This window comes from Gopherus evgoodei, chromosome 4 (genome assembly GCF_007399415.2).
Source record: "Gopherus evgoodei ecotype Sinaloan lineage chromosome 4, rGopEvg1_v1.p, whole genome shotgun sequence".
Taxonomy (NCBI): Eukaryota; Metazoa; Chordata; order Testudines; family Testudinidae; genus Gopherus; species Gopherus evgoodei.
In genome coordinates, this window is record NC_044325.1 from 49,355,927 (window position 1) to 49,644,284 (window position 288,358).

The 288,358-nt window shown below is 42.1% G+C and overlaps 5 protein-coding genes across 23 annotated transcripts; 2 read left to right on the forward strand and 3 right to left on the reverse strand.

Annotated features, from left to right (window-relative positions):
* Positions 1 to 7,133: 7,133 nt before the first annotated feature.
* PRORP (protein only RNase P catalytic subunit) lies at positions 7,134 to 95,875 on the reverse strand. 10 transcript variants are annotated; one of them, XM_030559274.1, is made up of 8 exons: positions 95,676 to 95,875; positions 92,867 to 94,277; positions 90,881 to 90,928; positions 85,336 to 85,468; positions 74,636 to 74,743; positions 13,679 to 13,827; positions 11,098 to 11,293; positions 7,134 to 7,284 (listed from the first exon to the last, which is right to left on the reverse strand). In XM_030559274.1, exons 2-8 carry the CDS (start codon positions 93,862 to 93,864, stop codon positions 7,156 to 7,158), a joined length of 1,761 nt encoding a protein of 586 aa, XP_030415134.1. In that variant the 5' UTR covers positions 93,865 to 94,277; positions 95,676 to 95,875; the 3' UTR covers positions 7,134 to 7,155. The 10 variants fall into 10 exon arrangements, 9 of the variants coding, with proteins under 9 accessions (XP_030415134.1, XP_030415132.1, XP_030415136.1 ...); XM_030559272.1 differs by having other exon boundaries at positions 95,613 to 95,875; XM_030559276.1 differs by having other exon boundaries at positions 95,768 to 95,873.
* A 144-nt stretch (positions 95,876 to 96,019) lies between these two features.
* PPP2R3C (protein phosphatase 2 regulatory subunit B''gamma) lies at positions 96,020 to 123,870 on the forward strand. Of its 3 annotated transcripts, none has more exons than XM_030559281.1 (13): positions 96,020 to 96,209; positions 98,335 to 98,465; positions 100,194 to 100,298; positions 102,052 to 102,164; positions 103,484 to 103,581; positions 108,305 to 108,375; positions 110,423 to 110,555; positions 111,770 to 111,825; positions 111,904 to 111,979; positions 112,683 to 112,819; positions 114,222 to 114,359; positions 122,277 to 122,336; positions 123,127 to 123,870. In XM_030559281.1, the coding sequence occupies exons 1-13, from the start codon at positions 96,161 to 96,163 to the stop codon at positions 123,313 to 123,315; spliced, it is 1,356 nt and encodes a 451-aa protein (XP_030415141.1). In that variant the 5' UTR covers positions 96,020 to 96,160; the 3' UTR covers positions 123,316 to 123,870. The 3 variants fall into 3 exon arrangements, with proteins under 3 accessions (XP_030415141.1, XP_030415142.1, XP_030415143.1); XM_030559282.1 differs by having other exon boundaries at positions 96,021 to 96,209; positions 98,338 to 98,465; XM_030559283.1 differs by lacking the exon at positions 96,020 to 96,209 and adding an exon at positions 96,229 to 96,857 and having other exon boundaries at positions 98,338 to 98,465.
* A 950-nt stretch (positions 123,871 to 124,820) lies between these two features.
* Positions 124,821 to 166,921, reverse strand: FAM177A1 (family with sequence similarity 177 member A1). The gene is made up of 5 exons (XM_030559288.1): positions 166,749 to 166,921; positions 149,198 to 149,377; positions 131,161 to 131,227; positions 128,408 to 128,505; positions 124,821 to 127,264 (listed from the first exon to the last, which is right to left on the reverse strand). The coding sequence occupies exons 1-5, from the start codon at positions 166,839 to 166,841 to the stop codon at positions 127,052 to 127,054; spliced, it is 651 nt and encodes a 216-aa protein (XP_030415148.1). The 5' UTR covers positions 166,842 to 166,921; the 3' UTR covers positions 124,821 to 127,051.
* A 23,127-nt stretch (positions 166,922 to 190,048) lies between these two features.
* Positions 190,049 to 213,953, reverse strand: SRP54 (signal recognition particle 54). 4 transcript variants are annotated; one of them, XM_030559284.1, is made up of 17 exons: positions 213,767 to 213,953; positions 209,899 to 210,001; positions 209,145 to 209,255; positions 203,847 to 203,938; positions 202,822 to 202,906; positions 200,293 to 200,397; positions 198,956 to 199,022; positions 198,810 to 198,867; positions 197,983 to 198,133; positions 196,636 to 196,784; positions 194,790 to 194,890; positions 194,584 to 194,670; positions 194,050 to 194,123; positions 193,632 to 193,740; positions 192,305 to 192,475; positions 191,253 to 191,348; positions 190,049 to 190,530 (listed from the first exon to the last, which is right to left on the reverse strand). In XM_030559284.1, exons 3-17 carry the CDS (start codon positions 209,220 to 209,222, stop codon positions 190,439 to 190,441), a joined length of 1,515 nt encoding a protein of 504 aa, XP_030415144.1. In that variant the 5' UTR covers positions 209,223 to 209,255; positions 209,899 to 210,001; positions 213,767 to 213,953; the 3' UTR covers positions 190,049 to 190,438. The 4 variants fall into 4 exon arrangements, with proteins under 4 accessions (XP_030415144.1, XP_030415147.1, XP_030415146.1 ...); XM_030559287.1 differs by lacking the exon at positions 209,899 to 210,001 and adding an exon at positions 211,789 to 211,847; XM_030559286.1 differs by lacking the exon at positions 213,767 to 213,953 and adding an exon at positions 213,633 to 213,727.
* Positions 213,954 to 216,990: 3,037 nt separating this feature from the next.
* Positions 216,991 to 259,716, forward strand: LOC115649997. Of its 5 annotated transcripts, XM_030559291.1 has the most exons (9): positions 220,092 to 220,179; positions 222,229 to 222,280; positions 246,308 to 246,429; positions 247,871 to 248,009; positions 249,856 to 249,977; positions 252,051 to 252,161; positions 256,671 to 256,777; positions 258,166 to 258,256; positions 259,357 to 259,716. In XM_030559291.1, the coding sequence occupies exons 3-9, from the start codon at positions 246,325 to 246,327 to the stop codon at positions 259,471 to 259,473; spliced, it is 792 nt and encodes a 263-aa protein (XP_030415151.1). In that variant the 5' UTR covers positions 220,092 to 220,179; positions 222,229 to 222,280; positions 246,308 to 246,324; the 3' UTR covers positions 259,474 to 259,716. The 5 variants fall into 5 exon arrangements, with proteins under 5 accessions (XP_030415152.1, XP_030415153.1, XP_030415149.1 ...); XM_030559292.1 differs by lacking the exons at positions 220,092 to 220,179; positions 222,229 to 222,280 and adding an exon at positions 216,991 to 217,053; XM_030559289.1 differs by lacking the exon at positions 222,229 to 222,280 and having other exon boundaries at positions 220,008 to 220,179.
* Positions 259,717 to 288,358: the final 28,642 nt, after the last annotated feature.

A 288,358-nucleotide genomic window follows, 5' to 3' on the forward strand; every position in this document is an offset into this window, starting at 1 on the left:
ACACTGAAAAACTGCTGTGGTTCACATCTGACATGTTTAGAAATGATTCATCAAAAATTTCAGACAGTTTGGTCTCAGAAAAAACTCTTTCATATAAAAAACTACATCTCAAAATAATATTTTAAAATAATTTGGTTTTGTAATAAAATATGTTCGTCAAGTTCTCTTTTTTTAAAGAAGGAAATCTATTGACCTCAGAATAGAAGTTTGGGCTTTTATTTCTGGACAATATTTTTCCACAGCTGCATCATTATATCGCAAGACATTTGAAAGACTGATTCTCTATGTTAGTATCTAGTACAGAGGGAAATTCCCCACCATAAAACCATGAACATAATCCTCTGTTGGCATTGGATTTTTCCTGCTGGGAATTATTATTATTTTATTTTGTAATTATATCATTAAAAGATCTGGGAAAGCTATGTTCCAATATCCATTTCCCTTTTAATATAATAGAACTAGGTGGAATATGTCTCTTTGGCAAAATGCTGCATGTTTGCATCTGCATTTTGGATCATGTATATTTCATGCATTTATAAAATTACTTTATTGAATTTATCACAAGAGAACAAAAAGTCTCTCTGTGCATTAAAATACACTGGCACTGTCCTCAATAGTAGGGGTTCTCAAACATCATTGCACCGCAACCCCCTTCTGACAACAAAAATTACTACACAACCCCCGGAGCGGGGAACCAAGGCCTGAGCCTGCCCAAGCCCCATCACCTTGAGTGCAGGGAGACAAAGCTAAAGTCCCACAGCCCCAAGCTAGGGGGCCAAATCTGAAGCCCAAGGGCTGAAACCCTCAGGCTTGGGCTTGGGCTCCGTCCTGTCCCCAGCAAGTTTAAACCAGCCCTGGTGACCTCATTAAAACGGGTCATGATCCACAGTTTGAGAACCACTGCCCTATAGTAAGTAACCCACTCCATAGGCACACAGAGAAAAAAATATAAATACAGCAGTGCAAATATTGGAAATATATGGGGATAAAGGAGATAGCTTCCAGAATCTTTTTGTTCCTTTTGGAAATGCAGTTGGAAGGGGAAATGGAGAGAATTACTGAATATTGAGTCTAGTTGCCAAGCAGTTGTGGCAGTAGGTTATAAACTCAAGTATTTTGGATCAAAGATTCAATATCTCTTTCAGACCCATGATGGATAAAAAAACAAAAAGCTACCCAATACCAAAGGGCATGAGAGGGTGGATGACAAACTCCATTCAGAGCGCATCTCCACCAGTTGCCTCAGCCCATGCAGCATGTTAAGAAACTTCACACCATGCTTTTATATCAAAATACCTGCCAAGAAATAAAATGAATTTTTTTAGTCCAGTCATCCTCATCTCTCTCAAAGTCTTATAACAATCACATGCTCTGCCACAGGAAATCAGAACTACACAGGAAGGCTGTCGTCTCTGGCTTTTTTAGTTAATATAGGGTATGTCTACACAGACCTGGGAGATGCAACTCCCATCTTGGGTAGATGTGCATGCACTACCTCGACTCAAGCTAGCCAATGCCCCAGTAGCAGCCATCTCTATCCAAAGCGCACAATTGAAAAATGTGGATCAATTCAAGTATCTGGGCAGTACCATCTCCACTGAGGGTTCCCTTGACAAGGAAATTGCCTTCAGAATTAGTAAAGCCAGCCAGGCCCTTGGCTGACTTTGAATAGAAGTCCTCAACCAGCACAACATCCATCTCTCTACCAAAAACTGAAGATCTATAGTGCAGTAGTTTTAACATCTCTCCTGTATGTTTGTGAGCCATGAACTTTCTATAGATGGCATATCAAATGAAGGCTCCACTGGGGCTGGGCATGAGTGGTTTGGGGTGTGGGAGGGGCTCAGGGCTAGGGCAGAGGGTTGGGGTGCATGGGTGAGGGCTGCAAGGTGGGGTCAGGCCCACATGCTCAGGGTTTAGCTGATTGCCATATTTGGGGTCGGGAAGGAATTTTCCTCCAGGGCGGATTGGCAGGGGCCCTGGAGGTTTTTCGCCTTCCCCTGCAGCGTGGGGCACGGGTCGCTTGCTGGTGGTTTCTCTGCAGCTTGAGGTCTTCAAACCATTTTTGAGGATTTCAATAACTCGGTCCTGGGATAGGGGTTGTTATAAAATTGGATGGGTGGGGTTCTGCCTTGTGCAGGAGGTCAGACTAGATGATCAGATTGGTCCTTTCTGACCTATGAGTCTATGAGTCTATGAGAAGTTCATGGTGCAGGAGGTGGCTCAGGGCTGGGGCAGAGGATTGGGGGGGGCATGAGGGCTCTGGCTGGGAGTGCGGGCTCTGGAATGAGGCAGGGCTGGGGATAAGGAGTTAGGGGTTCAGTCAGGCTGCCCTGGGGCTGGGGCCAGAGAGGACTCCACAGTCCCCCCAGCCCTCTCCTCCCCAGCAGCAGCAAGCTCCAGGAGAGGGGTCCCCCTCACCTCCCACCCCAGCAGCACACTCACCCGTCACCATCACTGCATGTGCTCCTAGGGGCCGGGCCCCTCTCAGGTCCAGGAAGCCTCCTCGCCTCTGCTGTGGTGGGTGCCGGGGGCGGGGGGAGCAGGGAAGGGCTGCCATAATGTGTGTGCCTCCTCCACTCCTCCCTCCACAGGCAGCGGCTGTGCTGCCACCTCAGCCTGCTGCCAACACAGCTCCCTTTTGTAGCTGGTAGCGGCCGGTGAGGGAGCACAGCACAGCAGCAAGGCAGCTGCTTGCTGCCCAGGGCACAGGCAGGACCTGGGGGATGTGCGTGGGGGCAGCAGGCAGGGCCGGAGAACACTCCGGGAAAGGCACGCAGGGACAGCAGGTGGAGCTGGGGAATGCACCAAGGGAGGCGGGTGGGGCGGCAGGTGGGGCTTGAGGAGAAACCTGGCCCTGAACGTTAATGGAGCTGGGCCCCCAGGCCCTGAATTTGCTGGAGCACGGGCACCACGGGCCCATATAACTCGCCACCCCGGTCGTCCATACAAGCACTTCAAAGACAGCCTGAAGAGCAGTCTGCAATAGGTTGACACTAATCCCAAACTTGAGCAAATGGCTCAAGACAGGACTCACTGGCGGTCTCTGACAAGATCAGCATGCATCAGTTTCGAGCGAGATTGACAGAATCATTTCCAGGCTGCACACGAAAGGTGCCATAGAGCTGTATCTTCAAACATCATGGATACAGACTTCCTATGCTCATAGGGTATAGTGACTCTGTACTTCAGTCATATGCGTAGCCACAGAGCAGATTTGTGATAACATTGTCATCATTGGCAGCAATGAACTACCAGTCTCAGCTCAAGCTAGCACCTAAAAATAGCAGTGTAGCCACAGTGGCACAGGCAACAGCTCAGGCTAACCACTTAAAGTACAATGCCGCCTAACCCCTGTTAGTCAGGGGACTAGCCCAAGCAGCCATCTGTGTCCCTGCAGCCACACTGCTACTTTTAGGTGCTAGCATGTGTCTGTCCACCCACCCAGGGAATTACACTTCCCAGCTGCCATGTAGGCATACACTTAGTGCTAATGAATGATAAACGGACATTCCTGGAGATTGAAAATCTATTTAAAGAACAGTAGGATCAGTTCAAGCTTCCTCATGGGGCTTGTACTGTCCTTCTAAAGTTTAGAATCTAAACAATGGAGACTTTCATCCTTCCTATATATAAAAACTTCTTAACAATAATTTCATACAAGTCCTGCGGTGGGGCAAGGAAGGGTGGGGCAAATGGGGAAAGGAGGTGGGGTGGGGTGTGATGGCAGGAAGAGGTAGTGGGGAAAGAAAGAAGATGGGATAGAGCAGGGGGAGGTGGGAGGGAGATAGTGCAGGGGAATCTGGGAGTGAGAGGAGGAGGATGGGGGAGGTGACAGTGGGGAGAAGAAGGAGGGGATGGGGCAGGGGACAGTGGGGAGGTGAAGAAGCAGTGGGGAAGGGGGATGGGATGGGGAAGAAAAGGGTACAGGGGAATGAGCGGGGTTGGGGGGGAGCCTGGTATATGGCTTCTCCTTGGTAGCAGCAGCAGCTGGGGCTACTCTGTTAAGCAGGCCAGTAGAACCCCCACTCCGATAAGCCTCACCTCCCCTGCACCTGGACCACCCTGATAAGCCCCCACACCCAGACTCCCACCCCACTGAGCCCCAACCAGCTGCACTCAGACCCCCCACCACTAAGTCCCCCCCAAACAAATGCCCCCAGCGAGCCCCAACCACCTTCAACTGGACCCCCTGCAGAGTCCCATTGCCTCTGCACCCAGAACCCTTCAATGAGCCCCTTGACTCCAGATCCCCCACTGAGCTACTCACACCCAGATTGCCCCACACAGAACCCTCTCACCCCCCCACGTGGATCCCCCCACACTAAGCCTCTCCACACTTGGATCCTGCTGGGTTGAACCTGCCTACCCACACCTAGTATGCATGGTGAAGAAGGGCAGGGACCCAGGGTGTTTCTGGGGCAGGCCTGGCCTGACCCTTGCACTGTGTCAAGGTCCAGTGCAGCTTCATTACCAAGTCCCTGTCCTGGGGGAGGAGGGGCTGCATGTGATCTCCTGTCTCCGTGCAGTCAGTGGCCTGTGCTCCCCACTGCCATGCTGGAGTCTCCACATTTATTTATTGACACATACAATTTGCAGAATTTTAAAATATTGTGCACAGAATTTTTTTTTTTTGGGGCACAGAATTCCCTCAGAAGTATACTACGTGGTACAAACCCAAAGCTTCCAGTAATCATTTTGTAAGAAAATTGTCTTTTGCTGGTAGATCATTTTGTTTTGGTCCTTAGATTTGATTTCAGTTAAGTTCCTCTGATTTCCCTTTAAATATTCAGTAACAAATTGTGACATTTACTGGTATCTCCTAATTTATTATTTTAACATTAGTTTTTTGGAATCCCACCCATTCCAACCTGCTGGAAGTAGTCCAAGCATGGAGTTGTATTTGTTTATATGAGCTGTCACCTCCGAAAGTCAAAGTCATTATCCAGTCCCAAATAATCTCTATGGATAGATATCAAGTGAAGAGTTTGTGGCTTAGATGCTGTGACCGGGCTTCTAGTGGGGAACCAGCTACAGTCACTCAATGAGGGTGAACTGCAAAGATTGGGGCAGACAGTCCTCATAAAGGTGAGTCTAAATGGCTTAGCCCTTTGCAATAAAATGCTGAGGTTAGCCTCTCCTTTGGAACAGTAAGGCTTGGGGAAAAATAAGGCCAAATGAATCCACTGGCTGAGACTGAAATTTTTGACAACTTGCCTGTGCAGAGATATACCTTGTCTGTATAAAAAAATACATATGGTGGATCTGTCATACAGTCCTGAATGTCACCAGCTCTCCTCGCTGATCTGACTGCAATTAAAAATACATTTTTCAGAAAACAGGTTCAAATGGTGGGACCATCAGGGCAGATAAAGCCAAGTTAAGCCCCCTACAAAAAGAACAGTTCTTTAATTGGAGGAAAAACTCTGACACGATCCCTCAGAAACTTCACAGTTGGGTGTGAAGAAACTGTACGCAGGTGATGTGCCAAAAAAGCAGCTAGGTAAATTCTGATCAAGCTAACAGAATCCCTTGTTCACACCCTACACACTATTGTAATAATCTACGTACAAAGTATGCCCTGTAAGATATCATTTGAAGACTCATAATTTGCTGGTCAGTATCATGCTGATAAAACATGTATTTTCCCATGTTCCAAATCCCACAGCCCTGCTCAAACAGAAGTTGACAAATAGGTCTGTCCTAAACAAAGGAATGAGTGCTCTGCTTAATTTGCATTTAAATAGTAAACAAAGTAATCAAGCAGGGAGCAAAGAAAGCTCAAAGAGGTGAGGAAAAAGCAGCAGGGAAAATCCTTCCTCATAGACTTTATGTCTCCTGGTGCATAGCTGGAAATGTTGTTCAAGAGAGGGACTGAAACTATAAAAAGGAGGTACAAACACCCCCCACCTATCGTATGCACACTTGAAGTGACAAAGGAACATTTGTTGGACTCTGGGGTAGGCTTTGGTCAGTAAGACTGCTGAAAGCATATAATGAGAAACTTTGCTTGAATCTGCTATAGTTTATGGAGTTGGGTATTAGTAAACATCTTATATTTATTTTTCTTGTAACTATTTCTGATCTTTATGCCTCATTATTTGTACTCACTTAAAATCTCTCTCTTTGTAGTTAATAAACTTGTTTTACTGTTTATCTAATCCAGTGTATTTAAATTGAAGTGTCTGAAAAACTATTTGAAATAATAAATTGGCATATTATTCTGCTAAAGTAATAACAGACTTAATATAACTTGCAGCGTCCAGGAGAGGGCTGGGCAGCACAGGACATACATTTCTGGTGGAAAATCTAAGACTGGTGAAGTGCAGTTAGACAACACCCTGCAGTATAACCACGGCTGCTGAAAGCCAGAGCGTAAGTGTGTATGGCAGGCTGCAGTTACACACAGACATTCAGCGTGTGGCTTGCATGCTGGAAAACTGTTTGTGAGTGGCCCAGGTGGGAACTACTTCATGTGGTAAGAGGCCTATCAGCTTTCTTATAATGCAAAACTTGACAGTGAATTTTTCTTCAGATACTTCCACAAAGATTAATATTGCATTTGCATCTGACTTTCTCGTATAAGGATGGTAGATAGAAAAAAACAGGATTCACAACTGTCAGACAAATAGTTAATAAATAATGATAATGGTTTACAACACTTTTTCTGTAATGTATACCACTTTTGCTGTCTTCTAATTAACTCAAGTTTCTATGAGAGGCTATACAAAATTCAGCAGTGTCATATTATTGCCCACAGTAAAGTCCCTAATATGATCAATTTTTATTTAAAAAACAAACTACTATTTTAACTAAGAAAGAAGATTTTATATCTCTGGAAATTTAGAAGCTAAAATTTATTAGGAGGATCTATGGACCATCCTAGTGCTTAATCCCTTCATCACCTCATCCCAATAAAATCTTAATAAATGGTGCTACAACAAATCTCTTATTTACTACAGGGCAAAATGAACTCTGACTTCAATGGAGTTACAGCAGGTATGAATTTGGTGAACTATGTTTACTGAACATTTCGTCAGCTGCAGGGTTCATATTTGGTGTATTAATTCCATGACTGTGCATGATCACTGTATTCTGCCTGTTAGCAACAGTAGCAAACAATTGTAGTTTTAGTTTGTAAAACTGCATTCTTTATTATTTCCGTTGAAGGCAAAGCCATTTTGTTGGCACTTCATAGGAATATCTTTCCACCAGCTGTTCATCATAGGGAATATGCCAAGTGTCACCAGTAGTCTGTACCACGGTGTCGTAAGTGAGAACAGGCTGTGGGTAAAGACAAGAAAAAAATGTTAAATTGATTTTGCTCAATGGAAAAAAAAATAAAAATGTTGTAATGACTAGCAAACATTTCCTGTTGTTTCTCAGGAGTATCAGTGGAAAGCTGTTGGATGGTTTTGCAGAACAGCAAACACAAAAAGCAGAGCATGTTAAAGGAAATAGATAGGTAGTCTGACTGCAAGCAACACTGGATATTTCTGTTCATAAACCTTGCACCCAACCCACCTAAGAAGTGTATAAATCCCAGTTAATATAAATATACAAAATGTTAACAGAGTCCTAGTATTCTTCTCTAACTATATTCTGTTGAACTCAAAAAGCACCACCACAGGAATCTCTTTGTTGACTTCAAGATTTCTACTGTTTACTTGATCTTTTTCATTGGACCATGACTCATCTCAATATTTTTTCTCTACACAGAATCTTTCTGGTTTGTGTACCTTTAAATATCTGATCTTGATATGAAGACATCAAGAGATAGAAAAGGGGTCAGCAACCTTCGGCATGAGGCCCATCAGGGTAATCCGCTGGCGGGCTGCAAGACATTTTGTTTACATTGACTGTCTGAAGGCATGTCCACCCGCAGCTCCCAGTGGCCGTGGTTCGCTGTTCCTGGCCAATGGGAGCTGCAGAAAGCGGCGAACCGCGGCCACTGGGAGCTGCGGGGGGCCATGCCTTCAGACGGTCAATGTAAAGAAAATGTCTCACGGCCTGCCAGCGTTATTACCCTGATGGGCCGCGTGCTGAAGGTTGCCAACCCCTGAGATAAAGAATCCACCATTTTCCTTAGTAGTTTGTTCCACTGGTTAATCAACCCTAACTGTTTAAAAATGTGCGCCTTATTTCTAAATTGAATTGTTCGGTTTTAACTTCAGTCCTTGGTTCTAATTATGCCTATCTCTGCTAGATTAAAGAGCACTTCAGTAGTTGGTATTTTCTGTTCGTGAAGCTACTTACATACTGTAATCAAGTCACCTCTCTTCTTTTGATAAATTAAACAGATGAAGCTTTTTAATTCTCTCAATGAGAGGTATTTTCTCCAGCCCTTGAATTTGTTTTGTGGCTCTTTTCTGCATTCTCACCAATTTTTCAACATTCTTTTAAAACTGTAGACACCAAAGCTGTATGCAGTATTCTATTATTGGTCTCACCAAGAAACAGCAAGTTGCCTTCCTCCAGCCAAAACTACGCATACTATGCTCAGTAGGTCATCACTCATTTAGCTGTATACCGATTGCATACCTGACTAATATAATGTATCTTTTTACTGCACCAATACTTATCTGTGAACCTACCTGTTTAGAACATTGCTGCACTGAATACCTGTATTTGTCTGTGAACACGTCTTTAAAAGGGAATAAAAAATGCATTCTATTTTGGGATTAAAAATACACACTTTACAGAAGAATTGAAGAGGGGAATGATCTGTTTTTATGCTTATAACAGATGCAAAAAAAGCAGAATTTGGAAGCTAGATATGAAGGGCTATAAGTGTATGTCTACACTGCAGTGTAAACCCAGTCTTGAGCCTAGGTTCAAGCCTAATTCCCCTTGTGTGTACATTGCAATTGCACTAATCCAGGGTCCCAGGACCCTGCAGGTCTGGAGGGTCCAAACTCAAGGTGAGCTGGGAACCAGGAGTCAAACCCTATTGCTTTGCAGTGTAGACACCATTTGACTCAGGTCCCAGGAGTCGGCTGGAAGTATCCCACAATTCCACAGGACAAGCCCTCTCTATCCTAAGAATCTTCAATCCACTCTATTGAAAATGTAACCCACCCCCTTCTTTGCAAATGGCAGCAGCTGAGGTCACTGTTAACCCATTCTCTTCTGATCACTGGTCTGCTAGTACGCTATCAGAGAGCCTCCTGGGTTTGCAATGAAGAGCAAACCAGTCAAGACTTTTGCAAAATGAGCTGCTTCCTGGCAATGTGCAGGGTGGGTAGTAAAGTTTTTCCACAGTACACCATGGTCCTAGGCCTAGAGTGGCAACATTTCAGGGGTGGGGGGCACTAGGGATTCTGGGATACAATTTACTTTACTAGGGTTGAGTTGGGTCTGTGCCCTGCAGTGTGGACACCAGAGCCCTATGCTTGAGCAAAGGTTAGAAAAGGGTTAAAATATAATGTAGACACTCAAGCCCATGAGTCCCTGTTATAACTATAAAGGGAAGGGAACAGCCCTCCTGTGTACAATACTATAAAATCCCTCATGGCCAGAGACTCCAAAATCCTTTTACCTGTAAAGGGTTAAGAAGCTCAGGGAACCTGGCTGACACCTGACCCAAAGGACCAATAAGGGGACAAGATACTTACAAATCTTGGTGGGGGGAAGTCTTTTGTTTGTGTTCCTTTTCGCTGAGAGGATTTTACCTCTGTTTGCTGTAATTTTGAACCTAAGGCTAGAGGGGGTTCCTCTGGGCTATATGAATCCGATTACCCTGTAAAGTACTTTCCATCCTGATTTTACAGAGATGATTTTTACCTTTCTTTCTTTAATTAAAAGCTTTGTTTTTAAGAACTTCATTGATTTTTCCTTGTTTTAAGATCCAAGAGGATGGGATCTGGGCTCACCAGGAATTGGTGGGGGAAAGGAGGTGGGATGGTTAAATGCTCCTTGTGTTAAGATTCAAGGGGCTGGATCGGTGTTCACCAGGAACTTGGTGAAAAAGTCTCTCAAGGCTACCCAGGAGGGGAAGGCTTTGGGAGGAAAGGGGTGTTCCACACTGAGGAATCTGGATGATGGCAGCAAAACCAGTTCTAAGCTGGTAGTTAAGCTTAGAAGTGTTTATGCAGTTCCCCACATCTGTACCCTAAAGTTCAGAGTGGGGGAGGAACCTTGACATGGTGGCAGAGCGGTGGGATCATTTTAAACCAAAAGCCAGTAGGATTTTTTTTTCTCCTTTCTAGCTGCTTAGAAAGCAGCCTGAAGGAAGAGGTGTTAAAGTTTTTTTAACAAGGGTCCTTGTTAAGAGAAGGCTTCAAGCTGTGAGCAAGTAGCCAGAAAAAGGAACATTTACAAGTTGAGAAAACAAACATTAAGACTAAAACGCCTTGCCTGGCTGTTACTTACAAGTTTGAAACATGAGAGATTGGTTCAGAAAGATTTGGAGAGCCTGGATTGATGTGATGTCTGGTCCCTCTTAGTCCCAAGAGCGAACAACCCCCAAAACAAAGAGCACAAACAAAAGACTTCCCCCTACCAAGATATGAAAGTATCTTGTCCCCTTATTGGTCCTTTGGGTCAGGTGTCAGCCAGGTTTCCTGAGCTTCTTAACCCTTTACAGGTAAAAGGATTTTGGTGTCTCTGGTCATGAGGGATTTTATAGTATTGTACATAGGAGGGCTGTTCCCTTCCCTTTATAGTTATGACAGCCCCTAACACAGGTCAGCTGACTCGAGTCCCACTAACGGTGCACTTACATTGCAGTATAGACATACCCTCAGGGTAAAATTTTTAAGTATGTCCACCTATGATACATTTTACCCAAAAGGTCTGTAAAGGCAAACATGTAACTCTGCAGGTAAGCATATGTTTATGCCCTTGAAGTGTCACTTTCTTGTCTATTAATCAGTCCTCTTGCCTACAATGGCAAATCACACATTTTGTGAGCAAAAGTGCTATTTGAGAGTGAAACTGGAGTTTTGAGCACACTGCCTCTTATGTCCTCATCCATACAAATTCTGCCCTTAGGTCTCAATAGGAATTTTTTCTACATTTTTTTATTAGTTGTGGCTCATATTTTATGCATTTAATGAGTATGTTCTGTATGTTTTCTGAAGAGAACAGAGAACTTACCTGAAATTCTATTCTCTTTCCTGGCCAGTAGTGGGAAAGCACCATTTGGTGTCCACGCTGCCACTTAAAGAACAGATGCCGAGTAAGATTGTCGGGAAGACAAGCCTTGTGATCTCGCAGGAGGTCTCTAGTAAGAAACTTACAATGATTTCCTGAGTGAAGAGTGGCATATAATAGGAAGGGGTCATCTTCTGACCTAAATAAACCACAAAGAGGAAAGATGGACGTCACTCATGGGCACTAAAAGGATGCAGGAAATGAACCAAGCATTCAGCTGAATTTTAATCATCATCATTAATGCAAATTCCCATCACCACTAAGCTCTCTGTTAAAACAAATAACTTTTCCTGTTTACCACAAAGCATCCAAATGTTCAGAAGGGAATTAAAATTTAGCTGCCTAGTAGAAAGAATGTATTCCTTCCCACTACAACACAGCAAGTAACAAAATGGTAACGTACCATGTGATTTAACAATAAACTGCTACTGTGAACAGAAGCACTAATAGTCAGATTGTGTCTTCAGGGGTCCCACAAACTTGCACAAAACTGTACTGCATCCATACAGATCAATAATTTCATGCAAGCATCTGATAGCGTCTCTAGTGCTGGGGTCGACAACCTTTCAGCACTGGTGTGCCGAGTCTTCATTTATTCACTCTAATTTAAGGTTTTGCATGCCAGGAATATATTCTAACATTTTTAGAAGGTCTCTTTCTATAAGTCTATAATATATAACTAAACTATTGTTGTCTGTAAAGTAAATAAGGTTTTAAAAATGTTTAAGAAGCTTCATTTAAAATTAAATTAAAATGCAGAGCCCCCCGGACCGATGGCCAGGACTTGGGCAGTGTGAGTGCCACTGAAAATCAGCATGTGTGCCGCCTTCAGCACATGTGCCATAGGTTGCCTACCCCTGCTCTAGTGTCATGCATAACACAGTGTAACTCTGATTCCTAGACTTGTGGGTGGGTTCATTCCCAAGCGAAGACTTTTTCAGAGAATATACTCGACTTCATCTTCATTGAAATGAGACAGATGTGAGATGGGGAGGGGACATTAATTTTTTTATTAAACTTTTTATCCCTCCCTGAGAAAAGCCCCATTACATAACAACAGCTCTGCAATTCTACAGTACTTTTCATCCAAGGATCTAAAAATAGATAAGTCAGAAGAACTGCTGCACATTTATTATAGGTGGAGCCCGCAGGTGTATCTATAGTTAACACTGTGCATTACAAGATTCTGTTTTCAGTTGCTTACAACTTTGCCAGACTTTAACCATTCAGTTTGAAATTTTCTATGCTGGGTTTCTGCTCAGGCTGGATAGTGTGTTTTTTTTGTTTGTCTGTTTTTTTTTTTCTGAAGTTTCAGCAAAATTGGTTTACCTGTTTCTCAGAAGATTAAGAAAAAATGCAGTTTTGCCCATGTTAAAAATTATTACAACCGTTTTGCCAACAAGCTCTTTATCATCTCCGAATTGGAGCAGGAACTTAAACTCAGCATAGTGGACAGGGGAATCTTTGTCAGGGATGGGAATTTCCTGTTCCCATGAAAAACAATCCCATTTGGCCAAGTGATGAGCTTTTGAAAAAATCTTAGCTAAATTCTCTGTAGATTCCATCTACATTTAGCTTCCAAACTCTAACAAGTCTCTACTGAGCATGTGTGAACTAAGATTTTTCAAAAACTCTTCCCTTTCCAGAACCTGGAGCAGAACTCAAGGTTCCCTACTCTCAGCAGTCCTCTGCTGTCAAGAAATATTTGGCAAAATGTGCATGTCATCCCTTCTAGTATTGGTCCACATAGAGCAGTGGTTTTCAACCGGTGGTCCGTGGTCCCCTGGTGGTCCACAGACTATGTCTAAGATTTCCAAAGGGGTCCGTACCACCATTCAAAATTTTTTAGGGATCCACAAATGACAAAGGTTGAAAACCACTGACATATAGGATGACAATCTATACTATCAGTTAATCTGTTAGCTCAATTGGCAGGGGTCTAGCTGTGGATCTAAAGGTTCCTACCCTGCTGATGATCCATATAGGTGTCAATATACATACAGATGCATCTACACAGCACTCAAACACCCGTGGCTGGCCCAAGTCAACTGACTTGGGCTCGCTGCGCTTGGACTGTGTGGCTGTAAAATTGCTGTGCAGACATTCAGGCTCAGGCTGGAGCCTGAGCTTTGGGACTCCATGAGGGGTGAGGGCCCCAGAGCCTGGGCTCAAACCTGAGCTGGAATATCTACACAGCAATTTTTTGCCCTACAGCCCGAGCTGGCTGACCCGGGCCAGCTGCGGGTCTTTTATTTCAGTATAGACATACCCTAAGACTCTACATTATTAGAGTTCTGTATTTTAGCACAATTTTTAATCTGTTTTCTCTGTCCATTTAGACTGTAAACTCCATGGAGCAAGGAATATATTGTTCTCTTTTGCATATACAGGGCTGAGCACTGTCAGTGCTTAATAATAAATAGTATTGTAGTAAGTCACAAAATTAGATGGTTTAAGTAATTAAAAATAAAAATGAATCTAGTTTTGACCACCAGTAAATTGAATCATCATCTTCAATATTTACACATTTTCAGCAAAGAAGAAGTCTGCTTTCTTCTGCATAGCAGCCACAATGTGCCTTTTCCAGCTATAAGACCCAGTCAGCATGTGTTTGCGGCCCAGCACGAGCAACCGCAGATTCTGCTGTGCCAGGTGGAAGACAACATCACAAAGCTGCAGGAAACAAAAGCAAAAGCACAGACTGTTTTAGCTGTAAAAAAAAGAATGACAGGAAATATATTTTCTTCTCTATGTCTTTAGTCATGGGATTCCTATCATTTCGCTGGACAGTCTCCCAGGAATCTTTCCTAGGGTCAGCAGTAGGTAGGAAACTCTCATTTTTAAGTATAAAAAAATTAACTAAACTGTTAAAAACTGTCAATTATCAAACACATACACAAAAAGAAAAATGTACTGCTTTAAACTTCTGCAACATTCTTGTAATTAATACATAGGAATTGATGCAGAGCTCCCTGGACAGCTCAACAGGTAAGAGTCAAATGGAAGACTTGAATCATCTTGGGATTCTCGCACCAGGAATGGTGCTGAGGTGAAGCCTTGAGCTTAGTCAAGGAAGTGAGAAAGGCTTGATTATTTAGCCTGTACTGCTCCAGTAGCACCACCTACTGTACTGGTTGCAAAAGTATAATTGACCAGTACTGCTCTAAAAGAGGAAGAGAGACTATAAAAGAGGTCGGCAACCTTTCAGAAGTGCTGTGCCGAGTCTTCATTTATTCACTCTAATTTAAGGTTTCGCATGCCAGTAAAACATTTTAATGTTTTTAGAATGTCTCTTTCTATAAGTCTATAATATATAACTAAACTATTGTTGTCTGTAAAGTAAATAAGGTTTTTAAAATGTTTAGGAAGCTTCATTTAAAATTAAATTAAAATGCAGAGCCCCCTGAACTGCTGGCCGGGACCCAGGTAGTGTGAGTGTCACTGAAAATCAGCTTGCATGCCACCTTCGGCACGCATGCCATAGGTTGCCTACCCCTGCTATAAAAGTATGAAGGGGTTGATGAAAGCATCATTAAAACCAGTATCAACCAATGCATGAATCAATATTCCAGGGTGGTAAAAGTCATCCCTATGCTAGATTTTCCACTGAGGGACTGTACACCAAAGGTGCAAGTTAGAACTGCACCTGTGCCATTCTAACTTGTGCTGGGGCCAGGTCACTGAGGATCAGGGAGCCACAACTGGCTCCCTGTGGTCTTCCCTCTCCATTGCACCCAGGCAGAGATCGGACAGGGTGGAGAACCTAACCCTTTAAGTACACTGAATGCACATATGGATTGATTGCAAATTAATAGCATTACCATATTGACCAAAAAAGGAGGAAAATTAGTTCCTGAGATTGCAGTACATTGCCTGGGGACTATACATACAAATGCTTTAGCAAAGAGAGCTCCCTAATTCTTTATTGCTATTGCCTCCACAGTCTGTTAGTATTTTTTCCTCTATCACTGCTGACTTCCTAGCCTTCTCCCCTGCCTCTCCTCTCCCTTGTTTCTTCTCCCACCCTCTCCTCCTCTTTGTGACTGTCTTCAACAGGCTCCTTTGTCATAGAAAAAAGACAGGGTTCACTTAGTAGCCACGGAAGTGGGAAAGGGAGCCAAAAATGTTTTATGGTTTATTGTCTGCTGGCTCTCCTAGCTGCTGCTGCTATAATACTGGAATGATGGGGGTGAAGGCTCTGTACACTGAGTCCTGGTCTAGACTACAAACTTACGTCAGTATAACTGTGTTGGTATCCACACCCCTGAGCAATGCAGTTATACTAACCTAACTCCTAGTGTAGACAGTGCTATGTCAATGAGAGGGCTTCTCCCATTGCCGTAGCTACTGCATCTCGGGGAGGTGGACTACCTACGCCATCAGGTGAAGCTTTCCCATTGCCATAGGTAGTGTCTTCACAAAGCGCTACAGTAGCACAGCTGCACTGGCGCAGCTCTGTAAGTGTAGACAAGCCCAAGTTTAAAGATGGGCCTAGGTGGTCTCGGTGCTGGAGCGAAGCACTGGAGTTACTAGTGACTGACAGAGTTGGCTGCCGTTTGTAGGAGATCATGCTAGACATCCAACATTTCTTTACATACATGGGGTCTACTTTCCTCTGCTTAAAAGAAATAGCTCATAATATGGCTAGACAATAACTAAATAATATGGTTTTAGCCTATAAAATGGCAGATAAAGTAAGTTGTCTGACATGCTCTCTCTCTCTTTTTGTTGCAAGGATAGGTTCCTGGGTTTACAGCTGACTTAGAACAATGATTCCTTAGCTCTCATCCAACAAAGCCTGATGTCAACTCTGTCCACATATCTATTCACATATCTTTTCAGAGGACACCATCATAGGACTTAATCACATTAGCCACACTATCAGAGGCTCGTTCACCTGCACATCTACCAATGTGATATATGCCATCATGTGCCAGCAATGCCCCTTTGCCATGTACATTGGACAAACTGGACAGTCTCTATGCAAAAGAATAAATGGACACAAATCAGACGTCAAGAATTATAACATTCAAAAACCAGTTGGAGAACACTTCAACCTCCCTGGTCACTCAATTACAGACCTCAAAGTCGCAATACTCCAACAAAAAAACTTCAAAAGCAGACTCCAGTGAGAAACTGCAGAATTGGAATTAATTTGCAAACTGGACACCATTAAATTAGACTTGAATAAAGACTGGGAGTGAATGGGTCGTTACACAAAGTAAAAACTATTTCTTCATGCTAATTTTTTTCCCTACTGTTACTCACTCCTTCTTGTCAACTGTTGGAAATGGGCCATCCTGATTATCACTACAAAAGTTTTTTTTTCTCCTGCTAATAATAGCCCACCTTAATTGATAACTCTTGTTATAGTTGGTATGGCAACATCCATTTTTCCATGTTCTCTGTGTTTATATACACGTTCCTACCGTATTTTCGTCTGCATGCATCCGATGAAGTGAGTTTTAACCCACAAAAGCTTAAGCTCAAATAAATTTGTTAGTCTCTAAGGTGCCACAAGTACTCCTCGTTCCTTTTGCTGATACAGACTAACACGGCTACCACTCTAAAACCTGTCAGATTATATATATTTTTAAAAAAACAGATTTCCTTATCTATGTTCCTAATAACACATTAGAGCTGAAATAATTTTAAAGTTCAATTATATTTTCTCACTATTTATGTTGTTTACTTTTTGCATATTTCAACTGTACAGGGATAATTGATTGGTCTGTTTCACTTTTTTATAGTCACTTTCATTCTCCAGCGCAGGCCAGGTGCTGCAATGTTTGGGATGCAAACTCTGAAGGAGAACATGTTTGGTTTCTTAAAACTGTTTCCACAGAAATTAAAAATCTTAATGGAAATACTTTTGGTGGTTTTCTAAAAATTGATTGCTACAACATGTAGAGCCAGATCCTAAGCTGCTGTAAGTCAATGCTACTCCAATGTACTGATTTATACTACTTGAAATGTTTAAATTTCAGGCCAAAAGTTTAAAGGAAGATACAACTCTTCTTTTTGCCATTTACATCATTTCCACTCAAATGCCTATTTGCCATAATCCCACCTAACTAACCAGTTCACACAGCCTTTTCATTATGCACAAAAACCTTTTTTTTAAATAATGAATTCTTCAGGGCAAGGATATATTGCTTTAATAAAACATTGTGTTCAAAGTATTTCTACGTAGTAGAATTAACTGCATGCAATGACTTTCAGGAAATGAAATATGACTTTGGGTAAAGCATCACACAGTGGGCTGAGAATGGCAGAGAGATTTTCTGAGTAATCCTAGACAGCAAATTTTCCATTTTTGATAATGGTACAGTAGCGATTCTATAGTTGCTGTAACTAGCATATTCTTAAAAGTGACCTAAAGAGAAAAAGGAAATGGACTTGTGCTTTCTTTTTGCCTTTTTTTTTTTAAATGTACAAGACGACTGAAAGGTTGGGATGTGGAGTTGTTTGATTTTTCCCCCCAGCTTGTTTTTTGACTTAAGACTATAAAATCTTAGGTTTGGCCCACACACAAACTGCCACCCAAATAACTAAACTGGTTTTAATTAACAACTAATATTTTGTTTCTGAAGTTTATGTATGGACATTCTTATTTTGAAATACAAGTGTCTTATTTTGATTTAGCATAAGTCAATTCCTATCTCACTTAAAAGTAGGCCTGCTCTACTGGTTTAAATAAAAGTGTAATTTTAAACTGATTGAGTTATATCAGACACACATAAACAGTTTAAACCTAAGTTATGTTGGCTTACCTTGCACATGTAAATTTAGAGTATTTAAAAGTAAATTTACTTTTACTCCGAAATCAGAGTGCCCACACACAGAACTTGCACCAAAATAACAAAAGGTGCAAATTACAACAAATTTATTATTTCGGTGTAAGTTTGTCTGTAGACCAGCCCTCGGTCAATGAGAAACTGGTTCAACTAAACTCAGAAAAGGCATTCAAAGTGAAATAAGTTTGTCTACAGAGGAGTTTGCACTTTAACTTGTACAGACAACCCTTTACGCAGTCTTAATAAAAAAACTCTTTGTACTTATCCAGGGTTCACCCTGCTTGGTATCAAGGGGATGTCATAATCCTACTTTCTCTACTCATTCACACAGGCTTCCTGAAAAAACAAGACCAGACTTTTAATGAAAAAATCATTTTTTTAAAATTTTCTCCATCAAACCCCTTCACCATCCCTCCTCTCCAAAAAAATCCCCAAACCCAAACACCCAACTTTCAGGTCGTCTTTATACATCACGAGGAGCAAAAGACCATTTTAAAAACCCTTTGTAGGTCACACTTATCTTCTCCCGTTTCCTGGAGTTTCCCCTGTAAACTGAAGCATCTTGACTGATTGATGATCATCTTTGTTTCTGACCCCAAAATGAAACTATGAAGGTGTTGGCATTTATCTGGTACTGGAGAGGGGTGGCTACAGTTTTTTGTCTCCCTGCATAATAGTAAAAGTAATACTTGGTATACATTTTTATATCTCTTTGAAAAAAACCCAAATCCTGAGTTTTTTTCTCAATTTATTCCACCTCTCTACCTCACGCAAAGTCCTTACTCTGCCTTCGTTGAAATATTATATGAGGAAAGACCAAGATTTGATGCAGTATTTTAGGATTATGATAAATGAATTTGTTGGACTCTAGGGTCTTGTGTTATTTGTAGATTTGATGCTCACCACTGCAGCATCTAGCCACTGTACAAAATTTAAAAATTTAAAATAGAAACACACAAACAATCTTCAAAGAGTGGAAAATCCCACCCTTTTGATTCTTATTGGATCTTCCTGGCTGAAGCATCAATAACTATGTGAAAGCTAGACTGGAAAGGTACATGGCTTTGCACTGTTCCTTTAAGCTATGTAAATTGGACTCTGATGGATTAGGAGGGGGTTGGCTGAAAAGAGGTGACCTGAAAAATTCAAGTATCAGAGGGTAGCCGTGTTAGTCTGGATCTGTAAAAGCAGCAAAGAATCCTGTGGCACCTTATAGACTAACAGACGTTTTGGAGCATGAGCTTTCGTGGGTGAATACCCACTTCCTCAGATGCATGTAATGGAAATATCCAGGGGCAGGTATATATATGTGTGCTAGCAAGCAAGCTAGAGATAACGAGATCAGTTCAATCAGGGAGGATGAGGCCCTGTTCTAGCAGTTGAGGTGTGAAAACCAAGAGAGGAGAAACTGGTTCTGTAATTGGCAAGCCATTCACAGTCTTTGTTCAATCCTGAGCTGATGGTGTCAAATTTGCAGATGAACTGAAGCTCAGCAGTTTCTCTTTGAAGTCTGGTCCTGAAGTTTTTTTGCTGCAGGATGGCCACCTTAAGGTCTGCTATAGTGTGGCCAGGGAGGTTGAAGTGCTCTCCTACAGGTTTTTGTATATTGCCATTCCTAATGTCTGATTTGTGTCCATTTATCCTTTTCCGTAGAGACTGTCCAGTTTGGCCGATGTACATAGCAGAGGGGCATTGCTGGCATATGATGGCGTATATTACATTGGTGGATGTGCAGGTGAATGAACCAGTGATGGTGTGGCTGATCTGGTTAGGTCCTGTGATGGTGTCGCTGGTGTAGATATGTGGGCAGAGTTGGCATCGAGGTTTGTTGCATGGATTGGTTCCTGAGCAAGAGTTATTATGGTGTGGTGTGCAGTTACTGGTGAGAATATGTTTCAGGTTGGCAGGTTGTCTGTGGGCAAGGATTGGCCTGCCACCCAAGGCCTGTGAAAGTGTGGGATCATTGTCCAGGATGGGTTGTAGATCCTTGATGATGCGTTGGAGGGGTTTTAGCTGGGGGCTGTATGTGATGGCCATCATCAAGGATCTACAACCCATCCTGGACAATGATCCCACACTTTCACAGGCCTTGGGTGGCAGGCCAATCCTTGCCCACAGACAACCTGCCAACCTGAAACATATTCTCACCAGTAACTGCACACCACACCATAATAACTCTTGCTCAGGAACCAATCCATGCAACAAACCTCGATGCCAACTCTGCCCACATATCTACACCAGCGACACCATCACAGGACCTAACCAGATCAGCCACACCATCACTGGTTCATTCACCTGCACATCCACCAATGTAATATACGCCATCATATGCCAGCAATGCCCCTCTGCTATGTACATCGGCCAAACTGGACAGTCTCTACGGAAAAGGATAAATGGACACAAATCAGACATTAGGAATGGCAATATACAAAAACCTGTAGGAGAGCACTTCAACCTCCCTGGCCACACTATAGCAGACCTTAAGGTGGCCATCCTGCAGCAAAAAAACTTCAGGACCAGACTTCAAAGAGAAACTGCTGAGCTTCAGTTCATCTGCAAATTTGACACCATCAGCTCAGGATTGAACAAAGACTGTGAATGGCTTGCCAATTACAGAACCAGTTTCTCCTCTCTTGGTTTTCACACCTCAACTGCTAGAACAGGGCCTCATCCTCCCTGATTGAACTGATCTCGTTATCTCTAGCTTGCTTGCTAGCACACATATATATACCTGCCCCTGGATATTTCCATTACATGCATCTGAGGAAGTGGGTATTCACCCACGAAAGCTCATGCTCCAAAACGTCTGTTAGTCTATAAGGTGCCACAGGATTCTTTGCTTTTTGAAAAATTCAGTCATAGACTCTCCACGGAGTACTTCCAGTTACCAGATCCCCCTACCAAGTTCAAAACTAAAGGCTGACAGGTTTGTATAATTTTTGGCGATGCCCAGAACGGGTCCAAGTTTCATCCCCGCGCACGCGCACACACACACACACTGGGGTAGGGGTGCAGGATGGGGAGCAGGGGATGGGCTCTGAGAAGGAGTTTGAATACAAGGTCTGAGCTGGGGCAGAGGGTTAGGGTGCAGGAGGGGACGCGGGGGACAGGCTCTGGGAGGGAGTTAGGGTGTCGGGTGCAAGCTGGGGCAGGGGGTGGGGTACAGGAGGGGATGCAGGGGGCAAGCTCTGGGAGGGAGTTTGGGGGCAGGGGGCAGAGTCTGGGCTGGGGCTGTGGGTTGGGGTGCAGGAGAGGGTGAGGGGTGCAGCGCTGACCTCAGGTGGCTCCTGAAAGCAACCCGCACACCCCTCTGGCAGAAGCTCCTAGGTGCGGGGCTGGAGGGGTCTCCATGCACCGCTGCCCACAGGCACCATCCCTGCAGCTCCCATTGACTGCAACTTGGGATGGCAGCAGCGTGCGGAGACATGCTCCCCCCCAAGGGGCAGCAGGAACATACTGGCCACTTCCGAAAGCAGAGCAGGCAGGCAGGAAGCTGCCTTAGCCCTGTTGTGCTGCCGGTGGAGAGACCCAGCCCCAAACTCTGGTGGAGAAGGGCCCCTGTGCTCTCAAATTGGTGGAGCATGGGCCCCACAGGCCTATACAACTTGCCGCCCCTGCTGATAGGAAGAGTCCCTCAACTGATTTCAGTAGTCACAATGAGACACTAAAGAAGGGGCAGTGCTAAGACCAGTCTACATATGGCCTCAATTCAGCAATCAGGATAACTACTCCGGTGCTGCCTCTAAGGCCATGTCTACACTAACCGAGCTTAGACGCTGTTGCGATCGATGCAGCGGGGGTCAATTCATTGGCTCTAGTGAAGACCCGCTAAATCGACTGCAGAATGCTCTCCGGTCAACTCCAGTGCTCCACTGGAACGAGAGGAGTAAGGTAAGTTGATGGGAGAGCATCTCCCATTGATGCAGCACGGTGTAGACACTGCAGTAAGTTGACCTAAGCTATGTCAACTCCAGCTACATTATTCACATAGCTGGAGTAGCGTAACTTAGGTCGACATACCCTGGTAGTATAGACAAGACCTTAGTGTGTCAGCATTTGCAATGATGGAACGTATTGGGGTTTGCTCCTACTTGAAGTAGGAATAAAACTTGACAAATTCAATCAGAGCAAACCCTTCCAAGTCCATGTTTACACTTAGGGGTCAACAATGGCCAAAGACTGTTGAATTGGGGCTACACCTGAATGTATACAAGGCTTAGGGAAGCTAGATCCCTGCCCTTATGCGTTTAAAAATCATAAAGAACATGACTAGACTGTAAATGCTAGTAATTTGGACTTTCTGCTCCCAGAGAACACAGCTCCTATCTTAGTGGCACCAGTGATTCTGTACTTTAAAGTGGAAGTTACTTCCACTGAATAAGGGAAACAAAGTTTAAGTGTTTGGGGAAACATTTTGGAGGTCTGAGTATTAAATTGCTTCAGTTTTGCAATGGAAAAACTAACAGTTAACTAAAATAAGAAGAAAATCAAGTGGAATTACCATAAGAAGAGAGATTAAAAATCCTTCATGTGCAATAGCACCACCCTCCATATTCCCTTAAAATTAACCTTTATTCATACAAACTAAGATGTTGCCTGAACCCTAGAATAATGCATTTTTGCCATTTAAAAAAAACATGATCCCTCCTGAATACTCCTGTTTTTGATGCTACTTTACTAAAGGGTACTTTGTGTCTAATTTTAGACTTGTACATTTATTTCTGGTGGTCTACACATAGTCACAACACTTGTGCTGGGGGATTTCCTAACTGAGTATACTCCCACGCCTGACTGTTTCTCAAGAAAGGAAGACATCAGACATACCATCAAACTACTTTTAGTCATAAAGAAAACAGATTATAGCACAAGTAACAAGGAAAGAGCAGCAGAAGTTCCTTGCCTAAAAAGGCACAAATAAACCTTTTCTTGATCTCTCAAATAATTCAAACAGTTATCTAAAAAATAAAGTTTCCTAATTACTCTTCCATGTAACTGCATAACGCAAATGTGCTTCCTGTAATAAGATTCCATGCAGCAGAATTTGTATGAAAGTTGCCACACCACTTAAGTGTGCAAATATCAGCTATGCAAATGGATAATTTGTTCATCAGGAAGTCTTTGGAAGACTATTGAAAAAAATGGCACAAATACACACATGCCACTTGAGAATTCTCATAATCAGCTCCTCTCCATCCACAACATTTCATGTTAACTTGAGCCTGACAGCCTTACTGACCTCAGTAAGGACCAGTGAGTGCCTTTGACATGTTATTCAATCAAATCTAGGATTCCACCTCCAGCAGTGAACAGAAACTGATGCTTCAAAGAAAGGTGAAAGCATCCTGTAATTCAGCCAACTAATTGTGCATTGCCATGGAGAAAAAATACTTCCTAACATTTACAGGCAATTAATTTATTCCCTGAAAATTTAGGATTGCTTTCCCTACATCATCTTAGCTTGCACAATTACAAGTGTTATCCAGTCTCAACAAATCCTACTAAATTACCTGTCTGAATGTATTCCTGTGTTACCCAATCCCACATGAAGAATAAGCTGTATAAAAAGTTTCCTTATTTTTTAAAATATGTGCTGCTCTCTAGTTTCATTCAGCATCCTTTGCTCTCATATTGAGAACACGGTAAGGAGGAGGAGGAAGCAGTTAGTTCTCATTCTACCTAGAGGCTGCTCTAGCTTTTTTGCCACCCCAAGCACAGTAGTCAGGCTGCCTTCGGCAGCATGCCTGCGGGAGGTCCCCAGTCCCGCAGATTCAGTGGCTTGCCTGCGGGAGGTCTGCCGGTCCCATGGCTTCGGCATACCTGCCGCCGAATTGCTGCCGAATCTGTGGGACCTCCTGCAGGCATGCCGCTGAAGGCTGCCTGACTGCTGCCCTCACAGGGACCAGCAGGGTGCTCCCCCACGGCTTGCTGCCCCAGGCACACGCTTGGAGTGCTGGTGCTTGGACCCGCTGCTGATTCTACCCTACATTATTTTGTTCTCATTCTAGTACTTATTACCCTTCCCCTAGTTGAATGGAATCTCTTGTTGGTCTTCAAGTGTATGGCTTCTGATGGTATAAACAATGATTGTTGTTAATCTGCACCATGCCATTTAACCAGTTTGCTTGCTCTTTGCTGAACATCTGCAATCTCTGTTTCTTGAAGGGAGGTGAATAAAATTAATAAAACAATGATAATGTACACAAATAAATATACCATTCATTTGAGGATCTCAGCGCATATTACAAATTTTCAATAATAAAGTCACACAACATCCCTGAGAAATAGGTATTATAATCTCCATTTTGCAGATGATGAAAATGAGGCAAGAAGAGGTTAAATAGATTTGTCCATGTTCACACAGCAAGTCACTGGTAGTGCAAAGAAGAACTCAAAACCACAGACACATGTTCTGCCAGCACATGAACACAGTTCTTAAGGAACAGGCACATAGCTGTTTTGTCACTGTCATCATTTAATTCATTCTTACTTTCTATTCCCTTTTACATATTTCAAAGCAACATTATTCCTTTCCAAGTGCTGCCGTGCACTGGGCAGACATTTTCACTGAGCTATTTATGAAGATTCTGGATTTTCTCTCTGAAAGGATCCTGCCAGGGCCAGTACAAGGATGTATCGCGCCCTAGGCAAAACTTCTACCTTGCGTCCTCCCCCATTCCCGAGCCCTGCGGCAACTCCCTGCCTCTCCCACCTTGAGCTCCCCCCCCCGCCCGTGGCAGCTCCCCCCTCCACCTGAGGCGCCCCCCCGTGGCAGCTCCCCCCTCGCCCTGAGATGCCCCTCCCCCCCGTGGCAGCTCCCCCAGCCCAGGGTGCCGTGCTGCAGCTCCCCATCCCAGTTCACCCCTGCTCCGCCTAAGCTGATTGGCGCCGCAAGCCTGGGAGGCGGGAGAAGTGAAGCAGTGATGGCGTGCTCGAGGAGGAGGCGGAGCAAGGACGGGGAGTTCCCCTGCATGCCGCCTGCCCTTTACTTGCTGCAGGCGGCCCTCCCTGCGCCCCCCTGCCCCAGCTCCCTCCGTCTAAATGCCGGCGGCGACCGGGGTGGCCGAAGATCTGGCTGCCGCAGTCGCCGCCAAAGAAAATGCCGCCCCTGAAATCCTAGCACCCTAGGCAACCGCCTAGGTCACCTAATAGGTTGCATCAGCCCTGGATCCTGCTAGTTCACAACCTATCATATTAACAGTTTCTTCCCTGTTTGCATTTGTTCTCATTTATGAAAATTACATTTAAATTTTCCTCTGTCCAATCCCTTAATTTAAGTAGAGCCTTCTTGAATTTCTCCTTAACTTCAGCATTTTCTAATAATTTACACAATCTGGAGTTCAAAATATTTTGCTAAATTAGGCTTGGATGAGCTCTGTGTAAGTGCAGCTCTGTGCCTGCCTGGAGCCCTACTAAACCACAGGAATCTGCCTGTACAGAGGTCACTGCAGGATCTGGGTCCAACTGTTCACTTAGTCTTCCAAACAGTAAATAAATACGTCGGGGCTGCTCCCAATTCTGTTCTCTGATCACAGAGTCACAGACTTCAAGGTCAGAAGGGACCATTATGATTGTCTAGTCCAACCTCCTGCACAATGCAGGCCACAGAATCTCACCCACCCCTGTAATAAACCCCCAACCTATATCTGAGTTACTGAAGTCCTCAAATCATGGTTTAAAGAGTTCAAGGTGCAGAGAATCCTCCAGCAAGTGACCTGTGCCCCACACTGCAGAGGAAGGCGAAAACCCCCCAGGGCCTTTGCGAATCTTCCCTGGAGGAAAATTCCTTCACGACCCCAAATACGGTGATCAGCTAAACCAGGAGCAAGACTCACCAGCCAGACACCCAGGAAAGAATTCTCTGTAGTAACTCAGACCCCACCCCATCTAACATCCCATCACAGGCCACTGGGCATATTTACCACTAATAGTCAAAGATCAATTAATTGTCAAAATAAGGGGCTGCTAGAAAGCAGAGTCTACTGTATACACAACATGCAATACCTCCTGACATATATACACTGCTGCTTTACAGGGTTCTGATGGCTTCTGGAGCATAGAGAGCTCACAGACTATTTAAAGGGATGACACCCACTTCCTGTACTTATGTAAGTGAGATCAGCATCAGAGGCTAGATGCCTCAAGGGAATCAGCAATCATAGACTTTAAGGTCAGAAAGGACCATTATGATCATCTAGTCTGACCTCCTGCCCAACACAGGCCACAGAATCTCACCCACCCACTCCTGTATCAAACCTGTGTCTGAGCCACTGAAGTCCTCAAATCATGGTTTAAAGCAGGGTTAGGCAACCTCTGGTACGGGTGCCGAAGGTGGCACACAAGCTGATTTTCAGTGGCACTCAGACTGCCTGGGTCCTGGCCACCGGTCTGGGGGGCTCTGCATTTTAATTTAATTTTAAATGAAGCTTCTTAAACATTTTAAAAACCTTATTTACCTTACATACAACAGTATTTTAGTTATATATTGTAGACTTATAAAAAGAGACTTTCTAAAAATGTTAACATGTATTACCAGCATGCGAAACCTTAAATTAGAGTGAATAAATGAAGATTTGGCACACCACTTCTGAAAGGTTGCCGATTCCTGGTTTAAAGACTTCAAGGTGCGGAGAATCTTCCAACAAGTGACCTGTGCCCCATGCTGCAGAAGAAGGTGAAAAACCCCCAGGGCTTCTGCCAATCTGCCCTGGAGGAAAATTTCTTCCCGACCCCAAATATGGCGATCAGCTAAACTCTGAGCATGTGGGCAAGACTCACCAGCCAGACCCCTAGGAAAGAATTCTCTGTAGTAACTCAGATCCCACCCCATCTAACATCCCATCACAAGCCACTGGGCATATTTACCACTAGTAGTCAAAGATGAATTAATTGCCAAAATTAGGCTATCCCATCATACCATCCCCTCCATAAACTTATCAAGCTTAGTCTTGAAGACAGATGTCTTTTGCCCACACTGCTCCCCTTGGAAGGCTGTTCCACAACTTCACTCCTCTGATGGTTAGAAACCTTCATCTAATTTCAAGTCTAAACTTCCTAGTGTCCAGTTTGTATCCATTTGTTCTTGTGTCCATACTGGTACTGAGCTTAAATAATTCCTCTCTCTCCCTGCTATTTATCCCTCTGATATATTTATAGAGAGCAATCATATCTCCCGTCAGCCTTCTTTTGGTTAGGCTAAACAAGCCAAGCTCTTTGAGTCTCCTTTCATAAGACAGGTTTTCCATTCCTCGGATCATCCTAGTAGCCCTTCTCTGTACCTGTTCCAGTTTGAATTCATCCTTCTTAAACATGGGAGACCAGAACTGCACACAGTATTCCAGATGAGGTCTCACCAGTGCCTGGTATAACGGCACTAAAACCTCCTTATCTCTACTAGAAATACCTCGCCTGATGCATCCCAAGACCACATTAGCTTTTTTCACAGACATATCACATTGGCGGCTCATAGTCATCCTGTGATCAACCAATACTCCAAGGTCCTTCTCCTCCTCTGTTGCTTCCAACTGATGTGTCCCCAATGTATATCTAAAATTCTTATTATTAATCCCTAAGTGCATGACCTTGCACTTTTCACTATTAAATTTCATCCTATTACTATTACTCCAGTTTATAAGGTCATCCAGATGTTCCTGTATGATATCCCAGTCCTTCTCTGTATTGCCACTATTAAGTTCTTTCTCTAGGAGAAGCAGGATTGCACACATGCATTTATTCAATGTGCATTGCTCCAGCTAACATACCAGGATACAGAGTCAGAGCTACTGAAAATGAGCAGGAAACAGCATATGGGATTCTGGTTCATGTATGCAGTCATTTTTTCCCTCTAGTGGCCAACTCCTAATGACAACAGCAGCCTACAATTTACCCACAAGTAAAAGAGCTCTTCTATGGTTCAAGTGGTAGAGGCCTCAGTTTTTGGTGGAGAGGTCCTAGATTCTGACAACTGCAGTATTTATAGCGATGCAGCCAGGGTTAATTACATATGCCAAAAAAACAAAAAAATCCCCAAAATCCATGATTTATAAATCTTTTTAAAACATTTTTTCTAAACCAGATCTGTTCAAACATATCAAAGGCATTAATCCTCTTTGAGGACATAATCCAGGAGAAGTTGACAAATAAAAAGGTGAGGGGGGCACTGAGTTTTCTGAGCACAAATAATACATCTGCAAAAAGCTGAAATGGTAATTTAACCTTTAAAAATATTGCAATAAGATTTTTATATTTTTAAGTCACTTTTCTGTTGAGAACAAGTATGAACAATTTCAGAACAAAAGGTATTTTTTCATATATTATCAGTGCCTGAAAATAAGGACTTAGAAGGGTAGTGTAGTCATAACTCTGGACACTGTAACGAGGGATCAAATGTAACAGTGAAGTCAGTAAGAGCAGAGTGTGTTCAGTACATTTAAGGATGAGACCCTAATTCATTAAGCCTCACAACACCCCTATGGAGGAAGTAAATAATCATATCCCCATTTTACAGAGGTTTATAATGAGACAGAGAAGTTGGATGACTCATACCATGAGTTAGCAGAAGAGGTGACAGAATCCTTAAATCCTGACTTTCAATCATCTGCTCTTATCACTACATCACACACTGTACAGTGTGTCATATTTTCAAAGGTCTGGCTCTTTACATAAAAACCTTCCTCCTCTGGACATTATTCAGAATGCTTGTCAGGTGGGAATTCCCTACATACTTCTCCAGGAAAGCATGATGTGTAATGACTCAGCCAAACGTGGCTCACCTGTTTGATAGGTGTAGCTCAAACAAATAAAAGTCACCACAAAAGGAAGACAGCTTTGCTGTTAATAATTCACGTCAGATGGCTTCTAAACATTCTGGCAGGCCTTAGTAATTCTGGCATACAAAAGCAGAAATAAATTCCTTCAGATATTCTGACCATGGCTAACAGTCGATAACTTGTGTGTTGTCATAGGGCAGTGGTATAATGCTACTGTTGTGGAAATTGATAAAAAAGACTGCTGCGGTGATCCCAGCCATTGGTGGCATTACTGAGGCCTGACCTATGCTACAAAGTTAGGTCGACATAAGTCGCCTTGCGTCAATCTGTTTGTGTGTGTGTTTACACTTAAATTTGTCTCTGGCTGATGTATATGCCCTGTTACATGATACATGGTTGATATAGTGTGAGTGTGGACGCTGCATGACCCATGTTGACCCTAACAGCTTAACCCGTAACCCTCCAGCAGCTGTCCCATAATGCCCCATTCCCTGTGACAGTGACCACACTGGTCATAATTGTCTGTTTACTGCTCAGGGGTCACAGAGACCAGAGGCACACCCCTCTTTAAAGCCTTCCATATGTTTTTGAAATGCCTCTTCCCGATTGCCCAATTTTATGAGCATGCCTACCAGCTCACCCTTGTTGTGTGCAACTGCCCAACTGACTTATGTTGCCTCCATGCACATAGAGAAGTACTAGACATAATCCTGCCTGGAGTAAACAGGAAGTATTGGATCTCCTGGGCCTGTGGGGAGAAGAGGCTGTGCAGGCACAGCTCTGGATCAGCTGTAGAAAGATGGACATCTATGGGCAGATTGCACCGGGGATGCAGGCAAAGAGCATGACAGGGATCAGAAGCAGTGCTGCATGACAGTGAAGGAACTTTGCCAGGGATACCACAAGGCAAGAGTGCGCAACGATAGATCTGGTGCTGCACTGCAGACCTAGCACTTCTACAACAAGCTACATATCATACTTGGCAGAGACCCAACCAGCACCCCACAGGTCACTGTGGATAGGTTGGAGAAGCCCGAGACAGAGACCCTTGCTGTGAACTGCGAGGAGGAGAAGGAAGAAAGATGCGGCAGAGGACTCCAGCCATGCCATGAGCTAAGACCTGTTTGAGACTCCTTCAGAGTCTAGCCTGTCCCACCAGGAGAGTGTGGTTGAGCCTGATGAAGAGGAAGAAACTCAAATAAATGTGTGCATACGGTTTTCCTTATGTTTAAATTTAAAGATGGTACTTGATCCATTCCCAAGTTAACAAGACCAGAGTATCAACTTTTCATTGTTTTACTCATATGAGAAGAGGTAGTGGTACAAGAAACAGAGGCAGAGTTGGCATCTGCTTTTCATTTCCCTGTTAATGTTAGGCGGAGGGCCACATGGAGCACTTTGTTTATGTGCATAGGGATGCCCCTTTTATCCTCCAGAGAGATCTTGATGAAACTTTCATGGAAATACTTTGCAATCCTCTCCCAAAAGTTTCTATGGATGGCTGCCTTATTTCTGTCTCCATGGTAGAACAGTTTCCCATGCCACTCTGTGATGAGTTTGACTGGCACCATTGTAGTAAAGTGGCCAGTGGCATATAGGCCTGGGCAGCTTCTGGATGTCGGTAGCAGCTGTATTCTCTGTGCTTTTGTCACCCTCAGAAGTGAAAATATCAGCTAAAATCACCATTGCTTGGTGAAAACAATGCTAACATTCAGTGTCATTGCCTTATATTCAATGGAATAGGGATTTTATAGCTTTTATAGGTAAAAATTTTATAGCTTCATACAACAGAAAATCCTCCCCCCCTTGCTCCTGGCAGGCCATACTCACCAGGGCTGCAGCTGGAGAACAATACTGTGCAGAGGCACTCCAAAACTGAAGTATCAATAAGCATTTCTTATTAAAAGTGTTTGGGAATAAGGGAAGGGAGTTTTGAAATTTATCTTTCTCTTTCCGTTGTGACTGTAAATTCAGTGGCACACCTGTCTGGTTTTAGCAGCTTCTGGCAGGCTGCTTGCAGGGGTGCCTCTTCATGCTCAGAGAACGCCTGACCCTGATGAAGATGAGAAAGAAGAGGACAAGAGAGGCCATATTCTGAGAGATCCTCCAACCTACTGCTGCATCAGACTGAACAAAGGGCTTGGAGGGCCTCCCCAATAGGACCAAAAGGATGCAGAAGGAAAAAAGAGGGCAGAAGAAAGGCCAAGGAGTCCCAGCAGGACAAGGAGTGGGAAATGCACCAGGACATAATGGAGTCTTCTCAGGCAGCAAATCCAAATGGTGCAGACTCTTGTTGACCTACAGGCCCAAAAATTCCAGACTTTCCACCCTTTTCAGTTCTTGAAGAACTCCATGGTCACTGCTTATTACACATACTACACGACACCACCGGCATCCTTACACCCACTACTCCACGCAGGGGGACAGTGAGGAAAACCACAGTTGATGTACGTGTAGCCACAATAGATTACATTTATTTACTCATGTGGTCACATATTTATTTCCTTTTTAATTCTAAAATTTTCACCTTGTTAACTTATGTTTAAAATGTGTTTTAACATTGCCTGTGTGGTTTTTTGCGTGTTGATCTTCTGCATTGTTTTCCCACTCAGTGAAGTTTATTTTTGGAGAATCAAATTATCTTTATGAGTTCACAACAAATATTGTAGAATGCATAGCAGTAGTGAAAGCAAACAGTACTTTAAATGCACACCAATCATCACAGAATACATAGCTTTAGGAAAACAACCAGTTCTGTTTATAAGTGTACTGGAAGCACACACAGTTTTTAGTGGCACGTGAAGTGCCAAGCTCAGAGAACACTCCAACCACTCTACTGCAATTGACATTAAAGTGCTCTTTCAAAGCCTCCCTCAACCACATCGCTCCACGTTGGGCTCTTGTAATGTCCCTTGTGTCTGGATGGTCAAACTCGGCAGACAGCCACTCCACCTCCACCCTGGCATCAGCTTTTCCCCTTTTTCCTCACCGATATTATGCAGGACAACTATTATTATAGGCAGCTATAACCACTGGAATGTTTTTCTCACTGAGACCCAATCTAGTGAGCAAACAATGCCAGCATCCCTTCAATCTATCAAAAGTATATTCAACTGTCCTTCTGTACCTACTGAGCTAGCAGCTGAATTTTTCCTTGGTGCTGTCAAGGTATAAGATTTCATGAGGCAGGGAGCAAAGAGTAGGCTGGGTCCCTCTGTCCCACTACTGACATTTCAGCATCACCAATGGTAGTTTGATGGATGTGAAAGAAAGTCCCTGCTTGCAGCTTTCTGAACAGTCTGTGTTCTAAAAGATGCAAATGTGATGGGTTGTAACAACTGGGCCAACGGGGGGCAAAAATGTCCCAAAAGGCATTGTGCCAAATGGTGGCATGTGGCATACTGATATATCTATCCATGGTGCACCACACTTGACATTGATACAAACACTCCTGGTGAGTACATGCAGCATTGACACAAGCAGCCAAGTATGCACATATTCAAGTGATATACAAACTTTGGAGCTGTGTGGCAACAAAACTTGTATCAACCAAAGTTTGTAGTGTAGACATGGCCTAAGTTTTACTGTGAGGCTGGGAGTGAAAACACGGCATGTTGTGGATACATTCACTTCACTTTTTAGTATTATTTGTTTTTGTTTTAATTTACAATGAGTAGAAGGTGTTCAATAAGACAGATTGTATACCTTGTCTCCATGATCAAATATAGACTTAACTGGGGGCAGGGGAGAGATATGGTAGTGTTCCCCCACCACAATCAGTTAGGAATTTGGGGTGCTGCCCTTAAATTTAAACAACATGAGAGGGTCTGATGGAGCTAGCTGACTCTACATATATGGTAGTTCCATGGTAGCAGATTCAGTTTATTAAAACACTGTAGTTCCCAACATGGTCAGCACACTTGAATTTTGCAGCATAGACTGGACTGCAACTGTGACAGAACCCTATCAAAGTCCAAGGTAATCATGTGATTCAGTAACACAGTTAAAACATGACTTTGTTACATCTACATTGCAAGTCTGAACAATATATCAAGCATGTTGGAGGACCACCTTGTGATTTTTCCAAGTTGAAGCACAAAGGGACTGAAACTGTGATAGGACCCTATTAAAGGGAGTCATTACAAGTAAAGAGTTTGCTTTAACTTTGAACTTTGTATCAGAATTTTAAGCATTATGTAAAGTTGTTTAGTTTTTATTTCTTTCACCCATTGTTAAGGCTAGGCTCTGTTTTATTACCCACCCATTTTCCATCATCCTTTTTATTTTATTGATTTCATTAGGAATGCTTGTGAAAATAAAAAACTTTACAGACCCTTGTGTGGCCAACATAAATAGAAAATCATAGGTGCCACTCAATCACAGATTATGATTTTAGTATTGGAATGATTTCCAGACTTTTTGGCACAGGGTGAAAATGATCAAGTCATCCTTGCCTTTTGGTGAATCTGGAATCTCAAGAACTTTGGGGGATTTTTTTTTGAATGTTTATTAGGGCTGGTGTCATGTTGCTCTGACTTCCTTAAGCCAATTTGGATGGGGAAGAGAAGGCCAAGGGATGGGCTTTGATTAATCTATTTTCAATAAAAGAATCAATCCTAATTCATATTTAAAGGAAGAACTGGAATGGGTTAAAAAATGTTGTGTTAAACCTACATATCAGTGCTGAATGAACCCACTGTCTAGGCTTAATTCAGGAATAGGTTTTAACTTTGTTGGGGGGGGGGGGAGAAAGTATTTTTCCCTGGATGAAAATTAACTGTGCTTCCAAGTTTGCTAAAAACATCCTGAGTGCATCATTACAAAGATGGAAAATAGTGTGCATAGACAGCACAGTGATGGGTGCACTGTATGGAGAAAGAAATAAAATCAGTACTTGTATAAAACTTCCAGTATTAATGAGGTCACAGAACAATGCATTCTGAGGCACCTTCTGACACTCTGGAAATGCAGCAGACTTTTGTGGTGAGGGGATTACTTTTTCAATGAAAGGTAAGACTGAACACTTATTTCTGTGCTAACTGCCTCTACCATGCTGAAAACTGTGCAGTAGGGGCATTTATCACAGAAGTCTAAGATTAGCTCAAAATTCATCAAACCTCTGCAGTTCACCTTTAAAGGCCTGATCCTGTTTTCACTAAATTTAAATTAAAATTTTTCTATTGACTTCAATTGAAAGTGAAACCTGCTCGCCATGTTCCTGAAACAGTGCTGAATACAGTTTGTCCTGGTCTATGCCTGCAGTTCAGCTATGTTCTGCAGAGGTCAGCGGCACCTGTTGCCAATACCTATTGACAACAACAGGTAAATTTTCCCAACATAGACAAACCTAGAGAGCTACCTCAGCCCACCTTACTTTGTCAACTAACTCTGGCTGCACCTTCCTTATCTCTCGTCAGAACCCTCTACCTAGCTATCTTAGGTTTTAGAACTGCCCCCCATCACTGTAGCATCGGAGAGCCTTCCATGTAAAATCAACAGCAATAGCAAAGTCCCAAATGATTTTATGGACTCTCTGGCATTGCTTCTTTTTTGGAATAAAACTGCTTAGTGTAGGGGTTTTTATTTTTAAAATTTTTATTAATTTACTAATAATTCTATTATTAGCTAAAAAAAAAAAGGGGGAAAAGGGGGAATCACATCCAAAAGAAGCTTCAGGTTTGCAATTATTTTTGCTACACGTGAAGACAAATGCTAAATTAGACACCAAACTCAAGTTTCTATCAAGCTGGCACTATAGGCTTTGGTAACATAAAGCCTGAGCTCCTCTGGTTTGAAGGGTTCTACTGAACGCCTTTCCTTTGATCCTTCCGATTCAGGGAATTTAGCATATAATTCAAATGTGTACAGAGTTTTTGTAATTGGATTTTTTGGGAAACAGTAGCAATATTAGAATACAACACTGACCAATATACTTCCACCTTCTCTATGAGTTGACTTAAGCTATGAGACAGCAGGAGTGAGTTTTCCACATGTGATGTATGAAGGTCAGGAACTATCTAACCAAAAAATCATAATTATCCTTCTCCCAGAAAGAGATGTTCTTTTAGAAAATTAGACATTTAAAAAAGCAAATATTTAATCTAAGCATTTGTTATATTATTATTATTATTATTATTATTTATAGTACTCAGAAGCATGCTAGGCTTTCAGAATGTTACAACAGTTCAAGCAACATATGACTAAAGAACATTATTTAGTTGCACAACTCCTGTGAATAGTCTTTCTGAAATCTCAGCTGCAGTCAGTTAAACACATTCCTCAATCCACAAAAAAAAAAGCTGTAAATTCTTTGAGATGTGATCCCTATCTGTATTCCACAGGTGGGCACGCATGCACACATGCGCCCGAGTCTGGAAATTCTTCAAAGCAGTGTCCATTGGCCCACACATGCATCATAGATCTCCTTGGGCTCCTGCTCAAAGATATGAGTCAGTGAGAATTGATATCTCTCTAGTTCCTCTTCTTATTGCAATCTCACAAGATCCAAAGCAGAGGAGATAGAGGGTGAGTAGTAGAATATAGATAGGGACCACACATCTCAAAGAACTGTTCTATATGAAGCCAGTCAGGATCTGGTGTAGCATGCCTCCACAATGTCACCAGCATCTCTTTTCACACCATGCGCACTGTACCTCTTTATATCCCAAATGAACAGAAAGCTCTCCCAATATTGCTCCAGGGTACCCAAGGATTGTTGCTCCCAGGATGATGCTCTTCTGCTGTCCTGGACAAACAATCTCAGATATGCCTTTCCTCCCGTTCCTATGCTTCCACAACTCATAAGGAAGGTACGTCGACACCGAGCCAAGGTCATTCTCCTAGCACCCAAGCAGTTCTGGTTCATAGAACTTCTAACAATGTCTGTCCATCTCCCACTCAGGATCCACCCATTCCCAGACTTCTTAACCCAGGAGACGGGGGAAAATCAAGCACCCCAATCTGGACTCACTCCACCTCACATCCTGGTGTTTGTATGGGTATCAGAAGTAGAACGCTCATGCTCAGCAGCCCTCATTCAGGCTATCCTTAACCAAAGTAAAGAAGATTCTACTGGAACCTGCCATCTGGGCAAATGGAGATGCCTTTCAGCCTGGACACAACTCCACCGACATTTTCCAGGTGCTGCAAGCATCCCAATTGTCCTAAACGAGCTCCTTTTCCTGGAGATCTCAGGTCTTTCTGTTGTTGCAAATACACCTACCAGTGATTAGTGCCTTCTTCCTTCTGGTAGAAGAATGTTCCATTTTTATTCATCCAGCTACTGTACTATTTATGAAAGGCCTAATCAGGATCTTCCCACCAGCAATCAAACCTACATGTCAATGGAACCTTAATCATCACCTGTCAAAACTCACAGGTCAGCCTTTCGAACCCATGGCAACATGTTCCATGACCCACCTATTCGTGAAGGTGGCATTCTTAATGGCTATCACTGTAGCAAGAAGGGTCAGTGAGTTTGAAGAAATCATGGCAGACCCTCCTTTACACAGTTTTTCACAAAGAAAAGGTTTCTTTCTGACTACACCTCAAGTTGTTCCCCAGGATTGTTTCTGAGTTTCACATCAATCAAAGTATACATTTACCTGTATTCTTTCTGGAACCCCACGCTTCCACTGAAGACAAGAGAATTCACTTCCTCAATGTCCAGTGTGCCTTGACATTCTACGTTCTGAAAACCAAACCCATTAGAAAATCACTGAGACTTTTGATTGTTGCAACGAAGAGATCTTATGGTCAAGCCGTATCCCAGAGGATTTCTAAATGGGTCTCAGGATGCATCCTTGAGTGCTACAAGGTAGCAAAAATCCCTTCTCCTGGGAGAGTCACAGCTCACTACACATGAGCAAAGGCTGCCTCCACAGCATTCCTATATGGCATTCCAGTGCATGTCATCTGTAAGGCAGCCACCTGGAGTTCTATCCAGATCTTCATGACACACTATGCTTTAGTTCATGCCTTGGCTGCGGATGCAGTGGTGGGTTCTGCAGCATTTCAGACATCTTTTCTACAAGCTTCCTCACACCTATCACCAATCGGAGCACTCTTGCCAATCATATACATGTGGAATACACATAGGGACCATCACTCAAAGAAGAAATGGAGGTTACTTATTGTAACTGTAAGTTCCAGAGCATCGGCCTCCGTGACAACATCACACAGAGTGGAACAAATCCTGCCCTCACCTATCTGCCCTGTGTCACCCTACTGACTTTAATGGGGCTGCGTGGACCATAGATCAGGGCAGATACTGGGTGAGAAAGAAGTATTGACCCTCACCCCCAGATGGGATATGGAAAAGAAACAGCACAAATTCCTTTTTTAGAAAAGCAGTAAAAATGGTTCTGAATAAGATACTCATTGCTACAGTAGAACCTGGATTCCTAAACTCTCAGTACACTATTTGGAAGTACAAGAAGAATTTAGGAACACCCGCACAGTAAAGACCAAATCCTGTTCCCACTGAAGTAAGCCAGTGATAGAACTCTGAGGCGATATTTGTAGATAAGAAGTTCTTCTAACAGAAGCAGAACACATTAATTATATCCCTCAACCAAGTAATTAAAAATAAATTAAAAACATGCCTCACACACCTTGGGTGCGGTAATTATTAACCTGTCATTTCTGTAGTACATAATGCAAACTTGAAAGGAGAGCTATATCTTGTAATTTCCCAGTACACTGTGTATCTCCAGACAATTAGCTGGCACATGTTTCAAAAACGTTTTCTAAACTAGCTATAAAATGACATAGAGATGATTCACAGATTGCCTGGGGTTAAAGCTGATTTTTGGGGCCTTTTTGAACTGAAAGACTTGTTTTAATTAAAGAGGGTGAGGGACTCTGAACTGCTATCAGTCTCCTCTGCTGCAGATGAAGCACAGACCAGACCAGTTTCTTGTGATGAGGTCTAATAACACGTTGCCAACATTTGTACCTCTTTCCACCTAACAAAGGGAATTTCATGGTATTTTCCCTAATCAAAACTAGCCAGCACTAGCCAGAATGGTCATCCAGACCCTTTCCATCCTTTACAGATAAAGGACATCAGTTAGGGAAATGCAACATAATAAAGGGGCATAAATAAATACAATTCACTAAGCTTAAAATTGTGTCTTTCCCTGTTCCTCCACTTCATTCTTTTTTTTTTTTGCTTCTTCCTGCTCATATTCTCTTTGTTCATCTCCATATCAGTTTATTTTTCTCATCTGTGCACTGCTTTCTATTTTATTACTGTCTCTCCTTTTCTTTCTTTGAAAAACTGCACCTTCTTTCTTCTCATTGTCTGTCTTTTATATTCACTCCCTTGTTTTCTATTGCTCATAGCTAGGGCCCTACCAAATTAATGGCTGTGAAAAACATGCCATGGACCATGAAATCTGGTTTCCCCCGTGAAATCTGGCTATTGTAAAGGAAGCCAGATTTCACCAAGCTGGACAGCTGGAGAGCAGCAGCTGCTGGCCAGGAGCCCACTTCTGAAGGCAGCACCACCACCAGCAGCAGCACAAAAGTAGTGAGGGTGGCATTATACGGGGGGAGGTTATAACTTTTGGGGGTAGGGCAGGGCCGGCTTTACAGATGGGCGAGTGGGCAACCATCCAGGGCACCGTGGTCAGGGAGGTGCCTTGGTTACTCCCACACACACAGCCAGCCCAATGCCCCTTTAATTCCTGCCCCGGGGGAGGGCTGGGGGCCCCCAGTTGGGATCTCCTATTGTGCACTGGGCTCCATCTGCTAATCCCAGATGGGTTGGGGAGAGACAGGACTTCCACTTCGCCTGCATGGGCCACTCCTGGGGACAGGTGAGACCCACCTCCGAGATCTATCCCTGGCTGCAGAAAGCTCCGTGGCTGCTGACTGGGAGCTCAGCTCTGAAGGCACGACCGCCACCAGTGGCCACGCAGAAGTAAGGATAGCATGGTATGGTATTGCCACTTTACTTCTGTGCTGCTCCTGGTAGCAGCACTGCCATCAGAACTGGATGCCTGGCCAGCAGCTGCCCAGTTCTGAAGGCAGCAGCACAGAAGTAAGGGTGACCATACTGTAACCTCCTACAATAGCCTTGCAAACCCCGCCCCCCTCACCAACACCATTTTAGGTCGAGACACCCTCCACTCCCCCATTACAACACCATGAAATTTCAGATTTAAATATCTGAAACTGTGACATTTACTATTTTTTAATCCTACTACCATGAAATTTACCAAAATGGACCATGAATTTGGTAGGGTCCTAATATAGTATTTTGCTCTTTTCTGTGTTACATCAGCTCCTCCCACTGAGTTCCCTACTCTTGACTGTGAAACAGTTAACAATGTTGACATTTGAGTCACCATCATTGGGATTCAGAGTTATCATCCAACCGATGATACTTACTCTTCCCATCCCTATTGCTTCTGCCCGCTTCTTTCCAGATTTAGTAAAACAACCACTCATCAGGTTAAATTTAGAAGGTTTTTGTTGCACTGTCATAATTGTTAGAAAGTTAATTTCAGGGAAAAGCTTTTTGGTTCTGCACATATTGATTGGTTTTGGTTCAATCCTATCCCTCCAATTAAAGTTGAAAAGCAGAGAAGCGATTAGGAAACGAATTACAAAAGTTACTAAAAGTTGCTAAAACTGCACATATAGGAAAAACAGACTTTTAGCGACAAGGTCTGCCATGCAGTGCAGGGAGCAGATTGTTGCTCAAAGATTAGTGTTTGCCACTTTCTGAAATGAATGCGGTTTTTGACAGCAACGAACTAGGAAATAACTCAACAAAAAGGAAAATTAGGTGACCATCCTGACATACTCATTTATTCCAAACTGGATCAATTTTAGACTGACATTTTAAAATCCTGTGAAGAGTATTTATTGTCTGTGACAGTTCCTTGAAAACAAGACTGAAAATTTGTCACAGCAGTCTTTTCGGGAACAAAAGCATAGCTTTATTGAAATGCTGCCTTTTCTCAAACACTGTAAGAGCAGACATTTAAAAGTTATTCTAGACATACTATATGAGTGCCTAAAAAAGTCACCCTCTTAACATATTCAACTAAATCTTCACTAACAACAGGAAGAAGCAGAAAAACCTGAACCTTTCTCTTCCTGAAAAACTAGCTTTTCCCTAAGAGTTCAATCTATAAGCCAACACCATAAATTAAACAAACAGGGTTTCCCCGCCTAACATGGAAACAGAGAAGGGAAATTCAATACTTAAGAAGTTACTAATCCTGAATCACCTTGTTTTCTTTATTAGGATTATAAAACCCAAAGGGCCCATTTACCCAAGAACAACTATTTCAGGGGCACAGCAGTCCCTCCAGAGTTAAGATATGGTTCTGTACTGCAGCACAGATAAACCCAACCATCTTTTAACTTACTCCGCGAGCTATCTTACAGCCTCAGACACAGCTGGGCTGTAACTGTTACAGATTGGGAAGTAGGTGGTTTGGCCTAGTAGTTAGAGCAAGAGTCAGGTATAGTAGGCGGAGCAGGCATTTCAGGTTGGGGAGTAAGGCCTAGGGTCAGCACTAGCATCAACTGCAGATTATCAGAGCCTGGGGCCAAGACAGAGTCACAACCAGGAATCAAAGTTGATGGTCGGAGCTGGGATCAGATACCAAATGCCATAGCCAAAGGTCAAGTCGGAGTCAGAAGCCAGGACTGGTAACTGATCGTTGGAAGTGAGGCGTAAATTCAGGAACAGGAGGAAAGCAGGAACATGGTGGGAACAAGAATGAACAGAGGGGTGAGGTAAAAGCCAGGAATGGAGCAGAAACCACGAACAGTGTTGAGTGCAGGAGGCAGGCACAAGTAGGGTCCAATGCAGCCACAACAGGAAATGATCTAGTTGCTCAGACAACTTCCAGTGCTGCTTCTGGCTTAAATAACATAGTTGAACCAACTGGTGGAGCCAAGCAATCATCCAATCAGGGCTCCCAAGGGTGGTGCCTCGATTGAGGTTGTAGTCAGACTAGCTTCTTGGCCCACGAAGTTTCAGCAGACATTGGATGGATGCCAGGATGCAATGGCTATCTGGGAACTAATGAGCCTGGGTTCAAAACTTGGCACATATCAGTAACATGAATTGCTGATCATTGAAACATTGTTAACTTTCATCTGTACTGCATGACAGAACATAACAATTGCCATACTGGATCAGATCCAAGGTTCATCTAGTCCAGTATCCTGTCTTTGACATTGGCCAGTACAAAATGCTTCAGAGTAAGGTACAAGAACTCTTCAGCAGGCAGATGTGGAATAATCTGCTCCCCACATTAGGTAACATCCTGACCTTTAATAGTTTGATAGAAGCAAGAGGTTTAATATCCCTGTCAAAAATGTTATCATCCATTAATTATAATTACTCTGGATATTCTAAATATCTCCTGTCTGTATGTTCCATTCTATGCATCCGAAGAAGTGAGCTGTAGCCCATGAAAGCTTATGCTGAAATAAATTTGTTAGTCTCTAAGGTGCCACAAATACTCCTGTTCTTTTTGTGGATATTCTTGTTATCCATATAAATGTCCAGTCCCTTTTTGAATCTTGCTAAATTCTTGGCTTCAGTGATTTCTACAGTTTAATTACAGCGTGTACAGGGAAAAAAATCTTTTATTCAGTTTTCAATTTGCCACCTTTTAATTTCATTAAATTTTCATGTGCCCTTGTTCTTGAGTTACAAAAAGAGGAGACCAGAAGTTCCTGAGCTATTTTATCTATACCATTCATTATATACTTTTATCATATCCCCTCTTATCCATCTCCCTTCTACGGTAAACAATCCCAGTCTTTTCAATGTCTTCGTATGAACCATGTTTTAACTGTCAGAGGAACAGTGTTGTAACCAAGTCCCCAGACATTACGGTTTCCATTAGTGTACATGGCCTAATAGCTGTTGTTATATAATTTGCAAAAAGAACACCAAGTTCTCAATAAAACTTATGGTGCATACTAATAACATTTGGATGTTTGCCTTTTTGCAGATCTCTCCTGAGCACTTCTGATTTATACGATCTAGACCTTTGCAGAAGTGCTATACCAGGGGTTGGCAACCTCTGGCACGCAGCTCGCCAGGGTAAGCACCCAGGCGGGTCAAGCCAGTTTGTTTACCTGCCGTGTCGGCAGGTTTGGTTGATCGTGGCTCACCGTTCCAGGCCAATGTGGGAGGCGGGAAGCTGCGGCCAGGACATCCCTTGGCCCGTGGCACTTCCCGCTGCCCCCATTGGCCTGGGACAACGAACCGCAGCCAGGGGGAGCTGCAATCGGCCGAACCTGCCAACGCAGCAAGTAAACAAACTGGCCCAGCCTGCCAGAGTGCTTACCCTGGCGAGCCGCGTGCCAGAGGTTGCCGACCCCTGTGCTATACAGAGTTAACGTATCAATCCTCCTTTTCATGGAGATGGACTGGATGATACAATACACCTTTTACGTCCCTAACATTTGAGTCTGTATCAAAAGGATAGCAAGTAGGCGAAGTCCAAGGAACACATGCTGTGTTGACCAAAAGCTTCCATTCACCAATTCTACCCTTTGTTCTCATTCCCAGATTCTTCAGCACTTCTTGTTTATTCTGTATGTTCTTACTGTTCCCTATGTGTAGGGCCCTACCTAATTCATGGCCATCTAAAATGCGTCACGGACCATGAAATCTGGTCTCCCCCATGAAATCTGGTCTTTTGTGTACTTTTACCATACATTATACAAATTTCACCAGAGTTTCTCAAACTGGGGATCCTGACCCAAAAGGGGGTTATGGGAGATTACAAGGTTATCGTAGGGGGGGTCGAATTGCCTAAGTTCTGTGGTGTCTTCAGAGCTGGGTGGCCAGAGAATGGTGGCTGCTGGCCAGGCACCCAGTGCTGAAGGCATCACTCTGCCAGCAGCAGCACAGAAGTAACGGTGGTAATACCATATCATTTCACCCTTACTTCTGCACTGCTGCCTTAAGAGCTGGGCGGTCAGAGAGTGGTGGCTCCTGGCTGAGGACCCAGCTATGAAGGCAGCAGCACAGAAGTGATGGTGTCAATACCATACCATGCCATCCTTACTTCTGCGCTGCTGCTGGTGACGGCTCTGCCTTCAGAGCTGGGCTCCCAGCCAGCAGCCACCGCTCTGTGGTTGCCCAGCTCTGAAGGCAGTGCCGCCGTCAGCAGCAGCGCAGAAGTAAGGCCGGCAATACCAGGACCCCCATACAATAACCTTGCGCCCTCCTGCCCCCGTCTCCTTTTGGATCAGGACCCCTACAGTTACAACACAGTGAAATTTCAGATTTAAATATCTGAAATCATGACATTTATTATTTTTAAAATCCTATGACTGTGAAATTGACCAAAATGGACCGTAAATTTGGTAGGGTCCTACATTTGTGATACTTGGCACCAATTAGTAAGCACTTCAAATACTTCACCTTTGTGCTTCCCTTTATAGGGTGTCATTTCACAGAACATGATCAGCTCCAGGAGGCCTGGTGAAATGAGTTATGTAAAAATGAAAAGGTGTAAGGATTTGCAGTTACTTTTCCTATAGCACAGAGAAGCTAAGCTGCATTTATCAGAGCCACAGATTGTAAATGGAAGTATCTTCCCATCAGCACTGTCACCATTTTTGGTGACTTCATTCTCTCTGATTGGTTTCAATTTGTTAACAATTTATCTGCCTATTATCTCTCAATTTAGGTCCATTCTTGTTTGTATGTCACACATCTCAGGCAATGTAAGTTCGCAAACTTATACAACTTTATTGCAGCAGGTGCACAGTAGCACATACTAGAGTTAAGGTTTCAAGAGAGTTTCCAGTATCACTTTCCATTTTGGAAAGAATGTAAAAGACTAGTTGTTATAGGGAAAGATTTGTGAACCAGATACAGCTGTGCCAGTATCACAACTTATTAATGGGTCACAAATTACAATTAAACACTGAAATTCCAAGATGTGGGCTGGATCTTGAGGGGGAGTTATGAAAGTAAAATCACAAGCATGTGATCTTTTCTACAGATTAGAAAGAACTTTGTGCAGGCCAGTAGTTAGATTTGTAAGACTGAAACTGACGGTTTAAAAGATATCAATATTTTAGCTCTCTCAACTGGCCTACGCATACATCTGCACAGTGTCACCCTCTCTGTCTGATAGTAAGTGGCTTTTTCCTCTCATCCATTTTGTGGTTGAAAAAAGTCCCAGAAGGTACTTTTATTTTTTGTGGAAAGGTGCCATCTAAACTAGAAAGATGACCATTATTGCAGGCATTGGCATGATGCAACCAGAGGGCATTTCAAAGTTCTTTAAACTTCAACTTCCACTGAGACATCCTACATTCAAATAAACTTTGAGTTATGAAAAAACTCCACAGCCCAGACGTACTACCTCTATTAAAGCTACAGCTTAAGGGACAATTTAATTCTGATCTAAGTAGTACTGTACTGGAATCAAAGCAAACAGATCAGTGAATTTATCATTAACTCACAGTATAAAGTCAGATTGCAAAATGCAAGAGACATTTATTACACAACTTTCCCTCTTTGCTATTCATTTTGGCTGCCCATGCATCCAATGTTTAATATGTAGATACACAAAGACTCCCTCTAAAAATAAATTCTTCATCACAACAACCATTGTTCTTTTTATGGTTTGGCATCGCCCCTGGCTGTATATAGTCCTGAAAAATTAAGTAAGCAGAATCAAAGAATTATCAGTTTATAACATCTAGCATATCTAGATAACATACTATCACGACTAGTAGTTTTTAAAAATGGAGTTCTATTTTTATTGAAAAACGAAAACTAATTACTGTAAAAGATAAACTGTTTCATAGGAAACTTTACATCTTTGGAAAAACTTGATTACATACCAAGTATTGTTCTCTCATGTACATGGGAAGCATTTCTTACTCATTTTGTGAATATACTGGTAAGAGTTTTCCAATCCTTTACATAAATAAATGCATTAACAAAGATTATACAAGATCTATGCAATTCTCCTTATGTTCATGCAGAAAACTGATAGACTTGCTGTATATCATTGACATACGTATTAGGGAACAGAGAAAAGGAAATATGATCCCCCTTGCCTAGAGAGAAGTAAATGGATGCAAGTTTTGGTACAAAGGGATCATATGAAATGGAAGAATAGCTAAGAGATTTCTTAGGATATTACTGTGCAGTCACAACCAGGTCCCTCTGCACCCCACGCATACCAAGTGCTAGTATGTGAAAAAAGGAGCTGAGGCTTTCACCATGGATGGCTGGGGCCAGGATTAAGGTAATAGCCACTATAAGTAACATATCATCCTTTCAAAACAGCATCAGATCTGACACAAATTCCATCACAAGTTAACACTGACTGCATATCAGCATTATTTAGTATAGGCCAGTGCATCTTAGAGCATTTCTCAAATGTGGCCACCATAGCTGGGCTGTGATGGCCAGGAGGGCTAAGTAGAGACTCCTCCCTATCCCTCTTGCTCCTAGATGCACCACCCTGGTGTTGATTGCTGGGGCCAGCAGCAGGGGATGGGCCCTGCCCCCCTCTGGAGTCACCTGGGACACAACACTGTAGGAGCAGGCAGCCATTGAGTTACTCACCTTCCCAGAGGTGATGGGGCTCAGGCGTTGGGCTTCAGCTCTGGGGTGGTGGGGCAGCAGGCTCTCACTACAGGGCTTTGGGTGCCAGCCCTGGGCTCTGGCTGCACAGTGGCAAGCCCCACGCGCTGGCCACATGGCTTTAGGCTCCATCCCTGGACCACGTCCTCTGGCTGTGGGGCTTTGGGCTCTGGCCATGGGGCTTCAGGCTCTGGCCTGCCACTGCCTCCCCCAGCCCTCCATCCAGGGCTTAATTTGTCAGGCTTGCCATGGCTGATTAAGTCTGCTGTGAAAAGTGATACTTGTATGTTTGTTAATATCACTTTTCACAACAGAGTTACTAGCTAGCAATAAATAAATTACAATAATTTGGACTATGTAAATGCATATTTATTTGGTTTCCTAAAGCTAGTTAAGTAAAGTATGAGAGCAGCCACAAGGAAGAGTTGGTGGCCACACTCTGAGGCCTCCAAAAAATTTGTCCTGAGAACCCACATCCCATTCCTCTATTGTGCAATGCTACTGGTTCACACTACTACACTACTAATAACATTTGCAGCTATTATCTATGCCTGGAAATCCTTTCCAAGGACCTGACAGTCTGAGCACCACTGGCAGAGGAGGAGCCCACCGGTAGAGGAGTTTGATGGATTTTCCCTTTCCCCTATTCATTTTTCCAGGGAAGGAAGATTTTCCATTTTCCCATAACAACATAGCTCAGACTATTGAAAGAGCAATACCCAAGTGAAAGTCACCTAGAAATATGTACAGTTTGAGAAGTATTTTGCATTAGCCATTTAGATCACATGAATGCTAATTCAGCAGCTAATGAGTAGCATTCAATTTTAGAAAACATATTTGCCTCATTACTGATAATTTTAGGTGTGGGGAAAGGGGTAGGGAGGGAGCATGTGGAAATTGTGAGAAATGCAATCAAATTACTGAAGTGAAAAGTTGCTGGGATGGAAAGCAGAAATCCCTCCCGCTACAGCAACTATGCTTCTAAAAAGCCCTTCAGGGATGCCCAACCAACAGAAAAGTCTTTTAGTCTATGATGTCTGAAAGTCTGAAGCTGAACTAAAAATATACGTGTCAACCACAAACTAAAATGTCAAAAAAAAAAAAATCTTTAACGCCTTCCTTTTAAAGCTACAGCTCCTGGACATTTAGTTCCCTCAGCTGCTGCTCCCTCACTGAGGCAAAAATCACTTAGCGCAAAAAGGCTTTGAAACATGGAAAAGTTACCTATTTTGTAACTCTTGAATTATAGTCTCCATTCACTTCTCAGTGAACAGAGGTCAACATAACAAAAAAGTCACTTCCACAACTGGCACCTTGAGGGCAATTTCAGCAAACTGCCTAAGGACTGCACAGGCACAGAAACTGAGGTACTGTTTGCAAACAAAAGCTATACTGCATTAACTATACCAGCAAAATTAAAGAAATACAAGCTCTTCTAGCTTGGACACTGTTACATTGGTATAAAAACATTTTATCCTGGTATAGCAATTCCCATAATGGAAGTGGTATAAGCTATTCCCATATAAGGCACTTTTATACCAGTATAAAGTGTCCATGCTATTGGGTTGTACTGGTATAGCTACTTTGGTTAAAAAAAATACATACCCTTAACCAACATAATTATATCACTACAAAAACTATGTGTAGGCCAAGCTTAAACTACTCATTCTATACTGCTTGTTCTATGGAGAAAAGACAGCAGTCTTTAGAACGGTCAGTGTGGAATCTTTCAGGAATGTGAGGTTCCCATTTAAATTATTTTAAAACATTAAAATGCTGCCGTAAAGACAAGAACAATGGGTGACTAGGTAAAGAAATAATCAGGATTATACGAGGATATAAATACCACAGAACTGTTTACCTTCTTCATAAAATGAGTTGACAAGAGAATAATTCAGGTTGCTGTATCAAATATATATCAGAATGATCTGGGAATTTTTCTGAAAGGGCGGGAGGGAGGTTAAAATCTATGAGAACTTTATGCCTTTTTGTTCTTGTTTGTACAGTGCCTAACACAAGGGGTCCTAGTCCTAGGCGCTACGGTAATACAAATAATAATAATAGTTCCTATTGTTCCTTTAATTGCAAGCAGAATAGACAAAAATCAGGTGGATCTGAAACAGGAATGGTGCCACCTTGACAGCACTGTTCCCTTCTTTCTCTTGCTCTAAAATCCTCTCTGCAGAGGAATGGGCTCTGAATATCTTGAGGAGATGGGAAATGGGAATAGCTATCCTCTGTGGTCTTGTTCCCCCACCAAACCTGTAAGATTCTAGCAGGTAAATACTGACTCTATTGGTGCTAACTTGGCCCTTTCTCTCCTGTACACAGTGAAACTCTTCTCAGGAAGGATTTCAGGAACAGTGGAGGACACCCTAGTAGCACAACTCCTGAAGAAGTTGTGCTGTCAAGGGGCAAGGAGGAGGAGGGAGCCAGAGCAAAGGCACAGGGAAAGTAGTGAAGGTAGGCTTGGCTGCTGTTGATCTCAGGATTCTCTGGTTTGGGGAGCAGAACCTCTGATTATTTCCATGGGGGAGGACATGGGGGAGGGTGGAGAGGAGAGAGACAGACAGACATACTGGGCTAACCATGCCCCAGCCCCTACCCCCACAAAAAAAAAAGGGAAAGAAACTCACTGAGTGGACGCTGACGGAGTTTCTTGTCCCAGATGCAGAAGGGGGAAGATACAGAACAAATGTGAATAAATTTCTAACCACAATGAATAAATTTCTCTACTGTGCCCTTGTCTGACTTTTGACTTAATGACTGAGAGGGTGGTAGCTCTTTGTATCAACCCAGCATTTCTTTTAGATGTTGCAAGGCCACATTTGACAACTTTTTTGTCACAGGAAATTCCTATTTTTATAGAATCTACTTCCATCACATTCTAGAAACATGATCAGTTCAGCATAAAATAATATGAGATAGTTCGTGAGTGGGAGGATGGAATCTGGACACAGGAAAAGGGGAGAAGGGCAGGCAAGTGAAGTGTGTGGGTACATGCCTGTCTGAGATAATGTCTCGTGTCACCAGTAACAAAACTTCTTTTGAGTTTCTAAAAATAATAGATGATAATTCCTTAACACAGAAAGTCCTGCTCCTAACACAGAGTAACTCATTGGACCTTATTTTGACAGAGAAAGAAAAATTAACTACTGACTTAAGAATAAGCAGCTGTCTAGGTACCAGCGATCATGGTCTGGTTACATTTACTTTGTGCAAAAAGAAGATGGCATTAACCAGTAATATGTATATTTGGAACTTCAAAAGGGCCAATTTTCCAAAGCTTAAAGCAATTGCCAGCATAATTAACTGGGATATAAATTTAAATTTGGAAGTGTTAAATTAAATTGGGAATTTTGTTCAAGGACACTCTACTGGAGGTACAAAAAGCCACAATTCCAGAGACATGAAAAAGTTATGCTTGTCAAGAAGAAATTCTGGTTAAAAGGATGCGGCAATAAAATGTTAAAAAAAACAATATATAAGGATAAAAAATGTAGAAGTAAATGAATATAAGTTCCAAGTTAAAAAATGTAGGTGACTGATGAGGGAAACCAAACGATCAATGAAATATGAATGGCTAATATGGCGAAAGACAGTACAAAGCCATTTTTAATCACATTAAGAACAACAACAAATAATCCATAATCAGATATAGGTCCATTGCTAAATGTAGATGGTAAAATCATAAATAGTGATATAGAAAAGGCAAAAATGTTCAATAGATATTTCTGTCATGTATTTGGAATGCAGCATAAAAATGTACCCATCCCACAGGATGATGTGGATGGAATAGAAAGTTTACCATCTGTAACAAAGAATGATGTCAGGCAGCATCTACTAAAATTAAATATTTTCAAGTCAACAGGCCTGGATAACTTACATCCAATAGTCTGAAAGGAACTAAAGAGCTCTCTATAACCACTAATGTCAATTTGTAACAAATCTTGGAAAACGAGAGAAATTTCAAAGAATTGAAGGACTGCTCGTGTATTTCCAATATTTCAAAAGGGTAAATGGGATGACCCATGGAGCTATAGACAAGTTAACCTAACATCAGGCCCAGGCAAAAGAATACAATGGTCAATGCAGGACATCAACAAAGAATTAGAAACTAAACAAATAATTAATTCCAAACAGCATGAAATGTAGATCTTGTTAGACAAACCTGTTGTCTTTTTTTGACAAGATTACAGGGCTCGTTGATAAAGGCAACTGTTGATAGAGTATATTTGGATTTCTTAAAAGGCATCTGACTTAGTACCACATGACATTTTGATTAAAATTGTATTATATGAAATTAAGAGAGCACAAGTCAGATGAATTAAAAACTGGCTCAGACAGATCCCAAAGTGTAGTTGTTATTGGGAAGATATCAAAGAGTGGGGCTGTTTCTAGCAGGTCCTTGTCCAACACTATATTTAATATATTTATCAATGATCTAGACAGTAATATAAAATCTTTGCTAGTAAATTTGCAGATGACACCAAGATTGGTGGAGTAATAAATAATGACAGGTTACTGTTACAGTGATCTGAATCACCTGATTAAATTGTCACATTCCAACAAAATGTATTTTAATATAGCCAAATGATAGGTAATATACCCGAGAACCAAGAATATAAGTTATACCTACAGGATGGGAGATTCTTCTTGGAAAGTAGTGACTCACAGAAGGATTTAGGGTCATCATAGATAATCACCTCAACATAAGTTGTCAGTGCAGTGCTGTGGCAACAAGGCGTAATATGACCCCTGCATGTATAAAAAGGAGAACATTGAGTAGAAGCAGGGACTTGATCTTATAGACTCATAGACTCTAGGACTGGAAGGGACCTCGAGAGGTCATCAAGTCCAGTCCTCTGCCCTCATGGCAGGACCAAATACTGTCTAGACCATCCCTAATAGACATTTATCTAACCTACTCTTAAATATTTCCAGAGATGGAGATTCCACAACTTCCCTAGGCAATCTATTCCAGTGTTTAACTACCCTGACAGTTAGGAACTTTTTCCTAATGTCCAACCTAAATCTCCCTTGCTGCAGTTTAAGCCCATCTTGCCTCTGTGAACATCATTAGTAAGACCAATACAAGAATACTGTGTCCAGTTCTTGTGTGCACACTTAAAGAAGGATTTGGGAATGATGGAGAGAGTTCTATTAACAGAAGGCCACAAAAATGATTCAGGGACTGGAAAACAAACCTTATGATGTAAGATATCAGGAGATCAATCTACTCAGCTTATCAAAGAGAAGATTGAGAGGTGACTTGATCACAGTGTATAAGCACTTACACATGGAAGAGAGATCTGATAGCAGGTGGGTTTTCAACCTTGTAGACAAAGTCATAACAAGATCCAATGGTTGGAAGTTCAAGTTAGACAAATTCAACCTTGAAGTAATACGCAATTTCCTAGTGGTGAAGGTAACTGAACACTGAAATGGCTTACCAGGGAGGTGGTGGACTCAACCATGAACTGGAGTCTTTACTGAGATTCAGTATCTTTTAAAAGCTATGCCTTCTGGGGGAAAAAATCTACAGCCTGTGTGGAGGAGGTTGCGATGGATGGTCACTGTGGTCCTTCCTGGCCTTGGAGTCTGAGAGTACCTCTGATCATCCCATCCTCAGTGTACCACGGGGAGAGGAGAACTGGTGGCATTGCCCTCAGTATGCTCAATACACTTGAAGCTCTGTATTAAGACAATGAATATAGTCAAATCTCACACTTCAGGTTTTCAGCTGGTCACCAGCAGGGTTCAGGAAAATTTTTTCTCTGATGCACAATTGGCCAAATGTATTCTGGGTTGTTGTTGTTGTGCGGTGTGTGGATTTCTGTTTTTGTTTTGTCACCTTTCTCTGAAGCATCAGAGATTGGCCACAGCTGGAGATGGGACACCAGACAGGGTGGACTAATGCTCAGAGGTGGTACAGTGAACCCTCTTTCTAGATGCCTGGTTGATGTATCTTACTCAGATGTTCAGGGTCAAAATGATCACCAGTTTTGGGGCCAGGAAGGAATTCTCTGCCAGGTCACACTGACAGGGTCCTTGGGGAGTGGTCTGACTTCCTCTGTAGCATGGGGCAAGGATTACCTGCTAGAATCATCTGGGTATATTTCACCTACTCAATTCCCTGCCATTGCAGGGGCCTCAGGCATTGGTGGCACCTCCATCTCACCTGTTCTCTCCCTGTGGCACACAACAGCTTAGTTTCCCGAGGTCTGAAATGTTTTAATCTGACTAAAGTTACTGGGCTCAATATAGGGGTATCCAGGTGAAATTAATGGCCTGTGACATAGAGGATGTCAGACTGCATGATCCAAGGGAAGATGTAGTCCTGGCTAGAAGTAAACCAAAATAGGTGTTGTTAGAATAACAGCACTAGGTATTAGCTAACCAAGTAAGGACATTTCTAGCCTGAGAGGATGGTACAGGAACACACAAGTTTTCTCAAGTAACTATGTAAACAAATTTCTGACAGACGGTACAAGGACACACAGACCCTTAATAAGTTAAGGATGGAATGACAGGATAATGGACAAGGATGTTTTGTTCAAACTAACAGGTATAGGGAGGATAGTTAACATATGGAATGGAATATGTAAGTTGTTTGTATCAATGGATAAAAGGAGGGTGGAAGGAGAGCTTCTTTGTACCGGCCCAGAGGACAGCATTGTTAGAATACAGATATTCAGGCCTGCCTGTAAAAGCCTGTACTTTAAGCACTTAGGTGTATTTTTTTTTAAATCAATTAGCTAATTCTAGAGGCATAAAAACAAAGAATCAAAATCCGTCCGCCTGTCTTTGGGCCTTCTCTCACTAGGATAGTTAAGGCCTTGTTCTTTCTTAGATTAAGGTCTTTGGCTAAGCAGCAGGGGCAGCCACAAGGGAGGAAGCGTATGGTCACATCCTCACATTCCAAAACATTCAAAACATTTAAATAAGGTAGAATTGGGCTGTTAGGAAGATGATCCTGTCCTGATAGTGCCCATCACTACCAGATAAAGAAACAGATCTTAAGATGGTTAAAGAAAACGTAGTTTGACAGCATCCTGTCCGGCAAGAAATCATTTATTCATGGTTGTGGTTGTGAAACCCTCATTTCTATATTCTTTTATCTTGAGGGCCCACATTTTTCTATTGTTAATCTCTGTCTGGTTCTCTAATTGTTAATCTGCCTGGTGTATAATTAATTTTGCAAGATGTAAGTTAATTAGGGTAGTGGGATATAATTGGTTAGAGAATTATGTTATAATATGTTAGGATTGATTATTTAAATTGCAATAAAATGATTGGTTAATGTATAGCTGAGAATATTACTATACAAACTGGGGTCAAACAGGAAGTGGGGGGAAGGGAAATTGGAATCATGTTTGCTAAGGTGGGGGGGGAACGGAACAGGGACAAAGGCTAGACCCTGCGGCGTCAGAGCTAGGAAGTGGGACATGGGGTAAACACTTTGCGGCGTCAGAGCTGAGAAGTTGGACACAGAGTAAATGCTCTGAGGCATCAGAGCTGGGAACGGAACACTGAGGAACAGATTCTATCGGCATATAGGGATAAGCCTGACTGGTGTGAAGGGCTTTGGAATATGCTTGCTTGGAAACTAACCCCAATAAACATTGCACTGTCTGCACTTCGGACTTCTGGTCTTCTGCTTTCTGTCTATATGACAAGAAACAGGGGAGAGGGTGAAGGGAAAGCCCTTTAACAAGCATTATGTTATGTTGATTGAGCCATTACCTTGTCGTGGGCATACACGTGTTAGTGGTGCACCTGTAACCACTGAGCCAGGGCACTAGTATAGTGTTTTGTGGACCTTCACTTTATGCTGGAGCTGAATACTCCAAAAACCAGCAGCACAAATTGGAATAACACTGCAGCATTAGCAACATTCCACAGCATTAACAACAGGATGTTTATGGGTGGCTGAGCTGAGACCTTCAGTACATCCGTAAACCAGAAATGTCTCGGCCAGTTGTCCGCAATAAAAATGACTCAAGCTCTGTCTTGATGGATTTTGCATAAAAGCTGTAGTATTAAAGGAATGGGAGGGAAGGCATATCTCAGGTAACACTGCTCTACAGCCAAAATGCTTCTGAAATAAATGTAGTCCAACTTTACTAATTCTGGGTCACTGAGAACAAAAATGATGCTTAAAATTGTTGCTTGACTCTAGTTTTCAAGACATGCTATTGGGTCAGTATATACGACCCTTGACTTGGGAATGGCGGAGAATAAGTGAGTTATAAAGGGAAGGGATCTCAATTTAAACCAGAAATGACTAAAATACATCTTAGACTGGATCTATGAATAAATTTATGACTGGGTTTGGACAGTACTTGCTTTTTAGGCAAAACAATGAATGATGCAATCTGAAGCTGGTATTGCGTCATACATGATATGAATTGCATCATGTTATTCCTAGAAGTCATGGATGATGCAATCATAACGAAGCTTACATCACTTTGCTGAATAAATTGCCCTATATCAGCTCTAGAAATCATACAGTGTCGTGCTCTCTTATTTGTCAGTGTTTGATTTTGCAAAGGGACACATTTCTGTTTAGCCAAAGTGAGCAGAGATGCCTCGTACTTGTGTGAACAGTGCAGATAACTTCTGCTATGTTTGTGGTGAAGTGACTTTTGCATCACAAAAGCGCAGTATAACCACCATGGTTAAGAAAGCCTATCGCCTTTATTTTGGCTGCAAAATTGGAGATCAGGACAAGAGGTGGGCCCCACACATATTCTGCAACATTTGTGCAACAAATCTTCACCAGTGGTTGAACAGGAAAAGGAAATCTATGCCTTTTGCAGTGCCAATGATTTGGAGAAAGCCAACAGATCATACCAGCAATTGTTACTTCTGCATGGTGCCTCCGGATGGGAAAGGTGTGTCAAAGAAGAAAAAGTGGACTGTGCATTATCCAAACATTCCATCAGCTATACGCCCAGTACCCCACAGAGAAGGACTGCTGGTTCCTGATGCACCAGAATCATTCTCACTTGAGTCAGACGAGGAAGAGGAAGAGGATGAAACTTCTGGTCCTGAACCATCAATGTCACAGGACCAACATTTTCTCCCATCCTCCTCCTCTGAACCACACCTCATAACACAGGGTGAACTGAATGACCTTGTCAGGGATTTGGAACTACCCAAGAGTAAAGCAGAGCTGTTGGGCTCCTGACTACAGCAGTGGAATCTCCTGGCAGGCTGTCAGGGCAAATGGAGCCCATCAATGCTTGCAGACTACTGCTGGACAGTGACAAGAGATGCTCCATTTAATGAATAAAAGAGACAAGCCAAGAAGCACCAAGTAGACACTGAATAGGACTAAACTATGTACATAATAGTTTTTTGCCTTTTGTTTCATAATAAATTTTATTTATATAACCCTTTTGCTGATTTTTAAAGTGTTACATAGACAGGACAGGTGAAATATTATCATGTAAAGCAACCATAAACACATGAAAAGACCTAGGTTTACAATTTATGATTAAAACTCTACTATCTACACAATATACATAAACATAAAATGTAAAAACTTAAATATCTTAGAAACAGTAGCCAATCAGTTGTTTTAATTGTCATATTTGAATTCAGCACATCAAAATACATAATAAATATCACATGTTATCTCTGAAGCAGACGACTTCTCAAAAATTGTAGACCAGTGTAATCCTACCATGATACCAGAAGGGGGTCTCTCATCAAGCCTTTGCCTAAGGCTGCTCTGGAGCAGAAAAGAAGATGTTTCTTGTTTGCCTGACAGGCATGAAGATCCCAGGACAGCATTCCCGATTAGATAAAGAACTTGTCAAGAATTGAATCATGAATCTCCCATTCGTGGTTCATGGAAAAATGTTTGCTGGGACTGTCCGTTAGGGAATTCTGCACCATGCTGCTGAAAGTATTATGTGATGGCTGATGGACCAATTCCAGAGCTTGACTGTCTCTATACAAAGAGGGAGGGACCTTGTTCCCCCCTGCTTGTTTATATGGAATAAGGATGCCATGTTGTCTGACTTTACTTGAACGCGTCAGGACCACATGAGTGGGACGAAGGCGTTGCAGGTTCAACAGACTGCCCTGAGTTCTAGTAAGCTGATATGCATAGTGGACTCCTGAGTGGTCCAGATGCCCTGTGCCTCATGATTGCCCATATAAGCACCTCAACCTAAGAGGCAGGCATCAGAAACCATAGCTGCCTCTGGAGTCGGTGTAAGGAAAGGGATCCCACCTGAACTTTCTCCAGCTTTGTACACCAGACAAGAGTGCAAAACCTTGGATGGAACTGTTACTTTGTCTTTGATGCTGCCTCTCTCTGATGAGTACACAGACAGAAGCCAGGTTTTCGGACAACAAAGGGAAAGCCTGACAAATGGCATTATATGTGTGCATGAGGCCACGTGGTCGAGGAGGGAAAGATATGTTCTGATTGAAGTCTGGGATCTGATAGCAATTTGCTGTATGAGAGCACCTATGGCCTGAAATCTCTCAAGCCTTTGTTATGGATGAGTCTATCACCCCTATGAAGTTTACGGACCTTGTGGGAGGTTAACGGAAATTTCTCATGTTGACATAGGGAAGGCAGTAGACTGGGCAGAAACTGGGTTGCCCATTTGACTTCTTCGTAGGAACTACCAGTCAGAAACCAATCATTGAGGTATGGGAAGATAGTAAATCCCTCCCTTCTCATATAAGCTGCCACCACTGAAAAAATCTTTGTAGACTGGGTGCAATGGCCAGTCAAAAGGGGAGGATTCTGAATTGGTAAAGGTCATGATCGAAGAGAAACTCGAGGAACTTTCTACAGCGTGGGTGAATGTCTATGTGAAATTATGCACCTTTCATGTCAAAAACCACAAACCGCATGCCCTCCTTTAGGCAGGAAATTATTGCTGCCCAGGAGATCATACGAAATTTTAGCTTTTGGATGAATATGGTCAGTCATCATAGGTCAAGAATCGGCCTTCATCCCCCTCTTTTTGAGGATCAAGAAGTAAGGGAAGTACAACCCTTTCCTTTGGTGTTGAGGTACAGGGCCGCCGAGAGGATTCAGAGGGCCTGGGGCTAAGCAATTTCATGGGCCCCTTCCAAACAAAAAGTTGCAATACTATAGAATACTATATTCTTGTTGGGGGGTCCCTGCAGGACCCGGGGCCTGGGGCAAATTGCCCGACTTGCCTCCTCCCGGGCGGCCCTGTTGAGGTGGAACCCTTTCTATGGCTTCCAGGAGGAGAAGTGAGTCCACTTCCTGTCAGAGAATTTCCTCTTGAGAGTAGTCCCTGAAAAGGAACTGGCAAGGAAGTCTGTGAGTAGGAGTGGCCAGAAACTCAATGAGATTGCCACCATGAGATTATCCATTTGTTGGTAGTCAGGGATCTCCCATTGTCGGCAAATTGGGGAAGGTGGTCTCCAAAAATCTGAGGAAAGGAATGATGTAGCATCAACAAAGGAATGCAGGTCTCCACAGTCCTGTTGCCTGAAGTCATCAGGTGGAGATGGAGAAGATGGAGTAACCACTTCATCTAGCGACTATGATAAAATTACTCCCGGAACCAATGGATCCAACTTGCCTTCTTCCTCCAAATATTCTGATGGGGTCAGTTGAGTGTGACTGCAGATGGTAACCACGGTTCATATACCATTTCCAGGTGTCTGGGATACAGCTCCCACAGCCCCCAATAGTGCCATTAGGCTAGATCAACCAGCTTGGGAGGACCCTTTGGCATAGAGCACCATCTGTCCCTTGGCCAATCATGTCTGGTTGAAGGCCAGAACCTTGATCTTCTAGGGCTTCTGTCCAGGACCACCTCTACCTGGTGGCACAGAGACTCATGTGGAGCTTCCAAGTCATTGGAAGAGAAAGCCGAATCCTGGACTATCGGCAGAACTGACAGTACTGATTGCTGCACACCAGCGCTGGCAGATAGGATGGGAGAATAACTGCATCCTTCAGATATTCTCATTCTTTGGAGTAACAATGTCCTGAAGTAGAGACAATCCTGATAATAGGGGTGAATGATGATAAGGGACAGCAAAGATGCCCTCCAGGGAGATATAATTCTCCAAGAGTCCTGGAGTGTGGGTTGAGACCATTGGTGGAGCTATCAGAACCGGAGCTTCCCTGGTCACAGTGGAAGTTGGATCCATCCAAGCCATGTTGCTATAGGCATGCCACTGGCTCTAGATGTGGACAGGAGCCCCACAGGCTGTTTATCTTGAGCCTTAACCATTGGAACCAATAAATGCTCTCCTGACTTTGAAGGGGTGAAAGAGGGATCCTTTCTTTTGGGGCAGTCTTTGACAAGGATGGTTTGTCCCCATCCCTATGAGAATGTCCCTTACTCTCATGGGAAGCCTTCTCCTTAAGCATATAAGTTTTAGCCTCTGTTCCTGAGCTTGTGCTTGGAGAGGAGCTGCCTGCTTGATGAGACTAATATATAGAAGAGGGTCCCCAGCTCAGATCTGATAGGGATCTTATTGCCTTCTCCATCAGATGTTTCCTAAGGCTCAGTTCTTGACCCTCAAGTTCTGGGGCGAAAGGAGCAGCAGATGCTGCACTTTACTGAGATGTGAACTCACCCAGCCAGTAGAGGCTGCACTAATGTTCGTCACTCACAGAAAAGAAGAAAGGGCAGTAAACACTGGTTTTGAATCCCAGAACTCTGGGCATAATCCCAGTCTTCTTGAGGAGGGGGAACTAACTCTATTAGATTACATAACTATTAAAACAACTATATACAATATATTTACTGAAATGATGCAATAGGAAGGAGTGAGGACACTGAAGATTCAGCTCAGACTGTGCAGCGGTAAGAAGGAACTGGAGAGGAATCACCACACTTTATGCCCTCATTTGGAGCATGAGGAGAGCTACGGCACACATGTGGGCCAATAGACACTTTCTGCAAAAACTTCCGGACTCAGGCACATGCTGTGCATACGTGCCCATGTGTAGAATACATATGTGTACGATCATTCAAAGAACCACCATTTTTATAGTCACTTTTCTGAGTAGATCTGCAATCTAACCCCCAATGAGTCAATTGAAGTTTTTCCATTGATTTCACTGGGGAAAGTATCACACCCATAGAGTGGAATTTCCTAATGCTAGCAGAGCATCAATCCATGGATTGATTTTGTCCATTCAGTTGCAAAGATTTGATGTACAGAAATTAATCTGTAGTATAAAATAAAGCTGCAGGTTGTGTTATAAATTATAGGATTGTGTGCGCCACTCAATAGGTGACTGAGGTCTGAAATATGCTTTTTGTATTCTATTCCATTTATTCAAATGATCCCAATTTGGAGCCAGTTTATATTTATGTGGGTTTTTTTATATGGGGGAAAAAACTTACAACCGGACAAACAAAGCTATTATTGGAACTGGAGCTCATGGAATACGTCTTCTCCAACACACTGCATAGCCTCACCTTACATTTACATATTATACTGGAGTTAAATCACAAGTTCTAGTCAAATAAACAGCAACTATAATGATGAGCACTTAGACAGCATTTCTCATCTTTGGAGTATGTTATAAACAATAACTAATTAAATCTCACACCATACTGCTTGGTGGCAAAAATGATACTATTGCAGTATCACTATTTTATAGATAGAGAAGCAGTCTAAGGACCCAATTCTTCTGTCACTTACACCATGTGAATCAAGAGAAACTCCAGTGATGTCAATGGAAGTCTACTGGCATTTGTCTTCTTACAACAGTTTATCAGACACAGAAAGTTTAAGTAACTTGGCCAAGGCCAGAGAGTCCATGTCAAAGCCAGGATTAACGCTGGGGAGGGAAACAAAGTCAAAATTATACTAGAAATAAGAGACATGCTGTTGCCAACCCTGTATTGTTCCTTAGAATGTAACAGCAACATGCAGCTACATAAATGAGCACCTGACACCATAATGAGGATAGTCACAAAAGATGACTAATGCGTTTTCCTGATTTATGTCATTGGCAAGTAAGCATCATTATAAACAACTACAGACCTGTAAGTCCAGTTTTTAGAAAATACTGATTAAGAACAGGATGATGCAACATTTGAAAATACTATATTAATTTTATCAAATCATGTAAACAGTCAATTAACTTCAGTAAATACATCATAGAATTGGCTGAAAAAGACATAGTACATTATGTTCACGTAATCTTCATGACTTTACATACTCAACCACCCTATAACACGATGCGTGCGTCCAAATGGAATAGCAGAACTACTGAAATCAATAAAGAATTGACTGATGAACAGTAAACCAGAAGGGAGTGACAGCTGGAGCTACTTCTGGGTGAAAAAGGAAAGCAAATAGAGGCTTGCAAGGGTTAGCATCAAATTAATCTTGTATATAAATGACCTGGAACAGGGAATTCTTCACAAATAGGTAGGTTTGAAGATGACACAGGGCAGGGTCACCACATATGAAGCCAAAGATTGAACAAAATCAAAATGATTTGAAAATGTGGGTTTTCAGGAAAACATTTATAGAAGAATATTTATTCAAATGGAATAGAGGACAGGGAATTTTTTTTAGATGCAGAGGAATTCAGAGAAAAGTGAGCTTCTCCCGGTCTCTCTTTTAAATGTAAGTGATATACAGTAACTCCTCACTTAATGCTGCAGTTATGTTCCTGAAAAATAAGCGAGAGGACAGTAAGTGGAGAGTTACTGTACTAGGGATAATCTAATTTCACACAATAGGGAATTTTGAATTAGAGGAAGTCTATTTAGATTCCAATCTCTTTGGGGCAAGGACTGTCTTTTTGTTCTGTATCTTTACAGCACCTAGCACAACAGGGTCTTGGTCCACGACTACGTGTCAGGACCCACAATGGAAGCAATTTTCCATAGTGGTCGGAGCCAGGAGTGAAGTTCAGGTCACAGTCAGAAGTCATACCAAGGGTCAAGCTGGAGTTAGAAGTCATGCCAAGGGTCAAGACAAAGGTTAGGGTCAGAAGTCACGCCAAGGATTAATCCAGAGCTGGAGTGAGAAGTCGTACCAAGGGTCAAACCAGAAACAGCAACTTGTAGTAAGGCAAGGAATCAGGAACAAGGCGTGGTAACAGGAGGCAGGATGAGGCATGGCAGCGGGAAAAGTGAGCAAGGCGAAGCAGCAGAATCCAGGGACTAGGAGTAGGAACCAGAAGAGGAGGCAGGGACTTGGTCTTAGGGAACTGTGCAGCTGAGACAAGGTGTGGACTAGGAATAAGAAGTCTTATACCCAGTAGAGTCCATTCAGAAGTCTGCCACAAGGCATCTGATCCTGCTGAGTCAGCAGGTGTAGCCTCTGGTGGTGGAGTATTAGCTGCAGTTCCCACATCTGACCTTGCAGCATGACAATAGAGGATAAGGCTCTCTCGCTTGACAACCCAGAGGGCCTAGGTTCAAGATCTATAGCACCTGATACTAGGGCTCTGTGGCGCTACAGTGATACAAATAAGAATTAATCTATAGTAGTTCATGCTCTACAGTATAGCAAAATGCAAGCCAAGGGTGTAATATAATGGCTACAAAATAAAACAAAACTAGAAGTGAGGACATAAAAACATAATAATGCACTAAGATCATCCAAATAATACCTTGTAGAAGTTTAAGAAGTAAATACAAAGAGTATTGTGATGGGGTTTACAGATCCCACACTAAGGCTGAGGCAGGAGAAGGGCTGGAGCAGTACTGGATCAGGAAAGCTCTGGCCATCAGCATGCCAAGCATACTCCTGGAGAAAGGATCAGTATAAAGAAGGCTCCAGAAGCCTGGGAAGAGAGAAGCCATTTACTGGAGGAGTACTACTAGGCAATGGAAGGAGAAGCAGTCCCTGCTGAGATCTGACAGTGAGTCTTCTCCCACACCTTTCTGACATTACCAGATGGGGGAGAGAACCCTGTACAGTAGCACCAGAGCGTCGCCCCCATTAGCCCCTAGACTGCAGGGTTTGAAGCAAATGCCTTTAACGCAACAGCAGTCACACCCCAAATACAGGCATTGGTAGGAAGTGGTCCAGAGGAAGGTACACAGGAGGTGGACCAGCTTCTGACCACCCCACACTGTTACACCTTCAGGGCCCTAAGCCAAGACCTGGTAAAGCAGGAGATCTTGGATTCCCCTACGCACCCTAGAGTCCCATACTGTGAGCCCCAAGGCAGGCTGTACAAAGGGTTACAGGCAAGGGGTCCAAGACGCAGTGGGCTGAGAGAGAGTGGAGTCAAAGACCAAGGCCACTAGCCTTCCTGACTGAACAAATGATCCACTACAGGTATCAAGAAAACCTATCACAAAGGTCTGGCAGAAATTATCTTGCTTTAAACCTGGCAAGGCCCATCTGCAAGGATGACCTGTACTTCCAGACTGCCCTGTCAGATTCTCTGCTTCTGTTTGAGCCATGTTGCTCAGGTCTTACCTGCTGCATGCTACCCCAAGGAACCGCCCCCACTCCTTCTTCAAGAAGTTTGTTCCATATATTATAGAGGGGAAATCCATACAAGTTAATGTTTACTGAGCCAGAATTAACTTGTGGTGGGTTTTCCTGAAACTCTCAGGGGGTAAAACATTGACATAAATAGCTATAGCCTTTTTATTATATTGCTAATATTGCTGTTTGCCTGGTAGCTAGCAACAAAACCATCTAAAGTGCCTAGCACGTATGGTAAAAATGTTACTATGATTTGTATCTGTTCAATTTAGGCTGATTGTAAATTTGTATATAAAGCTCAATCCTGTAATTCCTAAACACTGAATAATTTCACATTTTGTACCATTTCACACTATGTTTAAGTTGGATTAAGAAAAAACAAAACCCACAGCTCCCTCTGGGTGAGAGATCTATTTCCATTTTAATCTGACCTACTGCAAGGTCACAACACATCAACCTGTGAAGAAGGGTTTCTTTTTTTTCTAAATACACTGATTCTGAATTACTATTGCAAGCACATACAAGAACTTATACTACCTTCTTGTGACCATACTGAGGTACTACTAATTCAATTTCAATGTCAATTAATACCCACTACTGTAATTGCCTCCTTATATTTAACTAAAAGGGAAAAAGATTAACTCCATTACAACTTTTATTCTGTAAGAAACTAACTCAATTAAAATGAAAAATATGCAAAATTTGCCAGATGACTATGCTAATTAGATTAGCCGTGAGCAAGACAAAGATACTTAGAAAGCATTTCAGCATGGTTTTCAGGAGCTAGTTGCACGACATAATGAGAAAAGTAGGTTCCAATTTCCATGTTGTCATTTTGGTTCCTCATTGGGAGAAAACTAGCAATGATTTACTTTGACCATTTAGGAGAAAATGTATTAGGTGTATAACATGAAAAACAATGTTAAAGAATCAGCTGTTTCTCTCAGCTCCTGCACCATCTCTGAAATATTGAATCTATTACAAAAACTAAATCTCTGTGCCAGGTGCATACAGCAGTATAATCAATATCCTCTTCTCCCTTCACAACTTTGGAGGTGCACAATTTTGATTTTGTTTTGTTTTTTAGATGAAAAAGTTCCCACAAACACATGGCTGCCCCTTTTCTTCTTCGCTGTGATGCCCCATTATTTATTTGAATTACAGTACACCTGGAGTCCCCAAATGAGATCAGAGACAACGTGGTAGGTGCTATATAAACACATAGTAAAATAGAATCCCTGCTGCAAGAAGCTGAGGCTCTAAATAAACAAGAGGAAGGAGGGTGAAGTGAGTTGCCCATGGTCAGACAATAGTTTAGTGACTGAGACAGGAACAAAACCCAGATCTCCAATCCAGTCGAACACCCTATCCAGTGGACTATACCTCCCCTAATCATAAGGCACCATATTGTGTCACAGCTATCCAAAGATCCAGCCAGAGGTAGGAAGAAACGAAAGGAGGGGCACATGAGTGGGGGGAGGGGCATTGTGTACATATATTGTGAAGTTTTATACATTGTTATTACTTTAGATCCCAGAGGATATAAGATATACAAATGTTAATGTTATTGGAAATCTATCACCATAGCAGCATATTGGAGACAACAACCCACATGCAGAGATGATGTGTAAATAAGACCAGCTCCCTTACTCTAGCTCAGTGGTTCTCAACCAGTGGTATACATACCCCTGGAGATATGCAGAGGTCTTCCAGAGGGTACATCAACTCATCTAGACATTTGCCTAGTTTTACAACGGGCTACATAAAAAGCACTAACAAAATCAGTACAAACTAAAATTTCATACCATGATTTGTTCATACTGGTCCATATACTATACACTGAAATGAAACTACAATTTATATTCCAATTGGCTTATTTTATAATTACATCTCTACCCCAATATAACACCACCCACTGTAACACAAATTCAGATATAACGCAGTAAAGCAGAGCTCGGGGGAGGGAGAGAGGGGAATCTGTGCGCTCCAGTGGATCAAATCAAGTTCTATATAACGCAGTTTCACCTGTAATGCGGTAAGATTTTTTTGCTCCCAAGGACAGTGTTATATCGAGGTGGAGGTATATATGGTAAAAATGAAAAAGCAATTTTTCATGAATAGTGTGCAGTGACACTTTTGTATTTTTATGTCCGATTTTGTAAGCAAGTAGTTTTTAAGTGAGGTGAAACTTGGGGAGTACGCAAGACAAATCACACTCCGGAAAGGGGTACCATGTTCTAGAAAGGTTGAGAACCAGTGCTCTAGCACACTCCCTTAAACTTACTTGTACCCTTTCTAACACTGTGTAATGGAACCTAAGCTGATGTAATTTAGACACTTGTGGCAAGGCAGGAGGTATACATTCAAATAGATTCCATGCTAATTTAAAATGTAGTCTTTTGGCTCTTTGGTGTTTAAGTTACATCAACTTTTAGGCTCCTATATATGGTGGTAAAATTTATTTAAGTGAATTTAAGGGAATCTGTTAAAAGTACAGAAGTGGTCAGACTTGCTTGCACCATCTTACACATCACCTGTGAATCTGGTCCAAGTATATGAACCTGATGTTGGAAAGCATAATCATTTTTCATAATCAGTATACAGAGTAGGAACTCATTTGGATTGGTCTATTAATGGTGATTAATTGGCTTTTACAATTTTCATTTTTCAGAATCCACGCCTGAGAAATGATTTTTATGTGTTTTTCTATTATCATTGTATGGTCTCAGGCTAATACATTCTCAACAGGACCATATTCATGGCAAACAGATCTCAATTTGGTTTGGTCACTGTTCTTCCTTCCAAATCCATATGGGAGCTAGATAAATAATTCTCCCATTCCAGACATTTTATAATATTTAGTTTCTAAACAGACTTGGATTTAGAACAGTAGAGGGCTTTATTTGATTTTAACAGGAGTTTGTTTAAAAGCTGTCTGCACATTAAATAACCCCAGTTAAGATTGATTCCATCATCCATATATATGAGTGCCTTTTCCATGTTAACATCCCAAGCAGAGAACAGCCTGGCGTGAAAGAACAAATGTTGTCAAAGTGGGGTTAACCACAATGATTAACCATGTCATTAGGCTGACCCTTTTGTTAATTATCTCTTTGCGTAAAAATTCTCATTTCATAATTTGACTGAAAAATCGCAATTTGGACTCTTGAGTCCCATGTCATCTTAAATTCTGCCCTACAGTTTCTTTTGTCTTGAAATGTTGCCAAAAAATAACTGGTTTTGCTTCCAGCTCTTTTGTTTCTTTTTCCATTTCTACCACCGAACAACCAAAACACCATAGATAAGTCACAAAAGTGTGAACCAATATGTTGCCTGCTCTTCACATAACTGAAGAAATCTTGCCTCAGAAGAATGAATGTATTAAGTGATTGTTCATAGGATTCTGTACATTTTATCTCCATGGTGGCTCCAAGGAAAGTATTCCCCATTTGAATCAAGTAAAATGTCTTACTAGACAGAATAATCTTGCACCCTGTGTGAAACAGGGATACTTCAGATTTTTCATTCTGCAGACTGTTTTGTGAAAGGGATATGCGCTTGTGGACTGCCTCCCAGAATTTTAATACTACTGCTCAACAGTAAGGGATGCCACTTGCAAACCACTTATGAGGATGAAATACAGCTCACAAAAAACAAGGCTTCGTATCTGGAGGTCCAACACATCTGTTCTCAGGATAGAAGTACCATGCCTCTACCTGCTTGAATTAACCTAGCTTCCCAAGGAAAGTAAAAAAAAAAAAAAAAATACATAAATAAAAATTGTCCTTCAGTTTCTAACTAATCAAAACCGATCTAAAGTAGCAAGAGTGATAGTCATCCAGTTCAGCTGATCCTTTATTTGATATCTGATTTTACAGACCAGATTTGGAAGATCTCTTTGTCATATATTGCAAGTAACAATGAAGTGTTGCTATAGGAACAGAGATTATTCAACTATGATTCATCAAGGCAACTCCCCTCTGCTTTACTCAACCCCAAACTTGCGTACAAAAGATACAATATAACGTAACTTCCGCCCTGAACGGGCTGCCTGGGAATTCCTGTTCTATAGCTTGCTATTGTCACACAAAGGCTAAGGTCAATGAACAAGAGCAACTTAACCATGGTGGATTTCAGGCAGAAATATAGGGTGACTATACGGCTGCAGGACACTTTAGTTATGTCTACACTACATGTTCTTTGGTAAAACTTTTGTTGGAAAAACACACCCCTGACCAATAAAAATTTTTACCAACGAAAAGCGCCAGTGCGGACAGCGCTTTGTCAGCATGAGACGCTCTAGTTTGAAAACTCACAGCATTGAGTCTCAGAGCATGGGTCTACAGACTTGGGCTTGCACTGAGGCATTAAAACAAGCTGTGTAGATGTTTGGCCTTGGATTCTAAAGCCCAGGGATGGGGGGTGGATTTCAGAGCCTGAGCTATAACATCTACACTGCTGTTTTTAGCATAGTAGCACTATATCATCTACACTGCTGTTTTTAGCACAGTAGCACAAATCTTGAGAGCCAGGAGCTGAGATTACTGCCATCGATTTCAAACGCAGTGGTGAAGACAAACTCTAACGCAGGGGTGGGCGAAGTACAGCCCACAGGCCAGATCTGGGCCCTCAGGGCGTTGGATCCGGCCTGCGGGATTACCCCCTATGGTGCCGTGGGCCCCGCACCGCTCTCAGCAGCAGCCGGTCCAACGTCCCTGCAGCTCCCAGGCACCGCCCCCCCCCAGCTCCCATTGGCTGGGAACAGGGAACCGCGGCCAATGGAAGCTTTGGGGGAGGTATTTGGAGGCGCAGCAAGAGCAGCGCAAGCAGACCCCTCTGCCCCACCTCCCCCAGGGGCTGCAGTGCTTCCTGGAGCAGTGCAGGGCTGGGGACAGGACGGGCGGGCAGGCAGGGAGCTTGCCCTGGCTCCAGTGTGTGCCGCTGCCACCCCAGAGCCTGAACCTCTCCTGCACCCTGCATCCCGCCCCCCAACTCCCTGCCCTAAGCCCCTTGCCTGCACCGCACATCCCTCCTGCACCCCAACTCCCTGCCCTGAACCCCCCTGTACATTCCGCAACCCTCCTGCACCCCAACCCCCTGCCCTGAGCACCTCGCTGCACCCAACCCCCTGCCCTGAGCCCCCTCCCGCAGTCCGCACTCCTCCTGCACCCCTGCCCTTAGCCCCCTCCTGCACTTCACATCCCTCCTGCACCCCAACCCCCTGCCCTCAGCCCCCTCATATACCTGCACCCCTCCTCTGCCCCAGTGCCTTGCCCTGAGCCCCTTTCTGCACATCATACCCCCTCCCACACCTTGCACTCTCTCCCGGGCCCCAACCCCCTGCCCTAGCCTTGCATACAATTTCCCCACCCAGATGTGGCCCTCGACCCAAAAAGTTTGCATTCTAAGCCTGGGCTCTAAATCCCGTTTGACCCGACAAGAAATCCTTCTGCTATAACAAATCAGCCTGACTCAGGTCAGCAAGCACTCAGGACTCGAGTCCTAAGACAGTGCTATGGAGATGGGTCACAGCTCAAGTCCCACTGTGAGTTGGATCCAAGCCCTGTCACTTTGCAGTGTGGCTGCAGCTCAAGCCACAGACCTGAGTCAGAAGGTCTGTGTAATGCAGTATGGATGCATTAGCATGACCACAAGACTTGTGTCCAGCAATTGTAAACTCAGGTTTATAATGACTTGTGGACACTGAAGCCCAGGCTTGGAAACACCAAGTCTACAAGCGCAGGTCTCACAGACCCACGCTTATTGTGCAGACATACCCTAAGAGGGTGGAGGCTACATGTGAAGTGCCCCAACTGGGTTTTCTGATTTTAGAGAAGAGATTTACAGAGTGGCCACGTCAAATTGCCTGACATTGCCTCTGAATGTCGGGAACCTCAACCAGAGAATGGACTTCCCAACAGTATGTGGTGAGGTGGAGGAAATGGGAAATTCTCTGATTGAATTTCTCCAACAGCAGAGACAACTGTGACCATTTTTCCTTTATTTTTTTAAATAAATATACTGTTCCCATAGTGGTACACAGTATTTTTCAGCTTTACCTGGCACCTGAAATAATAAGATGAAGTAGTAGGAATGCATGTTTATAAATACTCTTGGGCCTGGTAGTTTACTTAGGGTTTATCTACATGAGCACTTAGTTTGCAGCAAGCTATGGTATAGCTCTACCCCCACACTAGCCTGCTATGCACTAAATGTTCATGTGCACCCTGCTGCTGCACGTTAAAATGCCCTAGTGCCCTTTGATCTTCTCCTGTTTCAAAGTGAGATAGATCAAAGTGCAGCAGTAGTGGATGACAGGAGGGTCCACACAGCTTGCTGCAAACTGTTAGTTTAGACAAACCCCCAGTAACTCTACCTAGCTTCATTCCCAAAGCCAGGGACTATCTGAAAGCGGTAACTCTGTCTACCTCTTACTGTGTAAGCTTCAGAAAAATATTTATTTTTTTCTCCTTCCCCAGGCCCTCCAAGGGCATAATCCTGTGAGGTGCTAAGTGTCCTCAGCTTCCTTCAACTTAAACAGAAGTTCAGGGTGATCAGAATCTTGCAGGATTTATTCCCAATTTTTTAAACATTATTTCCTCTAATTTTAAGGACCAGTGCCAAGTGACACACATCAGGGTAAACTCACAATACTGCAGTGAAAATTCTAGCTGGCCACCCCCCTGCAAGGAACACTTACATAAGAAAGTGCATAACATTAGTATACAGGGACACATTTCTAAAACTCATGCAACTAGTTTCTGTTCTGCTAATCAACACAAACTACTAGTTTCTCTTGACTCTTAAGCTTTACTAGGCGAAAGGTAGAGGCACTGTTAGGAGGTACCACAGTGTCATGACGCAAGTGCCAAAATTCTATTATGCTCTCTAAGGACTAACGTTATTAGGTAGATCTGGAGACAAGGATTATTGACAAAGTCGTGACACAGCATGAATCATCTCTTCGCAGGGTTCTCCTAATCAAACTGGAAGATATCTGTGTTTGTACTAGTACAAGGAACAACCAAGACAACAGCTTATAAACACTGAGTCATCAAGGCAAGTCTGCTTTATGCAAAGCATTAAACTGAAGTGTTCGGCAATGCATTCAAAATTGCAAAAGATATAGCACAAACTTTTTTTTTTTTAAGAGAGGCCAGAGATTTTTTTTAATTTGACACCAGAAATTAGATATGCCATATGATCCAAAAGCCAGATGCATTCTCTGACGTCCTTCTATAAGGAAATGATTCTAATATCTGTAGGTGTAGCATTTTACATCAAACAATAAGAGTCAGCAAATGTTCTATTTCTATTCAAATACAGCTTTTTATATAAAGAGACTATTCCATTGTTTACACAAAGAACAGCAATTTTTCATAAGGATTATTTATTTAGTTTGTGCATAGTCATCTAGCCAAGCGATGGCATCTTCAGTGGCATGATGCAGTTCTTCTAGGCCACCGCTGAACCTAGTCAGCAGGCATTCATCAACAATATGCATCATCATATGTGTTGGCTGCACAGAGACCTTGCTCAGTCTGAAACCAGTTCAACAGGGGCCATTGGCAGTGGGGCAGATCAAAACCAGGTGGGCCAATTGTGGGGCTGGCAACGAGGGACTGGTTGGGGATTATAACAGATATCCATTCCTCTCGTCAGAGTGTTTCCGCCTTAACATCCTGGCGTGGCGGACGAGACCATAGTGGGCGACGTGATGCTGGTGTAGCGGTGGTTTAAAAAGGGTTATTGACTTTGCTCATTTAGAGAAAGATTTTAACAGTGATCAAGTCATATTGTTAAGGAGGTAGAGCCACTTGAAACACAGAGGCCTGGATTTTTGGATTTTGTGCCTTATGTGTACATGTTCACTTTATCCATAGCAGCATGAATGCTGGTTTCATGGTATTCTGCCAGAGAACTTCCCAGAACATGAGTATACAATTAAATCCTGTTCCTGGAATTTTCTTTGCAATAGCCACAATACACATTTGTTGAAGAAAAACTGGTAAAAAGAGAAGGCTGCTAGTGCCTAATACATCAGAGAAATTGCTCCAAAACATTTCTATACAGCTGCCAACTCCACTGACTTGCTGACCAAATGAACATATAAGCTGTCTGGGGGCTACTTACAGTTATTCATGTAAATTTCCTAAATGTCAAAATATGTTAGAAATGTCAGTGCAATTAATTTAGTCATTTCCTCAACTTTTGCTGTTTTATCCATCCCGTTCTAGAGAGAAATTTCCCCTCACCCACACATTGCAGGCATTTCCCAAGACATCTACCAAATGCTAGAAGGGAATCATAGACATTAGGTAATTAGAAAAAGGGAGAAACCTTGTATCACTGTTTTGGGGTTTAATCACATGAATACTTAAGGGTAAACTGTGGTCTTCTTTGGCAATAATACAATATCCACTAGCAAAATATTTAGTCACTAAATATAAATATAAAGTCTTACAAAAATCTCACACAGTAAAAACACATTCTATTAATATTTAAATAACGACTGACGATGCACTAAGGTGATCATTTATAGCAGGGGTCAGCAACCTTTCTGAAGTGGTGTGCCAAGTCTTCATTTATTCACTCTAATTTAAGGTTTCACATACAAGCAATACATTTTAACATTTTTAGAAGGTCTCTTTCTATAAGTCTAGAATATATAACTAAACTATTGTTGTATGTAAAGTAAATAAGGTTTTTAAAAAGTTTAAGAAGCTTCAATTAAACTAAAATGCAGAGCCCCCTGGACCAGTGACCAGAACCCAGGCAGTGTGAGTGTCACTGAAAACCAGCTCACGTGCTGCCTTCGGCACGCATGCCGTAGGTTGCCTACCCCCGATTTATAGTAACTTGAACCCTATTCTTTTTCTTGCATACAGCAATGTCTCACATTATTATTTAAAGAGCATCTAAAGTGTGCCAGGTGCTTTACAGACAAAATAAAAGACACAATCTGAAGAGCTGAAAATCTGCATACAGTAATATCAGACAAATTTGGGCTGGGGGATGTGGTTATAAATTATTCCAGAGGGAATTCTATGCCAAAAAATTAAAAATGCTGAGCACAATATTTTAAAATTTGGCAAAATGCTGTATTTTTATTTGTCAATAAATTATGTGAAGGCTTCAGCATGGCACTGGGGAGCACAGGCCACTGGCTGCACAAAGGTGGGAGATCACCCTGCAGTGCTCCACCCGGGACATGACTCGGAGGCGAGACTGCACCCTGACACAGCGCAAGGGTTGGGCCTGCCCCGAATATATCCTGGGGCCCTGCCGCTCCGTGCCAGGCTCACCAAGATAGCAAGTAAAAGGGACAGACTCTTGCACACATGCCCAGCCCTGGCCCCTGATCCAGGTGTGAGGCAAGCAGGCTGAGCCTGGCAGGATTCAAGTGTGGAGGGACTTAGTGTGGGGGGATCCAGGTGTGGGGTGAGAGGGTTCTGTGTGGGGCAATCTGGATGCAGGCAGCCCGGTGGGGAGTCTGAGAGGGATCTGGATGCAGAGGGGCTTGGTGGGGAGTTCCGAGTGCAGCGGGAATGGGACTGTGCAGGGGGTCCAGGTGAAGGTGGCTGGGGCTCAGCAGAGGGGGTCTGGGTGTGGGGGGATGGGGCTTGAAGGGGGGGTCAGGGTGTGGGCGACTCAGCATAGAGGTCTGGGTGCTGAGGGCCTGGGGCTTGGTGGGGTGAGGGACCTGGGTGCAGCTGGTTGGGGCTCAGTGGGGTGGGGATCCAGATTCAGGGGGCTCATTGAGGTAGTCCAGGTGTAAGGTGGATGGAGCTCATCAGGGTGGTGGTTCAAGAGCAGGGTGGTCTGGGTGCAGGAGTGGGAGTCCAGATGCAGGGGGGAGAGGCTCAACGGGGGTCCAAAAGCAGAGTGGCTGGGGCTCAGCAGCGGGGTCTGGGTGCAGCGGGACTTTGGATGCAAGGGTGGTGGGGCTTTTCTGCAGTATCAAAGTGCTTCTCAAGTACATCAGGGCTGTGTAGCAAGAATCCTAGTGGCCCTTGAGTCTTCTCTTCCACTCTCCTCAAGCATGGGTAGACAACTTACAGTAGATTTCATTTACTGTTAAAAAATTATCATTCCAATTATAGGAGAAAATCTTTATCAAAGAGGAGAGTCTTGCAGCATGCCCTAAAAGTGTCAGATTCTGAGAGCTCACTCCACATCTTTGAATACACTCTGTGGCGACTCCCACACACTTCATCCTAGTCTTTGTGGGTGGGACTGTTCCCAGGGAGCACAGCTTTCTGGTGAGTCTTGTATAGAGAGGTGGTCACTGATGTATCTGAGTTCTGACAAACTGACAGCTTTGAAGATCAGGCTAAAACACTGAATGGAATGAAAATGGGCTGGGAGCCAAAGGAGGGATCAGAGCCCAGCTTTCTGGCCATGTTCCCTACTGAGGAAGCAGGCTGCTGTATTCTGAATAAGATGAGTGTATGCATTGCTACCACAGTTAGTCAAGTAGAGTCAGCTACAGTAGCCCGGCAACAAGGTGATGAATGCATGGATTACTGTGGGCAGATCCTCATCTGAGAGGAAGGGGAAGTGGGTGGAAGGTGGCATTTTTCACAATTCTTGCAGGAATAGAAGAGGAGAGAGTAGAACTCCATAGTACTTGTCAGAGCTTGAATTACCGGGGGCATAGGCTCTGATTCCATGGGGGCTGGAGCACCCATGACTTAAAATTAGTGGCGCACCCACCCGCAGCCACAAGGACAGCATTATAATGGGATTGAGGTATATTACCGACCACCTGACCAGGATGGTGACAGAGACTGTAAAATGCTCAGGGAGATTAGAGACACTATTAAAACTCAACAAGAATGGGGGATTTCAACTATCCTATAGACTGGGTACATGTCACCTTAGGAAGGGATGCAGAGATAAAGTTTCTTGACACTTTAAATGACTGCTTCTTGGAGCAGCTAGTCCTGGAACCCCCAAGAGGAGAGGCAATTCTTGATTTAGTCCTAAGTGGAGCACAGAATCACATCCAAGAGGTGAATATAGTTGGACTGCTTGGTAATGGTGACCATAATATAATTAAATGTAACATCCCTGTGGTGGGGAAAACATCACAGAGGCCCATCCCTGTAGCACTGAATTTCAGAAAGGGGACTACACAAAAATGTGGAGGTTAGTTGAACAGAAATTAAAAGATACAGCACCAAAAGTAAAATCCCTGCAAGCTGCATGGAAACTTTAAAAAACACCATAATAAAGGCTCAACTTAAATGTATATCCCAAATTAAAAAACATAGTAAGAGGACCAAAACAGAGCCATCATAGCTAAACAACAAAGTAAAAGAAGCAGTGAGATGCAAAAAGGCATCTGAAGTTAAATCCTAGTGAGGAAAATAGAAAGGAGTATAAACTCCGGCAAATGAAGTGTAAAAATATAATTAGGAAGGCCAAAAAATAATTTGAAGAACAGCTAGCCAAAGACTCAAAAAGTAATAGCAAAAAAATTTTAAGTACATCAGAAGCAGGAAGTCTGCTAAACAACCAGTGGGGACACTGGATGATCAAGATGCTAAAGGAGCACTCAAGGATGATAAGGCCATTGCGGAAAAACTAAATTAATTCTTTGCACTGGTCTTCACGGTTGAGGATGTGAGGGAGATTCCCAAACCTGAGCCATTCTTTTTAGGTGACAAATCTGAGGAACTGTCCCAGATTGAAGTGTCATTTGAGAAGGTTTTGGAACAAATTGTTAACTAAACAGCAACAAGTCACCAGGACCAGATGGTATTCACCCAAGAGTTCTGAAGGAACTCAAATCGGAAATTGCAGAACTACGAACTGTCATCTGTAACCTATCGTTTAAATCAGCATCTGTAATAAATGACTGGAGGATAGCTAATGTGACGCCAATTTTTTTAAAGGACACCAGCGGTGACCCTGGCAATTACAGGCTGGTAAGAACACCTCCATTAGCATGGGTGGTGCATAATGGAGGCTAGGGGAGGCTAAGTCCCCCCAAACCTCATGCCACCAGGTGGGAAGGAGAAAACAGGCAGAATTGGGGCCCTTGGAAAAATCTCCCTCCACCATGGCACAGAGCTTTTCTGGTCTCGGGGCCACAGTGGGCGGGAGGGGTCAGGGGGAAGAAGGGGGTGACATGGTAGAGGAGGAAGAGGAGCAAGTAGGGGGGTGGAGCAGGGCCTTGAGGGGGAAGGGAGTGGTGGAGTGGAGATGGAATGGGGACGAAGCTGCAGGGGAAGGGACAAAACGAAAGAGGGGCTCCGGGCTCAGAGCTCCAGCCAGGGTCATGAGCTCCACCATGGCCCTGACCGAGCCCTCAGCGCCCTCTCTCCCCATTGAGAGGGGACTGAGAGCAGGGGTGGGGCCTTCATCAGAGGAGGCAGGGCTTTGGGAAACTTCACATGCCACTCATGTCCACTAGCTATGCTGACAGAACAGCACTTATTCTGCTCGCCAAGCACCGCTACACTAGACATTTTGTCAGTATAGCTATGTTGGTCAGGGGTGCACTTTTTTCAGACCCCTGAATGACATAACTATGCCCAAGTACAGATCAAGACTGAGACTGAGAATCTTTAGGAAGTGAAAGAAAGTTCTTGTACAGGATATAGATTTAAACTGCCATTAAGTTCCTGCCTACACAGGGAAACTGACCAGCAGGGGTTCTCTTTTCTAGTGCTATGTATTACAATAATTATCTTCTCCTGCCTGATTTGCATTAACATATTCAGTATTCAAATTCAAAAGATTTCTCTAACATGTGCTACAAAAATGCTGCTGATCACTTGCAAGATAGGGTAAGTAATAAAACGAGGCAGTGATTGGTTTATGCTCACTTAAGTGTACTGAAAAGTGTAACTCCTTATGAATGATTAACCTGCACTTACAGTTTGAGACTGGTTCCTTCTGTTAGAAACATTGGCAACATTGAGTCCATCTATCACAATATCATACGGAGGATGATTTTCCACAAAGTTTTGAAATTCTTCAAGTTCCTAGAAGAAGGAGAAAAGAAAAAAAAAATATTAAACAGGAATTTTTTTTAAGCTTTTTCGAAAAAGACCAAAAAAACCTAAACCTCTCACTTCACTATCTTCTTCTGCCTTTGATATCTTTAACAAAATATTTGCTGCAACACCTTCAAGGGATGTTAACAATGTACTAGATGCTTTCCATTACATTTTTCTTTTCTTACGATTGAACAAATGCCACAGTTTCTACCCCTCTTAAACTCACAGTATAAACTGAACATTTTTTGACAAAAATAGGTAGGTCAGTCAAAATCTGACAGAAGCTTCAAAGCCGGGTACAGCTTTTTAATTTCATTTAAAAAGAAAATAAGAGACTTGGGTTCCATTCCCAGCTGTGTGCCATTGACGAGCTGTGTAACCATGGGCAAGATACGTTGCCACTCCATGCTTCGGTTTCTCCATCAGCAAAATGGGAATAACACTATTTAGCTTCTTTAGTAAAGAGCTTTGAGATCTCTGAAAGTAAAGCATTAAATAAGAGATTCTTGTTGATATATTTGCTTACTACTCTGGTTGTAAGGCATACACAAAGCTTTTAAAGCAGGTAAATATAGAACTTTGCTATGTCAGAAATGTCACCAAATGGCTGATCAAAGAGCATCTCTCCAACGCTTCTAGCCAAAGGGAAATCATTGTTGCATCAGACAAGTCAAGAAGAGCTCTGTGTAAGCTCAAAAGTTTTTCTCTCACCAACAGAAGATTGTCCACAACAGAAGATTGTCCAATAAAAAAATATTGCCTCATCCACCTTGTCTCTCACTAGTATCCTGTGGGACCAACATGGCGACAACAATACTGCATACAGGGATGGGTAGCATTTAACAGAGGAGGAATTCGGTCATGAATGACAATAGATTTAAAAATTTTATTAAGATGATGTTAAAAAAAAAGTGAAAGGTACAGAGTTTAAGCATAGAAGTTTCTGGTTATCAGGGAATAATGTACAGATTATCAAGGGCTGCGAAATTCGGTTTAAGATCGGGCGGCATAAGAAATAAATAATCTGCAATATCCTCGATTGGGGGTAAAAGGTTGATGGGTCAAAGTACAGACACTGAGATATGAGGGTATGAAGTTCGTATAATGGCTATGTTCAGGTGTGGAGTATAATGAGTGAATACGATGATGAGGATGGGTTGACTCTCATTTGGTGAGATTTAATGTTCAGTGAATTTATGGTTCCAGTTCATATGGTCCAACGGACAAAGTCTCGCGGTCCTTTTCTCGTAGTCAAAGAGCGATGTCACTCTGGCTCACGCCTCCTAGTACTGTCGGTGGCCAGTGACATGTTCAATGTAGATGTCCCTGGACCACTGGATGGTGTATGAGACCATGAGGCACCACATAAGTCGTGCGTAGCATCGACCGATCCCGCAGGTTCTCAGCACATGCTCGTTGCAGGGGTCTCAGGCACCCAAGGCTCCGAAGATCAGGGCGTCTATCTACACCTCGTACCCCTTTGCTGTCAGGGTGTTGGTCTGGGGAGCGTACTTTTCCAGCTTATGAGCTCAGACTTTGCTAAAGGCCAGAGTCCTGTTCTCAAAGGAGACCGTGACGTCGACGAGGAGGATCTTTTTCTGGGCCTCGTCGGTGATGACGATGTCAGGTCGCAGCTGGCTGTCGGTACCGGGGATGGCGCAGTTCATGGAGATCTCCCTCAGGCATGGTGCGATGGCTTTCCCCAGGCAGTTCTAGATGGTGTTGCGGCGCAGCTGCCAGGCTCTGGAGTGGGGTTTGCAGCTGCACAAGATGTAGGGAAGGGTCTTCACACACCTCTCCCCTCACAAGTCCAAGTATTTGAATTCCTGCACAGGTTAGAAAGCCATAGGACATGGCAGTTGCATAGATATGGGGAGGCTTTGTACTAAATAGGGCTGTTTGAAACTATGGGAATGGCACAGCATTATCTTTGTGGAATGCTTTGTGGTTCTACCAGATTCATACATTAGATCATGCAGCATCTGTAAGTAACACTATCTACCACCCTAGTTTGCCTAGGATGCTGTCAATGTGAAATCTAATCAGTTTTTTAAAAGTAACTTCAGACTATATGTGACCTGGAGTCCCCAGTGACGTTGTTTTGGGTTTTACAATCACCCATTTTGAGTTTTGTGGGTGTTTTGTTTTGTTTTTTAAGTTTTTCTCTCTCCTGTTGTGCTTTGTGAAAAATCAACACAAATAACTGAGGAAAACTGACTGATTAGACAGGAAAACAGACACAGAAATGACTTCACTCAAAAAGTTGTCAAATATAGAACAAAAACTACAAAAATAGAGAAAAAATATTTTTCCTCTCATTGCTTTCAGTTACAGGTTACAGCTGAGATTATTGTAACAATAGCAAGTAAAACAATTTCAGACAAAAATGTAGCTTTGAAGTTGACAATGTCCCTTTCACCAACCAATGCAGTGTGCGAGAGTCAGCTTTCATTTCTGCTGATATGGAAAAAGAGAAACTCAGCTGAAATCAGTGGATTTACATACATTTTAGCCCAGTTTTTTAATTAGTGTTTAATGGCAAGCTTTTTGTAATGTAATCATCAGAAAATCCTCAGCAGATAGAGGCTTCTATGTGTATTCAGTTGCTGGTACATCATGCACTATTCTGAAATATATTCCAAGTTAGTCCCTGATAAGCCTGAGCAATATACTGAAAACATCAGCATCATCAGAGTATATTCGGAAGAGAAATTACCTGATAACAAACACGCAGGGAAATCCCTCGGATTATGGAACATAAAAGTATGTACTGCAGGTGTGTCTCCGAAATGGACCCAATCAACTCGTGTGTCATCAGTCTCATCTAATAACCTCCTGCATATCTCCAACACAAAAGGAAAGTAGAACTAGCCACACAAGTATAGTTTGTTTCTTAGGAAACTGCTGTGTGGCCTGTTACTAAGAACACACCTTTGCAACTATTCTGGGTATCCCCTGCAGTCCACCCAAGAAACCATTTTCATGCCATTAATGGTATTATTAATAGTTCTTCTTGGGAGAAATTTTTTGGGCATTTTATTAGGTGCCAATCCTCCTCCTACTGAAGTCAAAGGGAATTTTGCCACTGACTTCAACTGCAGCAGGACATCCCTTTCTAAGTGCAGGTTAATGCTGTACTTAAAAACAGAATCCGAGAGACAGCAGATAAAGATACATAGATATATTTTATTGAAGACACCGAGGCATCCCTTTTCAAATTTTCCTTGAGACACTAATGCGCCTGCTGTCTGGACAATACATTTGAGTTGAAGAATTCATCATCCTTACATCATGATCACTAATTAAACCATTCAGGTGGTGAAGGTCAACGTGAAGGTATTTGGTTCCATGTTGATTGAGATTAACAGGGTAAACTAACTCCTGACATTAACAATTTTAACAACTGACCACTCTCCAATCTCCCTTTTTTGGGAAAGGTCATAGAGCGGGTTGCAGCCAGAAAACTATGAGAGTTTTGGGATTCCTCAAATTTGCATGAGCTCTATCACATATAGGCTTGGTCATGAGACAACAATTGTGGTGGTGGCACTACTTGATTATTTCGTCCTAGAAACTGACAATGAAAAAGTGTTCAGGTTAATTCTTTTACATCTATTAGCAGCCTTTTATACTATAGATCAGAAGATGTTGTTGACGTGTATGGAAAAAGCTTCTTCCTAAGAGGTGTCACTGGAGGATTGGTTATTAGGGAGACATGGACTGCAATGTGCTCCATATGCTGATGAAACCCAGCTCTTTGTTTCTATCAAGTCTGATCCAGATGGTGCAGTGGAACAAATTACCTAGTGCCTACACAAACTTGGTGAGTTCCCATGATTCATTTTGAATAAGACCAAGATGATGTTGGTGGGTTGGGGAAGGCAGCCAGAAGAGCTAGTGAAGTGCCTCTGTACGACAACCATTTGTAACATTGGTGTATAATCTAAGTATTTTATTACAACCTGAGCTGCTCCTGAATGCCAAAGCACTTTTTTCCATTTACACCTATTTAGAGAAGTGAAACATTTACACTTCAATCTAGACTTTTGCCATAATTAATCTCATCTCTGACCCTTGACAAATGATATAATGTTCTCTACACAGTGCTGCCCTTTGAAGTAACGGAATCACAGAAATGTAGGAATGGAAGGGACCTTGAGAGGTTATCAAGTCCAGCTTCCTGCACTGAAGCAGGACCAAGTAAACCTCACAGATGTTGGTCCAACTTGTTCTTGAAAACCACCAAGGACAGGGATTCCAAATCCCCTTGGAAGCCTATTCTAGAGCTTAACTAGCCTCATAGAAAGCTTTTCCTAATATCTAAGCTAAGTCTCTCTCTTGCTGCAGATTAAGCCCCATTACTTCTCGTCCTACTGTCAGTAGACATGCACCATCCTCTACATAACAGCACTTAGCATATTTGAGGACTGTTATCAGGCCTCTCCTCGATCTTTTTTTCCTCAAGACTAAATATACCCAATATATTTTAGTTTTTCTTCATAGGTCAGGTTTTCTAAACCTTTTATCATTTTTGTTGTTCTCCTCTGGACTCTCCTGAATTTGTCCACATCTTTCCTAAACTGTGGGCCCAGAACTGGACACAGTAGGCCAAGGCTTCACCAGTGCTGAGTAGAACTGGACAATTACCTCGCATGTCTTACAGACACTCAAGTTAATACACTCCAGAATGATAATAACCTTTGTTACAACAGCATCACATAGTGGCTCATATTCAATTTATGATCCCCCATAACCCCAAGGTCCTTTTCAGCAGTACAACCACTTTGCCAGTTATTCCCCATTTTGTAGTTGTATATTTGATTTTTCCTTCCTAACTGCAGTACTTTGCACTTATCTTTACTGAATTTCATCTTGGTGAATTCAGACCAATTCTCCAATGTGTCAAGGTGCTTAAATCCTGCTCTCCAAAGTACTTGGTATCATCTGCAAATTTTATAAGCATATTCTCCCCTCCCAAGTCATTAATGAAAATATTGAATAGAACCGGATCCAGGACTGACTATGTGGGATACCACTGGATATGTCCTCCCAGTTTGACAGTGAACCATTGATAAATACTCTTTGACTATAGTCTTTCAACCAGTTGTGCACCCATGTCATAGTAAATACATCACGACCACATTTCCATAGTTTGCTTATGGGAATCTGGTGTGAAACTATCAAAAACCTTACTAAAAATCAAGATATATCATGTCTTCTGCTTTCCTCTATTCACTAGGCCAGTAACCCTGCCAAAGAAGGGAATTAGGTTGGTTTGGCATAATTTTTTTTTCACAAATCCACACTGGCTATTTCTCATAATTGTATTATCCTCTAGGTGCTTACAAATTGATTGTTTAAGTTTGATTGTTCCAGTATCTTTCCATCATGTGAAAACTAAAGTTACTATGTAATATGCAGTCCAACTTATTAAGTGGAGTTACCCATTGGAAACACATTACACAAAAGGTTCAGGGTCTGAACTAGGTGCCAATAGGTTTAAGGGTGGAATTAAGCAAATATTGTCATTAACCTATAAAGTTCTAAATTGTTTGGTAACTGGATGATAATCAGGAGGATGTGATTTTTAAGGGTCCAACCTCTCACAACCTGCTAGAGCAAGAAGTGCTTTGTCAGGAGCTATCACAAACAAGTTTCCTGAAAAGTTTTTCAAGCTCTGGTTATTGACCAATAATTGGAAAAAAAGATAGTATGAACTCTGATTTTGATCATAAAAAGAAAGAAAAAAGAGCACACTAAGCTATTGCAGAGCATAACACACTCATTTGGCTAAAAAAAAAAAAAAAAAACCCTGCAGGGCCATACCGAGCTATCACTATAGCTTCAAATTCAGTCAATAATTTCCTACTTATGGCAACTAATATGAGTAATAGGGTTTCATGTGTTAATTGTATAACAACTGAAATGACAGATAAGCATGCCCGGTTACTCAGAGTGTTAACATTTCTAATATGAACTACAAGGTGAACTGAACTGTACAGCACACACGCCAGCACCACTGAGGTCAATCATCTTTCATATAAACTTTATTGCAGTTTGTTTCATAGCTTAAATAAATAAGATTACAGAGAAATAATAGAAAAGGAATACATCAAAATATACAGATCTCAGTAACAATACTTGGCCCTGATATAGCTCTTTTCCACCATAGATCTCAGAGTGCTTTATAAAAATGAGTAGGTGTCATTATGCCCATCAAACAGATGGGAAAAACTGAGGCACAGAAAGATAAGTGGAATTCTCCAAGATCACAAAAAGTTAACAGCAGAACCAAAAACAAAACCGAGTTTTTCTGCCTCCCAGGCTTGTGCTCTATTCTCTGGACTCGTCTGAGATTCAAAATAAGACAGTAAGTCACTGAGGTGGTGTGATACAGGATGGCAGTTCAATATGTCTTGACAATTAAAAAAGGAGGGAGTATTTGCGCCAGTAATACCAAGATTGGGAGAAGGTCAGAGAAGAGCAGTAGTGGATGAGCAAAGTGTACAAACAGCAAACCAGAGTGTATTTTACAAGCAAGGGCTATTTTCACTATATCAACACTTGTACTCAATACTTAAAGCCAGTAGACTATTCTTTTAAACTGAGAATATAGTCTCTAATTCTTTCTCCACAATGATGTATGCACTGTCTCTGAAGACTCAGCTCAATATGGTATAGATGCTTTGTAAGTAGTCTTAAAGCGGCATGTTACTTTGGGGGGCTGGGGGAAGATACAGAAGATCATTATAACTGCAGGGAAGATGACAAATGCATTCACAGTGAACTCTAGATTTAAGTCAGTATGAGGTAAATAATACCCGACTTTAAGTAAGGATAAGCCATGCCAACAACTGCAGAGGACTCTAACGCAAAACAAACAGACTAAAAATAAACCCAACAGTCTTTCCATTTCCTCCCTTGCCTATCGATCCTCTCACCCATCACTAGCAACTAGGGACACACAAAGAGCCTCTGGTTCCTTAGAGAGCAGCCGTTTTAGGGAGAACCAGGCAAACAACCACATATAGGGACCAGATGGCTCAAACCTCCCCCAAACAGAGGAAAATTCTGGAAATTCTGTGTGGCCTGATTTTCCCTCCTCTCCACAAAGGAGGAAGCAGATAGGACAGCTATGCAGCCTAAACTTCCAAATGAGAGCTAGTAGTGGACCAACCCACCCAAGAACGGCCACAAAAAGTTGTACAAGTGTACACACAGACATGTATGACATGAATATTGTGTTTGAGGGATATTGAGGATTAGGATTTAGACACATCAAGATTTTAAGTGTCAGGATATGTTTGGATTTTGACCAGGGCCTACTCATAGACTACAGTAATGAAAAGATGATCAACCTGCAACTCTCTCTGGTATTCCCTCTATTAGCCAATTGTAAGAACAACTGGCAGGCCTTCACCACTATAGAAAATTCAGTGGAACAGATTTCAACTAGCAGACAACAGATGAAGATAATACTAACATAACAATGGTTCCCAATGCAGATTACAGTACTGGTATTGGGGCTAGTTCAAGCAAATCTGAGGCCTAGCACACTATTCAAGTAGGTCCTCTACTGCCAGGGGGTAGTTCAATGTGTGACTTGCTTTCCCTCTCCTACATACTCCAAATGGTTCTGCCAGCCAGTGGGTAATGGAAATAGGCAATAGGGAATATGGCCCTAACTGCCGAGCATTCATGGAGAACAAGTGGAAGAAGATTTACAACTAAACCAAACTAGAGGCTGAACTGTGATAACAGAATCAGAGAGTTAGAAAAAGGTCATCTAGTCTAACCCCCAACAATTTTTTATTCCCCATTTCCCAGGCCAGCATAGGGATATCCTTCCTCCCAAGGAATAGCACTGGGCCCCATCAGTAGTTCCACTGACTCCAGTGGGAACACTCAGGGTGTAAGGTACTATTGATGCAACCTGGTTAAGGGGACAAGGAAGATCCTGATTCCCCCACAGGCCTCAAACTGGGACTCAAAGGATACGAGCTGTACACTAGAGCTACAAGGTATAATTTCCTGCTCCAACAGACATACCTGTGCTAGCTCTGATTGGGCTCTTGTGCTAAAAATACAAGCGTAGCTACTGAAGCATGAGCGGCGGGATGAACTAGCTCCATGAGTACATACCTATGATCTTAGATGGGATTATACTCAGGAGGGCCAGCCCATCACTCTGCTGCAGCTATACTTCTGGTTTTATCATGCTAGCTGGATCAGGGCTAGCTGAGTACATTTACTAAAGCTGAAAATTGCATCTCCCAGCTCCAACGTAAACATACCCAAACAAACATCATGAATTAGCGTAACTAGTTAAGGAATCAGAGAAATATAAACCCATTAGTTTACCAGGATTTCTCTGCGGAACTCTAAAAAATAGGTAGTATTACTCATGTTACCATACAACAAATTCTTGACAATTCTTGTTTAAATTTTAATACTATGGAGCAGCAGTAGCCAATTGACAATATTAATGATGCTGCTACATTTTTTTTAAAGCTGATTCTGCAGTCCCTGTAAAATTCACAAAAGAAGTCAAATCAGCTTGAAAACTGGGAGGATAAATCTGGAGCCAGGATAAATTTTGTGGGAAAAATATGAAGATACTTGAACAACAGGGTTCAGAGACTTAGGGTACCCTAAAATTGGGTGTTTTAAAAGTTACAAACGTCTAATGCTTTTTCTGTACATAACTAGGGAAGAAACAGTGAGTAAGGTAATCATTAAACTTATATAGCTAGACTCTTCTTGTTCATATCTAGTGCATAGTATCATCTGAGGTCTAAAATCTAGATATGAGAGGTTATCAGACCTTCTTTTTGGCACTATGGAGTGGAATGACAGAAAGCTAGTAATCTATACACTGTTGGCACAGAGCACAAGCTTCCTAGCTGAGCTGTTAACTGTACTTCCACCTTCACCCTGACCCATACAACAAAAGGCTAGGTGAGTTCAAGAAGAAGAGAGGGGGAGAACTGAGAGCTGAACTGTGACAGGTGTGTAGATAACAGCTCAGCTCCTCTTGCAGCAGCTCTTGCCAGCAAACAGGGTTTAAGGACAAATTCCGCTCCCTCCATCCTCTTGGGGGCAGAAAGACAGGGGTGGGGGACTCATCCCTGAGACCAATAAAGGAGATGAAGAATCAGCCCAGCTCTTTATATGGCTTCTCTATCCAATAAACCATCTGTTGAACACCAGCAGGGGAAGTGCCAATCTGACAAGTATATTGTGGGGAATCAGGATCCCACCCCTGACTTTTCTGATGTTGTGTGTGTACAGGGAGGGGAAGCAAGGTTTTGGGGTGGTGCCAGGAGAGACACCAGGAATGAAGTAGAAAGTAGAGACAGGGATAGCCCTCCAGTGATGGGCCCCGTAATGCCCCACTCTCCTGGGTTTGGTAGGGCTTCTTCACCTGCAGGAGTGCTAGAGAGCTGGAGCTGCTGTACTCCCTAAAGGTCATCAGAGCTATCTGCTACAGAGGTTGGAGCTGAACTCTGGCACCACCAGCAGCAAAGCCCAGCATTCTCATAATGGTTTGATCTTGTTACTATTAAAAAACAAACAAAATTTCTCAGATGTGGCACTGGCTCCATCTAGTGGTCTTTTATCTTTCAACTCCATTTAGTACCCAGGCTGCTCATTTGTTAAAGTCAACACATGATGAGGAGTAAGGAGTGCCAAAACAAAGCAAAAAAAGAAAACATAAGAAGAGCATTTGACCATGATTTCATACATATTGTACCATTTCTGTCTCATGTGTATGCAGTGATCTCTGTTCAAAGCTAGATGTTCCCACTGCAGATATCATATTACCACAGCCCATGAACATTTAGGACTGCGGGGTTAGTGTTAATTTTTTGTGAATGTTGACAGGTAATATTGATGTTTATTTTCAAAGATTTTTCCTAGTTTTGACTCTAACTATTGTGCTATTGAAAAACCCAGCATTCAATATAAGCTTCAGAAATGAAACAATATTTAATGAGACAGCTGAGACTTCTAGGTTTTTTTTTTAAACTTTTCTCCAGTGAAAATTTCAGTTACGAATCATGGAATATTTTCCATTACTTTTTGGATAGGGAAGAAATTTACATTTATTAACATTTACTACTTAAAATTTAATCCTTCTAGTCCAGGTATCCTTCTCCTTGAATGACCAACTAGAAAGATGTGAAAAATTATGAGAGTGAAGAGAGGAATGGAGAGTTCAGCATTTGGATTCATTTTATTAAATAGTGGAGAAAATTTAAGCAGATTATTAAAATATTTGTGAGTTTCTTACTGATTAAGACAAAAATTAAAGAGATACTGAAGGAATTGAAGAACAAAACCATGATAAGTGAGGTTAAGAATAAATTGATATGATTATAAGTAGAATGTCAAAATGAATTCTTGAATACATTTTACTATAAAATCAGTGAAAATGTATAGTGTTAGCATGACACAACTTTTTAAAAAATGCTTAATATAAAATCAAGTGATGAAAAAATTATTAGGGGGTCTTAGACCTATTAAGCATTAGTCACTTATGACTCTACAGTCAAGGGAAGGCCCTTGAAACCTACCTGAGGACTCGTCTTCCTGAATGTATCAGTTCCCTGGATTACATCTTTTATTATTTTTTCCTTGAGTGCATTGTACTCTTCTTGGCTCAGATGAATAGCTTCCAGATTTTGGTTACAAACTGGACATTTTCCGCTGTAACAGTAATAAAACAAGAAAGTATGCATGTGTGAATAAAAATAGTAAAAGAGCCATATGTTAAAATTCACTTCCATTTACTAAATGACTATGCATGCCTCTTTCTGTGCAAATAAAAAATAAATAAGTCATCAGAAAATGACTTGTGCCCAGTTTGGGCCAGATCCAAAACCTATGGAAATCAATGGAAATGCTCCAACTGACTTCAATGCGTTCTGGATGAGATCCTTGGGGACATTTAGGGGTCAACTTCTGTGTTCAATTACAAGCACTACCACATACTTCTGGCGTGACCTTGGAAAATACATTTAATCTCTATCTCAGTTACCCCCTCTGTAAAATAGTACTTCTCTGCCTCATAGGTATGTTGCAAAGATAAAATACATTAAAAACTCAGATGATCAGATACTACAGAGGGGACCACAGAAATAGTCTCAAATTGACTAAAGCATTGACAGAGCTACCAGAGCCATTCCATGTTGACTCCCTTCTGACACAGTCTTTCTCCAGTGCTGGAACTTTTAACTGTGCACAGGGGCAACGAGTTATATGGGCTCGTGGAACCTGTGCTCCAGCAAATTCAGGACCCAGGGGACCAGCTCCATCAATATTTGGGTCCAGGTCTCTCCCCCAACCCCACCTTCTGCCCCGCATGCCTCCCCCAACCCCGCCTGCCACCTCCATGTGCCTCCCCCGGAGCGTCCCACAGCCCCTCCTGCCATCCCTGTGAGCCTCCCCGGTGGCTGCCCTGCCGCTCTGCACTGCGCTCCCTCACCGGCCACTGCTAGCTACAAAAGGGAACAGCACATGCAGCAGGCTGAGGTGGCAGCACAGCTACTGCCTGCGCGAGGAGGCACATATGTGATGGCAGCCCTCCCCTCCAGCACCCACCACAGGGGAGGCGAGGGGGCTTCCTGGACCTGGGGGGGCCCAGCCCCTAGGAGCACGTGCTGGGTGAGTGTGCCACCGGGGAGAAGAGGGGGGTCCCTCCGCCAGAGCTCTCTGCTGCCAGTGAGGAGAGAGCGGGGGGGGGACCGTGGAATCCTCCTCTTTGGCCCCAGCCCCGGGGCAGCCTCCCTGCATCCCGGAGTCTTCATCCCCACCCACACCCCAGAGCTCGCACCCCCAGCCAGAGCCCTCATGCCCTTGCACCTCAACACTCTGCCCCTAGCCCTGAGCCCCTCCCATACACCCCAGCCAGAGCCCTCATCCCTCCACACCCCAACCCTCTGCCCTAGCCCTGAGCCCCCTTCCACACCCTAAACCCCTTATACCCAGCCCCACCCCAGAGCCCTTACCCCCCAACACATTGTGCAATATAGGGAAACTGTTAAACGCTTACTGTTTCCAGTCCAGTTTTACATTATTTTAAAAAATATGTATTGACTTACAAGGCAGGTGAGGGGCTGAGGGGCAGGACTTGGATCCATTCTGGGCACCACCAAACATTATACAAACCTGCTGCCCCAGACTGTGAAGGGCGAAGGCTCTGGCAAGGGGTGAAGCAGCAGGAAAAGATTCTGGCAACTCCCCACAACAAGAACCTTTCACTGAGGTGAGGAAAGGCTCTGGCAGGAGGGAGGCAGCAGAGAGGAGAAAGTGAGACACTGCACTGCTCAATGTAGCAGTGTAGATGTGGAAGGCATTGCTTGAGGTGTCAAGATCCTATTTTGCCAGCTACCACATATTAAACTAAATCCATATATTCAGACAGTAAACATCCCAATAACCAGGTCAAGATACACTAATCATAAATTATTACTGAGCAGCTCCAAATCCATCAGAGATATATCATGTAAAGCATGTTCCAGGCACAGAATCATAGGGTTAGAAGGGATCGCAAGGGTTACTACCCCTGCCAAGATGCAAGATTTGTTGTGTCTAAATTATCCAAGACAGATGACTACCCAGCCTCATTTTGAAAACCTCCAGTGAAGGAGCTTCCACATTCTCCTTACGCAGTCTGTTCCATTGTCCTATTGTTCTTTCAGTTAGGAAGTTCTTCAAGACATTTAATCTAAATCTGCTATGCTGTCGTTTGAACCCATTGCCTCTTGTCCTGCCCGCTGTGGCAAGAGAACAACTTTTCTCTATCTTTTTTATGGCAGCCTTTCAAATATCTTCGCTGCCCCAGTCTCCTCTTTTTCAAACTAAACATACCCATTTCCTTCAGCCTTTGCTCATATGGCTTGCATTCCATCCCTTTAATCATCTTCGTCGTTCATCTCTGTATCCTTTCCAGTTTCTCCACATCCTTTCTATACATACTATGCTTGGGAAAAAATATTTTAAAATCCTCCAAGCCCATGTACAAGGACATCCTGGATCTCAAGTTCATTTGCCCAACGAAAATGTGATTTGAGGTCAGAATGAGGTTTTTGTTGATGTTTTTTAATTAAGTTTTGTTGCATATCCCTCCTCAAAGACAAGCTAATGATCTAACACTCTTAAAAATCCTGGGTGAACCACCTAACTTATATGTCTGATTGTAGATGAAAATTACAACCAATTCCAACCTTAGCTTTTTTTTTTTTGTAAAGGGTGGCAGTAGGTAAAGAAACAAAGGATCAGCTATTTTGCTTAATTCTCCTTGTAGTGTAGCTTGGCCAGGTAGGCAGATGAGGAACTAAGCTAATCATGTCTGAGCTCTCCCTGAAACTTTGAGGGCTTTTACAAAAAGTATGAGGTAGCAGACCTGTTTTCATCCTCATCCTCAGATTGCACATGCCAACCACTGTCTCCAGAATTTTTAAGTGCAAGTCAGCAGGTTGTCCAGTAGGCTTTACATAAATAAAATGTCATTTATCCTGAAGAGTTCTTTGGTTGTTCTAGGCTACCAGACAAAAGGATTTTTCCTTGCATCCTCTCACTTAGGTCTTTTCATAGATGCAAAGTAGAATGTTGATGTTTCACAATGCTCTGTTTGGAGACTTACATTCATCCAGCTGTGCATGCTTTGAACTGAAGGAGGGAACATTCTTTTTTACATCAATCAATTTGTGAAGTTCTGAAATGTATAATCCTAGAACACTGTCATAGATTTTGAGCTTTAAATGTTAAACAGTGAGTCATTCTCCTCTGAGTTTTGCACAGAGAAAAGTGAAGAGTCAGCTGAAGTTTATTTCTTATCCAACACAACTATAAATACCTAATTGGCACAACAACCAGACTTCTGGTCTATATCAAAACACAAGCCATAAGCAAAAAATATTCCAAGATTGCATAAATAATCCTGTGGGTAGTGTATTTGCTGACTTAACACAATAACAATGTGCAACTTCTAGTACATTCCACATGCTCAACCCACTGGTTGCGATCACCAGCCTAAGCCACACATTTGTATTAATCAGAAATCTGGCTATTTAAATAATCCTAAACTCCTGATAAATCATTCTAATTACAACAGGCAGAAATTAGAATAACATTGTTAAAACTGTACAATATAAGAGCTCTCAAGAAAGACCCCAAAAATTGAGATTCCACCAAAATTATTAAGTTTAACATTTACAGACTTTATGTTACAGCTGGCATATTTAAACCTTGACTCTTTTGCCAGTATCACTTTATATTAGTTGAAAGATCTAATCGTAAAATCAAGTCACATGTAATGCTTTGTTTAACAAATTCATACCATTGTTTCCCATGAGCCAAATCCTGCTGAGTGTCCTCAACTTTCATTTAATGTCAATGGGAATTAAAGGCACTCAATATCTTGCACAGTTGGATTCTTGTATTGAATTTCTCTTCAAAAAGCTACCTAAAATTACATTTCAAATTTTGTAATCTCAGATAGCTCTTATTATGCATACATGCTGCAAAATTCTCAGCAATCACCGAAGAGCCACAGTAAAGGTGGCGGGGCGGGGGGAAGGGGGCTTTCTTAAACGGTCAGAAAAGCAGCCGGCAATACTGACAAGTGTATTATAAAGACAGAGAAGTTGTGGCTCATTTCAGAGTGGGTGTTCCAAGAGCACCATAACCAACCAAACCACCTATGAGGTAAGTTTCAGTGACTATTCAGGGTAACATTGTTTTTAGCAGACAGTTGGATGCAGGTTCCTGAAGAATAAAAATACCATACATTCCCCTCAGGAATAAAAGTTGATCACACCTCTCCGTGGTTTAGGAAAGACCACCATTCCCTGACAGCTAGGTGCACTGTTCAATTATTTTCTGGAGTGGTGGGGATAATGCCAGACTTAACAAGCTGATGTTTGGATCCAGCATACCAATTGTCATGTGGAATCCCTAAGTGGAAGAGAATTAGAGCTTTCCATAACTGACCCTGGGAAGTCAAACAGCCTTTCTAACTCTCAAAATAAAATTAATAGTCAGAAGAGTCTAAGTCTGAAGCTCCTGATTATCAGGACTAGAAGAACCTACAAGCTCCAGGAAGCTAGAGAAGGAAGAAAACAAGCAGCTTGTATGCTGCAAATCAGATTTTACAGCAGCCCACTCCTGTTCCCACAGCAATCAATGTTTCCTCTCCCCCTCCCCGACTTCAGTAGCAGCAGATGCAATACACTCTCACATTTAAGAAAAGCTAAAAGAAATTTTAAAGAGTCAGCACCTGTACACTCTATTTTGATTACAAACCTTAAGGAGCATGTAACTCAAAAACATTCTTATCTTTGACACGTTTCCAACTGCCAATACACATGAGACACAAATCTGACCTTCAAATTAGATTGACAATATGTAAGACGAATTCACAAAGTTACAAACATTTGTATATTATATTTTGTAGAAATGTGTATCTAAATTGTCCATGAAGGAAAATACTTTGCAATTCCTTGATTTTGTCCATACCACAAATTAACATTTTTTTGGCACAAACCTCTGTGGTAGGGCCAGGTTCTGAGCAATTACATAGGGACAGTTTACTTTAACCAAAGTAATAAGCTTGGCAAGGGTCTCTGGCTCCTAACCATCTCCCATACAGGTTTACAATCAATAAAACAAACAGCCCTACAAACAGAGCAGCTCATTTCCTTCCCAAAACAAAATAGCTTTCTCCTCTTGCTACAGGTGTATCCCAGACCCTTTTCAAGATGCAGGGCCTAATTAGCTCCCAGCTGAGAGCAACCCCTAGACCTGTCTTTGAACCCTGCCTGAAAGTTAACTCAAAATAAATAAACCCATCACCAGACACATACACTGTCAGGCTCAAAGTCTTCCTAAGGGCACTGTTAGGGCAGGATTACAGATCCATGGCACCACCTCAGGGGTTTGAGAAGTCCTGTACACCCACCAAAAAGTGGGTGTTAGAAATTGTGATCAAAGAATTTATTTCAATAAGAAATTTGAAATAACATAATAGAAATAGTCCTTTTACTTGTTTTATCAAAGTAAAGTTCATGGCAAAAAAAATCAAACACATCAAGTTTTTACATAAAATATTGTATTTACCTATTTTTAATGGCAGTTAAGTGTCCTTCCCATTTCTCTCCTGGAATGCTAAAAACAAAAATATATATAGTATAAATAATGTTAGACTTCTGTGTCATCATTTTTGAACAACAGTACAGCCAAAAGATTTTTTTCTGGTCTGCATCTAGAAATAAAAATAATAACCGTTTACACTAAAGAGAAATTATATGAAGTTTCATCCGTTTTACCTGCTTATGTGCAACACCCCGCATATGACTATTTAAGCATTTATCCACAGTGGAACAAGCTTTGGGCCAGACAGAGAAAGAACAACTCTGAAGTCCAGTGGCTAAGGTATACCTCCCCCAACCCCCAGGAGGTGGAAGATTTTGGTCCAGTCCCTCTGCTCCAATCACTCATTCATGATTTATCTACAGTGGAACAGCTTCAACAGGAGAGTGTGAGTTAGCCCAGCATCAGAACACTCGATATCCCAGGGGTTACAGCACTCTCCTGAGAAGCAGATCTGTTGTTCAAATCCTTTCTTCCCCTCTTCCAGAGAGAGGGGAATTGAACTGGGTCGTCCATATCCCAGGCAAGTGTGCTAACCACTGGAATAAAAATTATAAAATGGGCATGGAAACCAGCGCCACTTCCTCTGTCCAGTTTGCATGTAGCGAGACATGTGCCTAACTCATTCCAACAAAAAATGGCTTAGGCACCTAAACCCACTAACTCCAGGCAGGTGGTTCCCATCTGTGCATCACTAAGCAGATACAGACACCTCCCCTGTCATTAGCATCTCCAATTGGCTAACCAAGGGCTTATCTACACTGGCACTTGACAGCGCTGCAACTTTCTCACTCAGGGGTGTGAAAAAACACACCGCTAAATGCAGCGCTGGGAGCTACACCTCTCATGGAGGTGGGTTTTTTAGAGTGCTTTAACATTGCCCGTGTAGATTAGCCCTCCATCTAGTGCTGGCTTTTGTGGATTGCACTTCTTATGTGACTGTCTCTCCCCATTCATTGCACAGGGAGCCTAGGCAAATAACTCAGCTTTGTGGATTACCATTTTATTCCTGTGCCTAGACATTAGCGCACGATGACACTCAACATTACAGGGCCTAGGTCTCTTTATGGATCCCACACAAAGTCACTGCAACTTGACATTGCAATGCTTGCATTGTGACCTTTTGACACTGCATCACCACAGTGCCAACACACACATCACTACACTGCATTGGTCACAATGATATATGAGATTCTTAACTGTCTTGGAAGATAAGGGAAAACAGGAAACCCTATTACTGTTCCTCCCACCAACTCAACTCTACATGAGCAGGCTTTTCCCGACCAAAATATGATGACATTGTCTTCTTTTATTCCCAATATGATTTTTTTTTAAATTACAGTTCTACTCTAAGAAATGATTACGTAAAAACAGCACTTTCTTATTCAACAGATCTCATTTTTATGTGTACTGTAATGTCTGCTGACTTCAGTGGCTTCTACTGAAATTACTCTGGTTACCCTCTGAGTCAACACATATTAGAAGGAGTGAACCAGAATTTTTTTTCCATAGAATTTGCTATTTTCTTGTACCACAGAGGGAAACTGTCTCAATTTTGTACAATTTACCATTTCTCTCCCCTAGTATATCAGAGGAAATTCCGACAGTCATCAACATTCAGCATTTGCTATCAAACATAACAAACCAAGGATGAGAACTGGTGAAGACAAAAATTCTGAGATGTGGGACTCATCAGAATATGCTACACCTATACGAAAAATGCAAAACGAAAAAGGTAAAAATTGTGATAGGAAATTCAGACCTGGCAAAACCTGCTATTTACAGTAGAAATAAAGAGATTATGGCAGTGCTTTTTTAAAAAAGGAAAAACAACATAAAATGATAAAAGGTTTCAGGGATTTACACTGGCCTTTGGACTACGGTCTTAATGGATCATAGATCCATTAATGGAGTCCCATTAACCCCAGTAATTGCTTTTGAAACAATATTTACCTTTCAAACCATAACTTTATGCTCTGCATAAGAGCTTCTCCAGGATATAGCTGATTTTCTCTCAGATACAAGAGGATTCCTAAGAGTTCACTTTTTAACTGATCGTCCTTCATGCATTTGCCAGTATCAAAAAAGACCTGCAGCGTATCCAAGTTTGGTATCAAATCCTTAGCCAGCATTTCGTGATACAGTTCACATGCCAAGTTTATTTCTTGGTTATTTAGGGCTCCTTTGATACAATCTCCATAATTCCCTTTTGACGGGGTCATGACTTTTTTTATCTCTTGCAGTAGCAATAAGGTCTCTCTCCACCGATTGGAACCACTCAGACCCTTGATTAGAAGGCTGTAAGCCCCAGTTTCTAAAGTCTTAAATCTGACTTTCATTATATCATAGACATCATAAACTTCTGCCATCTGCTCCTGCCGGACACACAGAGCCAGGTACTTGACCAATAAATTATAACTGATGTCACCTTTTCTCATTGCCACCATAGACAGCAAAGATTTGGCCACATCTATGGAGCTGTTGCAGTTGATCATCTGCTCTAGCATTACATCTTCAAACTTGCTACTTCCCTTAAATTCTCCCTTCAGCTCTTCCCATTCCGCCACACACAAAGGTTTTTCTGGGGGGCAGATACCATTCTTTTTAGATATCATGAGCAGTTCCTCTTGGTTCTTTGATCTCCTCTTGGCAGCTCCAGCAGAGAACAGGGAAAAAGGATGAGGAGAAGAGGTGTCTCCTCTGGCCCTGCCTTCCTTTTCCTCTCCATCTCTACCTTTAGATTTGGTCTCAGTAGACAGCATATGAGTTGCTTTGGGATCCATTGGTATTGCAGATTGAGAAGTGGTAGTAAAAGGGAAACATTTAACATGTTTCCTGTTCAGGAGACGGAGGACAGCAAACAGCTGTTGGCACCTTGGAACAGGCCAAAACATGGGGTATTTCCCCAAAGTCTGCAAACCCGAAAAGCTAGTGGGATGGAAAAAAGCCATGATGAGGAGGATGAATATACTGGGAACACTCCACAAGAGAGATCTAGTGGGAAGTGAAGTTTGTGAGGAAGTTTATAGTAAAACTCTTAAGGGGTGTCAAGCTGTGAAAGTTTTTGAATAAAGATCACAAGAGAGCTTTTAAGACTCTTGTTAAAACAAAAATTGCAAAATCCTTCATCACTAAAAGAAGAAATATTTCAAACTACCAAACTACTAGTACAAACGGTGAGGGAGCATCTCTCTTCCCAGGAACGAGGCTTGACGGTTCTGTACTTTATTGTGCCTGCCCAACCTCTGAGGCTGTTTAAGGTTTATCATAAATATATGCTATAAAAATGGGGAGAAGTTTTGTGAACTTCCTAAGAACTAAGAGTTGCTCTGCTGCTTTAATCCAGATCAGGTCAGGAAATTACCTACAGAAAACAGACCACAAACAATAAACAATTAGTATTTACATCTGCAGAGTAGTAACTTCAACATTATAATTCAGTTTACATTTTTACAACCAAAAAAAGTGACCTACCTAACCTATCTTAGGTCTGGCACCCAAAATTTGCTCACCTAAAAGCCAGCGATAAACTGCCAATATTTTAACAAGGGACTTCTACCAAAGCTCCCTTATCATTTATAGCTTGTGATAAACATCCAGGAAGTCAGGCAGTCACATGCTGCAAACATATAGGACTATTAATTTTTCTCACCATTTAAAAAATTCTGCTTTCCCAGTGATAACCATAGCTCAGAAGGGAGACATCACCATTTTGCAAGCAAGTTTTTAATATGGGCACCTCCCAATAAGCTACGATTTCCTAAAAAGTAAACAAAGGATAGTGATAGCTGGGATCCACCCAGTGTAACCATAAAAGAAAGGGTGTGTTTTGCCAGAAGCTGGGAATGGGCAACAGGGGACGGATCACTTGATGATTACCTGTTCTGTTCACTCCCTCTGGGGCACATGGCATTGGACATTGTTGGAAGACAGGATACTGGGCTAGACAGACCATTGGTTTGACCCAATGCAGCCGTTCTTAAGTTATGTTCTTATGTATTTGGAGGAGGCAGAAAGGATCCTTGTGAGAGGACCTTTGTTGCCAGCTCTTGTGATTAAAAAAAAATCACAAGTTTCAAGGTATTTGGCGTATTTCTTCAAACCCCACTGCTGAAGGGGTATAATTAGGCAAGAGATTCAGCTTTCACTTTTAAATAAAAGTTTCTAGCCAGCACGATTATACAGACTACCTGGAAAACGTGACGCCTGGGCACCTGAAGACAATCACAGGTATAACTAACTCCAGCAACTCTCCACGTTTTCAATCTCACGGTATCTGGGCCTGACTAGTGATGTCTGAGTGCTTGGGCCTAGCTCTATAGCAATAGTGCAACGGCCACGTCCTCTCCGCAGACCTGGAAGACAATCGCTGCCAGTCGGGACGTGCCCCCTGGGCCGCTCAGAGACGCTGCGATGAGCTGCGGGGCTAAGACTCCGCCGCAGAAGCTGGGCCGGCTCATTCAGAGCCGGAGCACAGGCAGGGGCCTCCTTTGGACTCAGTGGTATCCCAGGGAGCCCGTTGGAGCCACCAGCGGCCGGCCGGGGTCGCGGAGACGAGGCGGGGGTTCGGTGCAGCGCACTGAAGCACAGCGCACACCTCACGTGCCCCCTTCCCGCTGACTACCGCCCGCACACTGAAAACTACAGCTCCCAGCATGCAATGCAACCCGGCCGCCTATACAAGGCGCGCAGCACGTACTGGGGGATGTAGTCCCTGTGGTCCAATTGCGGGTCATGCCTTTGTTGCCTTCCCCATGCGGACCTGTCTCAGGTGTCAGTATCGCAGCGCTGAGCGGCTCTGGTGGATGCCACTCACAGCCGAAGGGGGCAGGTCAAGTATTGTTGGAGCTGCACCTGTGGAGTCGCTCTACATAAGGAAGAGCTTTTCCTCTGTACTTGCTCCCTGTCACGCGCTGAACGGTCCGTCCGCCAATTAGGGCTCTGTATGAGGCTCGCCACAGTCCAGACTGGCGGCTCGTGTTACGCATCTGATCACAGGGATCCAATGAGAACAGAGCACAGTAAAGTGGCCATAGTGCTCGTGGGCGCCATATTGGTTACGGGCAGGGTGTCAGCGCCAGTAGCTTTAGTCGGCTGGAGACGTACGAGGTGCATGGGACAGGTCGCAGGCACCGGAAGTAATTGCCAGGGCCCTTAGCAGCTTCTTACCCGCACCTAGCATGGTGGTTACGTGATGGCGGAACAGTAACCTGGTGTGCGCCCGTTGGGGGCGGGGCGTTGCAGGGCATGGAGTGGAAGCAGGCGCTGCGGGGCCGAGTGGCCGCCTGCATTGGCCGTGAGTGCGCGGGGAACGTGAAGTGAGCGGGAAGCGGGACGCAGAGGCTGCAGGGTCCCCCAGAGCGGGCGGGAGCGTCTCTGGCTCTGCTCGGGCTCGATCCAGCGCGGGCTGTGCTGACAGCCCGGCCCTGCCCTGAAACCAGCCGGTCCCAAGCTGGCTCTGTTCGGGCCCTCAGTGCAGTCAGCGAGCAGACGGGCGTCCCTGTCTCAAACCACCACCGCAGTGGGTGCCTGTCCCGCCCCGATAGGCTGCCTCAGCGGGGGTAATGGTCAAGCCTGAACGGGCCCTGGAGCCCGACCCCTGCAATCGGGATGAGGTCACACAGGCCTCGTCTAGGGTGTGACATTAGCTAACACGTGCTACCTACCACATCTGAAGGGCTAGTGTAGCCTTGCTGGAGCTCTCTGTGTTCATGAGGGACCGCAAATGCCTCCAGGACTGCGAGGCCCACACCGGGAACTAGAGCTGAGGTCTCACACAAATCGCATTTCAGCTTTTTGCATTTAAAAAAAGACCCCTCGTCTTTGCCACATAAAACATTCCTGCTGAAAATGATGCAACCTGTAGGATGTTTTACATTACACGTGAGTGACAGAGCTTGCCAGATTCCAAGTCTAAGTGCTTTTGGGTCTGCACTGTATGCTAGTAATGTTTTCTTTCCCTCCCCATGACAATATATTGTTAAAGTGTGCACAGTGAAATCGATACCATAGCATTGCATGATGCAAGCTAAAGAAATGACTTTAAATAAAAAACACTTCCCCCCAAGTAGAAAGTAGCTTCAACTGTTGTATGAATCTTAGGAACAACAAGTTGCAGGCTTGTACAGCCACTTAATTGGTTTTAGAGCAATAGTGACAAACCTTTGTTTATATCAAGGACCTCAGGTTGGTTGGCATCTTTGATAGATAGGAGATGTGCCTATCTAATGTATTCAGGTACATATACCCAGCCCCTTGCTGTGGTATCTTAGTGCCTGATTAGTATATTTGCATACCTTTTGTATGAAGAATAAATGCAAATAAACATGTAGTAATTTGTACTTTTATTTAGTTGTAACTGAATAAAATGTAGTGCTTTTTATTTCTCATTCACATTACTGAGGATGTTGGTATTCTTACAGTTTTCTTCAAATATTTTATCACTTTATCTCCAGACAGGTCTAAGTAATTGCTAACAGTTTCTAACACTTTGAACTTTGCTTACAATACTGCATGGGGATGGAGTGGAGCCCCCTTAGTTCTACCCAAAAGAAATACAAGTGTAATGTACAGCAATAATTTCTCTTCAATGAATGGTCTGAAGAGAGAGGGAGAAATAGTCCTAGCCCAAAAGACAAGTGGGGGTTGAAGCCAAGTTTTTCATGATAGTTAATCTATAATTTCTACAAATAGTAAATGCAAAAATTATAGATTAAATTAATATAGGTATGTTTTAGCAACCGCTAAGCTTTCATTAGTCTTTAGTTAGATATGTGCAGAAAGTTATGCTCAATGCAAATGTAGAATGTGCAGTCTTCCTGTGAGGGGGAAAAACCACAGGAAGCTTGACTTTCACATTCTGATGAAACAAACAGGATCTTTCTTCCAAGGGTTTGTGGTAGTATGCAGGGATTGTAGTCCTGAAACCCTAAGGAACTTGTGCATCTGCAGGGAAATTGTGGGAACCTGCACCTACTTTGCCTCATCCAATAGTAGTGCTACTCTTGAGGCAGTCATGTTGCCACAGAGACCTCCTTTGTGAATGCACATTAACACTCTGAGGTGACTTAGTGATTGTAGCAAAATTACATTTAAAAAAATAGCACCAGAGAACTTACTGCTCCTTGCCTTTTCCAGGCACAGCCCTTCCCTCCTCCACTTAAAGCTTTCCGAGCACATGGTGTTAGCAGAGATGGTCTTCTGCAAGCCTTTGGGGAGCAGACAAACATGATGTACGTCTGCTGTTTTCCAGGCATTTATGCCTTTTACTTTATGCCCTCTGCAGATTATACAAATTATAGTGACACTCGTTGTTTAAAAATGCAATTATATAAAAGCAAAATGGATTTCCTTTAACCCAACAGTTTGTTAAAATCAGTCTACTTGGGGGTAAAATGTAAGATATTCTGTTCTATGTTAAGCAGCTAAAAAAAGTGAACAAGAGCTAAAGGATGAAGAAATGGAGTTGTTTACAAAATACTACATGGAATGGAAAGGAGGAAGAAGAAGCGTTAATACATCCTACATGAATATACCACGGTTTTATTACAGGGTAAGTAGTATATCCAGAGCTACTTAAACCTAAGAATATACCACTCAAAGCAGAAAATCTTGACCTCTTTAATACTGGCATTTTAGTAGCAAAAACTACATTGGGTCAGAATTTGAGAGAACTGTGTTGTGAGTGTTTTTCCCTTCTAGTTGTGGATTTAATGAATCCTGTACAGCTGCTGAGGAGGATCTGATTAAGCCATGAAATAGTTTGCTAATGCTGTAGCAAACTGGTTAATTGGGTTAGCCCTTGAGCAACATAAAATATATATTTTATCTGTATTCAAAACTTGAAATCCCACTTCCCATCTTTTCCAATTTTTATGTGCAATTCATGACCCTGGAATGCCAGTACTGTGAAGTCCCTACCCTGTTTCCTGAGCATTTGCAGAAGGTGTCACACAATTAGTTTGACAATAGTTATACATTTGTCACAACAGTCTATTGTGTGATTATTTTTTTTCTACACTTCCCAACCTTTCTTGGATGAATGAATGAGTGCTCTCTCCCTATGACGATGTCATATCGAGCTCTAGGATCTGGAAATCACCTTTTCTATTTTATTTTCTGCATTTCCTGTCTCTCATTAGCCATGAATAAGATACTCATTTTGCCAAAAGGATAGGTCACTGGCCTTGTAATCTAAGGGTAGAGTTGTTGCTTTTGTTATCCAGCAGAAGGAGTTGGTCAAGCACTTCACCTCTGTAAGAAAGAAACCAGTGGTCAGTCCAGAGCCACGTTTTTTGACAGTAGCCCTTGATATTATAGCATAGAATGCCCATGTCAGCCTTGCATTTGTGTTAGTTTTCTTGAAGCCCTTCATTATTTGAAAAAAATAAAATAAAAATCAGGCTCTTCAATGCAAAGTAGTAATTAATACTTTTTTTCCTACCAAAACGTAATAAACTTGAAAGCAAGGGGGGAAAAGTTACCAGAAAATGAAATAAGTATTAACCCTACAAAAAAATAGAATGCTCTGTCCTAGACCCTTAAATAATCAGTCAAAACTATTTGTATCTACTTTTTCACATATGTATCCATTACATAAAATAGTATCTTCCTAAATACAGCATGCTGAGGATTGAAGATGCTCCTACTGAAATACAGATTGCACTGACATCCCACACATCCTCAGGTTCTAGTAAAATCCATGGCACACATCTGAGTGTACTGTTTGGCAGAAGTACTTAATGAAGCAGCAATATGAAATGTACACTTTGAAAATGCTTATAAATTCACAGGAACTGTATTAAGAATTTTAGGTTACATTGGCCAGGATATTGTTCAGTGTCAGATGTTTGGCAATAGTTGTACCATGCAAAAGATATGAAAAGGTATTTTTATGCATCAAAGTTGGGCTATAAACCAAGAAGTAATAGGAGACAATGACTTAAGACATTTTGCAGTTATTTGTCTTTCATGAGATCAGAAACTAACATCTTGCAGTGGTTTTGGTTCCATAGTGAATATAATTCCAGCCCATATTACAAAGTTTATAATATCAATATGGAAATATGTAGGCCATATTTAATACACGATAAAAACATACTCCTTCCTTCCGTCCTATTTTTTTGGTAGATTGCATATTGTTACAGATTAGACTGTAAACTCTTTGTAAAACAGAGACTTGTATTCTGATGTGCTTGTAGAGCACGTAGCAAAACAGGACCCTGATCTTGATTGGGGCTTAAGGAGTGCAATACAAATAATAACATTGTAATATTTTTAGCTACCAGCTGAGGATGAAGTCTTGCTGCAGAAGTTAAGAGAAGAATCTAGAGCAGTCTTTCTACAGAGAAAAAGTAGAGAACTGTTAGATAATGAAGAGCTGCAGGTAAGAAGGCACTAAGAATTTATCATTTCTTAATCTAACCATCAGAGGAGTGAAGTTCTGGAACAGCCTTCCAAGAGGAGCAGTGGGGGCAAGAAAACTAACTAGCTTCAAGACTCAGCTTGATAAGTTTATGGAGAGGATGGTCTGATGAGACTGCCTACAATTGCAAGTAGCTGGTCTGCAACTGCGAGCAGCAAATATCTCCAATGGCTGGTCATGGGACAGAAGATGCACAGGGCTCTGACTTACTGTAGAGAATTATTTCTCAGTTGTCCGGCTGCTGGGTCTTGCCCATGTGCTCAGGGTCTAACTGATCACCATATTTGGGGTTTGGAAGGAATTTTCCCCTGGGTCAGATTGGCAGAGACCCGGGAGGTTTTCGCCTTCCTCTGCAGAATGGGGCATGGGTCACTTGCAGGTTTCAACTAGTGTAAATGGTGCATTCTCTGTAACTTTAAGTCTTTAAACCATGATTTGAGGACTTCAGTAACTCAGCCAGAGGTTATGGATCTATTACAGGAGTGAGTGGGTGAGGTTGTGTGACCTGCAACATGCATGATGTCAGATTAGATTATCGGGATAGTCCCTTCTGACCTTGAAGTCTATAAGTCTATTGTTAGGGCTTGTCTTTACTGCAGAGTTAACTCAGGCTCTTGCCTCAATGTTCCCCCTATTCTGGCTCCTGCCCACCCACAAAACCTCTCACCAGAGTGGTGGTGCTTTACATCCCAGCTAGTTGGCCCATCTTGGGGTGTGAGCTAAAGCTTAAAGTGCTGTTTACACATGGGCTGCAAGCCTGCCAATTTTGTAGTGTGAAGGAAGGTTAAACCACTCAAGTGCTGATAGTCCTCCAGTGCCTTCCCACAATTCCCCCTGAATATCCAGGACAGACAAGTTCTCCCACAATTCACCAGGAGTGCTGGAGCAATAATGGGGGTGCTGAGAGCCATTGAACCAAACTAAACTGTTTATATGATGGAAACTACTTCAAGCTAGGGGGTACAGCAGCTCCCCTAGTTCCAGTACCTATGCAATTTACTGAGAAAGAATCAAAGAACAGCTTAACCTACTGGGTACAAAGAACCATGGGCTATGGCCCCCCAAACGATACACACAGATGAGTAGAGTACCAGTATGGATGCATTTGGATGGACACATTCCGCTATAGATTTGCAGTGTGGCGATTTGCATCTGAGCTTAGGCCAGCCTGGGTGCTCAGAGCTGAGTGCCAGTCGCTCAAGTTAACTCTGCACTGAAGACATACTGTTAGATATGAGTACGGCTATGATTTAGTCACTGGTATTTTTTGTAAAAGTCATGGGCAGTTCACGGGCAATAAACAAATATTCACAGCCCTTGACCTGTCCATGACTTATTCCAAAAATGCATGTGATTAAATCTTGGCCGGAGGGAGTGGGGCCAGTGGCACCAGCTGCCGGGGGCCATGGACCGTGGCTGCTCCGTCCACTCCAGGACCACTGCCAAGGTCCGCTGGAGCAGTGGCTGATGTGGCTGTCCCCAGGGCCACTCCTGCAGCGCCTGGTGTGGCTGTCCCAGGGGTCACCTGAGCAGCTGGCTCTGGATCAGTCACACTGGCCCCTGCAGAAGTCAGTGGAGGTCGCAGAAAGTTACCAAATCCGTGTCTTCCGTGACATCTGTGACAGACATGGAGCCCTAGATATGAGTAACCTGTTTAAGCATGTTAACATTAGTTATGTGATATTTCCCTAACCAAATCTAAATCCCTTTTAAGAATTTGTGGTTTCTGCTGGACAAACATCAGACACCACCTCTGATTGGGGAGGAAGCAATGATCAATTATGAGAGCTTCTTGAAAGTTGGTGAGAAAGCTGGACCCAAATGCAAGTAAGGCTCCTTTATCTAGTACGTGCTTACTAAAGCTAAACAGCTATTTAAGATCATAATACTATATGCTTTGTAACTAAAACTTATAATTGGACGTTTAAGTAAGGGTGACCAAATGGTATTATATAAGAAAATTATCACTGGACTCTTCAATTTGCACCCCTGTAAAAAAGTTAATGTTCGACATGGTAAGATCCTTTTGATTGAGATGCACCCAGTAAATCCTGTTTCATTTTAATTAAGAGGAAGTTCTTATGAACAGAAATACCATTCTAATAGTAATACTACTGTCCAGGAAACTGCAGAGCTCCTGTGGCTGGGAGGAAGCACTGTCTACACTAACAGATGGACTGATCCTGGTGCCTCTCCAGTGTCAGAGTCCTCTTTTATACACCCAGCATAGCAGCCCAGTTAGTTTGTTTGGTTTGGCAGGAGCAAACTAATAGTCAGGAACAGATTGTAGTCAGGCAGGTCATACAGTTTCTTCATACATCATCCTAGTTAAGGAGACTTGGAAGCTGCTAAAAGGGTAAATAGGTTTAACTAGAATTGAAATACACAAGAGACCATTAAATCATCAGAAGGCATCTCAACTAAGCAGCAGTTGATGCTGTTCATTGTTGAACTTAAATCTGAGCTGTCCTAGTTAAGTGGTGCATAGTTTACTTTCTATAAATAGAAACAAAGCTTTTGATATTATGGTGTGGGAAACTACTCTTGAAACCAATGAGGAAAATTGGACAGGGAACGACTGCAGTATCAGGACATTACATTTTATATTTTGTTTTTTGTAGAAAACCAGGCAGCTCTGAAAATTCTGGTTCATTTTCTGATCTCTTATATCCCTTGTATGTCACTGCGCATCTCTTAAAATCTCTTACTTTGCTTGTGCAATTCATTCACGTTACAGATTTTCTGAGGCACCTGGATAGCATGCCTGAGATTAAGAAGTGGCCTAGTGTCTGCTATACTTTTTATCCATTTCCAGAAAAATAAATACCTATCCTGTCACGAAATAATATTCAGAAGAATGTTAGTTGTTTTATATACTGTAGCTGGATCAGTCAACTTGATGTCATTATATTAGGTTGCACAGTCTGATGCCAGGTCTACAGTAAAAAGTTAGATCAACCCAGCTACGTCACTCAGGAGTGTGCAAAATCCACACCCCTAAGCAACCTAGTTAAGCCAACCTAACCTCGGGTGTAGACAGCACTAGGTTGATGGAAGAATTCATTCCATAGGTAGTGTCTAGATTGTTGCATTTCAAGCCTTTAGTGTAGAAAAACCCTTAGTGTTGTCATTCTTGTGTTTCATAGGCAGTTCTTCACAGCGAAAGTCTTTGCTAAATTACTCCACAATGATCCCTATGGAAGGATATCTATCATGCAGTTCTTCAATTATGTGATGAGAAAAGGTGAGTAGATATTTCCTCTGTGATACTGAATATTATTTTATTTTCAGGCATATTTAAGGCATATTATATTCCTAGTGTATGGCCCTTCACCTGTTGAAGTCTAACAGGACACTTGCAGTTCTGTTCAACAAGAGCAATATCTGGCCCTTGGGTTACAAATCCTATTTTCCTGTTCCACCCTTTTTTCCCTGAGTATTGTTTTATAGGAAAAAAGATTCAAACTCCTGAAATATCAATGGCAGGTTCCTTATGGCTTTGAAATAAAGCTTTTAAAAGTCATCTGCCTTCCTGCTTGCTCATACCTTGACTTCCTGCTAAGACTGTTCCAAGCAGATTTGACACCACATATGGAAAAGTAGTGAATGGGTAACTATTTAAGATGCCTTATGCTCTTCTTTAAACAACCAAGGGCTTGTAATAAGCCACTAACCTAAGCGCCAGTGTGGACAGAGATGTGTCAGCTTCTCTTGCCAATATAGCTACCACCTCTTGTGGAGGTGGTTTTGTGATGAGAGGTCTTTCCTGTCGGCTGACATAGGGCGTCTTCACCAGACGTGCCACAGTGGCGCAGCTGTATCAGTGCTGATGCTTCTAGAGTAGACCAGCCCTGAGTTCCAAAACAAGCTTCTTTTTTTTTTTTTTTTTTTTTTTTGTTAGTTTTGGGTTTCTTCCGTTACACACTTAGGTGTAAGCAGGTTGTCTGTGTGGCACCCTCTTGTGAATAGATCAGTTCACACCTCTCGGAGCTATTGTGTCAAGCTATATTCTTCTCCAGGGAATGTTCTGATTAATCTGAAAATGTCCTAAGAAGACTCCTCTGTACGTCTATGCTGCAGAAGATTGTGCAGAGCCCGTTCCCCCTACATTAGCCCCCAGAGTGGAATCTGGAGCTTCCCTCCACTCTGACTTACTGCTTCCAGCTGGTAGATGTGCTTCTCACAGCTTGTCAGTTACAACTTTCCTTTCTCCTCATATCTTTCCAGCCCTACTGAAAGCATGGAGGAGCCAGGGGGGAGGGCAGAAGTGGTATCTGAATAGTAGTGAGGTGTTCCCAGGAAGCCTCTTTGTGTCCCTGAATCATACCTTCCTTACTAACACCACTTCCTCAAAAACTAAGAGAAATTCAGTGCCCAAAAAAACTTCATTTACACAGAGTTAAGGTTGACCTGCAGAAGCTTGTATCCTTTAAGAACATCAAATGCTCCTATACTTAAACCTCTGCAAACCAGGAAACACAGAGTTCAGGCACACACCAGTTCTACCCTGCACTCTTAACTCTGCCCACTTCGAGTGATATCCCTGTGATATGTCCTCTCTGGGGTACAGCTGAGCCCTCTGTTCTACCAATCTGGGTTCCCTCTCACACTGTGACGTTGTGACAAGCTGCAAAGCCCTCCAAGCTTGTGCTCACACCAACATCCACAGGCAGGGATCACACCCAGCTGTGTTCATGTATGCTCTGCCAGTCAGTGCGTGAACCAACAGTAGATAGGCTCCAGCCAAAATACCCGCAGCTTCCCAGCCTAGGAACCCGGATCTGTACCATCCTGCCCTGGTCAAAACTTGGCCAGTATGAATTTATTACCTAGTCCATCCCTCCCTCAATGTGAAGAGGATGATGCACACACCCTTGTTAATTGAGCTGAGATTTTTCCCCAAACCCTTCACTCAAAAATACACTGGTTAAGATAAAACATAAAACAGATTTATTAACTACCGAAAAAGATAGATTTTAAGTGATAGCAAACAGATGAAAGTCAGTTACCCTAAGAAATAAAACAAAACCACAATCTAAGCCTAATGTAATAGTTAGGATTTGAATCAAGCAGTGTCTCACTCAATTAGTACAATCCGGTTAGCTTTTGCATACACAGGCAGGCTTCCTTCTTTCCTGGCTGGGACTAGCACTTCTTCCCCAGTTCAGTCTTTTTTCGTCTGGTACTTTCAGGTGTTGTGTTATAGGGAGATTGAAGCCAAGTTTTATATCTTCCAACTTGCTGGAAAGCTCTTTTGGTGTGACCTGGGTCAAACAGTTCCCATTGTGTAGTGCTATGTCTGAGAGGTTTCTGTTGTACACAGCTCCTGGGGTAATCCATGTGCTTGTGTGTATTTCCTCAATAAGCAATCAACATTGTTTAGCCTTTTTATTGTTGTACCTGAAAGTCTACTTGTGGGTATTTTCAGCCTCACAACGTGTTTCAGTAGCACATACATAGCCAAACTTCATAACTTCCCATACAGTGATAGTACTTACAATCCAATGAGATATTAGTGTCTAGCAGATCAGGGCTTTTAGAATGATATTCACAAGGCATACTTTGTACAAAACATATCATAATTATATGACAGTGGTGAATATGGGGGTGCCAGCGTGTCACAAGCCCAATCTGCCTCTGACAAGTGACATAGCACTTTATTCTGCTAGATGATATGGAGTACTGGTGGAAACAAAGCACATAGGTACAGTAGGAGAAAATATCAAACCATGTCCTCACTAAGGCAAAAGTTGTGTTTACGTTGGGCTTAGTGAGCATGAGCTGCCTCAGCCTGGCCTATACACACCCACCCCACCTATCCTGCACAGACTACCCCAATTTTGCCAGATGATAGCATCCCTTGTCCTAAGGATTCCTGGTGGAATATGTCCTACTCTTATCCTGGTCCTGTAGTGCGCTATCATGGATACTATCATACTACTACAAATCCCCACGTCAAGGTTGAACTGTGTTGCTCCGCTCTTTGTACAACCCACATAACTCAGAACAAAAACAAGGGCTCCACATAGGTGTAGGTGCACCTCTCCATATATTGTGGTGTGGGCTGTTGCAACTTGCTACAAGTAATGCCTGCACCAGTTTCTAAAGGGGACATCTGTACGGCGTCAGGGAGGTGTAATTTCCAGCTTAGGTAGACAAACACGCAATAGCTCTGCTCAAGCTAGCAAGCTAAAGTAGCAGTGTGGCCTGAGCAGCTAGCCATGATGAAGGACCTTAGATAGGATTGTACTCCGGTATTGAAGGATTGTAGCCATGAGGAAGGACCTTGGCTAGGATTGTACACAGGTAGCTAGCCCAAACCACTCTGCCTGTGCCACCCTAACCACAATGCTAGTTTTAGGTGCTGGCTCGAGCAGAATGCACACGTCTACTCAAGATGGGAATTACAACCCCAGCTGCTGGGTAGATATACCCGAACAGTAACAGTAAAGGGCCATTGAAGTTCATACTCCTGGGGGAATTCTGTGCTACTGCACATACACAAAATTCATGCCTCCACAGATTTCTTTGCTTCATTGCAGAAAAATGATTTCTGATGGTGAAGCAAAGGGAAGCTGCAAAAGTGGTCACATGCCCCTCCCCCGCAGCGCATGTGTGGCGTTTTGGGTGCCTGGAGCAGCCAGCAGGGAGGTAAAATCACTGCAGGTGGTTGGGAACGCACTGGCCAGTGGCTCCTATTCTGCATCATGCTCATCTCTAGTCCCAGCCAGCCTGGAGGCGGGGTGTAACATCCGCTGTCGGGGTTTGCCCCTCTCTAGGGTGGCTGGAAGCCAGACCGCCTCACTACACGGGGCAACAAACGACAGCTCAGGGCTCAGACCCTCAGGCAGGCGCTGAGCAAACAGTTCAGTAAGGTAAGCCCAGGCTCCTGGGCCTGAGCGTCAGGGCAAGGGGGAGACTGCCACCCATGAGTGCGGTGGCAGGGGGGATTCAAGCCTGCCCACTCCTTTGCGTCCCAGCTCGGGGCCCTAACAGCAGCAGGCAGCCTGCCGCTGTGTCAGTGGGGATCCTGGCTGCAACTCACTGACATTGGCTTTGGGTGTGCTGCAGCCAGACTAGGATTGGCTGCCCCCAGGCTACTTTCAGCCTCCCCCTCTACCGGTACCTCTGTCTCAGTGGCGTCTTCTGCAGGGTCCCACACCATGGCCGCCTCAGGATGCTAAGCGAGGGCTAAACTGGGCAGCTCCTCGAGGTCCCTTTGTACAGGCCAGCCTAGGGGCTCTTCCAGCGCCTGGTCGGTTTCCAGGCTCCGCGGGTACGGCCAGTCCTTGGGTCGGTCACAAGCGGCAGGAGTCTCCCCAGCGGGAACTAGGGTACCAGCATCTGGCATCTCCGGCAGCTAGCCAGCTTCTGAGCCCTTGCACTCTGTCAGGGTCAGGTACAGCCTCACTGCCATGTCTGTGTCCCCAGAGGGATGGGACTGCAGGGTGATCTCCCACCTCCGTGCAGCCAGTGGCCTGTGCTCCCCACTGCCATGCTAGAGCCTCCACATATATTTATTGACAAAATATGCAGAATGTTGCAGAATTTTAAAATATTGTGTGCAGAATTTTTATTTTTTTGGTTCAGAATTCCCTCAGGAGTAATAAGTATATGCTGATAAATTAGAGAATACAATTCCATGCAACACAACACACCACATAAAATGGCACATTTACTTAGTCATTCATCATAGTTGAATGTGGGGCAACCTTGGCTGAAACACACTTACAGTATATCCCCAGTGACGCTTGTTAACTCTGGGTGGTAGGGAAAGGTTATGGGGCAGGATTGGTATGTATCTTAAATCTGCAATTCCTGGTTTTCAGAGGAGTAAGTATAGGTGCATTTGACATTCTGAAAGGGTACAAGAGACTATCAGTCAACTTTAATTCTGTGTTAACTAAGTATTTATTCTTTGTCCCAGAAAAGGATCCTGAATCATGATTCTAAATTCTTTTTTACAGTATGGCTTCACCAGACAAGAATAGGCCTCAGTTTATATGATGTGGCAGGACAGGGTTACCTCAGAGAATCGGTAAGTACTGCCCACTCAGTAAATTTAATGTACTTTATTCTGGGTAATTTAAATCAACAGAGAGGATAAAGATAACTTGTACTTTAATGTTTCTCAATTAGAGTAAGATCCCAATAGTCCAGACATCTTGGGTGACACCAGGTCCGTTTGGATAAAGAGGAGTTTATACAGAGTAATAGAGATTTAATGGCAAGGGAATCGCTAGTTTGGGAGACATACTGGTAATTCCTTAGGGAAGTTTCAATACTAAGATTTCAGATAGTTGATATTCTATTATATTTATTGATAAAGAGATGATGTAAAAGACTGGTGCTAAAGATGCTCTTCAGATTATTTTATCTTTACACATGTAGCAGTCTTAAAAAATAAAATCTGTGATTGACTATTAAGCAAAAAGAACATCCAAATCCCACAATTGTGCACTGGCATTTGGCAAAGATTCAGTTTATCACATATTCACATGTATTTCCCCCTCCCGCCTGTTTCACTAATGAAACAGCCAGTCATAATGCCAGGTGTGCATTTTACATGGTGTTCATCTTGAAGAAACAACCTCAAGTGTACAGAAATGTTTGTTTCATCATATGAGGGAGCAATGTCTCAGCACCCTCTGTTCTTCCTGTTGCTCCTAGTGTCTTTTAATTTTGACACAAAAAACTGCTGTTATGTTGTCATATGCTCTTCTCCTGTCACTTTTACTGGCAATGGTATAAACCATCTGTCATGGTATAATTCCCCACTCTGAACCTTAGCGTCCAAAAGATGGGATACCAGCATGAATTCCTCTAAGCTTAATTACCAGCTTAGTACTTGTAGCGCTGCCACCAACCAGGAATTCCAGTGCCTGGTACACTCTGGTCCCCCCAAAACCTTGCCCGGGGACCTCCAAGACCCGGACCCTCTGGATCTTAACACAAGGGAAGTAAACCCTTTCCCGCACCGTTGCCTCGCCCAGGCTTCCCCTCCCTGGGTTACCCTGGAAGATCACTGTGATTCAAACTCCTTGAATCTTAAAACAGAGAGGAAAATTCACCTTTCCCCCCCTCCTTCTCTCTCCCCCTCCCAGACTCTCCCTGAGAGAGAAAGTAATCCTAACACAGAGAGAAAATTAACCTTTCTCTCCCCCTTCCCTCCTTTCTCCCCACCAATTCCCTGGTGGATCCAGACCCAGTCCCCTGGGGTCTCACCAGAATTAAAAAAACAATCAGGTTATTAAACAAGAAAAGCTTTTAATTAAAGAAAGAAAAAACAGTAAAAATTATCTTTGTAAATTTAAGATGGAATATGTTACAGGGTCTTTCAGCTATGGACACTGGGAATACCCTCCCAGTCTAAGTATACAGTACAAATTAAAATCCTTTCAGCAAAATACAAATTTGAACTCCTTCCAGCCAAATACACATTTGCAAATAAAGAAAACAAACATAAGCCTAACTCGCCTTATCTACCTAGTACTTACTATTCTGGACATATAAGAGACTGTATCAGAGAGATTGGAGAGAAACCTGGTTGCATGTCTGGTCACTCTCAGAACCCAGAGAGAACAACAACCACATTCTAACAGCACACACACAAACTTCCCCCTCTCAAGATTTGAAAGTCCCCTGACTGGTCTTCTGGTCGATTGGTCCTCTGGTCAGGTGACAGCCAGGCTCACTGATCTTGTTAACCCTTTACAGGCAAAAGAGACATTAAGTACTTCTGTTCTATTAACTCTTAACTATCCGTTTATGACACTATCTGAATAGAGGTTTTAATTAGTCTCTAATTATTCAAGATACCATCTGATTTACTAGGTGCAGTAAATTTCTGAAATTTGTAGAGGAAGAGATCATCATTAGTCAAACTCAGGTTTAAAAATTAGAAGAAAGGGAGAGGTTTTAGGTGGTTAAGTAACTCGAGCAGCACAGTGACATTGCTGCAGGATAATATTTTCAACAAATAAAACTTGTAAAGCAAAAGAATAATTTAAACAATTAATTTAAAATGAGCAATGGCAATGTTTATAATCTCAAAGCATGTTTTCTTTCCTTTTTAAATTTTGCAGGATTTAGAAAATTATATTTTGGAACTTATCCCTACTTTGCCACAGTTGGATGGTTTAGAAAAATCATTTTACTCGTTCTATGTCTGCACTGCAGTTAGAAAGTTCTTCTTCTTTTTAGACCCTCTCAGAACAGGTAAATTTATGTTTTAAAACTCTCAAATATATGTGGAAATGTTTTTACTTTTAAAATATGAATACTGAAGTTGTTTCTATCTTTATAACATTGTACAAATATTTTCATAGGCCCCAATCTTTCAAACTGATCTGTGCGGACTGAACTCTACTGAAGACTGTGGGTTCTGCATAGGTTTAATGTGTGTGCACAGATTAGATTGCAGGATCAGAGTCAGAATGAGTCCTAATGAAATACCACCTCAGAGTTGTACTCCAGATTATTTGCTTAGAAATTAAAAATAATATCTTGGGCTATACTGCGGCAAAAATAAATGAACTAGGATTAGCTTTGTATTAATCCCCACTACAGTTAAGTGCAGCACAACAACTACCTCAGTTGTGATGTTATTCTGCCAGGTAATTCTTCTCATAAAACACAAGCCAGAGATCTTTCTGTCAATCTGATATACTCTCATTTAGTTGAATTTTTGAGTATCTCTGGCCTAATCTACACTAGAAAAGATTTGTGGTATAACTGTACCAGGAAACCCTCCTTGTGTAGACAGAGCTTCCACCATCAAAAGAGTGCTTTTGCTGGTATAGCTTATACCAGTTCCCTGAATGAAATAAGCTGTTTTGGCATGTTTTGCCACCATAACTACGCCTACATTAGGCCTTTTGCCAGTATAAAAAATGTTGTATTAAAGGAAAAACTCTCACCCAACCAATGTTACTATCCTGTTAAAAGTTTTCAGTATAGACCTGGCCTATAACTTTCACAAATGCACAAACACAAGTTGTTTATGTTTCACTTGTGACTTTGTAATAAACACTCATAATTTTGATCCTAATTGCCTGTCTTTAAAATTGTGTAATTCCATAATGATTCCTTTTTGAACTGAGACACAGTTTACAAATGTCAGGTTTTGTTTTACGCTGTCACTATAACAGCTAATTTGTATTTTTTTTTTAAATGACTTGTGTTTGATCCTTAAATTTAACATTTTAACTTGCGTCTCTGTGATAAGCTTTTTTATTGATTCTCTTTTTGAGGGGTTAGGAAACATAATTGATAATAAATTGCATTGTTTTTCCTGGTAATCTTTAGGACCTAATCCTGGTATCCTTATTCACTCAGTACCACTAAAGTAAATGGAACCTCTCAAGTGAGTAAGGCCAGGTTGATGTGTAACTAGGTGACCATATTACAGATTTTTTTTTTTCCTCCTGCAGGCAAGATAAAGATACAAGATATTTTAGCTTGCAGCTTTCTGGATGACTTATTGGAGGTAAAAATCTCTTGAAATGTTTTGTTGTTTTCACTTTGCATTTCCTGAATTCTAACTGGGTGCTTCCTTTTCATTTAGTTAAGGGATGAAGAACTTTCTAAAGAAAGTCAAGAAACAAATTGGTTTTCTGCTCCATCTGCATTGAGGGTTTATGGTATGTTCCTACATGCACAGTCATTTGTATTCACTAGCTTGCATAATTTAGTCAGAGACTCAGTATTAACTTTCCTCTGTGACCCCATATCTGTGTAAAACCCCACTGCTTAGATAATCTTTCTCTCCTGCTTCCTCCACTCTTCACTACATCCCTCTCACCATCTGCATCATGTTCCATGTTTTGGTCTTCAAATTCACTATCCCTTACATCTCTCTCTCTTCATGCTCCTTAGACTCTTCCCTATCTTCTGTCCTAACTACTCCCTATGTCTGTTCCCACTCTTATCTGTGCATCTCTTCTTTACCCCTGAAACAGCCTCTTCCTTGTGTGCCTTTCGCCCTCCATTCCTTCTTTAAAACCACTATTGCCACTAAACTTTCTTACATTGTTGTTCTCCATTTCTGTACTGAGGCTTGTTCTATTCCATGTACCATCTTCATGTGATTTATGCTGTTAGTGCTTTGGGGCTGGGGCCTTGTCTTTCTACAGTCTGTATATGCTTAGGGTGCACTATAAATATTCTTACAGAGCTAGAACATTGCAATTTAATAACTTTACTTAATAACGTATACTTTAATCCAAAATAATGTGAAATACGTTAAATGAGCTTGACACTTCTGTGTGTTGTCACATTAAAATTTACTACTTGTATGATGGAGGGAGATTTTATTGTATTTTCAGTCTATTTTTTTCTTCCTAGGCCAGTATTTAAATCTTGACAAAGATCACAATGGTATGCTCAGCAAAGAGGAACTGTCCCGCTATGGAACAGGGACTCTGACCAACATATTTTTAGATCGTGTCTTCCAGGAATGCCTGACTTATGATGGAGAAATGGTAATCAGGAATCTCTAGCTTGCACTCCGATTTACACATTCTGTACTAAAACTGTGATAGATATATTAGTATAAGCATTATCTTTAAAACAAAGAACAGATTAAAGTAATATGACTATTTTATTTAGTACTTGCTTCTGCAACTTGAACAGAGCAGAAGCTTAGCAAATATAATTATCTGATTATTACCAAACAGTGTAATGTGTTATTCCAGTATATTTTTCTGAAAGGAGATGAGATACCATTGTAACAAACCAAGATAATCCAGTATAAATTTTCCTTTCTAATAACTGAAGGCAGTAATGTTAACTAAATGTGGAGAAGCAGGAATATTTCTGGAATGATTTTGGCTCTTTCTCTTTAAACAAAGACTGAAATCCAAATGGCACGTAACTGAACAATGTTCATTAGAGAGCGGATCCAGCAGCTAGTTAAATAATAAACCTCATTGTGAAGTTAATGTGAGGCAGAAGACTATAGTGGTTTTGCTGTGTGCCTCCTACAGCTATGAGTGTGAATAGTGAGGAGCCTATAAACTAAAACTAAAGACTTAGGATGGACAAAGACAATCAGTGAAAAAGTATGTGTATATTGTTTATCGTGAAACACTTGATTTATAATGTATCACTGTTCTTTGTGTTTATGTTAAGATGGTTTATAAAATGCAAACGTAGTTAATTGTGAATTCACCCTAGTGGTCTGTGTTCTGGGGCTACAATTTTAAGCTAAAGTGGATGGGGTTGTGATGAATGCATAGAAATACAGTGTATATGTAACCGATGTATGTAGCTATAGTTAATTGTTGTATTGTGATCAAGAAACCAAAGCAGTGGCACTAATGGAAAAAAGAGAAAGTATGATCCAAATTCTACTATTCAGACCCAGGGTCTGTTTGGTCCTATAAGTCCTGCAGCATTACTTACCCTGTTTTGAGAGTCCTGTATTTTAGGTCCGTTTGTCATGTGGCCCACTCTCAGCCAATGGCAAGCCTATCAATATTTTAGTGCTATAAACTATTGACTAGAAGTGGAGGAAATTTTTGGAAACTACCTTGTCATATGGTCCCCATCTCAGCCAACTGGACTATGCTTGGCAATCTAAGGATATAATAAACAAGTATTGTTTAAATGTATATAGCCTGTTTCATTTGGATTTCTGGACAGACTCCTTAGTTTACAAATAAAATGTTAGTGAAAAAGTATGGGTCTGCTGCCTCAGTAAATCATAGAAACAAACTTCTCCATTCACTTCAGTGGCAGCAACCATTTTCTGTTTCATGTTGTCATCTTCCAAAAAACCCTAACGGCTACCCTACAGTGAAATAGCCACCAATTACAATGTTCCTGCTTGTAAAATCAATTTAAAAAGATGACTGTAATAATCATGATTGTATTTTCTTTTAGGACTATAAGACCTACCTGGACTTTGTGCTTGCATTAGAAAACAGAAAGGAACCTGCAGCTCTACAATATATTTTCAAACTGCTTGATATAGAGAACAAAGGATACCTGAATGTTTTTTCCCTGAATTATTTCTTTAGGGTAAGTCTCTATGTGTGTGTTGTTATAGTCTCTGTGCTTCTACTTACAGATCTACAGGGAATCACTTTAAATTACCTATGCTCACTATGAGGTTTTTGTCAACTTTAAAAAGATTTTTTAAAAAGATTTTAAATGTTAAAACCCCACATTCTAAAACTTGGAAATAATTCAGAAGGCATTTTCAACATCTTACCTGTCTTAGAAACTAAACTGCTTTGATTTAATTTAAATCAATAGAAAATAATTTTGGTGTTCCAACAGTTGAAATTGCCCTATAATGAAGACAAGGTAGAAAAATAAAGACAACTGTATGGGATGGTCTTAATTTCTTTATACACAGCGTTTCAGTGCCTCAGAGGATCCAAAATGCATTAAAAGTAATAGAAAATGCATAGTAGTTCTGTGCAGTCACTTAAAGGATTTTATTTTAGTGTGCAGATCACAGAATCATAGGACTGGAAGGGACCTCGAGAGGTCATCTAGTCCAGTCCCCTGCTCCCATGGAAGGACTAAGTATTATCTCTAGACCATCCCTGACAGGTATTTGTCTAACTTGCTTTTAAAAGTCTCCAATGATGGAGATTTCACAACCTCCCTAGACAATTTATTCCATTGCTTAACTACCCTGACAATTAGGAAGTTTTTCCTAATGTCCAACCTAAACCTTCTTTGCAGCAATTTAAGCCAATTGCTTCTTATCCTATCCTCAGAGATTAAAGAGAATAATTTTTCTTCCTCCACCTTGTAACAACCTTTTATGTACTTGAAAACTGTTATCATGTCCCCCATCAGTCTTCTCTTCTCTGGACTAATCAAACCCAATTTTTTTCAATCTTCCCTTCTTGGTCAGGTTTTGTAGACCTTTAATTATTTTTGTTACTCTTATCTGGATTTGCTCCAATTTGTCCACATTTTTCCTGAAATGTGGCACCCAGAACTGAACACAATACTCCAGCTGAGGGCTAATCAGCATGGAGTAGAACAGAAGAATTACTTCTTGTGTCTTCCTCACAACATTCCTGCTAATACATGCCAGAATGATGTTTAGTTTTTTTGCAACAGTGCTCCACTATGACCCCCAGATCCCTTTCTGCAGTACTGCTTTCTAGGCAGTCATTTCCCATTGTGTATGTGTGCAACTGATTGTTCCTTCCTAAGTGGAGTACTTTGCATTTGTCCTTATTGAATTTCATTCTATTTACTTCAGACCATTTCTCCAGTTTGTCCAGATCATTTTGAATTTTAATCCTATCCTCCAAAGCACTTGCAACCGCTCGCAGCTTGGTATCGTCCACAAACTTCATAAATGTACTTTCTATGCCATTATCTAAATCCTTGATGAAGATATTGAACAGAACTAGACCCAGAAATGATCCCTGCGGGACCCCACTCAATATGCCCTTCCAGCTTGACTGTGAACCACTGATCACTACTCTCTGGGAATGGTTTTCCAAACAGTTATGCTTCCACCTTATAGTAGTTCCATTAGGTAGTATTTCCCTAGTTTGTTTAGGAGACGATCGTGCAAGATAGTATCAAAAGGCTTACTAAGGTCAAGATATACCACATTTACTGCTTCCTCTCTGTCCACAAGGCTTGTCACCCTGTCAAAGAAAGCTATTAGGAGGGCAACAAAAGCTATTAGAAGGGCACAAAAATGATCAGGGGGCTGGGGCACATGGCTTACGAGGCAAGACTAAGGGAACTGGGCTTGTTTAGTCTGCAGAAGAGAAGAGAGGGGGGATTTGATAGCAGCCTTCAACTACCTGAAGTGGGGTTCCAAAGAGGATGGAACTCGGCTGTTCTCAGTGGTGGCAGATGACAGAACAAGAAGCAATGGTCTCATGTTGCAGTGGGGGAGGTCTAGGTTGGATATTAGGAAACACTGTTTCACTAAAAAGGTGGTGAAGCACAGGAATGTGTTACCTAGGGAGGTGGTGGAATCTCCATCCTTAATGGTTTTTAAGGCCCGTCTTGACAAAGCCCTGGCTGAGATGATTTAGTTGGTGTCGGTCCTGCTTTGAGCAAGGGGTTGGACTAGATGATCTCCTGAGGTCTCTTCCAACCCTAATCTTCTATGGTTAGGTTGGTTTGACACAATTTGTTTTTGACAAATCCAGACTGACTCTTACTTATCACTTTATTATCTTTCTGGTATTTGCAAATTGATTGCTTAATTATTTGCTCCATTATCCTTCAGGGTACTAAAGTTAAGCCAACTGGTCTGTAATTCCCCAGGTTGTCCTTATTTCCATTTTTATAGATTGGCAATATATTTGCCCTTTTCAAGTCCTCTGGAATCTCTCCCATCTTCCATGACTTTTCAAAGATAATTGCTAATGGCTCAGATATCTCCTCAGTCAGTTGCTTGAGTGTTCTAGGATGTATTTCATCAGGTTGTGGTGACTTGAAGACATCTAACTCATCTAAGTAATTATTAACTTGTTCTTTCCCTATATTAGCCTCTGATCCTACCTCATTTTCACTGGCATTCACCTATGTTAGTCATCCAATTGCTGCTAACCTTTTTGATGAAAACCAAAACAAAAAAGTCATTTAGCACTTCTGCCTTTTCCACATTTTCTGTTGTTGTTTTTCGCCTCTCATTGAGTAATGGGCCTACCTTGTTCTTGGTCTTCCTCTTGCTTCTAATGTATTTGAAGAATGTTTTATTGTTACTCTTTATGGCTCTAGCTAGTTTAATTTCATTTTGTGCCTTGGTCTTTCTAATTTTGTCCCTACATACCTGTTGTTTGTTTTTATTTATCCTTTGTCATTTGACCTAGTTTCCACTTTCTGTAGGACTCTTCTTTGAGTTAGATAATTGAATATGTCCTGATTAAGCCATCATGGTCTCTTGCCGTACTTCCTGTCTTTCCTACACAGTGGGATAGTTTGGTCTTGTGCCCTTAATAACGTTGCTTTCAAAAACTTATCAAGTCACTCAGTTTGCTAAAGTCAGCCTTCTTGAAATCCATTATCTTTATTGTACTGTTTTCCCTCCTACCATTCCTTAGAATCATGAACTCTACCATTTCATGATCACTTTCACCTAGGCTGCCTTTCACTTTCAAATTCTCTACCAGTTCTTCCCTGTTCGTCAAAATCAATCTAGAACAGCCTCTTCCTTAGTAGCTTTCTCCACCTTCTGAAATAAAAAATTGTCTCCAATATAATTCTAAGAACTTGTTGGATAGTCGGTGCCCTGCTGTATTATTTTCCAACGGATCCCTGGGTAGTTGAAGTCCCCCATCACTAAGGATACGTTTTAGTCACGGGTATTTTTAATAAAAGTCATGGAGAGGTCACGGGCAGTAAACAAAAATTCACAGCCCGTGACCTGTTCATGACTTGTACTAAAAATACCCCTAACTAAAACTGGGGGAAGGAACTCAGGGGGCACTGCAGGTGCTGGGCGTGGGGGGGGCACAGCCTGGGGAAGCACCTTGGGTGCTGGGGAGTGGGGTGCGGGTGCTCAGAGGGCAAGTCGTGGCTTTGGGGGGGGTGCAGCCTGGGCAGGGTGCTGGAGGGGGGGCACAAGGGCAAGTTGAGGCCTGGGGGATGCCACGTGGGAGCGTGGACCGGCTCCTTACCCAGCTCCTGGGAAGTGGTGGCCCTAGCTCCCATACTTCACATGTTGCTTTGGATGATTTTGTTAATTGTCTAAAAAAAGCTTTCTCCAACTCTTCTTCTTAGTTAGGTGGTCTATAGTAGACCCCCACCATGACATCACCCTTGGTTTTTTAACTCTTATACTTATCCAGAGACTTTCAACAAGTCTGTCTCCTATTTCCATCTCAACCTCAGTCCAAGTGTATACATTTTTAATATATACGGCAACGCCTCCTCCCTTTTTTCCCCTGCCTGTCCTTCCTGAGCAAGCTGTACCCTTCTATATCAATATTCCAGTCATGTTTATTATCCCACAAAGTCTCAGTGATGCCAACTGACAGACTTGTGTTTAACTTGCATTTTCAAGCATTTCATTTATTAACATTTCAAGATTGCACACTAACTCACTGCACTTTCTAAGGCTCTGTGAATCAAATATTTTTCTCAATATTTAGCTGTGAAGAAGGTTCCCATAGTTAAGCTTCCACTGAAAAAAAAATCATTAAAATTACTTTAATTCCAAATTTACTTTTCTGTAACGTTATCTCCCTTTGGCTTGCAACTCTCCCTTCAAACTTTCCATATGGTTGAATCTCCTTGAAAACTTATGTAGTGCCTATATTTGCAGAAAATAGACTGTAAGTAAGAAAAGTTCTCAATTATTTTTGGTGTTGATAGCTTGGGGCTCAATCCTGGCTTTAATTGATGTCAGAGGGAGTTATTTGCCTGATCTTGTTCTCCAGGGTAAGATCCTTCTTCAGCAACAATTGTGTCAGATAAAGTTAGAATCACAAATATTTTTAGTTATCTGGATATGGCATTTTGTACCAAGATATTAAAATCAACTGCATTTCATTGTATTCAAGCCTGCACTATCCAAATCAAGAACAAGAACATATTCATTCAGCTTATTAAGCATTCAGACATAGCTCATAAAAAGTCTTATTTATAGTCTTATGCCCTTTGCTGCTGTTCAATAATAAACCTTCTGTCTCTTAAACAAAAACCCTTTACTGATAGTGACTTCAATTATATCATTCTGGAAAAGCACAATCTTTCAACAGAAATCTTCCAAATAAACACTGAAACAGTTTCAAAGCTTTTTCAGTAAGTGCTGTGCTGGTACAGACTCCAGCCTGAGCTGAATTCTATAGAGAGCGTGAAACAGGTTCACTTTAGTATTGGCTTGTTGCTGGTGGTTCAGATGGTGCCAGAGAATTGTAATAGAAGAACTTGATGACAATTTTGTCACGTTTGACAACTTGTAGTAGTTCTTAAATTACATGAAGCATGATTGCCAATTTTACAAGGTAAACCTGGATGAATTGGCATCCTCACTATCTGATCCAACGCCTATTGAAATCAGTGGAAAGACTCTCCTTGACTTCAGGGGACATTTGATGAGGCCCTTAAATTGTACTCCCTCAACCATGGCACCATGTGTTTTCTGCTGCTAAATACTGTTGGGTTGGTTATTACCATGTTGCATGGCTTCATTTAGTTAACTTACTAAATTTGTTAGTGCGTTGTACAAAGATGCTGACCTTCTCTTCTCAGCTTGTGGTTTAGTTTAGCTACTGCTGTGAATTATTTTAACCAACCAGAATCCAGGTTCCATCTTTCAAAGTAGCTTGCTATAGAAAATAGATACAGAACTCTGTCACAGGCATTGATTGGTCCATCTTCTGATTAGTTTTTCCCCCCTTACTGTACAATTTACAAAGGTCCACTCAAATGTTTGGGCAGAATTATGTAGTGAATGAAACATGTTGTGCCTCAACTCTCTCCTATGGCAAGGAATCACTGTCTTTATTAATTGAGTTTCTAAATGTAATAGGTATAACGCTATCTCAAATTTTGTCTAATAAAAAAATCTAGAGAATAAAAAGCTGTATTTTGTTTCAAATTGGCTTCAAACTAGGGTGTATTTCCACGTGATGTTAAGTTCAAATATGTTTTACACTGCATTTTGTTCAGATTATTCATTTCTTTAATCTGCAAGGTTTCGTTCAGTTAATACAGAACCGATTGTATTTTTTGCTGTGGAATCTAAACATTTAAAGCAGCATAATAGTTTACATAACACCCTGTGTCTCAAAACACTTTACAAACTATATAATCTTTGTACAGTACCACTATAATGCAGTCACTTCTGTAATGGAGGGTGGCAGGCAGTTGGGGTACAGCTAGTATTCAGAAATCCTACATAAATACAGTAATTTTTTATTAGCTTGTGTGATCATCTGCACCCTTTCTCCATACAGGTGACTCCCTGCCTTTGCAATAATGTCAGTAATGCCCTTCAATTGTCGGTATCAAACTTTGAATTGGTCTTTCTTATCCACAGCAGTAAATCTATTGTCCTATGTTTATCAAAGTGGGCTACAGAGAAAAATATTAAAGCTTGTTCTACAGTAAGAGTCAAGTCAGCTTGACTATGTTGCTCAGGAAAAATCCACACCCGAGTGGCATAGTTAAGCAAACCTGAGCCCCAGTGTAGGCAATGCTAAGTCTATGGAAGAATTATTCTGTTGACTTAGCTACTGCCTCTTGGGAAGATGGATCATCTATGCCAAAGGGAGAACCCTTGCTGTCAGCATAGATAGTATCTGCACTGAAGCAGTATAGCAGCTCTAGCATTTCAAATGTGGACAAGTCCTAAGTGTGCTCTTACCAGGTCACTAGCAGTTTGGCAATTTGTGCAGGACCAAATTAAGGCAATCTGGGGCCTTCAGGTATACCCCCACTTGGGGCCTCTGTGATCCTGCCTCAGCCATGTCCCTCATTTGCATGATAAGTGCTTTTATAGCTAAAATGAACTGGGCACTTCACACTTTTAGGCTGTCTGCAGACTAAGGCAGGCCTCAGTTACACTTGGGTCACATATTCAAGCTTTTTGTTGCAGCTGTGAGAGTTAGAAACAATTTTTTTCACTGAAAGTTAAGATTGAGCTCATGATGTCACTCCAGAAGCTGAAGGCCCAGGCATATAGGGTATACTTACACTGGAGCTGGGAGCATGTTTCCGTGTCCTGGTGAACAGACTTGCACTAGCTCTGCTTGAACTAGCACACTAAAAATAGAAGTGTGGATGTCGTGACACAGGCTACCAACCCAGCGTTAGGTGGGCTGGTACTTATTGAGTGGCTAGCCCATGCTACCACCTGTGTCACAATGGCCACAATACTATTTTTAGCACAGTAGCTCAGAGCTAGTGTCAAACGTACAGCTAAAAGTAGAATAAAATCCTTCCTTTACCTGTAAGAGGTTAAAAAGCTCAAATAACGTGGTTGGCACCTGACCAAAAGGACCAGTAAGGGGAGAAGCTACTTTCAAATCTAAGGGGGAAGGTTTTTGCTTTGTGTGGTTCTCCGAGACAAAGGGAGAGACCAAGCAAGTAATCCAGCTCCGACTCAAATGATTTATCTAATATTACAGAAATAGTAAGTAATAGCAAGGAAATGTATTAGATTAGCTTTTGTTTTAGCTTGTATTTAGCTTTAGCTTTTCCCTGTGCTAAGAGGGAGGTTTATCCCTGTTTTTGTAACTTTGAAGTTTTGCCTAGAGGGGAACCCTCTGTGTTTTAAATCATATTACCCTGTAAAACTACCTTCCATCCTGATTTTGTGAAGGTACTACTTTTACTTTTATTTCCTTTATTCTAAAGTTCTGTTTTTTTAAGAACCTAAAAACCCAAGGGTCTGGTCTGTGCTCATCTTGTTTACCTATCTAGTTGGTAGATTATTCTCAAGCCTCCCCAGAGTTCAGAGTGGGGAAGGAACCCTGACAGCTAGCAAATGTCTATTTATCCAGTTGCATTTCTCCTGCTGTGCATGTTGCCAGTCGCAGTGTAGACATACCCAGAGTGATTGACCTTAATCCATCCTGCCTTTGTGGATAATTTAATTCCAGTTGCTTTCATTGTTTGGATTGCTCACTCTGTTCATGGAAGGAAGGATGGGTTGCAGCCACTACCACTATGGTTAACATCTCTTTCTTTAGATATGTAGTGTAGCTGTAGCTGTGTCTGTCCTCAGATATTAGAGAGTAAAGGTGGGTGAAGTAATATCTTTTATTGGACCAACTTCTGTTAGAGAGGGAGACAAGCTTTTGACCTGAAGAAGAGCTCTGTGTGGCTCAAAAGTTTGTCTCTCTCTCCAACAGAAGTTGGTCCAAAAGAAGATCTCCCCCACCTTGTCCCTTTTTAGGCAATTTAATTTTTTTTTAAATCTAGTACAGAGCAGCTGTAGACTACTACATTATCGGTTTTGTTTCTACTGCTCTGACAGCTTTTCTTTTCCTATAGGCTATTCAAGAACAAATGAAAATCCATGGACAAGAACCAGTTTCTTTTCAAGATGTCAAGGTTAGCTTTCCCTAAATATAGAGAGTACCGTGTGTGCATAACTGGAATTTTTGAATTAAACATATTTGAAATTTTACTTGCACAGTATTGTAGCTACTGGGTATTTGTGAGCTGTTACATCAACTTTGCCATGCTGGAAAAAAATATAACTCGACAGCATTGTGACCTTGGAAATTCCCCTTCATTCTAGACTAATTATTCTGAAAGCAAAAATTTTTAGTACTCAACTTCTTTTAGTACATTTTTTTCCTGATGCAAGTACCTACAGTAAGCACACATGGAACCTCACCTTTGGTTTTAGATGCTTGACAATAATTGGAAGTTTCTTACTTGTAAAGAAATCAAATAGCTCTACCTTGAGAGCTGCCAGTAACTAAAAGCATACTACATCTTACCGATACCATTCTAACATAATATTAGATAGCAGTTCCCTATTTAGTTTCAGAAGTCTTGAAATACTGCAAGTGACTCATGTTTAATGAAGAGAAAATTCCATAACATTAGGTAGGGATTTGCCTGATATCTTTGTGTTTTGTTGTTTTTTAAAGTGGCAGGGCTTCATGCTGCCTTTCTGAGCCCACCATACTTCTTCTGGCAGAGTAAGACCATTATTAGAGGGGCAGTGTACTCCGCTACCAGCTCTGTACTTAAGATGCAATCTTATTTTAGATCAAAGCTTCATGAGAGGGGCACAGACTGGCCCAATGATCATTCTGTACATGCTAGGGATAAATTAATCACTATTCTGCTTATAAATGTGCCTCTTAATTCTATGGTTTTCCTTTCATAGGATGAAATCTTTGATATGGTGAAGCCTAAGGATCCGTACAAGATCTCCCTTCATGACTTAATCAACAGTAGCCAAGGAGACACTGTTACCAGCATTCTAATTGATCTGAATGGCTTCTGGACCTATGAGAACAGAGAGGTTCTTGTAGCAAGTGATAATGACAATACTGTAGATATTGACGACACATAACAGGAACACACTGTACTCATGGAGATGTGCCTAAATATGCACAAACTCTGAAGCTGCAGGCCTATTCGTTATCCAAATAAGACACTTCCATCTTCCCCCAGATGTGTGGTATTAAAAACTTTGTATAGGGATTGTCAAATTGACAAATGGTGAAGCCAAAATAGCTACAGTGCTATTTAAGAGGCAACAGTGGTTTGATTTTAGTAAGCTGAAGAGATTGTTTGGAATCTCTCTTCAACTTACAGTAGCAAGTAACATTTTTTTCAACATTTTGTTCTAGGACATATATTAAAACCTGCAAGATAGTAAGGATGGGATTTCCAAAAATGCCACATTGTTGGCCTGTTTCTGCTAATGCTGAAGCCAGTAGGAATCTTGGGATTGATCTAACATCACTGTATTTGGTGTCAGAGTTTTTAAATCTGTCATATGTAGTGTTCACTAGCAACTAAGTGTTAAGCATGTTATGTACGCACTATGAACTGTTTCCTCCCCCTGCATTATTCTATAGATGAAGGTTTTGTATAAATAAAAATTTGAATTATTTTAGTAGGAGAGAGAACAACAGTTAACAGTGATCTGACAAGCAGAGTTTAACATGCACACTAGCATCAGTGGTAGACACACAAAAGTACTGAATGGCATAAGTGAACTGTCTTGTCTATGAGGAACATGCACTGGTTTAACCTGAATGTTTCAAAACAATATTTGTGCATCTACAGAGGTGTTTGCAGCAATTTAAAGAGTCTATTGTTGCTTAGCTTAAGTCTGTTCAGAAATTTATTTAAGCTACATGCAAGTATTCACAGCAGGGTTTTCACTGGTTTAATTAAATCATACCACTAGTCAAACTGGAACACTTCAAGGCCTTACTTTCACTCCTGTATATTACCTCAGAAGGCTGAGTTGAGTACAGAGAAGTTTTCACTAATGTTGCCCTATCGCTATAGCCATAACTCCTTCGAAAATGTGGTGATTTAAGCTAAAATGACAATGCTGCCTTTGGACTGATACAAATTTATCTGTAAGTAGTACTAAGCCTCCCAAGTCAGATGGTAAAATGTATAAGAATAATAATTGGAGATATACTTATCTCCTAGAACTGGAAGGGACCTCAAAGGGTCATCAAGTGTAGCCCCCTGCCTTCACTAGCAGGACCAAGTACTGATTTTTGCCCCAGATCCTTAAGTGGCTCCCTCAAGGATTGAACTCACAACCCTGGGTTTAGCAAGCCAATGCTCAAACCACTGAGCTATCCCTCCTCCCAAACATCCCAATTATGCCAGGGTGCAGAGTTGAGCTCAGGATGCATTTTGTGACTTGGAGGAAGTGAGACACCCTTGAGTTTCAGTGTCTAAACAGATGCCCTTAGGAGGACATGGACTTAACGGGCATGCATCTTATTGCTTTCTCTTGAAAGCACCAAGTAACTTAAGCACCCCGGATCCATGCACACAACTACGAAGGGGCCAGATCTACATTATGAAAGAAAAACAGAGCCAAGGTAAAGTTCAAAATTATATTAACTATAAAATAACCAGTATTATTATGCATTTACAGCAAATGTTAAAGTAACCACTTTCATACATTTTGCATAAACTGAAGGAAGGATTAAGTATTAAGGCACAGTGAGTAACACATTTTATACAAAGAACTTTAACACCAGGACAGCGAGCGTTCCTTGCTCACTGCAACAGAAAGTACAAGAAACTAGACAGTAGTGCAGTCACAGCTGATAAATTTCTAGCAGAAAAAGCTAAACATCCTTCTCTTCATTAATAAAGATTTTATTCGTAAGTTATGTTGGCTTTTTCCCTGAACAGATACCAATTTTAGACAATGTAGGCTCTAAGTAATTCATCTATTACTAACGTGCTCTTTGTTTCACTCACAATGGACTCAAGCTACCTCTTGCAGATGTTCATCAGAAGCTGAAAGAGGCAAAGGACAGAGCATCAAAGCAAAGAGGACAGTTGATTAAGACAACTACCCTATGTAGCTCTGCAATGGATCCTAAACAAGTCCCTGTGTAGGGGGCACAGAAAGCATGCTCAGAGTGCTATAGGCATTCTTGCCAGTGCCACAGCCCAGGAGGCTTGTCATAGGTCAGGCAGTCCCTTCAAGTACCCAAAATCAGGAAGCCCTTAAGGTGGTAACTTTTCCCCTTGTGGGCTGTACGGCCCAAGAATCTCACTCAAGATTTCTAATGTTTTCTTACTATCTTTAGGTGAAATTTCTAAAGTTTAAGATTTTCTTCTGAAATTATTACTCACATGATGTATGTTGGTGGTGAAGAAGCTATACCCTATTGAATATACCTACCAACATTCTGCACCGCAAGAACTTAGGGAATACTCCAGTTACTTCTTTCCTTACCTAGAAAGCTCAGGTATGATTGCCCTGAAATAAACTATTTCTCTTTTGCATGTTAGGAGAGTGAGCTGCTTTTTACTTGAGTTAACTCTTCTTCCTCTACTCATTATTTGGGCCTGGTTTACAATGGCCTCTGAGCAGTGTCTTCCCGTGGATAAGAGAGTTTGTTTCCAATGCAAAAATGCAGATAATTAACATTTTAGAAGAAGGCTTAGTCTTAATTTCAGTTAAATAGATTTTAAAAGAAATTCCAACTGAATTCAAAGTAATTTTGATTAGTTCTTTAGAGCTAACAGAATCTCTCTTAAGGAAGCAATTTCCAATACTGAAATTTAGCCTGTATTTCTTTAGTTCATTTAAATACGGGGGAAAAGCTGCAAACTCCTCACTTGCAACCAAATACAATATTTTTGCATGAGATACAGAAATGTTCCATTCAGGTAACAATATGGAGACTTTACAGCATCATACAAATGCTCTAGAGCAGACCAAATAGTCAAACAGCACACTTTTAGCTACAGATGTCTTTAAAATGTTGACAGTTGAAGTGTTTAATTCAAGCCCAGGAATCCAATTTCAATTTACTTCCTAGAACCTTATTAGAACCTACTGAAACTATATACAGTATTTAACTGACTAGGAGAAGTGTCTCTCATAAATGGAGTGAGAATGTGCTTCACACAGCTGATGCTCATACTCTTCTTTGCTATACGACAGAATTTGTCTGAGCACTGCTAACCTCCACAACTGATGTAGCTTTAGCTAAGCAAGTTCTAAATAGTGCTTACAACCACCTTTTAAAAGAGGAAATTGTTTCAACAGGCATTCAGACACCATTAGGTTAAAGCTCATGTCTAAATAAATACATAAAATGGTGACAATAAATAAGGACATTATTGTGAACTTGGATGTCGCTAAGGTGCCTTGTGAAGCCACTATGGGAAAATCAGTTCTAATTAGACAGTCTATTCAGAGAGAGCTAATTTTCAATACGGATTTTATATTTTATAAATACAAAATGTTTTTAAAAGTATAAAATAGCACTTTTCAATCCACAAGTGTCAGACAGGCACCAGATGTTCAGGGAAAATATTAGAGACATTCTTTACCTACACTGTGCAGACAAAGATGAGGTCTAGCCTATTTAATTTTTTTTTGTTGTCTAGCATTTTTATTTTAAACAGAAATGTCAGTTTGGCAGTGTCTTAGGCTTTATTCAGTAGTTGTGGACTGAACGGACATTATTTAGCTCTCTCCTGGCCAGAGTTTTAAATGAGTTACATTCCACTGAAAAAGTACAAGAATTTTCCCACACTTTTGCTGCCAATTTAAAAAAATCTGGCATTATGCAGAACCTTATATTTTAAGTAGGGACAGTAGTTAAGTCTTGTTTACTTTCTGCAACAGATTGGCCATCTCCCTCGGTTTCAAAATTGAGATTCACAAATGCATTACATGCTGTTGCCTCTGGTTGGTCTGTCTGGACAGTAGTCTCATCTTGTGGCTTGCTCTGCTGCTCCTGATATCGTCTCTCTGCCTCTTCTGACATTTTGTTTTCTTCCTCCTCCTCTTCCTCCTAAGAAAAAAATTCCACAAAATACAATACTTTCTGCAACCTGTATTCCTCAACTCCTTCTGCAAAAATACATCAGTTTCAATTACAGGCATCCAAGCATATCTTTGCACTCACAAAAATTTTGCTTTGATAGTTCAGCCATAACCACCAAAGCAAACATCAGTTACAAGTCACAGTAATCATTCAGAAATACTTTTTCCAGAATCACCTTTCACACTACTCTGAGAAATGAAGTTGAAGAGTTGAGCTTTCTCTACACATGCAAAGGAGATCTATACAGAGATACATTTTGACTTAAGCCAATTATTTGTCAACAGCAATAATGTGTAATGTTTCTGGCTATTCCCTTTCAAATAAGGTTTGCATTTTCAACATTTTACAAAAATGTGCAAACAGAAGTCATTACTTGGTTATAAAATATCTTCCCCCAGCATGTGCTTTGGAATATCAACCCTCAGAATTTCAGGAATTTGCCATTGTGAATGAAAAGTTTTACCATTTTAAAACACTAGAAATATTCTAAGTAAGAGGAACCAATGCAAAAGACACAGGATATTTGTGCAAGCCATTAATTTTGTGATACATCATGGGAAAGGGGGAAGAAAGGGGACACAAGCAGGGAAGTTAAGTAGCTTGAAAAACAAATAAATGAAAAACACATAAGGAACATTAAAAGACAAGTTACTTAATATTTCTGTAATTGTGAGTGAAAGACTTCAGTATAAATTGTTTCACTGTTTGTTAGGCTGTTCTTTCAGGAGTAACAATAACCGGATGAAACAATTTAAAAAGGCACCTTAAAAACTGAGCCTCCACTATTCCTTTAAAGAATTCAGTCAGTCAGTGTCCAATAACCGCTACATGCATCTCACACAATCTGCAAATTGTCCTTAAAGTGCACTGTGCAAGAGACTGGAATAGGAACAACAGTGACTAGGACTCACTAAGAGGGCTGGAAATTGCTAATTCAGTGGTAAGAGTCTAAAGGTGAGAAAGCATATGGGAAAAGAGCTTCTTTAAAAAGAAAAAAGATTCAAAGAAAAGGCTGAGATTTAGGCCAAAGGGATTGAGCTCTCTTTAGTAAATACTACAGACAATGCAGTTTTCACTTTGTCAAACTTAACAGTAAAGAAAAAGACACACCTCCTTCTTCATCCTGTAATACTCATCAATGGCATACTGGTATTTTGGTGTACTTATGCCCAAAACGGATGCAATCTTTTCCCCAAGGAAGTCACACACTAAAAATAAAACAGAGAGGCTTTTATCTGAATTCCTTAGATTTCCTTGTCAGAGAGTTTTAAGACGAGTTCTACTTCAAAAGAGAGCAGCTGCTTAAAGAGATCATGTGTAGTCGGTCATAACTGCTCAATTTAGTGACATATTTATTGTTTACTGCTGTTCCACACTGGACAGCCAACCTAGTTAGGTAAAGAGATGGATTCTGTTACTTGTGCATGTTGTTTAGTAAGCTCAAGTCAGTTCCACTTTCACGTTGTTTTCAGTGGGATTGCACACATGGTTGCATAAATGTCAGAGAGGGCAGAGTCTGCTCAGCAGAATCTTTATAACCTGCAAAAATGTGCGAAAAGGAAAGAATCCAGCTCAACTCCCAGGGCCCATGTTAAAAGTATATTTTCAAATGAGGACATATAATATGGAAAATAGACACAGAACTCCATAATGCCCATTTTTACATTCATTTTCAGAGTAGAACTGCACTTTAAACAAACAAGTTGATAATTTGGTGTGTTTAAAATATAATACCTTTATATATTTTAATTCATTAGCACATTTAATGTTACCAATAACTGTGGGTAACTAGTCAAAAATGCAGGAATTAATGACAAAACTGGAGGCTACACATACAATTAATACAAGGAACCAAATAGTGTGAAAAATTTGACTGCAAAGGAAGTACTTTTAATTTTGTAATTCAGTACTTTTGCTTTAACAGATTCCAAAGCAGAACAAAATAAGCCTATGTAAAATAATGGCTAGATTACAAGTATTTGTACTGAATGATGTTTGCAGCCAGCAAATAGAACAGAATGTATATAGAATATATATAGTTAGTGTGTGTGTGTACACACACACACACACGTAGAATGTTCTATAGAATGTATATTGGCATAATGTAGATTCTGGGCTAGCAGTGTTTTAACAACACTGTGTGCTACACACAGCTGCATAGATCAATGGGATTTGATTTCAGTTCTCTCAGTTTAAGTCACCAGGGGCTAAGCGGGCATCATTTTACTCAAGATCATCCCTTCTAACAAAAAGTGGAATAGATGAGCTCATGGCAATTCCTTGGCCAAAATGACTGCTGCACTATAGGGCCTAGAGGGCAAGGAGGATGAAAAACCAAGGAGAATGTACCATATACTCATTCATAAGCCAAATTTTTTTTAGTAAAAAAGGGAAGCACCAGAGAAGGGGGTCGGCTTATGAATGGGTATAGAAAGGGAGAGGTGGGACACAGCCCCTCCCCCAACAGAGGGAGCAAGGAGAGGCAGTACAGCCAGCAGAGCCAGAAGGGAAGAGGTGGGGCCAGAGTCTGCTTCTGGCCACGCTGCTCTCTCCCCAGCCTCGGAAGCAGATACAGCTCTGGGGCTGGCAGGCTGCGGCCACGCCGCCCGGCCAAGCCAGGCCAGAAACATCCTCCCCTGGCCCGCCCCAGATAGGTGGGAAGGGATGGAATGGAGAGAGTGTGGAGGTCCCAGGGGCTACTCCCCTGACCCCAGCTTCTCCCTCACCAAAAGCATTTCCTGACCAGTTGCTGTCCCAGCCTGTCAGGGGTAGCAGCTGGCACGCTGGGACACTTTGTTTACTAAGGTTTACCTCCGTGCCTGCAGATGCTTGAACCATCTCAGCCCATCAGCAGCTTATCCTGATGGCCCGGGAGCCAAAAACATTGCTGATCCCTGAATTATAGGGTCGTCAATTTTTTTCTATTTTTACTTATCCATCGGGGGGGGGCAGGGGTCGGCTTATAAACAAACTTGGCTTATGATCGAGTATAAACTCGGCTTATGATCGAGTATATATGGTACCTCAAATCTACAGGACCCCTCAGGAAAATAAGCTTACCAGATAATGAAAACTTGTTAGCTCTGTTGCTTAACACTCTCCGAGAAGAGCAAATGAGAAGCTAGGTATTAGATAATCCAACAAACATCTCAAAAATACTGTGAATACAGATATTTAACACAATATTCAGAATCTCAAGATAAGAACTAAAACCTTATGCATACTGACTCTCTTCTACAAAGTTCTTTTCAGGCCAAGTCACACAAATGATTTATAGACATCACTGCTGCAGACAGCAAGTTCTATAGAAAACAGACTTACAAACCAAATGGCCTTTGATTCGAAAACACTATTTTACACATATCCTTCTACTGAAGTTTTTATATGTCTGGTGGCACACCAAAGTATTTCCCTATTAAACCAAATCAGGACATATGTCACATCAATTAAATGCTCATGAACTGCAAGTGTCTAAAGCAGCTTTGATTATAGCTTGGTTTTGTAAGTCAGCCAATTGGTGACCAAGTGCCACACACAACTGACAGATCATGCACATTTCTTCCCAGGAAGACAGGTTGATTACTTCTCACAACTCGCCTGAACAAATGTTTCCTTAGTAAGCCACAGATGAGGAAATTAGTATTTAGCAAGAGGGAGATTTTGGTTTATTCTTTCATTACATCTCTTTCAACAAAGATGGAAAGTTACACAACCAAAATATAGATGTGTGGCAGACTTGAGGAATTTTCCAGATGGCCAAGAAGTTACCTACCAGTTGTTACACCTCATCATGTAACAAGCTTTCAAAAAGCTAGTTAATATTCTTTGGAGTAGTTTACTTTAAAAAGTAAATGAACCAATACCTGATAAGGTTGATGTGGCAACTCTTAGCATATGAAACCACAAGTAGGGTCCCCAGGTAAGCGTAGTCTGTAATGATAAAAAAATTAATAAGAGTAGCATTGTAACCATAAAATTGTGGCACATAATACATGAAGTGTAGTAACTTAAAAAGGGCACAGATCCAGAATAGAAAGCTGCCACCTTGTCTTTCTGCCAACAGTTTGTCAACGCTCAGCTCAGGTGCTTTGGTTTTAAGAAAGTTATACTAATTCTAGTTGCAGATCTTTAAAGCCTGATGTCACTGCACAAACCATAAAACTAGCCATTTCTAGGTGTCCATCCACATGTAGACTCATAGACTCATAGGTCAGAAGGGACCAATCTGATCATCTAGTCTGACCTCCTGCAAAAAGCAGGCCACAGAACCCCACCCATCCAATTTTATAACAACCCCTATCCCAGGACCGAGTTATTGAAATCCTCAAAATTGGTTTGAAGACCTCAAGCTGCAGAGAAACCATCTTACTTCCCCCTCAAAAGAAATTCAACTCTCCACTCCATCAGAGAAAATGAATAGATGGGCTTACACACTATACTGAAGGTCTTGAGTTCTGACCACCCAGGAAAACACAATTCCTGAGTCCTCTCCACCAGAATTCCCTGCTTCTATTTCCATTTCTTTCATATATAAGGATCATTAGAAGATCAGTTGTCAAGATAGCCCCTGGGAGAGAGGCAGTCTAGGTCAGGCAGGATTCAAATCTTATACGGTTTTATAGATCCAAGTCAGCACCTTGAATTGCACTGAGAAGTATATATCTAATACAGTCTAAAAAATGCTTCAAGTGGTTTGTACTGCAAAGTCAGGTAGCTATTGGCTTCAGGTAGTACAAGATCCAGCAAGTGGTCTTCAAGAGCATAGAACAGTATTAGTAGCAGTCTACTCTGGAAGTAACAAAAACATGAATGATTATGGAGAGATGCACATCAATGGAAATATTGCAGCCTCAGGAAAAAATGGCTAAAGAACACACTGATGATGTCACTATCTAGAACTCAGGAGGACATGGGGATCCCATGGCATTTTGTCTAGGTTTCTAACCTGCTGAAAAAGGTTGAGAATCCCTCTAGGTCATACAATTTGTTGGGGAGGGGAATGGAGAAAAGTCAAAAATAAATTTCTAACCAGTTCTAATGGCAAGGCTAGAGACCTTGACCATTGTGAAAAGAAATTCTAGTTAAGTTATATAAGACATGTATATGTTTCTCGTAAATAGAGCTTGCCTGAAAAAACTGAAAATCTCCAGCTTCTGAATTCAAATGAGGTTTGTTTTTTTGTTTTTTTATAAGAAACTGTCAGTAGAGGGGTCTTTCTGCTGGAAAGTACCAGTAAAATGGTACTGAGACATACCTGAACCATTATCTATAAAATAAGATTCTAGAATTGTCACTTTGAAGCCTAAAATGTCTGCTGAGTCAGTGTGAAATGATGGAAACAGCCACAAGAATGGCTGAGAGCTCTTTTGTTCACAAGAGTAGGTTCAATCACCACTGGTGTTTGCTGTCTGTATCATCCAGTTTAAGTTCTCAGCCATTTTGACTTTATGAATTACACCCGAGCAATAGCACAGGTTTTCAACTACAGTAAGGCATTTATCTCTTCCACGCCAAGAGTCTTTGACCATTGTGACAAAGATAACTCAACCAACCACCACTCTTACTCTACAGCTAGTTTGCATGCAACAGTTTCACTCATCACGAAAGAGAGACTACATAGATCAGAGGTGGGCAAACTGCAGCCCATGGGCCACATCCAGCCTGTGGGACCCTCCTGCCTGACCCTTGAGCTCTAGACTGCGCGGCGACGTGGCTGCCAGTCCTGGTGCTCTGAGTGGCATGGTAAGGGGACGGGGAGGTCGTATAAGGGGCAAGAGGTCCCCAGGAGGAGTCAGGGAGTAGTTGGATAGGCATGGGAGTCCTGGGGGACCTGTCAGGGCGTGGGGTGTGAATAGGGGACAGGGAGTGAGGGTACTGGGAGGGGGCGGTCAGGGGACAAGGAGCAGGGGGTGTTGGATGGGTTGGGGATTCTGAGGGGAGCAGGAAGTGGGAGGAGGCGGATAGCAGGCAGGGGCCAGGCTGTTTGGGAAGGCATAGCCGTCCCCACCCAGTCCTCCATATAGTTTCGGAACCCCAATGTGACACTCAGGCCAAAAAGTTTGTCCATCCCGACAGAGAGGATGGATTACTTAGCCCAAGTGGCACACCCGTGCAATAGCAAGGGTTTTCAGATGCTATTTTACACTGATGGAGTTATTTAACTAATTGTTTTTTATTTAAATTAGATTTTTTTTTAATAAAATGCTTTGAGAGAAAAAACCTAAGCTTATTAAAACTAAAATACAGTATAGTTCAAAGATCTCTCATACTGGAATAGAGATTATAAATTCTAATTCTAAGTATGAGACAATATGTTCATGTAATGTTTAAGAAAAGTTTTGTAAATGAGTTCCAATAGTTCATGGATTAGGGACCCAATCTTATGAGGTTCCAGGGGCTTCTGTATAATTATTTAGGTTAATCTTTCTATCTACTCAATGAGACTCTGTGCTCAGTCTAGAAGATACATCAGAGATGCTTAGGTTTTACAGTTCTCAAACTGTGGATTTGTATCTCCAGAGTTAACATGCTTGTTAACAGCAAAAAATGTTTTTAAAATAAAAACAAACACACAGAGGTGAGAAATAACAGACCTCAACCCTTTTGTCCCTCTGCAAATGCGTGTACACAGAGTCAATCCCTTACCGCTCTCTAAAAGTGCAAAGTTTCAAAAAGTTCAATTAACAGAAGATTGTTGGGGGCAGAATAGATCTGGACAAGAAGATGTCTGGAGATAAATGTGAGACAGGAGGACAGGCAGTAGAAACAAAAGTGAAGCTGTTTGAGAAGCATATTCCAGAAGTCTTGAGGTCTTTCAGAGTGTAGCCTTCATTGATTTGAGATCTACCATACCATTCTCTCACTAGGAGGGAAGACCTATAACGCCAGCAGGCCATAAAAGAGACCCAGTTTGGGAATATTTTAATGAAGTTCCTTTACCTGGAGGTAAGACAGGCATGCATGCAAAATGCAAACAGTGCAACAAAGAAATGCAAGGCCTGGTTGCCCGAATGAAATAACATCATGAGAAGCGTTCCTTCTCAGGAGGAAGCTGCATTAAAGATGATGAAAGGAACATGTCTGAACATGCAGGATCTTCCGGTTGGAAAACTTTTTTATTTCATACTCTTTTAAGGACTGCTTGTTTTCCTTCTGGAGACTATTCTTGAATTCTCATGTTGGAGCAAAAAATATAGTTGTTACTCTATGGCAGTGTTTCCCAAACTTGGGATGCCGCTTGTGTAGGGAAAGTCCCTGGCAGGCCAGGCCAGTTTGTTTACCTGCCACGTCCGCAGGTCCAGTTGATCGCGACTCATTGGGTGTGGTTCACTGCTCCAGGCTAATGGGGCAGCCAGTACGTCCCTCGGTCCGCATCGCTTCCCGCGGCCCCCATTGGCCTGGAGCACCGAACCACAGCCAGTACAGAAATAATTGATACATCAGGAAATGCACACACAGCAGAATACTTACAAGAAGTAGCAGTAAAAGTTATAACAAACTGAAAAAAGATTCAAATGTCTAGTATGCAGGTTGGTCACAGACAAGCTGCAAATCCAAGATTAGAAGAAATTTAGAAGAGAGTCCCAAGCTAACCACATACGGTTGCAATGCTCATTTGATGCACCTCCTAGCCAAAGACTTCAGTGTTCCAGAAATAAAGGCTAATGTTGTTGAAATTGCAAAATACTTCCATAACAATCACTTTGCAGAAGCAGCTCTGAAAAAAGTGGGAGGAACCAAGCTAACTCTCCCACAAGATGTGTGATGGAACTCAGTGGTGGACTGTTTTGAGCACTATATCAAGAACTGACCTAATCTGATGACAGTTAATGAACAAAATTGTGAAAAAACAGATGGCACTGTCACAGCCAAAGTTCTCAACATTGGGTTTAGGAGAAATGCTGAACACGTGGAGTACCCTGAAGCCTATTTCTGTAGCCTTGAACAAAATGCAAGGAAATAGCTGTTTTATTGCTGATGCTGTTGAAATCTGGAAGGAACTGAGTGAGATCTTAAAGAGAGAAATATGCAATGACATTGTTTTTTTGATGCTTGTAATTTAACTAATGGGACAAGTACAGTACTATCTCCAGCTCATTTTCTTGCAAATATTCTCAATACTCATACCAGGGTCAAATCTTTACTGCTGAAGAAGAGGCTTTGACATGGACATCCCACAATCATCCCTCCATTATGCCAATTATAATAAACTTCAGAGCTAAGGGTGAACTATTCAAGAAATATGTATGCTGATGACGTTTTAAAGAAAGTCACACCAGTGAACTGGTGGAAGTCACTTATGCACTTGGATTCAGAGGCTGTTGAAGTGATAATCTCACTTAACAGCAGTAGCTTTTTCTGCCAGTGTAGGACATAGACCATAAGAACAGCTGTACTGGGTCAGACCAAAGGTCCATCCAGCCCAGTATCTATCTACTGACAGTGGCCAATGCCAGGTGCCCCAGAGGGAGTGAACCTAACAGGCAATGATCAAGTGATCTCTCTCCTGCCATCCATCACCACCCTCTGACAAACAGAGGCTAGGGACACCATTCCTTACCCTTCCTGGCTAATATCCATTAATGGACTTACCCTCCCAGAATGTATCCAGCTCTTTTAAACCCTGTTATAGTACTAGCCTTCACAACCTCCTCAGGCAAGGAGTTCCACAAGCTGACTGTGCACTGTGTTTGTTTTAAACCTGCTGCCCATTAATTTCATTTGGTGGCCCCTAGTTCTTATATTATGGGAACAAGTAAATAACTTTTCCTTATTCACTTTCTCCACATCACTCATGATTTTACATCTCTCTATCACAGGGGTCGGCAACCTTTCAGAAGTGATGTGCTGAGTCTTCATTTATTCACTCTAATTTAAGGTTTCATGTGCCAGTAATACGTTTTAACATTTTTTAAAAGGTCTCTTTCTGTAAGTCTATAATATATAACTAAACTATTGTTTACATACAACATATAGTACAATAAAGTAAATAAGGTTTTTAAAATGTTTAAGCAGCTTCATTTTAAATGAAGTTAAAACGCAGAGCCCCCCGGACCAGTGGCCAGAACCCGGGCAGTGAGAGTGCGCTGAAAATCAGCTCGCGTGCCGCCTTCGGCACACGTGCCATAGGTTGCCTGCCCCGGTCTATAATATCCCCCCTTAGTCTCCTCTCTTCCAAGCTGAAAAGTCCTAGCCTCTTTAATCTCTCCTCATATGGGACCCCTTCCAAACCCCTAATCATTTTAGTTGCCCTTCTCTGAATCTTTTCTAATGCCAGTATATCTTTTTTGAGATAAGGAGACCACATCTGTATGCAGTATTCAAGACGTGGGCATACCATGGATTTATATAAGGGCAATATGATATTCACTTATTCTCTATCCCCTTTTTAATGATTCCTAACATCCTGTTAGCTTTTTTGACTGCCGCTGAACATTGCGAAATAATATTTTCTTCCTTTGGACTAATTCATTCCAAACTGAGAAATCGTTTGGGACCTGAAAAAGCAGGAAAGCTTGTTTTTCTTCTCCAAATTATGAACAAACAGGAAAATTAAGGTGAAGACGACTGAGTTAACTGCAGAAGCCAAAATTTTAAGTTTCTCATGTTGAGTTGGCTGACAGAGTCAGTTTAATTTTTTTTTTTTAATATTTCATTTAACTATTTTAGTTAACAATTTTAACAAAAACAAACCTGATTTTAAAAAAATTCAAATGCTTATTTTGTTATAATATTATATGTTTGTTTTTGAAGAAAAAACCAGAATACATAACATTGTTGTTTTAGTTAAATAAAACAATTTGTGTGTCTGTCTGGTGACATTCTCCTCCTAATACAGCATGGCAAGAAAATCCTCCAAATATTAATGATTAACCTGTTGAATTGGAGATATTTATGAAGTCATTAGAAGGTGAACTATCTGCTTCAATTACCTTTCATAACTGAAATAACCCAGGCCTGCACAACATGCGGCCAGCTAAGACTCACTGTGCGGCCCGCGGCCGGGATTCAAAAGGCTCTGAGCTGCCCTTTAAATCCCAGCGGCCAGGGCCGGCTTTAGGCCAATTCAACCAATTCCCCTGAATCGGGCCCCGCCCCTAAGAGGGCCCCGTGGCCCAGTACGGTGTACTGGCAAAAGCTGGTGCGTTGTACTAGGGTGGCCCAGCTTCCCCAGGGGGCAATTTGAAAGGCCTGGGGCTCCCAGCAGGGGCTGGACCCCAGGCCCTTTAAATAGCCACCAGAGCACCACTGCTGGAGCCCTGTAGGCTATTTTAAAAGTCTGGGACTCTCATTGCTTCTACCATCCCAGCCCTTTAAATAGCCATTGGAGCCCCACCGCTTCCCCAGGGTTCCCGTGGCTATTTAAAGGGCTGGAGCGGTAGAAGAAGGGGAGCCCCGGGCCCTTAAATATCCCAAGAGCCCTCAGGTAGCAGGAGGTTCCAGGGGCTATTTAAAGGGCCAGGGCTCCAGCTCCCTCTGCCGCCCCAGTCCTTTAAATAGCCGCCGAAGCCACACCGCTTCCCCAGGGCTCCCTCAGCTATTTATAGGGCTGGGGCGGTAGAAGCAGGGGAGCCCCGGGCTGCTGCTGCTACCCTGGTGGGGGAGGGAGGAGGAGAGGGCACTCACCATACAGGATGGGCTGTACCCCCTGTACCTGCACCAGCTGCCCGCAGCCAACCCCTATTGCACCCCCTGCCCTGCCTGCACCAGTTCCTGTCTGCAGCTGCAGACGGGATTCAAAGGGCTCTGGGCTGCCCGCAGAGATTCCCGGCCACAGCTGAGGTTTAAAGGGCTCAGGGCTCCCCGTGGCTGCAGGCAGCCCAGAGCCCTTTGAATCCAGGCCGCGGCTCCAGCAGATGGGCTGAGTGAGGCTGGGATTTCAAGGGCTCGGGCTCCCCTCAGCAGTAGGAGCTCTGGGCCCTTTAAATCCCTGCCCCAGCCGTGCAAAGCTCCAGGTTCCCCCCAGCCGCTGGAGCCCCGGGCCCTTTAATTTGACCCTGAGGGCTCCCAGCCACCTCTTCAGCTGGAAGCCTCTGGTTGATTTAAAATCAAGTAACACCTCCCCACCCCCAACCTTCCCTTTTTGACCCACAGCTGTTTTGGTGGGGTGGCGCTGGGGAAGGAGGGTTTGTTTCTGCAGGGCTGAGCGGTGCTGGGGCGGGGTGTTTCCGCTGGGGTGGGAGGTCCGGGGGGGGGGGTTTCCCGCAAGGCCGCGGGGGTTTCGGCCCTCAGCTGTTTTCTTTGGAGTAATGTATCAGAGGGGTAGCCGTGTTAGTCTGGATCTGTAAAAGCAACAAAGAGTCCTGTGGCACCTTATAGACTAACAGACGTTTTGGAGCATGAGCTTTCGTGGGTGAAGTGGAGCTCATGCTCCAAAACGTCTGTTAGTCTATAAGGTGCCACAGGACTCTTTGCTTCTTTGGAGTAATGTGGCTCTTGCCACTTTACGAGTTGTGCAGGCCTGAAATAACCAAATAATCATTCATTTTCTGATACAGCTGTAAAAATAATCTGAAAAGTTTTCAAATAAATTACTTTAAAAATGTATAGTATGGACTTTCTAAAAATGAAACCTACATCTGAGTTGTGAAGAATATTTACTAAGGTTATAACAACCAACAAGAATGCACTTTTATGTAGAAATCCATAATTAAATCTAGTCTTCCTGACTAGTGATTTAAATCAAATCCACCCTGACAATTACTGTTTAAAACAAGTGTGAAAATTCTTATTTTGTATGTTATTTAATATGTATATAGCTATCAAAGGTTTTAGAAATAATCTCTATGGTTTTAAAACAAAGGATCACAATTACATTTTGTGTATGTATGCAGATTACCAGATTTTATTGCTTATCTGACAGAACATTCCTCTGGCTTACACAAGACCAGTTTCACACTACCTGCATCATTCTATTGACTGCCTACCGAGAATCCAGACAATGTATTTTTAGCAGGTGTTATAGGAAGTGTTCCGCTATGGTGACAAGCATAAGCAAAAAGGCTGCTGTCCTAGCTGCACAAAAGCACTCTATGCTTTTTAATTAAGCACTCAGTTGGCAGTCGTTTTAATGACAGTCACTTTTGTGCTTGTTTAGTCAGAGAAGTCAGGAAGAGCGCTGGAAAGGATGCTGCTATAAACGGGAGTAACGGTTGGCACCAGCACAACCCTACAGATAAACAATGTGTGATAAGGTGAAAAAGGCATTCACACAGTGCACAGGACAAACCATTTTAGAGTGCTGCTGGTTAGCACTGAGCAAGCGGCTAGAAGCATTACTCTAACATTTAAAAATACCAAAAGGAACTGAACTTCTCAAAGTAACAGGAATGTAAGAAACCACATGCAGAATTCTTTTAAACATACTATTGAAATAATGCAAATTCAGATATAATTTAATAGCACTTTTAATTCAATGATATATACATAATCTTCTAGTTTCCACTATCTTGCCACAATGCAAAAATTAAACAGATTTAGTAAGTCAGGACCACCTCTATGAAAAGTTTTAATAAGATTCTAGGGGGGGGGGGGGGGAAAGAGTTATCTATCAGAGTCCTTGCTTCGATTACAAACTGTGCCCTTAATACAACCAGCATAACTAGTTAATATGAAACACTGTATCCCATAATCCAAAAGGTAAAGTGTTCCTTCAACTGTCTCAAAGGAGAGAGAAAGACAAAAGAGAAGCTATTCTGTGCTTATTCAACAGGGAGAGAGAAAGATGTGTTTCACTGTGAAACACCAGGAACAAGGAAACTCACACACGGAATAATCCTACTTTCCTTTCTTCTTACTTGCTCACTCAGTTTACATGGACAGGATTTTCCAAAGGTGCCAAAAGTTCCCAAAAGCAATACAAACTAGGATGTAGAGAATAGCTAGTTTGCAAGTGGCTAATAGAGACCCTTCAGAGTCAGATGAACAGTTACCACATAAAACTCTTACTGTGACTGTGAAGTAGCTTTAAATGTATTGAGGGTCACTTGCTGGAGAATTCTCTGCACCTTGAGGTCTTTAAACCACGATTTGAGGACTTCAGTGATTCAGACATAGGTTAGGAGTTTGTTACAGGAGTGAGTGGATGAGATTCTGTGGCCTGCATTGTGCAGGAGGTCAGACTAGATGACCATAATGGTGCCTTCTGACCTTAAGTCTATGAATCTATGAGTAATACTGGAAAAATGGCACTTAAAATAAGCCTTATTAACAAGCATCCTGACAGTGCATTTCAATCCCCTATGCTCAAAGAAATCTCAATACTTTGATTGGGAGAATGGGGGTGGAAAAGTACTATGTTCTTCTAATGGAATTTATCAAAAAAATTGCAATAGAAGATGGAATTAGTGCTTAACAGACAGAGATGAAACAAGATTTGCAACATTAAATACACACACATACCCTCTCCAACTAAATTCGGACAGAGAAGTAAAATGCAACTAAAATTAAAATTTACAAACAGCTCAAGGAAGATTCAGCTATAGTAGTATACAGTTCTATTCTTAAGGAAACTCACTCACTAGAAGAAGTATTAGCCCTAGTATCTAAAAGACTCAAAAAGGACATTTAATAAGAGCTCTACACATTGTGGACCCACCTATTCTTTTAGGAAAGAAAACCTCACACATTCAGATTTTCAAGAGACAACATGGCAGCAAATTACCTGTCATGACAATAGGAACAATAAATCTAGTGTAACTACACACTGTAATGGACTAATAACTATAACATCATTTAAAAGCAGCAAAGAATCCTGTGGCACCTTATAGACTAACAGACGTTTTGGAGCATGAGCTTTCGTGGGTGAATACCCACTTCGTCGGATGCATGTAGTGGGAATTTCCAGGGGCAGGTATATATATGCAAGCAAGCTAGAGATAACGAGATTAGTTCAATCAGGGAGGATGAGGCCCTGTTCTAGCAGTTGAGGTGTGAAAACCAAGGGAGGAGAAACTGGTTTTGTAGTTGGCAAGCCATTCACAGTCTTTGTTTAATCCCAAACTGATGGTGTCAAATTTGCAGATGAACTGAAGCTCAGCAGTTTCTCTTTGAAGTCTGGTCCTGAAGTTTTTTTGCTGCAGGATGGCCATCTTAAAGGTCTGCTATAGTGTGGCCAGGGAAAGGATAAATGGGCACAAATCAGATATTAGGAATGGCAATATACAAAAGCCTGCAGGAGAACACTTCAACCTCCCTGGCCACACTATAGCAGACAGAGGCGTAGCAAGCGCCCTCCGTACCCTCCGACCGGAGGGGGCCCTGCAAGGAAGGGGGCCCCTAAAAGTGGCAAAAAAAATGTAAGGTATAACTAGGTAAGTGACATTTATTGATGCTATTGCACAATCCATGTCGGTTTTACTGACAAAACCGTGATGTCATTATGATACATCATAATGCTATTGGCTACATCAGTTGTCTGTCGGTCAGTTTTGAATTTTAGTTGGACCAATTCAAAGAATGTGTATTTGCGTTCATAATGGCAGTCGGCAGATAAATGTTATAATTTAGTTATCGTTTCCAATGCAGAAGCGTGCTTTGTGATGTTTAAGAGAATGTATAAGAGCGGAGCTAGTAAATGAAAGGCAGCAAAAGATGCCGAGAAGAAACTTGAGAAAATTCCAAAGTTGTCAACGTATTTTGCGCTGCAATCCAACGTACAGGTACAGGCACATGAAACGGACAGCACTAGCAGTGACGAATCATATCCAGAAGTGCTTCAAGTGAGGTCGAAGGTGAAGCCAGTTGTTCTACCAAACAAACTGTGACAGATATTCCAGCTGCTGCCGGGAAAGAAGTATCTGAATCTGAACCACTGACTGATGATCCAGGAGATTGACCCTCTATAATATCGGACAGGCAAGTGTGTGACATTGTTGCACGTGGCCCACCGCAGCAGAATGAAAGTTACGAATTTCCATTTAACAAGGAAAGACGGAGGTTCACAAGTACTCATTTCTATTAAACCATGGCAAATGGCGAGAAAATAAGATGTTCATGGTTAATGTACTCAGTTCAGAAAGATGCCATTTTTTGTTTTTGTTGTAAATTATTTGGCACTGGCGACATACTGCTACATCGTGGAACATCTGCTTGGAAAGCACTGTCAAAAAGACTTCAGCAGCATGAAACAGGCAAAGGTCATCAAGACTGTATGGTGAAATGGTTTGACCTTCGGTCAGGCATAGTAAACCGTACATCTATTGACCAACTCGAATTGCAGGCTTTTCTGAAAGAAAGATTTCTGGAGAAAATGTTGTCAAACACATGGTTGATGTGGTTATTTTCTTGTCCGAAAGAAACTTGGCATTTCGAGGAAGTAATTAAAAGCTCGGCGATCCTTCAAATGGCAACTTTTTGGGACTGTTTGAATTGCTTGCAAAGTATGATACCGTCCTCAGCGAACTTTTACAGAGGATTAAGAAGGCAGAGACACATGTTCAGTACCTCAGTCCACAGATCCCAAACGAGCTGATTCAACTTGTTGCCAGTAACATTCAAGAGGCCAACATAGCGCAGCTTAAAAAAGCAAAATATTATTCAGTTATTTTGGACTGTACTCCCGACGTGTCACATGAAGAACAGATGTCTGTGGTGTTACGCTTTGTTGAATGCAACGGTGAAGATGGTGTCAATATTCGTGAAGCGTTTGTTGGTTTTCTTAATGTTCATGATACAACTGGCGAGGGCTTATTGGAAGCGTTTCTTGAAAAGGCAAACAACTTAGGAATAGACATTGCTGACATGAGAGCCCAAGCTTACGATAACAGCGCAAATATGAGAGGAAAGAATAAAGGAGTTCAAGCCCGCATGCTAGAAATAAATGATCGTGCCTCGTATGTACCATATGGAGCTCACACTTGGAATCTTGTGATCTCAGACACGGCAAAGTCATCGAAATATGCCGTTGACTTTTTCGGTCTGATTAACTGAATATACGTTATCTTTTCTTCTTCACCTTCACGTTGGGATATACTTCAAGAACATATGCCAATATCTGTTAAAGGGTTATCGGACACTCATTGGGAGTCGAGAATTGATGCTGTGAAGCCATTGCGTTATCACCTTGAAGAATTGTGCAATGCTTTGTCATCTTTGCGAGAATATGCGCTCGAAAACAAAAGATGGCAATACAGCAACAGAAGCCGGTGCCCTTTTAGACCATGTTACTACGTGGCCTTTTGTTCTGACTGTGTACACGTGGTACAATATACTATTTCACATCAATAAAACCAGCAAATTAATTCAGTCACCAGATGTGTCAATTGACGTACTTCAGGCAGAAGTCGGTGCTACAATGAAGTTTTTGGAAGACTATCAAAATACAGGATATAACTCTGTAGTCACAAATGCACGTGAAATAGCAGAGCATATGGGTATTGAGCAGGTGTTTCCAGAAACCAGGGTGCGACGTAAGAAGAGAATGTTTGATTATGAATGTGCTGATGATTCGAGTCGTCTTTCCGCCGAAGAAAAATTCAAATCGCAGTTCTTTCTTGTTCTCACTGATCAGGCCATATCTTCTGTTTCGTCGCGATTTGACCAACTCGTGGAGTTGTATAAGTTGTTTGGATTTCTGTACAACGCTAACAGCCTGAAGCAGTGTCACAGAGAAGATGAACTGGAGAATCACAGCAAAAATTTTGAAAGAAAAATGGGAGACATTGATGCCAACGAACTCAGAATGGAATTGAATCGTTTTATGTCATCGAGAAAGAGAGGACTTGTCACGGAAAACAATTTTTTAACGTACATATACAAGAACAGCCTTCAGGAGATATATCCGAATCTTTGCATTTACCTCAGAATTCTTCTGACCACACCAGTTACTGTCGCTGGTGCTGAAAGGAGCTTCAGCAGAATGAAACTGATCAAGAATATCCTGCGCTCAACCATGACAGATGACAGGCTTTCTGTGCTTGCAGTTATCTCAATCGAAAACGAGATTACCAGATCTCTGGACTATGACGCATTGATTAACCAATTTGCGGAGAACAAGGCTCGAAAGAAGCGCTTTGCGTAAATACGGAATACATGTACACTGTAGGCCTATGTATACATAATATGAACCCTGTATATTGTATAAAATAAATACTGCATTCCAGTTTCTGCATTGTAAGGGGCCCTGGACATATGTTCAGAGGGGGCCACGTTCTTTGTTGCTATGGCCCTGATAGCAGACCTTAAGATGGCCATCCTGCAGCAAAAAAACTTCAGGACCAGACTTCAAAGAGAAACTGCTGAGCTTCAGTTCATCTGCAAATTTGACACTATCAGCTCAGGATTAAACAAAGACTGTGAATGGCTTGCCAACTACAAAACCAGTTTCTCCTCCCTTGGTTTTCACACCTCAACTGCTAGAACAGGGCCTCATCCTTCCTGATTGAACTAACCTCATTATCTCTAGCTTGCTTACATATATATACCTGCCCCTGGAAATTCCCACTACATGCATCCGATGAAGTGGGTATTCACCCACGAAAGCTCATGCTCCAAAACGTCTGTTAGTCTATAAGGTGCCACAGGATTCTTTGCTGCTTTTACAAATCCAGACTAACACAGCTACCCTCTGATACTTAAGATCATTTAGTCAAAGCAGAGCTAAGAAAGACTCAACACATATTGTTGCTAAGGATGGGAAGCAAACTGTATTTTTGTTGATACATTCCCAAAGAATTTCAGTGTTACTTGGCTTACAACGTAAAATATTTTACTTAAACAAAAACTTCATGAAGATTCTGGCAAAGGACTTAGATAGTGTAGGTTCCCCACCCCACTCACATGAACTGAAAAATCTTTAAGACCAATGATTATTTTGGGGTAGTTCATTTTTGTCTTCTTCTTGCACTCAGTGCATGGCCTTGGCTTTGCTTTCACTTTATTGACTGACCAACTCACAGATTATTTATGTACTATTTGTATTGTAATAGCACCTGGGAACCCTAATAATGGACTAGGACCCCACTGTGCTAGGTGCTGTACAAACACGGAACAAAAAGAATGTCCCTGCCCTAAACAGCTTGTAATCAAGATAGAAACAAGAGACAGGCAAACAGATGAGGAAGTACAAGGAGACACTATTGGTCAGTAAGATAGACAGTGGTCTGAGCACATCAACCACCTAACCACTCAAGTCTTTTGTATGAAACAAACAAAAACAAAACACAAAACAAAAAAGGACATTTTTTGAGGAGGATAATGAGGTAGTTTTGCAGATTCTATGGGAGCACCTCCCAAGCATACGCAGCAGCATGAGAGAACGAACAAAGGTGCTTGTTTGAAAATTTAACAAATGGGTGGTGGAGGCGAGAGTCGACATTTTGATAGTGAATGAGAGTTAACAGGTAGGATAGGAAACATCACAAAGGGCCTTGAAAATAAAAACAAGCCAACTTCTGTATGCAAACATAAGGGAAAACCAGTGGAGGGATACAAAACAGAGGCATCATAGTCAAAGCAATGAGTTAGGAAAATGATCTTTGCAGATGCATTCGGAATGGGTAGAGCAAGATTGCATTTGTCAAGGCCAGAGAAAAGGATGATGTAGTAAAACAAGACATGAGATGATGTGAGCCTGGATAAGAGTTTTAGCTGTGTAGATGGATAGAAAATGCCATATCTTAGAGATGTTATGCAGAAAAAAAAATCAGCAAGATTTAGACAGTCTGGATATGAGGACCTCGAGAGGTGCCAAGTCCACAGTGTTTGAGAAATAAAGTAGCAGAGCGGGCTTGAGGGAAGACGCAGAGCTCTGGTTTAACCATGTTGAGCATGATGTTCTGATTAGACATCATTGAACAGAAGCCAGAGATAGGCAGAGATTTTAGTTTGAACAGAAGGCAGCAGGCCTGGAAGTCATCAGTATAGAGGTGGCAGTTGAATTTACTCATGAAATTACCTACAGATAAGGTGCAGAGGCAGTAGAAAAGGGAACCAAGGACAGAGTCCTGTGGAACCCACACTAAAAGGGGGGAATGCAGAGGATCCTCTGGAAACAACAAGCTGAAGGAGCAATTAGAGAGGTAGAAGAACCCGGAGAAAACAGAGTCAGAGAAGCCAAGAGAAGACAATATTTCAAGGAAAAGAGGATGGTAGATAGTGTAAAGGTGGCTGATAAGTCAAGGAGGATGAGGGTGGAATACTGGTTCTGGGTTTTGAGTAGGAAGGGTAATTAGAGAGACAGCGTTGATACAGTTTTTTTGACTCAGACCTGGCTATTTCGTCAGATAATCTTTGAAAATCTAAGCTTAAAGCTTGTCAGCTAAGGGAACGTGGTCATTCTCAGTTTAGTTCTAAAACATTCAGTAAGCGTTTTGGCTTAATTATAATTTCTCTGCAACATAAAAAAATGTTTCCCTCAACTCAATAGAAGAGCTGTAAAGATGCCAACACCAGCTGGGCTCCAAAATGTTATGATGCAGAATTTCCAAAGTACTAAATGTACCATAAGGTAAATTGGACCAGAAGCTGCTATTATTTGCAACATAGTTTTTTGTATCCCAACTGGGATAATGAGTTGTAGACATGCTGGTCCCAGCAAACTGACTATTTATTTGTGCGTATAGAAATCCTACAATACAAAACATTTTTAAAGCAGCTGTTTGCCAAAACATCACAGCTCAGCTTGGCTTAGTGGGTCCTCAACTCATTTGAGATACATAAAACATACTGCAGATAATAGAAACCCTTCGTCTAGTTTACCTTAATTGAAGTTGTTATAATGAAGCTTCTTCCATAAAAGAAAAAAAAGGAGCGAACAATAAAGCGTATAGTGCTCCACAGGCCACAGAATTCTTTTAATTCAAAAAGTTAAAAAACTAAGGATTATATAGTAATTTGGGGGTGGGGAGAGAACCAATCTCAACTTTGGCACATTTCATGCTCCTTTAGTGCACACAAATCTGTAACCAGGAAGCAAGAAGAGAAACAACTCATACTACTTCCATCTATCATGCATCTTTGAATGTACTTTGAAAATGTGTCAGTTTGTAGAGTGGTGTGTCTCTGGGCTTGTCTACACTTACACTTTATAGCACTTTAACTTGCTGGCTCAGGGGAGTGAAAAATCACCTCGAGCGCAGCAAGTTTGAGCACTTAAAAGCGCTAGTGTGGACAGGCTCCCAGCACTCGCAGCTATTCCCCTCATGGAGGTGGATTACCAGGGAGCACTGGGAGCTCCCTCCAATGCTCACGCGTGACCACACTCCCACTGCAAAGCGCTGCTGTGGGAGAGCTCCCGCGGCAGCACTCTGACGTTTCTAGTGTAGACGCAGCCTCTGCCCTCACTACAGCTGACTCTCCAGTGCCTTCCCTCAGCACAGTACACATGAGAGAGTGCTATTCAAAGGAATCAAGAACTGGCTATTGCACTTTTCTTAAAGGCCTTATCCAAAGCCCATTAAATTCAATGGGACTCTTTTCACTGACTTCAACAAGCTTTGGATCATGTGCTAAGAAGTGGCTTTCTGGAGTGGACTGAAAAGGAAAGAAACTTTTTGTACTTTATATAGGGGAAGGCAGTTCACCTGTATTCTGAACCTTGCATACAATGTCCCATCACTCATCCTGTGTTTGAAACATTTAAATGAGAGATTTGCACTGGGGAAGACCTTGATAGATTGAGTTGTTGGGGATAACTTTGACACAATAATACTTGAATACAGGCAGAAATTTGTGACCTCCTTAGCCAGTACAGAGTGACTCATGCTGTCCTCCCCGCAGATTCCTTAAAGAAACAGGATATGAGCAAGCATAAGAACTGCCCTTTACTTAAACATGTTAATAGAAACTTAAAGCATTTTTACTTAATATACTGTAATTTTAGTAAGTTGCATGCTTTACATGTTTTTGTTGCTTATCCCATCCTATGTTCACTCCAGCCAATATTCACATTCCTCTTTCCCAAATGAAGACAAGCTTCAGCCCAATAATATAGAGCTCAAAGCTACAAATCCACTATGGATTAACTCCACAGTTTCCCTTGTAATTTGCATTTGTCCCAATTTCTGTTCCTCACATACCCTCTTCCCCTTTGCTGAAGGTCCAGATCTCCAACCTGGCCTCTCTCATAGCCACAATTTTTCTTTTCTCTCACCTAGTTTAACTCAAAGCCCATGAGAAAGATGTGATCTACAACTACCCTCTAATTAACCAAACACCATGGCAACAACACTTCTTCAGGAAGAAACAAGCAGAATACCCATATCAAAGCCAAGATCCTCCTTGTGGGAGCCCCACCAGTAAAGCTCTCCATTGGAGTCACATTTTTTTAAGATGTGACAGGTGTATTGACACAGTGGTATGATTGTGTGGTTAGTTCCTCCTATGTGCCATCACTGAGTGACTAAAGCATGGTAGCACACACTCCAGTGAAGTGAGATAAGCAAGCATCTCCTCCCCCATACCTATACTTCCTGGATTAGACACACCATGGAACTTATTCAAGACAAAGTATTAAGGGCAGCGTTCTACCCTTCCAACACAGCATGATCAGGAAAATATGGATAGTTGAAATAAAATGTCTAACAACATACTTTAAAACATACTTTTGGTATTTTCTGAAACACCTCAATTTTTTATTTTATTTTTTTTTTAAACTTTTTCAAGTTCTTTACTGCTCCCTTTTATTATACTGAGTTGCTCACTGTGTAAACGTGGGGAGGCTGCAGCACCCCTAGTTCCCCACCTATGTGGGCTCCTTAACGGTTAACTAATAGACTTTTAATAGGTTACATGGTTACTATTTTAAAACCCTATTTACACCCCTAACTGTAACTAGCTAAAATAAAATAGAAGTCAGATTTGAATTCAATAATTATTTATGTTTCTTCCAAGTGCAAAAAGTGGTTCTCTCTTTTCCAGTAAATGGCAAATGAAATAAAGAATTATCTGTAACAAACCTACAGGATCAATAGACGGCAAGAGGTCTTTTTTTTCTTGCACCGGATCTTCCTCTTCATCCGTGCTATATTCTTCCATGGTTTCTCCACTTGCAAAGTGAATGACCCTTCTTGGAATTTTCTTGTTTTTTCCTATGATCCCCAGTTCCACATTCTCAAAGCCTCTATCGCCATTTGAGTGTAGCTGTAACAAAGAAAATAATGGTCTCAAAAACACAAGCTTTTGCAGGATAAGCAGTGAAACTGGAGGCTTGGTTCTCACAAAAAATCTGTCAGCCAATCTAAAGTACCTTACTAGAAGTAACAGAAATCATTGTGCTTTTCTGAAGATTGAAGTGGAGTTTTTTGTTTTTTAAGTGATGCAGCTGTAAGGTAGCATTTTCCCAACTTATTAAAGCTGAGCTCCCCATTTCAAGAAAACTAAATTAATCACATTCACTTCAACCCTGCCATCAGTTATTAGAGGTCTACCCAAAATGAGCCAGTCACTGAAGTTTTATACTGTATAGATCTTCACTACATGCCACATCCTCTTTTCTTTACATGCTTTGGTGAACAATGAAATAGTTAATGTTGACATTTAAAATATCATCATTGGCATCTGAGTTAACACTCACTGAAATGAACAGATTTCTTAACTGTTTCGGGCTCTTTGCAAATTCAGGCAGACAGCTCTCACCTAACACTCAATTCATGTTTTCAAGGTATCCTTCAAAACCATGAGAGCTAGAGAGTAAATTAAAAAAAATTATAGTTGAGACACTGAAAAACAACTGAAAGGCCTGTCCATGCTCTCTCTCCCCCAAAACACACACACACACGTTAGACCTTCAGGCCTACCCCAAGGAGGGGTCACAATCCATGCTTTGAAAAAGGCTGTTGTAAGAGATGAAATCAGGATAGAGTGATTTAAATCAAAATAATTTAAATAACCAATTGTCATCATGACAATGACCTAAATCAGCAACCGTACAACCTTGATTTTAATCATGTTCTGTATTTGTATTTGTTAACCATTTTCATTGGGAAAAGAACTGATTCTCACTGGTTGGTAACTATAAAAACATGTTGATTTGCAACTAGACTTCACGCTAAATCTGAGGCTTATTTTTTTTTCTAAGTAGGAGGATACATTGTACCTATAGTTTATTTAAATTATACATCTCAATTTCAATTACTTTTTTTTTTTTTTTACATTTTTATGATGTTAGAAAATCTAATAAGTGCACCATTTGCTATTTTACTTGCAATGAAGAGCTCAAAACAGCATTTTAATTTTTGTATTATTAAATAAAACTACATTAAATGTGCTATACACTAGAAAAGAAGGTTATCAAAACATGTTTTCCATTTAAGAATCAACTGATTTATAAAACTAGGAAGTAGTATCTGTAGTTAGTGAATTGAACTGACTGTTTCTGGTCTCACCATGTCCTTCCAAATTATAGAAAGAGTATATCATCTTCTCGTACTTAATTTTCATTCATATATTGGAAGAGGAAAACAAGCTTTTCAGCTTTTTCAAACTCCCAACTGGTATCTTAGGGCTCATCTGCACTTGAAATGCTGCTGCAGCAGTGCTGCTGTAGTGCTTCAGTGTAGACACTACCTACCCAGATGGGAGGGGTTCTCCCATCAATCCATTTCCCCAAGCAGCAGTAGCTATGTCAGTGGTCCCCAACGTGGCATTTATGTGCACCCGCCTAGTGACACGGTGTGAAAAGTAGTGCCCAGCAGGGGAGAGAAGCCACAGCCCCGTGCCTGCCGAGGACAGAGAACTCCGGGGCTGCAGGCACCAGTGTTCTCTGTCCCTGGCAGGCACAGGCTGTGGCTTCTCTCCATGCTGCCCAGAACTGCCAAAAAAACAAAAAAAAAAAACCCAGTCAGACGCTGCCACCCCAAGAATGGATGGAATGCCGCCCCGTAGCATGTGCCACCCCAGGCTTGTGCTTACTCTGCTGATGCCTGGAGCCGGCCCTGTATGTGAGTATTCTTCTGCTGCACTGATACTGCTGTTTTCCTGTGCTTTGAGTTTCTCTCTTTTTTTTTTTTTTAAACATTTTGCCCCAAAACAAGTGGCTCAAATAAAAGACAAAATACACATTATTTCAACGCAGAGTGGGAAGAATCCTATTGTTTTACTGAAAATAAAGGGAAATGTGTTTGCTTATTGTGTGGTGGTACTGTTGCAGTGCTGAAAAAACAATGTCGAATACCATTTCTAAACTATTCAAGATTCTTCTGACATTAGCCATCCACTTAAATCTGAGTTGAGAAAGAAGAAAATTCATCAACTCAAATCAAACGTATCTGCCCAGCAATCTGTTTTCACTAGATAAGTGGTAAAGTCTAAAAGTGCTACTATTGCTTCATTTAAAAGTGCTCATCTGCTCACAAAGAAGAAAAGACCCTTTCAAGATGGTGAAGTGTTGAAGGAAGCATTTTTGACTGGTGCTGATTTCCTGTTTCAAGGATTTCCTAACATGTGTGAGATTTTGTCAGCAATACAAGACTTGCAGTTATCAGACACCACAGTTATGAGGAGGATACATGCAATTTCAAGCGACATGCAAACTCAGCTAAAGGTTGACTTGGAAATGTGACTGGTTTTCACTGCAGTTCGATGAGTCGACATATATCGGATACAGTGCAGTTGGCAGTTATGGTGAGGATGGTATTTAGTGACTTCACCGTAAAAGAAGAGTTACTGAAAGTACTGCCTATGAAAGGGCGAACAAAGGCTGAAGACATCTATAATTTATTCAAAGTCATACGCAACATCAGTAAGCATGCCGCTACACAAGCTGTCTGCGATCACCACTGATGGGGCACCAGAAATGATGGGCAGTGCCAATGGATTCATTGCACTCTGCAAGAAGAATGAATCCTTTCCAAACTTTATGTCTTATCATTGCATTATCCACCAAGAAGCTTTGTGCGTCAAAGTTCTTTCTTTTCAACATCATGAATGTCGTTATTAAAATAATTAACTCTATTTGAGCTAAACCTTTGCAACACCAACTTTTTAAGGCCCTGTTGGAAGATGTTAATGATAAACAATCTGATCTTATCTTGCACTCAGAAGTACAATGGCTGAGCAAAGGTAAAGTTCTTGCACGGTTTTTAAGCCTAACTGAAGAGATCAACGAATTTCTGAACTCCACAAATCAAACTCTGAGCAACTAGAGGACTCCAGCTGGTTAATGGAATTGGCTTTTCTTGCCGACATCATTGACAAATTGAACATTTTAAATCTTGAGCTCCAGGAAAAAAAGACAAACATGTGGCTCAAATGATAGGTTCTGTAAAATCATTCAAAGCAAAACTGATCTTGTGGATGTCACATATGAAGAAGTAGTCTCTCGTACATTTCCCAAGTATGACGAAAATGGTATGTGACAATTATATTAACCCATCACCATTTGTTATCCACATTCAAACACTTCTGGAACAATTTGAAAAGAGATTTCAACAGTTCACCATCACTGAGCCTGTAGTTGCCTTTCTTGTGAATCCTTTTACTTGCCAAATAGAGGTAACAGAAATGGCTACATCAAATTGCGAGTCTCATTCAAGTAAGAGCAAAAGACGTGGAACTGGAGATTTTGGACCTTCAAAATGATACTGTTCTAAAATCGTGCGCAACAGATGAAAACTTTTGGAATCTGGTTGACCAAAAAAAGTTTCCTGAGTTAAAAAAAAAAATGTAGCATACAAAATAAAATCTTATTTCGGTTCCACTTATCCCTGCGAAGTTCTATTTTCAACAATGAACATCATAAAATCAAAATACAGGTCTCGGCATACAAATGCCCATCTTGACCATTGCTTACGAACAGGAATATCATCCTACTCTCCCAACTATGAAAAACTGGCTGAAGAAATGCACTGCCAAAAATCACACTGACTTTATTAGAAAAACCACGTGAATTAATTATACCTATTTTCCATTAAGTGCTGATGAGTGCATATGATTAACTTGTGTTTAACTTTTTTTCATATTTGTTTATTTATTGAAATCCATATACAAGTAACAATACAAAGAATATTTTTAATTAACCATAACTGGCTATGTTAAAATAATAATAATAATAATAATAAAATACATTTGGACAACACTGTTTTACTTTTTTTTTTAAATAAAGATGAAAACTGATATTTATTTTGTAAAAACTCCTTAATTTTTCTTACAGATAGATAAAAAAGAGCAAACGTAGATGGTAAGGTGAAAGAGTAATTGCAGAATAGTTTAATACCTTTTACATGTAAAGTTACCTTTTATCTTATGGATTCATATATTATGTAATATTAAATAGAATTTTTTGTATTATTTAATGTACAAATACAAAATCAGCCTTGAAAAATTGTTAGCGCCCACCACACTTTTCTGAAAACATGAATGTGCCATTGGCCACAAAAAAGTTGGAGACCACTAAGCTAGGTCAACTGAATAATTCTTCTGTCAATGTAACACTATCTACACTGGGGGTTAGGTCAGCTTAACTACGTTGGTCAGAGGTATGGATTTTTCACTCCTCTGAGCGATGTAGTTAAGCCAACTTCATTTTCTAGTATAGACCAGGCTTTAAGTATGAATGAGCTAGTCACTGAACTGAACTAGTTAAATAAGCTGAAATTAAGATATTCTCTCTGCACCTACAGAAAAGGCTATTGCTGTGAAATGTTGGTTTAGTACATCAACAAACTCTGGTTTCAGGTGCTCATTCAGTGACTTCAACACATTCAGTGGTTTAATTCTCTTTAAAACTTGGCAGCAAACATTACTGCTTAATTTTTTTTTTATTTAATTTAAATGATTTCAATATATAAATTATGTTAAGGCCTAAACTTATCAATTTCAAATTTTAAAATAGGCTTATTTAAAAACAAACAAAAAAACCACACCAACTTACCATATATACTCGTTCATAAAAGTTGAATTTTTTTTTAGGAAAAAAGGGAAGCAACAGAGAAAGGGGGTCAGCTTATGAACAGGTACAGAGAGGGAGAGGTGGGATACAGTCCCTCTCCCGCAACAGAAGGGGAAAAGGAGAGGCAGCGCAGCCAAAAGGGAAGAGGTGGGGCCACAGTCTCTCCGCTTCTGGCCACTCTGCTCTCCCCACAGCCTCCGCAGCAGCTGCTGCTCTGGGGCTGGCAGGTTGCACCCATGCTGCTTGGCCCCGCCCACCAAGTAGAAAGCATGGGGGTCCTGGGCTAGGGGTGTGGTCACGTGGCGGGTGGTCACAGGGGTTACTCCCCTGATCCCCAGCTTCTCCCCCCAAAAAAATTTCCCCACCAGTTGCTGTCCCAGACCATCAGGATAAGTAGCTGGCACCCCAGGACACTTTGTTTACTTAAGTTGATCTCCGTGCCTGCAGACACTCGAGGTAAACAAACCATCTCAGCCCGCCAGCAGCTAATCCTGATGGCCCGGGAGCCAAAGTTTGCCAACCTGTGAATTAAAAGGTCAGCTTATGAATGGGTCATAAACATTTTCCAATTTTACTTATTTTGGAGGGAGGGCATGAGCAGGGGGGGGAGGAGAGGTTGGTTTATAAATGAACTGGCTTACGATCGAGTATATATGGTATATTTAATTTTAAATTTAAAAAAGTTAAAATAAAAAAATGTTTTAATCATTTATTTTTATCCACTCTGGATTAAACTAATTTTCTTTTATACAGATATCAAAAATATTAAAACAAATCCAGATAGTTAAGTGTATGATCTACATTATTCTTACTTTTTACACATCTATTTTGGGGAGAAATGTTTACTAAATAGAACAGGGAAATTTTAACATCTCAAATGTTGCACCCTTGCTTCTCCCACAACACCACAGCTAAAGATGGCAGAACTAATCTATCACCACCTTTTTAAATTATGTTTCCAAGTAATTCAAACTCACTCAATAATATGGACTTCAAGATCAGATTTTTATAACAATCCCCAATTATAACATTACTTTGGGAAACATTTACGGACAGAAGACTGTTCTCTCGGGATGGACTTCACCTGAGTAAGGAGGGAAATAGACTTCTAGGATGGAGGCTCGCCCAACTGATTAAGAGAGCTTTAAACTAGGAATTTGGGGGAGATGGTTGGGAGATGTCCAGGAGATCTCCATGCCGGACTTTAACCTTGAGAGGGAAGTAAACAAAGTAAGAGGGGATACAGTCGTTGACAGAAGAATTGGCATATGGAGAAAGGGTAGTGTAGACAGCAGACTAACAGGTGATGCTGGTGGTAGAATGTCTGTGCCTAACAGGGTAAAGAATGTCAGTGAAGCCAAATGGCAAAAATTAAGATGTCTGTACACTAATGCGAGGAGCCTAGGGAACAAAATGGAGGAACTAGAGCTACTGGTGCAGGAAGTGAAACCGGATATTATAGGGATAACAGAAACATGGTGGAATAGTAGTTATGACTGGAGTACAGGTATTGAAGGCTATGTACTGTTTAGGAAAGAGAGACAAAGACAAAGGTGGTGGAGTAGCATTGTACATCAATGAGGAGGTTAACTGTAAAGAAATAAGAAGTGATGGAATGGACAAGACAGAGTCTGTCTGGGCAAAAATCACACTGGGAAAGAAAGCTACTAGAGCCACCCCTGAGATAGTGATTGGGGTGTGCTACAGACCGCCGGGATCTGATTTGGATATGGACAGAGACCTCTTTAATGTTTTTAATGAAGTAAACACTAATGGGAAATGTGTGATCATGGGAGACTAACTTCCCAGATATAGACTGGAAGACAAGTGCTAGCAAGAATAATAGGGCTCAGATTTTTCTGGATGTGATAGCAGATGGATTTCTTCACCAAGTAGTTGAAGAACCAACAAGAGGGGATGCCATTTTAGATTTGGTTTTGGTGAGTAGTGAGGACCTCATAGAAGAAATGGTTGTAGGGGACAGCCTTGGTTCGAGTGATCATGAGCTAATTCAGTTCAAACTAGATGGAAGGATAAACAAAAATAGATCTGGGACTAGGTTTTTTGACTTCTCGAGGGCTAACTTTAAAGAATTAAGGAAATTAGTTAGAGAAGTGGACTGGACTGAAGAACTTGTGGATCTAAATGCGGAGGAGGCCTGGAATTAGTTTCTGCAGCTGCGACTTAAAGTATCAGAAGCCTGCATCCCAAGAAAGGGGGAAAAAAACCACAGGCAGGAGTTGTAGACCAAGCATCTCAGAGAGGTGATTAAGAAAAAGCAGAAAGCCTACAAGGAGTGGAAGAAGGGTGGGATTAGCAAGGAAAGCTACCTTAGAGAGGTCAGAACATGTAGGGATAAAGTGAGAAAGGCTAAAAGCCAAGTAGAGTTGGACCTTGCAAAGGGAATTAAAACCAATAGTAAAAGGTTCTATAGCCATATAAATAAGAAAACGAAGAAAGAAGAAGTGGGACCGCTAAACACTGAGGATGGAAAGGAGGTTAAGGATAACCTAGGCATGGCCCAATATCTAAATAAGTACTTTGCCTCAGTCTTTAATAAGGCTAATGAGGAGCTTAGGGATAATGGAAGGATGACAAATGGGAACGAGTATATGGAGGTGGATATTACCACATCTGAGGTAGAAGCCAAACTTGAACAGCTTAATGGGACAAAATCGGAGGGCCTAGACAATCTTCATCCGAGAATATTAAAGGAACTGGCGCATGAAATTGCGAGCCCATTAGCGAGAATTTTTAATGAATCGGTAAACTCAGAGGTTGTACCATACGACTGGAGAATTGCTAACATAGTTCCTATCTTTAAGAAAGGGAAAAAAAGTGATCCGAGTAACTACAGGCCTGTTAGTTTGACATCTGTAGTATGTAAGGTCTTCGAAAAAATTTTGAAGGAGAAAGTAGTTAAGGACATGGAGGTCAATGGTAATTGGGACAAATTACAACATGGTTTTACAAAAGGTAGATCATGCCAAACCAACCTGATCTCCTTCTTTGAGAAGGTGACAGATTACTTAGACAAAGGAAATGCAATAGGCCTAATTTACCTCGATTTCAGTAAGGCATTTGACACGGTTCCACATGGGGAATTATTAGTCAAATTGGAAAAGATGGGGATCAATATGAAAATTGAAAGGTGGATAAGGAACTGGTTAAAGGGGAGACTACAACAGGTCATACTGAAGGGTGAACTGTCAGGCTGGAAGGAGGTTATTAGTGGAGTTCCTCAAGGATCGGTTTTGGGACCAATCTTATTTAACCTTTTTATTACTGATCTTGGCACAAAAAGCAGGTATGTGCTAATAAAGTTTGCAGATGACACAAAGCTGGGGGGTATTGCTAACACGGAAAAGGACCGGGATATCATACAGGAAGATCTGGATGACCTTTTATACTGGAATAATAGTAATAGGATGAAATTTAATAGTGAAAAGTGCAAAGTCATGCACTTAGGGATTAATAATAAGAATTTTAGATTCTTTTAGATATACATTGGGGACGCATCAGTTGGAAGCAACAGAGGAGGAGAAGGACCTTGGAGTATTGGTTGATCACAGGATGACTATGAGCCGCCAATGTGATATGGCCGTCAAAAAAGCTAATGCGGTTTTAGGATGCATCAGGCGAGATATTTCCAACAAAGATAAGGAAGTGTTAGTACCATTATATAAGGCGCTGGTGAGACCTCACCTGGAATACTGTGTGCAGTTCTGGTCTCCCATGTTTAAGAAGGATGAATTCAAACTGGAACAGGTTCAGAGACGGGCTACTAGGATGATCCGAGGAATGGAAAACTTGTCATATGAAAGGAGACTCAAAGAGCTTGGCTTGTTTAGTCTAGCCAAAAGAAGGCTGATATGCTTGTTCTTTATAAATATATCAGAGGGATTAATATTAGGGAGGGAGAGGAATTATTTAAGCTTAGTACCAATGTAGACACAAGAACGAATGGATATAAAACTAGACACTAGGAAGTTAAGACTTGAAATTAGACGAATGTTTCTAACCATTAGAGGAGTGAAGTTCTGGAACAGCCTTCCAAGGGGAGTAGTGGGGGCAAAAGACATATCTGGCTTTAAGACTAAGCTTGATAAGTTTATGGAAGGGATGATATGATGGGATAGCTTAAATTTGGCAACTGATCTTTGATTACCAGCAGATAAGTATGCCCAGTGGTCAGTGACGGGATGTGGGATGGGATGGGATCTGAGTTACTGCAGAGAATTCTTTCCTGAGTGCTGGCTGGTGAGTCTTGCTCACATGCTCAGGGTTTAGCTGATCGCCATATTTGAGGTCAGGAGGGAATTTTCCTCCAGGGCAGACTGGCAGAGGTCTTGGAGGTTTTTCGCCTTCCTCTGCAGCGTGGGGCATGGGTCACTTGCTGGTGGATTCTCTGCAGCTTGAGGTCTTCAAGCCACAATTTGAAGACTTCAATAACTCGGACATAGGTTAGAGGTTTGTTATAGAAGTGGATGGGTAGGGTTCTGTGGCCTGCTTTGTGCAGGAGGTCAGACTAGATGATCACATTGGTCCCTTCTGACCCTGAAGTCTATGAGTCTACTTCCATCCCAGAACAAATATCAGTTTGAAAATGAACTGCAAAGATTTGGAAAAGCAGGCAAGTCTCAAGGTCCAACTGACACACAATGTAATTCTAAATAATTCTGAAATAAGTAAATCACAGCACATAAAAAAGATAGAAAGGTGAACTTTAGGTATCATCAGAATTAACTGTTAAGCAGACATCTTAACCAACACACATGCTACCAAACAGAATTCCAGTGGAAAGAATTTCATGCTACTTTTATTTCTCAACTGAATTCAACACCTCAATCCCAACTGCTTATAGAGAAGATGCCAGAAGGAGATGAGTTTCCATACACGTAATGGGACTGCATAGATCTATAAGTTTTAGACACATTTTCACAACAGAAAGAACATACTAGGCCCTTTGGAGACAGGAAGACAAGATCTCTGACATGAAGAACTAGCAATCTATATGGACAAGATACAAGAATGGTATGCAACAAAAAGCAATATGATTGAGCACTTGTATGCAGTGCTAGTCCCAGGATATTAGAGGGACAAGGCAGGTAAAGAGTTGGTCCACCCCAGGGGTAGGCAACCTATGGCACGCGTGCCGAAGGTGGCACGCGAGCTGATTTTCAGTGGCACTCACACTGCCCGGGTCCTGGCCACCAGTCCGGGGGTGGGGGGTGGGGGCTCTGCATTTTAATTTAATTTTAAAATGATGCTTCTTAAACATTTTAAAAACCTTATTTACTTTACATACAACAATTGTTTAGTTATATATTATAGAGACTTATAGAAAGAGACTTTCTAAAAATGTTAAAATGTATTACCGGCACGCGAAACCTTAAATTAGAGTGAATAAATGTAGATTCGGCACACCAATTCTGAAAGGTTGCCTACCCCTGGTCCACTTTGTCTCTATGATTGAACAGTAACATTTAGAACACTATTTGTTAGCTACATGTATGGAACACAAAAATGTCCACATACATAAAGTCTTATAGAAAACAACAACATACTGTACAGTAAAAAAATCCAGCCTATTACGTTGTGAGAGAGTCCCTCTACTCTACAAAAATGTAGTTATTTAAAATATTAACCTAAGCCAACAACAGGAAAGTTTACCACCATACTAATGCTCAAAAAAACAAAAATAAATAATCTTTACAGTCACAACGTGGCTGAACGAAAGACAAGTTTCTATCAGGTGGCTTGGAGGATTCTTTCCACCAACAGAATCAAAGTGAAGTCAGATACAAACAAGATCCATATCTTTAAGATGAACAGATAAAATCTCTTCTGTCTTGGCAGTATAAAGCCTATTAGTGCTAATGCAGCATAATTTTAGCTGTGTCAGTCCTAGGATATGCCACACAAAAGACGGGTGAGGTAATATCTTTTATTGGACCAATTTCTGTTGGTGAGAGAGAGGAGCTTTCGAGCTATACAGAGCTCTTATTCCAGTCTGGGAAAGGTACTCCAAGTGTCACAGCTAAATGCAACGTGGAACAAATTGTTTAGCATAAGTAGATAGACACTAGATTTATGGTTTGTTACTAAAATCTGTAACCCGCTAACCCTCCCTCTTTTCTTTCCATGACTCCATGTGTGTTAAGGGGCCATTCTACCTTGAAGGGTCACTTAGCACATATTCTAACTATGTATGCTAAACAAGTAGTTATGTATTTGGTTTGTAACAGTTGTCAATTTTCCTTTGCATGTTTGTGGCACAGTTTACACACAAAAAGCGGAAGTACTCTAATCTAATGGGTTGTTTGGGGGGGTTTATATTCAGTGAAAGTTCCCCAAAATTCCAGGATCTGGAAGTTAAATTTGTGGATAAATAAGTTTGTCCTATCTCTGTAAAAGCATAACAGGAAATCCCTGTCCTTCTAACATCACTTCCTGTTAGTTTGTTTAGTTACGGGTTGTAGAGTTATCCTTAAACTAGCCCTTCACAATTAACCAGTAACATTCTGTTGAGTAAAAAGACCTTGCCCTGTTTTGAAATTTTAAGCACTGATCAGTATTTATGTAAGTAACACACACATGTATTTAAGACACAGGAGGTAACTCTCCTGCATTACTTGGCACAGGTGAGGCCTCAGACTGAATACTTTAAGAAAGATGTGGACAAATTCAAGAGAGAGTCCAGAGGATAGAAACAAATACTATAAAAAGTTTTTAAAAATGTGACCTATTGAGGAAAAGTTACAAAAATTTAGCATGTTTACTCTTTACTAAAGAAGACTATAGGAGGACCTGATAGTGTTCAAATATATAATATAATGTATAATATATAATGTTCAGGGCTATTATAAAGAGGATAGCAATTGTTCTCCATATCCACAGAATATAGGACAAGAATTAATCAGCTTAATCTGCAGCAAGAGAGAGAGAGGTTAGATTTTAGAAAAAAACCTAACTATAAGGATAGTAAAGCACTGGAATAGGCTTTCAAGGGAGGTGTTTGAATCCCTGTTATTGGAGGTTTTTAAGAATAAGTATTGTCTAACCTATCAGGAATAGTCCAGGAAAGCATACTTGGTGCTGTCTAAGCACAAAAGGCTGGACTAGATGACCTCTTGAGGTCCCTTACAACCCCTACATTTCTATGATCATATAAATTTTAACAACATTTAGACTGAAATGAACATTTAGACTGTTCTAAATCATAGCATGTACTAAATGCTTCACAGACATGCAAGATAAGTCCCTATCCCAAAGATTTTACAGTCTAAACAGACAAAGGAAAAAGTGGGGAAAACAGAGAAGACAAACCAATTAATTTTTTTACTATTACATTCAGGTTGTATGATCTCAGCTTAACTTTAATAACTCAAAACCTAGTGTCAAAATATTTAATGTGAAAGTGCTCAGTCTGTATAACTTCACTGTCGTGTGCTATTTCAAGACTAGCTTCAGTTCTTTCACATCCATACAATTATGAAGTCAGGGATGAAATCACTTGAATCTACCAAGAATGTATTCCCTCCACTAGTTTAAACAAGAGATCTAGTAAATACTGCAACTGTAAAGCCACATGAATCTCATTAGAAAAGACACTGCAGCACCAGGAAGTAAATTAATTTTTTCCCCAGTGGTTTTGCTGCCCATCAACTAGTAGAAGTTACAGTGTAAACCCCTGCAAGTCTAAAGTCTGCATACACAGATAGTCTTCCTTATTATGTTTTCCACTGTTGTCGTTCTCCTTTCCCCATCTCTGTGCTTACAAATAGTACAAGCACTTAGAACAGAAATGCTAGCTGGCAACTCATGAATGAGGTCTCCTACTGATTCTCAACTCATAGGTAATCTATTTTGAAGAATGAAGAAAACCTGTTTGAGAACCAGACATGAAACTAAACAGGTACATTTGAAAAAGTATTTATTGAACCAGCTTTAATTAAAATAAGGCAAAATAGGAAAGATAAAAGATGACCTTAACATCTAAATCAGGGGTGAGCAAACTTTTTGGCCCAAGGGCCACATCTTGGTATGGAAATTGTATGGCAGGACACGAATGCTCACCAAGCTTGGGGTTGGGGTGTGGACTCCAGCTGGGGGTGCGGACTCTGGGGTGGGGCCAGAAATGAGGAGTTCAGGATGCGAGAAGGGGCTCTGGGCTGGGGCAAGGGGTTGGGGATGGGGTGAAGGCTCCAGCTGGGTGTGCAGGTTCTGGTGTGGGCTGGGGATGAGGGATAGGTGGTGCAGGAGGGTGCTCCAGGCTGGGACCGAGGAGGTTCAGCAAGTGGGAGGGGGATCAGGGCTGGGGCAGAGGGTTGAGGTGCAGGAGGGGGCCAGGGGTGCAGGCTCTGGCTGGCACTTACCTCAAGCAGCTCCCAGAAGCAGAGGCATGCTCCTCCTCTGGCTCCTATGTGGAGGCGCAGCCAGGCGGCTCTGCACACTGTCCTGCCTGCAGGCGCTTGGAGCAGGGGCAGCGTGCAGAGCCACCTGGCTGCGCCTCCACGTAGGAGGCGGAGAAGGGATGTGTCACTGACCCCACTGTTTTCTGTAAGCCTCCCTCAAGGGCCGGATTAAAACATCTGGAGGACTGGATGGGGCCCCCAAGCCGCAGTTTTCCTACCCTTGATCTAAACCTTAACATTGCATTAATTACACAGAAGTCAGTAAATTCTAAGGGTATGGCTATACTTGAAATTTCAAAGCGCAAGTGAGAGTGTGGTCGGAGCGCCAGCGCTGGCACGTAAACCACATCCTCTACAGGTGTAGCTTGCAGCACTGGGAGCCGCGCTCCCAGCACTGCGGCACTGATTACACTGAGGCTTTACAGCGCTGTATCTTGCAGCACTCAAGGGGGTGTTTTTTCACACCCCTGAGCACGAAAGTTGCAGCGCTGTAAAGTGCCAGTGTAGCCATGGCCTAGGATAGGAGCTACAGTAAAGGCTACTGTGGAAACTGTGTATATGCATTACAATAAGGCTCTTTGTTACATATCCACACAATGACAATGCAATACACGATAGAAATTAGAATAATGGAACTGCATTTGTCTGCGCTACTCCTACCGTAAAACTGTAATGATTCAATATTTATTATTTATGTTTAAATTCTACTTTTCCACTATCCTTAAATGTATGTAGCCTTGTGAACTACTACATCTATAAACTAAAAATCCTACCATCTTAATACAGTAGTTTGCTTTTAGTGTTATTCAAATTGCATTTTTAAGGGGGTTCATAGCTCAAAGAAATCAGTATCTAAACAATTTAAGAACATGTAAAGTGTGACTCAGGCTAAATTAGTACACCTTGAAGGGGCTAAATATACCAGTGGGTTATTATGCTAGCTCTTCCATTTGCATACTGAGCTCAAATCTTAGTTTGGATCACAAGCAGGAATTAATTTAGTATTCTCATCTCATTCTTATTTGTGCACATCATAAAAGCATCACACAACCAGCAGTTTGCTAAGAACAGTAGCCCAAGAACAGAATAGCAGAAGGGATAAAGACTTGGCAATTCTTTGTGCTTGAGATATTCTAAATATACTATCATAACTATAAAGTGACGGGTAACAACCCTCCTGTATACAATACTATAAAATCCCTCCTGGCCAGAGGCACCAAAATCCTTTTACCTGTAAAGGGTTAAGAAGCTCAAGTAACCTGGCTGACACCTGACCTAAAGGACCAATAAGGGGACAAGATACTTTCAAATCTTGGCGGGGGGTGCAAGGGCTTGGGAGGATATTTTTGGGGAAGAGGAACTCCAAGTGGTCCTTTCCCTGTTTCTTGTTAAATCACTTGGTGGTGGCAGAGTACCAGGTTTTAATCTAAGCTAGTAGGAATAAGCTTAGGGGGCTTTCATGCAGGTCCCCACATCTGCACCCTAGGATTCAGAGTGGGGAAGGAACCCTGACATACCCTTTGCTATGCATCCACACAGCTAAAACTCTCACCCAAGCTCACATCAGCTTGTATAGATCACTACAATGACATCTGCTTCAGCCTTGACAAATGCAATCCTCTCCCACTCATAGCCATGCTAAGGCAAAGATCATTCTCCCAGCTCAGCACTTTGACAATATCACCTCACTCTCTGCATCCAACCATTGGCTCGCCCTTCTCCATGTCTTCAGCTTGGGCCCTTCTCAACCTATCCCCTATCATCTCTCATATGCTTTATTAAGATGTCAACTCCTGTCTCTGGTCTGTCAGCGTTCACCACCTTACTTCTTGCAAACAAGTACCTTTGTGCTCTCTCCCACAAAATTGGGAGCAGCTTCTCGTAAAGATCTATGAAGCTACTTCATTGTGCTCTTTCAAATCCCTCCTTTAATATGACACCTGCACAAATCTGGAGAGTGGTTAGGCTCCTGACACACTGAAACTGCTGCCTATTATGCTGGCCAATACAGTCTCATTGTTTTCTTGTGCTCCTGTCTGTATCCATCTGTCTCCTGTCTTAAATTGTAGGCTATTTGAGGCAGGGACTTTTTGTTATGGGCTTGTACAGTGCCTAGCACAATAGGGCCAGGATCCATGACGGGCTCCTAGGTGTTATGGGAACACAAATATAATAATAGCGGACTTGGGTGTTCTGGCAGAGCTGCTACACTTGCTATAGTATGACTGACCTAAGACAGGGCTACAAGACCTCCTCAGTTTCACATGTACTCAAGTCACACATTTAAAGAAAAATGACAACAGAAAAAAGTAATATGGAAATCAGAGCTGTACATCAATCTTTTCAATCCATTAGCTTCATCACTCATTCAGATCAGAAGTCCTCTAAAATTCTATACCAAAGGATGTCCTTCCTTTGTTTCAGGTAAAACTTGTCAACCTACACAAGCCTCAATATAGGACAAAAGCCCTAAAATGAGAGTGAAATAAAAATCAGGAAGCTTAAAGAAGCACTGAAAAAGTTGGCAGGCTTTAGTGAGAAATATTTCCATACACACAGCCTCCTAATGCCTTTATTGATACTATTTTCTTTTGTTGTTGGTTTTTTGGGGGTAGGTTTGCACTTTTATTAAATTCAGTTAAAATGTTAAAAAGTGTTCTACTGAGGGCAGCAACCACCAAAACATAAGAAGTGAAAACAGCTAGAGGCTTGCTATAAAAGCAAAACTCTGTGAAATGCAAAAAGTAAACAAAGCATGAAGTAGTGAAAGAGCATATTAGTCTGGGTTTGTTTGTTTTTTTGTAGCAGAGGTAAGGAAATCTGTCAGGTTAAAGACTATTTTTAAGAAGTTATGTCCCTTGTATGTAAGATGGCTATATCTCAATACACTTGCCACCACCTCCACAATACTGCGGCCCCTTGTTGTAAAATTGTTTTGACAAGACACACTATCTCACCAGCCAGTCATCATTAAACCAAAGCCACATACTAAAACTACATTGACTTCACTTGCACACCCCCACCCAGCTACACTGTTTAGCTAGTTTTGCCAGAAAAAAGCCTCTGTTCACAACCTAAATGGAATGAAAATAAATTACAGCTCCATTTGAAAAAATAATCATGCAAAAGCATGACAGGCATTGTACTAAATGCTTGTGCTATGGGGAGGATAGCTCAGTGGTCTCAGCATTGGCCTGCTAAACCCAGGGTTGTGAGTTCAGTCCTTGAGAAGGCCATTTACACATCTGGGGCAAAATCAGTACTTGGTCCTGCTAGTGAAGGCAAGGGGCTGGACTCAATGACTCTTCAGGGTCCCCTCCAGTTCTATGAGATAGGTATATCTCAATATATTTTATTAAAACAAAATGTAAGCTAGGAGAAATACTGATCTTCTCACACTTAAACCAAAGTCCAAGAGACATCTTTTGCCCTCAATCCAACCCTACCAACCACTTGAGAGGAACCACTTGCCATCAGGTATTAAACTCTACAGAATCATCACCTGTAGGGTTACAAATAAACCTTAACAAAAGTGGGCAGCCATATTTCAAGTCAAACGTGCAGTTACTGAAGCAGTGATTTATGGAGGACGTCCAGTTTTCTAAAGATGGGAGGCCATAGGAAAGGGCCTTCAAGCTATACATTACAAGGTAAAACCCATGTTGTGTCTATACATATTTGACAACTATTTTGAGCCAGAGGAAGAGGCAAGTAATGTCTAGGTCTTAGCAGACTATTATTACCATCAAAATAAACAAAAGTTTTGCAGTTATGTAGCATCTTCTACCCAAGACTCTCCAACCAGTTTACAAACACTGATGACCTCAGCCTCACGCCAACCCTGGGGGACAGGGAATCACTACCCTGTGGTGGCACAGGCGGGGCACGGGGCCGTGGAAAAGTGATTTGCTGAGGACCACCCACAGGAAGCGCTGGAAAAAGAACCCAGGAGTCCTGACTCCCAAGCCCCCTGCTTTAGCTACAGACCCACGTCACCCCCCTTTGCTCCCCCAGGGGCCGGGAAGCCTCTCTGCGGCAGGCAGCACCTGCCCCATTGGCCAGCGGAAGAACAGAGAATAGGCTCCGGGCAGCCCCCCCATAGATGGTGTCGGGTCACCGTGGCCAGGCCCAGGTCCAGCCCCTCCCTTGTACAGGGCGGGGGAGAGGGCTCAGCCGGTGCCCCAGCCCCTGGGGAAGCCGATCTCACCTGCTCTTGCTCCATGGCGCGGGGGGCAGCGGCGGGTGCGGTCCCGGCTGGGGAGGCGCAGTACAGGGTGATGGCGGAGAGACCCTGCTCCATGCCCCCGCCAGCCCACGGGAGCGGCGGCACCGGCCCAGCCAGACTCCGCCGGGCCCTGGGAAGTGAGGTCACGAGCGGCCCCGCCCTCCCGCTTGCCGCGCCCCCGGAGCGCAAGGGCGGGTGGAGAGGCCGTTGCCAAGCGACCGGCTGGGCCTGGCAACTCCTGTGGCGTCTGTCTCGCAACCTCAGATATGGCCCGGCTGCACGGCCAGGACCCCCGCCCGCCGCCAGAGACCCCCCATAGCCGCCCCCCCACTGCCAGAGGACCCCCCCCATAGCCAGGCTCCCCGCCGCCAGAGATCCCCCATAGCCGGCCCCCCACTGACAGAGACCCCCCCCATAGCCAGGCTCCCCGCCGCCAGAGATCCCCCATAGCCGGGCTCTCCACTGCCAGAGACACCCCCCCCCATAGCCAGGCTCCCCGCCGCCAGAGACCCCCCATAGCCGGGTCCTCCACTGCCAGAGACCCCCCCCATAGCCAGGCTCCCCGCCGCCAGAGATCCCCCATAGCCGGGCTCTCCACTGCCAGAGACCCCCCCCATAGCCAGGCTCCCCGCCGCCAGAGACCCCCCATAGCCGGCCCCCCACTGCCAGAGACCCCCCCCCGTAGCCAGGCTCCCCGCCGCCAGAGACCCCCATAGCCGGGCCCTCCACTGCCAGAGACCCCCCCCATAGCCAGGCTCCCCGCCGCCAGAGACCCCCCATAGCCGGCCCCCCACTGCCAGAGACCCCCCCCCCGTAGCCAGGCTCCCCGCCGCCAGAGACCCCCATAGCCGGGCCCTCCACTGCCAGAGACCCCCCCCCGTAGCCAGGCTCCCCGCCGCCAGAGATCCCCCATAGCCGGGCTCTCCACTGCCAGAGACCCCCCCCCATAGCCAGGCTCCCCGCCGCCAGAGACCCCCCATAGCCGGCCCCCCACTGTCAGAGACCCCGCCCATAGCCAGGCTCCCCGCCGCCAGAGACCCCCCCCATAGCCAGGCTCCCCGCCGCCAGAGACCCCCGTAGCCGGGCCCTCCACTGCCAGAGACCCCTCCCCATAGCCAGGCTCCCCGCCGCCAGAGACCCCCATAGCCGGGCCCTCCACTGCCAGAGACCCCCCCCCCATAGCCAGGCTCCCCGCCGCCAGAGACCCCCCATAACCGGGCCCTCCACTGCCAGAGACCCCCCCCATAGCCAGGCTACCCGCTGCCAGAGACCCCCATAGCCGGGCCCTCCACTGCCAGAGACCCCCCCCCATAGCCAGGCTCCCCGCCGCCAGAGACCCCCCATAACCGGGCCCTCCACTGCCAGAGACCCCCCCCGTAGCCAGGCTCCCAGCCGCCAGAGACCCCCCATAGCCGGGTCCCCCACCACCAGAGGGCCCCACAACCACCACCAGAGACCCCCCACCCCCATAGCCAGGCCCCCTGCCACCAAAGACCCCCATAGCCAGGCCCCCCGCCGCCAGAGACTTACCCCCATAGCTGGGCCACCACCGCCAGAGACCCACCCCCCATAGGCCACCCATCCCCACATCCAGAAACAGCCAGACACCCACCTACCCCCAAAGCCAGGAACTCTGCTGCCAGACACCCACCCCTGTAGCCGAGCCATCCATCCTCACAACCAACCCCACCACCACCACACCCACAGACCACCACCACCAGAGACCCACCTCCCATAGATAGGCCACCCACCCCCACAGCCAGGACCTCCGCTGTCACCCCAACAGCCAGAATCCTTGCAGCCAGATACCCACCCACCCCCACAACCAGGACCTCTGCTGCCAGGCACCCACCTCCTTAGACAAGCCACCCACACCCACAGCTGGACCACCTGAAGTCACTACCTCCCACCTTCACAGCCAGACTCCTGCAGCCACTGCCACCCACCTCCCACAGCTGACATTCTCTGTATAAGTAGAATACACTTTGATGTGGAATAATATTTTAATTTAGGTTATTACAGTATTATTTATTTTCTTAGTATTATAGTTAAGCAAAGTACAAAAAATGTTTACAGATAAGAGCAAGCGGTCGTGCTTGTTGTCATTGTTGATGTTTGATTGTTCTTAAAACATAAAAATACTTCTAGAACATTATCTCAATACCATGTTCTTGACACAATATGGTAGTAGACTACAAATGCAGAACAGAGCATATGTTTAAAATGTAGAGTGGGTATACTAATGTAATACTGTAGCAATAATAATGAATATACTGTAACTGTTTACTTATCAGAAAAAGCAGGCTGCCATTGGTCAGATGACACTCCCCATAACAGCAACAGTTGCTTAGGAGCAACATAGCAAAAGAGCACAGATATGTTGCTACTAATGAGCATCTACTGTACCACTTCCACTCAAAGAAACCAGAACCCCCTGTGATACTGGTAAACCTGGTGCCAGCTCTTGTCAAGTCTATAGGCATCAGCTGAGCACTGCCAGACTGTTGACACTCAGTACTTCAAAATAATGCCCTGGAACCTCCATTTTTAACACTGTGATATGATTGTGATATGTTTTGTACAAACTATGCCTTGTGAGGTATCATTTTAAAAGTCTTGATCTGTTGAACATTAATATCCTGTTGGATTGTATGTAGTATTGTATGTGAAGTTATGAAGTATTGCTATATGTGCTACTGAAATATGTTGTGAGGTTGGAAAACACCCACAGCCAGCCTTTCAGTTGCAACAAAGGAGGGCCAGACAGTGTTGATGGCTCATCAAGAAAATAATCCACTATCCCAGAGGCTTCTTAGAGAAGGTATGTACTGCTTGACCAATGGAGACCAATGACTGACCCCCATATCACAGCAAGGAATTTTTTTAGCAACTGGAAGAAAATAAAAAGAGAGACAATGACATCATCACTTGGCCTCTCCCCCATATCAACACCTGGAAGCATGTCTGGAACGACAAAGACTTTGAACTGGGGAAGTTTGGTCCCAGGCTAGAAGGTAGCCTCAGCCTGTGTATTGAGGAACTGTAACCTGCTTGTACCATCTGTCAAGGTGATACACTGCTTGATTCAAATCCTGCTTAGTTTGTAAAATTTAGACTGCTAATTTATTTTTATTTCTTAAGTAACTAACTTTGACAATTATGCCTGCTACTTATAATCACTTAAAATCTGTCTTTCTGTAGCTAATAAATCTGTTTATATTTTTTCCTAAAACAGCATGTTTTGGTAGAAGTGTTTGGGAAATCTCAACTCAGATTACAAAGGCTAATGTATGTCCATTCCACACTGAGGGAGTGGCAAATTATTTAATGAACTTGCACTGCCTAACGGAACATTGAGCAGTGTAAGACTGTACAGTTCTGGGGTGCAAGCCTATGCACTGGGAAAAATTGGCTGGAGCATCTCTATCGATCATTCATGAGTGGCTGGGATGTATGCATGTAACTCAGTTGAATGTGTCCTTGTCTTTCAGAAGCCTGTAGCTTGACATCAGTATCACATTATGAGAGGCAGCCAGGTTGGTGGGTTTGGGGGATCAGTAGTCCCACAGTCCAGGTTGCACCTGGGACCCTGTGACACAGACTCATAGCTGGAAACCAAACCAGCTCAGTTGTTTGTTAAAGTTGTTCAGTATAGTTATTAGTCTTATAAGACTTTATCTAGTGCAGGGGTCAGCAACCTATGGCATGTGAGCCAAAGATGGCATGCGAGCTGATTTTTAATGGCACGCTGCTCCGGCAGGCAGCAGCGTGCCATTAAAAATCCTGTCCAGCCTGGCCGTGCCCACTGTTCTTCACCCTCCACCCCCCCCACGGTGGCAGGGGGCAAGGGGAAGGGGGCAGAAGCTTGGTCCTGCCAGCTCCCCTGCCTCTTCTTGTAGTGTGCTGGGTTCCTGCCCTCCTCCGCCTCTCCGTCCCTCCCTGCTGGCTGATCAGCTGATGGTCCTTGTGAGGGAGAGGGTCAGGAAGGATCAGAGTCAGCCTGCCCACTGCTCCCGGCAGAGGCAGAGAAGAAGCGGGGTAGAGCCTTGGGGAAGGGGGGGTGGAATAGGGGCATATCCCCTCCAGACCCCTGCCCTGACCCCCCTCACACACACTCAGCCCTCTGCCCTGAGCCTTACCCCCCCCCATACACACCCAGTCCTCTGCCCTGAGCCCCACAGGCCTGCACACACACCCAGGCCCGTGCCCTGAGCCCTGTGCCCCACACACACCCCTGGCCCCTGCTCTGAGCCCTGTACCCGCTTCACACACACAGAGCCCTCTGCTTGACTCCTTCACCCTCCCACAATCCCAGCCCTGACTCTGGCACCCCCATACATACCCAGCCCCTCCACCCCCTGCCCTGACATCTGCACCCCCTCACATGCCCCCAGCCCTCTGCTCTGACTCTTGCACCGCCCCGCATACCCAGCCCCCCCACACCCCATACATCCCCCACATCCTGACTCTTGCACCCCCCACATCTCCTCCCCCACCCTGAGCACCAAACGGGAGCTCCTGCGGGGTGCAACAGGGGTCTCAAGGCAGGGAGTTGGGGTGCAAGGTGCAGGCAGGGGGCTTAGGGTAGGGAGTTGGCGTGCATGGGGGTGCAGGGTGCAACAGAGTGCTCAGGGCAGGGGGTTGGGGTGTGAGGTGCAAGCAGGGGGCTCAGGGCAGGGACTTGGGGTGCAGGAGGGATGTGGGGTGCAGGCAGGGGGCTTAGGGAAGGGGGCTGGGGTGAGGTGCAGGCAGGGGGCTTAGGGTAGGAAGTTGGGGTCCAGGAGGGGTGTGTCAGAGGGCTCAGGACAGGGAGTTGGGGTGCAGGAGGGGTACAGGGTGCAGGCAGGGGGCTCAGGACAGGGAGTTGGGGGCGGAGTGCAGGAGGGGTTTGGGCTCTGGCCCGGCGCCACTTACCTGCTGCGGCATGCTCCCTGCCTGCCCGCCCTGGCCCCACACTGCGCCACTCACCACGTCCCTGTGTGGCCCCTGGGGGGGGAACAGGGCTCTGCGTGCTGCCCTTGCCACGACTCCAGATACGGGAACGGGGAACCGCAGCCAATGGGAGCTCCAGGGGGCAGTGCCTGAAGCAACACATGGAGCCTTCTGTCCCTGTTCCCCCACCTCGGGGCCCCAGGGACATGGTGCCATGCCAGCAGCTTCTGAAAACAGCACAGGGCCTACAGCACCATGGGGGGCAAATCCCGCAGGCTGTATTCAAAGCCCTGAGGGGCTGGATCCAGTCCACGGGCATTAGAGTGTGCTGGGCACACCCAATACACCCCGTGCACACGCCTATGCTACTAAGGGAGGTGAGCCCATGACTGTTGAACCTGTAGGTCCACAAGCAGATGTGTTCACTGCTGGAGAAGCCCCATTTTGTCCTGATGCATTTCCTTTTCCTTTTCTCTGCTGGGATTCCTGGGTCTCTCTCCTGTCTGCTCTTTCCTTCGCCATTCATTGTGAAATATTCACCCTCCACCCTCTGCTCACAGTCTGATGCAGCACCGGCTTGCAGGATCTCACTGGACATATCATCCCAAGTCCTCTTCTTTCTCCTCTGGTTCGAGCATTCCAAAGGTGTGGAAGGGGAATCCCTCAAGGCCACAATGGCAGCAGCTACAGCTAAAATATGCAGAGGCACCACTGTCAGTGAAGCCACAATGGAAAGTTAAGGTTCAGAATTCCTTTTCTTGTTTTAAACAAAGACATACTTATTGCTACTTCTGCTCTGGAGTGCTGCTGGCAGGCACCACTCACAGCACCAGCCATGGTGAGTATGGCCTTCCAGGGACAAAGGAAACGAGGAGGGAACTGATCAGTTGAATTAAACTATGAATACAGGGCAATGACACTGAATACTAGTATAATTTTCTACAGGCAGTGGTTATTTTAGCTGCTATCTCACTCCTGAGGATAACAAAGGCACAGAGAGCACAGTTGCTGCTGACATCCTGAAGCATCCCAAGCCCATATGCCGCTAATCTGTATACTGCAATAGTGACTTCAGAAGTTATTGCAGACTGGCATGGGAAAGTGTCATAGAGGAGGAAATAAGGCTGCTGTCCCTAGAAACCTTCAGAAGAGGATTGCAGAGAACCTCCTTGAACATTTCGTTGAGCTCTCCTAGGAGGATTCAAGGATTCAAGGGACATCCCCATGTACATAAACAAACTGCTCCACATTCACCCCCCTGCACACACCTAACTCTACAGAAGAATGAAAAGCAGATAACCCTACCTCTCTTTGTTGTACCACTACCTCTTCTAATGCAAGTAAACTAATTAAAAATCAATAGCTGTGTGCATCATTATAATGAGAAACACATTTACACACTTACCTGAGGTTCCTTCCTCTGCATTGAGTTCGGCCATGCTCAACTGTTTGGATTGACTAGAGATGGTAGTGGAATCTTAAACATGTCCTGGCTCATGGCATAGCTGGACCTCCCAGTACAAATCTTAGTCCTCCTCGTCACTGTTCATGGCAAGGGTCAGTGTCTCGGTCTCCTCAGAGATAACCATGGTGATCTGTGGGGTGGTGTTGGTTTCTCCACCAGGTATCGCATGCAGCTCCTTGTAAAAGTGGCAGATCTTCAGCTCAACACAGATCGTCTCTTGGGCTCCCTGGCCTTCTGGTATGCCTGCCACAGTTCCTTCATTTTCATATGGCACTGCTGCTGATCCCTGTCACACTCCTAACCCACATAGCAATGCCAGCAAAACTTTTATATGTAGATCAGGACATATCCAGACCCTTCCTCCCTCCCTCTCACCCACCTCCCACTGCTCTGCTGCCACCATCCACATATAAACATATACACAATCCAGGGGCAGATGCATGATGCATTTGGAACAACTCAGTAATCATTTATATTGTATGTGGGCCTAATTATTTAAGTCTTCTCTGTATGGCTATATTGGTTTAACTCAACATGATTCTGTCTGGAAAAACAGGCAGGAAGGAAAAGAATGGCTCGAAATAAGCCACTTCTCAGCAAACATTTAACTCATAAGGCACAATGCCAGAACTATTAGCTTTGCCTCCTCTCCAGCCAACCTACAACATTGGTTTGGACCAGGACAGAAAAGCCTGTAAATAAAGAACAAAAGAGTTCTGGCAGGATTAAATTAATCCTTCTTTCAAGAGAGAGAAGCCAGCGTTATAGAGGAGAACCAGGCGGGCACAGAAATCCCACTAGCAGTGTCTGAAGAAGTAAGGCCTGCCTAGCTTACAAGCAGGGAAAAGTAAAAATTTAGGTAAGATAGACATGGGTGGTTAGACCATTTGTTGTTTTAAAATCCTTTTTCTTTAAAGGCTTTATTCCCACTGCTAAAATAAATACTGTGGTTTTCAGAAAGCTGCATGATCATATATACCACTGATCAGAGACTTCCACAGGGAAGAATCACAGGTGCCAAACTCAGATGGAGATACTGGGTAAGCACTGTTGATACACAGAGTACTGTAGCCCACTGCCCAGTCTGGGAGGGGAGAGAATTATGGAATTCTGCACCCAGGACTGGTAAAGGTACGAAGCCTCACACCTGAGAGGAAGCATGTAAAGAGACCTGGCAGGCAAAAGAGGTGCAGCTAGCCCTGTAACTAAGGCCACGTCCAGACTAGGGTATTAAAATCAATTTTAGATATGCAACTTCAGCTACGTGAGTAAAGTAGCTGAAGTCGAATTTCTAAAATCGAGGTACTCACTCATCTGGACGGCACGGCATCGATGTCCGCGGCTCTCCGTGTCGATTCCGGAACTCCGTTCGGGTTGATGGAGTTCCGGAATCGATGTAAACGTGCTCGGGGATCGATACATCGCGTCCAGAATAGACGCGATATATCGATCCCCGAGCAATCGATTTTAACCCGCCGATGCCGCGGGTTAGTCTGGACGTGGGCTGAGACAGGATGGTTTAAGGAAGAGCATAGCTGCAGCAATCACCACTACTACAAAGGCAAGAGAGCCTGGAGAACTCTGACTCCCTACACACACACATACTGTACAGAATTCATGTGTGGGCAGGGGAGAAGAGTACAAGGGCTGTGTTGTCTATATTTAGAAACAGTTATCTTCGTTACATGTGGCAAGGACCCCAACTGTAGTACAAATCTACATAAGCTTTGTAGAAGGGTACATTGTAAGAGTAAACAAACAAACAAAAATGGAACAAACAGCTTGAAATGGTGCAGGAGATAGAAACTTGACAATTTCCTTCAAAATCTATAACCTTAGGAGGTGGAAGACTGCATTTCTGCTAGCAATAATGGATAGGATTGTAGAGCATTCAACAATAGAGGTCCATTTAGCTAATAATGATTAGTTGTGAATTCTTAAAAGAGCTATTATCGCCTTTTTAAAGATGTATTAATCCACGGAACCCACTTCTAGTGAACTAGGAGAGTAAAACTGAATTAGTGAAAGAAAGAAAAAGAAAGAAAGAAAGAAAGAAAGAAAGAAAGAAAGAAAGAAAGAAAGAAAGAAAGAAAGAAAGAAAACAAACCCCAAATTATTATATTTACAGCAACTATGAAGTGCTCCCTAGACTTTCAGATAAGAAAAGTATAAAAATCCCTAGTGTTTTTGTTCAGATCAAACTGAACAGAAACGCTATGATGAGTATTATATAGGAAAATAAAAATGACTTCACCTCTCCATTGCCAGTTTAAATCCTACTTAGGTCAGTGCTAACAAAAAAAAGTATTATCTATGCTCAGGGCTTAAATTCAGCTTGAGCTGTCTGGAGCAGAGCTCTGGTAAATATTTTCAAACCTGCAGGAGCCCCACTGCCTCCCACGGGGCTGAAACTCTGAGCCCCAGTCCCCCGCACCCCCTGTGCTAAAGTCCCAAGACTCCCGACCCACAGCTGAAGCCAGGAACCCTGAATGGGGGAATGGGGGTGGGGGGAGCCTCTGGGAAATAATCTCTGAGAATTTAAGCCCTGGCTATGCTCAGCAGATGGTGTCAGCAGCCAGCTTGCTGTCCCCTGCCAGTGCTATAACCATAGCCCTTGTACAGTAGCATTGTGCCTGGCCTTCCACCAACATGCCCACTAACACAGGAGGTTAGTGTGTTTTAATTTAACAGTGTATTGAAAGTCCTAATGAAGAGTAGAAAGGCTGCTACTAGGAAATTAATAATTCAACATCACACCAAATGCTTGCCAGCACCCATGCCCTTTAATAGCTGTTTTGTTGCCTACATGAATTGATTATCCAGTTGCTAATGAACAGGTGTCTGACCACCATTACAACTCTTCCTGTGTTGGCAATCTCAGCAAAAAGGCTAAAAAATGAATGCCATGGAAACTGAGTTACTCTTTCATCCTTTGAGAGTGAAGCTCACATAAGTGCTGCGTGTACTTTACCCGTTTGTGAAGGGAGTGAAAAAGGGAAGTTTACCCAATTGTAATGGTGGTTCTTCAAGATGTCTGGTCCCTATCTGTGCTCCACTGTTTGCATGCATGTGCTTCATGCCTGAGTCTGGAAATTCTTGCAAGAAGCATCTGTTGGTCCATGCCTGCACCCTTGATCTCTTCATTCTCTGCTCTGAGAGCATAACAGACAGTGCAGACCAACTGCTTCGCCAGGTCCTACTCTCCCGTGAATCTAGACATGATCCAAAGCAGAGAGGAAGGAGGGCAAGTAGTGGAATACAGATAGGGACCACACATCTGGAAGAACTCCAGTTACAAGAGGATAAGTAAATTCTCTTTCTTCTTTGAGTATGGTCCCTATATATATTCCACAGCAGGTGACTGATGAGCAGCACTTCAGAGAGGAGGAGTTTGCAAGGATGTAGGTGGTATGACTGCTTGTAGAACTGCTGTCCCAAAGGATGCATCAGTAGAGAAGGCTTGAACCAAGACGTAATGTCTTGTAGATGTGTGGATGGAACTTCATGTTGCTGCCTTGCAAATATCAAGCAGGGGTGTCTTCTGAAGTGATGCTACTGAGGCTGCTCGTGCTTTCATAGAGTGAGCCCTTACCCCATGTGGTTGGTCAGGGGGCAGATGTGCCAACTGATAAAGCAGGATACACCCAGAGATTAATTTAGAAATTAATTGGGAGGAAATAGCTTGTTTTCAGATTCATTCCACAACAGTGTTCTCTCATCTGTTTTGTCCTTTGCAGGTAAAATGCCAATGCTCTCCTCACATTGAGGGAATGAAGCCTCTTCTTGCTGGAAGCATGGAGCTTCGGGAATAATACAGGTAAATTGATAATCTGATTTATGTGAAATTCCAAAACAACTTGTGGGTCAATTTTGAGTGTAATCATAGTGAAAGTGTCTTTATGGAATATTGTGTATGGTGGGTCTGCCATTAGGGCACCAAGTTCACCTTCCCTTCTTTTTAGGAACCTAGACATTACTCGGTGACTTGAGTCAGAGTATTGGTGGGTGACCTGTTGATTGCCACCAAGTGAACCTGTAGCAAGCTAAGGGAAAGAGCCATCATCTTGAGGTTAAAGAGGTAATCCAAGATAGTAGGAATACTTACTGTTTCTGGAGACATGTGATTCTGCTGGGCCCAGAAAGAGAAACTCTTCCACTTGGCTAGACATTTTTGGGTCGAGTCCTTTCTGCTATTATTGAGAATGGGTTGTACAGTTTCAGAGCAGGAATGTTTAGGCAACCAAGCAGTGAGGTGAAGAGCAACCGGGTGAGATGACTGACCTTGCTGTTCTCTTGAGTCAAGAGATTCAGGAAGAGCTGAATGCTGATGGTTGGATGGGTTGATATTCCTAGGAGACTTGGTAACTAGAACTGCATGGGACATTTGGTCATGATGAGGATGACTTATGCTCTGTCTTGTTGAATTTTCCGAAGAACCCAAGGTAGCAGTGGAATAGAAGGAAAGGCATAGTCCAAGTGGTTTGTTCAAAGGAGTAGGAGAGCATTGTCTCTGGAGTACCAGCCTTGGGCTCCTCTGTAGCAATATATGTTGCTTCTCCTGGGAGGCAAACAGATACAAAGTGGGAGTTCCCCACTGAGTGAAGATGCTGTTTACCACAGAACAGTGTAACTCCCATTCATGACTTACAATTAAATGCCTGCTGAGGCTGTCTGCCAGCAAATTCTGAGCTCCTTGGAAATACACTGCTGTTAGGGTAATGTGGTTCCTGATACACCAATTCCATAAGTTGACTGCCTCTATACATAGAGACATGGATCTTACTCCTTCCTGCTTGTTTATGTAGAATACGGTTGTCTTATTGTTCCAGAAGATTTATGTCCATTCTAGTTTCCTGGGGCATCTAAGAGTCCTGCGCTGCTTGAGCCCCCCAGCTGAATAAGGAGGTGTCTATAATTATCATCTTGTCAGGAATAGCAAAGGAACACCTATGCACACTTGTCCAGGAGCTTCCCAGCAAGTCTCTTGAGACTCTCACTTTGATGGGAATTGTCACTACGGTGTTTGTGCTGTGTTTGCTTCATGTAGATATTGTTCAAAACCAAGCTTGCAAGCCACAAAGGAGGAGTACAGGGTGGATAAAAACAATTTGTTTGAAAAAATTTAAAAATCAGATTAAAAAAAAAAGTTATGTTGCTATTTAAATTATAATAATTTCTTCTTTTAAAAAATAAATCTGTTTAAAATTAAATCTGAATTAATAGAAAATATGTTAAGGTCTAAACTTATTATAATCTCTTATAACATTTAAATAAAAAATAAATATGCTGAATCCATGGGCCTCTATCAAAAACTTTTAGTTAAAGTCTGTTTTTCTAAATAAAGGAAGAATTGTGGGAAAAACTTCCAAGTTTTGAAGTCAAGCTTTGTAAGTATGACATAACTGGTCATGTACTATATAAGAGCTTCTTTTGTTTAATAAAAATAAAGTTTATATTATGTTTCGTGTGTTTAATTAAATTTCATTTACCATCCTAATGTAGCTTGATACAAATCATGACTAAAAAGTTATTTTTTTAAATAAACAATATATCATTCATTGTTTTCTAACATACTAAAACCATACAATTAATTAATAAAAATCTGAAAATATTAAGCTATATAATTGTACATGGGGAGATAAGTCCTCACTCTGACTAAGCCTAAGGTTGCTCCTATTAATTCTATGGTCTACATCGGAATCAGGGTAGACTGTTTCATGTTTACACAGATTCCCAGGGATGCTGGGAGATGAAGCAGTGACAAGATCCATGTCAGGATTTCTAGGCATGTCCTGCCTGTGAGAAGCCAGTCATCTAAATATGGGAAGATGATGGAGCTTCCCGTTCTGAGCTTTGCTGCTGGTTACTGAAAACATTTTAGTGAAGACCTTGGGTTGTGTTGCTAGACAGAATGGCTGTGCCCTGTATTAATAGTGGTTGGAAGCCACCACAAACCTGAGAAAACTTCTGTGGGATGTGAAAGTATGTATCTTTCATATCAAGAGCTGTGAACCATGTGTCCTTTTCCAGAGTTGGTTTTATCAATGCCAGGGTAACCAAGCAGAATTTTTGTTTGCAAATAAAAATATTGAGTTATTTCAGGTTGAGAATGGGTCTCCGTTCTCCCTCTTTCTTGGGAACTAGAAAATATTTTGAACATACCCCTTTCCCCAGTGTTAAAAAGATATCTGCTCCTGCTCCCCACTGGAAGAGAGACTCTATTGCTTGAAGGAGAATCACCTCCTGGGAGTGATTCCCGAAGAGGGCCAGAGAAGGAAGATTTGGAGGGAAAGGAGAGAGAAACTCAATGGTATAGTTGGAATGGATGATATACAGCACCCACTTGTCCATTATTATTGCCTTCCAGTTGTAGGAAAAAAGTGCTAGTGGCCATGAAAGGAGGCCTGAGGATGAGGTGGGGATGGCATCAATATTGGTTTGCAACTCCCGAGCATCTCATCAAAAGGATCTTTTAAACAGGCTGATGAGGTTGGGGTTGATGTTGTTGAAGTGGAAGGAAGAGGGTATCATGTTTTTTGCATCTTCTGTCATTTGTGAGGTGCTTCGTAACGGCATGGATTGTAAAATGGCTGCGTCACAGGCCTTGGTTTGTTGGGTTGCTTATGGCACTTCATCTTCAGGGCCAGTGTATATATACCAGGAGTGGAAGGTTGCCCTGGAGTCTTTTAGTGAGTGCAAAGACTTATCTGTCTTTTTGTTTAAGACTGGTCTCTAAGGGCAAGTCCTCTTCAGTGTTCTGGACATCACTGGGAAACTGGGAACAGTATAGCCATGATTCCCAGCCCATCACAATGGCAGTTGCCATTTATCTTGATGCTGTATCATCTGCATTGACCACAGCCTGTAATGAAGTTCTAGCCACCAGCTTGCCTTAATCAGAGCCCTGTCCTGCAGTGGTAATTTGTCTTTCAAATCTAGGAGCTTTGAATAATTTAGAAAATCATATTTAGCCAACAGCATTTGATAGTCTGCTATTCTAAACTGGAGGCTTGTAGATTTAAATACCTTCCTCCCCAGAAGGTCCAGACGTTTGGCCTTTTTATCAGTGGGAACGGTTCTTGGGTGTTGCTGCCTGTATTTTTCCGTGGCTGTAATGGAATGCTAAACTGTTTATCCACTAGGTGAACACATCTGCTGTGTGTGAGGAAGCTCTGTGACCAGTCCATATCTGGTACAGAAGTACATGACAGTGGCAGCCTGAACAACCAGGGAGTTTGGTGTAGGGTGGGTAAATAAAAACTCTACTCCCTTTGCTGAGACAAAGTAACACTTGTCAGCCCTCTTGGGGATAGGGTCTCATGTTCCCAGTGTATGCCAGGAAGCCCTTGTTGCTTCCAGTATGTCTTCATTCATGGGAAGTGCTATCTGGCTGGATCTCATGGGTTGAAGGATGTCCAAGAGCTTATGCTGTGTGTCCTGGAGCTCCAGAAAGAGATTTGGAGCTCTTCCATCACCCTCTGTAGCAGCTTCTGGAATTGTTTGTGGTCATCCAAAGAACATGGTGAAGCGGAGCAGCCACCTCATCTGGAGATGAGGAGAGATCCATTGGTACCAGTGGAACTGGCTCATTCCCCTTTTCCTCTATGACTTCAGGAGGAAGTATTGATTGCTGTCTTGGAGAGGTGATATGATGCTCTATTAGATTGCAAAGATCCCGCATCTCCTGGTTTGGGTGGATGAGGCTGGTTCCAGGAAGCTCTCAATCTCTTGTCTGGACTAAACTCCCTTGGTAGTTCCTCCAGTAAAGCTGCTTTCCCCAGTGACAAGCAGGTGAGATCCAGCCCAGTTGGTGGTGCTGTCAGTTCCGTTGAAGGAAAATCATGGTTAGTAGACAGGATGAAGGCTAGACTTATTTTCCCATAGTCCATGACTCCTGACGGGGACAAAATCTCCCTGGTAAGGATCAGCCCCAGCAACAGGGGAAATTGCAGATCTGAGAGAACAAAGACGTCCTCCAGAGTGGTGTATATATTAACACTCTTTGGGGCACACGGGGTTTTGTCTGCCTGTCCTGTCAGAGTTGATGTGGGAAGACTCTTGATTGGCAGATCCATTTGGAGTCATTGCAGTACTGTCAATATATGAGTCTCCCGTCTAGTGCTCTTTGTCATTATTGGTGGTTCTTGGACCCTTGCCCTGGATGGTACCACAGGCGGCATTACTGCCCATGCAAAGTCCAGTATCAGGAGAGCCTTGCTCCTGTGTACCTTCTTATCATATTCTGAAGCTTAGGACATCCTAAGTCCTTGGAACTTGGGCGTGAAGACTCACCCAACTTGGACAAGCTCAGGGAGGGATTTATCCTCTTCAAAGTGGACTTAAAGGGGGTTTGCTCTTGTGCTTATGAAAGTATCCCTCACTCTCATGGGGAAACCCAAAAGAAGAGTCTTTAGCTTTGCCCTTTCCCGCTTCTGCATCAGACCTTCTGTTAGGAGGTGTGTTCCTCAATGACTCTGGCCAATGTACAGGGAGATCCTCCCAGCCTGAGTCTGGCTGAAGCCTCAGAGCTTTCTCCAGATGGTACTTTTTAAGCTGGAGTTCTTGTGCCTGTCAGGTGTGGCTGGGAAAAGGCAACAGATACTGCACTCGGTGAAGATATGCATTTCTCTGAGATAGTAAAGGCAGTGCTCGTAGTCATTGCTGACTAAGAAAGAGTGGTGATGAGAGAGAGTTTTCAAAGCCTGGAATTCTGGGTATAAGCTAATTCCTGTACCAGGGAGGTGGGAAGTTTCCCCTGGATTAGAGTCTAACTATTCACTAGTTATTCTAAAAACACTATTAACACTATCGATCTAAAACTATATAAAACTTTGAAATATTTACAGGTTTGAAGACAAGGATTAAGCTGAAAAGAAAGAAGCTCCAGCCACTGGAGATTCCAACATAGGCCATGCAGTGGTGAGGAGGAACTGGAGAAGAAATTGGTCTGCTTTGCCCCTTATATGCTCGGAGCAGAGCACGGGGAGAGTAAAGGCACAGGTGCAGACCAATGGACACTGCTTGCAGGACTTCTCCAGGCTAAGGTGCCTCGAGCACATGGATACCCACCATAGAATACACATAGGGACCAGCACTTGAAGAACTGGATTTGCCAAACCCATCGATCTAAGTCCTTTGATGGACTTTCGCTTCTCTAATGAAAAAAATAAGACTAATGTACAAAACATGTACCTAGTCATATTAACTGACGCTCTAGAGTTGGCAAGAAATAAAAGGCTGCAAAAGTTACACTTTTAAAATAAAATTCTTGATGACCTCCAGCTGCCTGCCCCCAAGCCAGAATCTTGAGGACGCACTCTTGAAATTCTAGATGATTTATCTCCAAGTGTTTATTTTTGGGAGGTGCCTACTTTTAGGTCACTAGGCATTACTAACTCAAATTTTCTCAGGGTGTCTATTATTTGCAAACTCTCAGCTGTCCTGGCCATCTGTTTGAATTCAGTAGAAATACAAAGTTATGTATTTTAACCAACCACATCAGTGACTACAGGCTTTGTCATTGGTTTTGTGATAAAGATAAAATCTCTCTAATCCAGGGGTTCTCAAACTTCATTGCCCTTGGGCTTCAGCTCCAGACAGTGGGGGTTGGGCTTCAGCAAGTCTCAGCCAGCCCTGGCGACCCCATTAAAATGTTGTCCCAACCCACAGTTTGAGAACTGCTGCTCTAACCCATGAAAATAAGAGAAAATGCTTATAGCTGTTGTCAGAAGCTACCAGTGTGGTGCTCTGCTGTCTCCTTGTTGGTATCACTTGGCTGCGTGCGTGTGTTCCCTCTGTGTGCTGCCCCAGCTCTGCGCAGATAGCTGACACAACAGACCCGAAGAGAACCCCCAATGACCACAGAGTCTAGTAAGGTATGAAGGCCCGTCGGCCAGGTTTATTGACGTATTGGATACAGTAGTAGTTCCCTGTAGGTTTCTTAGCCTAATTCATGGCATACTACAAATATGTACCCACGGTCAATGGACTCGGCTCAGTCAGTGGCGGGACTTTCCACTGCCCCCTAGGCTGGACCCAGACACTGCCCCAGGGAGCATTCTTATACACAGGTACAAACAAATTACACATCATTCCTGACGTATTGAGGTACAACCCCTCTACGCAGTAAGGTGCCGCCTCTCACCTTGTACATGTTGGTTCGAACAAAACAATTCTATCCATCATATTACCCTTTTGCCCCTGTCATTGGGAAGGGTCAGTCTGTTCCTTGTTATCTGTGTGGAACGTGCAAGTATGTGAATGTTCTGATCTCTAGTGTTCATTACCTTTTAGGTACGTATCTTCTTGCAGCGTTAGTCCTTTCCTTGCCAGCTTCTGTGAGCAGGGCCTGCCTCTGGCTCACAGCTTAACTTTGCTTTAAGTTAGCAAAGTCTTGACCATTACTTTAGTTCAGGCCTTAGGCCTCATACCAGGCCTCTGATACCAAGGTTTACATCCTAGGGCCTCTTCTTACTACAATAGCAATAGCTGAGTATGAAGAGGTAAACCAGTTTTGTACACTACCTACTCACCAACTTAATGTGCTGCTGCCTTATTCTCTAGTTCTCTCTACTAGATCTTTCAATGCACTAGTTACAAGAATCTCCGTGAAAAGATGAACTGCAAAACCAAAACATTGGTTTAGGTCTTTTTGCTTCTTTAAAATGTCAGGCCTCCTTTATAAATTAGAAAGAATAGAAATGCTCCTTCTGCAGAATAGGGCAAAGTGCTGAGGGAGGAAGAAGTGGAGGAGAGAGGGTGTAGGGAGGGGCACGATAGGCTCTGGATGGGGAAGGGGTGTAGGAGTTGCTGCTACTGACTTCCATAGGTGCAGCATTTTTACCAAGCTTCCCCATGTCTGGTGTAACTAAGTTTCACAAGAGTATGGCTCTGGACCATGGTCCCAACAAGAGGGTGCACGGAGGAACTGCAGATAGTGGAGCAAGCAATTAATTTGGCTGTCGAGGCAGCACTGTAGCATTGTCTCCTACACATCTCCCTTTTCCGGATCCATTATTTCACAGGATCCAGTTTTAATTTGAGTTTATCATAGAGAAGTTAACGCAAGTCAGACTCAGTGTATTCTCATTTGCAGGTCACGTTTAAGAACTAAACGAACACTGGATAACTTCCTCTCCATCCCCCTATAACAAGCTCCCTTCTTCAGCATCCTAACAATCTTAGCGCTTCTTTATAATGGTGAACTACTACACTTGCCAGAAGGAAGCTTTTCATAGCTTACCTATTTATCACTTTTCAGCTCATGTCTTGATGCCATTATTACAAACTCTAATTCCAAAATGAAAGCTTATATTAAAAATAAAAAGATAAGAGGTCACCTATATTTCACTACTGAACTAGCAATTTGTGCACAGTGATATGTATGTCTATTTGAAGACCGGTTCACATACTCAGTAGGTTAGGAAATGCCTATTGCACATGCTGCTGCAGCAAGATTTCACCAGTGTCTTGACCTGACTATCACTGGCTAGTGGCAGTAACTAAGATTTGAGATAACCATAAATTTGTAAGAAAGCCACAGTTGTGCTCTGAGTTGAAAATAGAAATAAAGAACCATTTGTCTCTGTGGATTGGCCTGTACAGAAGTACAGTGCTTCACTGTTCCTGTTCAATATACCCCTTCTTTGTAAGTTTAATTTTCATTAAGGGCATTCAACTCTAAATCTAAACTCTTGAATACAAAGTTCTGGTAGAGAAGATGGTTATATGAATCTTCTTTGGTTGCTAAAAGAGAAAACATATTACCTTTTCAACAGTTTATAGATTACATTGATTTTGATCATTGTTTATAATAAACCAAAGTAGATAGTTTGAGTAAACTGTTAAATTCCTTTACAGATATTTGAAAACAGCACCTGTGCAACTGCACGACTGCTCTCATGCAAAATGGTAACACAAAAGTGTCCGTAGTTTTGATACAGGTAGTTTAATTTTTTTTTTAGACAAAGGAACAGTTGTACAAGATCTCTCATAGGGATTATATAAAAGGGCAAATATGTAGTGTTTTCAATTGAGGGACTGCATGCCAAGTTTACTAAGATACTACATATCTGATATATTGAATATGAACCATGCTGTCAATGCCAAGATCATTACCGTAGCTCAAAGTTATAAATAAAAATACTCCTGGGGGAATTCTGCAACACAGCGTGTGCACATATTTCATGTGCCATGCATAGTTTTAATTTTTTTTGCAGAAAATAGCTTCTGCTGAAAAGTTGCTGCAGTTCTGCCTTTTGCCCACCAGAGGGCACTGTGGTGCTAGAACACAGTAGCCACTCCTGGCCAGTCCTAGCTAGGATAGGGAAGAAAAACAGCCTGCAGTACCTCCTTCATAGCACCTGTCTGGCCAGGTCAGATTGGAAGACAGACAGCGTGGGGCTGCTGGGGGGTCGGACAAGGGCTCATAAGGGCTAGTGCGGGAGGATAGACTGGAGCAGGGTCTGAATGGGAGTGGAGCCATGGGGGCGGGGAATGAGGTGCAGGGCCACATGGGCAGAGGAGTGAGTGGGGGCATAGACACATGAAGACAGAGGGGGCAGGGACACATGGAGATGAGGGGAGAGGGCTGGCTAATGGAGCACAGGGCCACATGGGCAGAGGGGGATGGGGTGCACAGGTACAGGGGGAAGGGAGCTGGCTGAGCGGGCAGAGAGACATGGGAACAGGCACAGGGCCACATGGGGTAGGAGGTGTCTGAGTAGGGGTGAAGGGATATGTGGTACAGGGACACATGGGACAGGAGCAGATGCACCTTGACTGACTGGGAGAGGCTGGGGTCTGCATGGGTGAAGTTCCCCAACTTCCTTATGATCACTCCCTGCCCCCCCCCAAAACCTGTTCCATACTTTTCCCACCCATACCCAACAACCCTCCAAATTCACACCCAGGCTCCTTCCCAGCAATTACTTCCCTCACCCCAAGCCTTTGCACTGCTTCCGAGAGGGGCAGGAAATATGTTTCTGTTCCATAGTTTAAATGAATTACTCAGTTCTACATTAATATGCCTGGTACGAATCTGTAAACACACATTTCCTGAATTTTGTTTGTTGTCTGTATTGTTACAGAAATACATGCTGATGTGTATTTTGAAATAAATTACCAAAATAATTGAAACTGGTGTGGTTATATTGTGTTATTTTGACAAAATATGAATAATTTTGCAGAAATTTAAAATATTGTGTGCACAATTTTTAGATGCAGAATTCCCCCAGGAGTATAAAACCAAGCCATATTGTCATTTTACCTTGCACAGTGATCCGGGTCAACAACATTCCTCAGCATCAGTTTTGGTTGGATTTCTCTACATCGGGGTACCCAATGTGATGCTCGTGAGCACTATGGCACTTGCCAGGGAATCTAAAGTGTGCCTGCGTACTGGCTGGCGGATGAGCATCCGCCGAAATGCCACTGAAATTCAGCAGCGACACCTCTGGGTGACGCCACTTGCTCCAGACAAACTGTGTCAGCCAGAGGCATTGCCACCAAAATTTGCCGCCATGGTCCTCCATGGCTCGTCATCTGGCGCCTGCCAGACAAAAGAGGTTGGGGACCACTGGTCTACACTGTAGACTTGCCACGTGTTTTTGCCCAAACCTCCCATCATCCACTCAAAGCCCTTAGCATCTAGCTGTACGTTAAACATGTTGAATTTTTTTTGGGGGGGGGGGTTATGTATCAGAGCCCACCCAAAGGCCATGTCTACATCTAAAATTTTGCAGCGCTGGTTGTTACAGCTGTATTAGTACAGCTGTATAGGGCCAGCGCTGCAGAGTGGCCACACTTACAGCAACCAGCGCTGCAAGTGGTGTTAGATGTGGCCACACTGCAGCGCTGTTGGGCGGCTTCAAGGGGGGTTCGGGGAACGCGAGAGCAAACCGGGAAAGGAGACCAGCTTCGCTGCTGTTTGCTCTCGCGTTCCCCGAACCCCCCTGCAAACCGCAGGGAAGGAGACCTGCTTGCTTGGGGGTTCGGGGAACGAGAGAGCAAACCGGGAAAGGAGACCAGCTTCGCCGCGGTTTGCTCTCGCGTTCCCCGAACCCCCCTGCAAACCGCAGGGAAGGAGACCTGCTTGCTCGGGGTTCGGGGAACGCGAGAGCAAGCCGGGGAAGGAGACCAGCTTGATTACCAGAGGCTTCCTCAGGTATGCTGGGATACCTGCTTATTCCACGGAGGTCAAGAAAAGCGCTGGTAAGTGTCTATACTTGATTACCAGCGCTGGATCACCAGCGCTGGATCCTCTACACCCGAGACAAAACGGGAGTACGGCCAGCGCTGCAAACAGGGAGTTGCAGCGCTGGTGGTGCCCTGCAGATGTGTACACCTCCTAAGTTGCAGCACTGTAACTCCCTCACCAGCGCTGCAACTTTCTGATGTAGACAAGCCCAAAGTATCTTTACTAGTCTCAAGAGACAATTGGCTGACAAGTCCCCAAACAAATCTTTGCTATGATATATCACCCTAACTTTAAAAAGAATTGATATTAACTTATTCAAAAAAGTTCATCTGGGTCCTGTTTTTGTGTGGGTTTTGTTGAGAGAGGAAAAAAAAGAAAATAAAAGGGTTTTGTTCTTTTTGTATAAAGGGACTTTCCAAATTACAGTCACAACCACTTTAGGGGATCCACATACAACATAGGGCCCTACTTCCATGTTGTACTCAGAGATAAAGAAGGTGGGTGCTATAAAACAGAAAGGTAGCCAGCTCAGAAACCAACCTGACAGGACAGATGTCAGGAAAGGACCAGGATCTGAGAGATAGTAAGAGAAACCTCTTCACACTAAAAGGATCCTACTACCCACGGGAGCAATAGAAGATGAAGATATGACCATCTCCTAAAAAGCTTAAGTTTGTAGAAGGACAAGCATTACTGGGTTCAGATGCAGAAATGCCAAATGTTACATGGGAGTACAAAAACCACTTACAATGGGAAAGGGCGAGAAGGGCTGTAGATGGTCTCAAGTGCAAGAACAAAATGATATAAAGCCACTATGAATTTGTTTCTCTCATGCTGTAACTAATTTTGGTATTGCCTCCTACAATACATACTCGACAAGATGTGGAAAACTGATTGAGAAGTGGAATTATGTTTGTATGTATTCCAAGTTACACTTGCACAGTATTTAGGTGATTGCTACTATTCTGTTTAAGCTGCATACCTCAGACTACACTGGAAGAGGGATGGAGTGTGTAAAGCCACGATTATTACAAGCAGCAAGCATTCAAAGCAGGATGTAACAGCCTGTCACACTTTAGACAAAGACAAAACCATACAAAGATGAATATTGTTGCTGTATAGCTAACACCTCCCCACATGCTGATAAGATTGACAGCTTCATCACATACTATTCTTTCCTACAAATCTTGGCAGGAAGTCTTGATTAATCTCTTGTGCAGCACAATGTCAACATTTTGTCTTTTCACTGCAAGGCCCTGTCTATATTATAGATACAGCCATATCAGAGACCTGGTTTCAGCACAACGTGGTTTTCAACTGACTTAACTGCAGTGTAAACAGCATAATAAGCGGAAAACAAAAACAGGTTAAGGTACGTTTTACTACAGATTTCACACTTTGGAGAAATGACACTTGTTTCCTCAGGAAACAAGACAATACAGTTGTACAACGTAAACAAATCCTCATTGGCCTGTAAATCAGAATCTTTAATGAAAGTTAACAGATTTTTTAAATAAGGTATTTGCAATGGTACTAAACAGGCTGATGTTTCAGTATACCAAATCTTGTTTAACACTATTTAATATTGGGCAGTAACATTAACACCTTTGACTTTTTGGGCCCATATATTCCACTGAAATAAATACAAACACCCCCTCCCCAGTGAACAATTGATAGACAGAAAATAGCTATTGAATAATCTGTCCTTGCACCTCTCCTCCACCCCCGCAATAATTCTTCCATGACTCCAGAACTTTGAAGCATGCCCAAAGATCAGTAGATTCTGCCTGTTTCAGACCAGGGCTGGGGATTAAGTTCCAAAATCAAAGATCCTCACATAATTGCCACCTAATTCCTTCTCTTTTATACAAAGGGAATTCTAGCTCAAGCACCCCTGCTCACTCAGAACATCATTTATCCAATCTAATTGGGATGGGAACCAGATCGGATAACCAAAAGTTCAGATAACCTGGAGAATGCGAAAATGCAAGGTTGCAGCACCATCTAGCAGCCACAGGTGAGACCACCCGCTTCTGGACCTGTGTGCCCAGGTTGTTTGGTTAATACATAGAGCCGCATAATGAAGGATCAGATAAATGGGGTTCTACTGTATAGGGTGAAAGGTGGTCTCTGAATTCATCAGTCCATGGCCATTTAGTTTTATGGTCAATATCAAGATTTTAAATTCCATTTAGTGCAGATTATAGAGCACCAGTGTATTAAGCTCACAGCAAAATACACTGCTTAATTAGCAGTCTGGTGAGATTAAGACAAAGCTAGATGTCATGAGTGTACTGAAGATACCTGAAATCCATGTCTCCTCAATAACTCTGATTCCTATACACACACACACACACACACCAGAAGAAGAGATAAGCAATCTTGAGAGATTCTGCATAGGATGTCCACAGCAAGCAGCAGCAGTTCCCCCTAAAACCAGCCTCTGAGAATGCGCAGCAAAGGAGGTAGACGCACACTAATGAGCAGCCCTACCTACCCCGGTTTTGGTCTGCAGGCAACTCAACACCTCACATTCAACTGTATCAAAAGGCATACATTTTTTCTGATCATCTCTCTCGTAACTGTTATTTAAGTGCTGCTAGCAGTGAGCAGTGGCCACCTACACTACATCAATAAAAAGGTGCATTCTAGTGACAATTTTAAAAATCAAAGAAATAAGCACATCCGTCATTTACAACCATTTACGTTTATTTTACAACATATTTATTGGGACATTTTATGTTACTATTAACCAAATATCTGGATTGTTTACAAATATAATGGCTGCCATTTAATGCAAACAATTAAAAAGTCTCTACATATTAAAATTTTACATCATGATTTTTACTTATTAAACTTAAAGAACTTCTTTTAATGGGAAGGAACTAAGCAAAAATATAACTGTTTTCCAGAAATCAATTTAGAATCTTCTTGAGAAGCCCAAATAGAAGTTTCAAAAAGGTCACTTCCTCCGCCCCCATCGACACTCTTCTCTCACTGTAAATAGGAAGAAATCAAATCCTTTTACCGAAGTCGCAGCAAATGTCCTCAGCCAAGTCAGTTTTTATTAAGGCTTCTTTACATATTATTGAATCCCATCATGCCTTTCATGTTTCCAGCAGCACCCTGTTGAAACTGTCTCATCATTGACTGCAATCCTGCCATGCCACCTAGAGAAGAGATATCAGTGAGAACTGGGTAGGTGAGTAGCCTGGTAAATCAATTAGTAGTAACCCTTTTTGGTTAAGAAACCTCATACTCCACCACTAACGCACAGCACCATAGGTGTTCAACTGTGCTTTACAAACACAACCGGCATTGTCTAGCTTGGATGGGATATTCAATCAAAGTAGTATGTGAGTGGGAGTAGATGGTCAGAGGAAATGGACAACTGAAGGCTAGATTTAAAGTGGGTTTTAAAGGAGAGAGATAGAGGAGGAACCTGTTTCATGCCTGGAAACAAGAACTAATCTATCTAATTATTGGTACAAGCTTTTGTGACTGGGCTATTCATTGACAAGACAGTACTGGAGCTCTCAGAAGAAATTATGTAAGGTTGGGACTGGGAGCTGCTGCCCACTGTGGTTCAGCCCAGCAGTATCAGATAGAAGATGAGTTTTCTGGCAGTTGTGTGAACCATTTTACTTATCACCTCTCTCATCTAATTGCTCCTTCCCACACTGCCGAACCACCTCAAGAGGCGGCTGAAATAGGGAAAGATAGCTGTGAAGGACTCCATGAGCTCAAGTTGTGTTTCCAGGTTGTAATTAAAAGAACGTTAAAAATCTTAACATAAAAGCATATCCATAACACTGAAATATGCTCTGTCAAATGCTCCCCCATAATTCCTTGCAAATTGCCTAGCTTATACTGTAAAAATATAATAACTTACCCATGTGATGAAGAACTCTCGGATCCATCATCTTTGCCATCTGTTGGTTCAGTTTTGCCATTTGAGATGGATTTACATTCTTTGACATGTCACCTCCTTAAATACAGAAAGTGACAAGAAAAATGCAGTACTCCAGAGACTGATAATGTAAAAGCTGGCCCCTTCTAGTTGCTGGATTCAAACTAGCTTAAGTAATGCTGCCACTTGCTAAGTGGTTGATGATCTGTGTGTGTTTGGGCAGTGCATGTGAAAAAAAAAAATAATAATCAGCAGTCTGTATATTTGTAGTGGAGAGAGTTTTCTCCTCCTCAACAGAAAATCTTTACTACAGTCTGAAACTGTTCATGAACTCCACACTTAAATTCACAATGCATGAGTGCTTTCTCTCTCTGGCCAAGTGCATGTTAACTGGCATAAGCAGCAGTACAGCTAGTAAATAATTTTATATAAAATGAAAGTGAACACATTGTAGATGTACATAAAAGCTATCCAAAGTATTTTCCAGGGATTAGCAGAAAATGGCAATTCCAGGTGCACTCCTCTAAGAAGTAATTTCCCCTTACATTGAATCTACATGCAGCAGTCACAGCTGGGTTGAATTTACCATGTAGAGCAAAAAAGTTGGCTTATAAACAGGACTGGAGAACTGTTGGGTAAATGATGTTTCTGACCAATAAAAAAATTATAGGAAAAAAGTCTTTATTTTTTTCCCTTATTATTTGGGAACTAAAGGGAATCCTCATTAAATCAGATGTCTTAATCTTGTCCACTTTCATTGAACAAATACTAATACTTTGCCTTTATGAACTAACTACAAATCAGAAACACTGATTTCAGCTCTAGGCTCATTATATAACTCAATTGTCCACAGAATAATGGAGGGCGCTACAGCACACTTTCATTCTGCAGCCACACTTATTCCCTTTCCTCCCTCAGACCTCAAACTACATTCTTAAACCCCCTCATCTTTTGCCCTTTTCCCACGAATGACCACCATCACAATGCCTTCCCTACAGCTGAGTGATTGCCAAGTAGATGGATGTTTTACTTACCTTTGAAAAGTCCCTTGATGCCTCCCATCTTTTTCACCATCTGTGCAAACTTTGTGTACTGTGTCAAGAGCTCCTGAACATCTCTGGTAGAAACACCGGAACCTCTTGCTACTCTTTGGATTCTTCCTGGTTGTTTACTGAAAACCTTTGCACCATCTGTACTATCTAGTTCTGCAATTAGAAACAATGCAAAAATATCTATACCTTAACTTTGTGAACTTTATCTGGATGCAATACAGGTTTTAATGAGAACTCAGTAGTTGAAAATTGTTTGTTTTAATTTTTAAAAATGTGGTTCTACCCTGAGAAGTGACTGTAAGTGACAGTGGACTTCCATATACATCTCAATGATTTCTATACATTTTTCCAACTACAAGCCACTCAAGCTGGATTTCCTTTATTCTTGTGCATCACCATTAGCAACAGATGTTCTGCATAACAAATTATGCCCTTAACTACATCTGTGCAACCCCACTGAAGATTACTGGGTTTTTCACAGGTATAACTAAGGGCATAATCTGCCAGCAAAGCTTCTATGACTAAATGTTGATGTGCAAGATGAAAACAAGCCAACCTGAGTGCCAGAGACCAGGGTGAGCTGGTGGGTGTGACAGCTGGAAAACAATCCTTTTACTGCAAACGGATAAGGTTTTATACAGATATTAGACAATAAATATGCAACCTCACACAGACATCTTTGCAGGCAATTCTACCCTGACAATGACTTTAAGGAAGTGATTATCTCTATAATGACTGACAATGAGTGTATGGACTGTGTCTACTTCAGCTCCAAAAGTATGCTTAGAAATCTCCTCTAGCTAATCAAATATTCCTTCCAAATAATTTACTTTGGATCAAGCAGTATCTGGATCCTCTACTCAGTCTTATTTTTGAAAGCCTATATGTTATGTGCACCTCAAACCTGTTGTGAGTTTTCCAATTGTTTAATTGGATTGTTTCAGTTATATACGGATATTTATACTAACATGATAAGTTAGTACTCTCCTGTTTCTTTCCACCCTCCCCAACACTTGTTTCCCTGACTTGTTCCAATAAAATAATGAACATAGCAATGAATTATTTAAGTACACCTCTACCCCAATATAACACCATCCTCGGGAGCCCCCCGCCAAATCTTACCATGTTATAGGTGAAACCATGTTATATCGAACTTGCTTTGAGCTGCCAGAGTGCACAGCCCCACCCCTCTCTCCCCCCAGAGCATTGCTTTACTGAGTTATTTCCAAATTCGAGTTATATTGGGTCACATTATATCGGGGTAGAGGTGTAACTGTTCTTAACTTTCTATTACTGGAACTTGTTTTACCTTGATCGTTCATACTGTCCATTATAGTCATCAATTTCTTTAGCCTTGCCATTGATTCCTGTTCGTTGCCTTTACTCATAAAATCTGTTCCAAAACCAGGGATCATACCCTATAAAATAACACAGTTAAAGGAGTTAATTGTGTCAGTTTTGCAAATTACAAGATACTACTGTTTGAGTGACCTGAGAAATAGATAGCTCTATATATTTTAAATATTTTATTCAGCAAATTTGAACATGTTCCTATTTCTGCTTTTGAAGTTATTAATGTATACCAGAAGCCATTAAAATTATCTGGTAGCATTTCAGACAGCTATTCCATGGGAAGAATTCCTTAAAATTCACAAAAGTTCCCCAGCACTTTCTACAAAAATTGAAAACAAGTGAAGTTTGGACAGAAAATTTTCAGGATAACTAACCAAGATCTGACTGAAGGGTCCCATTTTCATGATGTTTTGGAATTGTTCATACATATCTCTCAACGTAAACTGACCTGAAGTACAACAGAAATGGAAGGTTAGTGCAGATGATCACACAATTACATTTTTATGTAGACTGATCCTGCCCATCCATCTCTGATTACACTTTATGGAGAGAACAGACAGAGCCAAATTATGTTAGATGCAAAGATACTACTTCTGCATATTCTTCTAGTATTGGGCTGTATCCCACTTTGCATAACATTTAAGAACATTAGTAAGTTGCAATTGTCTGGGGAAAGCATGCAAATAATGCTGTGTCAGAGGAGCAATCCATTTGCTTTCACATTTCAACTGTTCACGAGAAGTCTGGATTTTTTTTTTAACCTATGTTTTAAATTTATATTTCTCTAAGTACTTTGTTTAACATGACAAGAAAAATAAGTTGGTTATTTTAAATAATTTTCTGCAAAGTGAAGATTACTTAAAAGGTTAGCTCTGTTACATAAATGTTTTGGGGGAGGACTAGCTTACCGTGTTTTAGCTTCTCTATGAGTGCCTCGTTATCATCCAACTTTAATTCATTTACTTTATCTATCAATCCTTCAATATCACCCATGCCTGGAAAACAGAAAGCCTCCTTCAAAATTTGTGAGGAAAAATTATGCTCCAAATTTTTTTTTGTGACAGTGACATTTTTTAGAACACTTGTGTAGTCTGTAGTTATAAATAGTACATACCAAGGAGTTTGCTGATGAAAGGCTGTGTTTTGAATGGTTCAAAGTCATCTATGTGCTCTCCAGTACCAATAAAAATAATAGGACTTTTTGTGGCAGCAACTCTGCAATGAAGTATAAGTTATACGATTGTGTCTATAAACAATGTCAATATGGCCCAAATTCTGCTCCCGTATATTAAAATAAATGAATGTAATGACACTAGTCAGATTTTACTTGCCTGCACTATTCTAGTAGCTCCTCAAACTACTAGTGCAAAAGGATTCAGCATACAGGATTTGAAACAGCCACTTGCCAGTAGCAATTGGGAATCATTCCTCAATAAGCTCAGGGATTTAAGCCATCATTTTAGGCTTGTGATATTTAAAAAAAAAAGTTTCTATTCCTTATGATTATAAAATATAGCCTTCAAAATATGAACAAACATTAAATAGATGTGTTCCTGATTTTTCAGACAGACTCAGTGCCTGTAACACTGCTGATAGCTTTAACAAGCACCACTAATGGGAAATTCAGATGCTCAGTTTCACTGTTCACATTCAGAACCTTGTGGGCACCTAAAACTTAACCCTGTCCATTTCTTCCTGCTGCTGGGAAGCCAACAGAGGCAAGTACGGAAGTTATTCATGGAGGAGCAGCCAACAAAATGGAGCATAGTGGAGACCTCTCTTTCTTCCATATCTTAAAGCAGCTAGGCAGCTTCCAAATGGGGAGACAGATAAAGCTTCTCCCTTTCAGAAGGTAGAGGAATGTGGGAGCTTCAAGGCTGTCAGACACCTACTAGCAAGAGAGATGAAAGGCAAAACTCTAAAGCAGGGACCGCGCTCTGCTAGAAATTCCTGCACTCTGAATTCCCAGCAGCCGTAGAGGTGGAGTGGTAAGAAAAAGAGGGCACCTGGTCATCTTATTAGCATGGCCCAGGACATGCAAGGTGCAGCTCTCACCCTCAGTGTCTATTTTTGACTAGTATGCTTAGTTTTCTGCCAACTTTATTTTTACTGACAGAACAGGTGTTTAAGAGCCTTAATTTTTCAGTTCAGTCAGACACTGACTTAAAGAGCTGGCATCAAAACCAACAGACCAGACTGTTTTGCAAATATTCTCCATTGTTTCTATAACCAACTTAATTTCTAACCATTATTTCCATAACAAGTGTGTTTGACATGTCTGCCTGTATAAAGACAGACTTAGACATCATATTTCTGATGTGTTCTAGTAACTTTAGGACTGGCTTCAGTTTCAGGATGCTGTGCTGCATGGCTTTCGACAGAAGCATGGAATCAAAGAAAATGTAACTGAGGAATTTATAAGTGGGTTCCTTTGACCATTTTCTGGACTTTTATCAATCAGAGATTTAACCTGCATTCCACTGATATGAGTCTCATCCAGCATCTCCTCAACATCTGAAGTTTCAATTTTATCTTTTTTTGGTATGTCATCTTAGACTCTTTATAGGAAGCAATCTTTTCACCTGAACCATGTCTCTAAGGCATTTATCTACTAATTTTTTTTAGGGGTATTAAGACAAACACCTCTCTCACATGTACAGAGAGACTAGTGATACTATCCTGAGAGAACAAGTTGACGCTTACAGAAAGATGTGTAATATCAAAAATATAAAAAGCGCCTCAGTCCAATCCTGAAAGCTGCCAAGCACGCACAACTCCCCCTGAAGTCAGGATCAGGCCATAAGTGGTTTGCATCAAGCCCAGTGTTACTCACTGAGCTAAGAATCAGCACACCCAATTGCATGCAACAACAACAGGAGAACTTTAACAACTCTTCTGATAGTTTAAACATCACATTCAGCTACAAAAGTACTGAAACCCAATTACTGCACAATACTTACGCACTGAGAGCGCCACCGCCTTTTGCATGGCCATCAAGTTTTGTCACAATAACAGAGGCTACATCTACTTTATCTTTGAAAGCCTTTGCCTGAGCTTCACAAGCTTGACCAATGGAGGCATCCATAACGTAAACAATGTTATCTGGTTGCTGGAAAAATTAACACTAGTTATTTCTGTGTCTTAACTCTATCTATGTATTATGTTCTGTAGTAGACTCTTAAGTACAATGACATTTTTAAAGAAGTGGTACAAATCTAGAAAGTATTTAAGAGTGAATCAAGACTGAAAAATGAGCAAGAAAAACAGCAACTTGAAATATTTTTTCACTTCATTCCCCAAAGAAAATGCCAGAAAACTACAGATACTTACTTCCAAAGACTGTCTACTAGCTATAATGATGGATTTTTTCACAAGTTATAATTCTCTACTTAATATGGATTATTAAAATATTTGTAAACATTATTGTTTATGCCGAGCAATGTTAAGACAATATTTGACCATGCTGTCTTCCTCCTACTCTCCTATTAAGTATTAGGCTTACTAATAAAAGAGGATAGCTCAGTGGTTTGAGTATTGGCCTGCTAAACCCAAGGTTGTGAGTTCAATCCTTGAGGGATCTGAGGCAAAAATCTGTCTGGGGATTGGCCCTGCTTTGAGCAGGGGGTTGGACTAGATGATCTCCTGAGGTACCTTCCAATCCTGATATTCTATGATTCTATGCCAAAGAATATCTTCCATTTGATCCCAAGTCTGGTGGCCAAGCTGAGGCTGTCAGTTTTGTTACTTTATAAAGATTGTTCCTTAAGCCAGGTGAGAGTGTAGTCACCAGATTCATTTGTTAAATCAGCATGATCGATGATTACCTGACCTATCTCACATAAACCAGACATGCGAAGTGGCGGCAGATGAAACCCTAGTACATTTGCTATAATTTCTCTAATGATGTAAATACATAGTCCTTTTTCTTTGAATCTGCTTATGCAAAGATCACAAAAGAAAAGAGCATATTGTTTGCAGTGATAACGTCAGCCTTGATATATGCAAGCTAACTTTAATTCAATGACTAATTATATAAATGAGCAGAAAAACAGTTTAAAGTTAAGTAATTTTACTGAACTTTCACCAATTGAAGGCTAATAAGTTTCAGACTTCATTTATCCTTGCTGTTACTCTGGTCCAGAACTGTCCCCATATTTCAGAAACTCCCGAGAAGTGAATTAAAGCCCTGACATGTTCTATAATAGACAGCATCTATAGTGGTACAGATAGCGATATGTTGTATTCAAAACTACTATAAAAACAAAAGCAAATCAAGAACCATTTTTACACTTTCAGTAGTTACTCACTATAGCATTGGCAACTTGTAACATTTCTTCAAACAAAGAATCTTCCTGTTTGTGACGCCCACTTGTATCAACAATGATTATCTCAAAGTTTTCATTCTTAAATTTCTCAACACCTTCTGAGGCAATAATCACAGGATCCATTTCTGTGTAACTATTCAAAAGGTAAAGACATATCTAAGTGACGTGAAATAACAGTCTCCATGCACCCCCATCCCAAGGATCTATTTTTAGGAAGCAAACTTTTAATTAATTCATACGTATGCAATCAAATAACTTAAAATCCATCCCAAATTTTTAGCTATAGAGATTCTTAGTTAGAGTGTACTGGTTGTTTATATGATACAGAATCTAAAGATTTTATATTAGCTTCTTTCCTTTGGCATCTCTTGCACTGAAAAGCATAAATTTATTCACTATGCCTTATCTCAGCTCTACTAATATAGAGCTGGAGCAGGTTTAAATCTATATTCTTCCACCAGTGTGCACACAGTAGAAAGACAGAAAAGCACTGAGAATGCATTCAAAGCACGATTCAGAAGAGTGATCCACTTTTTTTACTCTACAGAATTGCCATCTTATTGTGAGCCTCCTATCACTGTTTATATTTGGGGATAGAGATTAAGTGATTTCTAACATTTCTAAAGATCAAAAAGGATGTATTCATGTCTCCCTGAAGACCTGAATGTGTCAATAGCCTACTCTTTTATAACAGTTCTGTTCTTGTTAAAGTCTGTTTGACAACTCACTGATCCACTATATATATATATCTTTTCCAAATATATAACATTAGAATGAGTTGAACTGTTCCCAAACCCAGGAATGCATACCTCCCATAAAATGGAATTCTTGCTTTTGTTGCATTCTGTTTTAGCTGGTCAAAAGCACCTGTAAAATAGAGATATTGTCAGTGGACCACCTGCAATGTAGAAGTGTGCAAAAATGGAACAAATCTATTTAAAGTTACTCATAATACCTGCTCTGTATGTGTCTGCACATATCAAACATGTCTTCCAACCTTTCCTCTGGTAATAGTAGGCTAACTGTTAAAAAGAAATACAAAATGTGATTACAGTACCAAGCATTTTAGTCATTTGTGAGGTGACAAATCCTTTTCTTAAAAATAGAATGTTAGATTTATAAAAAAGCTAAGTAAGTCACTGAAGTCCCATACTGATATTTTCTAAACGAGACAGAATCAAGACACCTTTTCCTGGTTGCAGGCAATGTGGCCCAGAGACCTTCGGTCATATATTAGCAACAATAAAAATGTAAGGCATTATCAGAGATTATTGACTTTAATCATCATTTAAAGCAAAACTTTTCTACCATGTGACTTATTAGCATCTAGATCATGGTAGATTGGCGTTGCCATATCATGTACTAGGCAGGTTTGGAATGGGACATGTAATTTTAATTTCCTGAGCTAGTGACAATCAAGCAAGATGTAGAAGTACATGTGGAGAATGGAAAAGTGAACAACCACTGAGATATTTGCCAACTTTTGATCTTGCAGACTGGTTGCTTGGTCCTGAACCTTTCAACTGATAACACAACAGCTTCTGAAGCTAGTTCCATTGCTTTAAATACTTGTCTTTGTGAAATGAAAGCCCTCATTATATACATTCATCACATTCTACCACATTAACATTTAGATGGGTCGGTAGTCAATTATTTTTCATGTAACCATTTCAGAAAAATATATATCTCCTCCACTCCATAAACACTTTAATAAGAGCTGGAACAATTTCCCCCTTACTGTAACACTGACACTAAACTGCAACAGTGCAAAGCAAATGTCAGAGAACATTAGAGTGACTGCATAGTGGAAGTGTTTTCTGTCAGAACATTAATTACCTAACCAGATCAGACAAGTGGTCTATCTAGTCTACTACCCCATCTCCAACAGCTGCCAATATCCCAATGATTCAAGAAAAGGTACAACCACCATCTCTCAGTGAACAATTATTGAATAACCTGCATGATGAGGGTTGGGGGCAAGGAATTTCTTCCCAGACTCATCAGCTGGTGGCTGGCTTCAACTTTCATTTGTCAAGGTTTCTCTTCTCTCTTTAATCCCATCAAACGAATGTTCTCATTACCATTTCTTTTAATTATATATTGCATAGAAAAAAGTTTCCTGCGGAGATTGTATCTTATATAAATAAGGTTGTACTGTATTCAGCAAGCTATATTAATAACCATAAAAGTATACAAGCCAACAGTAACATCTAACAGAAAATTGTGTTCCAGATAGTTTAATTTTTACTATTTTCTTTATTAAGTGTTGTAAGAGGATTCAGTATAACTTACCTTTGAACATGTTGTGGTTTTACCACTTCCCTGCAGCCCAACAAACATTATTATGTTCTGTTTTCCTTTAGTTGGTGTCCAGGCTTTGACTCCAGGATCTACAAGCTATAAGACAAAGCATAATAAATGCTAGAAAGTTAAACCTCAGAAGTGTGGAATTGTCCTTCACTGAAGTCCCTGTGCCAGAGGGATGACTTGACTTACATACCCACCTGTGTGTTGGAACTTGGTCGTTAAAAGGCTAACTGATTGAATATTGCTATTAATTACACATTTCATAGGTCTAACTCAAGGTAGATTTGACTAGTCCCTAAAGACATACACACAAAATTTCCTTGAGTTCAGATATTAATTTGTTTGGTTTATTTTGCTTATTTGAAACAAAATATTTAAACAAACTTAATTCTGATTTTTAGGTATCTGGTGTCACTGACAGCCTGGCCAATGGGTGACAGAAGGACTGGCTAGAACATGAATGCCATATTGTGATCGGCACACTCTCTGACATGGCTGATAGAAATCAGAATTCACCTTGATCGATTGGTCTACTATGGATTTAAGAAAAGATAGACAAGACTAATTTGACTTTATAACCCTATAAACAAAAGGAACATCCTATTCAGGGATGACAGCAGAAATCTGTCAGTGCTTGAACAAGCCATCTGCCCATGGCAGGTAAGAAGCTTGCGAAGAGCACCACAGTCAATTTATGCAGAATTTAAGCTTTTTAATAAAAAAAGTTACATTTCTAGCTCTTATGGCTGCAGTTCCTATCTTATAAGCAAGAGAAGAAAACGAACTGATACACTGCCATCTTCCCAAGCCTGCAGACGTTCATAGCTTTGCTAATGTGCTGCAAACATCAATTTTCACTGCTTCTACTCAAAGCCCTCTAGAGAGGTGTGAAACTGAAAGGAATCTGGCTAATTTCACTTTGATGCTTCTGGCTGGGAAAAGCTGAGTAACTATGCAAACAGGCATTGCACTGAAGTTATTAAAGGAGGGCAACAACTCACAAATGGAGACAAAAAGGGGTAAGATTACTAGAGATTCACAATCTCTTGGCTGCTGCATATTGGGTGAGGAAGGTACCCAGAGAAAGAACCCTCCTTACCCCTCCTGCAGCCTGGGGGAGAATTTGTATCCTTCAGATTTGTCAGATGTCTTCTAGACGGAACCCAGGCCCAGCCCTATGCCCCTCAAGCAGCGTCACAGGACACCACACCAATAAGGAAGAAATCATAGCACCCTTTTTTCCCCCCAGAAGCAGGGGTGTGTTGGTTTCTGACGTAGGTGTTCCTCACAAACAATACCTCTATCCCTCTCTTCCCTATCACTTGGTCTTTGGCTAGCAACATTAGGCTATTAAGAGTCTTGTAAAAATGTCAAACCCTACATACAAGTGGATGGAGGAAAGGAGTATGTGCAAATGGGAACAAAAAACACACTGGGGAAGTAAGCAGGAAAGAATGATGGGACAAGTTAAAAAAAGTTGAGAAAAATGGAGGAGTGGAAAAAAGGAGCAGAAAACATAGGGGAGAGAACAGGAAGAAATACTGAAGTCAGCTCAAGAATAAAATACAAAGTGATCTAGTGAGGGGAAAAGAAAGAAGTGGAGTGAAGCCAGGAAAGGAGAAAATGTCTAAGGCCAGATCAACACTATAAACATACACTGGTATAACTACATTGTTTCATGGGTGTGAAAAATCCACACACATAAGCGATCCAGTTATGCCAACCTGACCCCTGTATAGAAAGTGCTATGTCAACAGGAGGGCTTCTCCAGTTGACATAATCCACCTCCGTGAGAAGCCCTCCTGTTGACATAGTAACATCTTCATTGAAGTGTTAAAGCACTGCAGCTGCAGAGTTTGAAGTGTAGACCTACCCTAAGAAAGCAAGGGAGATTTAGTTGATTACATTTTAAATTTTTTATTAAATAGACACATTGTAACATACTGTCAATTAAAGAATAAATACACAACTGCTTTATTCCTTTAAATTGCAGTGTGGCTTGGGTGGGGGGCATTGCAGAACAGCATTTTTCCACTTGCTAACAGGCTTATTTCTCAACCTTGTAGACGTTGGACAAATTTTTCAAGCTCCAGTTACAGACAGAAATAGCTTGTGTGAGCACTAGAATTTGAAAGGACTCCAGTTACCGAATCCCACATTCTTTCAAAATTCAACAGAAAGTTTTATATAGAAACAATTTTTCTAATCTCTCTAGCTAAAGACCTTTTTTTTCTCCCCATTGTTCAATCACAATTCAAAAAAATAAATGATGTAGATTGTTATTAAAGATAACAAAAGTGTTAAACATCTTTGGATTTAATGTCCTGGCACAGGTAAATGCAATGTATCCAAACAGAAACAATGTTTACCAATACCAACAGCAGCTCATATGTTGTAACTCTGAGATGTTTGTACAGTATGTTCACACACAAACTGTTATTTGGACTGGATGATTATTTACACAAAAAGATTAAAAATCCAAAATAAAAATATGCAAATTTCATGCAGTTTTACCTTGACAAGTTCTTTAAAGACAGCGTGCTGAATCATTTTCCTTTTGTTAAGACCAGATGCCATCTCTTCAAGATCAATAGCAGATCTAAGTTTTTAAAAGTTGTTAAAATAAAATCAAAAAACAAGACAGGAAATGTTAGTATAGTTTAAGCAAACCTTGAGAAGAGGATTAGAAGTATGTCCTAGTTTATATGACCAGAGAAAAATGCCCTATATTCTCTAAGTGTCTTGAACTGTCCATATTTTCTTAAACATTAAGGGACACACAGTAGAAACATTATCCTCATGTTTAGGGTAGGTTACCAGCTTTCCAGTATACTTGAATATTTTAAAGAGCATAAAGTCAAGTAAAGTACACTAAAAGTTAGACATATTTTAACAGTACTGTCACATGTAAACAGACCCCTGTTTATATCAAACAGAATGAAACAGGCAAACCTTAAGAGGCATCAGTATGGTTACTATTAAAAGGTATGATGTATGACCAACTAGTTAAAACTCTGAAGGAATTTCACTACACTAAAATATCTAGTTTGATCTCATTACTTCTCATGGAAGCTTCATGAAATATTATATTTGATATAAAAACAGATTTTATATATATATATATATATATATATATATATATATATATATATATATATATATATATATATATATATATATATATATATATATATATATATACATATACATATACATACACACACACACACACACACATATATACACACACACACACACACACACACACACTTTTCTAAACAAGAAAAAAGCATCATAAACTAGTTAACTTGAGGAAAGATGTCTTAGGTAAAACTGGACTGACACTGACATTTAAATACTCAGACTAAATTTCTCTAGTGAAAGAAGTGGAATAATGGGGGAAATAATTAAATGAAAATCACATGTGCGTGTTCCTTTAAGGTATCATATGCAAGTTACTCTACACCTCACTCATCTGCAACCTCCATACAAACATAATAAAACTAGTCAATTTAATTTATTTTAATTATTTGACTTACTTGACATTTTCTCTCAGCTGCTTCACTAATTTAATGTTAACATCAGCTTCCAGTAGCGCTGTACATACTTCTTTTAACATAGCATTTAAAACCTTTGGGAGGATTAAAAAAAGGGCATTTAAAATGTACAATTGTGTGGAAATCAAGTTTGTTCATATCTGAATCATGAAAACAATGGCACTTCTGTTTTAGTCTTCAGCAAACACAAAATGATTAATACTTAAAGTAATCCATGAATCTGATGTAAACCATAGACAGAATGATAGCCCTTGAAGTGGAAGTTGATGATTTTACATGTGTCTTACTGGCACACACTGATTTATAAATTAAAAATATTTGATTCAACTGTGTAAACATAGGAATAAAACAAGAAGTACTGGAGTAGAACCCCAGATTTATGAACATCAGAATTACGAACTGACTGGTCAACCTTACACCTCACTTAGTATTGGAAGTATGCAATCAGGCAACGCCAGCAGAGACAAAAAAAATACCCACCACGCAAATACGGTACAGTGCTGTGTTAAACAAACTATTAAAAAAATAAAGGGAAAGTTTGATTAATTTTTTTTTTCAAGTAAGGAAACTTTGTGCTGGTTTCATTTAAATTAAGATGATTAAAAGCAGCATTTTTCTTCTCAATAAAGCTTTGAAACTTTACTATGAAGTTAATGTTCAGTTGTAAACTTTTCAAAGAACAAACATAATGTTTTGTTCAGAGTTTTGAACAACTACCATTCCTGAGGTGTTCGTAATAGAGGTTCTACTGTAGTTCTATGAAAAAAAATGTTCGGCTACGGAAAGCTCAGTTGATCAGTTTATATATCACAAAACTTTTACTCTACTATATTAAAAGAATGTGTTCCTTCCCCCTCACCAGTGAAATTACCATAATTTCATAAGAGATAATTCAGCCACATGTAAGGTCAACTCAAGTCAATTGAAAGAATTGTACTGTAAAAAGTCATTATAAATGTGCACAAAATAGTTATGACAAATTGCAGAGGAAATGAGATTGACAAGAACAGTTTGTATCCAGTCACAGATAAAAGTGAACAAGAACAAACATCGGAACACAGTAACATCCATAAATAAAAGTATTCCCTAGAAGCAAAATAAGCAGATTTCATTGAGAAAGTACATCATGATTCACACACTAAGCCCAGTGTTTTCAAACCAGGGTGGCTAGAGTTCAGAATTGAAGGTTAAATTTTAAGAGTTGGGTGCATTTAAGAATTTTATCACTAATACACACTCTACACAGCTTTCTCAGGGGCCTGATTTTCTGAAACACTGAACTCTTGTAGTTCTCACTGGAGAAAACAGGAGATACGAATGCTCACCCCTCTGAAAAAAACGGGTTACTTATTTAACTGCTTAACTTGGGCACGCAGGTTTGAGAATTTTGTCTGAGGTATTATACATCTTCAGACATAGATACAAGCTTGGGGTAAGATGAAAAGTTTATTGTCTCAATCAAATCTGATAGCTTGTTATTAAAAATACATGATAAAATTTAGCATAATTGGCAAACTGCCCATAGATAAAGGCCAGAAGGGATCATTGTGATTATCTAACTGGATTTCCTGCAAAACACCAGCCATAGAATTATCTGGATTAATTCCTGCTTCAAGTCTAATAGCTGTGGTTGAATCAGACCCTATTTTAGAAAAACATCCAAATCTTTTGATTTACAGTGATGTAAATCCATCATACCTTTGGTAAACTGCTCCAATGGTTAGTTAGGCCTTATTTCCAGTCTGAATTTATCTAGCTTCAAATTCCAGCCACTAGATCTTGTTGCAACTAGACAGAAACCTGCTAGATTGAAGAGCCTTCTATCACCAAAATTCTATTCCCCATGCAGATATTTATGGGTTGTGATCAAGTCACTCCTTAACCTTCTCTTTGTTAAGCTAGATAGACTCAAGCAGCTCAGTCACTAAGGCATGTTTTGAATCATTCTCATGGCTCTTCTCTGAACCCTCTCCAATTTATCAACATCCTTAAGTGCAGACACCAGAACCGGATATTCAATATTCACAGTAGCAGTTGTACCAATGCCAACTACAGAGGTAATGAAACCTCTACTCCAACCTGATCCTCTCCTCTTTATACATGTAAGGATCACATTAGCTCTGTTGGTTGCAGCTTTGCACAGAGGTCACATGTTCAGCTGTTTATCGACCGTAACAAAGTCTTTTTCAGAGTCACTGTTTCTAGTCCCTGGAATATTGTGTCCAGTTCTGGAGTTTTCCCCATCCTGTTTCTATGGCCTAGATTCTTTGTTCCTTAACGTATGACCTTACATTTGGCCATACTGAAACACGTATTGTTGCTTGTGCCCAGCATACCAAGATATAGATTTCTCTGTATGAGAGACCTGTCCTCCTCATTATTTACCACTCCTCCAATTTTTGGGTCATCTACAAATTTTGTCACTGATTTTTTTCCCCCCAGATCATTGATAAAAACGTTAAATAGCATAGCACTAAGAAATGATCAGTGGGGAACACCACTACAAACACACCTGCTCAATAGCCACTCCCTGTTTACAATTACATTTTGAGTCCTGTTAGCCAGGTTTTAATCCACGTAATGTGTGCCATATTGATTATGTACCATTCTAGTTTCTTAATCAAAGAAGTACCAAATCAAATACCTACAGAAATTAATCATATTACTTCAAATGCTATTATCATCAAAAGATATTTAGTTTGACAAGATCTATTTTCCATAAAACCATGTTGCGTGGATTGGCATTAGTTACCCTACTTTAATTCTTTATCAATTGAGTCCTGTATCAGCCATTTAAAAAAAAAACAAACAATAACACCTACAGGATTGCTGTCAAGCTGAGAAGCCGATAATTACCACGGTCATCCCATTTACCCTTTTTAAGTATTGACACAACATTGGCTTGTTTCCAGTCCTTTGGAACTTCCCCAGTTTTCCAAGACTCATTGGGGGAGGGGAAAAAAATTAATGGTCCAGAGAGCTCTTTGAACAGTTTAATTCTCCTACAAATTATCCAAACCTGCTGATTTTTTTTAATCATTTCTTCATTAGCTACTGTTTAACATCATCTTTAGTTACTGATTGAATGACAAGTATTTCATAACATATGAATACATCATCTTGCTTCTTTTCAAATTCAGAACAGAACTATTTATTGAACATTTCTGCCACTTCTGCATTGACAATTCTACCATTTTCATCTAGTAATGAACCAATATCATCGTTAGAACTCCTTATTGTCCTTAATTCTGCTGGCCATAAATAGCTGTCTCTGTCCTTTTTGCTTCCCATGTCAGTTTTCTGCTATTCCCAGCTTCTAATTCATATTCATTGCTATCAACTTCCGCTTATTTCCATTTGTTTTATATAACTTTCACTTTCCCTCTAAGCCAGGATTGTTTTTTTTAAAAAAAGTGTCACCTTCTCTCTCTCAACTATGGGCTTATGGTTTTTTTGGGCATCTAACAAAATGCTCAAACTTAAAAGTGAAATGAAACAGGTACCATGCAGTCAGGTACCACGCAGTCAGAAATAAGATCCAGAGTTTCTGCCAATGTAAAGTTTACACAGCTCCTGGCTACATTATGGCTGCCTATAGCCAATGTTACTAGTTTCATAAGCTCTGTAACTCAAGTCACTTTAAAGAAATAATTGTTTAACTTTTTTTTTGCTAAAATAACCTGCACTTATACTTAAAAACTATTGGATTTTTATTGAGTGGAAAGAAGTTTAAACTCTTTCAATATGTAATGGATGCATGCTTAATCAATTATTCCAAAAATTTACATTGGAAAAGGCTAATGCAGTCATAGTGCTAGGATGCATCAGGTGAGGTATTTCCAGCAGAGACAGGAAAATGTTAGTACCATTATACCCAGTGGCATATTATTGCCTAGGCCGCCAAGGCCTAGGCCGGCAAATTTGGTGGTTGGCACTTGCGCTCTCTGAAGTTGCCTCCCCCGGCACTTTAGCCCTTGGAGGTTTTTTTTTATTTTATTTGGGGGGGCGGGGAATGGAAAATCTACCATATGAAAGGAGACTCAAAGAGCTTGACTTGTTTAGCCTCAGCAAAAGGTGGCTGAGGGTAGATATGATTGCTCTCTATAAATACATTGTAGGAATAAATACCAGGGAGGGAAATGAATTATTTAAGTTAAGTGCCAATGCGGACACAAAACAAATGGATATAAACTGACCATCAACAAGTTTAGGCTTGAAATTAGGCAAAGGTTTCTAACCATCAGAAAAGTGAAGTTCTAGAACAGCCTCCCAGGGAAGCAGGTGAGTGGACAGGGGGGGAACCAAACTGGCTTCAAGACTGAACTTGTTAAGTTTATGGAGAGGATGGTATAATGGGACTGCCTATGATGGCATGTGGCCCATCAGTGACAGCCAGTAGCAAAAATCCCCCAACAGCTGGAGACAGGACACTAGATGGGTAAGACTGAGTTACTACAGAGAATTCTTTCCCAAGCATTTGTCTATTGCCCACAGCTCAGAATCTAATTGATCACCATACTTGGTATCAGGAAGGAATTTTCCCCCAGGCCTGATTGGCAGAGACCCAGGGGTTTTATGGCTTCCTCTGCAGCATGGGTCACAAGCAGGTTTAAAACTAGTGACGGAGAATTCTCTGTAACTTGATGTATTTAAATCATGATTTGAGGAATTCAGTAACTCAGTGAGAGGTTAGGGGTCTACTGCAAGAGTGGGTGGGCAATATGCAGGTCAGACTAGATGATCACCATGGTCCCTTCTGATCTTAAGGTCTATGAGACCTGTTCACTATCTTTTGTTAAACATATACTGTAACTACTAAGTAACCCAAAATCATACAGAGGATACCCAAATGAGCTTAAGAACATAGAATTAATAATGTATACACTATTAAGTATATACAGTATTAATTATATCCAGTGAAGCGGATGCAAAAGATTTATACTCCCTTAATGATGTGCCTCAGTGCCATCTACCAGCTGGCAGACACAAACTTATGTGTTTGTTTTATTCCTCTCATTTACTCCTTTGATTTCAGCTGCTTACCTTCTTCCCCAGCCCATTTCCTCTTAGGAAAAGACAGTATGATCCCCTGCCCAAGCCTTGTACACTCAGTTAAAATTAAATAATTGGGGTATCTTCAAGCAGACACATTAGTTTGGCCATCTGACTTTGGGGTGACTAAATTCCAGTAGTTTTTAAGCAACATCAGCCTAGTCCATCCTGGTAATATTTTGCCTTCTTTGTGATAACAGAGCTATAATGTACACAAATATTACATGCCTCTTCATTGATGATTGTAGCATTACTCAGCGAGCGCAATGCTGAGGTTATTTTTCTTCCAAGGTCCGCTAACACCATCTTGGCAGCTTCAGAGAAATCTCACACAACAATCTGTAAAGCATTAAGAAAAGGTAAACATGCTACATTAATTTTAGGAAATATTCTGTTACCTAAAAATCAAAGACATACAAAAAAAGTGAGGTACATTACCATGATATCATCTTGATGTTTACATAGAGTGAAAGGAAAGAGTCTGTCTCATAATCAGCTTTGTTCTAAGACTATTTATAGAGTTTTGCTGCTGTATACCAATCTGAATTTCTCATTTCCTGAGGACACTTTTTGAAAAACAGGTTATTTTGGAGTTTGTTACTGTTGCTCATTTCTCATCTCAAGTCCTAGAATTCTTTTTAGAGCATTTCCAAGCAACTAGCTGTGATGTCACAACCAGATCTGAGTTATGGCAAGGAAGAAGAGGATATGAACAAACTCAAACTTTGAACTGAAAAATTGTTCCAGAGAAATATACCAAGTAAGAGATCCATGTTCAAATCTAGATCTCCCTCAGTGAGCCAAATTACACTAGGAAAACACCAGTATTAGATGGTAAATCTTGCCTTACTTACAATATATATCTGACAACCTGTCAAGAAGAAATCTCTAGGTAGGAAAAATATTGTGACAGAAGTCATGTGAAAGTTGAATGATGTTACATAAAGATAAGAAAGCACAGTTATGACCAGTAAACCCTTACCTTTCAATACACCTTCTGATTCTGATTCTGCAAGGTAGAGGTAAAACTCAAATTTGACTAGACTTGATTGATTTTCCTTGTCCAACTTCTGTGAAATCCACAGCTTCAATAGAAAAGAAGATCTACTTTTTAAAGTAACATTTTAATAGCTTACTGTTATGAGCAATCAAAGCCCCAATCCCACAGACATTTACACAAGTGCTTTATTTTATGTCAAGTTTGATAGGGACTACTCATGACCACAGAGCACCTAAGTAAATATTTATAGAATTTAAAATAAGCTTTCAGAATTCTGCATATCTGCAAGTGCAGATGTTACATATTGTTTCCTGACAAAGAGTTATTTTTGCCACAGAAATTTGAAACAAAAACTAAAGAAATCAAGTGGCTCAGCTTGTAACACCATTACAGTGAGTCTACAGATAAGTAATTGGGGATGGGGAGGCCAAAGGACTCTACATTTCAGCTTCAGCATTTTTAGTTCCAACTGCCATTCTCCCACAAGGTACCAGCCATTAACATAGGGAGCATGTTTCAACAGAAGGGCTGGGAACTGCTGAAGTCTAATGATGCTACAGGAATCTGAGGCTCAAAGAAACCATGAATATTTCACAGAAATTTGGATACAACTAACAAAGATGAGATGGGGAAAGACTACTTTAATAAGCTTGCTTTATCCCTTCTTCATCATCATAGAGACACCTATTCTTCAAAGGGAAGTATCTTATGTGGTAGAGAATCCAAATATTTATTTTTGTGAAATTCTTTGAATACAAGTCTTGGTATTAGTAAAAAAGAAAAATACTACTCAACTCATTCTTTTATACCGGAAAACTTCACGGGGATTTTTTTTTTTTAAACGTTTGTAAAAGTTTATACAGTTTAAACTTAGGCACATGAACACTAAAATCAAGGGACTCAAGTAATACTGTAAGCAAACATTTATTTGCCTACATGTTGGATTATTAAGAATGGAAAAAAATGTTAAATACAGATCTCTTTTCACCATGTTTCCTTTTTGCATTTCTCACTGCTTGTACTACAAAAATCAGTGAAGTGAGGTTTACTTTTGTTAAGTCCCTTTAATGTCACAAACATTGCAGGAGAGTGTTTATTTAAACAGCGTTTTCTGTTGTAGCCGTGTTGGTCCAAGTATATTAAAGAGTAAGTATACACTTAAACGCCGCACTGACGCAGCTGCACTGCTGTAGCATTTTAATAAAGATACTCTATGCTGATGGGAAACAGCTCTCCCATCAGCATAGTTAATTCACTTTGAGAGGTGACAGCTATGACTATGTCTACACTACAGTGGCACAGCTTATACTGCTGCAGCTGCACCGTTGTAAGGTCTCCCGTGTAGCCGTTCTATGCCGAAAGAAGAGAGCTCTCCCATCAGCATAATTAAATCATCCCCAAGAAAATGGCAGTAGCCATGTTGGTGGGAGAGCATCTCTAGCAGACATAGCGATCCACATCAGTGCTTCTATTGGTGAAATTATGTCAGTCGGGGGGTTGGCACCTCTGACTGACAAAAGTTTTACTGACAAGAGTGCTACTGTAGACATGTCAATGGGGGAAGCTCTCTCATCGAGATTGCACTGTCTACACAGAGGGCTAGGTCAGTATAACTACGTTGCTCAGGGGTATGGATTTTTCTTTTTACACCTCTGAGCAATGTAGTTATACCGATACAGGTCTGTAGCATAGACGGATCTGAGAGACAAGATGGGTGAGGTAATATCCTCTGATGGGTCAACTTCTGTTGGTGAAAGAGACAAGCTATGCAGAGCTCCTCTTCAGGTCTAAGAAAGCTAGTGTCACAGCTAAACACAAGGTGGAACAGACTATTCGGCATACATAGTTAACACATTATCAGGGAAAATTTACGGTGAAGTGGCTTCTTAACACCTTGGCAGTCACAGGCAAAGAAGGGGGAGAATGAACTCCTGGAGAAAAATAATAAGACAAAATCACCCATGGGCAAACACTTTTCACAAAACCATCACTTCATACCTGACCTCTCAGTCCTTCAAAGGAAATCTGCATGCAACACCTTTAAAAAATGAGCCTGGGAGCTTAAATTCATAACTTTGCTAGTTATGAATTCATAGTCTTAATAAAGACACTGAATTTATGGCTTATTACAACAATCTGTACCCACTACCCTACCTTTATTTTCCTATGACTACATGGGTGTTAACAGGCCACTTAACCTCAAATAGTCTCTTAGAATATGCATGAACGACTGCCGAAAAATTCACACTCCTGAGCAGAGTGGTTAAGCCAACCTACGACCCTGCATAGACAGGACTAGGTCAAGGGATTGACCTAGGTAATCCACTTCCCCGAAAGGCACTAGCTATGCTGGGAGAATCTCTTCTGTTGGGGTAGGTAATGTCTACACTGAAGCGCTAGAGCAGCTTTAACGGTAGACAAACCCCAACTACTTTTCTCAGACCTGAAGAGCTCTGGGTAGCTTGAAGGCTTCTCTCTTTCACCGACAGACATTGTTCCAGTAAAAGATATTACCTCACCCACTTTGTTTCTCTGGGGGGAGGGGGGTTGGCTGTAATTTTAAAAATAATTAGAACATTTTTGTTTTACATTCTGTAAAAAAAACAAAAAACAACAACCCCAAAACACACACACAGAACACCACACCTCAACATTTAATTTGTAGTTCTCGCTGAAAACATACCACATTAAATGTAAATTGTTATAATTGCCAACAGTAGAACTCTCTTCCGTAGCACCCTTAAAGTTTAAATGACCAGATGATCTTCCAGTCACATTGCAAGGCATAACAAATGCAGGCTCTTTCAAAACAAAGTAGTTTCAAATCCAGTGGCATAAACCATCAGATGAGAACCACCCTGCACGCTTGAAAGCCCCAAATAATTTCTACTCTTGGGTCAGCGAGCATAGTCAGATCAGGAAATAGGGTTGTTATGCTTGATTGTTGTACCGAGATTAAGAAAGCACTCCTAAAAACACTGATATGTAAACATCCAAATGTCCTATTTACTAGTGCCCAATGCCTGATTAAATTTATCCCAAGCATTAAAATATTGTTTTCCAGCCTATGGAATATAAATGATCTACTTTGAGACAGGATATGTTTATCTATTTCAGGTGATATTTATGGAGTCTTCTCTGCTGTTTTTTTTCTGTAGAATTACAGAATGTAATTTGAAGTTGTATGGTTAATGAGAAATATTTGTTATTGTTGAAAGAAAATGTGTCAATATTTTAAAATGCAGAAAGGCAAACATAAAACCTTACATGACTACTTATGAACAAATCGGTAGCCAACTAGAAATTATTTCATATAATACAACAAAGCCACATTTAGTCTGGAATACCAGCAACTCAAAAAAGAAACTTGATACTCAAGCTTCATACCTGCCGTTACAACAAGTGAGGGTCCAGACTGCTAGAAACAGAGACCAGACACCACCCGCCCCAATCTGTCTAGATCTTTACAGCAGAGGCCGGACAGTTTAAGAAGGAGAGTGCGGCTCTAGAGCCGTGGGGCTGGCCGGAATCAGGGGCAGGCTGGTGCCTGGAAAGGTCTGTCCTGTTTCGACTCTGCCCAGGCTGCCAGCGCCCCTCCCCCGGTGCCCGGCGGCGACACCCCGCCTCAGTCTCGGAGACAGCGAACCGCTTGAGACTTCCCCCGCGGCTGGAGAGTGCGGGCCCGGCCAGTGACCGCGGGCCAGACGGGAACTCACCGGCAGGGCCCTGCCGCTGGGCGCGCGGTGAGAGGTGCCTCAGAGGGACGCTGCGCTCGGGGCAGTGGAGGAAAGCAGAGGAGAACGGGCCCGTCCCTGGGACCCCCCCCCGCCCGGCCGCCCACGAGACTCACCAGGCGGCACACGCGCAGAGCGGTCCCGCGGGAGGCGGTGGGCCCAGAGGGGCCGCGGTGCAGGCCGGGCCCCCGGGGGCCACGCTCTGCCCTCTCACCCCGTCTGCCCCTTGCCGCTGCGACTCACAACACAGCGAGCACCAGCGCGCCACTCAGCCTGGGAAACGTCACCTTTCCACTCGGTCCCCGACCTCCCAGGTTCACTTCCGTTTCCGGGTCAGGCTAGCTGTGCCTGTCCGCTTTAAGGTGGAGTTGGGAGGTTCCGCTGTAGGCGGTCTGGCGCCTAGCCAAGGCGTTAACAGGCCGAAACATTTTATTTTTTTTATTAACTTTAAAATATCTATAGAGAAAAACCAACATAACAAACGATGCTTAAACGTCTCATAATAGATTAACCCTTTGCTACCTCACCCTAGGTATACCTGAAACATTTAATGCTACATATGACTAGTTACAAATCCATTATTTCTACAGAATTTTAGGCAGAAACAAGTTTTGTTTTTACAAATCCAGCTAGTTCAAAAAAGATAAAGAGCAGAAGCAAAAATCAGAGGAGGGGGATAAAGATGGGGAGGTAAGGAAGTGGGTAGAGAGGAGGGTTCGGTTGGGGGCGGGAGGGGGAGAATGTATTTAATAGGATCATTTAGATACTTCCAGAAAAGTATCCCGTATTCTTAGGATTTTTCTTTGCATATTTCTGTGATGATATACAATTCTTTGGAGGGTGGCCAAGCTTATAATGTATATGCGCCAGTCTTCAATTGTTGGGCTCTATTTGAATTTCCATTTTTGTAGTCCTAATCTGTTAACAATTATTATTGCTCAGCTGAGCAAAAGTTTTCCAAATTTCTTCAGTTTCAATTAACATCAATTAGGTTTAAACTTACATGTTTATCTTGTAACACGATTTGTTAGGGGGAAGTTTACTCTGTTATGAAGTTCTGCCCAAAACATACAGGTATAGGGGCATTTCCAGAGCATATGGGTTAAATTAGCACAACCTGAATCATACATTTTTCTGATTTAGCAGCATGTATTTTGAACAGAGAGCGGTCCAGTGCACTCTCAATATAATTTTCTGCTGGATTAATCTTAAACAAAAGTCCAGGAACAGTTCAGAGCACTGGTTAAAATGTGTTTTCATTGGTTAGCAGAAAATAATTGGCCTAGTTCTTCCTCCTAATTATTTTTTTTAGGGAATCTGTGTTTAATTCAAAATTGCTGGCCAAGTCTGCATATAGTGTTGCCATAGGTTTTGGAAATCAGTAATATTTGGAGAAATTAAAGCAGTTCAGGTGGGTCAGGGTAGCACAGGCATTGAGGCTAAATAGGTGGGAGATGACATGTCTACATTGGATATATTTCCACTCCTTCATAGTCTCTAGATTGAACCTTTTGTTTAATATTGGAAAAAGGAGGAAGATATTATTTTCCCTTTCCTGTCCAGCCTGGCCAAATGATGGGGTTGCCTATTATGCAAAGTTTCAAGTTACCCCAGATACAGGCCTTGATATGTAGAAGGGAGTGATTTTTACATTTAATAGACATAGTACACCAAATATTTCCGGCTGACACAATTGTTGGTAATTGTTCTTTAGGAAATCAGTAGTAATTTGAGCGCAGCGCAATGGAAACAGGACAAGAAGCAACCAATTCTTCCTCTAGATGGAGCCAGTCTGGGGCTTTGCAGCATAAGAGAATGAGCCATTGTTGTACCAATTATATTAGACCAGTAAAAACCAGTAGGATCTTATTAAAGGGGACAAGGCAAAGATGCCACATTTATTATGATAACAATTTATGACTAATAACTAATATCTTAATTCTTATACACACACATTATACCTATTACCTATACACACACACACACACACACATTCACATTATACCTAATACCTATAAACACACACATACACACATTCACATACACACACATACATCAGGTGTTCTGCAGCTGCTGCATAGTTACCAGTCCTGAAGATAGCTTAAGTTCATGGCTTGATTTTGCAGCTTGGGTTCGTAGCTTGTGGCAGCTAACTGGCCAGGAAAGCTGGGCACAAGGCTGAGCTGGATCTCTGTTGGGCAGGCACCGATGTTCTTCCATGTTGGCAGCAGAATGTTACCCAGAGTTTCTCATCTCACCCTTCTTTTTTATAGGCTTTTAGTTTGGATTCAGAGTCTATAGGTCTTGCTGTGTCACGCTGCCTCTGGGTTTAGATTGATCACCCATCAATTGCAGGCGTGACTTTCAGCCTTGGACCTGGCTTTGATCTTCCTTCTGTTGTCCTTTTCTTTTTAGGGTGGATGCTTCTTACTTTGTTTAGGGCTGTTGTCTAGGTCTTCAGCCGTTGGTATTTGAACTTTATGTCATCAGGACAGGCTGGGGCTGGAGGTTGATTCCATCATTCATACATACCTCATTCACACATCTAAACTAAACTAATAAGATTACAGCAGGGTTTGCAAAAATGAAGGTTGGAGGAAGCTTTTAAAAAATGGAGTGAGTGTTTTAAAATGGGGTTTGTGTTTTAAAATGGGGTTTGAATTACAATATGGAACAGAAGTTACAGTGTAGGCAAGTGTAGTGAATGGTGAACAGAAGTTACATTAATAAAGTGAACAATTAAAAACAATTTCATTTATCAGTTCTACACCATTGGGCTGCTTGGTTAAGAGTCATTGCCTGATGCTAAAGTTTAAAGTTGGGAAATCTAAAATCACCTGTTTTGATAGGGAGTTGTAAGGAGATTGTTGCCAGCACCCCGCAAGAAGGACCTGATCATGTTGTCAATTTTGGTAAAATAAAAGGGAGGAATATCAAAAGGAAGGGAATTCAGAATAAAATTTATACTAGGAAGAACATCCATTGTGTTGCTGGCAGACCAGGTACCAGCTCATGGCAAAGTCCCCATGTCTCACCTGAACACTGACAAATACAGCTGGAATTATTCTGGCTCATCTCCATGTTAGTATGGTTAAATTAGATATTAGGATTATAAGAATGTGTTTAGATTTCATTGAATATTTATGAGTTACTGCATCCATTAATCTCTCTTACAATGTCTATATCCCATATCGTAAGGTAATATTTAAGCATTTGTATTATATGCCTCTGTAATTGTGTAGCTCATCAAACAGGAGAGAGACATTAATTAGTGTGAAGTGCTGATCTCCAACAGAAGGTGTTATGTCCTTCCCAACAGGAAAAGGCCAACAACACCACATGGGCTATTTGTAGGACATTAAAAAGGACAAAAGAGTTCTGCTATTTCACCTGCCTCCTGAAGGTGAGTCATATAAGTGAATTCCTTGTCAGCTGAGTTTGCAGCTCAGAGCAATGGGGGGAGAAAGATAAAATCCCTAACAAGAAGGAACTGGATCTCTGTGCTTCTTGGATTCTCAGGGGCAAGGTTTCTAGGCATAAGTAAGGGATCCCCAGCTGCTTAGCTTTGGTTAGCCATAAAGAACATATAGAGCTTGCTTATTATAGACACTTCTATTATCTTTTGACACTTCATTGCAACTCATTTGTGTATGTGTGTTTGCCTGCTTTAACCTCTTAAATAACTAATTTCCTTTTTTAATAATCTTTAGATATCTTATTATAGGATAAGCTACAAGCAGTGTCTTTGGTGTGAGATCTAAGGTGCGCTTCCAACTAAAGCCAATGAGATCTTCGTTGCTTCTGACTTATCCCAATTTATCTCAAAGAAAAGAATATATCAAAGTTGCCTATTGTTTGTAGGATATTAAGAATGGATTTGGATGGATTTTTAATAAATAGGAGGAAAGGACATTGTCTGCATATAGAAAGATTTTTGTCTCCTGAGTCTCTGATTTGAGCCCTTGAATACCTTAGTGTTCCCTAATTAGTATGTTAGGTGGTTCTATTGCCAGATTGAACAGGAGGGGAAGAGGAGGCATCCTTGTCTACTTCCCTAAAACAGATCCAGGGAGGGGGATGTTGTGTTATTTGAGAGGATACAAGAGTTTGGATTTGAATATTTAATGGATAAACTGTTTATAAAGGATTTTCCCAATCCAAACTTATCCTGGGTAAGAAACAGATATTGCCAGTTCACTCTGTCAAAGGCTTTCTCTACATCAAATGAAATGATTGCATGGGAATTTCTAGAGTGTTGGTCAAATACCATAACATTAACCTTTTTTAGTAAATCCCAGATGACTGGGATTAACCGTATCACTCTAAAAATATTGGCTAAAAAGCTTGAAAAAATTAAAGTATTTTTATTAGTATTGATGAAAGAGATGTCTATAGCTGTTAGGCTTTTGTGCATTCTCACTTGGTATAATTAGTATGATAATAAGGGCTTCCCTCATATTAGAAGGTAACATATCTTTTTAAAAGGCATCTTTGCAAATATGTAACAGCTTAGGGGCCAGAATTTCTTTGGAAGTTTGATAGAATTCTATCAATAAGTCATCAGCACCAGGGTCAGGTCTTGCTGTGACTGTTTCCTTCATGGCCTTGATTATTTCTTCTGATTACAAAGGAAAAGCCAGCTTGGCCTGATGCTTTTCTGAAATCTGTGGGAGGTCTTCTGGGTCAGGTTGTGAATTCTTATTATAAAGAGCCTGGTAAAATGTAAAAAAAAAATTGACCACTGATCTCTTTTTGATTAGCTGCCCTTGTTCTGATTTGAGTAATACTATTCAGTATGTTTAACTCCTTTTGACATATATGCAAGAATTTTCTCTAGTCTCTTCCCCACTTTGTGTTTGTTTGAGTCTAAAAAGAATAAACTAGGCTTGTTTTTGAAGTCAGTCTATTTGCTTCATAGTGAAGTTATCTCATTTTTTTAAAAAACTCTCTTGGGGGGGTAGTTTGCCCATTCTAATTTTGTAGTTTGGCGTTCACTTAATTCTAGGAGCAGAGTCTGCCTAGCCTTATCCCTACCCACTGAGTAGGAAATGATCCTGTTCCTTAAAAAAAGCTTTCAAAGTATCACATAGGGTGGACTGTGATATTTCAGGTGTACCATTTGTTTAGAAGGAAAAACAGAATTTCTTCTGTGATATAATTCTGAAAATCTTTATCCTTAAAAGAGAGTTCAATATCCATTCTTTACAATTCAGATTCCCCACAAGAGGGAAAAATTTGAGTATTACTGGTGTATGAGCAGAGATCATCATAGACTTGATTTAATTATTCAACATGGCGTCCACCAGATTCATAATTTCTTCCTGGTGTATATTTGTGACTATGTAGAATATGGGGGAAGGGGGAAAAGTAAACTCCTTTTATGGTAGCATTCTGCCACAAACACATCTCTTATAATGTTTCTATCATTTGAGTAAGTATGCTGGTGCCAGCCTGACTTGTCTGAAGAAGGGTTTAACACTGCATTAAAATCTCTTGCTATGATGATTGATATGGGATATTAATTAATTTGGGAAAAACTTCATCCGTGTACATATTTATTACACTAGAAACAGAGTTAAAGATCTTATCCTTCACCAGCAAAAATCTACCTTCCTCATCAAAGTCTAAAATTTGTAAATTGAGTCTTTTGTAAAATGATGTTGCTAGGCCTGTGGTTCTCCAACTTTTTTGTATGGGTGACCCCTTTCACAAGCAAGCCCAAGTGTAACCCCCTCTCCTCCATATTAAAAAGTGTTTGTTTATAATTATAACACCCTTATAAATGCAGGATTCAAAGTGGGGTTTGGGGTGAAAGCTGACTGCTCATGAGCCTCCCATGTTATAACCTTATGACCCCCTGAGAGGGTCCTGACTCACAGTTTGAGACCCCCGTACTATGCTCTGTTAAACACCCCTTCCCCCATGTACTCCCTCCGAGATCTCCCTGCCCCTAAGTCATTAAGATGGGTTTCCTGTAGAAAGACGATCTCTACTTCCACAGGAGTGAGCATTCTTCTCTTTATGGTGATTCATCCCTAAAGGGCCCGTTTAAAACTCCAGAGCAGCAGGAAGAGTAGCCCACCTTAAGAGGCAAGACTCTATACTCCGCCCCGCCCCAGGAGGAGGGAGGGAGGTGTGGGGATTCTTTGTGCACCTGCGCACTGAGAGGCAGAGCAGCCATATGACGCCTCCCTGAAAAGGGCGAGGAATGTGCGCGTGCGGGGTGGACACGCAGGCTATTAACTGCACATGCGCACGGAGAAGCGTTTTCATTGCGCACTGAGGGGCCGCTTCAGTACTCTTTCCATCCTACACATGCGCATTAGGAAACACGTGTAGCGCTGGGAGGCGGGGCTAGTGGCCCTCTGTGCACATGCGCCGTACGTACGCCTCGAGCTCGGCTCTAGGCTAGGGCGGCCTGTGAGGCTGGCGATGGATTTTGTCGAGGCGCGGAGCGCGGTGCTGGCTGTGCTGAGGGGCGTGCGCGCAGGCGACCGGTCCCGCCTGCTGCACTGGATGCGAACGACCAGTAAGCGATGTGTTCGCCCGAACGCGGCACCTGTCCGCCCTCAGCGAGCGTCAGGCACCGCGCGGGGGCCGGGCTTTGCCCGGGAGCTTGCGGTGCTGCGCCCGTTGGGCCCGGGGATTTGGAAGCGCGCGGCTCCTCCCCTGGGTCGGCTGAGCGCGGCGCGCGGAAGGTGTCGCCCCTGAGCAACGTGTGCCGCTCATTTTGAAGGAGGGCTCGCTTAGAGTGCGGAAACTGCGGTTTTGGCAGCCTCTAGCGTTCAACTGCCGCACCTTACCCCCGCCCCAAATCGTAAGACAGGCTTAACATTGAGACTTTTTTTAAAGTAGGGCTCTTAGTTGCTGGCGGGTTTCTGAGCCTTTGCAGGGCTGCCCCGGGGGAGGGTGGGCAATTTGCGAGACTATATTATTGTAACTTTTTTTTATGGTAGGGGCCCCCTGAGTCCTCTGGGTGGCCCTGCCTTTAGGGTGCACTAGAGTAAACGTATTGAAGCTTTTCTCTGCTGTTCCGAAGGCTAAATGCTTCCTTTGTAAAGCTAGTTTTGCTTGGTTGGCTAGGGTTATCCACAGCAGGGGTGGGGTCGACTTGATGACTTCTCAAGGTCCTTTCTAGCCCTACTTTTCTGCGAGTCTTGTGAAAGCCGAGATCACCACGCAATCTCTTGATTCCAGCAGTGGGAGCGCTAAGAAAACCCCCTGTTATCACAAGAATTCCTAACATTGAATTTGCATTGGTGTCATTTACAAATGTTAGGTTTTGTCTAACTGCAGGAGATGCACTTGTTCAGTTTAAATTGGGTTAAAATTCAGGTTAGTGAAAGGGCTCTGCAGATGCTTTAATTTCAATTAAAACTTCAAACATACAAGCAAAGCTGATGATAATAGTGAAACTGATTTAAATTGCTCCGTGTGAAGAGAAATGCAAAATCTAATGAGAAAAGTAAATTGGGTTTTGGAAATTATTACACTTTTATTAATCAAAGGAATGTAGTTTTCTAAGAAAAGAAACACTTATTTATAAGTACAATGGGATCCTGTGCCATGATTGAAGTTCATAGGCATTACGAGAATACAAATAACTTTTTTTGACATTAATAGCATTCCTGTAAGATGCTTCATAGAGAAAAATATCTTGATAGGTAAGGAGGGACAAGAACTATAACAATGGTATTGGATAATCCTCAAACTGCATGTTGGTTTTTATCTCCTCTCCCATTCATGTATGTGCTCATATTTACACTGCCATTACATGAGAGTCCCATCTTTTCCATAGTCTTGATCTGGCAGATTTAGTGATACAGATTTAGAGTAAAATGTAAGAAAAGACTGTTTCTATGTCTATCTGAGTCTCATTAGCATAGTATCTGAGTGCATCACAGTTTTCAACGTGTTTATCCCTGCAGGATCCTTGTGAAATAAGAAAGTACTTTTATCCACATTTTTTTGGGATGGGAAGGAAACTGAAACATGGAGATTAAGTGATTTCCCAGTGTTACACAGGAAGGCTGGTACAGAGTAGGATATACTGAGTCCCAAGATAGCACCTCACCTGTATTGGATCAGCTGGTTTCGAGTAGTGTATCTGCCATTTCTAAAAAGAATTTTTAAAAAATTAGTCTTATGTTTAGTTTCTTGTGAATTGTTCACAACAATCTGTGAGAAGGCTGAAAATGTAGCGTATGCATTTAAGTAATGCACTGAAGCCATAACCTCATAGCACTGTGCTGATTAAAGTGCAGCCCGAGCCTCCACTATGGTCCATGTCTCCTCCCCCACGCCCTGGAGCTGCAGCCCTGCTCCTGGCCCCAGCTCAGGGTGTGTGTGTGAGGGGTGTGGGGGGGGGGGGACAGGAGGAAGTGGATGGGGTAAAGAGGGGGTACAACCCTCAAAAGTTTGGGGACAACTGCATTAGGCAGATTATGGGATAACTTGCCCCCACATTACAGACCAAACAGTTAAAGATTGCATTAAAATTTAAAGCATAAGGTTTAATATTTATTCCAAAAATCATTAGCAATAACTTTATTGTTCTGGGTTCTTGTTATCCATATAGAGGTCCAATCCTGTTCTGCATCTTAAGTTTTTGGCCTCAACACACTGAGCAAGTAGGTTTCACAGTTTAATGATGCATTTTGTGATTAATAACTGAACACTTGCTCTTACTTTGTTTTCCTGTCATTTAGCTGGTTTCTGTTTCATGACAATACTTTGCTTCTCACCTCATGAGTACTTATTTTCTTTATTATTTTTTTGTGAGGGATCTATGAAAAACTTTTTTGAAATCTAAATGAACAGTGTCATTCCATTCTTCTTCATCTATAACTCTTACACCTTCATAAAATTCTAAATTTTCTTTGCACAAACCTTGCTGATTAAACTCTCATTGTCATCCAGATGTTTTATTATTCTAATTTTTAACTATTGTTTCAATCAGTTTACAAGGTACAGGAACTCCTCACTTAACGTTGTCATTTTGTTCCTGAAAAATGCGACTTTAAGCAAAACAATGTTAAGCGAATCCAGTTTCCTATAAGAATTAATGTAAATGAGGGGGTTCGGATCCAGGGAAATTTTTTTCACTAGACAAGACCCATATATACACACACACATGCAGTACAGTATAAGTTTTAAATAAACAATTTAATACTGGTACACAGTGATGATGATTGTGAAGCTTGGTTGAGGTGGAGGAGTCAGTGGGTGGGATATTTCCCAGGGAATGCCTTACTGCTAAATGAACTAGCAATTGACTGAGCCCTAAAGGGTTAACTCTCACAACACTCTACAAGGCAGCAGGAAAGGAGGATGGGCAGACAGAGACATACACCCCTGTGTGTGTGAGAGAAAATGCGCATTTCCCCTTTAAGTAGCTGACCCCAGGCTTAACTACATTGCCTTTTAAATTAAATCAGCTTGCTGAGACCTGAGAAGGCAGCTACTGCCTAGAAGCTCCCTCCCTCCATCGTGTGTCCCCCTGTCACTATGGAAGATGGGGTAAGCGGGGTGCAGGAGGGAGGGGGAGACACCTTGACAGCCCTCCTTTTCCCCTCTTCTCCCCCACCCCCTGTACAGCAAGCAGGTGTCTCTGGGAGCAGCTCCAAGGCAGAGGGCAGGAGCAGCACATGGTAGTGGAGGGAGGGACAGCTGCTGCACAGGAACTTTGGGAGTGGGGAGCTGATAGAGGGGCTGCTTGTCCACCCTGATTCCAACCACCCACCAGCTAGCTGCAATGGGCTGCTGTCATAAACAGATAGCTAAGGGTTAATGTTTTTTTTACCTGGAAAGGAGTAACCTGAAACACCTGACCAGAGGACCAATCAGGAAACAAGACTTTTTCAAATCTGGGTGGAGGGAAGTTTGTGTCTGAGTTCTTTGTTCTTTGTCTTGTGCCTGTACACTCTCTCGGCTATGAGAGGATTTCTGTCTCCTGCTTTCTAATCTTCTGTTTCCCAGTTGTAAGTACAGAAAGGACAGTGGTTTATATGTTGGGGTTTTTTTGTATTTACATGTGTGTAGTTGCTGGAGTGTTTTGAATTGTATTCTTTTTGAATAAGGCTGTTTATTCATATTTCTTTTAAGCAATTGACCCTGTATTTGTCACCTTAATACGGAGAGACCATTTTTATGTATTTTTTCTTTCTTTTTATATAAAACTTTCTTTTTAAGACCTGTTGGAATTTTTCTTTGGTGGGGAACTCCAGGGAATTGGTGTGAGGAAGAAGTCAGGGGGAAATCTGTGCGTGTTAGATTTACTAGCCTGACGTTGCATTCCCTCTGGGTGAAGGAGGGGGGTGAGGGGGGAGCGAGCTTGGCTCTCTCTTGGTGCTTGTGTTTTCCAGGACTGGAAATAGAGAGGGTGGAATCCCTCTGTTTAGAGTCACAGAGCTTGCTTCTGTTTATCTCTCCAGGAACCCAGGGAGGGAACACCTGGAAGGGAGAAGGGAAGGGAAATGGTTTATTCCCCTTTGTTGTGAGACTCAAGGAATTTGGGTCTTGGGGTCCCCAGGGAAGGTTTTTGGGGGTACCAGAGTGCCCCAAAACACTCTAATTTTTTGGGTGGTGGCAGCTTTACCAGGTCCAAGCTGGTAACTAAGCTTGGAGGTTTTCATGCTAACCCCCATATTTTGGACGCTAAGGTCCAAATCTGGGAATAGGTTATGACAGCTGCTCTTCCTGCAAGCAGTGGACAAAACAGGCGACTGCCAAATGATGTTAGAAGGGAGCATTTCACAACTTTAAATGAAAATGTTCCATAATTGATCAGCAATGAAACAACATTAACTGGGACAACTTTAAGTGTGGAGGTCTTGTATAGGTGCAAAGCTTACTGGTCTGTAGTACCTTGGATCACCTCTAGAGCCTTCTTAAAGTGTACACGTTTAGTACTCTTAATGTGAGACAGCATATTTATGCTAACAATTTCTGCACTTAAGATAATGAGAATCTGTCAAGTAGTTCAGGCCCCAGATTTTGAACTGCTTTATAACTGATGCAGTCTGGTAGGGTGTGCTCTCATAGTTTAATGTACTCTGTTGCTGTTGTTTTTAAAAAGCCCCAGTAATTGAAGAAACTCCAGAGGATTTGGACAAAAATGAGTAGAGGTCTAGAAAACATGACCTATGAGGAAAGATTGAAAACTTTGGGTTTGTTTAGTCTGGAGAAGAAGACTGAGGGGTCATGGTAACAAGTCTACAAGTACATAAAAGTTTGTTGTAAAGAGAGAGGGGATAAATTGTTCTCCTTAACCACTGAGGACAGGACAAGTAGTAATAAGCTTAAATTGCAACAAGGGAGATTTAGACAGTAGGAAAAACTTCCTAACTCCTAAGGGTAGTTAAGCACTGGAACAAATTACTTAGGGAGGTTGTGGAATCTCCATGATTGGCGGTTTTGAAGAACAGGATAGACAAGCACCTGTCAGATGGTCTAAACAATACTTAGTTCTGCCTCAGTGCAGGTAACCGGACTAGATGATCGATCAAAGTCTTTTCCTGTTGTATGTGTCTACGATTTGTGGAGCAAGCCAAAACTAACATAGCAACAGTTTTGTAATTGCAATTCAATTTTTTGAGTTATATGTAGAAGATCAAATGCCAGGATAGACTGGATGCACTGGTAATACAGGACTGAACAACTGAAGTAGCCAGTTGGAGAACAAAATAACTAGTGTTCTCATTAGGTCTACCCAGGAATCCTCCCGATTCTAAGATTCTCACTGTTACTACAAGTTGAAATAGTTTGCCTTTCAGAAATGACAGCTCATGCCATGACAATGTAGCCCTTAAATTTGCTAACTTCCTCACTATATTTTCTTCTTCAGGCATACCTTCTTTGTCAGTAGGTGTCAAGACTACTGCATAGTATCTAATTATGTAGGAGTTAAGAATACCCTTTTGGCTACTGTACTTCACAGTTTTGAAAGACTGCAAGTGAATATTGCATCAGCACTGGGCAATAAAGAGACAGGAAACCATCTGTGTTCTTAGCTCTATTATGCCATCAACTGAGACTTCATGGTCTAGAACAGTGGTTCTCAAACTTTTTTTCGCAGACCACTTCAGAATTGCTGAGGGTCTTGGCAGACCACTTAATGATCTTTCCAAATGTTGTTTGTATCATTAGCTAACTATTGTAAAGTGTTTTGGAAAAAAGCACTATATTAAAAAAAACTTACTTTTTTTGTTCTACAAATAAAAGCACACAACTCATATTTTAATATCAGTTAGTCTTATCTTTCTAATGCAATGGATGTGCCCTCTCTCCCCTGCCACGGCAGCCCCTGAGCTGGGGCTGGGAAGGAGGGTGGGTGGAGGGTGTCTCGCCGTGGAGCTGGGGAAAGTTGCCTCTTTTTGTGACCACCACAGTCCTGCATGTCCCAAATTACCCCCACCCCCTCTTCTCACCCCACTCCCTGTAGCATGGCATGCACTCACTGCCATGGCACCTCCTGCTGGTTACTTTGGGAATTAGCTCTTCCAGCTCCAGAGTGCCTTCTGCTGGCCAGTGTGTCTCCTGCTGTCACTACTTGTCTTACCACTGGCATCAGAGTAGGCCCCACATTCCCCTTGGCCTTTTCTCTGGGATACTGCCCCACAGCAGTGCCCCCAGACTCAGGGTTCCTCCCCTCCCTGGGGAACCCACATCCCACCTCAGCCCAGTGACCCACTGCCAGTCTTCATCAAGCCCTATCCCTCAGGGGCAAACCAAAGTCTGAAGTGGCCACTCATCATCGGCAAGGGGGGTGGACCGACTGCTTCTTCCTTGGCTGCTTCCCCACTGCCTCAATACCTCCTCAGTTTTTGGAAGCAAAGCCTCAGCTGGGGAGTTCACCAGGCTGGAGCTGCTCCTGCTCTGTCCAAGGTACCTTCTTCTGCTGGCAGGCAGCCAGTCTTTCCCTCTCTAAGGCTGGAGAGAGACTGGCAGCCTCCTGGCCCTGCAGTCTGGCCCTGATTGGCTGCCTCCTAACCTTCTCTGATTAGCTCTCAGCCCCAGCACTCCCCAAGTGCTGGCTTCTAACCCCTTCTGAGCCAGAGAGAGGTGACCACCCCACCATACTGCCCCTCCCACCTATCTCCTATTCCCCCCAAGGCTACCATCTCACCTTACATGTGTGTCTTCTCCAAGGTCCAGGCACCTAATTGGAGTCAAGTAGGGTGGCGCTTCATTCTCTTGTGTGTGGCCACCCAGGCACGCAACTTAGAGGGAACTATATGAGGACCACCTGAATGGAGCTTGTGGACCTCTGGTGACCCCTGGACCACAGTTTGAGAACCTCTGGTCTAGAACTTCCAGAGAGCCACAAGAGAAATACAGTAACTTTAAATGCACAGAAGAGGATCGTGGAGAGGTGCGGCGCGTACAGAACATGGTCTTCTATCACTTTAAGCAGAGGTTAACACTCTTTCCAGATTCCTTGACATCAGCAGTGTTGCTGGTGTTTAAACAAGGAAGTAAACAAAAGTATCAGTATTCGCTCATCTTTAATCTGATTGTATGAGGTACATTCTTTTTAGTTAGGAGGAACATACAAAAGTTTTAGGCATACATTTTTGAATTTATCATTACCCCTCTCATGGTGATAGTCACTTTTATTGGATTGGTAGTCAGAAGAAACACTCATACAACTCTCACCCTACAAATAACTTCACTTTTTTCCCCTCTAGCACGACTTGGGATTATTTTAAATGGCCATAGCCTTTAGTATGTGTCTGCCATTTCCTTCTCTTGCACCAAGTCAAGGGGCAGTGAGCAAATGGAGGAAGGAAAGAACTCTCTCTTCTACTGGTTTATTCACTTAAAGAATTGAGTAGAGATTAAGCAGAGGCAGTTGCTTAGCAGGGCTGTTCTCCTGAGCCCCTTCCTGCAGGTGTGGTCCAAAATACTGGGAGAGAGTCTGAACTAGTGGAAGAAGATGGGGCTTAAAATCACTATACCCTGCCTGCAGAACTAGGGCCTCCGCTCAGCATTCTAGGTAACTCCTCGCCTCATGGAGCTGCTCTGAGCAACAATTGTGGCAGTGGTGAGGGAAGGCAGATCCTACTACGTTCTTCTCTCAAAATTCCTCTGTCCTAGATACTTATATCACATCCATTACTGTAATACCTGTGCACTCCCATAACCGGTAAGATTGGGACAAGACAAAGTAATGCAAGGAATCAGTATTGAGATGCATTGTTAACACTGACTACATCTCTAGAAGTGGGATTCTCCACTCAAAGAGAAGCCAGTATCATGGGAGATGCTGAAAAGTTGTCCAGTCTCCACAATTATCCAGTGAATTTAAAGCCTAGTATTTCTAGGAATGTAGAGGAGGGAGCAGAGGAATGATATTGGGCAAAAAAACCCCAAACCAAATAATAGTGGAAAATCAATTTGAATGTATATGGTGAAAGAGAGATCATTGCAACCAAGGGAGAGTAAAATGAACAGGGAAAATGACATCTTCTGAGACACAAGTTTATCCCTTTCTTTTCTGTACTCCTACAGCAGTCCTATTTCTGTTCCCATCAAGATGTTGCATTGCAACAATTATATTTCCAGCTGAGGAGGGCTGGGCATGGTTCCAACATCATCAACAGAGCAATTTAAGGCTCACATCCTCATCACCACCCCAGGGCTGAGTGTGTTTGCAGCTCATGGCAGCTTGAGATAAAGACCTGAACAGGTTGATCCTCCTGCAGTAGCATGTTGCATCACTGCTAAGATAGTTTGGTGGGTTTTTTTACTTTTGTGAAAATGATAAATATGTAAAATGTTATCTGGCATATTAGTTAAAAGTAATTAACGATCTTTATAGCATAGCAAACAGCTAGTAACTTCTATCTTGTCTAGAATAAAGGCCATATCTGAACAACTAAGAACTCAAATAGAAAACTTTAAACAGTTCCTTGGTTTAACAGTTTTCATGAGTAATCTTCCTTAGTAATTATGGTAACATAAATCAACGTCTTGAATCTGTTTTTCTCCTCTGCCCATATACAGAATAAAATAAGTGATACTTTTTTCAGTTCTTACAAATTACAGAAGTTCCAGCTCTTTTCACATGATGATAGAAATTAGTCTACTGTCTTCAGGCAGCTGCTTAGCAACACAGCTTTCACTCTTTCGCAACCAGCTTCCTCATCCCACGCACTACAGTGTAATGTATGTCATTTTCTGGTGACTTACGTTACAGCTTTTCCTTTGAATAACAGTCAGTTTTAGATCTTGAAGAAATGAAACACTGTCAGAAATAGCAACAAGAAGCGTTGGCACTTTTTTTAAATACTGGGAAAGCCAAGTCCCAGAAATTTTGCCTGAGGAAACTTGGACAAAACCTAAAGGCTAATTAAATCCAATTTGGGAACCCCCTGCAAAGATTCCATTAAATTGGGGTGCAGAGTTCAGTGTGTGTGTGTGTGTGTGTGTGTGTGTAAGCTGAAAGAGGCTACTTGTAATATGCCCAGGTTGTGTTAAAAGACGGAGACATCCTGGTTTACTAGGGGCTCATATTATCACCGCCAGCTCTCTGTTAACCTGATGAATCTTTTACTACACAGAACCGGAGCATGAGCAGTAAATGAATTTGCATTGCTGATATACTGAAGTGTGTGAACCTCAGCACTGCTAGTAGCAGATCTGGTGCTGGAACTCCAAATGTGTGGTGTAAACTGTAGAAGAGCATTAACCCTGGAGCTGAACATGTGCCTGGATTTATTTCCCCGAGCTATTAGTCATGGTGCCCTCTGCAGTTAGAGGTTTGAGAGCATTGTGTAAACTGACCCTTCAGACTTCACTATTATAAAAGTGTCCTGGGTTATATTAATGTTTATACAGAGAAGGCGTGGCCTCAGGTTGAAAGACTCATGTTTTAAAAAAACCTCTCTTACAGTAAGCTCTGGGGTACTTCAGATAACCTCAGGAGGAAGGAAGAATGAGTTGACTATCAGGATTGACTCTCTGACTTCGGGAAGTCCACTTTTCAAATTGAAACTAGAGTCATTAAGTACCTTTCTTCTTGGCAAGGAAAAAGTTTTTGTTGTATTTTGAGCTTTTAAAACAGATTTAACAGCCAATTTGTGGATTCTTACCAATCAATCATACACTGGTAAGTAATGTCCTACCAAATTCACAACCATGAAAAAGACGTCACAGACTGTGAAATGTGGTCTCCCACCGTGAAATCTGTGGTGGTGTTTTTTTTTGTTAGTTTGGGTTTTGTGTGTGTGTGTGGTTTTACCATATATTATACAGATTTCATGGGGGGGACCAGTTTGGGGTCCTGCCCAAAGGGAAATGGCAGGGGGGTCTCGGTATTGCCACCCTTTTTTCTGTGCTGCCTTTAAAGTTGGGCGGCTGGAGTGTGGCAGTTATTGGCCAGGTGCCCAGCTCTGAAGGCTGCACCCCACCAGCAGTAGCATAGAAGTAAGGGTGGCAATACCATACCATTCTGTCCTTACTTCCGTTGTTTGTCAGCCGCCTGCTTTGTCCTCTGCTTGCAGAAAGAGCAATCTGTTGCAGCTGGCTGGTGTGGGAGTTGGAACCAGGGTGGACCGACAGCCCCGCTATGAGCTCCCCACTCCCGTAAATTCCCTGTGTGGCAGCTGCTCAGCAGACTATCAATTGCTGGCAGTTCAGCTGTCCCTCTCCCCACTGCCATGTGCTGCTCCTGCCCTCTGCCTTGGAGCTCCTCTTGGGAGCCTGCTGTTTGCTGTATGGGGCGGGGGAAGAGGGGTGCTAATGTCATGGTGTCCTCCTCCCCCCTGCTCCTGCCCTTGCTTACCCCATCTCCACAGAGCAGGGTGGGACATAACAGGGCTCAGGATGGAGGGAGCTTGCTAGCAGCAGCTGCTGTCTCAACTTGCTGACCTGCTTAAAAAGGCAATGTACTTTAGAGTGGGATAATCGTACATAAAGGGGCAATGCATAGCTCTCTCTCTCTTCCACAGGGTGTGTGTCTTTGTCTTTGTCTACCATACTGTCTCCTCTCCCTCCATTTGTGCTGCCTTGTAGAGTGTGAGGCTACATTAACAACGTGTAAACCCTTGAGGGCTCAGCCGAGTGCTAGTTCATCATTCAGCACTAAGGCATTCCCTGGGAAATATTCCACCCTCTGACTCCACCACCTCAGCCAAGCTTCACAATCTTCATTGCTGTGTACAGTATTACAGACACACAGTATACATTTTAAACAAACTCTGTGTGTGTGCGTATATACTACAAAATAGTCTTTTGTCTGGTGAAAAAAATTTCCCTGTAACCTAACCCCCCCCATTTACATTAATTCTTATGGGGAAATTGGATTTGCTTAACATCGTGTTGCTGAAAGTCGAATTTTTCAGGAACATAACTACAATGTTAAGCAAGGAGTTACTTTATGTAAGGGGCAGGTATTGGGGGGGCAGGATTCCTTTAGAGAAAGATACTTTTGTTATAGATGAGAGGAAAAGAAAAGATAAGGTGGAACTGGAAATCTTCAAGAGGTTCTAATTAAAGCATCATGATGAGTAAAGAGCAAGAGCAAAGAAAGATGAACATGAGTGCTAAGAGATCGTAACTAGTACTATTATAGAACAAGAAGAATTGCATCTGTACTGTGCTCCTTATCCAGAGCGTAAGGAATATGATTTATCCAAACAGAGTCATGTTTGAGTAGAGATCAAGTGGTGTCACTGTGGAGAAGCCAAATTGACAGAAGGTTAGATCATCATTAAGATTTTGGATATATTGTGAATCTTTTTCATTATTTTAAATACTGTTTGATAAATTGAGATGGGATGTTATGTTAGACTCTAATGTATCGCCAGTTTTAGGAAGTGGCATTGATTACCTTTTACAATTTTCCACTGGGAAAATGAAGTTGTAAAGGAAAAGGTTGATATAAGAACAAGGACTAGAAATAAGCAGTTAGTCATCAATGAAAACTAGGTCATATGACTTTGTTAAAGGTATGGTACAATTTTATACAACATATAAGGAACTTGACTGGTTCAAAATTGAACAGTGGAGCTTCTATCAGCTCAGTCAAAGAGATGTAAATTTAAACAGCACCAGGGTGGATTTGATTTAAATCATGGTTTAAATCACTAGTCAGGGAGACTCGATTTAATCATGGATTTCTACATAAAAGTGCATTCTTGTATTAAGGTTATAACAACCAACATATTGTTCACAACACAGAGATAGATGAGACCCAAGCTGGGTCTCTCTTGTGGCCTGCTGCCATTATAGGTTTTCCCTTCTACTGAGAGAATGGTATGGTAGATCTCAGATCAATGAAGGCTACACTCAAAGACCTCAAGACTTTTGGAATATGCTGCTCAAACAGTTTCACTTTTGTTTCTGCTGCCTGTCCTTCCCGTCTCACATTTATCTCCAGACTTCTTTTCTTTGTCCAGATCTACTCCACCCCCAACAATCTTCTATTCATTGAACTTTTTGAAACTTTGCACTTTTAGAGAGAGGTAAGGGATTGACTCTGTGTACACATTTGCAGAGGGACAATAGAGTTGAGGTCTTGTTATTTCTCACCTCTATATATTATTTATTTAAAAACATTTTTGCTGTTAACAAGCATGTTATCTCTGAAGACACAAATCCACAGTTTGAGAACTGCAAAACTAAGCATCTCTGATAGTATCTTGTAGACTGAGCACTGAGTCCCATTGGGTAGATAGGATTAATCCAGGGTTGTCCAACCTGAGCCTGAGAAGGAACCAGAATTTACCAATGAACATTGCCAAAGAGCCACAGTAATACGTCAGCAGCCCCCATTTGCTAACCCCCTTCAACCCCCAGCACCTCCCCGCCTACCAGCAGCCCTGCCAATCAGCACCTCACCCTCTCTTCCCCATGCCTCCCGCCTGCAGCAATTAGCTGTTTTGCAGTGAGCAGGAGGCTCTGGTGGGGAGAGGGGAGAAGTGAGAGTATGGCAGGCTTTGGGGGGATGGGTGGAATGGTGGCAGGACCTGGAGCAGAGCAGGGGGTTGAGCAGTGAACACCCCACAGCACATTGGAAAGCTTGCATCTGTAGCTCCAGCCTCGGAATCAGCGCCTATGCAAGGAGCCACATATTAACCTCTGAAGAGTCACATGCGGCTCCAGGAGCCACAGGTTGACCCCCCCTTGATTAACCTAAATAATCTATACAGAAGCCCCTGGAACCCCATAAAATTGGGTCCCTAATCCACGAACTATTTGAACTTATTTAGAAAACTTTTCTTAAACATTACATGAATATATTGTCTCATACTATAGCATTAAAATTTATAATCCCTATTCAATGATGAGATATCTTTGAGATACATTATATCTTAATTAAAGCTATTTTTAGATAGGTTTTTTCCTCAAAAAGCATTTTATCAAAGATATCCAATTTAAATTAAAAAAATGATTTTTTCCAGTTAAAAAAAACAGCGTTGATTTTTATCCACCCTGAACAATACACCAAAAGAGCGAAAGTACTAATTAAATAAACCTGACTTCTATTGGACAAAAGTACCAGGAAGTTGATGGTAATCTTAATGGAGACTTTCGGAGGGGAAGATGATATTAGGCATGACCAGATTATTCATGCTGAGGTCATATCTAACATTTTATTGGCAACATGGGGGAAATTAATTTTTGTGAGAGATGGTGGCCTTATCTTCAACTTGTACATTCAGTATCACCAAATCATATTCAAAGTTTAAATTAGCTTTGCGTTATTAAGCAACACAAATGTTAGTCTTTGCAAAGCATATTTGCTTTTTCCTCTGTGATCTTGAATTTATATAGGAAAAAAACCAGTTGTCTTTGCTCTTACATTACCTCTTTATTAAGTCGTCTCTTTCAGTGTGCTATGCAACCTCCTGTTGTAATTTAGAGGCTACATAATGTTTTTCAAAGGAGGCTGGATAGTCATCTGTCTTGGATGGTTTAGACACGACAAATCCTGCACCTTGGCAGAGAGTTAAACTAGATGACCCTTGCAGTCCTTTCTAACCCTGGGATTCTGTAATACTTTTGTACAGTCAGATTTTTGATAGTGCCAAAATGTTTAGATATAATACAGTCAGGTGCTGTCCATCCAGTGTGAGGCTTCTGATGTTTCTATGGCTAATTTTAAATCTACTACGTTAAGGCTGAGTTGTGGCAGAGTGTCAGTTTTTTTCTAAGGTGTTGATTAAATTACAAATGCACAGTGAGCAGATCCTGCAGAACCAGTTTTGAAGTGTAATACAGACAGTAATATTCCTTCCAGCAAAAAAACACAACTGATTGAATTAGTTTAAGATGGATCTCATAAACTATGTGCAGTTTCTTCCTGGTTTGTTTTTAAAGTGTTATTAACTCTGTGAAGGCACATACTAGAACTTGGATTATGTACTGTACATTTCCATCATTTAGTACCAGTAACAGGCCAAGTTCTGGTGACACAAGAACAGTACCTATGTATTGAGGTTCTTTTTTATTTCTTGTCTGGAGATACCTGGAGAGATAGGCATCGCCTATGTAGTACAACCCTACCGAGGGTGGAGTAGATATAGCTAGTCTTCCCAAGGTGAGGCAGAAGTGTACATTTTAATATTTGGCACCTAGATGCTGCAATCAGTGGTGATTTAGAAATAGATGGATATATAAGGGTTCATACATTTTACTTGTTGAAGTATGTGTTACTATTTCTTTCTTGGTTATGAAATAGGTAACCTCGAATTCTGAGTTTAGTAATGGATTGAATATGCACATACAGACTACTGTACAAGTGCTGCTTAAAATAAGCTGCCATTTTGTGACCTCCCACAAAGGTAATGTGTTCAGTCATTTTTTTCTTTGCCCTGCAGTGTTTGTGTATCTAACAGAAAATGCATCACCATTTGGTGATGAGCACTTCTAGCTGGTTATCTGCTTTTTAGAACTTTGGTTTCATCAGTTTGTCATATTGGAATCATTAAGTTTAGGATGGTCTTTAGCTCTGGATTATATTAAAGTGCTGAATTCACACACAGTACCTTTAAGGAGTGATCTTGTCATTTTATATCATTATGGTTTCTATTACAGTAGTTCTTAGAGGTCCTTTTATAGGGGATAGTATACAGACATATAATAAGAGACAGTCCTTGCCTTAAGGAGCTTACAATCTAAATAGACAATGGAAAGAGTGGAAGGGGAAATGGAAGCACAGAGAGTGAAGTGGCTTGCCCACGGTCACCCACTGAGTCAGTGGCAGAGCTTGAAATAGAATCCAGATCTTCTAAGTCTCCAGTTAGTGTCCTGTCTACTTGACTACACTACCTCAGCAGGGACTTTTGTAGAATCAAGATTGGTGAAAACATATCTTTTCTCTTAGTCGTTGACAGGAATGGAGTCTGAGATGTGCCTAGCAACACTGGGGCAAGTTATTTCATGGCCTTAAGGTGTTCCTGTGTGAGCATTTATTTTATTTCCCACCCCCCTCACTTTAGACAGGTGGAGGCTAAATCTTTGGCTTTGTCAGATGTGTCAGATTAAAATGGACAGCAAAATCTATCCATTCTACTATGCTGACCGGTTGGTTGCTTTTTAAAAATTATTAAAAAAGAAATGAACCATTCTTAATTGGCTGGTTTGACTAATATAAACAATCTAGGAAATGGTTAAATATTATTGATTTGAAGATTTATTTGATCTTGATTGTTACACATAGTTAAGACATTTAGGGAAGTTGGTAGTGTTTATTTTATTGTTCTGTTTGTAGTTATTGTAAAGAGCATCCATGATTTTTTTTCCCTCTCTCTTTCTTGTGTTTGGTGATGTTTCAGTTTATTCTTGTTTCTGAAGAATTCAGTTGATTCTCTGATGATACTGTATATTTTATATATGGTCATAGTTCTATTGGAGAGACAAGGTGAATGATGTATTATTATTATTATTTATTATTTTATTGGACTAACTTCTGTTAGAGAGACATGTTTTTGAGCTTACAGGGAGCTGCTCTTCAGGTTTTGGTAAACTCAGAAAAATTAAGACAATATGAGAAGGGGAAGTCAGAGATTTCCTGTTTTCTGGATTTGGGGAAGTAGGGTGTCCCTCCTGTCCCCGCCCCCTCTTCAAAAGGTCCATATTACAATAACCATTTCTCTGCCCAAGAACATAAGAGTGGCCCTACTGGGTCAGACCAAAGGTCCATCTAGCCCAGTATCCTGTCTTCCAACAGTGGCCAGTGCCAGGTGCCCCAGAGGGAATGAACTGAACAGGTAATCAAGTGATCCGTCCCCTGTCACTCACTCCCAGCTTTTGGCAAACAGAGGCTAGGGACACCATCCCTGCCCATCATGGCTAATAGCCATTATTGTACCTATCTTCCATTAATTTATCTAGTTCTTTTTTGAACCCTGTTATGATCTTAGACTTCACAACATCCTCTGGCAAGGAGTTCCACAGGTTGATTGTGCGTTGTGTGAAGAAATACTTACTTTTGTTTGTTTTAAACCTGCTGCCTATTAATTTCATTTGGTGACCCTAGCTATTGTGTTATGAAAAGTAGTAAATAACACTTTCTTATCTACTTTCTCTACACCAATCGTGATTTTATGGACCTCAATCATATCTCCCCTTTGCCGTCTCTTTTCCAAGATGGAAAGTCCTAGTCTTATTAATCTCTCCTCATACGGAAGCTGTTTCATACCCCTATTTTTTGTTGCCCTTTTCTGAATCTTTTCCAATTCCAATATATCTTTTTTTTGAGATGGGGTGATCACATCTGCACATAGTATTCAAGATGTGAGCCTACCATGGATTTATATAGAGGCAACATGATATTTTCTGTCCTATTATCTATCCCTTTCTTATTTATTCCCAGCATTCTGTTTTTGCTTTTTTGACTTCCACTGCACATTGAGTGGATGATTTTAGAGAACTATCCACAATGACTCCAAGATCTCCTTCTTGAGTGGTAACAGCTAATTTAGACCCCATCATTTTATATGTATAATTGGGATTATTCTTTCCAATGTGCATAACTTTGCATTTATCAACATTAAATTTTGTCTGCCATTTTGTTGTCCAGTCACTCAGTTTTAAGTGACCTTTTTGTAGCTCTTTCCAGTCTGCCTAGGTCTTCACTGTCTCTAGTAATTTTGTATCATCTGCAGATTTTGTCATCTCACTGTTTACCCCTTTTTCCAGATCATTTATGGATATGTTGGATAGGACTGGACCCAGTACAGACTCCTGGGGGACACTGCTATTTACCTCTCTCCATTCTGAAAACTGATCATTTATACCTACTCTTTGTTTCCTATCTTTTAACTAGTTACCAATCCACGAAAGCACCTTCCATCTTATCCCATGGCAGCTTACTTTGCATAAGAGCCTTTGGTGAGAAACCTTGTCAAAGGCTTTCTGAAAATCCAAGTACACTGTGTCCACTGGATCCCCTTAGTCCACATGCTTGTTGACCTCTCAAAGAATTCTAGTAGATTGGTGAGGCATGATTTCCCTTTACTAAAACCATGTTGACTCTTCCTCAACAAATGAGGTTCATCTATATGTCTGACAATATTGTTCTTCATTATAGTTTCAAGCAGTTTGCCGGGTACTGAAGTCAGACTTACAGGCCTGTAACTGCCAATATCACCTCTGGAGCCCTTTTTTAAAAATTGGCATCACATCCTGTACAGTCATCTGGTACAGAAATTGATTTAAATAATAGGTTACAGACTACAGTTAGTAGTTCTGTAATTTCCCATTTGAGTTCCTTCAGAACTCTTGGATGAATACCATCTGGTCCTAGTGACTTATTGCTGTTTAATTTATAAATTTGTTCCAAAACCACCTCTAATGATACCTCAATCTGGGACAGTTCCTCAGATCTGTCACCTAAAAAGAATGGCTCAGTTTAGGAATCTCCCTCACATCCTCAGCTGTGAAGACCAATGCAAAGAATTCATTTAGTTTCTCCGCAATGGCCTTATCATCCTTGAGTGCTCCTTTAGGATCTTGATCGTCCAGTGGTCCCAAGGAGGCTGTATGTCCAGTATCTTCAAGAGCAGAGGTTCTCAAAGTGGGGGTTGGAACCCCTTAGGGGATTGTGAGGTTATTACATGGGGAGTTGAGAGCTGTGAGCCTACACACCAAACCCTGCTTTGCCTCCAGCGTTTATAATGGTGTTAAATATATAAAAAAGTGGTTTTAATTTATAAAGTGGGGGGGAGTCGCACTCAAAGGCTTGCTATGTGAAAGGGATCAAAAATGCCACTATTCTCTTTCCTCAAGACCAAGGATGGACAAACTACGGTCCAGGGGCCACATTCTGCCCTTCAGATGTATTAATCCGGCCCTTGAGCTCCTACCAGGAGGTGGGGTCAGGGTCTTGCTGCACTCTGTACGACTCCCAGAAGCAGCGACATGTCCGCCCTAGAGCTCCTACACATAGGGGCAGCCAGGGGGCTCCACATACTGCCGCCGGCCAAAGCGCCGCCTCCGCAGCTCCCATTGGCTGGAAACCACAGCCAGTGGGAATTGCAGGGGCAGTGCCTGTGGACAGGGCAGTGAGCAGAGCTGCCTGGCCGCACCTCTGGGTAGGAGTTGGAATAGGGACATGCCATTGTTTCTAGGAGCTGCTTGAGGTAAGCGCCACCCGGAGCCTGTCCCCCTGCCCCAGTCCTGATCCTCCTCCCAACCTCTGAATCCCTCAGTTCCAGCCCGGAGCACCCTCCTGAACTCCCAACCCCTCATCCACAGCTGCACCCCAAAGCCCATACCCCCACCAGGAGCCCTCCTGCAACCCAACCCCCAATTTTGTGAGCATTTATGGCCCACCATACAATTGCCGGACCCATATGTGGCCCTTGGGCCAAAATGTTTGCCCACCCCTGCTCAAGACCCACTTCTTTTATGATGCCTGTAAATAATTTTCAAACCAATGTTGGATGGGACAGTGGGAGACAGATGAGATTTTATTTATTGGGTTAAAAATAAAAAGCCAAATCTGGAGCCACTGAGTTCTGCACACTAGCTGAGTAATTTGCAACACTTAATGTCACTACTGTTAGATCCCCTCTCCAGCTCTTCCTATTTGTCTTCCTATTTGTTCATACTGTGCATCATGTTTCAAATTAGATTGGAAGCTCTTAGACCATGTGTTTGTACAATGCCTAACACAGTACAACTGCAATCCCAATCTGGGCCTTTGGGCATTACCACATTACAAGTAATAATTAATAACTTATATAAACCTTAGATAGAGTCCATCTGGCCTAAAGGCCTAGTAGTAATGTTCTGCAGCATAATAAGAGATTATTGGCTCTTGGTCTCAGTTTTGGGAAGTGCTGTGGAAGCAACATTCAGAGCTCTTCATACGGAGAAAGAGCTAATCTTTTGCACTAATTAATAGTGACTCCTTTATTTAAACCATGTTTGCTGGAGCAATTTTAAACATGACTCAAAACCACTTCAAAGCTAAAATTGTAGTTTAGCTGGGCTTTGGCTGGCTTTACCCTAAACTTAAAATTGTCCATTGTTGGCATGGTACAGCTCTACCAGTGATAGAAAGAGTGGGAGCACTGGTTTGGATCAGCCCCACAGGCCTGGCATTTTTAACCATTACGTCTTCTAGACTTGCTCTGAAGAGTGGCTTCAATTGACAGCCTGTCTGTACTAGCGCTCCCACCAGTGGTAGTAATGAAATTTATTGTTGTTTAGTTTTATTACAGAAGAGCCTAGAAGCCCCAACTAAGAATGTGATCTCATTATGTTAGGTGCTATATGTACGCATAGTAAAACGTAGTCCCTGCCCAAAGGCTTACAATCTAAATCTAAATAGAAAAGGCAGACAAAATGGGGTAGAAGAGAATTATTTGAGAAGAAAAAAGTATAAATGTAGACAAAGCCTCGATGGATGGAGCCAATCCATGTTCTTTTTCGAGCGATTGCTTATGTGTATTCCACAATAGGTGTGCATGCTCGCCATGTGCACCAGTGCTTGAAGTTTTTCCCCTAACAGTGCCCCTAGGGGAGCGCCCCAAGTGACTCCTGGAATGGCGCCTCTATGGCACAGTATGAGGGGTGATGTGCGCTCTCCCCACCCTCAGTTCCTACTTGCCGCCAGTGAAGGTGCATCGGAACTGCTCTGCTCCAGCTTGTCTGAAGCTTTCCTCTAGAACTCTTGTTTGTTCGTAGTAGTAGTACCTGTAGTTGAAGTAGTTTAAATTAGTGTTAGTTTAGTTTAGTGCGCCGGGGTTGGGGCATGCCCCGTGTCCTGGGCTTTAAGTCGTGCGACACTTGCAGGCGGCCGATGCCAGTGAGTGACCCGCATGCAGACTGTTTACACTGTCTGAGAGAAACCCAATCTCAGCAAGATTTGCAGATCTTTCAAGCCTTGGACCAAGAAAGACAGACATTCGGCTCTGAGCCATTCTGATGGAGTTGGCAATGACTCTGACTCTGGTGTGCCTCGACCCTTCGGCGCCTTCCACCAGTCAGCACTGCTCCTCGTCCGCAGGGCACTCCAAGAAGGCTAAGAGGAGGTCTTCTCCATCGAGGCACTGGAGCAAGAATGGGGGAGAGACTAGACCCCTGTTGGGTAGTTCTCGGTCCCTGTCGGCCTCCAGGCCTCCGACTCAGGTTGAACGGAGTAACCCAGACCAGTTGGCGCAGGCTTCCCAAGATGTCCGGGTGCCCTCCATGCCAGAGGCCCTGCAAGTGGCCCAGGACGTTATGCCCCTGCTGGTACCAGGAGCTCTGCCACCATTGGCTCCCTGGTCCAGAAGCAAGCCACCGGTTAGATTGCTGCAGTTGCTGCCTGGTTGGTACCGTTCGTGGTTGAGGGAATGTTCCCAACGCTCTTTGCTGCTCGGCGACCATCCCATGTGTTGTTCACACTGGTCACTGTCGATCCCCCACCAGGTTGTCTGGCTGGGTTCGGACTGACAGGGATTCTAGGTTGCACTCTGCCTCGAGGGACCAAAGACCTTGCAAAGGGAGTGGGCCCCAGAGAGACAGAGACAGACAGACAGACAAACAGCAACGGAGGTCCTCATTTTTGAGAGGGTACCGTGGCCTGTTGCAGTACAGTCGTCGACGCTGTTCACGTTGGTTGTCTCTCTCCAGGGCCCCACCACGGCACCGTTCCCACAGTCCCAGGCGTTGATCGCTGGCGCCTCACCATTGCGGATCTGCCTGCTGGAGCTGATCATGGAGCAGCTGCCACCGACGGTACCGTTCCTCGACATTGGGATCATGGTCTCATGGTCAGCACCATTCCCAATGCGACCGCTCCTCCTGGTCCAGGGACAGTGGCAGGTCATATGCCAGCCCAGCCTCCCTTCATAGTCGTCAGGCGATGGGACAGGCTAGTTAGGCTGAACAGCCTGCTCTGCCGGTGCCACAGCAGGTGCATTGGCACTGGGCTCCTTGGCTGATACATCCCCTGGTGGGGGCTCGCTCAGTGTCTGGAGCCTCGGCATGCCTGTCGGTCTCCCTTTCCCGGCCTCCCAGAAAAGAATCGGTAGGACGTGCATCTTTGGTTCTGTGTCCAGAGGGCAACAAAGTGGTGGGACCTCTCTTACCGGTGGTTCCATGCCTGCATTCTCACCCTCCCCTATGTGGCAATTACGGCCCCGTCCTCCCTCTGTTCCGCAGGAGGACTTTAAGGCCCACCAGGAACTATTGAAAAGGGTGGCATCAAGTCTCAACCTTCAGGCCGAGGAGGTGGAGGAACCCTCAGACTCCCTCTTCAATGTCCTGTTGGCCTCAGTACCGGACAGGATGGCCCTTCCACTCCACAAAGGGGTGGCAAAAATTTCAAATGGCTTGCGGCAAACCCCAGCTTCCTTGCTCACCATCTCTAAGAGGGCAGAACAGAAGTACTTTGTGCCCACCAAGGGGCATGAATAGCTGTACCCTCACCCTGCCTCCAACTCCCTGGTGGTCGAATTGGTCAACCACTGGGAGAGACAGGGCCAACCAGCCCCTACTCCGAAAAATAAAGACTCAAGGAGGTTGGACTTATTTGGGAGAGAGCTTTATTTGTCCTTGAGTTTGCAGTTAAGGGTGGCGAACCATTAGGCTCTCCTGGGTCGGTATGAGTTCAATTTGTGGGGCGCTTTCTACCCAAATTTGAGGACTCCCTCCAGGAGTGTAACAGGAAGGAGTTCAAAGCTCTGGTGGAGGATGGTACAGCTGCTGCCAGGGCAACCCTGCAGGCAGCATCAGATGCTGCGGATACTGCAGATACAGTTGCAAGGTCCACGTCCTCCGTAGGGTCCATGAGAAGGGCGTCATGGCTATTGCTGTCTGGGCTGTCCTGTGAGGCACAGAATTCCTTGCAGGACCTCCAGTTCAAGGGCAAGATCTTGTTTGCGGAACAGATGGATGTGAAATTGCATGGCCTGAAAGATTCCCTCACTACGCTTTATGCCCTGGCTCTGGGTAGGCCCAAGTTTAAGCCTCAGCAGGCTTCCACCCAGGCCACCCACTCTAAATATGAGCCCCCTTATAAAAAGTAACAGGACTATAAGAAATGCCCACAGAGGCTGTCTGTCCCCCATCCTGAGTCCACCAAGGGTAAACAGGCAGGGAAACGTCAGTTTTGATGGGACACCCAGGGGTGACCTACTAATTCACACCAGGGATCCACCCGCAGTAAAGCTTCCCTTCTCCAGCCAGTTGTGCGCTTTTTTCCCCGGAGTGGTCGCGGCGGACTTCAGATTGTTGGGTCCTCATCACTGTCTCCTGGGGCTACACCCTCCAGTTTACCTCTATCCTTCCCAACCACCCTCCACCCCCATCCCTCCTGGGGGACCCCTCTCATGGGACCCTGCTAGAGCAGGAGTTGGGGCAGCTCCTTGGCTTGGGAGCGGTGGCAGTGGTGCCAGCAGAGTTTAAACGCAAGGAGTACTATTCCTGCTATTTCCTTATCCCAAAGACCAAAGGCGGGTTCAGGCCTATCCGGGACCTGCGAGGCCTGAACCAGTGCATGGTAAAGCTCAAGTTTTGCATGATCTCTTTGTCCTCCATCATCCGCTCCCTGGATCCCGGGGACTGGTACGCCACCCTCGATCTGCAGGACACATACTTCCACATTCATATATTTGAGGGGCACAAGTGCTTCCTCCGTTTCACGGTTGGGCAGGAGCACTACCAATTTACAGTCCTCCCGTTTGGCCTGTCCACTGCTCCCAGGGTATTCACAAAGTTCATGTCTGTGGTGGTGGCCTACCTCAGACATCGTGGGATCTAGATCTTCCCCTGTCTGGATGACTGGCTGATCAAGGGCAGCTCCCGGTCGCAGGTGCGGGATCATGTGGTGCTCCTCCTGTCCATGTGCGTCACCTTGGGCCTGTTGGTGAATGACACCAAGTCCGTGTTAGTCCCAGTACAGCGCATAGCGTTTATTGGGGCAGTCTTGGACTGGGCCAGGGCCTCCCTCCCACTGGACAGATTCAAGGAGCTGAAAGGGCTCATCAGCACAGTCACAAAGTTTCTCATGATGACAGCCAGAGTGTGTCTCCAGCTCCTAGTCACATGTCAGCATACACATGTGTGGTTCGCCATGTCAGACTCAGGATGAGGCCCCTCCAGCTCTGGTTAGCCTCAGTGTTCTCCCAGGCCCGAGACAGGATGGACAAGGTCCTCGCTGTGCCTGAGCCGGTGATTGTCTCCCTACAATGGTGGTCCTCCCCCGGGAACATGGTCCATGGGGTCCTGTTTAGGGGCAGGCCCCCGTTGGTGGAGCTGGTGCCTGACGCATTGGACCTGGGGTGGGGAGCCCCTGAGGGAGATGTTCAGACCTAAGGTCTGTGGTCTGCGCAGGACCTTTCCCTGTGTATAAACATCAAGGAACTCAGGGCAATGCGGCTGGACTGCGTGGCCTTCTGCTCGCACCTGAAGGGCACAATGGTCAGGGTTCTCACAGACAACACAGCCTCGATGTTTTACATTAACAGGCAAGGCGGGGCCTGCTCCTCTCCCATGATGCCCTCAGGCTGTGGGACTTCTGTATAGCCCATGACATTTGCCTACAGACCTATCACCTACTGGGCACCCGGAACTTCACGGCGCGAATCGCTAGGACTGAGACTTCTCTTCTCAGCATGAGTGGTCTCTACACGCAGAGGTGGTGCACAGACTTTTCCAATAGTGGGGAACTCCCCAGGTGGACCTATTTGTGACTCAGCAGAACTGCTGGTCCCCCAGTTCTGCTCCGGGAGGGACTGGGAGTGGGAGCTATCTCCGATGCCTTCCACCTATCCTGGTCCAGGCCAGCTTCTCTATGCCTTCCCCCTCTGATCGGCAAGGTCCTGGAAAAGATAAACCGTTTGGGCCCGGGGTTCTCCTGATTGCCCCGGCATGGCCTAGGTAACATTGGTATGGGACCCTTACAAGCCTGGCAGTCCATCTGCCGTAGCCGTTGCCATTCCGCCTGGACCTGCTCTCCCAGGACCAGAGCTGCCTCCTCCACCCCAACCTAGCTGCACTCCACCTCACGGCGTGGCTGCTCAATCGTTAGGCCGGGAGGAAAGGACGTGCTCGGAAGGGGTTCAGTCCTCTTGGAAAGCAGGCGACCCTCCACACATCGAGCCTACTTGGCAAAGTAGTCTGTTTTCCCAATGGGCAGCTGAAGGGGGCGTTTCTCCCATGGCTGCCCTGATCTAGCTCATTTTAGACTATCTCCTTCGTCTTAGAGCCCAAGGCCATGTATCCTCGTCTGTCAAGGTGCACTTGGCGGCCATATCAGCCTTCCACCTGCTAGTTCAAGGGCACAAAGTATTCTCCCATGCTATGACTGGCTGATTCCTTAAGGGATTGGATCATCTCTTCCTGTACGTTAGGCCCCCAGTCCTGCAATGGGACCTGAACTTGATGTTGGCCCGGTTGATGGGTCCCCCCTTTGAGACGTTAGCTATGTGCTCCTGGTCGCACCTCTTATGGAAGGTAGCCTTCCTGGTGGTGATCAGATCTGCTGGATGAGTCTCAGAACTCAGGGCACTGACCTCTGAGCCTGCGTACATGGTCCATAAGGATAAGGTCCAGCTCTGCCCACATCCTTCGTTCCTCCTGAAGGTGGTCTCCGCCTACCACATGGGTCAGGGCACTTTCCTGACAGTCCTCTGCCCCAGGCCCCGTGCGTCCAGTGAGGAGTGGCGCCTCCACGTGCTGGACGTGAGACGGGCTCTGGCCTTTTACCTGGAGCGGACTAAGCCGTTCAGGAAGTCTTTGCAGCTGTTCATCGCCTCGGCTGAACGCATGATGGGTCAGCCAATCTCCACTCAGTGGCTCTTCAACTGGATCACCTTGTGCATCCGTACCTGTTATGACCTGGCGGGAATCCCTCCGCCCTCAATTGTGAGGGCACACTTGACTAGGGTGCAAGCCTCATCGGCTGCCTTTTTAGCCCATGTCCCCATTCAGGACATTTGCAGGGCTGCCACGTGATCTTCAGTTCACACGTTCACCTCGCATTGTGCAGTCGTCTCCCAGACCAGAGAAGACACTGGGTTCGGCAGGGCTGTGCTCCATCCTGAGAGTTTGTGAACTCCTACCCACCTCCAACAGATATAGCTTGGAATCACCTATTGTGGAATACACATGAGCATCACTTGAAGAAGGTAAGACAGTTACCTTTTCTGTAACTACTGTTCTTCAAGATGTGTTGCTCATGTCTATTCCACATCCTGTCTTCCCTCCCCTCTGTTGGAGTTGTCTGACAACAAGGAACTGAGGGTGGGGGAGCGCACAGTGCCCCTTATACCATGCCATAGAGGTGCCACTCTAGGGGTTGCTATGGGCACGCCCCTACGGGTACTGCTGGGGGAAAACTTCTGGCTCCAATGCACATGGCGAGCTTGCACAGCTATTGTGGAATAGACATCAGCAACACATCTTGAAGAACACCAGTTACGGAAAAGGTAACTGTCTTTTACTAATTTTTTTTAAAATAAATATAATTGCATCCTGGCCTACGCCAGTGGTTAAAACTAGGTCAGAGCTCAATGTGGATGGAGCATGGAGGAGCTCTAAACGGCAGTTTCATCTAGTCCTCCCTGGTTAAAAGGAAATGGGCTATAGATCTAAAGAGAGGAGGATGAGATGATAAATCAGGAAAGAAGAGGGGACATCCTTGTGGTTGCAGATGCCTCCATGTGAAAAATAGCAAGAATCTGCAATACGAATAGGATGTGAAAAAATAAATTCTTATTTTTTTCACTTGTTTTTAAATACTTAAGATGTCTTGTAAACTGAATTGTTGAACTATATATTGTCCCTGATCTTCGTAACTAGCACGCTAGTGTATTTTATTTGACTCTGTAAGAGAAACCTTTGTGACAGTTATGTGCATGCGAGCGACTGTGAGTTTTGTCATTTTTCCCAACACTTCAAATACATCTTTGATATTTTTATATCTTAAACTGAGACCGTATCGCTTTGGTTGGGTATAGATCACCATGCGTACCTTATAGGTTTGTAAATATAGAAATTTTGAAATCTAAAATATACTTATTTTAAGTGACAAAGTTATTAAGATTTAAATCTGTCTCTTTTTGAAAATACAAACAAAAAAAATTGGAAAACATGCTTCATATAAAAACCCTATACATCTGGCATTGTTTACAAATCACAGCTATATTATATTGGTCATCACTTACAGTCCCCATGATATATACATGATTGTTTTGAATCATTTTGTTTTGTAGATAACTTTGATGAATTCATGTTGAGTAATAATGATGTTGTGCTCAGAAGTATTGCTGAAGATCTTCGGAATTGCTTACCCATTGAGGCAATGCTTAGCTCAGAACATCTAGCAATTCAAAAAGTAAGCTTGTCATTCTGGTCTCTCTCTGCTGCACCACAGAATTCACTGAGATTATAATAATAATGCTAATGGAAATATGGTCTATTGATTAGGGCATTGGAATGGGATTTGGGAGACCTGGGTTCTGTTCCCAGCTCTGCTGCTGCTTTGTTGTGTGATCTTGGGAAAATCACTTCACCTCAGTGTGTCTCAGTTAAATACTTTGATTATGCATGTAGAGTGCCCAGCAAAATGCAGCTAGCCTAGTTATGGGATATAGTGCCTGGCTGGCATGATGATTCCTATTTGGGGCCTTTAGGCACTATTACAGTATGAACGTGAAATAAGAAAACTGAAAAGATAGGGCCAGTGGTGTGGTGGTATACAGTACAGGAGATTCAAGTTGGCTTCCAGTTCCTTGTTTCCTGAGATATTAGGGACTGAAAGAGGCAAGATGCTCAGCTCATATATATTTGGGAGTAGAGAAAAGTAGCATCTTTTCTACGTAAACACTTCTTCCATTCATTCCAGGAACAGAGTTAATACATTCCCAGAGGAGTGGCATGTAGTTCTTAACTGGAAAAATGGATTGGCCTTGTACACCAGTGCTTTGAGAGGAGGAAAGAGGAGATAGGGGGATGCTTGAGGAACATACCCCCTTGAAATAATAAAAAGGCGAACACAGTAACGTCCATCTGATTGAAGATTGTATGTGCATTAATCAATGGTGTTTCTGATTCTGAAATATTAAACATGAAAAGATGTATTTCTTTAGACAGTTAAAGTTGTAAGAGAAGTAGCATTACCCTAGTGTGCTTCTGGGGTGAGTAATGAGACATTCAGCTCCCCATCTCCTAAATGTAAGTCACCTCTTCCTTTGCTCAAATTGTAAAGGAAAGAGGGAATGCATCCCTTCCCTAGCCTATGACCTTCACTTGTCTCCTGGATGCCAAAAGCCCCAAAAGTCCCTTGCCCAGCTGCTCAAATCTTCAGCTTTTCCTTGACAACTTCTACAAAGCAATTGCCTGTCAGTTGAATATTGAAGGCTAAGTCTACGCACAAGAATTACATCTATTTAACCAAATAGATTTTAAATAAATCTGTGCAACCCCTATTGAGTGGGACCCTCTCTTAAATCAATTTGCATGACTTAAATCAATTTAGCTTAATTTGTTTAAAATAGCCCTACAGTTTGGAGAAATATATATTAAATTTAGTATTAAAATACATAAATTACACAAATACCAGTAGACTGATTGGACTGAACCTTGGGGGAAGGTGGAGAGTGCGTGAGGAAGTAGTATACATAATTCTAGGACACGTGCTATGTAATTTGTGTCTAACGCATTGCATAGGACACAGTCTGGATCTTTTTAGGTTTTGTTTAAAACAACCAAATCACTGTATAAGTGAAATAAAGAGATTTGCCTGTGATTGTCTTAGATTTCATCTTCTTTTTCAGATACTTGAGCAGCCAGAGCCGACAGTTCATGTTGATGCATTCCTTTATGATGATGACGTTATTGATTCATTGTGTGAGAAGGGGAAAATGAGTAGAAACTACTGTGTAGTGTGTGGCTCACACAAGACTGCACCTTTAGGTAAGTACCGTGTTGTGAGTGCACAAGCCAAACAGATATGCTGACTGATTTGTGACTATACAACAGATATAGCTATTTTATATTTGTTAAAAACAGTCATGCAGTAACTCAGCTGAGCAACAGACCATCCATCTGATTGAGGACTTTGGCCAAGTCTAGTCTAGGAGTGCTTTACCAATATAGGTATACCGACATGCAATACCAGCAAAGTGTACCTAGTGTGAAAGCTGTTTATACTTGTAAAACTCAGCACTTTTGCTAGTATAGTTTTTTCCAGCACTCCCCCAGCCCAAAGCAAAATAACCTAAACTTGCAAAAGCACAGCTTTGCTGGTATAACTGTGGCTATACTAGGGGCTTTTGCTGGTATCGCTGTGTCGGTCAAGGATCATGAATCCTCATGCCCCTACCAATGTAGCTATTTTATGAGAAGTCTATAGTGTAGACGTGGCCTTTGTCTTTCCAAACTGGCCTAGTCATCGGGCCAGATTGTTCCCCACACTCTGCATGAGGGAGAGTACAAGAAGCCTCCTGCACACAAGGGCCAAATACACTTGCACATTTGCATGAGTGACACCAGCCAGCCACAGAGGGGGCAGGAAGGAGACAGGGTTATGGACTGCTGAAGAGGAAGGTTCATGCAGCAGTGTCAAAAAGAGATGACATAGTGGCCACCTCCACCTTCATCTGTTAGAACAGTAGGAGGCACAGTGCCTCTGAGAGCTGCTCTTTGGCCTGATGCAGCTCTGTGCTACCCCAAAGCAGAGCAGGACCTTTAAAATGCAAGGCATAAATATTTTATTACAGTAACATCCAGTGTTCTAAAAGCTAGCTGTTCCAATTTAAACTATTTACAAAACTTTTTTGTGAACAGATGTATTGTTGTTACATTGAGATCTAAGAAACTGTATTCAGTTGTAATACTCTGAATCATCACCACCATTAATGTATAGTAATATTTCCAGGTAAATAATTAATAGAGCTGTGTGGAGAAAAGTAATTCTGTTTCTCAGAGGATTTCAGTGTTTCAGAATTTGGTTTTATTGCAATTCAGGCTAAAAACCTAAATGTTAAAAAATTTCCCCAAAAGGAAATGGAGCACTGATGCCAAAGCAGTGCGGCAGTGTGCTGAGGAGCTGGGCAAGTGAGCTGGCAGGAAAGCAGGCAGGGGTCCATGAGGACCCCTTTCTGGATTCCCTCAAACATTGTTAAAATCAGACTGTCTCCATTTAACATTATGAGTTTGACAAATCAGTAAATTCAGATGAAAAAATATTTTGAGTTTTTCCAACCAGCTCTAATAATTATAGTTAACTTCTCCTATAATAGAGGAATGGTGCTGATTCAGCTAAAGTTAATCTAGTGATTAAGGCTCGGTCTACATTAGAAAGTTAGGTAGACCCAGCTATATCGCTCAGGGGTGTGAAAAATCCACATCCCTGGGTGACATAGTTCAGCCAACCTACCCCCTGATGTACACAATGCTCGGCCGACAGAAGAACTCTTCCATTGACCTGGCTACTACCTTTCAGAGAGGTAGACTTACCTACACCAGTGGGATAGCCCCATCCATTGGCGTAGGTGGTACCTACTCTTAAGCACTGCAACACTGCAGCTGTGCTGCTGTAGTGTTTCAAATGTAGACAAGCTCTAAGTCATAGCACAGGACACTGCAGACACAGATGGTTGGTGGAATCCTATAATGAAAAAAAAGTCTAGGAAACAAGAATTAAAATATAGTAGAAGGGGAGATCCATGTCAGAGTAGGGTTAAGCTCTGCTGAATATTTTGCACTGATGAATGTTGCTCATGTAACACCTTTGTTCTGTTCTGCTTTTATTTCTCAGAATTTATTTCTCATTCCTTTTCCCTCATGGAACTGAAGTTTCTTTATCAGTATGCATTGCCTGACCTGACAGGAAAGATTCTGGTTGACGTTGGCTCCAGGCTTGGTGCAGTGCTGTTTGGGGTAAAATCCAGCATGGAAATTCATATTCTGTTTCTGTGCCATATTTTTCCCTTCTCCAGTTGGCAGCTTTCATTGTTCCATACTTTATCTTCGTCTGAGGGGACAGATCAGCAAATAGACGTCTATAGCATGAAGCATCCAGCGAGTAAGAGGTGTTCTACTCTTGTACACTCAGTTCTCCTTCTGCTTCTCACAAAGACGAAAACACTGTTGATCTCACTTATTGACTTGCCTCCACAAATGATCAGAATCTGTTGTCCAACAGTGTAGCATTTTGCTGTCTCGCACCCTGGCTGCTCTTTAGTTTGTTACTGCTCAGTCTCACGTTGCTAAATTAATGTTTTCTTTCCTGTTCTGGCCAGATAGTCTGCTGAGTTTTGGTAAATCCCATTGTGAAGCGGGAAACTCTTAAATTTCACTGAGATGCTTTTGATATTAATTTGTCTCTTAGCTCAGTGTTTCTCGACCTTTTTGATACCAGGGACTGTCTTGCTGCCTTCCTAAACAGTGTCAGGGAAATCTCAGAAACCAGTGCCAGTCCATGGACTAGTCATTGAGAAACATGCCTAGCTAACACTTAAAGCATTTTGTCCTGTCAAATACTTTATCAGGAAGCTCAAGTGTAATTTCAGATTGCTGTTGGCATGATTGGTACAGTGCATGGCCAACAGCAGCACAAAACATATTTATGAGTGCAAATTATATCAGTTAATAAAAATGTCTTAACAAAGTCAGTGGCTTCAATAGGGGCCTGATCTTGGAGACACTTGAACATGTTACTTTACTCCTCTGAATAATCCAGTTTGGGATTAGTCATATGAATAAAGTTATTGCCACATATGAATGTTTGCAGGATTGGGTCTTTAAATGTTAACATTTTGTTGTCAGTTATTGGACTTATTTTGAAGTTCTGGAGCACTTATATTGTTACAATGTAAGAGAGCCTCAAGATAAAGCAGCAATATAATTAAAAGAGAGATTCTCTTTTTCATCATATTCTTGGCTTGTGTTTCAGAAGTGGCAATTTGCCGCGTTTTATCTGCACAGGTTGCCTTTCTAGTCAGAGAGGGTTGAAGGGCTTCAGAAAGCTCTAATAATCAAATTTTAGTATATTGACATCTGTAACATTGTATGTTTGTCATACTTTTTTTTTTAAACTTTCCTATGCTAGCTCAGTGTAATTACTGTACAATGTTCATTGTAGATAAAATTGTAGTTAAAGTTGCAACATTTTACCCATTATAGGCTGATGTTTTCTGGCATTCGTACTTTGACAAAAATTCTCCTTTTGGACAGAAACATTCCATAATTGATCTGAGTCCAAAGGCAAATTACTTTAGAATAATGTTTAGAAAATTTAATTCCACCATTTTTGAGGTATTCTAAAAAATGTAAATCATAATTTATATTTTACCATTTTAAAAAAATACTGTATCTATAAGTAGCATTGCTCAGTCTAGGAGGAAAATCCTGTTTATAGGTGCAAATTGGACTTTCACATACCACTGTGTGGAGTGAACTCCAGATTCATACTGTGTGTGTGTGTGTTGGATATTTCTATTGCATTCTGTTCTCCTGCAGAAGAAAACAAACCGATAAATAAAAGAATCCCAACACAGTCTTTGTGTGTTAATTCCACCCCACTCCCCTTTCAGTTTATTTTTATAATTCGGTTTGTGCTAACTTTAGTTTTTTCCCCCATTCCCTTAAGCCAATTTCTATGTATCTACGAGTAGAAGTGGAGCTGGAGTTGTTGCTTGCTTTCCTTTCTTATCTTGGCCTATCAGCTCACATCTGTTTTTTGCTTGGTAATATTCATAAACCATTTACTGTAACTGCCAAAAGAGGGTCTCAATCCTGGAAAACTATGTAGGTTACTCTAGTGCATTTCCTACCGTTATGTTTTAAAACAAATTTAAAAATTTTTAACAACCCCTCCAATACACTTTTTTTTAACCTGCCTCTAATCATAACCTTTGTTTTTCACTTTATAATGTTTAGTTTTTCCACTTTAAGTTAGAAGAAGTCATTTTACAGGCACCTCAATTATTACATTTCCTCTCTTTATTTCAGGGCTATCTTTACAGCTCAGCATCCCAGCTATATGGAGTGGAAATAAATGCAGACTTTTGCCAGCTGCAAGAAATGATAATCACAAAATACCAATTTACAGACAGAGTACAGGTGACTAAATACGTTTTATAGTGTGTATATTTTTAATCAACTGTATAATAGATTAGTTAATACTATTTCAATGAGAGAGGCTCGTAAAATCAGTATTCTGAAGATAAATCAGTACTTGGTTTGATTTTAAACAAAACAAATAAGTTAATGTACGTTAAAATTGAGAAGAGATTAAAAGGAATCTTTCTAAAATATAGTAATATTTGATTCATGCAGCCTTTTATCTGAATATGGCTCAATCTCTCAGCTGACCCCAAACAAGTACATACTGGTCTCATTAAAATCAATAGAAGTTCTACCACTGTTTCACTGTTTGTTGAACTAGGATTAAGCCAGTATAGTAAGTATCAGTCATGCGTCTGACGAAGTGGGTATTCACCCACGAAAGCTTATGCTCCAATACTTCTGTTAGTCTATAAGGTGCCACAGGACTCTTTGTCGCTTTTTCCAGTATATTAAATGTTTATATCTAGAATGATAAGAAAAAGAAGAGGCATCTGGGGTTTCCATGTTTTGTTAAGAATAGCAAAGATACTGTCAAGGATTTGCATTTGAGTAGACGCTAAGGTCTGCAGGCTGCCAACATTGTGTTGTATTTCTTTATTAGTTTCTTTGGAACTGAGAATTTCAGTTCACATTAGTGCATATGTATGTCAGAAAAAACAAGAAATGTTCCAAACAAACTCAAACCATTATACAGAGATGCTGTTTTCATAATGAGAACAGTCCCTTTTTGGGAATGTCTGAGCCCATGCAAAAGGTCTTGTGGCCAAAGGCAATGAATAAAACACATTAAGTGAAATGAGTGTCAAAACTCCCAGGGTATGTCTATACTGCAGGCGGGAATGAGGTGTGTCTAGCTTGGGTGGCTAGCCTGAGCCTTTACTGGTGCTGCAGTGTCCACACTATTTTTTTTTTTTTGGTACTAGCTCAAGCCCCGCTGGGATGAGTCTGTTTACTTGGGCTGTGAGGCTTACTCCCAGCTGCAGTGTAAACAAGGCTTCTGATGTGTCTGAAATATATCAGTGAAATACGATTGTACTGTACAACAGAATGCTCCATCAGGTTAATTCACTAGAGACTGTAGATGTGTATATACATGCTCTTGAGTTGCTTTATATCTGGAAAATATACACCTTAAATGTTAGTTTTTCTTCACACTTTGTAATTCTGCTGAAGTGTTGTAGTTTTCAGTGCATAAAGATAAAACAGAGAATACATTTTCAAAGCAGTGCCTGGTGACTTTGCCATTCAACTCCCACTTGATGTTAATTTAGTCATGTGACTCCTGTTATTACACTCTGTTTTGAACATTATCACACACTGCTTTAAACATTTCAGTCTTGGATTTCAGCTTCACCCTAAAATCAATCCTCTCTTTTATTGAGATATACAGTAGCATGAAAAAACAGCCAGAAGCCAGTTGGCTAAGTAATAAGTAGGTAAAAAGAGGTTAAAAATCTTGCAGGAAAAAAAGCCTCATAATGGCCACTGTTAGCTGGGATGTTCTGATAAAAATCCAGAACAATACACTCTTTCCACTGTAACCCCTACTGCCTGAGATATCAGGGTAAAACAATTTCTATATTTAATAGTGAATTTATGAGTGAGTCTTTTGTTGTTCTGTTCATAAATTTAAAAAATAAGTGCATAGAAGTCACTTATGTTGTACCATGTTTGATGTGAATGCTTAGAGGTTGGTTAAAAAAACAACAACAGAAGTTGGGGCAAATTCAGAAAATCACCCTTACATTTATCTAACTTTAATACACGTAACTATTTTTATATAGTAGTTTTTGATTTTCATGGTACTAAGAGAGAACCACTTTTCAGTACTGATTTCTTTTTCCCTTTCAATTTAGTAAACAGTCAGTCCCCACCTTTCGTTGACGAATACTTATATATAGCACACAAACATTTTTTTTTTTCTTGGCAACATTGTGGAGGATTTTAAAGAGGGGATTTGGAATTCAGAGGACATTTCAAAAGAAGGTATTGCAGCTCAGCTTTGATACCGTTTACACAATCCCTTTAAATCACCAAATTAGAAGGAGTATATAATAGTTCCAGGAAACAAGAATTGTACTGTACCCAGATAACATTGTCATTCAGATTAAAGAACATACTGAGAATAATGTCCAAATAATCTTCGTAACCAAAGAAGCAGAGAACTTAATTCCATTTATAGTCTAGGTGCACTAAGAAGTATGACTATAAACTCTTAGTGAACCCTTTGGCTCTATTCTCTTAAATGGATGAAAGTCACCAGGAAAAGTCAGGAAAGAGTGGGTTTTTTTGTTGTTGTTGTTGTTGTTGTTTTTTTGGTTTACGGAAATGTTTGGCTATAATGGAATCACTACAAAATATTCTGTTAGTACAGGGGGCCACATCTGGGTGGGGAAATTGCATGCAGGGCCATGGATGTAGGGCTGGGGCATGAGGCTGGGGTGTGGGAGGGAGTGTGGGTGGGGGTGTGGTGTGCAGGAAAGGGCTTTGCAAGGGGTTGGGGTGGAGGAGGGGTGTGAGGTGTACGAGGGGGCTCAGGGTAGGGGGTTTGGGTGCAGGAGGGGTGTGGCGGGGGCTCAGCAGGGGGTTGGGGTGCAGGAGGGGTGTGGCGGGGGGCTAAGGACAGAGGGTTGGGGTGCGGGGTGCAGGAGGGGGCGGGCTTCGGCCCGGCACCACTTACCTTGAGTGGCTCCAGGGTGGCAGTGGAGTACAGTGGGGCTAGGCAGGCTCCCTGGCCCTGCACCGCTCCTGGAAGCGGCCAGCACCACTTTTCTGTAGCATCTGGAGGGGTAGGAAGGGGCAGGGGTTCTGCATGCTTCCACTGCCTGCAGGTACCTCCCACAAAGCTCCCATTGGCTGTGGTTCCCCATTCCCAGACACTGGGAGCTTTTGGGGGGGGGGTTCCTGCAGGTGAGGGCAGCACACAGAACCCTCTGCCCCCCACCCAGGGGCCGCAGGGACACGGTGCTGGCTGCTTCTGGAGCGGCACTGGGCCAGCAGCGTCATAGGGGTGGCAATCATGTGAGCCAGATCTGGCCTGCACCCTGTCAGATCCTTCCAGCCTGTGACGGTTGATAGGTTATTAGTCTTAGCTGCATGTCCATGAATTCCGAGCTCATCTCCTTGGGTACTGCTTGTGAGTCTCCTGCTGTGGAATTGATGTGACATGAGGAAGCACTCGAAGAAAAAACGGTTTCTAACCTTTCCATAATTGTTTTTCAACATGTGTTGCTTGAGTCCATTCAATAATTCACCCTCCTGCCCCTCTGTCAGAGTTAGCAGCCAAGAAGGAACTGAGAGGACGCAGGGATGGTGATGCCCCTTATACCAGTGCATAAGTGCACAGCATCAGAGGGCACAAGAGCTGGTCTGATGAATACCAATGAGAGGGGAAATCTCCAGCAACGGTGCATGCAGTTTGTGCACACCTAACACAGAATAGACATGAGCAACACATCTCAAAAAAAAACAATTATGAAAAGGTTAGTAACTGTTTTTTCCTGCATTATTAGTCCCTTAATACTGACTGTAAAAGGTAACCAGTGCTACTGCATCATCCTGTTTGTCCACCATGATAATGTCACTCCTATAAGTAACACTTTCATGGTGACAGTGATCCAGTGTTCTACTTCAGACTGAGTAAGCAAAGTATCAGTTTAGCTGATTCCAGAAGTTAGACAAATTCATTAGGTTGATTTCTAATTGGTAGGGACTCTTCAAATCAAATATTGGTGCACAAGTAACACATGGATTGACAAAATCCCAAAAGAGATTATACTACTACTTTTTCAATCAGAGATTTATTTTTCTGGGTTAGGAGGAAAGTCCTCCAACTTCCTGTTAGTTTTGATGAGCCTCCAAATTGCCCCACAACTCCATTTTCTGCTACCATTGTTTTGGCTGAGGAAGACTGGACAGGATGCTGATGTTCAAGAAGAGCTGTTATACTGACTGGAGAAGGACCTGTTTAATAATATGAGGCACTCTGTCTCTGCAGTTCTCCCTCTGAGAGCTGAGCACATCGCATCTCCATTACTCCCAGTATGTAGAAGGAGAATACAATAACCAAACTTGGGTCTTCATGGACAGTCTGAGCCTTAATCACTAAACAACCAGCTCAGCCCTTAAAATGCATTTTAATAGCTTCATTAAAAGCTTTAGCTGGATTAAATCCTTTACTAAAATTAATAAGCATTCATGATGATAAAGCACAGGTAACTAAAATAAGTAATTTCCTAAATCTTCTATTGTGGCATTCAGTGATCAAGAGCAAAGTAGATGTAATATATTTTTATTTTATATACATAATGAATTAAGTACTGTAATTACTGAGGAAATAAAACTGGCTTCTTTAACACTCACGCTAGTGAGTTCATTTCTTTGATACTTAATATAAATTGTATGAATTGTATACTGTGCTCTGTAGACAGACCATGTCTATTAGAAAGCTGTGCATCTTCTTCTAAGTTAATTTTAACATATGTACAATTATTTGTCCTTCAGGTGCTTCATTCGGACATCTGTACTCAGGCTTCACTCCTTCAAAATGCTGATGTTGTTGTAATGAATAATGTCTTTGAATATTTTCTCGACAGACTGGAACAGGCCAGGTAAGTATGTGTCCAAACAAGTAATCAGTTTCTCTGCCAGTGGATTTAACCTTGCAAGTTATAAAAAATCCTTTATATTGTGCCTTTTGAAGTCACACACACAATTTGTATTAGAAAAATGTATTTTAAAATGCCTGTACTTGATTTAGTCAGATTTAGCAGCTAAAAGTTAAGGGCAATCATTAGTTTTGAAATCTACTAAAAGCTTTTTCTCTTAGTTCCACCAAAACATTTCTGAGAACATTTGCACTAATCTGTTAAATAGGGTACTATCTTTATAGGAAATAAAGCAATTCAAGGCCATTTCTTTAACAACATAAAGATTAAAATCTATAACAAAATAAGAGGATCCTTCATCAAACCTATGGATTACAAAAGGGCTATAAATACATATTCACACTGCAAGTTACGGTTACTAGTGATATTTCAAACATGAAGTCCTCAAAGGTGAGCTATAAAGGGCAAAGGCATGGTTAAGATTACGCCTGTGTTCTTTGAGACACAGTTATGCCTTTACTTGCCTTAAGAACTAAAGATTATTGGTTTAATGTTGCACAACAAACCTAAGGAAGAATGAGCTTTGCAGAGTGATGGAAACTATATTATTCTTAGACGATATTACTGTGGTATGTGAAATGATCTGACTTGTAAAATCAGGAAAAAGTAATGCTGGAGGATATATCTATAATACTGTGATTATGTTAATTTACCTCAAAGTATTTTGTCACCACTGCAGCATAGTGATATGAAGAGAAACTTTTGGCTATAGTGAATAAATAAGTGAGTGAGGACTAGCCTCTCTCCTCTAGAGACCAGAGTTCAGATTCTGTTTTAGGTCATAAATTAAGTTGTCTGGTGTCTCATCCTAGTTTAAAGTGGATATTTGTTGACTGTCACAAAAAAACAGCAGACTTGGACATAACTGGCAGCCTCTCAGGCTCCAGATTGGAACAGCAAGAGTGTTGAATGTCATGGGTAAGGTATGTTAGAAAAGTTAAGTGAGGAAGATTACATAATCTCTGCCCTCACCACAGGCCACTGACAGAACTATTCATTCTTCCCTTTTTTGAGCACCTAGTAAACCTAGTTTTAAAGAGGAAAATAAACAACATATTTCAAAAATAAAACTCCAAAGCCATATGGTCTCTCTGATCTGCATGAGTAGCTCCCACTGATGTTAGTGGCTGGTCCACACACAGGGACGTACAGTAAGATATGAACAATGACTTTATACTAAAGCACAAATTGCCTTTAAAGATTTGCAATCTACTTCTGGTCACTAAATTATCAGTGTTAAATTCATTTTATATTGAATGTGTTTCTTTCTCTAAAAACTGGCAGTCTTTTGATCTTTAAATACTATATTTGGATTTTAAAATATGTTTCAGAGCCTGGGAATTTATCAGTCATAATATGAGGAAAAAAGGGTCATTATTAGTGACAGTCCCAAGCCTTGAAGAATCTATCTCAAACCTACAGGTTCGTGGTTCTTTTTCAAATAGTTTTAGCTGACAAATTTTATCTTACTCTTTATGAAGATGTTATGGTGAGTCAATATGCATTCTAATACACCTCTACCCTGCTATAACGCGATCTGATATAACACAGGTTCGCGTATAGTGCGGTAGCAGTGAGGCTCCAGCGGCGCTTTAAAGGGTCTGGGGCTCCAGCTGCTGCGGGGAGCCCCGGGCCCTTTCTATCACTGCTGGAGCCCCGCTGCCCCTACTCTGGGGCTGTGGCAGCGGGGCTCCATCGGCGATTTAAAGGCCTTGGGCTCCCCGTAGCGGCTGGAGCGCAGAGCTCTTTACCACCAAAGTCCTGCCGCCCATACCCTGATATAATGAGGTTTCAGCTATAATACGGTAGAGATTTTTGGCTCCTCACGACCGCGTTATAGTGGGGTAGAGGTGTAGTTACTATTCAGGCTGCACAGTATCACAGAGAGGGCAGTGTAGTCAAATGCTTAGAGCAGAGAACTGGGAATCAGGACCTGGCATCTATTCCCAGCTTTGCCAGCAATTTTCATGACCTTGGAAAACTTATTTCAATCTCTCTGTGCCTTGGTTCCCCAGCTGTAAAATTGGGATACTATTTATCTACCCCCACAGGGCTGTTATGATGCTTAATTCATACCACCCCTTAATTTTGAGGATCTCAAAGTATTATACTATTATTAAAGCCTATACTATGTCTGGTTTGAGTTGTATAACATGCTTTCATCAATATATTACTTGGAATATGGGTGAAAACATAAAATCATGTGTATAATTAATCAGCAGATGTTAATCCAAAGAGACTCCCATTCCAGCTAAAAACTCAGTATGTTTTCCACAGTCAGACCCAAACTTGAGTAAACAGATAAGCTGACTGATTTACTTTTTAGAAGTTATCCTTACTCTTTCCTATTTAGGTAAAATGATGCTTCCAGAAATAAGTGTAACTTACCAATGGTGAATAAGCTGTAATGGCTAAACTGTCTTTCTCCCCTCTTCTCACTGATGTCTGCCACCCTTGGAACATAGGTTGAATTGGTTGTTCAAAACTGTGTTAATTTATGTATCTGTTTTTAATTGTTTCAGACCGATATACTGCTCAACCAGTGGGTAGAAGAGATGAAGTTGGACTATGATGTATACATGGAAAAGGATATTGATAGAGAAGTACTTGAACAAATTCATTTGTACAAGATTCTCTAGCATACACACTGATTTATTGATAACAGTGTGAAATCATTGACTTCAGAGGGAGCTGTATGAAAGGACTGTAGGATTAAGCCCTATTTCCAAAATAAATCGTGAAAAATCTTACTATTTATTTTATAAATTATACATATTCTCACTAATGAAACAGGAGCTTTTGAAAACATATTTTGAGATGTCAAATTTCTTGCATTAAAATTCTCAGTGTGTCATAACATTACAATAAATTTTACCACTAGGTATCTCTGTAGCTTCATTCTTCATGGAAGTATTTTGAAAGAACAGCAGTCTACTAACACCAGAAGAGTCCATCTTGTGCATTATTAATGGCTGTGAACCTCCCAAAGTTTTTTTTTTTAAATATATAAACAGAAAAATAGAGACCCACTATTAAATGTGAATGGTATTCATATATTTAACACAGTTTTATTTAAAAGCTTTCATATATTATGTTGGGAATTTAGTACTGACAAACTTACAGTACTGCTATCAATATGCTGCCTAGGGAATTCCTGATTATTATTTTTTTAAGGTCTACAGAGTAGTTACAGAACCTATAGGTATTTGTGTAGAAAAGACTATTGTTCCAGTTTAGAGTAGCATTGTGATAGTGGTGATCTCCTTCTATTCAATGGTCCCCAGGTTGACTGTTGATGTAATTGGGGATAAATAAGAATCCATCAGAAATACTGGTCTAAAAATAGGAGAATGAAAATCTGCTTCACTTCCTTAATTTTAATGAGGATTGTAAGGGGTTAAGAAACTAAATATTCTGAGCAAGAGTTATGGCCTAGCATAATCTTTGGTGATGTAAAACATTGGCAATACACAATAACAGAAATCATCCCCAAACCCTCCCAAAGAGAATGAAAAGATATATATATATCACACACACACACACACACACACTCTTATATTTAGACTTTCTATTCCACCTGTATAAAACTTTCAGTTCATTGAAAAGTTTTTCAGCTTTAGCCATCACTGACAATCAATATGTTTTGCATTTCACTGCAGGAATTTTTGACTATGTGCAGTGTCAATTGGAAGCAATGTTACTGTATGTCTAAAAGTTTTCTACACAAGTTAAGTCCTGTTCAAGTAGCAAAACATTATACTGGCTAAAGTTTTTTATTTTTCTAGTAATTTGCAGCAAAGAATACATGTAAAATGTTGCAATAATATATATAGAGGCAAAAAGATGTAATAGCTAATTGAGGCCTTAATAGCACACCAAATACATGGATCTTTATTATGTGGGTAGAACTTTATTTTTGAGGCCAAGAAGTCAGATTTATCTCACTTCGTTTTGTTTTTGTGGGGGTTGTAACTTGACTTATGTTGAGCCTTTACCTAGAGACTCTGGTGGATGCATTTTTCATAAATTATAAAATGAGTAAAGATGGAAACTTATTGTTAAAAAGTTTCTATTTATTTTCTTTATCTAGAATAATTGAGCCCCTCTATATTGTGTTCCTGTACTGATCAACTAGGAAGAGATTCCCCATGAGGCTAAGCCACATGCAAGATGTTGACAATATAAGGCTGTGATTTGAAAATGAATGAGAGGGGTCATGAAACAAAAAAGGAAATTTAATGTGCATTACAGAATGAGGAAACAAGCTCTTCAACCATAATAATTAGCTGAGAAAGGTATGACACAAGTTTGACTGAATTTCAAACTTACAATTAGGGCTCCTATTGAGGAAAAAAATGGTATGACTTGATCATAGAAGGCTACTTTAATAACAAATACTGCTGTATGAGCAGAACATAATTCCACACATTCGTTTGTTGGTCATGTTTCAGAGGTACAGCAAGGATCAGTCATTTCTCAGTTTTCGCTACTTCTTAGTTTTCTCCATGTGACTGGGCTGGTTTGTAATTTTGCAATTTGTTTTGGTAGTAACTATATAAGGGGTGCCAGCTTTCACCACTCTCTCTTCCTTCCTGCTTCTCATTGACTCTCCAAATGCTTTGGTTTTTAAGTTGCTGTTGGGTAAAAATTTCAGTAGAGAGATGGTGGAGCACATCCATATTTGATGACATTTGGACCCTCTGACATTGAAAATGTTACCTGTACTTCTGTAGCTCATTTACAGTATAGGCTTTTACAAGAAGGCTCCTATTACCTTTTTAGACTAAGTTCAGAGGCAAGTCCAGGGTCGTTTAACTTACATTTTCACTTGGCACTCTCATCAAGAATGTAACATTTGGACACCCTTAAACTGAGTGACATAAACTATCACTCTCACTTACCCAAATGGAACTTACATGCCTTCTGATGCATCAACTCTAAATTTGGCCCACAGAGTTTGTGTGTCCACTTGGCCCACAGAGTTTGTGTGTCCACTAAGGGAGTGTGAGTTGGTGTAATTAATGTGTTGGGTGCTGGAAGAGAGGAACATAAGAAGAAAAGCAACTGTGTGTGTATGAAGGTGTAAGTTAAAGTAGACCACCCTCTCCTTTAATTTTCATGATCTTCTTAGTTCTTGATGCATAAGTTTCACAAATTTTGACTCCTCTACACATGGGTAGAGTGGATGTAAGGGAGCCGGGGTGCAGAGGGGATGGGAGTGTTACACAACTTTGCACATTAACAAATCTGAAAGATGAGTTAAAATTCTACAGTTTTTTTCAAAATATCAGATTAGGTATGGAGTGTCCAGTAGGTAGGGTTCTGTTCTCAGCTGTGCCCCAACGCACTGTGTGGCTTTGGGCAAGGCACTGAATTGTCTCACTCCTGTATAAAATGAGAATAATATCTACCTCATAAAGAGGTTGGGAAGCTGAATTAATTGTCTATTAATTGCTATGAGATCCTTGGATGAAAATAGAAGTGCAAAGCCAACCTGGCCTTTGTGGACCTGCAAAATCTATAGTTGCAGGGCCTGCCTAATTTGAGGAACCTAAAAATGGAAGAGATCTCAGAACTTTTCTTTGTAAGTTAAGTTTCTAATCTTTTTCCTTACAAAGGTAGCCTTGAAAATGGAACTTATGTAACATGCTCAGTCATACTGAAAGCTTGATTATTTTATTTTATTTTCCCCCCTAATGTCACACACTATCACAGCCACCCATAGTGGTCACTGGGATCTGGAAAAAAGTATGAATCTATCTGTAGTTCTCTTGGTTTTTGTGAAGATCTCAGATCAGTTCTTGTTTGTATGGACAGTACTCCCCAGCCTACCACTGGTGGCACTATGGCTGTTGCAGGCTCTCTTCCAGATGGCTGCCTGTGACGGAGGCCTGGTCTACACTACGCGTTTAAACCAATTTTAGTAGCGTTAAACCAATTTAACCCTGCACTCGTCCACACAACGAGGCCCTTTATATCGATATAAAGGGCTCATAAAACCGGTTTCTGTACTCCTCCCCGACGAGAGGAGTAGTGCTGAAATCGGTATTGCCATGTCGGATTAGAGTTAGTGTGGCCGCAAATCGACAGTATTGGCCTCTGGGCGGTATCCCACAGTGCACCACTGTGACTGCTCTGGAAAGCAGTCTGAACTCGGATACACTGGCCAGGTAGACATGAAAAGCCCCGCGAACTTTTGAATTTCATTTCCTGTTTGGCCAGCGTGGAGAGCTCACCAGCACTGGTGACCACGCAGAGCTCATCAGCACAGGTAACAATGCAGTCTCCTGAGAATCAAAAAAGAGCTCCAACATGGACCGCACGGGAAGTACTGGATCTGATCGCTATATGGGGAGAGGATTCCGTGCTAACAGAACTCTGTTCCAAAAGACGAAATGAAAAAACATTTGAAAAAATTTCCAAGGCCATGATGGAGAAAGGCCACACCAGGGACTCAGTGCAGTGCAGAGTGAAAGTTAAGGAGCTCAGACAAGCCTACTAGAAAACCAAAGAAGCAAACGGAAGGTCCGGGAGAGGGCCAAAAACATGCCGCTTCTACGCTGAGCTGCATTCAATTCTAAGGGGGTCCGCCACCACTACCCTACCCCTGTCCATGGATTCCGAGGTGGGGGTGGTAATCTCAGCAATGGCTGAGGATTCTGCGGACGGGGAAGATGAGGAGGAGGAGGAGGGAGAGGAGGACGAGCTTGCAGAGAGCACACAGCACTCCGTTCTCCCCAACAGCCAAGAGCTTTTTGTGACCCAGACAGAATTACCCTCCCAGCCCTCCCAAGCCACTAGCCCAGACAGTGAAGCCATGGAAGCAACCTCTGGTGAGTGTACCTTTGTAAATATAAAACATGGTTTAAAAGCAAGCGTTTTTTAATGATTAATTTGCCCTGAGGACTTGGGATGCATTCGCGGCCAGTACAGTTATTGGAAAAGTCTGTTAACATGTCTGGGGATGTAGCAGAAATCCTCCAGGGACATCTCCATGAAGTTCTCCTGGAGGTACTCCAAAAGCCTTTGCAGAAGGTTTCTGGGCAGGGCAGCCTTATTCTGTCCTCCATGGTAGGACACTTGACCATGCCATGCATGTAGCAAGTAATCTGGTATCACTGCATGACAAAGCCTAGCTGCGTATGGTCCCGGTGATTGCTGGCATTCAAGCAACATCCGTTCTTTATCTCGCTGTGTTATCCTCAGGAGAGTGATATCGTTCATGGTAACCTGGTTGAAATTCAGGAATTTAATTAAGGGGACAGAGATGGCCATTCCTACTGGCCTGTTTGCCTGTTGCTTAAAAGAAATCCTTCCTTGCAGGTAGCCAAGCAGGGGGAGGGGAGTCGGGGGGAATAGCGCTGAGCTTTTTCGCGTTTGGCTAGCAGGGATCTTCCCTGCTACCAGCCATGCAGTGGGGGGAAGGGGGTGTTTAGCAGTGATCTTCCATGATACCTGCCATGTGGTGGTGGGAGGGGTAAAGCGATCATCCCAGAGAATTGGATGGGGGAGGGTGGTTTCTGCTGCTGCATGTTAACAGGAAAGAAGCAGCACTGAACGGGATTTGCTTTGGGAAAGGAGGGCACTGTGTATATGAAGGCTGCAGAAGCCGAAAGACAATGGCTTACCATGGATGCATGCAAGCTGAATTCTGCTGCCCAGACCTGCGTCTGTGAGATCTCTAACACCAGAGCTGCAGGCACTCAATAGTAAGATGTAAAATGCAACCTTGTAGTGAAATCACATGTGCTATGTAAGGTGAATAGTGTTGTTCACCGTGAAAGAGTATAAGCATTGTTCTGTAAAATGTATCTTTTTAAATACTTCTCTCCCTTTTTTCCCTCCCTCATGCAGCTGCAAATTTTTCAAGCCTCCCTACTGCATCCCGAAGACTATCTCAGATAAGGCTGTGGAAAAAAAGACACGAGATTAAATGTTCTCGGAAATCATGGAAGTGACTCGCAATGAAAGAGTTCATCTGAATGAGTGGAAGGACATGTTGTCAAATTACAGGAAAGATGCCAGTGAATGTGAGGATAGGCAGGACGCTCAAGATCAGAGGTGGCGGCAGGAAGATCAGAGGTGTAGGCAGGAAGATCAGCGGCGGCGGGATGCAACGCTGGGGCTGCTGTGTGATCAAATTGACATTCTCCAATGTCTGGTGGAGCTTCAGGAACAGCAGAAGGGTCACAGAGTGCCGCTGCAGCCCCTGTGTAACCACTCTCACCATGTTCCATACCCTCCTCACCCAGACGTGTAAGAATGCGTGGGGGGAGGCTCCGTGCACCCGCCCACTCCACCCCCGTGGACAGCCCAACTAAAAGGCTGTCATTACTTTGAAATTTTGTTAGTGGCCTTTTCCTTCTCTCCTATCCTCCTCCCAAACCACGCCCGGGCTACCTTGTCAGTTCTCTCCCTCTTTTTATAATGACTTAATAAAGAATACATTATTTTTAAACGATAGTGAATTTATTTGCTTAAGCAAGCTGTAATCGAAGGAGGAGGGTGGGTTGCTTACAGGGAATGAGTCAATCAAGGGTGGGGGGTTCATCAAGGGGAAACAAATACAGCAGTCACACTGTACCCTGGCCCGTGATGAAACTCGTTTTCAAAGCTTCTCTGATGCGCACCGCTTCCTAGTGTGCTCTTCTAATCGCCCCGGTGTCTGGCTGCGCGTAATCAGCGTCCAGGTGATTTGCCTTAGCCTCCCACCCCGCCATAAATGTCTCTCCCTTACTCTCACAGAGATTGTGGAGCACACAGCAAGCAGCAATAACAATGAGGACATTGGTTTGGCTGAGGTCTGAGCGAGTGACTAATGTGCGCCAGCGCGCCTTTGAACGGCCAAATGCACATTCTACCACCATTCTGCACTTGCTCAGCCTCTAGTTGAACAACTGACTACTGTCCAGGCTGCCTGTGTATGGCTTCATGAGCCATGGCATCAAGGGGTAGGCTGGGTCCCCCAGGATAACTACAGGCCTTTTTAACATCCCCAAATGTTATTTTCTGGTCTGGGAAGTAATTCTCTTGCTGCAGCTGTTTAAACAGAGTAGTGTTCCTGAAGACGTGAGCATCATGAACCCTTCCTGGACATCCCACGTGGATGTTGGTGAAACGTCTCTTGTGATCCACCAGTGCTTGCAGCACCGTTGAAAAGTACCCTTTGCAGTTTACGTACTGGGTGCCCTGGTGCTCCGGTGCCAACATAGGGGTTTGGATTCCATCTATCACCCCCCCACAGTTAGGGAATCCCATTGCAGCAAAGCCATCCACTATGACCTGCACGTTTCCCAGTCACAACCTTTTGTAGCAGCAGCTTAATGATTGCTTTGGCTACTTGCATCACAGCAGCCCCCAGTAGATTTTCCCATTCCAAATTGATTCCCGACTGACCAGGAGCTGTCTGGCTTTGCAAGCTTCCAGAAGGCTATTGCCACTCGCTTCTCCACTGTGAGGGCTACTCTCATCTTAGTATTCTGGCGTTTCAGGACAGGGGAAAGCAAGTCACAAAGTTCCATGAAAGTGCCCTTATGCATGCAAAAATTTTGCAGCCACTGCGAATCATCCCAAACCTGCAAAACTATGTGGTCCCACCCGTCTGTGCTTGTTTCCCGGGCCCAAAATTGGCGTTCGGTGGCTAGAACCTGCCCCATTACCAGCAGGATCTCCAGAGCGCAGGGGAGTGCGGTTTGAGAGAATTCTGTGCCCATGTCCTCATCCCTCTCATTGCTGTGCTGCCATAGCTGCCTCCTCCTCGCCTGGCTTTGCAGGTCCTGGTTCAGCATAGACTGCGCAAGAATGCGCGAGGTGTTTACGTCCATGATTGCGGTCTTGATCTGAGCAGGGTCCATGCTTGCTGTGCTATGGCGTTTGCACAGTTCACCCAGTAAAAAAGGCGTGAAACGGTTATCTGCTGCTTTCACAGAGGGAGGGGTCAGGCTGTACCCAGAACCACCCGCGACAACGTTTTTTGCCCCATCAGGCACTGGGATCTCAACCCAGAATTCCAAGAGGCGGGGGAGACTGCGGGAACTGTGAGATAGCTACGGGATAGCTACCCACAGTGCAACGCTCCAGAAATCGACGCCTCGGTACATGGACGCACACCGCCGAATTAATGTACTTAGTGTGGCCACGTGCACTCGACTTTATACGATCTGTTTTACAAAACCGGTTTATGTAAAATTGGAATAATACCATAGTGAAGACGTACCCCAAGCCAGTTCCTCTGCAAAGCAGCCAGCATGACCTCTGGCTGCAAAGAAGGACAGCTCTGTGAAAAGCACCAGGTGCAAGGGACTAATCTGAGCTCTGGCTGATACTCTCCTGTCTTGATCAAATTGCAAAGTCCAAAATTTTCAAACCTGGTGCCTAAAGTTAAGTACCTAAATTGGGCTGTAAATTAATCACAGTTAACTCACGCTATTAACTCTAAAAAATGAATCCTGATTAAAAAAACTAATCATGATTAATCACACTTATCACAATAGAATACCAATTGAAATTTATTAAATATTTTTGGATGTTTTTCTACATTTTCAATATTGATTTCAGTTTTGCAACACATAATAGAAAGTGCACAATGCTTACTTTATATTATTTTTTATTACAAATATATGCAATGTAAAAATTTCAGTTCACCTCATACAAGTGCTGAAGTGTAATCTCATCGTGAAAGTGTAACTTACAAATGCAGATTTTTTTGGCTACATAACTGCACTCAAAAACAAAACAATGTAACACTTCAGAGCCTGCAAGTCTACTCAGTACTACTACTTACTCTGCCAATGGCTAAAACAAACGAATTTGTTTACACTGTGAGATCCTGCTGCCTGCTTCTTATTTATAATGTCACCTGAAAGTGAGAACAGGCATTCGCATGATACTTTTGTAGTTGGTGTTGCAAGGTATTTACGTGCCAGATATGCTAAACGTTCATATGCCCCTTAATGCTTTGGCCACTATTCCAGAGGACGTGCTTCCATGCTGATGAAGCTTGTTAAAAAAAATTGTGCATCAATTAAATTTGTGACTGTACTCCTTTGGGGGAGGGGGAGGACTGTATGTCTCCTGCTCAGTTTTACACCCATTCTGCATATATTTCATGTTATAGCAGTCTTGGGTGATAACACAGCACATGTTTGTTTTAAGAACACTTTCACAGCAGATTTGACAAAATGCAAAGAAGGTACAAATGTGAGATTTCTAAAAATAGCTATGGCACTCGACCCAAGGTTTAAGAATCTGAAGTGCCGTCAAAAATCTGAGAGGGACGAGGTGTGAAGCATGCTTTTACAAATCTTAAAAGAGCAACACTGATGCAGAAACTACAGAATGCAAACCACCAAAAAAGGATCAGCCTTCTGCTGGTGACATCTGACTCAGATGATGAAAATGAAGAGTACGTACTGCTTTGGAACATTATCAAGCAGAACCCATCATCAGCATGGAAGCATGTCCTCTGAAATGGTGGTTGAAGCCTGAAGGGACATAGGAATCTTAAGTGTTTCTGGCATGTAAATACCTTGCAATAGCAACTACAACAGTGCCATGCAAATGTCTGTTCTCACTTCCAGGTGATGTTGTAAACAAGAAGCAGGCAGCATTATCTCTTGCAAATTGTAACCAATGTTGTGTGTCTGAGTGATTGGCTGACCAAAAAGTAACACTGAGTGGACTTATAGGCTCTAAAGTTTTACATTGTTTTATTTTTGAATGCAGTTTTTTTGTACGTAATTCTACATTTGTAAGTTCAACTTCCATGATAAAGAGATTGCACTACAGTACTTGTATGAGGTGAATTGAAAAATACATTTTTGTTTTTTACAGTGCAAATATTTGTAATAAAAAATAAATATAAAGTGAGCACTGTACACTTTGTATTCTGTGTTGTAATTGAAAGTAATATATTTTAAAATGTAGTAAACATCCAAAAATATTTAAAATAAATAGTATTCTATTGTTTAACAGCACAATTAATTGCAATTAATATTTTTAATCTCTTGACATCCCTAAGCTAAATACAAAGGTGCTAAGCAGCTGCAGTGCCCATTGAGGCCAGTGGAAGCTGCAGATATCAAGCACCTCTAAAATCAGGCTACTTTTACTGAAGTGCCTATCTGGGGATATAAATGCCTTACTTTATATGAAGAATGTGGGTGAGATAGTATCTTTTATTGGACCAAGTTCGTGAAAAAGACATGATTTCAAGCTGTAGAGCTCTTCTTCAGGTGTAGCTTGAAAGTGTGTCTCTTTCACCAACAGAAGTCAGTCCAATAAAAGATATTCCCTCACCCACCTTGTATCTCTAATATCCTGGGACCAACACTGCTATAACGCCACTGCAAATAACTTTATATGCACAACTTTAGCTTCTGCAAAAATAGCTATTTGAAATGTAAACTGATCAAGAACTACCTAAGGTCTTCAGTGATTCAAGGACGGCTCTCTGATCTACAGTGGTTTGGTAAAAACATGAACTGTCAAACCTTGAATATGATAGATGAGTTTGTATGAAAAAATTACAACCCTAAAAACAGGACAATCTTTGAGTGATTCATCCCGTCGTCCACTCCCAGCTTCTGGCAGAGGCTAGGGATGCCGAGGACATGGGGTTGCATCGCTGACTATCTTGGCTAATAGGTCCATCGATGGCTATCTTCCATGAACTTATCTAATTCTTTTTTTAACCCAATTATATTTTTGTCTTTCACAACATGCACTGGCAATGAGTTCCACAGGTTGACAGTGTGTTGTTACAGTGGGGGCTAATGAGGCCTGTTTAGGAGAGCTTGGGCACTTGAGAGGGTGGGATAAAGCAACTGCTGCCCATTCCTCCCTCCAATTTGTGTGCTTTTTCCCACTTTTCTTTTTCTCAGTCTCCTCTCCTCTTTTCTTCTTTCCTCTCTAGTTCTGTCTCCCATTCTCTGCTATGTTCAATCTCTCATCTTTTCTTGGCCCTTTGTCTTTCCTGCCCTGAATATCCTGCCACAATCTCATGCTTGCCTATGGTGCAGTAGGAGGAGAGTAGAAGCACAGACACCAGTCCTCACTTTGAGTCATAGCCACCTTCCTGTGATAGTGGTGCAATTGATTTGCCTGTAGACTCACTACCCACAGAAGTGCCAGATGCTGGTTGGCAGGGATGCTAACTGGGAGGCTTAATGAAGAGTAAGGAAGTAACATTATTGTGTGATAGACCTTGGAGTGATCTCTGCGGTGTGTAGTGCCCACCTATCCTACTGGGAGTTTTACCAAGTTGGCTGCTGATTGGCTCATTCAAGTGGCTGCTATTTCTGTAAAAGTGACAGAGCCAGGCCCTGAAAACAGGGATAGTATGACTTTCTGATGTGATTATCCCCTTTATATGCAAATACTGAGATTGTTATTCATTCACATTAATGCAACATGAGATGTGAGTAGGGTGGGTGAGTGTCAGCTTACTTCTTCAGTGAAGAGAGAATGGAACAGGATTCAGTCTTATTTTTATTATTTATAGGGATGTGGTCAGGGGTAGTACAAAAAAAGGCTAAGGCTTTGGCCCTCTTGCAAAGTTACTAGCATTTTGGGGACAGCAATAGTGTTTCCCTGGGTGCGTGGATGATTCCCAGCACAATGTGGCTACTGGGATACAATAATGGTATAGAAGGTAGCTACTAACATTAGCTGGAGAACTTCTAAGGGTTAATCCAGAATGAAAGAAGTCACAGAAATATTTTTAAAACTTCTTTAAAGGACTTCTCACTGATGAGTCCAAAGAATTGGAGAAAATCAACTCAACCTAAATCTCTTCAATCATAAATAAGGGAAGATGTTCCAAAGAACATCAGACAAAACTGTTAAATCCATAGAGGGACTGAATTTTTTAATTTTTTTATCTTTTGTAATGGCCATGCAACATAGGCAGTGCAGTCGTTAGTTTCCAATATTTTAACAAGGGGGCTCCCATAGCATTTTTCCCATTAGGCTGTTATGAACCCTGTGTGGTAGGAGTAATATGTTTGCAGAAATGCATTTTGATAAACATAGCTGAGAAAGGGGCAACATTACTTGCTCAAGGAACTTATATTAAGTGCACTTATTAGACGTGTTTTTATACTTCAGTTCTGAAAAAACTATACTGAGTATATTGAGAGTAGAGCACAGGGTTCAACTTTTTAATAGATTACCACCTCTTGGGTTGTTTGGAGGTGGGACAAGATGTTTCCTCCTCCATCAAAATGTTTTGTAAATTCCTGCCACCCACTGTAGTCTAGTCACATTATAAAGGCAAAATATTTGCTCCTTAGAAGCATTTATATAAACCTCAGGGAAGTCCTCTCGAGAGGGATGACTTACTGTTAACCCTCCTCTTTCCTACCCCCGACCCCCATACTGCTATCAGAGCTATGGAAATCTCTGCAACATTCTCCTTCAATTTAGTGCTGAAATGTTTAACAAAGGTCTCCTAACCTAAGAGCACCTTGCAGCCCATCCTTGCACTATTACATGCCTGATTTACACGCTACTACTGTGTATTTAGTACTGACTACCTCCAAAAGTTTAAAAACAAAAAGACCCTAAAATCATGTAAAAATCTAGTAATGGCACATAAATTTTGCGCTCTCCATCACCACATATGCCCCTTCCCTGCAATGTACCTCAGCTCCTGCTGCAGCTGTGGGGCTCTTTGCCCCGCATATCCCATGCTCGAGGAGTGGGGAGGACACTCTCTCTCTACTCCTAGCCAGCTCCATGTGAGCTCTCAGCCCCAGGCGTGATGGTGCCAGGGTGTGGCAAGGAAGGAACAGAGAGGAGCTGATCAATTTTTTTCAATATTTCAGTTGAGGGGAAGAGGAAAGAGTGGTTCTGAGCTCCTGGGCTCTTTCTGTGCTTCCTCCCTCCCTCACCTAGTGTGAAAATTATATTGGTGGTCCCTCTCCTTTACCTCTCCCCACAAATCTCTGTGGGAAGGATAGAGTTCTGGGCTTTTCTTCCCCAGGAGGTGAGGAGTGGGAGAGAGCAGCCAGCCAAAACTGCTGGGCAAGGCTGGGAATAGTGTGAAAGCTGGAGCAGGTGAGCAGGAGCCTGTCTCTGACAGAGACCAAAATAGAGTTACTTATGAGAGTTTGCAACTGTGTGTGTGTGCAGGGCCGGCGCTTCCATTTAGGTGACCTAGGCAGTCGCCTAGGGCCCCAGGATTTGGGGGGGCAGCATTTTGCCATCCTCGGCGGCGTGGGGTCCTTCTGCGCTCCGGGTCTTCGGTGGCAATTCTGCGGCGAGTTCTTCACTTGCTCCAGGACCCACCGCTGAAGTTCCGCAAAGACCGGGAGCGCAAAAGGACCCCTGCCTAGGCTGCCAAAAACCCTGGCGCCGCTCCTATGTGTGTGCATTACCATAGTCCCTAGTGGTCCCAACAAAGATCAGATCCTACTTGTGTTAGGTGTTGTACATATGCCTAGTGAGAGAGAGTCTGTATTCTGAAGAGTTTACTATCTAAACAAGCAGAGGTTGGGAGAAAGGAAGTATTACTATCCCTGTCTGACAGATGGGGAACTGAGGCACATGCAATTGTTGTGATGGTGAAAGCAAATCAAGTAATTGAAAACACATGGCCTGCTTTGGTAATTGGCAGATGTGCTTGTGGTAGATGGCAGACACATAAATTAAGCTTGCAATTTTGAGCATGGAATTGCACACCTAACTGTTTTGAGAAACAGCCCCATTTTAAAAATAGGTTTAAGCAAAGTCTTAAGAAGCTAATTAGGACATAAGGGAGGGAAGGAACATTACTGAAAGTGTCTTGGCAAAAAAATTTGGACAAGAACCTGATGTCCAGTTACCTAGATAAAATAAATGAGGACATTAGCAATGAAAAAAAAATAAAGGATTTGGGTGGAGCCATTAGAACAGTTACAGATACCTTTACAGTGGTATCTATACCTCATTTGTAAAGGTACAGTTCCAGATACCTTTACAAATGAGGCAGTCAAGAAAAATGTCAGTAGGTTAAATGGGAAATCGTAAGTAAACATGAGGCTAAATGGCTGATATGTAAAATTAAACATATTTATGTGCAGCCTTGCAAAACTCCACTCACCCACACACGTGGGGGTGAATAATATTTTTGATGAGTGATTATTTTTTTCTTTATCAGCATCCCTATGAAGGTGAGTGAGTAGATTGCGTGAATGGGGTGTTGAATTTTCATAATTTTGCATGCTGTTTCAATGCATTTTGAGTACCCCAAGCACATTTCAGTTAGAAACTTTTACAACCTGAGCAAAATATTATTTAATATTCCATGCTACACTTGTAAAGAGGCATCATAACTGACAGAAGTGTGGGCCTATATCAGAAACAGACTTCTAGTGGTGCCCCACAAAAACTTTTTTCTCTGTGACCCTGAATTAGGCATCTTGGGTAGACTGGACAAATGACTAAATAGATCATTGTCAGAGGTCTGTCAAATCAGGGCAATAACCCCGTGACTAGCAGGTCATCAAAAGTCCCCAATGAACCTGGATAACAACTAGTAGGTCACAGTGGAAGCTCAAATGCTTTATCAGTGTTCTGATAAAATCCTGAAGTATCACACATGATGTTGCAATAATGTAACTAATGTGCTTACTGGAATTAGTAATAGGCTTAATTGACTATTTAAAAAAATTCCTTAAGTAGAGTGTGACACTGTTTCTTAATCTAACATCATAAAGTTGCCATCCACAAATGTTGAAACAGTATTAAGGTTCTTGGGGAAAAAAGACCTCAAGCATATATACAGCTTTTGGCCTTGAGTTGGGAAGAGACTGATCATGTAGTACAGTACATGATTTTTCTTATGATTCATTCTTTGGATCTTTTTCTTGTTTGTCTTTCAATGCCAAACAAATTGCTATTTAGGTCAGACTGCTGTTTTGGTACTAATAGAAGCAGACATCGGTTCTGTCTATGGATTTCCCAGCTACATGTTCTTCAGAGTATAGTTTCCTCTTTAGGCTAGTACTGACATTTAGATGTAATGGTGTCATAGTAGCTTTCAAAAAAGGGTTACCTGTAGTATAGTATACTATACTACTATTATGCAATCATAGTGTGAAAACGCTAAGGCAGCTTTGCACCACCAGTCTGGGACAAAATTACCCCATCACAGGGAACCTGGGTCCAATTTTTTATTTAATAAAGATAACATGACTCATTTGAAATTCTCTAATTCTCTTCAAATTGATTTTGTTCTTTTACATATACAATAGGGATGGGATTCTAATATGTCTATAAAATACATCTAGGTCTTTGAATAATGCATTCCTTTATTTTTTCTTTAGCCACCTTTTTCCCTTTCTTTTGGGGAATAATCTCCATATAGTCAATTAAGTTTTACACCTGTTGATTTTGTCCCTGAAAGGGCCTTGATACTATATTTAAAATATATAATTCCCCTCTCCCTATGCATCTCATATGATTAGCTAATATCTGAGTGTCACACTGCAAATTAACAGAAGTTTGTTACAGCAACCATGTTTCACAATAACTGTACATATAGCTCAGGTCTTGCAAATAACGGGATGTTTATTTTGCATCATTTAGTGGAATAGAAAGGGATATTTTACTGGGACTTGTAAGTAGACAGTTCAGCCTATACAGCCTTACAGTAATACAGATAGTAGTTTCTACAGGATTACAGTAGATGGGTTTGCACTGTATCCAGATCTCTGTGAAGTGATTCTTTTCTCTGGCTGAATCCCTGTGTGCTGCTGTGCACGGGAGCTTGCCCCGCTCTGCCCGCATGGCACTTATGCCAGGAAGTGGGGGAAGTCCCCTCGCCCCGACCTTGCTGCCTGGCAGGAGTGCCAGGCGGGCTGAGCTGGTCGAGGCATGGTGGTGCCCATTTTTCTGGGGCCCCCCAATTGGCCAGGGCCCCTGGGCATGGGCCCTGTTGGCCCAGTGGCTAATCCGCTACTGTATGTGACCATAGATACCAGTTCTGAAACCATACTGTGCACTTAATGCTGAAGGAAAGGTGTTGAACTAAGACCAGCTTTCCCTTTCAGGGTTCCCCTAAAACTCTAATCCATTCCTGGCCACATGCAAGTTATATGTAGCTAGGCAAATTAGCTAAGTAATTTGCATAAAATTCCACACATGACATGGAGCTGAACAAAACTTATCTGTATGTCAGAGACAAGAGTGGTAGTGCATTGCAGATGAGAAGAGGCAGGGCCAATGCACATACTGCTGCAGGGATTTTGGAAGGTAGTGGACATGCATAGTGCTGAGAAGAGGCTGATGTAATTCAAGCAGTCCCCAGGCTGAAGGTTTTTTTTTCTCTCTCTTCCCCTCTGTCCTTGCCTCCCTCCCTGCCCAAGAGAGTTACGCCTCTCTCTCGCCCTGGGCTGGCCTGTGTGTGCTGCACCTCCAAACCCTCAGTCTTTGCTTAGGCAAAGCTTTACTTGAAGTTAAATTGCCAATACAAGTCTTCCAAAGGGCCAATAGAAGTTTTGGTTGTAGGACTGGGCCCGCTGTAAGTGCTTATGTCCTTTGTGTTTTTCACCACTTGTCTGATGAACAGAAGGGCACATCGGAAACTCTGCTGTCTGAGAATGACAGCAGATTGGGGATGTGGTTATCTGCCTTCCCTTACTACATTCTGATCAAAACACTAAGGCTGAGTGGGATGGGTATAAAGTAGGGAGGATGTGGTTTCCCAGTACAGTATCATAACAGTTTTCTCCCAATATGTTTATCACTGGTAATTAAAAACTTGAATTGTCAACCTAGTAATTAGAGTTTATCTGGTTTGTTTAGGGTCTGTAGGCCATGACAATAGCTTCTTAGGCCTGGTTTACACCTAAAAAGTTAGGTTGACCCAGCTATGTTGCTCAAGGGTGTGTGAAAAATCCATATCCCAGAGACATAGTTAAACTGACCTAACCCCTAGATGTAGACAGCAATAGGTCAAAGGAAGAGTTCTCTCATTGACCTATTTACTGGCTCTTGGGGAGGTGGATTAACTACAGCAACTAGAGAACCCCTCAGTGCAGCTGCAGTGTTTCTAGTGAAGACAGCCTTAATTTCATTAGTAACCAGAGTAGCCAAATTAAGTAGTTTAATGAATGGTTCTATTAAACTGCATGCTTCCATTCCTGTTTGCATTTCTTTCATGAAAAGCTATAAATACCATAGTAATGTAAAAAAAAAAATCCTTGCATGAGACTCAGACATATACAGCACACTTGAAATGGAATCTGTGAGCCAAAATGGTGCAGAAGTGTGACTTTATGCTTTGTTTTTATCTTAAAATTGGTGGTGGGTTAATTTTGTCTGCTGGGGAGGTAGCTATTATTCCTAAAAGTTTCTATTCAACTGGTAAATACAATGTCCTGTTTCACATTTTAAAAACATTATGACATTAGAAAGAATGTTTGAAAGTATTTTCAGAATAGTTGAGCATCTGAATACTTTGTTTTAGAGTGTGTTGACATAGTTAATATTTGCTCTTTGTTAGATTTGACAGGCTAGATTAGCTGGGTGCAGGAGAGCCGAGGGACAGTGTTTCCCTGAATATCTGCCCCAGTCCCAGGCCAGGCTAGTGCAGTCTTGTGGCTGCTCTAACTTGAATCTGATGGCTTTGTTCCCCAAAGGACTGGGAATAGCCAGAGTAGCATGTCCATTCCCCTCCCTGCCCTGACAGGCCCCCTTCATCAGGAGCTACACAGAGGGAATTGAAGGACACAAATTCACCTACAGGGGACTCGCCCACTCTGGAGAAATCCCTAGCATGGCATTTGTGGGTGGTTTCTGCTCCATTTCAACCACAAGAGTACGGTAGTTCAAAGGGAACATAATAACACAGAATCTGCCCTGACAAATTCAGGTTTTATTTTTATCTGCATCTGAAAATTTAATGGGTAATTTTTTGTTACTGTTGCTAATGAACAGCGAGTGACTATCAGCAGTTCTAGAGCCAGATATATATTTCAAGTTTCCATTCACAGAGCTATCACTGGATTTCAGTCCTGTATGAACAACAGCTCTGCTATCCTGGTCCTGAATCTCTCCTGAGCAGATACTTCTAGTTATAAGTACTATTCTGCAAACAGTTATTCCAGGTAAGGCTGAAATCACGGATTCCATGATCGTGATTTTGCAGTGGCTGGTGCGCCTGGCTTAGGGACAGCTCAGGTAGCCCCTGTGCCAGTCACACCAGCTGCTGCTGGGGCAGTTTTCGGGCCACTGCCCCCCCCCCCCCGCTCCCCAGAACGGGCTTTGTGTGTGGAAGAGGGGTAAAGGGTTGGGGCATGGGACAGGGTGAGGCAGGCTCTGAGCAGCGCTTACCTGGAGGGCTCCCCAAAAGCAGCGACATCCCCCTTGCTCAGCTCCTAGGTGGAGGCATGGCCAGGCCTGGAGGTACCGCCCCCATAACGCCCATTGGCCGCAGTTCCCAGCCAATCGGAACTGCAAAGCCAGTGCTCTGGGCAAGGCACCACGTAAAGCTACTTGGCCACACCTCTGCCTAGGAGCTGAGCGAGGGGGATGTCATTGCTTCTGGGAAGCCCCCCAGGTAAGCACCACCCAAAGCCCGCCTCACCCCGTCCCGTGCCCCAACCCCCTAACCCCTCCCATACCCAAACTCTGCTGCTGCTGGGGGAGGGAGGCGTGGAGCCAGGTAGGGAGCCTGCTCGCCCCGCCAACACCCCCAGCACCAGTGGGAGTCTCGGGTTGTGTGCTACTGCCCGCCCCCTCCCAGTACTTGGGCTGCCATTCCACAGCACCCACACTCCAAGTTTTAGTCAAGGGTATATAGTAAAAGTCATGGACAGGTCATGGGCCATGAATTTTTGTTTATTGCCTGTGACCTGTCCGTGACTTTTACTAAAAATACCCGTGACTAAAACAGAACCTTACCTATAGGCATAGGGCTGAAGGTATCTTGAGCAGTCTCATTGTAGAAGCCCTAAGCTCAGTAGTATGTGCGTGCAGGACCAGGATCAGGCCTTATGTCACTTTGAAACTCAGCTCAGATTCATCCCTCCATTCAACTTAATTTATTTTAATAGTTTACACCAAGGATGGTTAGGCCCTAGGTTTCTACAAGTGAAAGCAGACAGGCTTGTACTGATGAATTGATAGTAATTCCCATACCAGAATAGACCATGAACTCCAGTATCTTGCCTTTGGCAGTCACCTGCTTCAGACAAAGGAATGCTTTAAACAAAGGTGAAACCTGCCGTTCATCCCCCCATGTTTCACCTGGTCAACTGTCCAGTGCTATACCAGGTTGAAAGAAATTCCTTCTTGCTTGTACCATGCAACATACATTGAACTACTGTGCCACTCTAACCCCTGACCTTTAACAAAATCTAAAATGCAACAGTTGTCTAAAAAACTAACATCAAAGCAAACCTTAAAGAATTGCTGGAAAACTTCGATAACCATCCTGTTGATAAGTAGATTGGCTTAGGTATATGATGATATTATTTTGTATCATTTTTATTATTTCCTAAAGACAATTACAGGAAAACAGGATTATAGTTTAAAATCTAATCTTCTTTGGTGTATTTCTGACTTGCAGTCAGAATTTCAGTTTGACTTCATAGACTCTAAGATCAGAAGGGACTATCATGTTTATCTAGTCTGACCTCTTGCACATTGCAGGCCACGAACCTCATCCACCCACTCCAGAAATAGACCCTTAGCCTCTGGCTGAGTTACTGAAGTCATGGTTTAAAGACTTGACAGAGAATTCACCTTTTACACTAGTTTAAACCTACTTGTGACCCTTCCCTCATGCTGCAGAAGAAGGCAAAAAAACCCATGGTGTCTGCTGCAGTCTGACCCGGAGGAAAATTCCTTTCTGACCCCAAATATGGTGATCAGTTAGATCCTGAGCACATTGGCAAGACCCACCAGGCAGATACCTGGGAAAGAATTCTCTGCAGCAACTGAGAACCCTCCTCTCTAGTGTCCCGTCTCGCTGTTGGAGATTTTTGCTACTGGAGGTCGCTGATGGGCCACATGCCATTCATTGTAGGCAGTCCCATCATACCATCATCTTCATAAACTTATCCACCACAGTCTTGAAGTCGGTTAGGTTTTTTGCCCCCAGTGCTTCCCTTGGATGGCTGTTCCAGAACTTCACTCCTCTGATGGTTAGAAATTTTTGCCTAATGTCGAGCCTAAACTTGTTGATAGCCAGTTTATATCCATTTGTTCTTGTGTCCACATTGGCATTTAACTTAAATAACTCTTTTCCCTCCCTGGTATTTATCCCTCTGATGTATTTATAGTAGGCCTGTCAAACGATTAAAAAAATTAATCACGATTAATCACGTGATTAAAAATGATTAATCACACTGTTAATAATAATACCATTTATTTAAATATTTTTGGATGTTTTCTACATTTTCAAATATATTGATTTCAATTACAACACAATTCAAAGTGTACAGTGCTCACTTTATTTTTTATTACAAATATTTGCACTGTAACAAAAGAAATAACATTTTTCAATTCACCTAATACAAGTACTGTAGTGCAATCTCTTTATCATGAAAATTGAATTTACAAATGTAGAATTATGTGCAAAAAAAATGCATTCAAAAGTAAAGCAATGTAAAACTTTATAGAGCCTACAAGTCCACTCAGTCCTATTTCTTGTTCAGCCAATCACTCAGACAGATAAGCTTGTTTACATTTGCAGGAGATAATGCTGCCCACTTCTTGTTCACAATGTCATCTGAAAGTGAGAACAGGTGTTTGCCTGGCACTATTATAGCTGTCATCACAAGATATTGACATGCCAGATGCGCTAAAGATTCATATGTCCCTTCATGCTTCAAACTCTATTCCAGAGGATATATGTCCATACTGATGATGGGTTCTGCTCGATAACAGTCCAGAGCAGCGCAGACCAATGCATGTTCATTTTCATCATCTGAGTCAGATGTCACCAGCAGAAAGTTGATTTTCTTTTTTAGTGATTTGGGTTCTGTAGTTTCTTCATCGGAGTGTTTCTCTTTAAGACTTCTGAAAGCAAGCTCCACATCTCATCCTTCCCAGATTTTGGAAGGCACTTCAGATACTTAAACCCTGGGTTGAGTGCTGCAACTATCTTTAGAAATCCCACATTGGTACCTTCTTTGCATTTTGTTAAATCTGCAGCGAAAGTGTTTTTAAAATTAACAGCGTATGGTGAGTCATCATCCAAGACTACTATAACATGAAATATTTGGCAGAATGCAGGTAAAATAGAGTTGGAGACATACAATTCTCCCCCAAGGAGTTCAGCCACAAATTTAATTAAGGTATTTGTAGCAGGGTGGTCACCCCACTCTGTCCCTGAAGGGGTTAAAGCAGCCCCAAAGAGGGCTGTGGCTGGAGAAAAGCTGGGATGATTGGGAAAGCAGCCACAGCTGTAGTCAGTGCAATCAGGGTCCTGCTGGCCCTTATAAGAGGGCGGGGGCCAGAAGGACTTAGACACACTCTCTAGCTTCTGAGAGACGGACCTGGCTGCCTGGGAAGCTGAGGAGGGTACCTAGGGTGGAGCAGTGCTGGGGAAGTGCTGAGGGAGCTGGGGAGCTCCAGCCTTGAAAAGTCCCAGGCTGCAGGCCAAGATAGGGGCCCACAAAAGGGTACTAGGGCTGCAGAGGGGCAGCCCAGGAATAGGCAGAGGCAGCTGGTTCAACCCCCCCTTGCCGATGATGAGTGGTTTACAAACTGCAGTCTGCCCCAGAGAGCAGGAGCTAGATGATGACTGGGAGTAGCCACTGAGGCAAGGTGGGGATAGGGGGTTGGGAAGGGAGACCCAGAGCGAAGGGGTACTGTGGTAGGCAGAACCTCTGGGCCAGGGCTCCGGGGTCTGAGAGACACAAGGGCCAGCAGCAGGTGAGACATCAGCTGGCAGAGGATGCTCCGGAGCTGGAAAAGAGCTAATTCCCTGGACAACCAGCAGGAGGCACCATGCCTGTGAGTTGTTGCCCCACCACAGTATTATTTTTTTAATGAGCGTCATCAGCATGGAAGCATGTCCTCTGGAATGGTGGCTGAAGAATGAAGGGGCATATGAACGTTTAGCATATCTGGTATGTAAATACCTTGCAATGCCGGCTACAAAAATGCCATGTGAATGCCTGTTCTCACTTGTTGGTGACATTTTAAATAAGAAGTGGGCAGCATTATCTCCTGTAAATGTAAACAAACTAGTTTGTTTTAGTGATTGGTTGAATGAAAAGTAGGACTCTCTGGACTTGTAGACTCTAAAGTTTTGCATTGTTTTGTTTTTGAGTGCAGTTATGTTACAAAAAAAATCTACATTTGTAAGTTGCACTTTCATCATAAAGAGATTGCACTACAGTACTTATATGAGGTGAACTGAAAAAAACTGTTTCTTTTATAATTTTTACAATGCAAATATTTGTAATAAAAATATAAAGTGAGCATTTACACTTTGTATTCTGTGTTGTAATTGAAATGAATATATTTGAAAATGTAGAAAAACATCCAAAAATATTTAATAAATTTCAATTGGTATTCTGTTTAACAGTGCGACTAAAAATGTGAATAATCATGATTAATTTTTTTGAGTTAACTGCATGTGTTAACTGCGATTAATCTACAACCTTAAATTATAGATAACAATCATATCTCCCTTCAGCCATCTTTTGGTTAGACTAAACAAGCCAAGCTCTTAGAGTCTCCTCTCATAAGGCAGGCTTTCCATTCTCTGGTCATCCTAGTAGCCCTCCTCTGCACCTGTTCCAGTTTGTATTCATCTTTTTTAAACATGGGAGACCAGAACTGCACTCAGTATTCCAGATGAGGTCTCACCAGTGCCTTTTTATAATGATACTAATACTTGCCTGTCTCTACTGGAAATACGTTGCCCAATGCACCACAGGACCATGTTAGCCTTTTTCACAGCTGCATTACATTGACAGCTCATAGTCATCCTGTGATCAACCAATACACCCATGTCTTTCTCCTACTCTGTCACTCCCCTAGCTTATAGCAAAAATTCTTGTTGTTAGTCCATAAATGCATGACCTTATACTTTGCACTATTTAAATTTCATCCATTTCTAATTCTCCAGTTTGCAAGGTCATCCACATCTTCTTGTATGATATTTTGGTCCTCCTCTGTATTGGCAATACTTTGTGTCATCTGCAAATTTTATTGCACACTCAATTTTTGTGCCAAGGTCAGTAATAAAAAACGTTAGGTTGGTCCCAAGACTGATTCCTGAGGAACACCTCTAGTAGTCTCCCTCCAGGCTGACAGTTTGCCTTTCAGTATGACCCATGGCAGTCTCCCCTTTAACTGGTTCCTTATCCACCTTTCAATTCTCAAATTAATCCCTATGTTCTCCAATTTAACTAATTTCCAGTGTGGAACTGTATCAAATGCCTTACTGAAATCCAGGTAGATTAGATCTATTGCATTTCCTATGTTTAAAAAAATCAGTTTCCATCTCCAAAGGAGGAGATCAGGTTGGTCTGGTGCAATCTACCTTTTGTAAAACTATGTTGTATTTTATCCACATTACCATTCACCTCTATGTCCTTAACTACTTTCTCTTTCAAAATTTGTTCCAAGACCTTGCATAAAATTGAGGTCAAACTAAGAGACCTGTAGTTTCCCTGATCACTTTTAGCCCCTTTCATAAAAATAGGAACTATATTAGCAATTCTCCAGTCATAGAGTACAACCCCTGAGTTTGCAGTTTCATTAAAAATCCTTGCTCTTGAGCGTGGAAGTTCATGTGCATGTTCCTGTAATATTCTTGGATGGAGATTATCCGTGACCACTGATTTAGTCCCATTAAGCTGTTTGAGTTTGAGTTCCACCTTGGATGTGGTAATTTCTACCTCCATATCCTCGCTGCCATTAGCTACCCTGACACTACCCCCAAGCCCTTGATTAGCCTCACTAAAAACTGAGACAAAGTATTTGTTTAGGAATTGGGCCATGCCTAGATAATCTTTAATCTCCACTCCATGCTCAATGCTTATTGGTCCCACTTCTTGTTTCCTTGTTTTTCTTCTTTATATGTCTGTAGAATCTTTTTTACATTGGTTTTAATTCCCTTTGCAAGATCCAACTCTGCTTGGCTTTTGGCAGTTCTCACTTTATCCCTACACTTTCTGACCTCCAAGAGATAGCTTTCCTTGCTGATCCTGCTCATCTTCCATTCCTTTATACTGTCTTTGAATCACTTGTTTGAAATGCTTGCTCATTCAGCTTGGTCTGCAACCCTTCCCTACAAATTTTTTCCCCTTCCCTTGGGATTAGGGCTTTAGATAGCTTCTGCACCTTTGATCTAAAGTAATTGCAAGCCTCCTCCACATTCAGATCCTTGAGTTCTTCAGTCCAGTCCACTTCCCTAATTTCCTTCATTTTTTAAAGTTAGCTCTTTTGAAATCAAGCACCCTTATTGCAGACTATTTTTATTTATCCTTTCATTTAGTTTAAACTGAATTAGCTCATGATCACTCGAGCCAAAGTTGTCCTCTACAACCAGTTCTTTGATGTCCTCACTATTCACCAATACCAAATCTAAAGTGACATCATTTCTTGTTGGTTCAGCAACTGTTTGGTGAAGAACTCTGTCAGCTATCAGATCCAGGAAACTCAGGGCCTACTAATATTAGTAGCCACTTGTCCTCCAATCTATTTCTGGGAAGTTAGTATCCCATAATCACACAATTCCCAATAGTATTTATTTAATTAAAATATTAAAGAGGTCTCTACCTATATCTAAATCAGATCCTGGTGGTCTGTAGCAGTGTTCCCTCTAATTTTTCCCACCCATGTGCAGAATTAATTTTGTTATGTTTGGAGTGTGGGAGAAAGCTCAGGGCTGGGGTAGAGGGTTTGGGGGAGTGAGGGCTCTGGCTGGGGGTGCGGCTACTGGGGTGGGGCCAGGGATGAGGAGTTTTGGATGCAGGCTGCACCAGGGATGTGACAGTGAGAGAGGACTCCCCCCAACTCTCTCTCCCTGCAGCAGTACCTGGGTTGGGGAGGAGAGGTGCCTCTCCCATGGCTGCGGCAGGTCCAGAGCTGGGGGAAGGACATGTCTCCCCCCGGCTGCAACAGGGCCAGGCCAGGCTCGGTTGGGGCCGGGTACCTCTCCCCTGGCTGCGGCAGGTCTGGACCAGGGCTGGGTTGGGGCCTGGGGAGGGGCAGGGCCGGCGCTACCATTTAGGCAGCCTAGGCAATCGCCTAGGGCACCAGAATAATTGGTGGGCACCGTTTTGCCAGAGGGGGCGGCAAGTGGCTCTGGTGGAGCTGCCGCAGTGGTGTCTGCAGATGGTCGGCTCCTCGCGCGGCTCCGGTGGACTGCCCGCAGGAATGACTGCGGCAGCTCCAGCGAAGCCGCGGACCACCGGACCCTCCGCAGGCACCACTGCAGCAGCTCCACCGGAGCCGCAGGACCAGCGCGCAGGGTGGCGAAATTGCCGTGCGCCTAGGGCGCTCAAACCCCTAGCGCCGGTCCTGGGGAGGGGCACCTCTCCCATGGCCTTGGCAGGTCCGGGTAGGAGTTGGGGGAGAGATGCGTCTCCCCTGGCCGGAGCAGGTCCGTGGTGGGACTGGGGGAGAGGAATCTTTCCCCACTGCAGCCCTGAGCGCTTGTGTGGTGCTTAATCGGCTGCTGTGTGGCTGTGCAGCTTAGAAGGATATTAAGTCTGTAGCACACCCCAAGCACTATATTGGGAAACCTCTAGTAGTTTTCTTCTCCAAAGTGATTTTGGCCCAAACAGACTCTTATCCATTCCATCACTTCTAATTTCTTTAGTCTACTTCATCATTACTATACAATGGTACCCCACCACCTTTGACTTTATATCTGTCTTTCCTGAACAGCACATACCCTTCAATACCTGTACTTCAGTCATGACTGCTGTTCCACCGTGTTTCTTTTATCCCTATAATATCAGGTTTCACTTTCTGTAGCAGTGTACTAGTGCCTCCAGTTTCTTACCCAGCCTCCTTTGTATAGTTAACTGTGATACTATATTCATTGCCACAGCAAACAAATTATGACAATACTCCTATTTTCATTGAGTGTTTTTAGCAATAAAAATAAATTTAAAAAAGACTATCCCTAGAAAACCAGAGATGAACAAAAAATTAATAATGAAAAGTGTATGCCTACATCGTATTGATTTTAGATTTTCCTGTGAAATTTCATGCAGTTTTCTTTTAGCTATTATAGTTGACACATTGTGCCTAATTTTGTCATTACTCTTTCAAGTTTTTCTGCTGAATTAGTTCTGTGATTGGTCATAGTGCAACATGGATTCTAATTCTGGTTCCCTAATTGGCTGCGGTTAGAAGTAGGAAGGAGTTATTTAAGAGGTTTTAAATTATTTGATTTTTTTTAATTGATTTTAAATTAGATTGAAGTTTTGTAAAACTAATTTGAAAAATTGTGCCACTGCAATTTTAAAATTTCTAATAAACTAAATTATTGTTCTAAAATACCACTATTAGTATTGTACCTTATTTGCATTTGAGAATTGACTCTCATAATGAGATATTGAGAACCGACCATAATCCTGCAAACACCTAAAGAAATATGTAACTCTACTCGTATGAATAGTCCCACTGGATGATGCATGTTCTCAGAGCTAAGCATGTTCCATTAGTGTTTCCAACATGAGGGTCTAAAATTGTATTTTTATTAACAACTTTTCTCTTAATGGCATAAAATCGTTGTCACCGCAAAACAAAATTTGCTACAGTGTTAATGAAAAGCTATTTAGACTTTCAGTACATTAACAAAATTATTGTGAACTTACACACATGACAACATTTTTAAAAATCAGAGCTTAAAATTAGACTCCTAACCCCATATTTAGGCACTTAACAGTGGGATTTTTCAAAAATACCTACATCATTTAGGAGTACAAGTCCAATTGACCACAAATGTTAAAAAAATCTTACGCAGGAATACCCAAGATTGAAGCATTTAATCTTTCTTGACTTGTCAAAGTTCAATAGATGGGAAATGTTGGTTGCAAATACAGCTCTGGCTATTTGCCTATCAATTTTTTGTTTGAGTTTGTGTTGTTCTCGCAGGAATGATAATGAGGCCTTGCACTTATCTTTTGCATTACAGATGACCATTTAAGTGTGAAACTTCTTAGTAGAAAAAAATCCTGTACAATCTGAAATTCTACTACCAATTAAGAAACTAATTAAAGAAAAAAGTACAACAAAACATCCACTGTAGCAATTTAATACTATAAAATGGAAAGTACAGAACTAACAACCTGTAATTTAAAAACTCTTTATTTAGATTGAAAACTGATGTAAATAAAAACAGTTGATTTATTTTTAATTTGTATTCAAACTAGATAGGCTCCTGCTTACCCTTCTTTCTCTCTCAGATTTCAGAGAAAGTTAAAATAACTCCACCTGCCCCCCCCCCAAAAAAAAAAAAAGGCAGCAAAAGGAGAGTAACTTTTTACTTCTCTCTGTTTCATGGGGCAGGCGGAAGGCGACTTCTTATCGCCTACCTTAAGAAAATGCAGAATTTTAGGGACTGTCTCTCACTCCCCCTCTCCACCAGTCTTCAAAGGCAAGTGTGCAAGTAGTAGGCTTCCAGGTCTTTCCCAAAGACAACAGGTGGGATTGGAGAGGGACTGTTTGGTGAAATAGGGGCCACATGAGCTAGTGGGGTCTTCCATAGGTTTGGATAAAAGCATTAAGCTTTTGAAACTTTTCCAGACTCTCCAAGCACTAGATATATAAAACAGAAATTGGTTTGCACCATGCTTTTACATGTAGTTTGGCCAAGGTGAAACTGGTTTGAGGCATGATTTTACATGTTTGGCTCTGTTTAATAAAAAATAAAAATTGAAATTTTACAGAAAATGAAATTGAGGATTTGACATTAATGGGAAATGAATTAGTTATTTTTGTTGTGCTAAATTTCACCAAAGAATTCTTTGCCAATGTTGATGAGCCCTATAAAATTTGACATAAAGGAAAAATAGTTTCTAAGCCAAATGTTCTGTAGTCTTTCATGAGGTGTTGGCTAGTGTTTAAGGACTTGTCTACATACAAAAATTGTATCACTGAACTATATATCTGCATAGAAACAGATTTCTATACAGAAACAAGCTGTGCTAATATAAAATACCTTTCTTTATACCAGAATAATTTTATTGACACTAGAGGATTGCACTAATTTAACAATATCCATTTCTAAATTAAATTAATACAAAATGTGTGTAGACCAGCATTAACAGATAGTTTAATCTTATCTGTGTTTAAACACAGTTATATTCCAACAGGTGTGTTTAGGTTGTGATGTTAATGTCAATTATTAGAAACATCTTCAGAAAGGGCTAAAACAAATTATTTTTACATGACCACTGGATTTACTGCAGTTATATTTATTTCTTCTGACCTTTTTAGCTGCCATCTCAATCTCTGGAAAATTTATAATAATTAAAATGGACTTTACCAAATATTTGTTTATAGACATTAAAAAAAATCTATTAGAATTCATAGAGTCCTATAAGCTGGTTTAAGCCAGTCAGTAGATTTTACTCGAGATCAGTGTTGAGGTACATAGGCAGGACAATATGGATCGTTTAGACTGCTGTACTTGGGGAAAACTGAACATTTCAAGCTTTAGGGCCATCAGTTAGCACCTTTCAACACCATTGAATTCACTAAGAATTAAACTGGGGAGGGGGAAGAAATCAGTAGATTTTTTTGTTTTTAAAGAAAAAGCATCTCTCAAAATGACTGACTGTGACAATAGACTGTATTGTCACAAGAAAGTCTTTGCTAATCTCATAAAGCATCTGTTATGAATATTCTTCACCTCCCCCATTCCTGTTTGCCGCCAGAAGCAGCTTATAAATGTTTAGTTGAACACTCTCAGCCAAATTTTGCTTGCAGTTAAACCAGTGTAAATCAGGAATAACTCCATTGATTTTGTTAGAATTACTGCAGGTTTAAGCAAATGTAAATGAGATCCAAACTGGGTCCAATTCTTCCCTAAGTTGCACCCCTATAGCCCGGATCAGTAGCAGAACTCCACCAGTGTCAATGGAAAGTGTGTGCCTCAGATGAGTCTGTCCATAGTTTGCCAAATGAATTATTATAAACAGATTTGAACAACTATTTTTCTTTTTTTTACAAAACAAGTCAGCAGACTCCATTCTCCTAGTGCTTTATTCAGGAAATAAAATCAAGTTAATTATTATGAAACTAACCTCCCATCCCCATACACACACATAATTGCTTCCAGCCTGCTGATTATTACCTTTTCCTAAACTGATAGAGTGTGGGGGGGGGGGAAGATATCTACATACAGGGGACCAGATCCTCATTTTTGTAAATTGACATAGCTCCATCAGAGTAAATAGAGCCGTGCTGATTTACATGAGATGAGGCTCTGGCCCACTATAATTTTTACTTTTTTTAAAAACAAAACGCTATGTGATTGTGTAACCCAAATTGCAATGTAAGCCAGCATTTTCAGTTTTATAAGTGAGATATGTGCCCTCTACGTGATTTGAAAATATT

Excerpts from the sequence above, each read along its gene's own strand:
- LOC115649997 (XM_030559289.1), top strand. The coding sequence starts at position 220,083 with ATGGATTTTGTCGAGGCGCGGAGCGCGGTGCTGGCTGTGCTGAGGGGC. Across the intron at positions 248,010-249,855 it reads ACACAAGACTGCACCTTTAG|AATTTATTTCTCATTCCTTT; the intron begins GTAAGTACCGTG and ends TTTATTTCTCAG. Across the intron at positions 252,162-256,670 it reads AATTTACAGACAGAGTACAG|GTGCTTCATTCGGACATCTG; the intron begins GTGACTAAATAC and ends TTTGTCCTTCAG.
- SRP54 (XM_030559284.1), bottom strand. The coding sequence starts at position 209,222 with ATGGTGTTAGCGGACCTTGGAAGAAAAATAACCTCAGCATTGCGCTCG. Across the intron at positions 192,476-193,631 it reads GGACAGTATGAACGATCAAG|AACTAGATAGTACAGATGGT; the intron begins GTAAAACAAGTT and ends TTCTAATTGCAG. Across the intron at positions 190,531-191,252 it reads GAGAGTTCTTCATCACATGG|GTGGCATGGCAGGATTGCAG; the intron begins GTAAGTTATTAT and ends TCTCTTCTCTAG.
- FAM177A1 (XM_030559288.1), bottom strand. The coding sequence starts at position 166,841 with ATGGAGCAGGGTCTCTCCGCCATCACCCTGTACTGCGCCTCCCCAGCC. Across the intron at positions 149,378-166,748 it reads GCGCCATGGAGCAAGAGCAG|CTACACTCAAATGGCGATAG; the intron begins GTGAGATCGGCT and ends TCTTTGTTACAG. Across the intron at positions 131,228-149,197 it reads TCTTGCCGTCTATTGATCCT|ACTACGCTTACCTGGGGACC; the intron begins GTAGGTTTGTTA and ends TTATCATTACAG.
- PPP2R3C (XM_030559283.1), top strand. The coding sequence starts at position 96,764 with ATGATGCAACCTGTAGGATGTTTTACATTACACGTGAGTGACAGAGCT. Across the intron at positions 114,360-122,276 it reads CCCTGAATTATTTCTTTAGG|GCTATTCAAGAACAAATGAA; the intron begins GTAAGTCTCTAT and ends CTTTTCCTATAG. Across the intron at positions 122,337-123,126 it reads TTTCTTTTCAAGATGTCAAG|GATGAAATCTTTGATATGGT; the intron begins GTTAGCTTTCCC and ends TTCCTTTCATAG.
- PRORP (XM_030559274.1), bottom strand. The coding sequence starts at position 93,864 with ATGGCTTTTTTCCATCCCACTAGCTTTTCGGGTTTGCAGACTTTGGGG. Across the intron at positions 13,828-74,635 it reads GAAGGAACCAGTCTCAAACT|CTTTGTGATGTTGTCTTCCA; the intron begins GTAAGTGCAGGT and ends TGTTTCCTGCAG. Across the intron at positions 7,285-11,097 it reads GAAAGAGAATAGAATTTCAG|CCTGTTCTCACTTACGACAC; the intron begins GTAAGTTCTCTG and ends CTTTACCCACAG.